Source organism: Aulonocara stuartgranti, assembly GCF_965226115.1.
Source record: "Aulonocara stuartgranti genome assembly, chromosome: 1".
NCBI classification, from domain to species: Eukaryota; Metazoa; Chordata; class Actinopteri; order Cichliformes; family Cichlidae; genus Aulonocara; species Aulonocara stuartgranti.
Genome location: NC_138939.1, coordinates 17,735,219 through 18,017,145, shown reverse-complemented (window position 1 = coordinate 18,017,145; position 281,927 = coordinate 17,735,219). Strand labels below are relative to the sequence as shown.

The window sequence follows — 281,927 nt, the reverse complement described above, 5'->3', positions numbered from 1 at the left end:
CTAACTAGAAAGTGCATTTTCTGAAGAAACTGCAGTGTGAATGCTTGAATCTGAATGTATGCACTGAAATGAATTAATTGCTGAATTTTGAGTTAAAAATATTGAATGAGATAAAAAAAAAACAAAAAAAAAAAACGAATTTAACCTGAAAACAAAGGTGCTGAACTGCTAAAAGCTGAAGGTTACACAGAAGAAGGAGTTGGAAAAAAACTGAAAATGTTTTAAATGTAAATTAGAAAACCCTAAGAAATGAGAAAAGAACATTTAGAGTCAGAAAACATCTGAATGAATATTAAAAGGTCATATTCTTTGAATCACTGAATGACTCAAATGTGATCCCTCCACTTTGATCCACACAGTTTAAAAAGTTTAAATGCCTGAGCTTTGAAAGACAAGATGTTGGAAAGAGAACAATAATGGCGACAATTTGAGGGTAAAATGATGGCTGTAACACTGTGGACACAGCAGCAGTTGAAAGAGAAGTGCTAAAGATGAATCTTGGCAGAGTGGCAGGCAGAGCTCGTTGAGCAGGCAGGTGTGAGCCTGGTTGCTATAGTGACCGCACCCAATGGCTCCATACACACGTACACAGACATGCGCCTCACTTTTGCTGCTTAAAATGAACAGAAAAGTCAGGCCGAAACAAATTGTTCCCAAATGAAAAGTAAAAGTCGTATTGACAAAATTCTTTCACCGTGAGCGACAGCAGCTTCTAGTCTACTGAATTCTCAGTTTTCATGCCTGTGGAGTTTATTATATGGACGTGGTGACAGTGGAAAGACACCATGCTCTTCTGATTTTCAAACGAACCTTCTGAGCCATTTTAACATTAGAGTCTATGGAAGAGTTGGAGGGAGGAGGCTGTGCATTGGTGACATTTATGAAAGAACCATAACACCTAGTACAATAGTAAACACATTGGATGAAAGAGGACAGCCATGGCTACGTTTTGAGGGTAAAATCATACCTGTAGAGCAAACGCTGCGGACACAGCAGCAGTTTTAAAAAAGATTTTAAGATAAATTTTTTTGCTCCTCTCACTCTAGCAGTTGAGCTGCCTCACTCTAGCCCCAACATTCCGTCCCATACACACCCATTATAAACTCTGAAACGGGTGAAAAAACATCATGAAACTTAAACTGGAACTGAAGAAAAAGTATAATAGATATTGAAAAGATAAATACAAGTTGAATAGTTGAATGTCTTGTCTTCGTTTTAAAGTTTGAATGGTGGCTCTATGTGAACGTATGTTGAAGTAGTAAGAGTTTAAAAATGAGTAAGTTGAATGAGAATTTGAAGGGTCTCCCCATTGAAATACATGGGAAATTTTTGTTGAATAAAGTTGAATAAAATTAAAAATATAAATGTTAAAAATGAGAAAAATAGAAGCAATGTTGTCCAAAATAATAGGAATCTAACGATGTTTGAATGGTTTTTCTAAGTTGAACGGTTTTGAAGGAGTAGGCTTTCAAAAAACGTACGGAAAAATAAAATATAACTAGAAAGTGCATTTTCTGAAGAAACTGCAGTGTGAATGCTTGAATCTGAATGTATGCACTGAAATGAATTAATTGCTGAATTTTGAGTTAAAAATATTGAATGAGATTAAAAAAAAACAAAAAAAACCCCGAATTTAACCTGAAAACAAAGGTGCTGAACTGCTAAAAGCTGAAGGTTACACAGAAGAAGGAGTTGGAAAAAAACTGAAAATGTTTTAAATGTAAATTAGAAAACCCTAAGAAATGAGAAAAGAACATTTAGAGTCAGAAAACATCTGAATGAATATTAAAAGGTCATATTCTTTGAATCACTGAATGACTCAAATGTGATCCCTCCACTTTGATCCACACAGTTTAAAAAGTTTAAATGCCTGAGCTTTGAAAGACACGGTGTTGGAAAGAGAACAATAATGGCGACAATTTGAGGGTAAAATGATGGCTGTAACACTGTGGACACAGCAGCAGTTGAAAGAGAAGTGCTTAAGATGAATCTTGGTACAGTGGCAGGCAGAGCTCGTTAAGCAGGCAGGTGTGAGCCTGGTTGCTATAGTGACTGCACCCAATGGCTCCATACACACGTACACAGACATGCACCTCACTTTTGCTGCTTAAAATGAACAGAAAAGTCAGGCCCAAACAAATTCTTCCCAAATGAAAAGTACATGTCGTATTGACAAAATTCTTTCACCGTGAGCGACAGCCATGTCTAGTCTACCTAATTCTCAGTTTTCATGCCTGTGGAGTTTATTATATGGACGTGGTGACAGTGGAAAGACACCATGCTCTTCTGATTTTCAAACGAACCTTCTGAGCCATTTTAACATTAGAGTCTATGGAAGAGTTGGAGGGAGGAGGCTGTGCATTGGTGACATTTATGAAAGAACCATAACACCTAGTACAATAGTAAACACATTGGATGAAAGAGGACAGCCATGGCTACGTTTTGAGGGTAAAATCATACCTGTAGAGCAAACGCTGCGGACACAGCAGCAGTTTTAAAAAAGATTTTAAGATTATTTTTTTTGCTCCTCTCACTCTAGCAGTTGAGCTGCCTCACTCTAGCCCCAACATTCCGTCCCATACACACCCATTATAAACTCTGAAACGGGTGAAAAAACATCATGAAACTTAAACTGGAACTGAAGAAAAAGTATAATAGATATTGAAAAGATAAATACAAGTTGAATAGTTGAATGTCTTGTCTTCGTTTTAAAGTTTGAATGGTGGCTCTATGTGAACGTATGTTGAAGTAGTAAGAGTTTAAAAATGAGTAAGTTGAATGAGAATTTGAAGGGTCTCCCCATTGAAATACATGGGAAATTTTTGTTGAATAAAGTTGAATAAAATTAAAAATATAAATGTTAAAAATGAGAAAAATACAAGCAATCATGTCCAAAAGAATAGGAATCTAACGATGTTTGAATGGTTTTTCTAAGTTGAACGGTTTTGAAGGAGTAGGCTTTCAAAAAACGTACGGAATAGATAATAATAAAATAGAATAATAATAATAAAGATTAGAAGAACAATACTGTGAATGCTTTTCAAGCATTCACACTAATAACTAGAAAGTGCATTTTCTGAAGAAACTGCAGTGTGAATGCTTGAATCTGAATGTATGCATTGAAATGAAATAATTACTGAATTTAAGTTAAAAATTTTGAATGAGATTTAAAAAAAAAACCCGAATTTAACCTGAAAACAAAAGTGCTGAACTGCTAAAAGCTGAAGGTTACACAGAAGAAGAAGTTGGAAAAAAGCTGAAAATGTTTTAATTGTAAATTAGAAAAACCTAAGAAATGAGAAAAGAACATTTAGAGTCAGAAAACATCTGAAAGAATATTAAAAGGTCATATTCTTTGAATCACTGAATGACTCAAATGTGATCCCTCCACTTTGATCCACACAGTTTAAAAAGTTTAAATGCCTGAGCTTTGAAAGACAAGATGTTGGAAAGAGAACAATAATGGCGACAATTTGAGGGTAAAATGATGGCTGTAACACTGTGGACACAGCAGCAGTTGAAAGAGAAGTGCTTAAGATGAATCTTGGGACAGTGGCAGGCAGAGCTCGTTAAGCAGGCAGGTGTGAGCCTGGTTGCTATAGTGACTGCACCCAATGGCTCCATACACACGTACACAGACATGCGCCTCACTTTTGCTGCTTAAAATGAACAGAAAAGTCAGGCCGAAACAAATCGCTCCCAAATGAAAAGTATAGGTCGTATTGACGAAATTCTTTCACCGTGAGCGGCAGCAATGTCCACTCTACCTAATTCTCAGTTTTCATGCCTGTGGAGTTTATTATATGGACGTGGTGACAGTGTAAAAACACCATGCTCTTCTGATTTTCAAACCAACCTTCTGAGCCGTTTTAACATTAGAGTCTATGGAAGAGTTGGAGGGAGGAGGCTGTGCATTGGTGACATTTATGAAAGAACCGTAACACCTAGGACAATAGTAAACACATTGGATGAAAGAGGACAGCCATGGCTACGTTTTGAGGGTAAAATCATACCTGTAGAGCAAACGCTGTGGACACAGCAGCAGTTTTAAAAAAGATTTTAAGATTAATTTTTTTGCTCCTCTCACTCTAGCAGTTGAGCTGCCTCACTCTAGCCCCAACATTCCGTCCCATACACACCCATTATAAACTCTGAAACGGGTGAAAAAACATCATGAAACTTAAACTGGAACTGAAGAAAAAGTATAATAGATATTGAAAAGATAAATACAAGTTGAATAGTTGAATGTCTTGTCTTCGTTTTAAAGTTTGAATGGTGGCTCTATGTCAATGTATGTGGAAGTAGATACAGTTTAAAGAGGAGGAAGTTGAATGAGAATTTGAAGGGTCTCCCCATTGAAATACATTATAAATTTTTGTTGAAAAAAGTTGAATAAAATTAAAAATATAAATGTTAAAAATGAGAAAAAATAGAAGCAATGTTGTCCAAAAGAATAGGAATCTAATGGTGTTTGAATGGTTTTTCTAAGTTGAACGGTTTTGAAGGAGTAGGCTTTCAAAAAACGTACGGAATAGATAATAATAATAATAAAATATAACTAGAAAGTGCATTTTCTGAAGAAACTGCAGTGTGAATGCTTGAATCTGAATGTATGCACTGAAATGAATTAATTGCTGAATTTTGAGTTAAAAATATTGAATGAGATTAAAAAAAACAAAAAAAAAAAACGAATTTAACCTGAAAACAAAGGTGCTGAACTGCTAAAAGCTGAAGGTTACACAGAAGAAGGAGTTGGAAAAAAACTGAAAATGTTTTAATTGTAAATTAGAAAAACCTAAGAAATGAGAAAAGAACATTTAGAGTCAGAAAACATCTGAAAGAATATTAAAAGGTCATATTCTTTGAATCACTGAATGACTAAAATGTGATCCCTCCACTTTGATCCACACAGTTTAAAAAGTTTAAATGCCTGAGCTTTGAAAGACAAGATGTTGGAAAGAGAACAATAATGGCGACAATTTGAGGGTAAAATGATGGCTGTAACACTGTGGACACAGCAGCAGTTGAAAGAGAAGTGCTTAAGATGAATCTTGGTACAGTGGCAGGCAGAGCTCGTTAAGCAGGCAGGTGTGAGCCTGGTTGCTATAGTGACCGCACCCAATGGCTCCATACACACGCACACAGACATGCACCTCACTTTTGCTGCTTAAAATGAACAGAAAAGTCAGGCCGAAACAAATCGTTCCCAAATGAAAAGTAAAAGTCGTATTGACAAAATTCTTTCACCGTGAGTGACAGCAGCTTCTAGTCTACTGAATTCTCAGTTTTCATGCCTGTGGAGTTTATTATATGGACGTGGTGACAGTGGAAAGACACCATGCTCTTCTGATTTTCAAACGAACCTTCTGAGACATTTTAACATTGGAGTCTATGGAAGAGTTGGAGGGAGGAGGCTGTGCATTGGTGACATTTATGAAAGAACCATAACACCTAGGACAATAGTAAACACATTGGATGAAAGAGGACAGCCATGGCTACGTTTTGATGGTAAAATCATACCTGTAGAGCAAACGCTGCGGACACAGCAGCAGTTTTAAAAAAGATTTTAAGATTAATTTTTTTGCTCCTCTCACTCTAGCAGTTGAGCTGTCTCACTCTAGCCCCAACATTCCGTCCCATACACACCCATTATAAACTCTGAAACGGGTGAAAAAACATCATGAAACTTAAACTGGAACTGAAGACAAAGTATAATAGATATTGAAAAGATAAATACAAGTTGAATAGTTGAATATCTTGTCTTCGTTTTAAAGTTTGAATGGTGGCTCTATGTCAACGTATGTGGAAGTAGTAAGAGTTTAAAAATGAGTGAATTGAATGAGAATTTGAAGGGTCTCCCCATTGAAATACATGGGAAATTTTTGTTGAAAAAAGTTAAATAAAATTAAAAATATAAATGTTAAAAATGAGAAAAATAGAAGCACACCATTCCAAAAGAAGAGGAATCTAATGGTGTTTGAATGGTTTTTCTAAGTTGAACGGTTTTGAAGGAGATAGTCGGCGAAAAACGTACGGAATAGGAAAAAATAATAATAACTAGAAAGTGCATTTTCTGAAGAAACTGCAGTGTGAATGCTTGAATCTGAATGTATGGACTGAAATGAATTAATTGCTGAATTTTGAGTTAAAAATTTTGAATGAGATAAAAAAAAAAGTCCGAATTTAACCTGAAAACAAAAGTGCTGAACTGCTAAAAGCTGAAGGTTAGACAGAAGAAGTTGGAAAAAAGCTGAAAATGTTTTAATTGTAAATTAGAAAACCCTAAGAAATGAGAAAGGAACATTTAGAGTCAGAAAACATCTGAATGAATATTAAAAGGTCATATTCTTTGAATCACTGAATGACTAAAATGTGATCCCTCCACTTGGATCCACACAGTTTAAAAAGTTTACATCTCTGAGCTTTGAAAGACAAGATGTTGGAAAGAGAACAACGTTTTGAGGGTAAAATGATGGCTGTAACACTGTGGACACAGCAGCAGTTGAAAGAGAAGTGTTTAAGATGAATCTTGGCAGAGTGAGAGAGAGAGCTCGTTAAGCAGGCAGGTGTGAGCCTGGTTGCTATAGTGACCGCACCCAATGGCTCCATACACACGCACACAGACATGCACCTCACTTTTGCTGCTTAAAATGAACAGAAAAGTCAGGCCCAAACAAATCGCTCCCAAATGAAAAGTAAAAGTCGTATTGACAAAATTCTTTCACCGTGAGCGACAGCAATGTCTAGTCTACCTAATTCTCAGTTTTCATGCCTGTGGAGCTTATTATATGGACATGGTGACAGTGGAAAGACACCATGCTCTTCTGATTTTCAAACGAACCTTCTGAGCCATTTTAACATTAGAGTCTATGGAAGAGTTGGAGGGAGGAGGCTGTGCATTGGTGACATTTATGAAAGAACCATAACACCTAGTACAATAGTAAACACATTGGATGAAAGAGGACAGCGATGGCTACGTTTTGAGGGTAAAATCATACCTGTAGAGCAAACGCTGCGGACACAGCAGCAGTTTTAAAAAAGATTTTAAGATTAATTTTTTTGCTCCTCTCACTCTAGCAGTTGAGCTGCCTCACTCTAGCCCCAACATTCCGTCCCATACACACCCATTATAAATTTTGAAACGGGTGAAAAAACATCATGAAACTTAAACTGGAACTGAAGAAAAAGTATAATAGATATTGAAAAGATAAATACAAGTTGAATAGTTGAATGTCTTGTCTTCGTTTTAAAGTTTGAATGGTGGCTCTATGTCAATGTATGTGGAAGTAGTAAGAGTTTAAAAATGAGTAAGTTGAATGAGAATTTGAAGGGTCTCCCCATTGAAATACATGGGAAATTTTTGTTGAATAAAGTTGAATAAAATTAAAAATATAAATGTTAAAAATGAGAAAAGTAGAAGCAGTCATGTCCAAAATAATAGGAATCTAATGGTGTTTGAATGGTTTTTCTAAGTTGAACGGTTTTGAAGGAGTAGGCTTTCAAAAAACGTACGGAATAAGAAAATATAATAATAAAGATTAGAAGAACAATACTGTGAATGCTTTTCAAGCATTCACACTAATAAAGATTAGAATAACAATACTGTGAATGCTTTTCAAGCATTCACACTAATAATAAAGATTACAACAACAATACTGTGAATGCTTTTCAAGCATTCACACTAATAACTAGAAAAATTTGCATTTCCTGCGAAAATGCAGTGTGGATGCTTTAAAGCTGAAGCTGCATGCAAAAACTAGCTGAAAAAGCTGAAAAGTTGCAGAAATTGTAAAGCTGAAGCTGTCTGCTGAAGATAGTTGAAAATAGCTGAAGAAGCTGTAGAAATCAAAGCCAGTTTTTAAAAAGTTGTTGAAATTTTAATAACTTTGCAGAACAACATCAAGTTAACAAAAATGAAATAACTTAGCAGAAATGCAATAACTTAGAAGAAACATAACAATTCAGCAGAAATGTTGTAATGTACCAGAAGCTACAACTTAGCAGAAATGTAATAATTTAGAATAACATAACTTAGCAGAAATGATATAATTTAGTAGAAAATTAATAACTTGGCAGAAATATTACAACTTATCAGAACTGCTATAATTTTGCAGAAATGTAATTATTAGGAAAAAACTGTAAACAGATAAAAGCTGAAAATGATGACGTAACCTCAAAGTTACTTGTTTAACTGTGAAAAATGACCAGAAACATTAGAAAAGGAAGAAAACCAATTCAATTAAATTTATATAGCGCCAATTCACAACAAAAGTCGCCTTAAGGCGCTTCATAGATACAGAGAAAAACCCAACAATCATATGACCCCCTATGAGCAAGCACTTTGGCGACAGTGGGAAGGAAAAACTCCCTTTTAACAGGAAGAAACCTCCAGCAGAACCAGGCTCAGGGAGGGGCGGCCATCTGCTGCGACCGGTTGGGGTGAGAGAAGGAAGACAGGAATACCAGCCAGCAGATAAACTGATGTGAAACAAAACCAAAGTAAAATTGCAGAATTTACACAGTTGGTGAAATGTAAAAATGGCAACAAAAAAACCCCAAACAAACAAACAAAAAAACAAAAACAAACAACATTTAGTTAATAAATGCACAAGATGATTTGATGATAAATATGGTACCAATCTACAAAATACTGTCGAAATGAAGTCCACATTGTGATATATTTCAGGTGTGGAGAGTCACACAGCTAAACAATCGATGTGCATATTTAAAGAATCAAATAAAGAACATTGTTGTGGAATAAATTACAGTGAATAATAATCACTGCCCTGCGTTAGAGAGTGACTTATGATGAGGTATTAATTGGCTTAACTTTACCTCTAACAGCTTTTCACATAGTGCTGTGACCAGGGTGAAATCCATCATAAAGTAACTGTAAACAGTAGAACCATTAGCATGAATGTTATGGTTCTACTCTGATCAAAACTCAAGTCAGCTGTGTGACCTGATATAAAATGATAAAGAGGAACACATATAAATGACCTTTATGAACTTTTCAAAATGACTTTATATGTCTGACCCATTATCTCTATATATTAGAGCAGATGTGGAAAACCACTGTTTGACCTACTCTATACTAACACAAACACAGTCACAAATTCATTGCTAGTGTGACATGTGGTCCTTTTTGCCTTTGACCAATGATATGCTGGTTACTTGGACCAGTTTAGTATTTGCTGTCACAGAGGAATGTTAACCATAAATCCAAAAGACAAAACTGAAAAAATATGTTAATTGCAAACATGTTTTTGCTTAGTAAAAGGATTGAAATTACATGGAAACTGTCACCTTAAAGCCTCATTGTAAATATCATCACAAACAGATGTTTTCCACACGGTTAACAAAGCTCCACCACATCCAATCACTGCATATAAATCTAAAAGAAAACAACAACAAATAAAATGTAATTAACACAAGTGAAGTCTAAGGAGCTTGGAAAGAAAAGCGTCTGGACTTCTTTGAGTTCCTTGAAGACGTTTCACCTCTCATCCGAGAAGCTTCTTCAGTTCTAAGGGTCAATGGTGGAGAGTCCCAGATTTAAACCCAGTGGGAGTTTCTCCCCAAAGAGGGACAAAGAACCTCCTGATGATCCTCTACCTAATCACATGAGCCAAGGTGTGAAAGTGGGTGTGGGTCCCAATCAGCCAGGGTTTTGGGTGAGCTCATTGTGAAACCTGGCCCCACCCTATCATGTGATTTCCTGAGGTCAGGAAATCACCCACGCCCACTCCCAGGATGTGAGTGGATGTTACGGTGTCTGGGGAGGGAACTCAAAACTGGATTATAGATGGCAGACAGTTGGTGTTGTAAACCACCGCCTCTGTTCAAAGATGGTCGCTCACAGTGGACGTAAATGGCTTCTTTCACTCCTCCATCCTCGCTGCACTTTACAGCGTACACCACATTGTTAAGTTTGTGTTTAGGAGTTTTGTCTTTCAGGTGAACCAGTTTCTGTCAAAGTGTGTTGCTGGGTCTAAAGTACACTGGGATGTCGCATTTGGAGAAAACTCTCCTGAGTTTTTCTGATACACCGGCTACATAGGGGATGACAATGTTGTTGTGTCTGTCTTTCTTATCCTCCCTCGCTGGTGTCTGATGTTCTTTTCTGTGAAGCTGGAATGCAGGCACACTGGACGAGCTTGTTCTAAAAAATACAGAAAAAGGAACATTTTATTTGTGTTAAGGCCTAAAAACTACAAATAAGTTATACAATGAACAATATTGAAATACCTTATAGGTGCTGCAGGCCACATAACCAGAATCCAGAGCAATCTCACACTCGCATGATGGTGAGGAAAGACATGAGCTCTGCAGGGAGGTTTGAATGTCTCAGTTGGGACACTGAAGAACTCAGAAGACAGCAATACATGCACAGAGAGACAGAGTAGAAAAAGCATAGATTTGTAATCTATAATGTGAATTAAAACTCAAAAAGTGTCAACAAGTATAATCATTTGAGTGTGGAATTATTTATGCAATAAACAGGATTTTAATTAATTAATTGAATTAAAAACACTGACATTTTTTATCAAAGATAAAGAATCATACCTCTCTCTGCTCTGAGGATCACTGAGCATCTCTGACAGGAAATACAGTTTCCTCAGTAGGAGTCATCATTGATGGTCTCAGAGGTTGTAGTGTGGCAGCATGATGATGGTCTCCAGATCAGGCAGGAGGTCAGGTGATGGGTGTGTCATCTTCTCCATTGAAGACACACTGGTATGGCAGTTCATAACACAGCAGTCTCCTTGTGGCATGTAGTTATCTGTGCAGTCCAGCACTGATGGATCAGGTTTGGCTCAGCAGTTCATGAAGATGGTGTTAAGATGTTGTTGTTTCAGCTGAGGATGGTGAAGTTTGAAGGTTTTGCCACAAAGGAGACTGTGCCCTATCTGAAAAAATATATCTACAAAACAAGTGCTTTTAACACCACCCACCCAGCTCAGCCCCCAAGTGTCTATGTAATGCTGGTATGGGGTGTCGGTTACTAAGTCTAATTAGTACATAGGGGATGACAATGTTGTTGCATCTGTCTTTCTTATCCTCCCTCGCTGGTATCTGATGTTCTTTTCTGTGCATCTTTGCTGACTTTATAAACGCCCAATTAGGATAGCCACACGTTTTGAGTGCTTCCTTTACATGTGTGTGTTCCTTCTTTTTCCCTTCAGGCTTAGAGGGAACATGTTCTGCCCGGGGGGGGGGAGGATGTGTCCTAATTACTCCAAGTTTGTGTTCCAGAGGGTGATGGAAGTCAAAGAGGAGGTACTGGTCCGTGTGTGTGGGCTTCCGGTAAACTTCGATGTTGAGTTTGCCGTTCTCTTCAATGTGCACAGCGCAGTCCAGGAAAAGCAAACAGTCATCCTTTGTGTCTTCCCTGGTGAACTTGATGTTTTTATCCACGGCGTTAATGTGCGCAGTGAAGGATTCCACTTCTTGCCTTTTGATTTTGACCCAGGTGTCGTCTACATATCTCTACCAGTGGCTGGGTACTCTTCCTTTGAAAGAGCCAAGAGCCTTCCTTTCCACTTCCTCCATGTAAAGGTTGGCTACAACAGGTGACACAGGGGAACCCATGGCACAGCCATGTTTTTGTCTGTAGAAACCCTCGTTGTATTTGAAATATGTAGTGGTGAGGCAGAGGTCTAACAGTGTGCACATCTGATCGGGTGTGAAGTTGGTCCTGTCTTCCAAGGAGCTGTCTTCTTGCAGTCGTTTTCTGACAGTCTCCACTGCCTCTGTAGTGGGTATGCAAGTGAAGAGAGAGACTACATCAAAGGACATCATGAGAACCTTCACAGACATGACACAAGGGAAGACTTTTGATTTAATAACTAAGCTTAAAACAAGTGTTACCTTTGAATATTTGTGGGAAAAATCTGATGCTACCCCAAGAATACAAAGCCACACTGGAAATGATGACAGGCTTGCAGCCCTCTGTCTTCCTGGAGTGAGGTGCCCGATCAGTAGAAGTGAATTGACAGAAGTCAGTGTCTGTAAGAGTGGCCAAACACTGATACTCTGTCCACTTGCGTAGAGTCTAAGAAGCTGGAATGCAGGCACACTGGACGAGCTTGTTCTAAAAAATACAGAAAAAGGAACATTTTTTTTGTCTGTAGAAACTCTAAAAACTACAAATAAGTTATACAATGAACAATGTTGAAATACCTTATAGGTGCTGCAGGCCACATAACCAGAATCCAGAGCAATCTCACACTCACATGATGGTGAGGAAAGACATGAGCTCTGCAATGAGGTTTGAAGGCCTCAGTTGGGACACTGAAGAACTCAGAAGACAGCAATACCTGCACAGAGAGACAGAGTAGAAAAAGCATAGATTTGTAATCCATAATGTGAATTAAAACTCAAAAAGTGTCAACAAGTATAATCATTTGAGTGTGGAATTATTTATGCAATAAACAGGATTTTAATTAATTAATTGAATTAAAAACACTGACATTTTTTTTTATCAAAGATAAAGAATCATACCTCTCTCTGCTCTGAGGATCACTGAGCATCTCTGACAGGAAATACAGTTTCCTCAGTATGAGTCATCATTGATGGTCTCAGAGGTTGTAGTGTGGTAGCATGATGATGGTCTCCAGATCAGGCAGGAGGTCAGGTGATGGGTGTGTCATCTTCTCCATTGAAGACACACTGGTATGGCAATTCATAACACAGCAGTCTCCTTGTGGCATGTAGTTATCTGTGCAGTCCAGCACTGATGGATCAGGTTTGGCTCAGCAGTTCATGAAGATGGTGTCTGAAAAAATATATCTAACAAAACACGTGCTTATAACACCACCCACCCAGCTCAGCCCCCAAGTGTCTATGTAATGCTGGTATGGGGTGTCGGTTACTAAGTCTAATTAGTGCATCAGAAAGCGGGGGCTACACCTAAAGCCCACACTTTTTGATGTCTTTGTTTATTAGCAGCTTTTTCCAGCTGCTCAGAGAATTCTGACTTGGCCTTTATCCACCCAAACCCAAACCCACCCGGATAAAGGCCAAGTCAAACTCACACACCATACCAGCATTACATAGACACTTGGGGGCTGATCTGGGTGGGTGGTGTTAAACTGTAGTCGGGAACTTTCAGAAAACTATCCATTTACTTCTAAATCAGTTTTTATACATATTCTGTAAGCTGTACTAATGTTTTTCTCTACATAATGTATCATTATAGACATCTCTGGTAGCCTAAAGATAGTTTATAACTTTTGACATTTTTTACCTGTAAAACATGATAAGCAAAAACTCATTCATCACAAAAACTTTTGATTCTACAAAAGCTACTATAATCAAGAAAATATAATTGTCTGTATTTATTCATGTGACCCATATTAAATACCTGCATTTATGTGGGATTTATTTATTTACTATTTCATATTTTCAAGCCCTTGGAGGGGAAGATCTCGTTTGTTGAGCTACATACGTCACAGTAAAAAGATTTAGTCATTTAAAACATGAGAATAAAAGAAATGATGTTGGTTTAATAAATGTTGCAGCACATTTCAGATCAGAGGTGCATGATAGCAGATGTTCTCTGCTCTGCATGAAGTTCAGCAATGATTTGGTGAAATGATTAATAACATTGCAATAAGAAAGGGTCTTCTTACAGACAGAGTAGGGAAGACAATTTTTTCAATGAAAAATATTTTTCATGCTCTACAATCAGTAAACTCTGTAACAAACATGATCTGTAATTGTTTCAAAACTCACCAGACGACTTCATGATTGGCTCGAGGACAGGACACAAAACACAGGGTTGTGGTAACTGTAATATGATCTCAGAACACCTGAATATAGACATTTCTGTGGCTGAGAAATAAAAATGAGGTCAAGCAGGGTGTTCTTGTCTGTAGTGGCAGAAGTGATCAGCTGTGAATACCCTCTCGACTGAAACTGCTCCAGAATCTGTTTTCTTCCACTCTGCAACTGGTTCTCATTAAAATCTCCACACACAATTATTGGGTGACAGTCCATTATTTCAAGTGAATCTAAAAGACTTACCAGGTTTTGCATGAATGGTGTCAAACTGTAGTCAGGGGGTCTGTACACAACAGCAATGAGTGCAGGGAATGGAGCCTGAACCTTCAACACTAAAAACTCAAGATCAGTGACATTATGCAGATACTGTTTTACCTGAACCTGAAAATGATTCCTCAAATACACAACAACTCCCCCACCACTTCTGCTGGCCATGTGAGGAAAGTTTGTGTAGGACACATGTCTGTTGCGTTTGAACATGGTGTAGCCATCCAAATGAAGACTGTCTGCAACAAAGGAGCCTTGAAGGTGAGACTCAGTGAGACACAAAACATCTGCTAAACACATTTCATGATGACTCTTGATGTCACTGATGTGAGATGGCAAACCCTCTGTATTGTGATGGATCAGTGTAAGAGTGTCAAGTCTGCTGGCTGTTTCTCTGACCTGAAGAAGAGGCATCATTTCCTCAACACTGGCTTGTCTCATGGTTTGGAGCGCTGCAGTTACCTCGGGATTGGCGTAAATCTTTTTCTCATCCAAGTCCTGCAAATAGAGTCCACTGAGAGATGTCACCCTGCTGAGAGCAACATAAGCCATACCTGGTTCAAAAATGTTCTTCATTGAAACTACAGCTGTCTGTGTTGTAAGACCCTGAGTTTTGTGAATTGTGCAAGCGAATGCTAGCTTTACAGGAAACTGTCTGCGTACTGCTCCTTTAAACTTCAGACTCTCCTCTGCTCTCTCAATGTAAACCAGATCATCAGAAGCTGCATTAGCACTGCGGTTGTGTCTCATAGGCTGCCGGTTGTCCATCCTGAGCCCCAGTTTAATTATGTGTCCATCATTTTCAGATCTCACCACCTTTACCAGTATACCAAAAGCACCGTTGACCAAACCGTTTAGTGTGTCCAAGTTTCTGGTCAGCATGACTCGAGCTCCTTCAGCAACATTCAGAGTGTCAGGTAAATCATTTCTCCCACCTGTAAATGGTTTGTCTCTTCGTTCCATTCTGCCTGTACATTTATCCTTCTGGAAATCGTCTGCATTGATGATTATGATGTTTGAATGAAGCTTCTTCAGGGTATCTGTGTTGTGGGATTCCACATTCTTGTTGGTGGCATAAATGTGTAAGACCTCAGTTGGACATTCTTCTGGTGCAGTCACAGCCTGTGACAACAAATCTCTGTCGCACTGAGAAAGCTCATCTGTCTTTTCTTTGACTCTAATCCTGTTCAGCATCTCTGCAAAGGCCACATCATCTTTCTGACGCATGATCTCGGTTAGAGTGATCATCTGAAAATGTTCCTGCCATAGGTCAATCTGTTCTGGATCGTAAACACAGAGAGGTTTAGACTGTCGCACTGGTGGCAGCTGGTAAAAATCTCCAACAGCTAAAACTGACATTCCACCAAAAGGTCTCTGAGTGCCTTTGATTTGTTTCAGTCTTGCATCCACATAAGCAAAAAGGGGTTTTGAAACCATTGAAATCTCATCAATAACAATAATTTCAGCATTCATCAGCTCAGATCTGACTTCATCCAGTTGGTTACCAAGTCCTTGAATGGGTGGTTTCAGACTCCTGGGTAGTTTCAGTAGAGAATGTAATGTAGAGCCATTGATAGAAAAAGCTGCTGTACCGGTAAATGAAGTCAGTAAAACAGTTGGATTTGATATGTCAGCTTCTTCTGCATTAGCAGGCAGTCTGCTCAGGATCTTTGATGCTTCAGAGTGAATACACTTAATCAGATGTGACTTTCCAGTTCCTGCACCACCATTGATATAGAAGAAAAATGGATCTGGGTTCAAACCACAAACTCGCTGAATACACCAGTCTCTTATGGCATAGAACACGCAGGCCTGCTTCTGGTTCAGATTCTGATACATTACACGTACCACGGCTGGATCTACTTCAGGTTGTTCTCTGATGGCTCTGATCTCTGTTACAGCATCAGACTGACGACTGTAGTCGGGGACATTCTCCTGTTCGTTCTCATCATCAGAATGTCTCTCAGGAAGATTCTCATCACATTGCAGCCTCACAACTTCAGATTCAGGAGCAAGATTACACCATTCATCAATCACAACATCCCTATTTTGTTCAAACTCTTCCAGTGCACTCTCAATATCCTCAGAGTTCTTCTCATACTTGTCTTTATTTCTTTTCACAACCCTTTTCACAGACTCACTGTGGTCTGAACATGGAAGTCGTACAAAACCTGAGTTGTAGAAGGACTGATAGGTTTGGAACCCTTGTGGTTTCAGTTCCTGCTCTGATCTGTGTGGAAGGTAAAGTCTCAACAGTCGACCATAATATTGCTCAGGATCTTTTTCCTGTGAACAGTGGTAATATCTGATTATAGCTGGTTTATCATTCTTTCGCCTTTGTACAAATCCAAGCTGGTTTAGAAGAGGAAGCACATCTTTTCCTTCATTTGGACCACTCACCAACCTGCACAAGGCAGCAAAATCAGCCAGTGACATTTCCTCATATTCTGGGGTCTCAGGTCTGCATTTGTATTTATCACTCAAACTTGTCATCCAAATATTACAACTGTCGTGTGTTGTGCTTTCCAGGAAGCTCATGGGCCGACTCATTTTTACTGGGTTATCATCTGTTGGTACAAATACAACACTGCGGGAACATTTTTTCATTTTTAGGCCACAGACTCGAGTCACACACTCCTGTGCGCTGATTTCTCTCTTTTTTGAGTAAGCCTGCATCACAGCTCTCATTTCATCACACTCATTGACGGTGTTCTTATCAGAGTTGTCAATAACTGTCTTCAGGTATTCAGAGAGGCCAGATTCTTTCTTTGTTATATATTTACAGAGGTATTCTATACATGAATAGGCATTCAAAATGAATGAGACATCTAAATTAGAGTTCCAGGCTTCAAGCAGGTCTGGGTTGTAATTGTTGATCCAACACTCATTTGGGTCACGTTTCAGAATCAGAGCTGTTTTCTTGTTTATGTCTTGGAGGCATTGTTCATACTCATTCATTGTCAAGTTGCATCGTGACAGAATCTGCTCTATGGTGAGGGAAGCAGCTTCAGGTTCCTTCAGCAGGTTCAACAAAGGTCTGAGTTTGGCTTTTGCAGCTTCAGTGTCTGAATCCTCATCCTGTCTCACAATCATTGTTCTTGTGGCTGGTGGTTTGGGAAACCCAAATCTACAACCAGAGTTCACACTCTTAAAGCATGTCTTTGTGTGGTTTTTGCTGTGCTTTTGTAGCTCAGTGACTTTTTTGTGCAGTTCAGGTTGTTTTTCTGGATCAGGGAGTTGAGCTGAGATGTATCTGTCAACAAAGTCACAGACAGTTTGGTCGTCATCCACATCTGCTTCTACCTTTTCTCGAATCCACAGCAACATGTGTATATGTGGACTACCTCTGTGCTGGAACTCAACTCTGTAAAAGTAATCAATGATCTCACCAAGGGGCTGTGCAGGAGAAAAAAGCAAATCTCTGAACAAAGCCTCAACACGTTTATCAAACATTCGCATGGTGGTTACTGGATTTGATCTTAGAATTTCACACTTTTCTGACCAGTCCAGGGCTTCAAAATCAACCTCTTCACCTTGCTGTCTCTTTATTGCTTGAATCACTTCAGGCCATCTCATCTCAGCAGCAGAGAAAGTGACAAAGAACTGAGGTGTTCCTATTTGGCGAACCATGCTGAATAGATCTCTGGTAGTTTTCTGCCAGTAAGCTGGAGTTCCTCTGAGTGGCTGCATAAATCTGATTGCATCTTTATTTCTTACCAGCTTCTCTACTTCTGTCTTACTTTGTAACATTCCTGATGTGATTTTGCGTCCATCTTTGGTCATAGTTTTACCTTTCCTTAGCTGTATTGTCATGCTGGAATTAGCCAAGTGTATTTCAGTGACAAACTGTGAGAAAAACAGGTAATTTGTGTCTTTAGCAAATCTTGCATCAATGTTGAAAAGCCTTGACTTGAAGTAAGCACTTGGTGTGAGTTTAAGACGTCTCTTTTCATCCAGTGTATTCTGACCAGTAGGAAACTGCACAGGAAATGCCATGGCTTCCAAATGAGGAGTTCTGAAGAAGCTAACAGGATTGTTTCTTTCTGCAGGAGCCACACAATATGTGTTATCAGTGAAACAGAGAATCTCTTCTGAAATGTCTACAGGCTGCAGACAGCTTTCTAGAGCAAAACCTCCATTGTTCAAATCACTTTCTGGTTCATCTGGATTTTGTTCCTCTGGTTGTTCATCACAGGATTGCATATTAATATCTTGGTCACTTTGAGACTCACTTTCACACAAAAGGGCATCTTTTTCATAGTTGTCAATTTCCATTAAATCTGCTTCATTATAATCATCACTTGCCATGCTGGCTTCATCACTGCTGTCATCATCAGGTAACGTTGGATCACAAAGCAATGCATCATCTCTGATAATAATATCTGTGTACTGTGGATGAATTTGTTTCAGTTTACGCAGAGCTTGAATGAGTTTAGACCAGGTGACAGTCTGGAACAGCTGATGGCCTTTGTAGCACAGTCGTCTTTTCAGCTTTATCCTCATGATCTGTGATTGGCTTCTGATCCTCGGTAAACTGTCAACTGTTTGTTGGACCTCAGATGGTACACACACCACATTACCACGTATGAGTCTCTGTCTCCCCTTTGGAAGAGGAATAATCTTAGCAAATGGTATGCATTTGGCAATCAGATGTCTCTCCAGAATGTTGAGATCACAAAGTTCAGCTGGAATATCCTGCAGTTCTAAACCATTAACAGCAGCAAGCCTGGGCATGCATCCACTTTTGAGGGAACTGTGACATGTGTGACAGATATACTCTTTTTTTCTCTCAACAGGAAAGCTGCAGTGATCATGACATGCTTCATCACACACATGAACAAATTTACCAGTTAGGCACTGATGAGCTACAGTCTGGTGTTTTGAGTAATTTTCTCTTTTGCAGATTTTCACCTGATTAGGAAAAGAAGCTTTTAGACAAACAGTACAAACATAAGATGGTGCTGACTTAATGTTTGATCTGAAACGAGATATGGCCTCATTCATTAAAGTGTTCTCTGGATGACACTGTAAACTCTCAGCTGGTCGATGCATCTGGCGATATTTCCGTTTTATATTCATTGCACATCTGATATTATGCATCCGTCTGAAAGAAAAACCGTTCCAATATTTTACTCTCATTCGTTCTCTCATATTGTCCTTGTGTTGTTGCTGAAATTGTTTTTCTTCTCCATACCGCTTTGTCATATAAGATCGTTTTTTCTGTTTAAAATCTTCGCTTTTTTTATATAGGTTATATACATATGACCTCATGTAAGCTTTATGTTTCTCTCTGAATCCAGCACAAGTTCTGTATATTCTTCTTATACGCTCTTTCTGCTTTTCTCTGAATATGGGAGACTCTCTATATGTTCTTGTTACACGTTCCTTCTGCTTTTCTCTGAATATGGGAGACTCTCTATATGTTCTTGTTACACGTTCCTTCTGCTTTTCTCTGAATAGGGGAGACTCTCTATATGTTCTTGTTACACGTTCCTTCTGCTTTTCTCTGAATATGGGAGACTCTCTATATGTTCTTGTTACACGTTCCTTCTGCTTTTCTCTGAATATGGGAGACTCTCTATATGTTCTTGTTACACGTTCCTTCTGCTTTTCTCTGAATAGGGGATTGTCTTTATATGTCCTTATGACACATTCTCTTTTTCTCTCTCTAATTTTAGCACTTTCCCTATACATCTTTCTAAAATGTTCTCTCTGTTTCTCCTTATAGGTAGCATTTAATTTATACAATTCATTTTTGTACATGCTCTTTTTCTGTCTGTGATCAGGATCATTACACTTCTTAGTTGAGTTTTTTTTCTTTGTCTTGAAGCTTTCATCAAACCTGTACATCTGCCTTTCTTTCGTCTTCTGATTTTCCTTTCTCTGTGGTAGCTTTTGTTGGGTCAATAATCTTCTCCTCATTTTTTGCCTTTCATGTTTACTATATTTCAGCAGTTTATCTGAGAGTTCCTCTGTTATCTTAGTTGAACTGGAGGCACTGTTTGAATCATTCTGAGGAACAGAATCTGATGTTACCTGAGTGTCTCTTACAGAAGATGCAGAGGTTTCCATTTCTAAATAATCAGAAGGACGATTGTTCAGCTCAGCAGCTGGCTCATTTGAATAATCCACTCTGGATGACATCACTTCAGTAGCTAAAGTGTCGGCCACAGTGTTCTGTGTCTGCTCAGTGGACTTTGGAGTTTCAAATTCAGGTTCATTTAAAGCTGGTGCTGGAACAGTTGTAGCTGTTTGTCTGTTTTCATCAGCATCTCTTTGGTCAGCAGCGTTTTCACTGTGAAACTCGATGGGCTGTAGCTCATAAGTGCAGCTTGGTGCGATGCTGAACATTCTGTACAAACGTTTGATCCTGTCAATCATGTCATTAAGACGTGTGAATTTCAACATAACTGCAGTTCCACCACTTGCACTTAGCGACAATGGCATACCAGTAGACTTACGTGGGTGAGGGTCAAAATATGCATATTCACCTGAAGTCAGCCTGCTAACAGCGATGACTGTTCCTCCCATGACTAGCAAAGCGTAGCGAACGTCTGAAGCCAAACACTGTAGTCCCTGTTCAAGGCTCGGAAAGTGATCTGTACCATCAAATGTGCCGTAATGAGCAAACTGAGACATGTCGACTTGATACTCGTGTCTGCGGCTGGTAACAACTGAAGGAAGTTCATCGCAGGCTAGAAACACACTGTTCACAAACCTCAGTCTGGCATCTGAATAGACTGCATGGCCTTTGTCCAACACACGGTTTAGATCTGCTCTGGTAATAAATTCATCCTCGTGTAAGAATGACAGGAAAACCAAACTGTTAGCCATGCATTGCTGATTCCGGTACTTTCCATACCTAGGAGCGGCCTGGCTTCGGGAAGCACAGACGCTACTCACTCGTGGACTTTCACTGTTTGTAACCTGTACATGAGACTGTCCTGGAGCTTGTCCATCATGCTGTGTTTGTACAGTTAGCTGGGGTTTAGTCTGGATTACCTGCATAACTTCAGGCTCTGGGACAGACACTGAGGGAACACTTCTTTTTACCACATCTGCATAAGACACTGTGGCTGTCTGAACACTGCTCTGCACTTCTGTGCTGGGAAAAGCTGAAACACAAACCTTTACCTGCTCACTGCTCTGAGAAACATTCACCTGTTCTTTCTGCTTTTGCCATCTAAGCTTCAAGGACTGCGACCTTTGACTTTTTCTTGGCATTTTGCTGAAGTACAATCTGGAGCTTATATGTGGTTATACACAAATATAAACAAAACTGAACCTTGAAACACAGAAAAACTTATAACTCCTTAACTTACTGTTAAATCTGAGAAATGTACTATTATACTATAAAATGTTTTTATGAATATATGAATAGATGTTAAAAAGCTGATTTGTACTCCAAACTCAAAATAAAGGAAATTCAAAGTTCTCTGGAAACAATTTGGTCCGTTTTATTGTACCTCTTTTAGAAACGGGGTTTCTTCAGCTGGATGTTCTGCAGCAGTCAGGAAACAGGAAGTCTGGGTCCTCAGGCACTTCTCGATGACAATACTGACTGAATACTTACACTGAGTGACAAAATGGGTTAGTCCTTAAATAATAATACTATAAACTTGCAGTCAAATGTTATAGCCAATGAAACAGACTAACAGACTGGATCTGATTTATTATTTATCTGAATGTATGTATTACAAAATAACCAGATTATCTTATTACAAATAAACTTATAAAAAGGTGATATTTTATACAATTGATCAAAGTAAGCCAAACTAGCAGTCCAAACTAAAGTCTAATGCAAAATTAAAATGACAAATGTAGGGCTGTGTAAGTAGTTTCTACTATAAGTTCTACTGTACTGTAATTCTACTACTGTATATTCAACTTGTAATTTAAAGCAAAATGACTGAATGTGAGAGAGCTTAATGACAGGAAAGAAAGAGCAGTGAGAGCAGAGATCTCTCAGAATTCTGTAACAGATAGATCAAGTTCTGGTAACTTGGATTTCTGAAAATTGGATTCTGAAAGGATTCTCAAAACTTGGATTCTCAAATTAGATAGAGCAGTAGAGATAGAGGGATACAAGATGGAATGGCTTTCAAATTAGATAGAGCGGTAGGGATAGAGGGATACAAGATAGAATGGCTTTCAAATTAGATAGAGCAGTAGGGATAGAGGGATACAAGATAGAATGGCTTTCAAATTAGATAGAGCGGTAGGGATAGAGGGATACAAGATAGAATGGCTTTCAAATTAGATAGAGCAGTAGGGATAGAGGGATACAAGATAGAATGGCTTTCAAATTAGATAGAGCGGTAGGGATAGAGGGATACAAGATAGAATGGCTTTCAAATTAGATAGAGCAGTAGGGATAGAGGGATACAAGATAGAATGGCTTTCAAATTAGATAGAGTTGGGAGAGTGATAGGATAGACAGAATTGCTTATAATGATAGAGAGAGAGAGAGGATCTTCTGCAGCAGGTCACCTGTAAGACACAAAAGGCATGGAATTAGTCATATTTCCAACATGCTTGGATTTACCATATTCTTCAGACTATATGGCACACCTAAAATCCTGTCATTATCTCAAAAACATACAATGTGCCTAGCGTATCGATTCTGGTTATGCTTACTGACCTCAAACGGGATTTCTGTGGTACACAGCGCTCAAAATTCTGTCAAATATTTTAGTAAGACTTCGTAAGCTACAAAGCTGCGCTGCTTGATGTATTGTCAGAGCATTATGGCTACCATAGTCAGGACCCTCGCAGAGTAATTCGTACGGTGCTTCAACATAACATTATGGTGTGTGTACAAGGACCTGGCACGTGCTAAGAGACATGCTTAAGAAGCAGATTTCAAACTGATCAACCCATGAAGAGTTTGATGGATTTGTGGATGAGGAATGAACTGAAAAAGTGAGTGTATTGTTCTGTATTTTATGTGTTACAACTGAACAGTGTTGAGAGTTGTTTGTGAATGACTTGAATAAAGTTTGACTTATCTGACTGTTTGTTTGGCTTAATCTGCCTTAAAAACAGGCTTGTTTATTGACATTATGCCTTATAATCTCAAAAATACAATACATGTAGGGCTTTAAATACTAAAGACTTCTACAGTAAATTATTGGACTGAACAGAATGACAATGTTTAACAAATGATGGTGGAACTGTTATAAGGACATTTTTACATTCTATTAAAACAATAAACTAAGTCTATAAACTCAAACTAAGACGTGCTGCTACAGTAACTTACTGTAAATATTAAATGGTCCAACAAAACCAACACACTGAGGTTACAGCACAGTTTCAGGTCACTCTGTATGAATTTTGGCAAAATGAGAAATTTGGAGACAGCTAGTTTCTACACAGCAGTTTCTACATATTTCAGTCACATTTGGGGCATGTTTGATGCACAGCAATAAGCACTACACTAAATCTATAATAAACTTATCATAGCTGATATTAAGGCCTAATTAGCAAAATTTAGTATGATGGTAATTTCTTTGTAGATCATTTCATGATAAAAAGAACAGAAGTGAGTGCTGTATCTGAGCTGTTGCATGTAAGATCTTTGCTGGACATTCCCACATTTCTTAAACAAACAAACAAACATGACTTTCAGACAGTTCATCTTTTGTAAATTAGGCCAGGATTATTTTCAAAAAACAGCCTTGATAAAAATATCAGGCCACTATAAAATGTCTTATGTTTATGTTTTCATCCCACCTATACTTTGCAAGTCATTATGACAAATTACAAAAAGCAGTTTTTAGGCAGTGATTTAAGGGAAGAAGCTTTTGAAATCCACAATGCCCTACCACCAGTGGTCTCAAACTCTGGTCCTTAAGGCCTGGTGTCCAGAAACTTTTCTATGTGTCCCTGTTGCAACACACCTGAATAACATTAGTAGGTCATTAGCAAAACTCTACAGAACCTGACTGCATGCTGAGGTGGTAATTCAGGAATTTGATTCATGTTATAGCAGCTCATGAGTGAATGAACATGATGCAATGAAAGTACTTTTAGAAGTACATTTTTCCAAACACTTAAATTACTTACATTTGAGTAGTCTTAGGGGATGCCACTTCAGCACACAGTCAAATTCTATACTCTCACTAATGACCTACAAATGTTATTCAGGTGTTTTGTAACAGGGACACGTGGAAAAGCTTCAGGACACCGGCACTTGAAGAGTGGAGTTTGAGACCCCTGTCCTATGTGAATATTTAATTGTCCCTAAACTGCTAGTCGTGAGCTGCTCTAATGTGAAACAAACACATATAGTTCTGTAAAGGTTTACAAAGAGACTACTAAGGATCTGGAGACCTCAGAAAACAGAAACCCTCCCAGATGTTGTAGCTGAACATGCAAAAACAAGTTGCCTAATAATATCTCGATGATAACCAAGAGCTGTGCTGACTAACTGCACTAAACTGAATCATCTATAATGAGAGAAAAACACCAGCATTAAAGTCAAACATGGTGCTGTTACTGTGATGTCCCAGAGTTCCTTTACTACTTCAGGACCTACATCAACTCATCAGGTCCTGGGCTTAAGTTTAATCACACTTAGGATCTGAAGCACACAAGCAAGTCCAATTGAATGAATGAAACAAAACACATGGTGTAAACTAATCAGTCTGGACTTTAATGAAATTAAGATTCTTGGCATGACTTGAAAACCCTATATTGGGCCTTAATTAAGACTTTTTTCTTTTCTTTTTTTGCCTGTCCTGTTTGGATCTAATTATGACAATTCTGAAATTATAGTGGACCAAAATCAACCAGTGATGTAAACCAGTCATTACCAGTTACTGTAAATGCTTGATGGTAATTGTTGCTATCAGGGCATCCACAGCTGGGTATTAGAGACCAACATGTTTTTACATTAGACCAGGTTGTTCTGGTTCAAAAATGAAATCATCACTTTAAAACTGCTTTTTGTATTTATCCAGGTCATCCTTGTTAGATGATTTGAAACATGTGAAAAAAGCATAAACAAAATAAATCTGCAAGGAAGAAAGACCTTTCTCAGCACTGTACCGCAGACAAAACCTTTACTTACCAGACTTGCGACGATCAGATCAGTATCCTAGAGAAAGGAAACAACACATCAGATCACTGTTTAATGACTTACACTGTTGAACCTCTTCGCACACAATCCAATTTACTGTGACATGAAATAACTAGTAAAATCCTCAATTTCTTCAAGCCTTTATGAACTCACTGTAGTCTAAAGAGGACAAACTTCAGTTACAGAGTCTCACATGGTGATAACATGTGTAATAAAGGCATGCATACTACAGAAGTGCAAAAAAGAGGCACCAATATTTGTTGGTACAGATTATGGCTTTTTAGCTCCATCATTTTCTATCACAAGACAGTGCTTAATAAAGTGTGAAAAAACCACAACTGTTAGAATCAACGGAAAACCTCATTAGGTTTTAGTTCTGATCTGAATATGTAAATCCTAAAATACATGTAAATTCTGACATGTTATAGTAACAACAGTGGCACACCATTTTTGCAATTACAAAAATTATAATAAAGAGTCCTTCCATTGTACCTGTTGGCAGGAATCTTTTTGTATTTTTCAATATTTCCCTTTTATATAAAATTTTAAACACATTGTATCAAGCAAATTATTAAGAAACTGATTTAAACTTATTGTATATAAATTACACACAGGCTTTAACATACACAACATTGCCTACTCACAACTCTGGTCCTCTGAGTTTTTTATTATTGCTTAAATGTTTAACCTACCACTTCTGTTCACTCAGGCAAAAATACTTCTATAGTGGTCTGACTTTAATGTAATACATAAGCAGAATATGAGTGAAGATATAAATCAACAACTGTGGTGCTCTGCTACGTAAATCCACAAACAAACGGAGAACACAAACAACTGTATAAAAACAGTTGTTTGTGTTCAAACATAAAAATCAGACACAAATGGCCTGTTAAACTTCAGGGACAGTCAGAGGTCATGTGTGGGGCCTTTGCTGCTACAAGGTATAAATTCTGACCATTTGATTTTGCCCATAAATAAATGGTAATGTCACAAAAACCAAACTACGTTAGGTAAGTTGCTAAACATGTTACACAGTGACAATGTCATATTACTGCAGTTACAATTGCTGCTTACTTACCAGCAAACGCAAAACCAAAGTTCTGTTTCACTCTGTAACAAAAGAACAAAAATACAGAATCAGACAACTAAAATCAGCATCAGAGTCAATACTGCATCACAATCTGTAGTGAAAAAAAAAATCTGTTAAATTCTTTGTTTACAACAGCTTTACTATAAACACCCCATCTTCTCTTTCTGCACCTTATTAAAGATTTCTGTCTTTATTAAGGTGATGTGTCGTTTTATCAATCTGCAATAAGCCACAGAAATTCCTCATTAACGTAAAGCTCTAATACTTTGGTGCTATTACATAACACATCAGATACCACAAGCAAGGATTTGCTCGCACTGCACACTTGATCAAATGATAACATCACAGTTTCAAAGCATGCAACAATCACAAATAATACTTGATACTATAAATGCTTGATGGTAGTTCTTCGTATCAGGGCTTCCACAGCTGGGTATTAGAGACCAGCATGTTCTCACATTAGAACAGATAGCTCTGGTTTGGTTTTCTCTGCTTCATACGTGAAATCATCACTTTAAAATGCTTTTTTGTATTTATTCATATCATCCCTGTTAGATGATTTGAAACATGTGACAAAAAAGCATGAACAAAATAAATCTGCAAGGAAGAAAGACTTTTCCCAGCACTGTACCTCAGACAAAATGAACTCACTTTAGTCTAAAGAGGGCAACATTTAATTGCAGAGTCTCAAATGGCCTTAACATGTGTAATAAAAACAATAATTACTACAGAAATGCTTTGATAAGCCTTTAAAATTAAAATTAGACATAAATGGCCTATTAAACTTCAGGGACATTTTTAGGGACACTCAGAGATCTAGTGGGGGGGGGGGGGGGGGGGGGGGGCGCTTTACTTCTTATAAATCCTAAATGTGTTTTTGCCCATGAGCAAATGGCAAGATATCACAGAAAGCCAAACTATTGTATATAAATTGCTAAACATGTTACACAATCCCAATTTCATATTGCTTCAGTTACAATCACTGTTTACTTACCAGCAAAGGCAAAACCAAGCTTCTAGTTCACTCTGTGTAACAAAAGACAAAGAGCAAAAATACAGGATCAGAAAACTCAAATCAGCATCAATACTGCATCACTCTCTGTTGTCAAAAAGATTCACTAAACTTCTTTGTTTACTACAGCTGGAATACAAACAACAACTCTCCTCTGTTTTCTTTGGTCTACCTCTCATTTAAGATTGCAATAACACTCATACATGAAAAACTGCACGATGTATATTTTTAAGGCTTTAATATTTGAGGTGGTCTGCATTCAAATTCTACTTCCTAAAATATTACCAACTGCACATAGTATCATTAAATATGCTGTTATTTTAAAATAAATATCTATATACCATATTAATAATAATAATATACTGACATATTTTATTAATGTGAAGGTGGGCTGTTGTTTATTTCATTAATTTTCCACAAAGTGAGAATTTAAACTGTGCTGCAGATTTAGGTTGGCACAAACAAGCCTTGTTAAACAGTTCTTAAAAATTAAAGTCTACAAATTAGGAGTTCTTATTATTCTTGGGCTATGTCCACATGTACACAGGTACTTTTGAAAATGGACATTTTTCTATCCGTTTGCACCTTTCGTCCACACTTAAACGGCGTTTTCGGTCACTGTAAAACTAAAAACGCTTGCCAGGATATTTTTGAAAACTCCGTTTTTGCATTTATGTGTGGACAGGGACACAGAGAAAACGCAGCGCCTTTTTTGCCGTCACACTGTGCGCCACGTTATTGTTTCAGTGAAATGCATTTCTACAATACGGTTACTGTTAATTGTTCTCTCTGCAGTGTTTAAATGCTTACATATACACACACAGTTACTGTCCCCCCACACATATGACCCTGTTCTGCTTTTATGCCCCATCTTTGTTTGCCATTTCCCACCGAGGCTTCTAGACTTCTGATTGGCCAACATTTCTACACGGTTAGGAATATATCGCCACCTGCTGCTTTGGTATGTTCCTAGCAGAGTTTTCCTTCATTTCTGCATTCATGTGTGGACGGGATTGTTTTTTAAAATGAAAACGTAAAGTCTCAGTTTTCAAAAATACCCGTGTATGTGGGGACATAGCCTATGTTTAATCCTCAGTTTCTCCCCCCCCCCCCCCCCCCCTCCTTTCTCTTAATTAATCCAGAAGACCTGCACACACGCGACTCTTTTTCTCCCGTGTTCGGTCAGAGGCGGTAAAGTGGCTCCTTTGATCTTGCCGACAGCTGACACTGAATCTAAGATGGCGGTTGGTTAAAAACTTTACAGCATAAAGAATGAGGCTGTTTTAACCAACTGATTTGTGAAGAGAACTAACTGCACCTTATGTAACAGACTGACAAACACGAACACACCAAATGTAATTAATAAAACAACACAATAACCGTGGTTTACCGTCAAATCTTCATTTCACACTGGGCTCATAAGAACGCTAGTCGTTAGCATTGGGTTGTTAGCTTTAGCTCATCAAACACTGCTTTTACATACAAAAATGACAACTTTTCACTAAAAAGCAACCATTGTGTTACTTTAACATGAGTTATACCTCGGCTGGCTTTATAAATCACTAACAAGAACTTGTTACATCGCGGAAACAGAGTATAGACATTTAGAAGAGGAGAGGACAAGCAGAGGAGCAGCACTCACCCAGAGCGGACTCAACGAAGTGTGCAGAAAGGCGGATGTCCGGCAGTCAGGTAAAAGATGAGGCGTTCACGGGTCATAGGAAATTCCAGTATTACACACAATGGGCATTGTAAACATAAAAAATGTAGGTGATTTTTAAATATTTTATACAATATCTATTTGCTAAAAACTAGCAGAACTTTAATTCTATAAGTTAAATAAATATTATTAGAAGGCTCTTCTCCTGAACACCCACACCAAATAGCTGGTGATAGAGTTCACCAGACCTAAAAAAACAAACAAAAAAGACAACCAGTCCAGGACAGTCTGCAAAGATGTTTTAAAGACAATATATATATATATATATATATATATATATATATATATATATATATATATATATATATATATATATATATATATATATAAACCTTATCCAGTAAGGATTCCCCTCAAACAAATGACCATAATTTCCTAACCGTAAGGGCTTGAACGGTCATTCTTAATTCTTACACCGTTTTGTTCAGAAGAGAAGAAATGTATAGAAATAGTATGATTAAGCATAAATACTACATTTAGCAGAAATACTATATTAAGCAGAAATCCTATAAAAAGCAGAAATAGTAAATTAAGCACAAATCTTATGAAATAGCAGAAATAGTATGATTTAGCACAATAGTAATAACTTAAACAGACAAAATGGAAAAGCAAAATGGACAGCTGAAAAAATGCTGAACATGCTGAGGGTCCGTCAAATATACTTGTTAAATGAAAAAAATCAGCAAAAAAAAATATAATAGCCACACAATCACAAATATGTACACATAAGGAAACACACATGCACAGAGAGACACACACACAAGATCCAATTCAGTCGGCCAGTCTAAATATATTGAATTTGAATCTTAGAATGAGATCATCCCATTAAAGAAGCTTTCTCTCTCTCTCTCTCTCTCTCTCTCTGTCACACACACACACACACACACACACACACACACACACACAGGGAGAGAGAAGCAAGTTTTCAGTCAAGCAGCCTGTGAGCTGCTGAATTTGAATCCACCAATCAGAGAGGCTGTGTACTTTTTCCCAGCAAAACAGGTGCACGCAGCACAGAGAGGCACAGGATTATTGCAGTCTATTTCTCATAGTGAGGACTCCCCTCAAACAAATGACCATAGTTTCCTAACCGTAGGGGCTAGAGCGTTCATTCTTACACCGTTTTGTTCAGAAAAGATGGGGGAATCTTCAAGTGTTGACAATTTATCATTAAAATAGGAATTATTGAAGATATTTGACTTGTAATAGACCATAACTGAATAGAGGTGAAGCAAAAACTGCTTTGACTTGTCCTCAGCTGGCTGGGAAGCCATGGAGGCCTCATTATGCAATTTGTATGTCTCTGATATGTAAATTTGAATATTACAGTTCTCACAGAGGATTGACTCCCTGGGGACCTGCCACAAATATATAGAAATACTATGATTACCCAGAAATACTACATTTAGAAGAAATACTATGTTTTAGCACAAATACTCTGGTTTTGCACAAATATTATAACATAGCAGAAATACAATTCTATAGCAGAAATGCTATATTTAGAAAGAAAAATATAATATAGTAGAAATAGTATGATTTAGCAGAAATACTACAATATGGCATAATAAAAATGATTTAGAACAAATACTATGATTGAGCAGAAGTACTAAGATGTAGTAAAAGTACTTTGATTTAACAGAAATACAATTATGGAGGAGTAATACTTTAAAATGGGAGAAATATTGATACACACACACATACATACACAGAGCCTAAAGGGAAGAGTATTTGTGTCATGGAGTGTTAACAAGAATGTGAGGTCCATATTAGAAAAGCTGGTAAAATCATAAAAGTTTGCAGAATTGTAATAAATGATGAATATGAATTACTGGTCTGTGACAGTGTATTAATTTGTAGTGGAAAAAAACATGTTGACCAAGGTGGAATCGAACCCACGATCTTTGGCTTGCAGACCCGTGTCATTACCAACTGCGCCACTGGGAAAGAGAGGAGCCACTTTGAAAAACAGGCTCATAAGGAGTCAGAATTAGATCGCGGTGAGAGACGAAATACGCCGTTTTTTGGAGTTACAAAACGTTGTGTAACTCAAAAAATAGGTGGACTAGAAGCATAATTATTGCACTGGGTGAATCAGCGGACTTTGGTGTACTTTGACTGCTATTTACATTGCTCTATGTACATCCGTCACTGAGATATGACGAGAGAGGAAACGGAAGACCTCAGATATGATTGGCTGGCTGGGAGGCCGTGCAGGCCGTGATCTGTATATTTGAATGTCTGAGTCCTCACAGAGGATTGGCTGCCTGGGGACCTGGCAGAAATATATAGAAATACTATGATTAAGCATAAATACTACATTTAGCAGAAATACTATATTAAGCACAAATCCTATAAAAAGCAGAAATACTATATTAAGCACAAATCTTATAAAAAGCAGAAATAGTATATTAAGCACAAATCCTATAAAAAGCAGAAATACTATATTAAGCACAAATCTTATAAAAAGCAGAAATAGTATATTAAGCACAAATCTTATAAAATAGCAGAAATAGTCTGATTTAGCACAATAGTAATAACTTAAACAGAAAAATTGGAAAAGCAAAATGGGCAGCTGAAAAAATGCTGAACGTGCTGAAGGTCTCTCAACTATACTTGTTAAATGAAAAAAATCAGCAAAAAAATCTATAACAGCCACACAATCACAAATATCTACACATAAGGAAACACACATGCACAGAGAGACACACACACAAGATCAAATTCAGTCACCCAGTCTAAATATATTGAATTTGAATCTTACAATGAGATCATCCCATTAAAAGGCTTTCTCTCTCTCTCTCTCTCTCTCTCTCTCTCCCTGTCACACACACACACACACACACACACACACACACACACACACACACACACACACACACACACAGGGAGAGAGAAGTAAGTTTCTAGGTCAGCCTGGGAGCTGCTGAATTTGAATACACCAATCAGAGAGGCTGTGCACTTTTCCCCACCAAAACGGGTGCTTCTGTTTACACAAGCAGCACAGAGAGAGGCACAGGATTATTGCAGTCTATTTCTCATAGTGACGACTCCCCTCAAACAAATGACCATAATTTCCTAACCGTAGGGGCTAGAACGGTCATTCTTACACCGTTTTGTTCAGAAGAGATGGGGGAATCTTCAAGAGTTGACAATTTATCATTAAAATATGAATTTTTAGAGATATATGACATGGATGACTTGTTGACTTAGAAGCCACGAATTCCCCAATATGCAAATTTGAATGTCTGAGGCCACATATATGATTGGCTGGCTGGGAAGCCGTGCAGGCCCTGATTTGTGGATTTGAATTCCTCAGCCCTCAGATATGATTGACTGGCTTAGAAGCCATGAAGGCCCCAATATGCAAATTTGAATGCCTCAGGACACTTATATGATTGGCTGGGAAACCGTGCAGGCCCTGATTTGAAAATTTGAATGTCTCAGTCCTCACAGAGGATTGGCTGCCTGGGGACCTGCCAGAAATATATAGAAATAGTATGATTAAGCATAAATACTACATTTAGTAGAAATACTATGTTTTAGCACAAATACTATAAAAAGCAGAAATACTATAATTTAGCAGAAATACCATATTAAGCACAAATCATATAAAAAGCAGAAATACTATATTAAGCACAAATTCTATAAAAAGCAGAAATACTATATTAAGCACAAATCCTATTAAAAGCAGAAATACTATATTAAGCACAAATCTTATGAAATAGCAGAAACAGTATGATTTAGCACAATAGTAATAAGTTAAACAGAAAAATTGGAAAAGCAAAATGGACAGCTGAAAAAATGCTGAACATGCTGAGGGTCCCTCAAATATACTTGTTAAATGAAAAAATCAGCAAAAAAATGCACAGGGAGAGAGAAGTAAGTCTCTAGGTCAGCCTGGGAGCTGCTGAATTTGAATCCACCAATCAGAGAGCCTGTGTACTTTTTCCCGCCAAAACAAGTGCATCTTTTTACACACGCAGCAGAGAGAGGCACAGGATTATTGCAGCCTATTTCTCATAGTGAGGACTCCCCTCAAACAAATGACCATAATTTCCAAACCGTAGGGGCTAGAGCGGTCATTCTTACACCGTTTTGTTCAGAAGAGATGGGGGAATCTTCCAGTGTTAACAATTTATCATTAAAATGTGAATTTTTAGAGATATACGACATGGATGACTTGTTGACTTAGAAGCCACGAATTCCCCCAATATGCAAATTTGAATGCCTGAGGCCACATATATGATTGGCTGCCTGGGAAGCCGTGCAGGCCCTGATTTGTGGATTTGAATTCCTCAGCCCTCAGATATGATTGGCTGGCTTAGAAGCCATGAAGGCCCCAATATGCAAATTTGAATGCCTCAGGACACATATATGATTGGCTGGGAAACCGTGCAGGCCCTGATTTGAAAATTTGAATGTCTAAGTCCTCACAGAGGATTGGCTGCCTGGGGACCTGGCAGAAATATATAGAAATACTATGATTAAGCATAAATACTACATTTAGTAGAAATACTATGTTTTAGCACAAATACTATAAAAAGCAGAAATACTATAATTTAGCAGAAATACTATATTAAGCACAAATCCTATAAAAAGCAGAAATACTATATTAGGCACAAATCCTATAAAAAGCAGAAATAGTATGATTAAGCATAAATACTACATTTAGTAGAAATACTATGTTTTAGCACAAATAGTATAAAAAGCAGAAATATTATAATTTAGCACAAATAGTATAAAAAGCAGAAATATTATAATTTAGCACAAATAGTATAAAAAGCAGAAATACTACATTTAGTAGAAATACTATGTTTTAGCACAAATAGTATAATAAAGCAGAAATACTATAATTTAGCAGAAATACTATATTAAGCAATAATCCTATAAAAAGCAGAAATACTATATTAGGTACAAATCCTATAAAAAGCAGAAATACTATATTAGGCACAAATCCTATAAAAAGCAGAAATACTATATTAGGCACAAATAGTATAAAAAGCAGAAATACTATAATTTAGCAGAAATACTATGTTTGGCACAAATCCTATAAAAATAATAAATACTATAATTTAGCAGAAATACTATATTAGGCACAAATCTTATGAAAAGCAGAAATAGTATGATTTAGCAGAAATACTGTATTTAGCACAAGTACCGAAAAGTATCAGAAATACTATGATTTAGCAGAATAGTAATAACTTACAAAATTACAAATATGGAGGCATATTGAAACACAAATGCACAGAGGGACACACAAACACAGGCTCTAATCCAGTCAACCAGTCTAACTATATTCAATTTAAATCCTACAATGACATGCTGCCAAATAAGGGCAGGGTCCTCTCTCTCCCACTAAACACACACACACACACACACACACACACACACACAGAGGGAGAGAGCTGCCGAATTTAAATCCACCAATCAGAGTGGCTGTTTACGTTTTCCCGCCAAAACAGGTGCATCTTTTTACACACGCAGCAGCACAGAGAGGCACAGGATTATTGCAGCCTATTTCTCATAGTGAGGACTCCCCTCAAACAAATGACCATAATTTCCTAACCGTAGGGGCTAGAGCGGTCATTCTTACACTGTTTTGTTCAGAAGAGATGGGGGAATCTTCCAGTGTTAACAATTTATCATTAAAATGTGAATTTTTAGAGATATATGACATGGATGACTTGTTGACTTAGAAGCCACGAATTCCCCCAATATGCAAATTTGAATGCCTGAGACCACATATATGATTGGCTGGCTGGGAAGCCGTGCAGGCCCTGATTTGTGGATTTGAATTCCTCAGCCCTCAGATATGATTGGCTGGCTTAGAAGCCATGAAGGCCCCAATATGCAAATTTGAATGCCTCAGGACACATATATGATTGGCTGGGAAGCCGTGCAGGCCCTGATTTGAAAATTTGAATTTCTCAGTCCTCACAGAGGATTGGCTGCCTGGGGACCTGGCAGAAATATATAGAAATACTATGATTAAGCATAAATACTACATTTAGTAGAAATACTATGTTTTAGCACAAATACTATAAAAAGCAGAAATACTATAATTTAGCAGAAATACTATATTAAGCACAAATCCTATAAAAAGCAGAAATAGGATGATTAAGCATAAACACTACATTTAGTAGAAATACTATGTTTGAGCAAAAATCCTATAAAAAGCAGAAATACTATATTAGGCACAAATCCCATAAAAAGCAGAAATAGTATGATTAAGCATAAATACTACATTTAGTAGAAATACTATGTTTTAGCACAAATAGTATAAAAAGCAGAAATATTGTAATTTAGCAGAAATACTATATTAGGCACAAATCTTATAAAATAGCAGAAATAGTATTATTTAGCACAATAGTAATAAGTTAAACAGAAAAATTGGAAAAGCAAAATGGACAGCTGAAAAAATGCTGAACATGCTGAGGGTCCCTCAAATATACTTGTTAAATGAAAAAATCAGCAAAAAAATGCACAGGGAGAGAGAAGTAAGTTTCTAGGTCAGCCTGGGAGCTGCTGAATTTGAATCCACCAATCAGAGAGCCTGTGTACTTTTTCCCGCCAAAACATGTGCCTCTTTTTACACACGCAGCACAGAGAGGCACAGGATTATTGCAGCCTATTTCTCATAGTGACGACTCCCCTCAAACAAATGACCATAATTTCCAAACCGTAGGGGCTAGAGCGGTCATTCTTACACCGTTTTGTTCAGAAGAGATGGGGGAATCTTCCAGTGTTTACAATTTATCATTAAAATATGAATTATTAAAGATATTTGACTTGTAATGCACCATAACTGAGTAGAGCGAAGCAAAAACTGCCTTGACTTGCCCTCAAACAACGCTTTCTAACTCGAAATCTATTTGGAGTATCGATATCATTCTTTCACCGTAAGAGACAGCAGGCTTTGGTGAACAATCATGGAAATTTTCAGGTCTCTGTGGAAATCCAACAAAAAGTTATGACGAGAGAAAAAAGTGGTTCATTTCCACAGTTTGAAATCTGAAGAAATCTGAGCGAAGGACGAATTTCCTACCCTCAAACAAGTCCAACTCATTTCAGAACGGTAATAGGTGAGAAAGAAATTCTTGAATTGTGAGCGTCAGGGGTGTCTGAAGATATTCGGGGACAAGCCTCATGTCTTAAAGTCGCTTCGTTAAGGAGATATGACGATTCGAATATGCCTCTCATTACAGAAATCCAGCGATGATTTTGAACAAGCTCTCCATTGACTTTATATGGAGAGTTTTGAGACCTTGTGTTGGTCTGAGGAGATTTGCAAAAATTCTATAAATCCCACAACAATGATAGTGACATTTTCTGAAAGCCAGCAAAAATACCTACGTTTTGATGTATAATTTGTGGAAGTTGAGTGAAAATTGAGCAAGTAGCAAGAAGTTGTTCGGACATGAAGTGAAAATTGCAAAACCTTCAGTGACACACTGGAAGCCAAGAGCATAGCAACCATAACAACACATGTATTTTGTGAAAAATCACAATTTTGCAACTCAAAACTTTAAGAGGCATAAAAGTAAAACAGTAGAAGATTTGAAAAAGCTGAATCATACCTGAATAGCCCAATAATTTGTGAACATTTTAAAATTTGAATGGTTGTTCTAGGTGAAAATATGAGGAAGTAGTTAAATTTCAAAAACAAGCAAATTTTAGCAGAATTGCTGAAGTTTCCCATTCATTTCAATGGGACAAATTAAAGGAAAAAAGCTTAATATTTTAAAAAGTATAATAGTTAAAAATAGCAAAAATCGTAGCAGGAAAGAGCAAAAATAGCAGAATAGTTTAAAATTTGAACGGTGAAAATCGGCTGAAAATTGTGGAAGTAGTTTAACGGCGAAAAGTGTACGGAAGCAACTAGAATAATAATAATAACTAGAAAGATTTGCATTTCCTGCGAAAATGCAGTGTGGATGCTTTAAAGCTGAAGCTGTATGCAAAAACTAGCTGAAAAAGCTGAAAAGTTGCAGAAATTGTAAAAACTTTGCAGAAGCAAAGGAACTTTGCTAAAATGGAATAACTTAGCAGAACTGCAATATCTTAGAGGAAACATAATACTTGGCAGAAATACAATAGCATAGCAGAACTTAGCAGAAATATTGTAACTTACCAGAAACATGATAACTTCTCAAAAATACAAGAATTTAGGAGAAATAGTATAAGATAACAGAAAGAATATATTTAGCCAAAAATACTTAAGCATTACAGAAACACTATGATTTAGAAAAATAGTACAACAGAGCAGAAATACTGTGATTTACCAGAGACACTGTGATGAACTATGAATATTGAATTTTAAATCAATACTATGTTTTAGCACAAATACTATAATTTGACAGAAATACTATATTTAGCACAAATCTTATAAAATAGCAGAAATAGTATGATTTAGCACAATAGTAATAAGTTAAACAGAAAAATTGGAAAAGCAAAATGGACAGCTGAAAAAATGCTGAACATGCTAAGGGTCCCTCAAATATACTTGTTAAATGAAAAAAATTGGCAAAAAAAATATAACAGCCACACAATCACAAATATGGACACATATGGAAACACACATGCACAGAGAGAGACACACACAAGATCCAATTCAGTCAACCAGTCTAAATATATTGAATTTGAATCTTACAATGAGATCATCCCATAAAAAGGCTTCCTCTCTCTCTCTCTCTCTCTCTCTCTCACACACACACACACACACACACACACACACACACACACACACACACAGAGAGAAGTAAGTTTCTAGCTCAGTCAAGCAGCCTTGGAGCTGCTGAATTTGAATCCACCAATCAGAGAGCCTGTGCACTTTTTCCCGCCAAAACAGGTGCATGCAGCACAGAGAGACACAGGATTTTTGCAGTCTATTTCTCATAATGACGACTCCCCTCAAACAAATGACCATAATTTCCTAACCGTAGGGGCTAGAACGGTCATTCTTACACCGTTTTGTTCAGAAGAGATGGGGGAATCTTAAAGTGTTGACAATTTATCATTAAAATATGAATTATTAAAGATAATTGACTTCTAATGCACCATAACTGAGTAGAGCAAAGCAAAAACTGCCTTGACTTGCCCTCAAACAACGCTTTCTAACTCTAAATCTATTTGGAGTATCAATATCATTCTTTCACCGTAAGAGACAGCAGGCTTTGGTGAACAATCATGGAAATTTTCAGGTCTCTGTGGAAATCCATTAAAAAGATATGACGAGAGAAAAAAGTGGTTCATTTCCAGAGTTTGAAATCTGAAGAAATCTGAGCGAAGGACGAATTTCCTACCCTCAAACAAGTCTAACTCATTTCAGAACGGTAATAGGTGAGAAAATAATTCTTGAATTGTGAGCGTCAGGAGTGTCTGAAGATATACTGGGACAAGCCTTATGTCTTAACTTTGCTTCGTTAAGGAGATATGACGATTCGAATATGCCTCTCATTACAGAAATCAAGCGGTGATTTTGAACAAGCTCTCCATTGACTTTCTATGGAGAGTTTTGCGACTTTGTGTTGGTCTGAGGAGATTTGCCAAAATTCTATAAATCCCACAACAATGATAGTGACATTTTCGGAAACCCAGCAAAAATACCTACGTTTTGATGTATAATTTGTGGAAGTTGAGTGAAGATTGAGCAAGTAGCAAGAAGTTGTTCGGACATGAAGAGAAGACTGCAAAACCTTCAGTGGCAGACTGGAAGCCAAGTGCATAGCAACCATAACAACGCATGTATTTTGTGAAAAATCACAATTTTGCAACTGAAAACTTTAAGAGGCATAAAGGAAAAACGGTAAAAGATTTGAAAAAGCTGAATCATACCTGAATAGCCCAATAATTTGAGAACATTTTAAAGTTTGAATGGTTGTTCTACGTGAAAATATGAGGAAGTAGTTAAGTTTCAGAAACAAGCAAATTTTAGCAGAATTGCAGAAGTTTCCCATTCATTTCAATGGGACAAATTAAGCTTAATATTTTAAAAAGTATAATAGTGAAAAATACCAAAAGACATAGCAGGAATTAGCAGAAATAGCAGAATATTTTAAAATTTGAACGGTGAAAATCGGCTGAAAATTGTGGAAGTAGTTAAGTGCCAAAAAGTGTACGGAAGTCCCAAGAGGAACTCAATAGTGTGGATGCTTAAAGCATCCACACAATAATAATAAAGAATAAAGAGAAACAGGAACTCAATAGTGTGGATGCTTAAAGCATCCACACAATAAAGAATAAAGAGAAACAGGAACTCAATAGTGTGGATGCTTAAAGCATCCACACAACTAGAAAGTGCATTTTCTGAAGAAACTGCAGTGTGAATGCTTGAATCTGAATGTATGCACTGAAATGAATTAATTGCTGAATTTTGAGTTAAAAATATTGAATGAGATTAAAAAAAAACAAAAAAACCCCGAATTTAACCTGAAAACAAAGGTGCTGAACTGCTAAAAGCTGAAGGTTACACAGAAGAAGGAGTTAGAAAAAAACTGAAAATGTTTTAAATGTAAATTAGAAAACCCTAAGAAATGAGAAAAGAACATTTAGAGTCAGAAAACATCTGAATGAATATTAAAAGGTCATATTCTTTGAACCACTGAATGACTCAAATGTGATCCCTCCACTTTGATCCACACAGTTTAAAAAGTTTAAATGCCTGAGCTTTGAAAGACACGGTGTTGGAAAGAGAACAATAATGGCGACAATTTGAGGGTAAAATGATGGCTGTAACACTGTGGACACAGCAGCAGTTGAAAGAGAAGTGCTTAAGATGAATCTTGGCAGAGTGGCAGGCAGAGCTCGTTAAGCAGGCAGGTGTGAGCCTGGTTGCTATAGTGACCGCACCCAATGGCTCCATACACACGTACACAGACATGCGCCTCACTTTTGCTGCTTAAAATGAACAGAAAAGTCAGGCCCAAACAAATTCTTCCCAAATGAAAAGTACATGTCGTATTGACAAAATTCTTTCACCGTGAGCGACAGCCATGTCTAGTCTACCTAATTCTCAGTTTTCATGCCTGTGGAGTTTATTATATGGACGTGGTGACAGTGTAAAGACACCATGCTCTTCTGATTTTCAAACGAACCTTCTGAGCCATTTTAACATTAGAGTCTATGGAAGAGTTGGAGGGAGGAGGCTGTGCATTGGTGACATTTATGAAAGAACCATAACACCTAGTACAATAGTAAACACATTGGATGAAAGAGGAGAGCCATGGCTACGTTTTGAGGGTAAAATCATACCTGTAGAGCAAACGCTGTGGACACAGCAGCAGTTTTAAAAAAGATTTTAAGATTAATTTTTTTGCTCCTCTCACTCTAGCAGTTGAGCTGTCTCACTCTAGCCCCAACATTCCGTCCCATACACACCCATTATAAACTCTGAAACGGGTGAAAAAACATCATGAAACTTAAACTGGAACTGAAGAAAAAGTATAATAGATATTGAAAAGATAAATACAAGTTGAATAGTTGAATGTCTTGTCTTCGTTTTAAAGTTTGAATGGTGGCTCTATGTCAATGTATGTGGAAGTAGTAAGAGTTTAAAAATGAGTAAGTTGAATGAGGATTTGAAGGGTCTCCCCATTGAAATACATTATAAATTTTTGTTGAATAAAGTTGAATAAAATTAAAAATATAAATGTTAAAAATATGAAAAATAGAAGCAGTGTTGTCCAAAAGAATAGGAATCTAACGGTGTTTGAATGGTTTTTCTAAGTTGAACGGTTTTGAAGTTATAGGATTACAAAAAACGTACGGAATACAGAATAAAATATAATAATAATAATAATAATAATAATAAAGATTAGAATAACAATACTGTGAATGCTTTTCAAGCATTCACACTAATAATAAAGATTAGAAGAACAATACTGTGAATGCTTTTCAAGCATTCACACTAACTAGAAAGTGCATTTTCTGAAGAAACTGCAGTGTGAATGCTTGAATCTGAATGTATGCACTGAAATGAATTAATTACTGAATTTAAGTTAAAAATCTTGAATGAGATAAAAAAAAAAGAAAACCGAATTTAACCTGAAAACAAAAGTGCTGAACTGCTAAAAGCTGAAGGTTACACAGAAGAAGAAGTTGGAAAAAAGCTGAAAATGTTTTAATTGTAAATTAGAAAAACCTAAGAAATGAGAAAAGAACATTTAGAGTCAGAAAACATCTGAAAGAATATTAAAAGGTCATATTCTTTGAATCACTGAATGACTAAAATGTGATCCCTCCACTTGGACCCACACAGTTTAAAAAGTTTACATCTCTGAGCTTTGAAAGACAAGATGTTGGAAAAAGAACAACGATGGCGACGTTTTGAGGGTAAAATGATGGCTGTAACACTGTGGACACAGCAGCAGTTGAAAGAGAAGTGTTTAAGATTAATTTTGGCACAGTGGCAGGCAGAGCTCGTTAAGCAGGCAGGTGTGAGCCTGGTTGCTATAGTGACCGCACCCAATGGCTCCATACACACGGACACAGACATGCGCCTCACTTTTGCTGCTTAAAATGAACAGAAAAGTCAGGCCGAAACAAATCGTTCCCAAATGAAAAGTAAAAGTCGTATTGACAAAATTCTTTCACTGTGAGCGACAGCAATGTCTAGTCTACCAAATTCTCAGTTTTCATGTCTGTGGAGTTTATTATATGGACGTGGTGACAGTGGAAAGACACCATGCTCTTCTGATTTTCAAACGAACCTTCTGAGCCATTTTAACATTAGAGTCTATGGAAGAGTTGGAGGGAGGAGGCTGTGCATTGGTGACATTTATGAAAGAACCATAACACCTAGTACAATAGTAAACACATTGGATGAAAGAGGACAGCCATGGCTACGTTTTGAGGGTAAAATCATACCTGTAGAGCAAACGCTGCGGACACAGCAGCAGTTTTAAAAAAGATTTTAAGATTATTTTTTTTGCTCCTCTCACTCTAGCAGTTGAGCTGCCTCACTCTAGCCCCAACATTCCGTCCCATACACACCCATTATAAACTCTGAAACGGGTGAAAAAACATCATGAAACTTAAACTGGAACTGAAGAAAAAGTATAATAGATATTGAAAAGATAAATACAAGTTGAATAGTTGAATGTCTTGTCTTCGTTTTAAAGTTTGAATGGTGGCTCTATGTGAACGTATGTTGAAGTAGTAAGAGTTTAAAAATGAGTAAGTTGAATGAGAATTTGAAGGGTCTCCCCATTGAAATACATGGGAAATTTTTGTTGAATAAAGTTGAATAAAATTAAAAATATAAATGTTAAAAATGAGAAAAATACAAGCAATCATGTCCAAAAGAATAGGAATCTAATGGTGTTTGAATGGTTTTTCTAAGTTGAATGGTTTTGAAGGAGTAGGCTTTCAAAAAACGTACGGAATAGATAAAATATAACTAGAAAGTGCATTTTCTGAAGAAACTGCAGTGTGAATGCTTGAATCTGAATGTATGCACTGAAATGCATTAATTGCTGAATTTTGAGTTAAAAATTTTGAACGAGAAAAAAAAAAATCCCGAATTTAACGTGAAACCAAAAGTGCTGAACTGCTAAAAGCTGAAGGTTACACAGAAGAAGAAGTTGGAAAAAAAAGCTGAAAATGTTTTAATTGTAAATTAGAAAACCCTAAGAAATGAGAAAAGAACATTTAGAGTCAGAAAACATCTGAATGAATATTAAAAGGTCATATTCTTTGAATCACTGAATGACTAAAATGTGATCCCTCCACTTTGATCCACACAGTTTTAAAGGTTTACATCTCTGAGCTTTGAAAGACACGCTGTTGGAAAGAGAAGAACGATGGATACGTTTTGAGGGTAAAATGATGGCTGTAACACTGTGGACACAGCAGCAGTTGAAAGAGAAGTGCTTAAGATGAATCTTGGTACAGTGGCAGGCAGAGCTCGTTAAGCAGGCAGGTGTGAGCCTGGTTGCTATAGTGACCGCACCCAATGGCTCCATACACACGTACACAGACATGCGCCTCACTTTTGCTGCTTAAAATGAACAGAAAAGTCAGGCCGAAACAAATCGTTCCCAAATGAAAAGTAAAAGTCGTACTGACAAAATTCTTTCACCGTGAGCGACAGCCATGTCTAGTCTACCTAATTCTCAGTTTTCATGCCTGTGGAGTTTATTATATGGACGTGGTGACAGTGTAAAGACACCATGCTCTTCTGATTTTCAAACGAACCTTCTGAGCCATTTTAACATTAGAGTCTATGGAAGAGTTGGAGGGAGGAGGCTGTGCATTGGTGACATTTATGAAAGAACCATAACACCTAGTACAATAGTAAACACATTGGATGAAAGAGGACAGCCATGGCTACGTTTTGAGGGTAAAATCATACCTGTAGAGCAAACGCTGCGGACACAGCAGCAGTTTTAAAAAAGATTTTAAGATTAATTTTTTTGCTCCTCTCACTCTAGCAGTTGAGCTGTCTCACTCTAGCCCCAACATTCCGTCCCATACACACCCATTATAAATTTTGAAACGGGTGAAAAAACATCATGAAACTTAAACTGGAACTGAAGAAAAAGTATAATAGATATTGAAAAGATAAATACAAGTTGAATAGTTGAATGTCTTGTCTTCGTTTTAAAGTTTGAATGGTGGCTCTATGTCAATGTATGTGGAAGTAGTAAGAGTTTAAAAATGAGTAAGTTGAATGAGAATTTGAAGGGTCTCCCCATTGAAATACATGGGAAATTTTTGTTGAATAAAGTTGAATAAAATTAAAAATATAAATGTTAAAAATGAGAAAAATAGAAGCAATCATGTCCAAAATAATAGGAATCTAACGATGTTTGAATGGTTTTTCTAAGTTGAACGGTTTTGAAGGAGTAGGCTTTCAAAAAACGTACGGAATAGATAATAATAAAATAGAATAATAATAATAAAGACTAGAAAGTGCATTTTCTGAAGAAACTGCAGTGTGAATGCTTGAATCTGAATGTATGCATTGAAATGAAATAATTACTGAATTTAAGTTAAAAATATTGAATGAGATAAAAAAAAAAACCCGAATTTAACCTGAAAACAAAAGTGCTGAACTGCTAAAAGCTGAAGGTTACACAGAAGAAGAAGTTGGAAAAAAGCTGAAAATGTTTTAATTGTAAATTAGAAAAACCTAAGAAATGAGAAAAGAACATTTAGAGTCAGAAAACATCTGAAAGAATATTAAAAGGTCATATTCTTTGAATCACTGAATGACTCAAATGTGATCCCTCCACTTTGATCCACACAGTTTAAAAAGTTTAAATGCCTGAGCTTTGAAAGACAAGATGTTGGAAAGAGAACAATAATGGCGACAATTTGAGGGTAAAATGATGGCTGTAACACTGTGGACACAGCAGCAGTTGAAAGAGAAGTGTTTAAGATGAATTTTGGCAGAGTGGCAGGCAGAGCTCGTTAAGCAGGCAGGTGTGAGCCTGGTTGCTATAGTGACCGCACCCAATGGCTCCATACACACGTACACAGACATGCGCCTCACTTTTGCTGCTTAAAATGAACAGAAAAGTCAGGCCGAAACAAATCGCTCCCAAATGAAAAGTAAAAGTCGTATTGACAAAATTCTTTCACCGTGAGCGACAGCAATGTCTAGTCTACCTAATTCTCAGTTTTCATGCCTGTGGAGCTTATTATATGGACGTGGTGACAGTGTAAAGACACCATGCTCTTCTGATTTTCAAACGAACCTTCTGAGCCATTTTAACATTAGAGTCTATGGAAGAGTTGGAGGGAGGAGGCTGTGCATTGGTGACATTTATGAAAGAACCATAACACCTAGTACAATAGTAAACACATTGGATGAAAGAGGACAGCCATGGCTACGTTTTGAGGGTAAAATCATACCTGTAGAGCAAACGCTGCGGACACAGCAGCAGTTTTAAAAAAGATTTTAAGATTAATTTTGTTGCTCCTCTCACTCTAGCAGTTGAGCTGCCTCACTCTAGCCCCAACATTCCGTCCCATACACACCCATTATAAACTCTGAAACGGGTGAAAAAACATCATGAAACTTAAACTGGAACTGAAGAAAAAGTATAATAGATATTGAAAAGATAAATACAAGTTGAATAGTTGAATGTCTTGTCTTCGTTTTAAAGTTTGAATGGTGGCTCTATGTCAATGTATGTGGAAGTAGATACAGTTTAAAGAGGAGGAAGTTGAATGAGAATTTGAAGGGTCTCCCCATTGAAATACATTATAAATTTTTGTTGAAAAAAGTTGAATAAAATTAAAAATATAAATGTTAAAAATGAGAAAAATAGAAGCAATGTTGTCCAAAAGAATAGGAATCTAACGGTGTTTGAATGGTTTTTCTAAGTTGAACGGTTTTGAAGGAGTAGGCTTTCAAAAAACGTACGGAATAGATAATAATAAAATAGAATAATAATAATAAAGATTCGAATAACAATACTGTGAATGCTTTTCAAGCATTCACACTAATTAGAAGAACAATACTGTGAATGCTTTTCAAGCATTCACACTAACTAGAAAGTGCATTTTCTGAAGAAACTGCAGTGTGAATGCTTGAATCTGAATGTATGCACTGAAATGAATTAATTGCTGAATTTTAAGTTAAAAATGTTGAATGAGATGAAAAATACAGAAATTTGTACCCGGAAAAAAAAAGTGCTGAACTGCTAAAAGCTGAAAACCACACAGAAGAAGTTGGAAAATAGCTGAAAATGTTTTAAATGTAAATGAGAAAAATCTAAGAAATGAGAAAAGTAATTTAGACTAAAAACAAAAAAGAAAACATCTGAAAGAATATTAAAAGGTCATATTCTTTGAATCACTGAATGACTCAAATGTTATCCCTCCACTTTGATCCACACAGTTTAAAAAGTTTAAATGTCTGAGCTTTGAAAGACACAGTGTTGGGAAGAGAACAATGATGGTGACGTTTTGAGGGTAAAATGATGGCTGTAACACTCTGGACACAGCAGCAGTTGAAAGAGAAGTGTTTAAGATGAATCTTGGCACAGAGTGAGAGAGAGCTCGTTAAGCAGGCAGGTGTGAGCCTGGTTGCTATAGTGACCGCACCCAATGGCTCCATACACACGTACACAGACATGCACCTCACTTTTGCTGCTTAAAATGAACAGAAAAGTCAGGCCCAAACAAATTCTTCCCAAATGAAAAGTACATGTCGTATTGACAAAATTCTTTCACCGTGAGCGACAGCCATGTCTAGTCTACCTAATTCTCAGTTTTCATGCCTGTGGAGTTTATTATATGGACGTGGTGACAGTGTAAAGACACCATGCTCTTCTGATTTTCAAACGAACCTTCTGAGCCATTTTAACATTAGAGTCTATGGAAGAGTTGGAGGGAGGAGGCTGTGCATTGGTGACATTTATGAAAGAACCATAACACCTAGTACAATAGTAAACACATTGGATGAAAGAGGACAGCCATGGCTACGTTTTGAGGGTAAAATCATACCTGTAGAGCAAACGCTGTGGACACAGCAGCAGTTTTAAAAAAGATTTTAAGATTAATTTTTTTGCTCCTCTCACTCTAGCAGTTGAGCTGCCTCACTCTAGCCCCAACATTCCGTCCCATACACACCCATTATAAACTCTGAAACGGGTGAAAAAACATCATGAAACTTAAACTGGAACTGAAGAAAAAGTATAATAGATATTGAAAAGATAAATACAAGTTGAATAGTTGAATGTCTTGTCTTCATTTTAAAGTTTGAATGGTGGCTCTATGTGAACGTATGTTGAAGTAGTAAGAGTTTAAAAATGAGTAAGTTGAATGAGAATTTGAAGGGTCTCCCCATTGAAATACATGGGAAATTTTTGTTGAATAAAGTTGAATAAAATTAAAAATATAAATGTTAAAAATGAGAAAAATAGAAGCAATGTTGTCCAAAATAATAGGAATCTAACGATGTTTGAATGGTTTTTCTAAGTTGAACGGTTTTGAAGGAGTAGGCTTTCAAAAAACGTACGGAAAAATAAAATATAATAACTAGAAAGTGCATTTTCTGAAGAAACTGCAGTGTGAATGCTTGAATCTGAATGTATGCACTGAAATGAATTAATTGCTGAATTTTGAGTTAAAAATATTGAATGAGATTAAAAAAAAAAAAAAACGAATTTAACCTGAAAACAAAGGTGCTGAACTGCTAAAAGCTGAAGGTTACACAGAAGAAGGAGTTGGAAAAAAACTGAAAATGTTTTAAATGTAAATTAGAAAACCCTAAGAAATGAGAAAAGAACATTTAGAGTCAGAAAACATCTGAATGAATATTAAAAGGTCATATTCTTTGAATCACTAAATGACTCAAATGTGATCCCTCCACTTTGATCCACACAGTTTAAAAAGTTTAAATGCCTGAGCTTTGAAAGATACGGTGTTGGAAAGAGAACAATAATGGCGACAATTTGAGGGTAAAATGATGGCTGTGACACTGTGGACACAGCAGCAGTTGAAAGAGAAGTGTTTAAGCTGAATCTTGGCACAGTGGCAGGCAGAGCTCGTTAAGCAGGCAGGTGTGAGCCTGGTTGCTATAGTGACCGCACCCAATGGCTCCATACACACGGACACAGACATGCACCTCACTTTTGCTGCTTAAAATGAACAGAAAAGTCAGGCCGAAACAAATCGTTCCCAAATGAAAAGTAAAAGTCGTATTGACAAAATTCTTTCACCGTGAGCGACAGCCATGTCTAGTCTACCAAATTCTCAGTTTTCATGTCTGTGGAGTTTATTATATGGACGTGGTGACAGTGGAAAGACACCATGCTCTTCTGATTTTCAAACGAACCTTCTGAGCCATTTTAACATTAGAGTCTATGGAAGAGTTGGAGGGAGGAGGCTGTGCATTGGTGACATTTATGAAAGAACCATAACACCTAGGACAATAGTAAACACATTGGATGAAAGAGGACAGCCATGGCTACGTTTTGAGGGTAAAATCATACCTGTAGAGCAAACGCTGCGGACACAGCAGCAGTTTTAAAAAAGATTTTAAGATTAATTTTTTTGCTCCTCTCACTCTAGCAGTTGAGCTGCCTCACTCTAGCCCCAACATTCCGTCCCATACACACCCATTATAAACTCTGAAACGGGTGAAAAAACATCATGAAACTTAAACTGGAACTGAAGAAAAAGTATAATAGATATTGAAAAGATAAATACAAGTTGAATAGTTGAATGTCTTGTCTTCGTTTTAAAGTTTGAATGGTGGCTCTATGTCAATGTATGTGGAAGTAGTAAGAGTTTAAAAATGAGTAAGTTGAATGAGGATTTGAAGGGTCTCCCCATTGAAATACATTATAAATTTTTGTTGAATAAAGTTGAATAAAATTAAAAATATAAATGTTAAAAATATGAAAAATAGAAGCAGTGTTGTCCAAAAGAATAGGAATCTAACGGTGTTTGAATGGTTTTTCTAAGTTGAACGGTTTTGAAGGAGTAGGATTACAAAAAACGTACGGAATAGATAAAATATAATAACTAGAAAGTGCATTTTCTGAAGAAACTGCAGTGTGAATGCTTGAATCTGAATGTATGCATTGAAATGAAATAATTACTGAATTTAAGTTAAAAATTTTGAATGAGATAAAAAAAAAAACCCCGAATTTAACCTGAAAACAAAGGTGCTGAACTGCTAAAAGCTGAAGGTTACACAGAAGAAGAAGTTGGAAAAAAGCTGAAAATGTTTTAATTGTAAATTAGAAAAACCTAAGAAATGAGAAAAGAACATTTAGAGTCAGAAAACATCTGAAAGAATATTAAAAGGTCATATTCTTTGAATCACTGAATGACTAAAATGTGATCCCTCCACTTTGATCCACACAGTTTAAAAAGTTTACATCTCTGAGCTTTGAAAGACAAGATGTTGGAAAAAGAACAACGATGGCGACGTTTTGAGGGTAAAATGATGGCTTTAACACTGTGGACACAGCAGCAGTTGAAAGAGAAGTGTTTAATATGAATCTTGGCAGAGTGGCAGAGAGAGCTCGTTAAGCAGGCAGGTGTGAGCCTGGTTGCTATAGTGACCGCACCCAATGGCTCCATACACACGTACACAGACATGCGCCTCACTTTTGCTGCTTAAAATGAACAGAAAAGTCAGGCCGAAACAAATCGCTCCCAAATGAAAAGTAAAAGTCGTATTGACAAAATTCTTTCACCGTGAGCGACAGCAATGTCTAGTCTACCTAATTCTCAGTTTTCATGCCTGTGGAGCTTATTATATGGACGTGGTGACAGTGGAAAGACACCATGCTCTTCTGATTTTCAAACCAACCTTCTGAGCCATTTTAACATTAGAGTCTATGGAAGAGTTGGAGGGAGGAGGCTGTGCATTGGTGACATTTATGAAAGAACCATAACACCTAGTACAATAGTAAACACATTGGATGAAAGAGGACAGCCATGGCTACGTTTTGAGGGTAAAATCATACCTGTAGAGCAAACGCTGCGGACACAGCAGCAGTTTTAAAAAAGATTTTAAGATTAATTTTTTTGCTCCTCTCACTCTAGCAGTTGAGCTGTCTCACTCTAGCCCCAACATTCCGTCCCATACACACCCATTATAAACTCTGAAACGGGTGAAAAAACATCATGAAACTTAAACTGGAACTGAAGAAAAAGTATAATAGATATTGAAAAGATAAATACAAGTTGAATAGTTGAATGTCTTGTCTTCGTTTTAAAGTTTGAATGGTGGCTCTATGTCAATGTATGTGGAAGTAGATACAGTTTAAAGAGGAGGAATTTGAATGAGAATTTGAAGGGTCTCTCCATTGAAATACATTATAAATTTTTGTTAAATAAAGTTGAATAAAATAAAAAATATAAATGTTAAAAATGAGAAAAATAGAAGCAGTGTTGTCCAAAAGAATAGGAATCTAACGGTGTTTGAATGGTTTTTCTAAGTTGAACGGTTTTGAAGGAGATAGATTACAAAAAACGTACGGAATACAGAATAATAATAAATAAAAAAATAGAATAAAGATTAGAAGAACAATACTGTGAATGCTTTTCAAGCATTCACACTAACTAGAAAGTGCATTTTCTGAAGAAACTGCAGTGTGAATGCTTGAATCTGAATGTATGCATTGAAATGAAATAATTACTGAATTTAAGTTAAAAATTTTGAATGAGATAAAAAAAAAAACCCGAATTTAACCTGAAAACAAAAGTGCTGAACTGCTAAAAGCTGAAGGTTACACAGAAGAAGAAGTTGGAAAAAAGCTGAAAATGTTTTAATTGTAAATTAGAAAAACCTAAGAAATGAGAAAAGAACATTTAGAGTCAGAAAACATCTGAAAGAATATTAAAAGGTCATATTCTTTGAATCACTGAATGACTCAAATGTGATCCCTCCACTTTGATCCACACCGTTTAAAAAGTTGACATTTCTGAGCTTTGAAAGACACTGTGTTGGAAAGAGAACAACGATGGCGACGTTTTGAGGGTAAAATGATGGCTGTAACACTGTGGACACAGCAGCAGTTGAAAGAGAAGTGCTTAAGATGAATCTTGGTACAGTGGCAGGCAGAGCTCGTTAAGCAGGCAGGTGTGAGCCTGGTTGCTATAGTGACCGCACCCAATGGCTCCATACACACGTACACAGACATGCACCTCACTTTTGCTGCTTAAAATGAACAGAAAAGTCAGGCCGAAACAAATCGTTCCCAAATGAAAAGTAAAAGTCGTATTGACAAAATTCTTTCACCGTGAGTGACAGCAGCTTCTAGTCTACTGAATTCTCAGTTTTCATGCCTGTGGAGTTTATTATATGGACGTGGTGACAGTGGAAAGACACCATGCTCTTCTGATTTTCAAACGAACCTTCTGAGACATTTTAACATTGGAGTCTATGGAAGAGTTGGAGGGAGGAGGCTGTGCATTGGTGACATTTATGAAAGAACCATAACACCTAGGACAATAGTAAACACATTGGATGAAAGAGGACAGCCATGGCTACGTTTTGATGGTAAAATCATACCTGTAGAGCAAACGCTGCGGACACAGCAGCAGTTTTAAAAAATATTTTAAGATTAATTTTTTTGCTCCTCTCACTCTAGCAGTTGAGCTGTCTCACTCTAGCCCCAACATTCCGTCCCATACACACCCATTATAAACTCTGAAACGGGTGAAAAAACATCATGAAACTTAAACTGGAACTGAAGACAAAGTATAATAGATATTGAAAAGATAAATACAAGTTGAATAGTTGAATATCTTGTCTTCGTTTTAAAGTTTGAATGGTGGCTCTATGTCAACGTATGTGGAAGTAGTAAGAGTTTAAAAATGAGTGAATTGAATGAGAATTTGAAGGGTCTCCCCATTGAAATACATGGGAAATTTTTGTTGAATAAAGTTGAATAAAATTAAAAATATAAATGTTAAAAATGAGAAAAATACAAGCAATCATGTCCAAAAGAATAGGAATCTAATGGTGTTTGAATGGTTTTTCTAAGTTGAACGGTTTTGAAGGAGTAGGCTTTCAAAAAACGTACGGAAAAATAAAATATAACTAGAAAGATTTGCATTTCCTGCGAAAATGCAGTGTGGATGCTTTAAAGCTGAAGCTGTATGCAAAAACTAGCTGAAAAAGCTGAAAAGTTGCAGAAATTGTAAAAACTTTGCAGAAGCAAAGGAACTTTGCTAAAATGGAATAACTTAGCAGAACTGCAATATCTTAGAGGAAACATAATACTTGGCAGAAATACAATAGCATAGCAGAACTTAGCAGAAATATTGTAACTTACCAGAAACATGATAACTTCTCAAAAATACAAGAATTTAGGAGAAATAGTATAAGATAACAGAAAGAATATATTTAGCCAAAAATACTTAAGCATTACAGAAACACTATGATTTAGAATAATAGTACAACAGAGCAGAAATACTGTGATTTACCAGAGACACTGTGATGAACTATGAATATTGTAATTTTAAATCAATACTATGTTTTAGCACAAATACTATAATTTGACAGAAATACTATATTTAGCACAAATCTTATAAAATAGCAGAAATAGTATGATTTAGCACAATAGTAATAACTTAAACAGAAAAATTGGAAAAGCAAAATGGACAGCTGAAAAAATGCTGAACATGCTAAGGGTCCCTCAAATATACTTGTTAAATGAAAAAAATTGGCAAAAAAAAATATAACAGCCACACAATCACAAATATGGACACATATGGAAACACACATGCACAGAGAGAGAGACACACACAAGATCCAATTCAGTCAACCAGTCTAAATATATTGAATTTGAATCTTACAATGTGATCATCCCATAAAAAGGCTTCCTCTCTCTCTCTCTCTCTCTCTCACTCACTCACTCACTCACTCACACACACAGAGAGAAGTAAGTTTCTAGCTCAGTCAAGCAGCCTTGGAGCTGCTGAATTTGAATCCACCAATCAGAGAGCCTGTGCACTTTTTCCCGCCAAAACAGGTGCACGCAGCACAGAGAGACACAGGATTTTTGCAGTCTATTTCTCATAATGACGACTCCCCTCAAATAAATGACCATAATTTCCTAACCGTAGGGGCTAGAACGGTCATTCTTACACCGTTTTGTTCAGAAGAGATGGGGGAATCTTAAAGTGTTGACAATTTATCATTAAAATATGAATTATTAAAGATAATTGACTTCTAATGCACCATAACTGAGTAGAGCAAAGCAAAAACTGCCTTGACTTGCCCTCAAACAACGCTTTCTAACTCTAAATCTATTTGGAGTATCAATATCATTCTTTCACCGTAAGAGACAGCAGGCTTTGGTGAACAATCATGGAAATTTTCAGGTCTCTGTGGAAATCCATTAAAAAGATATGACGAGAGAAAAAAGTGGTTCATTTCCAGAGTTTGAAATCTGAAGAAATCTGAGCGAAGGACGAAGTTCCTACCCTCAAACAAGTCTAACTCATTTCAGAACGGTAATAGGTGAGAAAATAATTCTTGAATTGTGAGCGTCAGGAGTGTCTGAAGATATACTGGGACAAGCCTTATGTCTTAACTTTGCTTCGTTAAGGAGATATGACGATTCGAATATGCCTCTCATTACAGAAATCAAGCGGTGATTTTGAACAAGCTCTCCATTGACTTTCTATGGAGAGTTTTGCGACTTTGTGTTGGTCTGAGGAGATTTGCCAAAATTCTATAAATCCCACAACAATGATAGTGACATTTTCGGAAACCCATCAAAAATACCTACGTTTTGATGTATAATTTGTGGAAGTTGAGTGAAGATTGAGCAAGTAGCAAGAAGTTGTTCGGACATGAAGAGAAGACTGCAAAACCTTCAGTGGCACACTGGAAGCCAAGTGCACAGCAACCATAACAACGCATGTATTTTGTGAAAAATCACAATTTTGCAACTGAAAACTTTAAGAGGCATAAAGGTAAAACGGTAAAAGATTTGAAAAAGCTGAATCATACCTGAATAGCCCAATAATTTGAGAACATTTTAAAGTTTGAATGGTTGTTCTACGTGAAAATATGAGGAAGTAGTTAAGTTTCAGAAACAAGCAAATTTTAGCAGAATTGCAGACGTTTCCCATTCATTTCAATGGGACAAATTAAGCTTAATATTTTAAAAAGTATAATAGTGAAAAATACCAAAAGACATAGCAGGAATTAGCAGAAATAGCAGAATATTTTAAAATTTGAACGGTGAAAATCGGCTGAAAATTGCGGAAGTAGTTAAGTGCCAAAAAGTGTACGGAAGTCCCAAGAGGAACTCAATAGTGTGGATGCTTAAAGCATCCACACAACTAGAAAGTGCATTTTCTGAAGAAACTGCAGTGTGAATGCTTGAATCTGAATGTATGCACTGAAATGAATTAATTGCTGAATTTTGAGTTAAAAATATTGAATGAAATAAAAAACAAAACAAAAAAAACAACCAAATTTAACCTGAAAACAAAGGTGCTGAACTGCTAAAAGCTGAAGGTTACACAGAAGCAGAAGTTGGAAAAAAGCTGAAAATGTTTTAATTGTACATTAGAAAAACCTAAGAAATGAGAAAAGAACATTTAGAGTCAGAAAACATCTGAAAGAATATTAAAAGGTCATATTCTTTGAATCACTGAATGACTAAAATGTGATCCCTCCACTTGGACCCACACAGTTTAAAAAGTTTACATCTCTGAGCTTTGAAAGACAAGATGTTGGAAAAAGAACAACGATGGCGACGTTTTGAGGGTAAAATGATGGCTGTGACACTGTGGACACAGCAGCAGTTGAAAGAGAAGTGTTTAATATGAATCTTGGCACAGTGGCAGGCAGAGCTCGTTAAGCAGGCAGGTGTGAGCCTGGTTGCTATAGTGACTGCACCCAATGGCTCCATACACACGACACAGACATGCACCTCACTTTTGCTGCTTAAAATGAACAGAAAAGTCAGGCCGAAACAAATCGTTCCCAAATTAAAAGTACAAGTCGTATTGACAAAATTCTTTCACCGTGAGCGACAGCAGCTTCTAGTCTACCGAATTCTCAGTTTTCATGCCTGTGGAGTTTATTATATGGACGTGGTGACAGTGGAAAGACACCATGCTCTTCTGATTTTCAAACGAACCTTCTGAGCCATTTTAACATTAGAGTCTATGGAAGAGTTGGAAGGAGGAGGCTGTGCATTGGTGACATTTATGAAAGAACCGTAACACCTAGTACAATAGTAAACACATTGGATGAAAGAGGACAGCCATGGCTACGTTTTGAGGGTAAAATCATACCTGTAGAGCAAACGCTGTGGACACAGCAGCAGTTTTAAAAAAGATTTTAAGATTAATTTTTTTGCTCCTCTCACTCTAGCAGTTGAGCTGCCTCACTCTAGCCCCAACATTCCGTCCCATACACACCCATTATAAACTCTGAAACGGGTGAAAAAACATCATGAAACTTAAACTGGAACTGAAGAAAAAGTATAATAGATATTGAAAAGATAAATACAAGTTGAATAGTTGAATGTCTTGTCTTCGTTTTAAAGTTTGAATGGTGGCTCTATGTCAATGTATGTGGAAGTAGTAAGAGTTTAAAAATGAGTAAGTTGAATGAGAATTTGAAGGGTCTCCCCATTGAAATACATGGGAAATTTTTGTTGAATAAAGTTGAATAAAATTAAAAATATAAATGTTAAAAATGAGAAAATTAGAAGCAGTCATGTCCAAAATAATAGGAATCTAACGATGTTTGAATGGTTTTTCTAAGTTGAACGGTTTTGAAGGAGTAGGCTTTGAAAAAACGTACGGAAAAATAAAATATAATAATAATAATAATAATAATAAAGATTCGAATAACAATACTGTGAATGCTTTTCAAGCATTCACACTAACTAGAAAGTGCATTTTCTGAAGAAACTGCAGTGTGAATGCTTGAATCTGAATGTATGCATTGAAATGAAATAATTACTGAATTCAAGTTAAAAATTTTGAATGAGATAAAAAAAAAACCCCGAATTTAACCTGAAAACAAAAGTGCTGAACTGCTAAAAGCTGAAGGTTACACAGAAGAAGAAGTTGGAAAAAAGCTGAAAATGTTTTAATTGTAAATTAGAAAAACCTAAGAAATGAGAAAAGAACATTTAGAGTCAGAAAACATCTGAAAGAATATTAAAAGGTCATATTCTTTGAATCACTGAATGACTAAAATGTGATCCCTCCACTTGGACCCACACAGTTTAAAAAGTTTACATCTCTGAGCTTTGAAAGACAAGATGTTGGAAAAAGAACAACGATGGCGACGTTTTGAGGGTAAAATGATGGCTTTAACACTGTGGACACAGCAGCAGTTGAAAGAGAAGTGTTTAAGATTAATTTTGGCAGAGTGGCAGAGAGAGCTCGTTAAGCAGGCAGGTGTGAGCCTGGTTGCTATAGTGACCGCACCCAAGGGCTCCATACACACGCACACAGACATGCACCTCACTTTTGCTGCTTAAAATGAACAGAAAAGTCAGGCCGAAACAAATCGTTCCCAAATGAAAAGTAAAAGTCGTATTGACAAAATTCTTTCACTGTGAGCGACAGCAATGTCTACTCTACCAAATTCTCAGTTTTCATGTCTGTGGAGTTTATTATATGGACGTGGTGACAGTGGAAAGACACCATGCTCTTCTGATTTTCAAACGAACCTTCTGAGCCATTTTAACATTAGAGTCTATGGAAGAGTTGGAGGGAGGAGGCTGTGCATTGGTGACATTTATGAAAGAACCATAACACCTAGTACAATAGTAAACACATTGGATGAAAGAGGACAGCCATGGCTACGTTTTGAGGGTAAAATCATACCTGTAGAGCAAACGCTGCGGACATAGCAGCAGTTTTAAAAAAGATTTTAAGATTATTTTTTTTGCTCCTCTCACTCTAGCAGTTGAGCTGCCTCACTCTAGCCCCAACATTCCGTCCCATACACACCCATTATAAACTCTGAAACGGGTGAAAAAACATCATGAAACTTAAACTGGAACTGAAGAAAAAGTATAATAGATATTGAAAAGATAAATACAAGTTGAATAGTTGAATGTCTTGTCTTCGTTTTAAAGTTTGAATGGTGGCTCTATGTGAACGTATGTTGAAGTAGTAAGAGTTTAAAAATGAGTAAGTTGAATGAGAATTTGAAGGGTCTCCCCATTGAAATACATGGGAAATTTTTGTTGAATAAAGTTGAATAAAATTAAAAATATAAATGTTAAAAATGAGAAAAATACAAGCAATCATGTCCAAAATAATAGGAATCTAACGATGTTTGAATGGTTTTTCTAAGTTGAACGGTTTTGAAGGAGTAGGCTTTCAAAAAACGTACGGAATAGATAAAATATAATAATAAAGATTAGAAGAACAATACTGTGAATGCTTTTCAAGCATTCACACTAATAATAAAGATTAGAATAACAATACTGTGAATGCTTTTCAAGCATTCACACTAACTAGAAAGTGCATTTTCTGAAGAAACTGCAGTGTGAATGCTTGAATCTGAATGTATGCACTGAAATGAATTAATTACTGAATTTAAGTTAAAAATCTTGAATGAGATTAAAAAAAAACAACCCGAATTTAACCTGAAAACAAAATTGCTGAACTGCTAAAAGCTGAAGGTTACACAGAAGAAGTTGGAAAAAAGCTGAAAATGTTTTAATTGTAAATTAGAAAAACCTAAGAAATGAGAAAAGAACATTTAGAGTCAGAAAACATCTGAAAGAATATTAAAAGGTCATATTCTTTGAATCACTGAATGACTAAAATGTGATCCCTCCACTTGGACCCACACAGTTTAAAAAGTTTACATCTCTGAGCTTTGAAAGACAAGATGTTGGAAAAAGAACAACGATGGCGACGTTTTGAGGGTAAAATGATGGCTTTAACACTGTGGACACAGCAGCAGTTGAAAGAGAAGTGTTTAAGATGAATCTTGGCAGAGTGGCAGAGAGAGCTCGTTAAGCAGGCAGGTGGGAGCCTGGTTGCTATAGTGACCGCACCCAATGGCTCCATACACACGCACACAGACATGCACCTCACTTTTGCTGCTTAAAATGAACAGAAAAGTCAGGCCGAAACAAATCGTTCCCAAATGAAAAGTAAAAGTCGTATTGACAAAATTCTTTCACTGTGAGCGACAGCAATGTCTAGTCTACTGAATTCTCAGTTTTCATGTCTGTGGAGTTTATTATATGGACGTGGTGACAGTGGAAAGACACCATGCTCTTCTGATTTTCAAACGAACCTTCTGAGCCATTTTAACATTAGAGTCTATGGAAGAGTTGGAGGGAGGAGGCTGTGCATTGGTGACATTTATGAAAGAACCATAACACCTAGGACAATAGTAAACACATTGGATGAAAGAGGACAGCCATGGCTACGTTTTGAGGGTAAAATCATACCTGTAGAGCAAACGCTGCGGACACAGCAGCAGTTTTAAAAAAGATTTTAAGATTAATTTTTTTGCTCCTCTCACTCTAGCAGTTGAGCTGTCTCACTCTAGCCCCAACATTCCGTCCCATACACACCCATTATAAATTTTGAAACGGGTGAAAAAACATCATGAAACTTAAACTGGAACTGAAGAAAAAGTATAATAGATATTGAAAAGATAAATACAAGTTGAATAGTTGAATGTCTTGTCTTCGTTTTAAAGTTTGAATGGTGGCTCTATGTCAATGTATGTGGAAGTAGTAAGAGTTTAAAAATGAGTAAGTTGAATGAGGATTTGAAGGGTCTCCCCATTGAAATACATTATAAATTTTTGTTGAATAAAGTTGAATAAAATTAAAAATATAAATGTTAAAAATGAGAAAATTAGAAGCAGTCATGTCCAAAATAATAGGAATCTAACGATGTTTGAATGGTTTTTCTAAGTTGAACGGTTTTGAAGGAGTAGGCTTTGAAAAAACGTACGGAAAAATAAAATATAATAATAATAATAATAATAATAACTAGAAAGTGCATTTTCTGAAGAAACTGCAGTGTGAATGCTTGAATCTGAATGTATGCACTGAAATGAATTAATTGCTGAATTTTGAGTTAAAACTTTTTTAATGAGATAAAAAAAAAAGACCAAATTTAACCTGAAAACAAAAGTGCTGAACTGCTAAAAGCTGAAGGTTACACAGAAGAAGAAGTTGGAAAAAAGCTAAAAATGTTTTAATTGTAAATTAGAAAAACCTAAGAAATGAGAAAAGAACATTTAGAGTCAGAAAACATCTGAAAGAATATTAAAAGGTCATATTCTTTGAATCACTGAATGACTAAAATGTGATCCCTCCACTTGGATCCACACAGTTTAAAAAGTTTACATCTCTGAACTTTGAAAGACAAGATGTTGGAAAAAGAACAACGATGGCGACGTTTTGAGGGTAAAATGATGGCTTTAACACTGTGGACACAGCAGCAGTTGAAAGAGAAGTGTTTAAGATGAATCTTGGCAGAGTGAGAGAGAGAGCTCATTAAGCAGGCAGGTGTGAGCCTGGTTGCTATAGTGACTGCACCCAAGGGCTCCATACACACGACACAGACATGCACCTCACTTTTGCTGCTTAAAATGAACAGAAAAGTCAGGCCCAAACAAATCGCTCCCAAATGAAAAGTAAAAGTCGTATTGACAAAATTCTTTCACCGTGAGCGACAGCAATGTCTAGTCTACCTAATTCTCAGTTTTCATGCCTGTGGAGCTTATTATATGGACGTGGTGACAGTGGAAAGACACCATGCTCTTCTGATTTTCAAACGAACCTTCTGAGCCATTTTAACATTAGAGTCTATGGAAGAGTTGGAGGGAGGAGGCTGTGCATTGGTGACATTTATGAAAGAACCATAACACCTAGTACAATAGTAAACACATTGGATGAAAGAGGACAGCCATGGCTACGTTTTGAGGGTAAAATCATACCTGTAGAGCAAACGCTGTGGACACAGCAGCAGTTTTAAAAAAGATTTTAAGATTAATTTTTTTGCTCCTCTCACTCTAGCAGTTGAGCTGTCTCACTCTAGCCCCAACATTCCGTCCCATACACACCCATTATAAACTCTGAAACGGGTGAAAAAACATCATGAAACTTAAACTGGAACTGAAGAAAAAGTATAATAGATATTGAAAAGATAAATACAAGTTGAATAGTTGAATGTCTTGTCTTCGTTTTAAAGTTTGAATGGTGGCTCTATGTCAATGTATGTGGAAGTAGTAAGAGTTTAAAAATGAGTAAGTTGAATGAGGATTTGAAGGGTCTCCCCATTGAAATACATTATAAATTTTTGTTGAATAAAGTTGAATAAAATTAAAAATATAAATGTTAAAAATATGAAAAATAGAAGCAGTGTTGTCCAAAAGAATAGGAATCTAACGGTGTTTGAATGGTTTTTCTAAGTTGAACGGTTTTGAAGTTATAGGATTACAAAAAACGTACGGAATAGATAATAATAATAAAATAGAATAATAATAATAAAGATTAGAAGAACAATACTGTGAATGCTTTTCAAGCATTCACACTAATAAAGATTAGAAGAACAATACTGTGAATGCTTTTCAAGCATTCACACTAATAAAGATTCGAATAACAATACTGTGAATGCTTTTCAAGCATTCACACTAATAATAAAGATTAGAAGAACAATACTGTGAATGCTTTTCAAGCATTCACACTAATAAAGATTAGAATAACAATACTGTGAATGCTTTTCAAGCATTCACACTAATAATGGGTGCATAGGACAATGTAAGCATTAGAGGAGTGAGGGTTGATGGTGCGTTCAAAAACACTACTCGGGTGAGGAACATTTTTCACTAAGAGTTCTCTACTACACATGCACAATCTGGAGATTCAGCAGACACCATCACTCTCTCCTTTTTCCATTAAAAGCAACATGAGACCAAGATACACGCTAAAGTAAGTACCACTGAAAACCCAAGTGGCTGTCAAAGTGAGCATGCTTGTTTCTGATAATAATGCCCCAACAACCAGACTGAGATCAGAATACTCACTGCAGTCTCACTTTGCAAGCACTCATTAGGGGGACTGTTTTGTTTTTTTATCTGCACAGAGGTGTGACTCATCCACACTGGAAAAAGCTGTAGAGAAGGGCAGTGGAGCCAAAGGAAAAGGGATGGAATGACAAGAAAGTGGATGTAATGTGATAAGGTTAAGGAGCGGTGGAAAACAGGACAGTGAGGTGAAGAGAATGGGCAAAACATCAGATTTCAGGCCAGGTGCTCTCACAGACCAACTTTGTTGTGTATCAACCTAGACAGACAATGGAGAGGTAAAATGCAGAGGATCGGGGGCTTTATTACTGAATCATTACCTCTTGTGGATCCCTGGGGGACAGACAAAAGCCACCCTCCAGCCTACAGTCTTTTATTAAGACTGTAGAGGGGAGATCTGAAGAACAGGGAGGTCTTTTTTGTGGTGGTAATAAACACTACTGTTTTTAATTCACTCTGCAGCTAAGTCAGTGACTGACTGGCTGGTGTGAATTGTCTTCTGTTCAGTCATCTCTATTCATCTGTCATTCTCTGTCTGCCTCCCTCTCTATCTCTGGGCATCTTTTTCTTCACTCAACACTCAATCTTGTTTTAGAATTCTGTGTCTAAAGTATCTCTGCTCCCTCATGGAGCCATTGCTGCATCTCAGCCAGAGTACGGAGCCCTCTCTGCAACTAAAGACTTCCTGTTTCCCTCCAGTGTAACTACATCCTGGCACACTATCCACTATGTGATTCCTTATTTCTCAGAAAGCTGTGTAACATCAAAGAGAAGATAGATGGCTGGTGCAGCACAGTGGCGACACATTTCATCACGCTCCTTGGAAACTCCTCAGATATAAACCCCCCCTAAATGAAAGGAAAAAGATTGCACAGACTTTACTTTTAGGGCACATGACACAGCTCTTTTCTGTGTGTACTTGTTTTGCAAATGCAAAAGTTAAAGTTATTCGTGCACTGTAGGAACACAGAGGCTCTTTTCAGCAAGCCTTCCTTGGCTGTCAGGCGAACAGCGTTGCTCTGTGCTGCAGGAACTGAAGTGTTAAACAACCTCTGCTCGCATATGTCCCTGCTCACAGTCTATCGGGCAGTTCTTAAAACACATTTCAGAAGGAATAGAGTGTAGAAAAGCCTTAAAGAATTAGTAAGGAAAAGACTGAACTGTTAATGTTTTATATGATGTTTAATGGGTGTACTGGAGGCAATACAGGTATTATAGTTTTATCACAGAAAGAGTACCAAAACTAGAATCAATAAAACATAATTATAAACCAAAACATCCGTAGGCATAATGATTACGTGCATATAAATTTTAAGGCACTATTACAAAAATAATGCTTTATTTCAGGACGTGCTGTCATTCTTTAGTCTTTCTAGCTTATTGCAAGTATCCTCAAGTCAAGTGCTGTTACTCTTTGCTACATGTACCAATTTTCTACATGCATTTCTATTTTTTTGCACAATAAATAGATTTTTCTTAGAATTCATACTGGGAAACAAACATAGTGACTTTGGTGATGTATTTCCCCAGCTGCACTCGCCTCTCCAGCTCACTCATCTCTACCTCTGCCTCCAGAGTGGCAGGGCCCTGCACAGGGCTCACCAGCATCAGCTCGCCCGTGAGGCGGTCTGAGCGCTGCACTGTGAAGTGGCGGCGAACTGGCCTTCCGCCTAGCAGGGAGAAACGAAGGGTGTCACCTATCGGGCGCAGTGCTGACACTCTGAACATGACGCGGGGAGCTGACAGGTTGGAAACAACAGCCAAGTAATGGTAGGAGAAGGAGTTTGGGGCCTGAGAGCACACCTTGTTGTCCACAGGGCAGGGGTTACGTTCACAGCGCCTGGAAAATAATGAGAAAGATGTTACTAAAAGAGAGATTTTAAAGAATTAGTTGTTACTATGCATCTCACACAAAAATAAGGATAATGCTCACGTAGGTGACGTTTTGACATATGTAGCATTAGGAATTTTGGGGCAGTCCACACGAACACACTGGAAACCACCATATGTATTAATGCACATCTGGTCCTTCGTGCAGTTGTTTTGCCTCGTAGCACACTCATCAATATCTGCCACAAAAGAGAAACACAAAACCCCCACATTTAGTTGGGACATCATTTAGGCTGCAACTCTTTGATTTGCCATTACTGAAAAGAAAAAGAGTCAAAATGAATAAAATTGTATTAAGTGTACTTGTAGACTCTACATTTTTGTATTACATTCCTCAGAATCTGCCTTTTGGAGGAATGCTTTGAGTACTTCTGAGTGCAAATTTGGCAAAAGAAAAAATCAAAACAAAAGTGATAGCAAAATATAAAGCAGGAAGAAGGACTGCTCACCTTTGCAACTGCGTCCGTCACGGGTCACGTTGTATCCCGCAGGACAGGAACAGCGATAGCCTCCAGGGGTGTTAACACAAGCGTGTAAACACAACCTCCCAGCCTGTCCGTTATGAAACAGCTCACATTCATCAATATCTAAAATGCATAACACACACAGACATGGCTAACAACCCATATGGGAACATCATAATATGAAAAATGTATAGTCTGTGTTCTACTAAAGCTGTTAGGTGTACCAGTGCAGGTGTAGCTGTCTCTGCCAGAGATGGTGTATCCTGGCTCACAGGTGCAGTGGGTGGTCCCCTGCACTATAGTGCACTGTGATGGGCGAACATGAGGCCCGGTGGTGGCAGCTGGTAAAGTGGATGCAGCAGCAGCTGTGGATGGGGAGGTGGCGGCAGAGGTGTTTGTCATGGTGACAAAGACTGAATAAGGAAGAGAAGACAGGTAAGCAATGCTGGTGTGTTGTAGAAAAGGTTTTCATAACCTGTTTTCATATTTTCTTTGCTGTAGCTTTGTATCTGCCCCAGGGATACGAGTTATTTATTTAGTCAGCTGACAATATATGTCAGACACTGATGTTGGTGTGCCGATGGTGATATGAGACAGTGTCAGTCACGCCTGCCCGTGTCAAATGGAATCCAAGAGGAGAGTCACTGGGTTGTATCGGTGGCAACAACATAAAGCCCTCACAGATACGAGTTTGATAGGTAATATTTAATAAGCTCTGTTCTTCTACAAGAACAAGACAGCAGCATGAGCTTAGTGAAGATATCTGAGTGTTAATATATTTGGATTTGTTTATTTTGCCAGTAAGGAATAAAAAGAAGCAAATGTTTGTGTAGAAATTCTGGTGAAATGTAATTTAGATTATTATTATTATTATCATTATTATTAGTATTTTTAGGGCAGCACGGTGGCACGGTGGTTAGCACTGTTGCTACACAGCAAGAAGGTCCTGAGTTCAATTCCACCATCAGGTCTTTCTGTGTGGAGTTTGCATGTTCTCCCTGTGTTTGCATGGGTTCTCCCAGGGTACTCTGGCTTCCTCCCACAGTCCAAGGACATGCAGTTTGTGGGGATAGGTTAACTGATAAATCCAAATTACCCATAGGTGTGAATGTGCGTGCGAATGGTTGTCTGTCTCTGTGTGTTAGCCCTGTGACAGACTGGTGACTGCAGTTACCCACACTATGTTAAATGGGGGTTGTGGGTGGGGAGGAATATGTTGTGTATGTTTAAATAGTGGGAGGTATAGTGGTTAGTGCTGTGGCCTCACAGCAGAAACGCTCTGGCTTTAAACCTGTTTGTCAGCCAGACTTTTCTGAGTGGAGTTTGCATGTTCTCCCTGTGCTTCATCCCACTGTCCAAACACATGTGTTTTAAGTAAGCGTCTAAATTGAACCTGCGTGTTCACAGCTGTCTCTCTCTCTCTCTTAGCCCTGGAAATCTGTCCACATCTACCACTCCACTCTCTTGGGTAAAGTTGGTGGATGTTTTAATGTAACGATTGGATGACTATCAAAAACATTACCAGACTTTCAAATCTCTCAGTAAACTATGAAACCATCTGTAACTGTAGAAATATTTAGATAGTGTGAAAAAGGAGATGAATTTAGTAAAACTGTTGGTGTCTACTGAATTTTAGTGCCTACACAAGCAAATGCCCAATGCAATCTCTTTCAAATGGTAAAGTATCACTACATTTCATTCATGTGTGTGGTCTGAGTATGCAATGTATTATACTTACATGTTGGCACAGGGCTTTGACAGGTAACTCCAGCCCAGCCTTTGGCACAGACACAGGAAAACTGGTTCACCTCATTAACACACGTCCCACCATTCAGACAAGGGGAGGATGCACACTCATTGATGTCTGAGGGAAAAAAGATATTAAGGTTATGTTTGAACTCTGTCCAGAGATACACACATGTATGCAACTCAATAGCTTTGATGCTTGAACATCACGGAACATTACATAATGACATATGCATGTGTGTGGAGACATATGAGAAAATACGGGAGCAAATGAGTTAACAGGAGGGGCAGCCAAAGTGTAGGGGATGCCACATCCTGATCAAACAGCCTTTGAGTTGTTATCTCAAAGTCAGCAAGCTGTCAAAGGACAAGGAGGCTGGAATATCGCATGTCACAGCATTCAAAAAGCTCTCTGGACAATGACCAAAGTACATAAAGAAATATGATCATGGGTCACATGTGAAATGTATCATCGTATAGAAAAATGTTGTCGGCATGTTTGATGCCCAGAAAGCAGAATAGTGCAAATAAAAGGGGGCAAGGAGAAGAGAGGTTACACAGAAGATGTTGACAAGATTGTAAAAGTGATCAGTGGGTTAGATAGCATGATGAGTGATGGTCAGAGTAATGAAGTGGAGAAACACTGGTGGGAGGAGGATTAGGAGGACGCAATGGAGAAAATGACCATCACAGCAAGGCCAGGCAGCAGAAGGCTCCTCTCTCACCTCGGCAGGTTGGTTGCTGGCTGCTCCAGGTCAGGCTTTCCTGACAAACCCTGCTCTCTGATCCCACGAGTTCATAACCAGGGTCACACAGGAAGTGAATCTCATGGCCAATGCTGTGCGATTTGCCAAGTTTCCTCCCATTAATGAGGGACTCCAGTTTGGGGCAGGTACCTAGAAATTATAAGAACATAACAGCAGAAATACTCTGATATCTAAGAATTTGAATAAAGTCTTTCTAACATATTTACTTACTGTTGATGGCTTTTGTGTTCTGCCTTGCAGCACTGCTCAGCAGTAAATTTATTTTCTTCTTTAGGTTGCGCAGACTCTGCATGTAGGAGGCTTCATGGGCTGACAGAAGCTTCTGGACCTGCTTCAAGGACCCTTGAATTTCTTGCCTGCTCGGACAGTCCTAGAATAATACAGAGCTACTGAATAAATTCATAAATGTTGAATATTTTAAGTCAATACTGATCTTCTAATTCACAAAGAGGATCAGAAAAACAGTTGCAACCATCTAAAAAAACCACGTGAGAAGGTTATATATATAATATTACATTGAAAATGACAGTTTCTTATTAAAAAAACAAAAAAACACCATCCTTGCTAAATATCTGAAAATGGAAAAGCAATTTATTTGACTCAGGACAGGTAAAATTTGTTGAGAGATGAAAGCACCACAAGCCAGTGATGCTGCTTCTATTAACAGTTTATTTATCTTCCTGTTCATTCAAGGACACGAATTCATTCAAAAGTCTTCAATAAAAGGATTTGGTTTTCTTTTTTGTGTCAAATGAAAAAAAATTCAAAATTCAAACTTCTAGTGCATTTCTGTAATGTTAAGTCATATAAATTGCACCTGCACATATTTCTGTGTGAATGCTATCGCAATGAGGAAAAAAAATCTCTTCATCTAAATGAATAGACAAATGAATCTGCTCTACCTACTGCGCTATTTTACCCAGTGCACTGCAGAGGCTGATGTGCTCATATGAAGGAGTAAATCTTGTGGGGATCGGAGAATGTTTTGTCATTCCCCCCCCCCAGCTAGCTCCATACTGTAACTCAGTCATGCTGACAAGAAAGGCTCTGTGTGTAACACTTTCTTATGTGGTTCCAGGTGTGATGTTCTGCTTAGGTTTGAAGTTTTAACTACACGAGTCATTACAGAAATGGAGGTAAAAGCTTTCATTAGAGGGTAATTACTTGCTGATTTTTGACTCAACCAGTCATCTCCTTCCAGCGCCTTGCTTTCATTTAACAGGGTGTGAGCTCAAGTGAGTTGTACACACCTATTTTCAACCCATAACCGTTCCCTCATTACTCTCGTTGATTCAGCAGCATCAGTCCCCACCAGACCTCTGCTCTCTCACATGTTTTCAGACAACCAATTAGTGTTTTCATCCAGCAGCAGTTATGTAAGAAGAGTCAATATTTGTTGAAAACGCTTTTCTTATTTAGACTGAACTGAGGTTTGGAATGACTTCAGTCATTTTTGGTGCTGATGGCTGGTGTTTATCAGGTAGTTGTCAAAGGCCCCTTTCTGCCTGTGCTAGGAGATATTTCACATGGTGTTCATGTTAACTGGGTGATGTTACCACAGTCTGTAGGAGGCATGTGGTGCTGAAGCACAAAATTGCAGCACAGTTCTATTTAATAGATTTAGAGCCTAAATAACAATATGCTCTCACACACATATGCAAGAGTCTACAGCATCACACTCACATTATTATGCACTTCTACAAACACATAATTGGCTGGCCATTTTTCAGTAGAAAACAAACAAACAAACAAACAAACAAACACATACAGGCACAGACATGCATGCCAGAAGCTGAAGAGAGCCATTCACAGCCAGATGCAGCGTTTTGGAAATGTTTTGCTGGTTTGCAGTGAAGCACAGCATAGATATAGTGAGTGAATTCAGCCACCGGAGCCTCTGGGATGTTGCTCTTGAGGCTTGCGTGCAAAGTAAGGGTGACTCAAGGTTTGCTCTGTGAAACATTTTTTGTGATGCCAAGAAGTACATTCACATTAAGATCTGCTCTGGACTTCAAAAGAAGTTATGCATGCAATTCTCTTTAAGCCATACATAATTCATGAAGCACATTTTAACCAATTCCTTTTGACATAAGAACTTTAAGTGGAATGACGTGATATAAGTTCAGGTACCCTGCTGCGACTAATTCCTTCATTCATTCAGTCAATAGTTAACAATTTTAGTTACATGCTTGCTTACCTGCCCCAAAGTAGGATGAAGCAAACAGAAACACAGTAAGGTGATGGCAGTCACAGGTGATGCAAACATGTTTCCACTAAAACCAGTCCAGTGTGCACTCACTAATCGCTTCTCAAATGTGTTAGAACTTGCGTGCAGTGTGAACTTTGTGCCGCCGGCTCCCAGAGTGTGTAGGAACTCCAGGTGAGAGAAGGACCACAGTTGGCAGTGGGAAAGCTGCCGCAGCTAAACGTTGTGGAATGTTGTTTACTCTTCAGTAGCCAATCAGCAAAGGAGAAAAATGTGACCACATTATGATCCCTTTTTACTTAATTTGGAGTGCACTTCCTCTCTGTTTAAAGCAGCTTGGTCTTGGAGAAAAGGTACAGTGAAGCTGTAACTTCTGCTGGAATAAAGGTGCTTTCCTGTTCTGTAATTAGACTGATTAATTAGATTGAAATAAAGACTGGTTTCAGCTTTCGAGCATAATGTCCATACCTGCCGTGGCTATTATTGTAGCAGTGGATTGTGGGCAGCTGTATAACATCTGGATCCAAATCAAAAAGTTCCCCCAGTTCACTTTTACTTTGCTAAATTCATCTCTTTAATCTCAGATGCTCTTCTTAAACGAGCTATACGCAGCAAGAGTAAGCAGACTACATGTACACCTATCAGCCAGAATATTACAACTGCAGACTTGGTGTGAATAACACTGATTATCTGAATATAATGCGAGATAGAGTATCATACGTGAGATCTAAGGGAAAAACAAGACTTAATATTCTGAATATTATACTATGGAGGACCAAACCTTCAGCTTACTGTATATGCTTGCAAACAATTTGACACCTAATACCTCAGGACACCTTTACACACTTTTTGGAATCAGTGCATTGACTTATGAAAGTTTTGGCAGCATGACTAGTTGTTGAGGTAAGTGATAGATTATAATTTTTAAACCTGTCTGTATGGTGCACGAGTGATGTAGAATGAAGTTGCACTTGCAGAGCTAATCCTTAGTTCTAAAGAAAGTGATAAAGAGCTGCACCTTAAACCAGTTCTGCTTTGCCCTATACCTTAGCCTTTCTTTGAACAACAACGTTAGCTGTAGACAGATACACTTGTAACGTTGCAATAGGGATGAAACAGATATGTCAGTTTCACTCTGCTACATCTTTTTTTTGAGTGAAATCTCATCATTTAAATAAAAATGTAGAGATATGCTAAAGAAAACATTTGTGTAGATGGACTATTGTCATCACACCCCTGTGAGCAGTCAGCAGTGCTACATTTCGATGTGTAAAATGTACCGAAGACCTTGACTACTGCTTTGAACTCAAGCATGAAGAATGTTTTGGTTCTTCCTTTGATTGTTGGTTTTACCTGAGAAATCATCTTTGTGGGTCTGTGTTTGTCTGAGCCTTTAACAGACTGAGCGCACAGCTGTCATTTGGCTCAGCAGAGTCAGAATGTTCCTCACTGATACAGCAAAATCAAAAGGATGGGAAAAAAGTGGACAGCCGAGGGACCGAATCCTCAGTGCAAAATACCTACAGACCACAATGGAGAGAAATGAGTGGGATTGTATTGTACTGTGCTGCAGTCATCTCCAGACACTGAATCACCTCACAGTTTGCAGATTCATGATTCATGCTTCCTGTACTGGGTCCTTAAAAACATTGTCACCAAGTCTAAACAGGCACCCAGAGAGAGCACCATACTGTACTTTTACACAGATATTTGTAGGCTTTTTGTACCACACATCATGTTCTCCTACAGTTTCATATGGCTTAGAAATGAAGACAGATTTCAACTGGCTCATTTGAAAAACAGATATCAGTGAGCAATCCATCAATAAGAATGACAGAAATCATTAAGCCATATGTTTTCCTTCCAGCGTCTGACAGTAAGTGGCAACACACCTGCTGTCAGTTTTGGATAGTAGGCAAACAAAGCATTTATTTTCAAGTGCTATACTTTATTATGGTATTCCGCTGCCTACCACATTTATCTTAAAACTGTTGTTATAATCTTGCTATACTCATCATATGTGTCACACAACAAGCTTAAAGAATTCTTGAAATATTGTAGATTACATTACTAATCGGTAGATAGTGCGTAAAATTGCTATGGCACTCAGCTTGGAGCGCTAAGTGCCTCTGCCATGATGCTTGTACTACAAACTAGAGCAATTTATAAAATATGGGGGAAAAAGTGTATTTATTTTTAAGTGCATTGTATTGAGAAGAAAACAGCATTAGGAAAACTGCAATATAATCATTTCATTTTAAGTTCTGTGGAAAGACAGCTCAGTCTGCTTAATGGATTTGAAAAGATGACTTATTTTACTTACTTTTATAACCTGTTGAAAGATCAGTATGCTTTAAACACAAATTAAAATTGGGATAATTTGAATATTTACTTAGAAATATATTGAAACAGCATAGAAAATCTACACTGTGTCTACAGTCCCTGTAGGATTAGTAAATTCCTCTTTGAATAGTCAGTGGCATGTGCCGCAGCCTGAGGTGAAAGCACTTGAGCCGGTGAGGATAAAAGAGGGAGGAGAGGGGCAGGGAGGCAGGATAGGATAGCAGAGCAAGTGGCCACTGTTGGTGCAGACGCTGCAGGAGTTCACAATGGGGTCGGTAACAGCGTCCGGGCGTTTGGATGTTTTTGTCGTTTGCTTTCTTCTGCCCTCGTTTAACTCAGCAAACTGGATCATGGCAGAGACACCGGAGCTCCGGATTTTCCCCACCACCGGTAAACACAATTAGCGTTGTGAGAGAAGTCAGGTGGCCACAAGGGACAGTTTCCAGTAGAGAGTGATCAATTTACACACATTTTAGATTGGTTAAGTGCAGCTGTGAAGTGGGTGTTTGAAAGGACAGGTTCAGTTATAAAGGTTCAAATTTTTTATCTAGTAGTTAGAAGTAAAATGTAAATTTCTGCTGACTACTAAACTCTATATTAAATGTGGCATTAGCTTAAATTGAATTAAACAGGCTTCTCTTTAACTTTTTCTTAAAATGTTTTTAGATCTAATATCAGTAAATTAAGTCAGTAAGATGTGAAGTTGATGATCAACAGATCAAAGTCAGCAGTGCAGTAAAATTTTCTCATGATACAGCCTAACAAACAAAGATTTAAGGTGGTCAGCCCCAGTTTAGATTATTATATAGCATTTATTTTAGCTTGTCTAAGTGCTAAAAGTAAGGAGAATTGGGAATACGTTCAGTTAACTGTTTTACTTGAGTTAACATAAGAAGTAGACACATTCTTAGCGTTTATTTATAGCATAATTACATACACTATGATCAGCAGACATACACATGTTGTTTAGAGACGCTGCCAGCACGTTTATATTATTAAAACGGTTTTAGATCGTTCATATGACAAAGAATTCTCTCAATAAGTGTTAAAAAGTTTTAAAATGTGTTGTGATTGATTTTGTGTTTAACCTACAGACTCCCGGGTGTAGATGTGATAGACTTTACAGTCCAAACTTTTACTCTCTGTCTCTCTCCAGTGTATTTGCATTTAGTTGCCACAGCGACAGCAGTAGAAGTATAGTTAATGACCATCTGTATCTTCCAGGGCTCGGGGTGAAGGAGCACTCACAGATTGTTGCTCACCACAATAGACTGCGCAGCCGGGTCAAACCCATGGCAGCTAACATGCAAAAAATGGTTTGTGGCACCTATTGTCTGTCTCCTCTGTGTGTTTTTGAATAGTGCCTTTGCTGTCACTGAGTTTAACATCATGCTTTTGTTAACAGTGTGGGCTCACGTAAACTAATCAGTGTGGGTAGACTGCCTGGTCTTCCTATGCAGCTCATGTTTTTCTCCTAATAAGGAACATTAGTCATTTGTTGTTGTTTCTCTTCCCATTCCTGTGTGAAAAACACTTAGCTGCAGGTTGTAAACTTAATTGTTATGCTTCTAACATTAAGTAAGCCTGCAGCTTCAGTCCCAAGGCCCAGAAAAACAGTAATTGTCATAAGTGTCAGTCACACTGATCAGGAATGTGTGAAGATATGAGGTAGCACGTCCGAGCTGAGTGCTCAATCAGCTAAGTGTGACTCTCCCATGACAGCATCTATAACTTAGGAGGACTCTTGAGGTTACTGAGGTCCCTGTGCATTTAAAGGACACGCTGAAGTGCAGAAAAGGCAGCTTTGATCAGTGGCCACAGTTGTTTCACTGAAAATAATTTGAATTCTTAAAAGTAAACTCACCAAATGACCACACAAACAGCAGGGTTTGGGGTCGAGCTGTCTTCCTTTGTAGTGCTGATAGTCTCGGCGGTGTGAAATAGTAGCGTTAGTGCACAATTTGTTCTGCTCTGCTGCAGGCTCACTGATAGCGTCAGAAATGAGAATGAGGCCAATATCAACTGGGTGTGTGCAAGTTTGTCAGGGTCACTAAGTTTATTTCTTAGACAACTAAAGTTAAGTAACTAAGCAACATTTTTCACTTGTCTCTTTATTCTAATGATCAACAGATAGGTCTATTGTAAACATGACAATAACAGCATGTTTCGAGAGAAACAATGAGTAATGTTTCTGAATGTGCAGCAAATTCTAAACAGCAGTGCTAAATTGTTTCCCTGTCTTACTCCATCAGTTGATACAGTGCTTATCTGCACAACTCTCTTGCATGTATGTGATTATGAGAGGTAATGAAGGATTATGAAACTCACTGTGTACTAGATACCCTTTGGGCCCAATATGAGATTTGTGCCAGGGCAAACTGTCACTTTTTCATAGATTACATCCTCAAAGCCAGTCGTACAGACTGAGCCCCTTTTCTTCGACTGCTCTTCAGCCTCAGAGAACTGTTCGCAACTGATAAGGCAGTAATGAGAAAAAGAGGATGTGGATAATCACTTTGCATTCACAACTCTGGTTTTACAGGTAATTTCCCCATGAAAACCCTCAGAGAAGGCTTTGCCAAGCTGAAGAGGCATTATTAAAGAGCTTTACTGATAAACGTTAAAAGGCTCAAGGCTTCGCCTGTGTTTGCGAATATCTTAATATACTTTTTTTCTTCCCCCTCTCCTGCACAAGAATGAACCAGCAAGTATTATGGTGAGATTGTGTTGAAGTGATTATTATATGGTCCTTTAGGCTTTGCTTTCAGGATGAGATAAAATACCAATATTCCAAGAATGAATGATGCTCCTCCTTTTCTCACCCAGTGCCCTGTCGGCGGATTTTCTTTGAGCTCTTTAGGCTAAGAAGTATTGAGGTCATACCATCACTCAAAGAGGTCGATATTGAAGTTTAGTGGTCTCTTTTGATATGGAAATCATGACCTCTGTTTGTGAGATTTTATCTTACTAATCTCTCTCAGAACTATACCCAAGGGTCCAACGTGTTATTTTAATGTAGTTAGCTTCAGAGGGAACCATTTTCCTGAACTTTAGATGCAATTCCATTTTTTCTGTATTTTTACTGCTATTAAACACCTGAATATAACAGTTGTTGGCGCCACAAAGAAGGCTGAAATGCATAAATTGTTCATGCTGTTAGGCGCTGATACATAATGGCACACTTCAAAATGAAAGATATTACCCAGTGATCTAATAGCCCTCCGTCATCAAAGGCTTTGGCTGGCTGACATCAGAGAGCAGCGTGAATGATGAACTCAAGAGGCCTCAGCGTTTTGACACTACACAGCAGAGTTACACCAGGAAAACCTGTCTTGAAAATCCTGTCAGTCTGACATTTCAGACAGATTTGGATTTTCCATCTGTACTAATTATGAACAGAACAGAGGGACAGAAATACAAGCAGAAACAGGAATCTCTGTCATTTAGGCTAAAAAATGATTGTGGACATTTGAATCATTCTTCTTTGACCTAAAGTTCGTCAGGATTGTAGCTAACCATGGACTGTGCTCACTGAGTTCACGCCTCAACTCTTAACAAAGCCCTGTGATTGATTTGGGTAGTGCAGTCTTAGCAGTGCATGACATCAGAGAGCCAGCCAAGCAGACACATCGATATAAGATCCCTCACTCCTGTTCTGGTAGACATATTGCACACTGCTACTGCAAACTAATGGTTTTGCACCAGAATAACAAAGAGTTTTATGTATATCAGTGGACTGTTATACAGCACTTTATTTGAACACCCAAAGTGCTTTCTTACTGCACTCATTTACTCATTCACACAAGCGCTTTTATCAAATTTAGCATTCACACTCCAATAGATGCATCTGGGACAATTTGCATCTTGGCCAAAGATACTTTGATGTGCAAGCCAGGTATCAAATCACCAGACAACCTGCTCTATCTCCTGAACAACAGCCAGCCCAATATCAATAGTTCCAAAGTACATCATAATGGCTTTCACACGTGCACTTTAGCTCTTAACTGTTCTAGGTGCTTAAAAAGGGTATATGAGGGGCACATTTCTGACACATATTCTCAATATTAGCCGATCTTTAACTTGCCAGGTCCCTGGAATAAAGCCTGTCTGATGCCTAACTGTATGAGAACAGAGTCACTCTATAAAGGCAGTTATTCACTGAAACCCCACTGAGGATTTCTGGTACTGTTTTCTGCATCATGCTTAATCTGCAAAAAGACAACTTTTGTCCAATTCCTCTTATTCCAAAATTACAAAAAGGAAAGGGACAGAGCACCGATGCTAGTGATAGTAGTAATAGAAGTAATAGAAGTCTCCTTAAAGCTAGAAAGTTATTGGTTCGAACTCACCAGCTACCTGGGGCCTTTATGTATTTTGCAATATGAATGGTAGTTAGTAAGTGGATAGAAGATAGTGAATGTGGCGTGTTGTGTAGAGTACTCCAGGAGAGTAGAACATTGCTATATAACAATCAGTCCATTTACCATGTAATTTTGATAGCTGACACTGGCTAGTCATTGTGTATAATTAACCTACTTTAGATGGCCTTGATATGCATCACTTTTTAAAAGACAAAGTAGTTTATTTGGAACTTTTGGTAGGAAATACTGACAATACTGATCAAGTCTGACATAAATATAAATAAATTATAAATATTATAATCTAATGCATCTTAGATTATAAGATGCATTAGATTATAAACAAAAAATCAGAGAAACACAGTGTAAACAAGACAAAGGGCCTGTTTGAGCTGCATTTTCTGATGACCCTCCTATGTTAGCCAGTTGCCTAGGACCATAGGACCATAAAAACAGAGACGAGATTGGAAGCATTAGCCTTTTATCTGTGTGTCTCTTTGTTTACTGTTGAAATTGAAACCCATGCCACTCTATTGCAGAATAATGGGGATGTTAATTTTCTATAGGACTGGAATGAGGAGTTGGCTACACTTGCAAAGGAGAGAGCCACATTGTGTCACAAAGAGCCTTTCCTTCAACACTCCTCGTCTTTCAGCCATATTGGCTGGAACACACATCTTTCTGTTGTTGGTGCTGCTTCATTTTCTGACATCATTGACTTCTGGTTCGAGGAAGGAAAAGATTTTCTCTACTCCAGCGGCCGATGTAAGGAAAATGCCACCTGTCAACACTATACCCAGGTATTCACCAGCATATACAAACCTTACACATGTTTATATGAAGTCCCACAGCTGCATACAGTTTCTGTTGCCTATAAAAATGCTGTTTTGTGTGTCCAAATCCTCTCTTGTCTTGTAGCTGGTCTGGGCTACTTCAAGCCAGGTGGGCTGTGCCAACCAACAGTGCTGGAGAAATGGAGAACTCTGGGAGATATTTGTCTGTGCATACTATCCTGGGTAACAGTTTGCTTTCCCAAAAAGCTAAATATTAAAAGTATTATTAGAAAACACAATTTTTTTGCTGCATATATTTTCATGTTTCAGGGGTAACTGGGAGGTAAATGGTCAACTGGTGATGCCGTATAAATCAGGGCTGTACTGCTCTCTCTGCACCTCCTCAATGTCTGGCTGTTTGAGACTGTGGGACCATGTAGGCGGACTATGTGGTAAGACAAACACACACACAAAATGTATTTATAGTTGTATTTTTTCAGTGACAGCAAACTTTCTTTAATATTTAATATGATCAGTTCCCAGTTGTTCATTTTGCGGCCTACATGTTTTTGTGTTTCTAATCAGAGATTCCAAAGAACCCATGTCGTATGAACTGTGGCGAACACGGCCATCTTAATATCTCCTCTTGCAAATGCAAGTGTGACCTCGGGTTCACTGGACGCTTCTGCCAGGGTACCAATTATCAACAGCTGATGTCATAAATATCATTCTCAGTGTGCTGTCCTTGTTTATCTTAATGTACAAAGAGAAAGCAAAGGCAAAAATGCTGCTGTTTTATTGTGTGTTTTTCAGTTCGGTGCAATGTGCAATGTGTGCACGGACATTTCAAAGAAGAGGGATGCTCTTGCTTGTGTGCTGTTGGCTATGGGGGTGCTGAGTGTGCAGGTAAGTGAAGTGTGCTTTAGTATGCAACAGTCTGCCACAAGAGTAAGGCCTCCTGCTTGATATTGTGCAGGTCTCAGTTGAACTGACTGATAATCTCTAAGCTGTCAAGTGATGGATTTCACTGGATGTCAGATGCTGACTTGTGGTATCAGTCAGCAAGATGTTAGCAACACATCTTTTAAGTCTTGTGAATTGTGAGTTGTGGTCTCCGTAGTTAAAATTAGTTTGTCCAGCTCACATGTGCCTGATCAAAATGAGATCTGGAGAATTTGGGGATCGAGTCTACACCTCAGATTCCTGTAAAGTTTCTCCATCTGTTCCTGAACATGTTTGTTACAGTGTTGCAAGGTTACTGTACTAAAAGTGATCGCTGGCACAAAGGGCTGTCTAAGGTGTGATAAAATATATATATATATATATAGGAACAGCACCATAAAAATAAAACAAAGGCAAAACTAATAATAATAACAACAATAATAATAATAATGATAATGAAAATTAAATTTGATCTACTAGTTTAATTTCCTCTTCTTGGATCTTTTTAAGACAGCTTCCAAAGATGCTGCTATTCTTTGATCACTTCCTGGAAGTCCCATTCTGAGCATGTGCACTGTCCACTTTGCAGTTTCATCACAGACCTCAGACTTGTAAAGTCAGCAAAAATTAGCTTCTGTTTACGACTGATTTCATTTTATCTGATTTTATGTGGACAATCATTGGTGTTAATGAGAGCTTGATTGGATTTGCAAGGAGTTTTCAGTTTACGAGTCCACATGCAGCATCTCAAGTGATGAGCAAGGTTAGAAACACGTTAGTGGGTTAAAGGCTAATAGCGTTGGTAGGTTTAATAGGTTGTGCACCATGAATTTGTCCCCCAGGGTGAGACTGTCGTCATGGAGTTCCACTTTATTGTTGTGAGGTGTCTGACAGAGTACACTCAGTTAAGACCTGAAGTACAGAGTGTGCTTTATGGCCACACAAACACAGTATGCCCTCAGTGCCCTCCCTAGTTACAAGATTTGGTTCCTTGCACTTCCTGACAAGGAAAGGATAACCTATCTGACACATCAGATGAGTTAGAGCACAAAGACCCGTGTTAAAGGAGGCTTTCACTGAGAGATCTCATAATAGCAACTACACTGAAAGCAGCCGAGAGAAAAGTCGACCAAACCACAGGGTTTTTTTTAATCACACCTCGACATAATGTGCAACAAAGTTTAGGCTGGTTGTATGTGTTAATGAACATCCAGAGGACAATTAATGCCTGCAGTACACACACACACACACACACACACACACACTGTTCACTGATATAAATGAAAGTGCAATTAATCATTTTTATCAAAAGCAACAGCTTTTTTAAAAATGTGACTTACATTTACATTTTAGGTGCTTTTAGATGGTGGACAGTCAGCGTGTACTACAGCCTGAAAGCCATGAATGTTTTACCCTTGTCAAAGTTCCTGAGATGCTCACTCTTTTTTCCAATTGTCCTGCTGCATTATAGAGCCAACAATTTGACATTTGCCAGTGGAATCAGACAAGAAAATCTTACTTCACCAGTCAGTGGTTTTAATATTGTCACTGACCAACGGTTCTTTATGTTTTTATATATCTAATCAAGTTTTGCTCTGAAACCAAGAAATGCTTTAATTCGTCCACATAGTCCACACACATAATGAGAAATGCCATCTGCTAATGACATGGTAAAGGATACTATAGTAGTTTATTGATGGTTTCATCATTGACCTTTAGAGGAGATATGAGGGGATTTTCTGTGATCTCATCAGGTAGACCGGTAGACACTTTAATACCTTAGTGTACATCTGTCACGGTCCTGGGTCCCCTGACCCAGCGTTTTTAGTTCTTTGTGATTTTTGTATTATTGTACTTGTGTGTGATTTATTCTATGGCTTCTAGTTTTGATCCCTTGCCCTTCATGTCTCTCTGTGTCCCCTCTGTTCTGTTTAATTGTGTGTCTTTGCATGTTTGAGTTTCTTGTTTTCTGTCACTCTGCATTGTGCATTATGTTCTCATGGTTGGTCTTTTGTTACTCCCTCTAGTCTAGTCTCTTGTGTTCCAAGCTGAGTATTTCCCTCTGTGTATTTTGGTTCTTAGACCTCTGCCTTATGGTTTGTCTCTGTGTTTCTTAGTTGCTGTCTCCACTGTGTCAAGTTCGCGTCTCTGTGTGATACTTCCTGTTTTACTTTGATGGTCCGTGTCTTATGTGAATGCGTCCTGCTTTGCTTGTCTCGTCAGTCCTGATTTCTCCCAGCTGTGCCCTCCTTCTGTGTCTCATTCCCCTCGTTACTTCCCAGTGTATTTAAGCCCTGTGTTTCTCTTTGTCAGTGTCGTAGTCTCCCTCATGGCTGTGTTTCCCTGTGTGTTAGTCATCCATGGTCCAGTTTAGTTTTCCATGCCATTCTGCAATAAAGCAGCTTTTTGAGTTTAATTTCATTGTCGTGAGTTTTGCGTTTGGGTCCTTCTCCTGCCTGTACACAGCCGAAACATGACAACATCACTTTATTTCTGAGAAACTGGCAGCCACTGAGTAAGGCAAGGCAAGTTTATTTGTATAGCACAATTCAACAACAAGGTGATTCAAAGTGCTTTACAGAGACATTAGAAACAAGAACAAATAAAAAGCATGATTTAAAATTGATTAAAACAAGCAAATAAACTAATTAACTAATAAACAAACAAACAAACAAAACAGTATATAAAATCAAAACAGATAAAATCAAGTAAGGAAATTTGTGCTTGTTCCCAAGCATGTGTAAGCCTGTTCTGTCTGATTTGAAGTTGGTGGTCAGTGTTATTACTCTTCATTTTTAGTTTATGTGCTTGTGTCCCAACAGAGAAAGTGAAATTCCCATTTCAAAGTTGTGATCTCATCATAGATGGAAATTGCTTCATGGTGTCTTCTGATGTTGAGACCTACTATGGGGCTAAAAGTCACTGTCAGGTGTGTGTGCGCTTCACTAAGGAGCCTCATCGAGTTTTCTATAAAACAACATACAGAGACCAAGTTTAAACTTTTTCTTATGTAAACCATCAGGAACAAGGAGGCATTTTGGCTCAAATCCACAATCAGAAGGTTCAGGACATTCTGGCTTTTTATCTTAGTCAGCTGGAGACGAGCAACGAGCTCACCAGGAATGACTTTGAAACTGAAAACTTCTGGATAGGTACTCTTTTGTATTATAAATTAATATAAATGAAATATATCAGTTATATCTTTAACACTGAAAAACACTGACACTTTAACTTGCTGTTTTTTTTAATTTAGACATGCTATGGGTATGGATGTAGTTGAAATGGTGCATAGATAAAACAGCATGTTTTTACTCCACAGGCCTGACATATAAACCTCCAAAAGACTCATTTCGCTGGGACACAGGAGAGATTCCCAAATACTTCAGCTTTGCCTTTGGGCAGCCTGACAACCAAGGGTAAGAGACCCATTTAGAATGAGACATTAGCTACTGACAGACGGCCGAGGGAAATGGACCAAAACAAACAAAGCAATTCTCCTGAAAGGTGGAAAAATCTGCTTCTCTGTTTTGTTTTTTGGGGGGTGGGTTTGGACGTTTGTTTTCTTTTAATTTAGCCCCTCCCCCCTCTGTTTACTTTAGTTCTTTATTTTTATTTCAAATTAATTAATTAACCCAGTTTTTAACCAATAGAAAAAACAGTGATCTTAGTTGACATGCATCCCTCATTAATGCCACTAGATGTCTCTGTTTCCCTCTGTTTCCTTAACCTTTGTAATTATAATCACTTCTTTTGTCCATGCTCTCAGTAGCAGTGCATAATGCTAACCATTTCTGGTATCTATCACAAACCCTTCACATTAGTCCACTCACAGCTTCTCTTTTTCTTTACAGTTTTGGAAACTGTGTCGAGCTGCAGGCATCGAGTGGTTTCAACTGGAATGACCAGCGCTGTAAAACACTGAACAGATACATTTGCCAGCACGGTATGGATGAAAACCTAGATTAAATTTTTGCACAACTGGCTGCCTAAAAATATTGTAACAGAATTTCAGAAAAAATAAGACTTGACATTTTTTATTCAGAGATAAAGCTTAACCTGAGAGGAACACTTCTTTTTTTCTTCACTATGAAATCTTTGCACATTAATTTTACTCAAAAGCAACCGCTGTTTGTCCACAGATGATTTGCAAATGAGAATGTACTGTCCTCCTATGGCAGTCTTCATTTTGAAAGAGATCTGTGTGTCCTAAAACCTCAGTGCCAATAGTGCTATTATAAAAGGATTCACTACACTGACTACTTTGTAATTTGTACTCTTTTTTTTTTTGACATTTTAATACATTTAAGAGAGATTACTGTAATAAGATTAATGCTACGTTGCAGTTCAAGGACAGTGTTTTATCTTCTAAGCCACATGGTATAAGTGATCCTTTGACATAACGAAAAATAAATATTATATTTTAATATTAAAAAAATCTATATAAAGAGAGCTCAATAATAGTTTGTTTGTTTAGGTAGCAGAATGGACATCCCCTCATTTTTCCATTTAAAAATGGCCTCTTCTTTACAATTTTGGTTTCTGCTTCTTGTACATGCTGTGCTGCACTGTGTCGAGGCAATTAGTTTTCCTACTTCACTGCCTCTGTCACTGATGTTCAGTGAAGTGTAAAATATTAATCCAGTGTGTCCAGTAATGATGTGAAAACACAGAAATCTCCATGTGATCCCGCTCACACCTGCCTCTCAGTCTAAATCAATGGCACTCAGTGCTCACCATCAAGAAGCTCTGAGTAATCAATATTCCTCAGCTCCACAAAAGCCTTCAGTGTCTGAAAACACACACACACACACACACACACACATGCACTTACATTGATCATGAGAAATGAGATGGTGGCAGATGTTTAGTTTTGCCCACTTGAGTGTGTCTTTGCAAGTGTTTGCTGTGTAATCTATTGATTACTCACAGCTGAATGATGGATCTGCTCTGAATCTGGTCCTCGTTGCAGGGATGTGATTTTTTACAAACCACCTTTCTGTTTTTCCTTTGTGTACAATGTGTAAAACATGATTAGTAAATTGTGATCAAAGGAGAGCTTGCTGCTGAACTGTGTCTGTAGCAGATAGTCCTACATGGTTTTAACAAAGCTAAATTTATGGAAATATTCTTCCTCAATCAATAACGTTGTCACACTTCCTCTCAAAATAAAAGCAAAATTTCACTAAAGCAACAAAGAACTACAAGCATAAATTAAGCTGATTATAAGTGCACAGAGCCCTGCAGCCCATCAGACTAATTTCCAGACATTATTGCTGTGTTGTTTTAATTGGTAATAAAATGATAAGTGGATATCACACAGCCTGGAGCAGACACTAAGTTGTGTGTCTCCACAGTACCGCTTGTACTTGTGTCTATGTGTTTTTTTTATGTATGAAAACGTATCCACAGTTTGAAACTCTTTCATGACTTAAACATTTATGACTTTACAATCATTTCTGAAGAGAACCGAAGGATAACTTGAGAATTATAACACAAATGCGACATTTTTTGTGTGAACAACAAGCAGAATCTCTTTTATATTTCATGTTTTTCTTTTAACAGATGCAGAGCATATTGCTCAGTGGGAGGACAGCAGGTGACCTGGATTTTTCAAAGGGGTGAAATACTGCAGGTGTGATTATTTTAAGATGCTGGGACAATAGCCACCAGTGTTGGTGAATGTTTTGCTTTTGTTGTAGTACTTTACTGTGCAAATCTCTTTAACTACCATTTTTACTGGGAGAGCAGGAAATACGTGTGATGCAGTGACTGTTTGACATATGTGTAAACATGCATGAAAATAGAGTATGTGAGGCAGAATTTGTTAATGAAAGTCAACATTTGCTGTGAACACCTTAATTCTTCAACACAGCCTGAACTCTCTTGGGTAGGCTTCCTTGTAATTTCTTTATGTAGTGTTCAGGAATAGTTCTCCAGGCTCTTAAAGGACATTTAAAGTTCTTTTTTGGACCTTGGCTGCCTTTTGTTCAGTTCTCTGTCAAGATGATCCCACACTGCTTCAATAATGTTGAGGTCCAGGGGAGGTCCTGGAGAGGATAATACATGATCGGACAGGACTGAAAATGACTGAAAAAGGCACCAGTGTTCATGCACTTTCAGACCTTCAAAAAAACAACAAAAACAACAAAAAAAAAAAAACAACTGGAGAGCTTATGCTCAAAACCACTGGCTCCTTTGAAGCAAAATAAAAGAAATAAGGGGGTGCTTAAGACTTTTGCACAATACTGTACATGGATTCGGTTAGGTTTAGATGTGCTTTAAATAATTTACAAGTATTTTACAATGAAATGGCTTTATGCCACAGCTGGAATGAAAAGTCTCACATGCATCAGTGCACTTTTTAAAATATCTTCTTCCTCACCTGTCCTGGAAACTCATGTGTTCAGCCAACATTAAAGCAAATTTGAGTTTGAGTTCTGTTCATCTCACTTACAGAAATCAGGCATATTTATTTAGGTGGTCACTTTGATCCAAGCTACGGCATCTCGGTACATTTTGGATCTGCATGGATTGTTTTTAAGCAAACATCAATGATTCACTATCTCCCGAGGAAGACCTTCACAGCTTTGGTCATCCCCTAAATTCTAAACATAACCATGAGGTTGACATTTCTTGCCATAGTTTGATTTAATTTAGAGTTTAATTCTTGGTTACTCTTTGTTTCTTTGTTACCTTTGTTGAATTTTGAAAGGATTTCTTTACTTGTTTGTTTTTGTTGCTCTTACCTCTGTTTGCTGTGTCTTAATTCTTCCCACCTGTGATTAATCGGTCCTGTGTGTGTGTGTGTGTGTGTGTGTGTGCGTGTGTGTGTGTGTGTGTGTGTGTGTGTGTGGTCTTTTCCCCTGCCTGCTTCTGTGAGTCTCTTCTAATTATTTCTCTGGGTGTGTTTTTTAAATTATTTTTATTCTTCATGTTTTTTTCCTTGTTTTGTTGGATTTTAATGTGACTCCACGCTGTCTGTATCTTGGGCCACTTGGGTGCTAAATGTTAAAAAAGCAAATAATAATTTTAAAATGTTGTCACTTTTAGAAAAAATATATATAGATAGACACAGTTATAATGGTTTCAGATAGTGAATTCAAATGGTCTCTTCTAGAGCACCAACATGGGGTACTTATATCCTGATATACGTGGCCAGCTGTGTATGTAAGCACCTGTCAAACTCATCACCATCAGAATGAAGATGTTTAGGAAATATGAGGACCTTTTCGTCATTCAAATACTTGTTTGAAGTTGAGACTTGCTTTTTACGGTTCAGGTTAAACATGCTCTACCTCAACTTTAGCTTAAAGTACGATGGAAGTTTAGAGACTCGAAGGAAAGACAAAGGTTTGGGAGAAAGATTGCATTTGGGAAATGAACGGCCTCACAGGCATAACCATGCAAATGAGTGTGTGTGATTTAAATGTGGATCGGGTCAGTGAGCTTTTAATGGGGACTCTAAGGTCTGACATCACGATGGCTTTTGAATTAGCAGAGGAAGATACTGCTGGATGGTAAATAATACACTCAGATGGAAGAATGGGATCAGTGCTGCAATATAACTGGGTCAAATCAGCCTGCAGTGAATTAATGCGAATAAGCACACAGGGTTAAATAGTTACAAATGTCCTTAAGCTTTCAATTTCTACTTTATATATTTTATATATTCTCTCTGCAAGTATGCAGCACATCCAGTTTTACATACACATGATACAGACAATCACAGCCCTAATCCTGCTAGTATACCTGTACCTATAGCTAATGCTCCAACACAGACATTTAAGGGTTAAAGAAGTGTTTAGCTGTAGCGGTTAAAGTTGGTATTTAAAGAGTCATTGTTTCAGTGATGACATGAAAAAAGTCGTTGCCTCTGAAAAGATAACATGAGTGCAGAGAAATATTCAGCCACACTGTGTGCCATCAGTGAGACGTGCTGTCCAATAAACTTTTTTTTTTTTTTTTGCTGATGTGTTGGTTTACATCTCTGACAGTCTTTCTAAGCAGAGTGTGAGTACTGAATGTGCCTGCGTCTGTCTGAGAGCGTGCTCAGTATGTGTGAATCTTTGCCTCATGCTCGTTGCTCGCGCAGCTTCCTGCTGGTCTCATGGTGCCCCCTGATAAGCTGGTGCTGCAGAGGGTTTCAGAATGGTGCTAGTGGCAGTGGAATTAGCTTCCATTGTTATGATAATGACAGTGATACTCGTGCCCCTTCCAACTCAGACCAGCCATTGTATGGAAACAGGAATGCAATTTCTCCGGCAGCGGCAACCGACAATCCTCTATGAGAGTGAAAGGTCCCTAAATGACTCTCTATTCAGGCGAGGCTAAGGGGCCAGCAGCCAATTAAAGTGGGAGCAGAAGAACAGTGCCATCCCGAAGACCTGAGGCTCTCTAAACACACACATTAAGCAATACTGAGACACACACATTAGATTCTGTATTTTCTTTTTGACAAAGAACATCTAATCCTCATTTTTTCCTCACAAACCTGATTCTTTCTGGGGTACAGACAGTTTGCACTATATAACTCAGTGTGTACACAGACTCAGGAACACGCGTTACTGATTTGAAAGTGCCTCAATATTGAAGTTGGGAAATTGTGGGACAGAGTTCCAGAGCAAAGTGGAGACACTCTCCCAACACTACCCATCACCGTTAAATTGTTCGGCAGTGCTTACGGTATCAGACAGTCTCCTCTGGCAGCTCAGGCTGAGTCACGATGGAGTACGAAGAGTTTCGAAAGTGTGAGCGGTGAGTTAAGTGCATGTGTGCTGTTGGGATCTATGAGCCTTAAGCTCATCAAAAGCCCGCTGGGCCAGATACATTTCTTTTAATACAATACAACTAATACTGCCCATCACTCCTCTGACAATTACTCAAAGAGTCTCCCAGAGAAAACAATGAACTTGAAAGTTTCATTTATTCTACGGCCACCTTTAGCCCCAAACTGTTTCTCTGCTCATTTGAACTGCTACTGCATAAACATCTTGTCCCCATCTAAAGTTATACGTGTTTAGCCATCTGAAAACTTTTTGTAATAACTGTTAATATGAAATCAATCCTCATATACTGCTTATAGCTACTCCAGCCTTATTAATTATTAGGTTTTAAATGCACAGTGCGGTGTCCATATTTTGCAGTCCATTGCTTTTGTTGTTAGCGGAGCCCCTGCCAACTTAAACCTTGTGTGACTCATATATTGCCAGTTCTCATATAAAACCTGTGTCTGATCAGACTAGTCAGTCCATAAATATAAGCTCAAGTCTAAAATATCAAACAAGCAGCCTTTGTTTTTGTTTTTTTTGTTTTGTTTTTTGCAGTATCTGACCTCATAACCAGCTTTAGCTTTACCAAGATTAGTTCAAATGATTTTTATTTGCAGCTGAAAATATTAGCCAATGAAAGGCACTTTCACTGTTGGTGTAAAAAGTGAATAATTGCAAAAAGCAGCAAATCCCAGGTGTTCAAGAAAACAGCATTTGTCATACAGGATGAGCTTGTAATATGAACTGAATCAGAATTTAAGTCATAACTATTCTTTGTAATGTGCTGGTTCTCATTTATGTTGAGGTAGAAAACATCATTTCATTCATTCCTGGATGATAATGTATCCTGACTTTATTAGTGTCTCGGGGGAGCTGGAGGCCACTAAGATAAAACAACAGTCTTTAGCGGGAACTTTATTAAGATGCAGCAATTTCATGAAATGTTGGCTCTTTTGCAGCAGAGCAGTAGGCATAATCTGCATTTCAAGGTACGTGGTACAAAATATCTTTCCACCACACAATATTTCAAGACCAGGACTTAGATGAAAGCTCTCATACAGCTGCAATCAGTCTGCAATTATCGCTCTTTACATCTCAATGAGGAAATCCAGCTGCACTTTAGTCGATGATGATACAGGCGGAGGAGTAACCATGTATTTTTTTGTGAAGAGGCTGATGATACTTAGAGAGAGAATTACGAAGGGGGTTTCTAATCATCTGAACAAATCATAAGAGCTGCACTAAACACTCCCTTCTCGTCTTCACCTGATGAGGGTCTCTGTTTACCAGAAGTAGGACAATGTTTTCTTTCCTTTTTTTAATGTCCCTTGCATCAGTTTTTGAATCCTGACATCAGCGTTTCTCATATGATACTAAACTGAGAACAAATGCCACGAGAGCATTCGAATTCTATTTAATTATTTGTGCCAGCCATTTGTTCTTCCCTAACTTCTTTCCTAGCTCTGTAAAAATCAAGTGTTAGGTCTGTTTTTAATATAAACTATCAGAGTTTCAGATATGAACAGAGTTTAATTTTACATCAAACCAATATTCAGTCCACACCGTAAAAAAAAAATCCTACAAAAACAGTAATATTCCGGCAGCTGGGGCGCCAAAATAATACCAGAAAATAACAGAAAATAACTTTCTCATAAAAGTACGGTTATTTTCAGTAGTGACAATACAGTTTGTTGCCCTAATTTTACATGGGATTTTGCCTCTTTCAAGTGCTTTTAAACATTAAATTAGGAACATTTTAATGTGATTAAACAATGAAATGACCTATAAACAAGGTCAATGAATGCGGCAATATGAGTAATAATACTTAAATGTACAGAAATATACAGTTAACAGTTGGTTTAAATAATAATAATAATGGATTACATTTATTTAGTGCCTTTCGAGACCTTCAAATCACTGTACAATTCCAATATTCATTCACTCTCACACACTGGTGGAGGCAAGCTACAGTCATAGCCAGAGCTGCCCTGGGACAGACTGACAGAGGAGAGGCTGCCATATCGCACCATCGGCCCCTCTGGCCATCACCAGTAGATTAAGTGTCTTGCCCAAGGACACAACGACCAAGACTGTCCGAGCCAGGGCTCAAACCGGCAACCTTCTGATTACAAGGCGAACTGCCAACTCTTGAGCCACAATCGCCCTAAATAACAATGATAATAATAATTATTTGATGTAAAGAAAGTTTATAAGAACCATTATATATATTTTTCCATAGCATTACATTTGAATTTAACAGTTCAATCTTTCAAATAACGGACAAATATTTGTGAAATTATGATACATTTGTGAATGTATTTTAGCAATCTAAATATGCATATGTACAGACAAATACATTTAAAAAAACAAGAAAATTATGTTTTATTACATTTACAATGATTTTACGTTAATTTACATTTGAAATGTAAAATCACAGTCTATTTATGTGAATTTAATGATATTCTAGAAAAACAGTACAAAACTGTAAAATACACAGTAAAATACTTTTATATTACAATTTTTTTACTGTGCAGTCAGACGACTGCCATGATTATTCCACCCATCTCCAATCACCATTAAACTATTATTTCTCTGTCCTTTATCTACACACTGCTCTCTCCCTCTCGTTCTCGGCTGCTTGCTTTGTCTTTTTCATTTTCTCCTTTCAGTGCAGTCGGTATTGAGCAGCGCACAGCATTTGGATGCAAGATTAACTTTGATAAGAGTTAATGTGAATACAGCATTGTGCAGGCAAAGAATGGCTCGGGCTGCACTCAAGAGCCTCCTCACTAGGAAATGGACTGCAAAGAGCTGTAGCCACCCACCCCTCCAGTTTGGAAGAGGTGAGGACAAGAAGAACCGAAGGAAGAAGCAGGAAAAAAAAGAATGGAGGAAAACTAAATATATGACCGAGAAGCAGAAATGTAGAACAGCACAAGAAGTCCAGGGTACAAACATAATTACACATAATTGCCACATTTATATAACCAACATAATTGTACTCAGCCCCAAAACTTATTGTTACCTTTTTTTCATTAATCAAAGAAAAAGAAAAGAAAAGCACGGCCTCCATTGGCTGGCACTTGTTCCAGCACTCTATCAGACATGATGTTCTTTTAGGAATGAACAAGCTCTTCTTGCAATTGGCAAAAAATAACCAGTACAAAAGAAAACAATGTTCAACAACTGCAACTTCTGCCTTAAAATTCTGAGCATCCTTGTCTGTGCAGCCTAACCGTCCACAACAGAATTCCTGTATGTATTTGTTTGGGAGCAGTGCTGTGCGTGCACTTTTTTAGTTGTGTGTGAATAGTCCTTTGTTAAAAATGCAATAACTACGGAGTCGTGCACATTTGCATTTCTGTCCATGTAGAGTTCTCCTAATCTGTTATTATAAAGGTCATGTTCTTTAGCTAGTCGAATAAGATAAAAGAATTGTGGTTCATATTTCAGGGAAAATTACAGAATCCACAAAGACAGAAGTCAAGCTTTTTAAAACAAGCTCACACTGTCTGCAAATATCAGTGCTGTGATCAACCACAAAAAATTATGGTCAACAAAGAATCATACCCGTTTTTACCTGCTAGCCTTCTGAGCCTCAGTGAATAATTAATAAATGAGTGTTTGCATTTAGTTAAATAGTCATTTATACACCCATACATTTTCTTCTCCTTATCCAATTCAGGGTCACATGGGGTCCGGAGCCCATCACAGATGTCACAGGACGAGAGCTGGGGTACACCTCTCGTCCTGCCAGCCTGTCACAAAATTTTAAATGATTTTAATTCCTCTATAAAAGAGAGAAACACAGTCAGTTACACTTAACTTTCTGACCAGCTGTTTTAACAAAATGCAGTTACACAAGCATCGTCTTTAGCACAGTGTCCCTGGAAATATCTAAGTACAGTGAGTGTTTTTTTAAAGGTAGTTGATTTTTTCCTTAGGCAAAACTAATAATCAGTCCATGGACAAATGGATGAAGTCGCCTCATAAAACATACACGCAAAGACGTTTTGACCAAACTATTGGCGAGTTGACCGGCAGATTATATCACTGTTTGAAATCCAGTCATCTATAACATTCTCTTTTTCAAGATCAAAGAGTCCTGGCTTGAACACACAGTATTTTGTGTTTTCATAATCTTAAACAACAAAGCCATCATCAGAAATCAGAAACATCTCTCACCAACATTTATATTTCATGTGCTAGCTGAATCTTGAAAACTGTAAACTCTATCACAAAAGAATCTGAGGGAATATTTAAAATGCCATCTAAAATTCAGTGGTTGTCTTTCTTCTTTATCTGTGAAACTTGTTCTTGCTGGAAGAGAAAACTCCCTCCTAAAGCTTCAGCTTTTGAGGAAATAGCCTCCGGGTAAAAAATAGAAACAACTTTGGTTCAGAATTTACAGGTTTTAGATTAACGCACACTGTGCTCTGTACCCCGACTCTTTTAGCTTTGTCATACATCGAGCCCTGAATCTCACTTAAAGTGTTTTTTTCACACATTAATCTCCTTATAACTGACCCACGTGAGGCGGCGTTATCAACATCCAAGAGATGTGATGCATTATTGTAATTTGTGTTAATTGTGGAAGTTACCAAACACATTTTTTAACATATTTTGTAAAGCAAATAAATTAGATCCATTCACATTTCTTTACTCATTTTAAAGAAGAGGGATGTTGACAGACGAATATAAAATGTGATGCAGTGGAGTAAAAAGACACTTAGACGAGAAGCTTTTCTGTAAGGGACTGAGTAGGAATAGTGATTAAGAATAATGGCCATAGTAGAGTGTAAGATGAGGGTAAAAATGAGACATTAAACAGACATTAAGACATAGAGTGGTGGCATGATGAGAGTCCCAAACAGGAAAAGAGGAGGAGAAGAAGAGAAATGAGATCTGGAGTGAAACATCTCCAGGAGGCTCTTGATAAATGAATAAATAAAGGGCTGTGAGACGAGAGGGCTTCTCAAGGATGTCATATCTTAATTGAAAATGACAACTTCAATTAAAATTGTAATCATTCTGTCCGTTTTCTAATTAAAAGCGAAACGACTGATAGTTTTGACTCATTAACTTCAAAGAGTGATGCAGCCTGACAAACTGGGAAAAGTATATTATTTTCTGAATGCTACAGAGGGGAGCTGATGATGAGGAGTGGTGCAAAGGATGAAGGAGACTGATGCATAGGGTAAAGGATAATCTGCTGCAATGACTTTCTATTACAGAGACACGGGTCTTGGTCAAAGAATGAAGGCTTAAATGATAATAACCAGGAAGCATAGAGATGTTATTCTGTCAAAGAGGCAGTTAGTCCTGACAAAAAGTAACAGCAGTAAGTGGCAATTATTCTGTTTTAAAACGAGTAGCTGCTTCCTCATTACTGCTTTTCTGACATGGATACAAAGTTTTTTAATATAACAAGACAAGACGACACACACATGCACACACACCTATTACTGGAATCACATATAGTTCTTGCTCCATGAGTACGCCATTTAAGGTCTTTTGTTGGCCTGGTCGCTGCCTATGAGAATGACTGACATTTGAAGAACAAAATATTCTGACATTGCCACTGGATAAAAACAACAGCGCACCAAATACAACATGGCAGCTTTGACTGCCCGAACCAGTAGTTAGACTCAATAATAGCCAGTGCAAAGTCAACATGAACATTTTGTCACTTTCTCAGTCTGATTAGGCAAATATGAAGCTATGTAGTTACCTACAACACGTTTGGGGCAATAACAGTATTCATTCTGATTGTGTGCTTCTCTATAACTGGCTAAGGAGAGAAGTACAACCATGAATGTCTACAGCCATCAGTAAAACACGGTGGAGGCTCTGTCATAGTTTGGGCTGCAATTTAGCTTTGTCAAAATTGGTTGTATTAAGAATGCCACAAAAGTATTTTGATCTACCATGCGATGCAATTTGGAAAGTGTTAGACTGGCTTCATTTTTCAGCCTGACAAAGATCCTAAACACAGAGCCAATGCAGTAAAAGCATACCTAGATAGAGAAACAGAGGAATCCTGTCAGCTGCCCCAAGTCTCAACTTCAATATTTTTGAAGCAGTGTCGGGTTAAAATCCCAAAATGAATGAATGAAATGAATAAAATATACGCTGACTTTGAATTCGATTCCTGCAACATGTTTCAAAATGTCGGTCAAATGAAATACATGATTGGTTATGTACTGTTTAAAAACCACCTGGCTGAACATTTCACAACTAATGGCCTTAATTAGTAACATGATTACATACAGATTACAAAAGAACATCAGAGACTGAGTCTTTCTGAAGTTAAATAAAGGATTTTACCGCCTTGTGAGAGAGACTACACAGACAGATAGTCCAACTGGACTGTTAGTGTAACGTAACATTTTATCCTAAAATTATGGGGGAAAGAAGAAGTTTCATCATCTAGTGTATATCACTTCATTGAATTATTTAGAGGTCTTAGACAAAAGTCTGTACACAGGGTCAAGGCCAAAAACCAAGAATGAACAGTGCACACTAACCACACTATGGCCCTCTTTAGTGCAACCTAATTTTTAGTTTACTTTTTCAACAAACTGACATGCAAAATTGGATTAGCGCTAGATCATTTAAACTATTTAGACATCGGTACAAATGTTTCTTCACACATGGCTTGGTAACTCTAGTACTGGACAACAAGCTGTTCTATTTGACACCCAGAGGAGAGAAGTTGGCTGAATAAACAATCTTGCAATAATGATAGCATTCTTCTTCACCCAGGTTTTGTGATGATATTTTCTGCAGCACATTGATTCTTATGGAACTATTTTGACAAATCAGACAAAATAAGTCTTAAAATCATGAATAAATGAGTTCTAATATACACAAGCAATATACCAGAGTGCACTGACATAATATTCTCTCCATATGTCTTATTACTCCTTCCTAAGAAGAAAAACTAAAATTCTATAAATAACTATGCATTTACTTGTACAATGTACATACACACACATATATATAAATATATGTTACGATATATGTATGTATACACATATAGCTCTTTGATTAAGTACTTTCAAGAACTTAATCCTTCATTCAGCATCATTCCTTTTTGTTTACATAAAGTTGATACATGGAGTACTATGCTGAACCAGCTCAAAAATAGTTACTGTTACAAAACCCCCACAAACTGTTACAACGGACAAACACAATCAAATTCAACCCAGAGTTTATTTGTAACCACCAAAACAGGAACAGTATATTTACACAGCTATCTTATTTTGTTGTTACATGAGGAAAATGGAAAATAAATATATTTAGAGAAAATTGTATTTCGAGAGCCTTTTGCTAGATAAAAATCAATAGAAACAAAATATTTAAACAGGTAATTTCTGGCATGTATATAAGTTTAAAGTCAGCTGTTTACCTTCAGTTTTTGTCTCCTTCTCAACCCTAACATGTTATAGCATAATACTGCCCCTCCCTAAGTCTGGTTCTGCTGGAGGTCTTGTCTTGTTAAATGAGTTTTTCCTTCCTACTGTCACAGAGTGCTTGCTCGTTACTCTGATTGTGAAAGGGTTTTTTTTTTGTATTATTGTAGGGTATTTACCTTAAAAAAAATAAAGGCAACTGTTGTTGTGATTTGTTGATACATAAATATAAAACTCCATTGAATTTAAAATCTACAGCGCTTGAGTAGATCTGTACTGTGTACTTAAACGAGTTAGTTTATCCTTTATATCTGAAAGGCCTACTAAAGATAAATGAATCCAGAAAAATGCATAAAGTTTGTGCAGTAAACAGGCAACATGTCATATTGGTGAAAAAAAATGATATCCTCACTATGCCACCCTCAAGTTTTTTTAAAAAAAAGTTTTGTCCTCTACAACACAATAATTTGTGTCCAGTTGAAGCAAAGAAGACCAAAACAGAAGGATACTTAGAGAGTACTCTTATATCATAACTACAGTACCCAAACTTCATAACTGCTTATTAGAAAAACAATTAATATGACGACATGTACACATGCCCGAGTACTTAAATGCCAAAGGAGCAATATCAAATATCAATTCACTATAATGTTTATTAAACTACTCTGAAATATTCTAGCATTTTAGAACAGCTGGCATGCTGTGCACACCTCCCTTTATAGCAAGAGATCAATGCAAATTGTTTGAGGGGACACCTGGTCACAAGGTGCTGGTCTGATGGAAATATTCAATTCAGTTTCAATTGAAATTTATTTTTAAAGCACCAAATCAGAAAAACAGTTGCCTCAGGGCATTTTACATTGTAAGCTAAAGACCATACAGCAAAACAGAAAAAACATAGAAAACACCAACAATCGTATGAACCCCTTTGAGCAAATATGAAACAAACTTCCAGTACCCTCATATTTATCCAAATCAGCACCAAATTGAATTGGCTCTTTTTTTGCTGGTGCTCAAGCTCTACATAAAAATTCCCTTAATTCTTAAGGTCGTTTTTGCTTGTTTGTTTGTATATGATTATATTTGTTTTTATTAAGTGTGTTTAATAGTTTTAGTCTCTTTCATATTTTCCTTGTTGAGTTGTTTTTGTTTTTCTGTCTTTTCTAATTTCTGTCAGGCTCTCAAGATGACACAGAAGTTTCTGGTTAGTTAAGAAATTTTTTTTTCTTTCGTCACAGCTGGGCAGTCCAAGTGAACAAGACTATCCCTGACAGAAAAAGATAGGGCTCTGGAGGATGATGAATGGGGTTGTTTGAGAATGTGACTCAGTTCAGCCACACTCTCCGCTCTCTCACGGTAGGAGGCAGGGAAGGAGGCAGTAATGCAAAGTTAACTGAGTTTCAGGTTCTCACTATCTCTGAACATAATTGAATCCTCCTACTAATTACTCATCAGAGAATGCCCAATATAGGTTGGCTCATCCTCTGAGGAACCTACTGTGCTCTTTGTCAAGCCAATTTTTCTTTGTTCACTACATCACAAGTCTGGAAACAGCATACAGTTTTGTGTGTGGTCTCTGTCCGAGAGATGCTCCAGGGAGAAACGGCCTCATCCAAAACTGAGATCAAACTGCACAGAGGACACTGTTATCTCACATTCAAGCTCCTCACAATAAAGACAAAGTCCAAATTCATGTTTTACAACCTCACAACACTGGGCTATATTTTCAGGAAAAGATTACAATCCAAGGTTGTCGATTTTTGTATACCATCTTTTACACTTTAACATCTTAAAGTATAACTCATAATAATTTATAGGTATTCTGGAAGCATTGGTCAGTGTTTGGTCATAAATAAAATGTTTGTACTGCACAAAAGAATATGTTTAGCCCGATCGCTCAAGGTTAGCATTAAAGCTAATTGAATAGTGCCAGTATAAAGCTGTCTTGAAATGCATAGCCATTATCATCAGCCAAATTACACGGCTGCCACAGTTATTAAATGCTTAAAAAAACTGCCCCACCTGAGGACTGTCACAGTGATGGAGCCCTTTTGATTCATTCACCACAGATCACATACAGGTGCATGCACGCACACAAAACAGAAATGAATGCATGCGCATCCACACTCAAACAGAAACACAATAGCAGACACACTGGCTCAGACATGAACTATAACTTGCTGTCCAATTGAGTTTGCAGGTCCAGTAGCAAAACATAATGAGGTTTTCACACTGAGACACTCAAGCTGGAGAGAGTGGCAAGGGGAAGGTGGGGGATTCAGTGGGTGTGACATGGAGAAGGAAGGGGTAAGGAAAGAGAAAAGGCACTCAATGATAATGTATGAGCTGTCTGCAGTGCTCCATGGTGGAGGAAAGAGTGCAGTGGTGCATTTAAAAAGAAGATTATCATGTCAAGATACAGTAATACCTCGCTGAACACTGATTTTCATTGGGCATTGGCCGCTGCTGTCTGTCTGGGTGTGAACACAAAAAGAGGCTAATCAGGAGAGGAGAGTGTGTGTAGGACATGCTGCCGAGTCATCCCATAACAGAACAAAGTAAATTAAAATGAGAACATTTTAATTCATCCTGTATTTATTACAGATGGACCAGCTCATATAATCCTCTTTTACAGGCACGTTCAGTCAAATAGAGGTACTTCTATAATCTTTCTAATCTAAAGTTTCAGGACATCATAAAAATAATGTGGTCCATAGTAAGTACTTAAACTTTGTAAATATGAATATAAATGACAAGAGTGATTATTTAACAAAAATTAAGCCAAAGCGCAGAAGCAGTGTGAAAAAGTAAATAATTGGATAATTCAGTTGCTTGAAGAATCTCACAATAATTTAAAGTAATTTGAAGCATTCGTTTTCTATATGACTTTATTAATCTCTCACATTGTTGTAGAGGAAAGGTGGACCACTATTCTTTACAACGTTGCTTTAATTCATTTGGGCATTTGTTTATGCACAGCTGTCTTAAGGTTCACTTGGGTTAAGTTCTGGACTTTGAGCCATGTGGAACACCTCGACTCTTTTCTTTTTCGATTTCTATATTAGATCTGTTGCTGTGTTTGGGACCACTGTCTTGTTGCATCACACAATTTGTGTCAAGCTTCAGCTTTTGGACAGATGGCCTCACATTTGATATACAGAGGCGTTCATGGTCGACTCTAGGACTGCAAGATATCTAGATCCCAATATGGTCTTATGGCCTAAATCAGCGGTCCCCAACCTTTTTTGCGCCACGGACCGGTTTATGCCCGACAATATTTTCATGGACCGGCCTTTAAATACAACAAAATAAAACTAGTACCGATACCGAAAAAAAGAAGATTTATTCATAACACACGTGAAAAGACCCAGGAAAACAGAGTTAACGATAAAAACGATAACAAAATAACGCTGAAAACCGATAAAAACCTTGAAAAACATACATTTCACACCTGAGCCTCAACTCTCGCGGCCCGGTACCAAACAACTCACGGACCGGTACCGGTCCAAGGCCCGGGGGTTGGGGACCACTGGCCTAAATCATCAACCCTCCACCTCCGTACTTGACAGCTGGTACAAGGTTTTTGTGCTGATACGATATGTCTGATTTTCAATAAACTTGGTGCTGTCCAGCCAAACATTTCCATTTGGTTCTTGTCCTGTCTAAACAGGACAGGGTGGTTTGCTCAGATGCACTTTTTCAAACTTGAGCTCTGCTGCCATTATTTTGTTTTTTACAGAGAAGAGACTTTTTTTCCTGGCAATCCTTCCAAGCGAGACATAGTTGTTCAACCTTTCCAGTGTCATGAACTTTAATATTTAACATGCTAACTGAGGCCTGTGGCTCTTGTATTGTTTTGCAGTTTCTCTGAGTGTTGCACAGTCTGACCTTGCCATTTGTTGCTACTTCCTCTAGGAAAATTGGAAACTCTTGCTTTCCACTTGTCAGTCCACATGTTGGTTCTTTGTAAATGTCCATGTACCTTCCAGTACTGATAGGCAATTGTTGATTCTTTACATTTACCACTGATGTTCTCCTTGACTCTATGCTAACACACATGTGATTCCTCCAAGCCAGCAAACGTCTGCTGTTACAGAGATGCTCACACTTGGTTATGATGAATTAATTAAATGCATTCGATTATCAGCACCTAGCTGCTTCTACGCCTCTTAATTCGTATGGAAGCTAAACTTACTTAGTTTTCACAGGACTGCTTCTGCATTCTGACTTAATTCTTGTTGCATAAATAAACTGATTTGGTGTAAGATGCTATGTTTTTTTATCCAACTGAGGTAAGACTTGCAAAGGACCAGATTATTATTATTGTTCCCATTTTTTAAACAGTGCAAAGTATTTGCTAGTATTGTTGCATGTATATGTTTTCTGAAACAGCTAACAAAGTAGGTTCTATGTATTTTTCTATCCAATAGAAAAAAATGAAGAAAAGGAATGAAGCTTTAGCTGAAATAAATGAAGACCTGTTTCATTTGAAAGCAAGCAGGTGATTGCCAGCTTTAGACTTTGAGACCTTAAGAGGGAGATGGAGAATGCACTATGCGTTCACTTATGCTCTTTTGTTATCCACATCAGCTGTAACGTACTGATATTGAAAGGTTCAATTCTGTTCTTTTAATTGCTTCATAACTGTGCTGGAGTACATGGTATGATTTGTTGATATCCAGGTGTCAGTACAAAAAATAACTCTTTTCATATATTCTTAGGATCTGCGTTTGAATGCAGAGAATTGAAAGAAAACTGAGACTCCAGCTGTAAATTCATGTTTTAAACACAAAAGAGTTTTGTGTTTTATGTATGTGTCACAGTTTGTGCAAAAGACTCGATGGCAGGACGCAGTGCAATGGTGTTAATGAACACTTTCAGACAGTGACTAAGTACTGACAATAGTTCAAGCAATGAGTTTCAGGGTTTTTTTTGTTTTGTTTTTTGCTGAGTTAAGTCCAATTACAACCAGGCGATTTGGCAGGTAAGAGTGTTTTGTTCACACAGGTTGCCAGTTCAGGATAGTAGTAACTGTCTTTACAAGGAAGGCTTTAGATTAATCTTCTTTGGCATTCAGAGGCATGGATGTAGGACTTTGCAGTTTCTCCACAAGGGTGTGTACAGACAAGTATTCTCAAAATCCACAAATTTGCACTCAGGTAAGTATGCTTTAGTGGACAATAGTTGAACAGGTAGGTTTCTCCAAAAGGCGGATACACCAGCAAAAGATCTGTGATGGCTAAATCAGGTAAGTATGGATTAACAGGTAACCAGGAAACAGAGCATCAAAACTAGGCAGTCTAAGATACACAACCAATCATCTATATCAGATGTGTGAGTATCTACTTCAGATGTAGACGAGAAAGCAGGTCTAAGACCAAGAGGGCAGAGGGACCATGACAGTATGAATGTGAATAAGGATTTAAGAATCTTGAGTCTATTACAAATTTTTCAAGATGCATCACTAACCAACAAAAATACAGTATTTTTAGAAGTTTTCATGTAGGAAAAGTTTATTTTATTTTATTTCTTGACCTCAGTCACTACTTCATGCTAAACCTCAGCATGGGTGCCTGCCTCCTCATGAGAGTTTATCAAGAGTATATAGCCCACAGCATATGCTTTGCTATGTGGTCAATTTTTCAGATGGCTAAGCACAGCTTGAGTATGTCAGCTAAAACAAATTTCTTTCTGCAGGCCTATAGCTGAGTTTCGACTTAACTGTGTAGGTGTATCACCGTAACACTATTATTCACACACTACTTTTTTTAAATTACCACTACACAAATAAAGTTCAACTTCCACCATAAGTACCTTCAACCTGAAAAAAAAAAAACAGCAGTATCCCATCCCTAACAGGCTTCCTGTATATCATCTCTACCTCTTTTTCCGTATTGTAATTGCGCTGGATTTTGAGTAGTGGTCAGTATTCTGAACTGTACTTGTGATATTGACTCTCACACAAAAGAAAGAGCTGCGAAATGCTAACTAAACCAGGCACATGTAAAAATAAATAAATGCATTTTATAATTATGACAAATCCATGGAGTAGCTCGCTTGGCAGGGCTGAATCACAGTACTGTGTAGTACTTTTTTCTGTATATTTTGGCTGATTTTGTTCTGTTCAACACAACCCCACACTACTTCAAAAATGATGAAATCCTGGCTTTCAGACCAGGTATGCTTTTACTGCATTAGCAGGGTGTTCGGGATCACTGTCATGCTGAAAAAGGAAGGTGTTTCAAGTCAGATGCTTTCCAGATGATGTTACATGATGGATCCAAATTCACCATCATGGTACTACGATCATAATTCCATCAGTTTTGACAAGATCCCAAACACTAACTGAACTGGAGACCTAAACCATAACAGAACCTCCACTGTGTTTTACAGACACCTGCTGACACCCACGGTTCCAGCTTTCTCCTGACCTCTTACATATGTATATATGTCAGGATTTGAACCAACACTCATAATCAGTGCCAACAGGTTTTATGGAATGATGATTGTTCCCTTCCTTAAGAATGGCATTGTTAAGGAAGGGAAACGGCATTGACAGCCATCCTTCCACTAAAACCATTTCTGATGAGGCTTCAGTGAACAGTAGCCAGATCAGCTGAAGGGCCAGATTCATCTCAGGTCCAGTGTCAGGTTTTTGCTGGATTTTTTTCCTATTTTTCAGGGACATGATTTTCTCATACTGTTCACCTGTTGTAAATCCCTTTTCTTAGGTTTGCTACTTCTTCTTTTCCACTTTCCATTTTCCTAAACCTTTCAGGTTTTCAAATAAAAGCTCTTTTAGAATCACCCTGTTATGTGTTTTTGTACTGGGCAGCTAATAAAAAAGTGTCTAAAGATACAAGATACACTGTGCTGTTCTACCTTACTGAGTGATAAGTTATAGGGTTTCAGCTCCTTGTCACTTAACAACACAGTTATCCAAGAGTTAACAGTTTAATAAAGCAATTTTGTCTGGGTTAAGTGTAGTGTGAAAAGAGCTAATAATCATTTTAGAGTTGCCTAAGATTAAAGTTTGGCTTGCAGCCAGTCTCACTCTGTGTTGGTAGTTAAAGGAGCTAATTAAACAAACCCCACATGAAAGCCCCCTCCTCGGGAGCTAGAAAGATTAAACGCCCTCAGGTGTATTCGCTCTCTAACTACCGCGCAACAAAAGTGAAACAGCGATTAGACAGCATGCACAGTTTTCACCACGCAAAACAGGATTCTGCTGGGTGTGTTTTGCGATACAGTATTAATTATAATCAAGATCCCAGAGATGGAAATAATGCTGAGAAATGGGACATTACTAGGATTGCAATGAAATCTTCGGTTACTTTCTCAGCTGTTTTACATGTAACTTGCCTCCAGTGCAGTATAGGTTTTGTGTAGAGATAAAGTCACTACTTATATGATCGTTTCCTGTTTTATTTTCTGTTTACTCACATAATGTGTGTGTACTATAAACTGTATATAAAAGATGGGCATGACTGCAGTGATTAAATTTTATTGGTTGAGGGAGCCCTGTTTTGAAGCTGTATTAGCATGTTAGCTACAGATGATTTTGTTTTTCTTTAAGACAAAGTGGCAACATTTTAATAAGAGGCTGGCATGCTAAGTTACTCTGGTTAGCAAGCTGCTCCATGGACTTCAAACATATCATATTTGCCAATCACCACACTAATAGCATACAATAAAATACTGGAATTTCACTTGCCTGGAACACTGGACCAGCTTATAATCTCGATGATATTCAAGGCTGCACTTGTCCAACCAGTCTACATGTGTTTTGTGGATTTGATTCAACATTGTTCACGAGTGAAGGGAGAACATTAGATTGACAGATGGACTGGGGCGAGATCCAAAGTGAATCATATTCTTTTTTATTATTATTTTTTACATTTATTTTCCTTTGAAGACTAGCTGGGTTCTCCCTTAGAGATAGAGTGAGGCGCTCGGTCATTTGAGAGGGACTCGGAATAGAGCCGCTGCTCCTCCACATCGAAAGTAGCCAGTTGAGGTGGTACAGGCAACTGACTAGGATGCCTCCTCCTAGGTGAGCTACTCTGGGCATGTCCTTCAGGGAGGAGGCCCTGGGGCAGACCCAGGACTCCATGAAGAGATTACGGATAAGAAGGATGAGCTGGAATAGGTGGCTGTGGTGAAGGAAGTCTGGGATTCTCAACTCAGACTGCTGTCTCCTCGGCCTGAATCTGGATAAGCAGCAGAAAATTAATGGAAAATAAATGGAATTTCACTTGCCAAAACCAGGAGGCCAGACTTCTTGAGTGAGCCAGTAATAGAATTGATGGCAACACAAAGCATATTATTTGACAGATAATTGTATTAAAATGCACCCAAATTGACCTGAAAAACAGTTGAAAGCATGAAAAATCATAAAAGAGGTGAAACCTAGCAGACAACTGCATGTTAATGACACGGGAAACTATGGGAAATAGGTCACTTTTGTCCTTTGATTGTGGAAAATTTATTTCCCTATTGCATTACTTTTAGTCGTGCTAATTATATACAGTAGAGACTACAGTTCTGTATAGTGCACATGTGAAGTGAAACAAACACACACCTGTGCCTTCAGGCTTCTGCTCTTCTTTGACACATGCATTAAAGTGCAAACACAAACACACACACGCACTACATGCACTATAGCAGCTTCCTTTTCGCCTGGTTTGAATTTGTAAGCCCGAAGCTCCTGCCAAAGCTCCTGTTGCTGTGGGGAGAAGCAGCTGCGCACTCATCCTACCCTCCTTCCAGTTTTCCAGCTAATGGAACATTCCAGTGCTCCCGTACGCCCCTGCCACAATAACAAATTTGGTACATCCCATTGGTGCTTCTCTAGCTGGTTTGTCACTGACTCAGTAGTATCACAGCAGTCAGCCAAACAGTATTTTGAGCACACGCTTACCGGCGCGCGTACACGCAAACAACACCGCGCACATAGTCTGAGAGTGAGGACATAAGACGAGAGAGTTATAAAACAGAAGGAAAGAAATCCTCGGCTAGTCCTTCCACTCAACAGTCTTCTGGTTGTTCTGCATCCCTGATATGACCCTGTTCAGTCCAAGATGTGAGTATACCGAAGTGTTTCCTTGTGTATGTGTGATGATGCCTGTTTTAGTGGATGTTTGCATGCACCACGGTGTTTCTGAAAGACAGTATTTGCCATTGTTCCTCTCATTCCTTTTCTCTCCACTGCCATTTTCCCCCTTCATCCTGGAAGCTTTTCAGCTTTTGTGTGCTCATCTGTGCACTTCAGCCTGAAGCTCCGGTTTCTCTACATTTGTACCTCAGAGCTGTTTTTCTCGCTTTTCCCTGTCCGTAAACATTAGTCCAATCAGAAGGTGCTGTGGTAATATAGGAGACACTGGACTTGAGGATGTTAAACACTGTGATGCATTAAGAGGTGTTTCAGGCAAATTTACCTTTAAGCAAAAGCCAAGTGTGTTTCTCATATTGGCAAGGTCAGCACATGGTCTAGTCAGGATACAAAGGCTTTTGCTAGTGAAATGACTTATAGCTTAATTATGTTGTAATACCCATCTCTCCATATGGATTGAGATTTCTTTAGTTTTCTTCTTCATCTGCAAAGTGAACAGTGCATCCATGAACAGTTTCTAATAAGACTACAGTGCCAATATCTTCTCACAACTTCCACACTAGTTTGGAAACCTCAGTCTGTTCTCAAAGCTACTTGTCTGGTGGGGAAGCAGAGGCTTCAGACAAGGTCAGTATAGACTAAAAGACTCCACAGTGAAAGTAAAACGCATCTTAAACTGTTGAATACTTCCACAGTGCAAAAATAAAGTCAAGTCACTGTTGTCGTCTCCCTCACTATAATGCTGCAATCTGCTTCACTGTTGAGACGTGGTTTTTAGCACACTAGCATCTCTCTCAACTTACCATGTATCCATGCCAGCAAACAGTATATTTCCTGTTTTTTATTTGTTCCTTAGAGCTGTAAGTAATAATTTATGTTACACAGTTTCGTGTTTTTATCTGTGAGTGGAAACTAAGTGTTCATGGTTGCAGGAACGTGCAGAGACTCGGCATATCGACAAGACCTGCACACGCTGCACTTATACCTAGACATCGTCAACACTACCAGGATGTGAATTAATTAATAAGCTTTATGACAAGTGAGGGGGATTTATGTGATCCTACAGTCACAATGATATCATCAACTGTAAGTCTAAATCAAATTTAGGTTAATAAAATGTTAATTTCTGCTATTCTGGTTGTGCTGCTTGATAGTACTGTATACTGTGCCTTGACAAATTTGTTCTGGTCCAGAATAAGTAGTAGGCTTAAGTAAAGCCAATAACCAGTGATCAAAAGAAAAGGCACTAAGGACAGACAAAGAACAATACAAGAGCAGAAAATATCTTACTGTAGTTTAATCTTTTATCAAGGTTCTTTTGTAATTTAACCAATCTGCTAAATTGAAATCAGCTTTGCAGTCCTGGTTTAAATGATTGTTGCAAAAGCGTTCAGCCATACGCGCTCTCTTTTCTTTTACTTTTAGGATGCAGCGCTTCAGAAAAGCAAAGTGAGTGTGCGAACGGTATTACCAAATATTCCAATTGAATTAAATGCCTCTGAAAATTTCAGTGTCAGTCTGCAGCTCAAGCATTTGCGTTCTGCTCTGAAGTTAGTTACTCGATTAAGATGTTGAATCAAATTACACTGAAAAATACATCAAACATTTAGGGATGCGGTTCAGCCCAACGCGTGATAAATTGAAGAATTGGGATGAAAATAAAAATGATGATAGAAGACGGCAGATTTAGCTGTTTTTATCTGATCACATTATCCAATCTCCCACACATCCGTGACTTCAAGTGTGTGTGTGTGTGTGTGTGTGTGTGTGCGTTCAGACTGTTTGCTAAAAAAGAATCTGTGAAAATAAAGTAAGTGCTGTGCACAGACTCCCCTTAATGCATGTGTTGCAGACTCTTAAAGCAACTTTCAGTGTTTTCCAATGAGGTGAATACACAGATTCCTATTTCCTAACTTTGATCCAGGTCCAAGGTTTCATTAGAGCAGGGTGGGTGCTGATTGACTGGGATCTTCAGGGGAAATCTAGGCTCCTTCTAGCTTTGAAAACTCAGAATAAGGAAAGCTTTTCCACATTGTGTCTATGTAATTTTGTTTCCAGGTAGTGTGATTAAGCTGGCTCTAACTTTGGCTGGGTATGAAGCGGCACTCTGGCAGTCAGCCTGACATCCGCTGATACAAAGCATAGTGATGGACTGTGGCAGAGGCTGAGGCTTTATAACCCATTACAGCTGATCGCATGTGACCTTGCTGTGTCCTCTGATGCTCTTTGAGCCAGTTTTACGAAATAACTGTCTATCAGATTATACTGCCGTTTGAGTTCTATATCTCCCTGCCAGTTTGCACCTGGAATCTCTCAGGCTGGTCATGGATTTGTAAATGAGTCCTGAATCACTACACAATCTTGTTATGGCTGAAATATTAGTATTCGTTGAAAATAATCCAATTTTGCACGTATTGCAGAATTGCTGTCTGTACGGTTTCTAACCACACGGTGATGATGTAGTAATGTTTCAATTATGTGTTTATATTTAAACCATATATTTTCTTAAATCTGTCATCTAAACTAGAAGCAAAAATAGAAATAAAACTAAAATAATAGTCTACTTGTGATTGCCCTCCAATAAAATGGATGGTATAAATGGATAATAAATGACAGTAGTGAAACATAGTGGTTGTAATCTGCAACATGTTTTCATGATAAAAGCTACAATTTTGACATATGATCCACAATACTATATGTATGTCCTCAAAACTCTTTAGTCTGCATTATATTCATTTAGCAGATGATTTTATCCAAAGGCCTACAATAGTAGTGTCTTTCAAACAAGTTATTATTTTTTTATAGCTCTAATAAATGCACAATGTAGCTGCTTAAAGTGAGACTGTTTGGTATTTGCAAGGGGAAAAAATGCATATTGCATCACAACAACCATGAATCACTTTTTCCTTTGCGTTCACCGTGGTTAGAGCAGGGTGGAGTATTTTATAACACTGTGAGTTCACTTCTTTTTCATGGGCCTCTATGTTTCTGTAGCCAACTATAGGGCAGAATCTGTGTGTGGCTCACCAAAAAAAGTTGTCATTTATGTGAAGTCACTTTAATTCAAAACGCAGTTTGCCTTGTTTTTTGAAACTATACCTCTGAACAGAAAACCCCCAAAACAAAACAAAGTATAATACACATATATATACGTGCATACATGCATGGGCATAGATGTGAAGTCTGCAAAGGAGGAGCTAACTGTGGTGTATATAGGATTTTGTTTACTCTGATAGCACTCTGATTACCTCCTGAGGTTTTGCTCCTGTTGAGCGACACAACTGTGCTCAGCAGCATCCTCCCCTCTCTTCCTGTGTAATGGCTTCATCACGCAGTCAATCATACAGTCATCCTGTTGCTCAGCAAACTCATTATAAAACTCAGTTTTGTTTTCCTGGCACACAATGCCGAGCCATTATATTTAAAAGATAATGTGTAGGCCTTTTGTCCTTTTAGTGTAAGGAGATGTAGTCACTTTTTCATGAAAATACTATGTCTACTTTGGGAGGTAAAGGCGCATACGTATGTCTAAATTTCTTTTCACACTTTCAAACCCATACTTAATTAATTGTCGCTTCCAGCCATTTGACAATCATGCTGTGCGAGTGTATGTGCAGCTGGCCCAGTCACACTCCATTCACCACCCATCTGTCCATGTCAGACTGGACTTCTCTCCTCTCCCCGTCTCTTTGCTGCTTACCTCCTGCCTGTTTTTGTTTTGTCTTTTACTCACCTTTGGTAAATTGACAAGAGAGCAAGCACAGTGAGAGCAGTGAGCTGCTGGTGTGTCCTGTAATCAAGATGGTTTATGGTTAAATGGCTAGTACAAACATGTATATAAAAGTGTTTGCAGGAGAGAAAGAGTGAGATCAGAGCTCAGTTGAGCTTTTTAGAGGTTGTGCCAAGTTTCCAATGTATCCTTGCAGACAGGAAATAAAAATGGAGTGAACAGTCTAGCTCAAAGTGGCTGGAGGGAGGTGGACGTGAAAACAGATACTGGCTTCTGTCAGTCTTAGCTGGCCCTTTAGTCAGCATCATGTCAAGCTGCTGTAGATTATGTAAATGTTGCCAGAATAAAGAAGACCCAAGTGTAGGATAAACATGACCATGTGTATGCCATTTAGTCATCTGGAGGTTCCTGTGTGTGTGTGTGTGTGTTTGTACTCTCTCTTTGTTGTGTTGCAGTATGTCGCTCTTTACTGTATCAGTACAAAGTTAATTGGTTGCTCTTTCATGCAGACATGAGCATGAGTGGAGAGTTGAAGTCAAGCCGCTCTAGGGCAGCCAGTAAGAGGGCCAGCAACACCACTTATGGGTGAGTATGACACCGCCCACCTCCCCACACCCACAAAGCCCACAAAGCCCACAAAGCTCACACACCCACAAAGCCCACAAAACACACACACACACACACACACACACACACACACACACACACACACACACACACACACACACACACACAGGAACACTCTCCTATCCCCCACACACTCAGAGATAATCATGCGCTCTATTATTTGCTGCAGCCCTTTATCTGTAACTCAATGGTTGCACCTCAGCTTTCCAATCAATGCAGCATTATTTGTTATTAGCTTCATACCAGTGTATGTAAGCTGCTATTGATTTTGGCCAGAGGTGCTGTCTCCATCAGTCAATGTTTGAATCCATCTGTTGATGTAGTGCACACATATGATTGGAGCTGATTACTGTTTATTGCTGACAGTTCAATACTGCGGTGTGCAGCTACACTAACGTAAACTCTGTGCTCAGATGGCTGGGGAAGGGAGTTGGAGGGGTAGTGGAAGAGATGACAGTGTGTGGGCTTGTTTGAATTCGTTCATGGCTTCATTACTCAACTCGAACTCTCTCTTTGAACTGCAGATTTTTCTCTGGCTGCGGCTCTGTAGGCCAAAGCTCCTTTTATTAGCACAAACCACAGAGAGTACTGTCTTTTTGTTAAGTTTGAGTCGATCCTCATTTTGTAGCACTCACTGGTAATGGCTCATTGTATGTACTCTGTAAATCCATGTATGTCCTTCAAAATTAATTTAAAACAAAGGGGAACAAAATAGAAAAGTCCAAGAAATTTAGAAAAAGTCACCAAATTCCCAAATTAAATGATAGTTTCTGAAAGCATACAAAAGTGTTTTTTTAACATTTAAGAAGCTAAGATGAGAAAAACATTAATTTTTAAAATATGTTGCCGGACGTCCACTCTAGGATAAAAAAAAATACTGCAAAGTAGGTTAGGAATGCAAACAAGAATAGAAAATGAATATTAACAGATGTACTGATATTGAGGCCAACTTGTTTGTCTCGGTCTCAATCAGAAAATCTCATTAATATTCTATCTTCTGTGCAACAGGGCCTCCACATGTGTTTCCAGCTCCACAATACACACTGATGATTTTCAATTCAAGGCAGCTGTATTGATGTCCTTCTGTTGGTTTCATCATATATTAGAGTGGTGTATAGATGTAAAAATAGTGCAATATGGGTCATTATGTATTATGTAGACAGCATGTCCTTGAAAACAGTTAATCCAGCTCTCTACTTGTGCTCCCTGCTCCAATCCCTCTAACCAGCCCTGCCTAAACCTTGAACCCCCAAACATTATTCAGCCATTCCACCATGCAGTTATTCAACAGCACTGCATGCATTAATGAGATTAGTCATACAACACACATACTCACGATGACTAACACCCAGTGGAAAACACCTGAGGTAGCAACCCCAATGTAGCCTGATATAGCCTCCGTGATATTTTGCAGAAATGACATAGACTTAAAGCAGAGGACGTTGGATTTCTGTGGTCGTTTGAGGCTTATAGACACATCCAGCAGGCTAAACTAAGCACGGGACACATCCAGCCTGTTAATACATGCAAAAAACATGATTACAGTCATGCGGGTCGCTCTGTGACGCATGTGCAGTGGTGCTTTAAGCCTGATGCTAATCTTCACGTCAGCGTATTTATGGACAATGCTGTTCTAATGATAAGCAGGTATTGTTTTGATAAACAATTTAGATTACTATACTGACATATATCACTTACAGCACAGACTTGTGGATGTAATTATTTTTGCAGAGTTTTGATCATCACTCAAACTAGTGTGGAACTCAAACTATTTTGAGTCTGTTCACATTTAAGGGTACATGAATGCATGATGGTGTACTAACTAACTGTCACAAAACATGAGGATGAAAAACTGCCTTTTTCTCACCCTTAGTGGTCATGTGGTCATTTTTCTAGCCACATAGCACAAACCACCAAACAATTTTCACCCAGCGTGAAGAAGATTAATTGCGTGTAGTGGCTCAGTCACACTAAAGGAAAAATAGGACAGCAGTGTCCTTGCGAGTAGGAAAAATCAGTGGCTGCCCATTACTGCATTTATTTATTTATTTTTCTATTTGTATTTGGCAACTAGTTACAAGTAGTTTTGGTGAGCAACTGGTTTCTTGATGGTTAAATGTCCAACATCCTGAGCGTCTGAGTGACCAGAATGTAAGGAAGTTGCCCTGCAACTCAAACCAAACATCACACGTGTTGTGTCATCTTGGTTTTATTAAACACAACTGTTCTCTTCCCTGGAAATGAATTTAGCATTATGGTCAGACACGCATCAAATTGCTGATGTTCACAAAATGCACTGCATGAGTGCAGCCTGCTAACAGAAGTACCTGAGTTGAGACACGCTGGGATAGTCAGAGGATTACATTATTACAGTTCATCCTGAAAGGGACACAATTTAATAAAACTGACAAATCACAAACTCGTAGTGACACTAGAGGAAGATTCAACAAAGTTTATGCAATGAGGATTTGTGTATATGGACAATTTTCTCCATACATTTTAAAAGGTAATCCATCAACAGTTATCAAGACAAACCAAAATTACCAACCGTTAGACTGATGGCAAAATCAAATGCATGACAGTAAGTTACAAAATAAAAAGGAATAAAATGCTTTCTTTTGGCCTTACTGGAAGGCAGTGTTTACAATTCCTCTGCATAACATATATATTTTGATTTCTAAAGAAAATGTGAGCAGTACAGCTACAGTTACACATGAAAATGTTGTGAGGCAGCTACCAAAAAATCTCTCTGTCCAGGCTCCAGTAATCTTGCTTTGTGCTGCTAGCAGCAGCGTGCCCTGACTACTCCCTCCCACTATTCTCACAGCGCTGGCCAACAAACGTTCGCCTGTGGCCTAGATTACTTTGCAAACAAACTTTCTAAGTCATGTCTAAGATGCTAAAGCAGTGTAATCTACTCATCCAAAACCATGTAGCCTACCACTCTTTCTAAACTGTTATTATGGCTTGAAAGCTGGATTATGAAGCTCACAATAAAAATTTTAAACTCTATTGATAGTAAAACCCAATAAAGGTTTTCATTTGATGTCTTAATGCACTGCAAGTCATTTCTTGCCTCATGATATCAAGCACGTTTGTTTTTTTTCTTCTGTCTCTTCCTGCTGCCATTCTCTCATGCACTATATCTACCCCCAGGCTATTTCCTCTACAGCGACCCTGGCAACATATGGGTGTTGTCATCATTTATCGTTCATGCTTTCTGACTGTCACAGGTCCTCTCTATTAGTGAGCCACAGCTGTGGAAGCAGTGATGGGGTGTAGCGAGTGGCAAATGTTCCACAACCCAGATGCTGTTGATGCTGCAGCCGTGGCCCTTGTGTGCTCCAGTGCATTACTACAAAGCTCACTGCACTGTACTGTGTGGCCCATATAGGAAGGCTCAGGTGCCATATGAGGGGTCTCAGAGGAGCGTGTGTGCTTGAATGTGTGTGTGCGGTCAATGTATAGTTAACCCATGGCTTGGGATAGAAGACTGGGTTGGGTGATGGAGGGAGGCTTGCTGTTTAGTCTTTTTTGGCCTTTGTCTCTCAAAGCACTTGCTGTTATAATTAAGATGGAACAATAACACACAGGCATAGTCATGTTAACTAATATTTTCTTCTCCCCTTGTTATGTGTGATAAGACTTTTGTGGCTGTAGTTGTAATTTTTTTTCTCCCCGAAGTATGTCCAGTCTATCTTAAGGTTACTACAGTATTCATTTTACTAGCTGCTCCATTGGTTTTCTCAGTGGTAAGGGGAAGGAGAGAGGCACAGAGGAGGGGGATAGGAGGGTAGCCTTGAAACCGAGTGGCAATGTGCTGAGCATCTGGTCGCTGGTATTTTCGTCTGATTTCTTCTTTAATTATGAGAGGGGCTACTCATAGAGGAGTCGGTGTTAGGATGGAAACAGTGCGAGCCATCTGTTAGATCAGCTCAAAGACGCTGAAGGGGGCAGAAGGGGCAAATATGAACTCTGAAGTGGCCAGAAACAGTAGATGATGAAGTCCTACGTTATACACAGTGAACCAGAACTTAAAAGCTAATTTGACAGCACGGCGATGGATAAGAGAGTGACAGGAAATATTTTAGGTCATATTATTAACTTCATTTAATGTTGCTCTTTTTTTTATTGGTTATGGTAACACTATAAAATCACCAGCCACATCATTAGGTACACTTTTGACTTCAGAGATCCCTAATTTATCAATACATAAATTCAAGGTTTTTTTTTCATATTGACATGATAGCGTCACACAGTTGCTGCAGATATGTCGACATCAACGGACATCAGTGATGTAAATCTCCCAGTCCACCACATGCCAGAGGTGCTCTGTTGGATTGAGGTGACTGTAGGCTATGAGTACAGTGAACTCATTGTGATGTTCAAGAAACCACTTTGAGATGACCTGTGCTTTGTGACATGGTGTGCTACCGTGCTGGAAGCAGCCATTAGAAGATGGTACATTTAAACAATATTCATTTGGTACTAAGGAGCCCAAAGTTTTCTTCTTCTTCCTTTGGCTGGTCCCTTTAAACAGGTTTTATGCTTTCCACATCCACAAGTCCACTATGGACCGCTAGGTACCTGTGACTCAATTTTGGGTCCCTGTCCGTGTACGCAACAGAGTATAATAGCTTTAGTGGTCACGTAAGTAGATCATCTGCCTCCATCTCACTTTAACCCTAGCATCCTCTTCTGTCACACCAACCCTCTGGATGTCCTCCTTTACTACATCCATGAATCTTCTCTGTGGACCCTTTTTTTCCTGTTGCCTGGCAGCTCCATATTCAAAATCCTTTCACTGTTTCTCTTTTGCACATGTAAAAACCATCTCAGCCTTTCTTATTCTGTCTACAAATTAAAGGGCCCAAACTGTGTCATAAAATAATATATGTTCTCTTTAGAGAAGACTGTGTAGGAAAATCCCAGTAGATCAGCAATTTCTGAAATGCTCAGACCAGCCGTTTTTTGTGTCAACAACTGCCATTTTCAAAGTCACCTAAATCACCTTTAATCCCCATTATGATGCTCAATTTGAACTTCAGCACGCTGTCTTGACCATGTTTACATGCCTAAATGCATTGAGTTGCTGCTATGTAATTGGCTGATTAGATTTTTGAGTTAAGAAGCTGTTGAACAGATGTATCAAAGTGGCTCTTGAGTGTACTCTCCAAGCTTGGCACTGTGAATGGGAATGTGTTGTCACACATGGGGAGAGCTGGCGAGTAACCAAGTACAAATACTTTGTAACTATACACGATTTTCAGGTATCTTTACTTGAGTACTTATTTTTCTTTTTACTGTTACGTCCTACATTTTAACACAAATATCTATATTTCCTACCACTTACATTTTCAAAACAGACGTGTTACCTTTGGTTTAAGACATTTGAGGGGAGTTATTATTTCAAGTCTCTGCACCCTTTAACAGTAACACATGAAAAGCAATCCTAATGGTTATCAATTACAAAGAGATATAAGTTGTATCTGATATAGCACCTCATTTGTTAAACCAGATTTTGGATCTGTATTTGATGTAAAGTTGTGTTGTGAAACATCCTGGAAAACAAACTAAGTTATACTAACTGTGTGGTATTTAAAGGTTGCAGTTTAATGTTCTGTGATGGCTGTAAAGCAAAGAACAGTGTGTGACTGGTGCACAGCGGCTTTGGTGTTCATGGTCAGAGTTAGGCTAGATTAAGTGTTGCAGAGATGAATTTGAATTTAAGCTGATGATGCTTAGATTCATTCACTGAACGAAGTATGAAGACAGTGTAAACATTGTACTGTCAGTGTAGAGGATGGAAATCAGCAAAGACCATTCATGAAACATCTGCTGACATCTTGTTGAATTCAGTTGTGTAGATCCACAAAGAGTAAACAGTAAACCTCAGGTCAGCTGATCACAGCCTGTACATCTAAAATCGAATGGATCTTACAATAGAAGTTATTCTGGGATGTGATTCTTTTCCCTACGTGGAACCACTGCAGTCGATCTTAAGGTTCCTCCACCCACTGAATCCCCCTTTAACCCTGACTGTGCTCATTTCACAGGCAACAGAAAATATATATATTTTTAATTCTCCTTTTCTTCTAGCCTCATGTTCTACATAACTGATTCAAGCCGGGTACATTCATTAGAATTTAAATTTGGACTAAAATAAAGTTTGTCTTCTCATGTGCTTTTAGAATTTTGTGAAATTATTATAGTACGAGGTTCAGATGGCATCGCACAAAAATAGCTTGTAAAAGTGTCCTCAAAAGAGCTTTCTTACTTTGAGTACATTTCAGAGCCTTTTAAATAAGTTGTACTCGATTTGAAGTAAATATAAGTACTTCTAATTGAGTATTTTTTAACAGAAGTATTTGTACTTCTACTTAAATACTGAATGTCTGTACTTTTGTCACCTCTGATGATGGGGAAAGAAGAACCAGCAGACAGGTTTAAACCAAGTTATTTTAAAGAAAACAAACAAAGATGAATATTAAATTCCAAACATTCGGTAGGATATATACACTACACAGCCACATCCTATTACAGCTTTCAATTAAACATACTTGTCTTGACTGTGCATGGCGTGCACTATTAGTTTTACAGCATGAAAGACCAATAAAAACTCTTAAAAAAGACAGATGACATAAAGCTTAAGCTGTCATTCAAGACGGCAGTGTTGGGAATAACCCATAAACCTACATTTGAATCTTAAAAAACAATATCCTCCTCCTCCTCATTTGTTTCCATGCAGCACTTGTTTTGACAGTTTGTATATGAGGGTCTCGCCTTAGGCTCGGTTGGCTGACATCTGTAAATCCACCAGCAGTGGAAAAACAAAGGGCAAACTGAGGCACTGTCAATGTTCGCCGATTTTAAGAATGACCTCTTTCTGCTGGATACAGTTCTGTGTCTCTCAGTTGTCACAACGAAGCTGACTACCAGCTGTTATGATCCCTACCCAGAGCCAAATGTGCGCACAACACATTGTAATCAATTTTTAAAATGACATTTGTAAACATTATTTATAGAGAGAGGAGTGCAGTTTGCACAGAATGAGAAACTAAAAAAAGGCCTCACATTTATTAGAAATGCAAAAAACTGACTTCTGTCACTTCTAACATATAAAGAGAAATAAATATGTAAAATAGATGCAAAACCTGATTACACCGCCTCCTGTGTTCTTCCCAGCGTGGGCTTTGGGTTTAGAATTGACATGATATCATTGTTCCTGATCTATGCCCAAGACTAGTGTGAGCTCATATCTGAGATTGTGTGACTTATGCATGGTAGGAGTAAAATAACATTTATTTCCTTTCATAAACTCGAAGTAGTTGCCCTGTCCTTGCTAACTTTGCAAAAAGTAACTGAGCAAGGGATATGATATTGGATGTTTTTCATCTGCATTCAAAAAGTATCTAACAAATAAAATAGCTCACCTATTGCTTTGGTGTCCATTTGTTTAAAAAGTACTTTGCTGTGTATTCCAGTTTACAGTGATGGATTTCTCGCTATGTAATTTATCCTTACAAATAGGACAAATATTCTGCTTATGTCTGCACCTTGGAAAAATTAAGTTAAATCAAGTGTGGAGGAAGTTCTTTGTCTGTGTGACTAATGCATCCGTGTTTTCTTTGTGAGCAGCGTTGTTGTTGTTCTGCCAGACGATGTGTCTCCATGTTTTGATATCACGGCTCATTCCCAGATCGAGAAGATTTGAGTATTAATTGTGTCAAATCCTGAACACTGCATTATTTAAAGTGTTGAAGACTTGTGTGCAACTCATTTACGCTCGTGTGAAAAAGTGGAAATCTGTTATATTGAAAACATTACACAAAATGCTGACAGAAATGAACCCAGATTAGTCACTTTAGACGTTAGTAGATTTTGAACAAAGCACTTGTTGCATTTTTTCATAACCTCTGACATGTGTCCAGCAGCGACTAACCAGGACAAGTAAAAGTAGCGCGAACTTCTCTGTGAAGCTTTTTATTCTCATCACAACCACGTTTCTTTTAGTGTGTACGACAAAGTGACAAGGGAGGAGAGTCTGACTGTCTGAGAGAGTGAGTGAGAGACCATGGTGGCAGCCTTGACTTGTGCCTCGGCCAAAAACAGCCCACTAACTATTCATCAAAGCCTACTGTTCCCTCCCCTTTCCACGTGAACATCAATTTTACAACATAACTGTCATTTTCATTTTTGTGTCCAGCTTTTCTCTCTGTCCTTTGTCAGCTTGCTCTCCGCATGAATGCACCTGTGTGATGTGCCGTTTTCAGTGCATTCCTGAGAGATGACTAGGGCTGGACTGTGGGTAAAGGTCAGTGCAGTCAGAGGTGGATGTACTGTTGGGGAAAAGGTCGCTTTCCATGGAGACAGAAGGAAAGTGCATCTGCTGGTTTCAGGGCCACTGACAAAGCCTTTGAGAGAGTAGAGAACAACAGAGATGATAGAAGATAGGGTTCGAGCGGTTCGAAGGAAGGAGCAAGGGAGCGGCAGGCTGGCTGCAGACACAATGTTCTTTGGAAATAAGGTCATGAGCCAGCAATGGTGACACCGGTGGCTCAGGGCATAATGGCACGAAGGGCCATATTCACCAGGAAGAAAAATCTATCTCTTTCTGTGTGTGTGTTTCTGTTGGTTTATATCCATATACTGTGTGGCTGTGAGCATTACCAGGCCAGATGAGTTATCTTTCCTGTCCTACAGGCTTATCACTCTACCGTGGCTGGCCCCTTTGCTAATGAAGTCATCTCTATCCCCACAGCATTCTCCACACTGGGAGGAGAATGTAAGGCAAGCAGGTGGAAAAAAGGAGGCATGAATAAAGATTGATGCAGAAACTTGAAAGACAGGCAGGGTGTAATACCGTAACAAGACAAGTGTGAAACAATTGGGAGACGGGTACGTAAGAGAGAAAAATGCAGAGAGAGGAAGAAATAACAGCATTCAGGGAGAGCGAGGGGTGAAGAAAGCAAAGGAGAGAAAGCAAGTGAGCACTGCACTGCGTGTCATTGGCCCCCTGGCATGAACAATCCATCTCAAATTGATCTTCCAGTTCGGCCCAGCAGGGCATTCTGAATCAATCTCAAATTGATCTCTGTGCCAGAGGTCGGGAAAACTAGCAGTGGAGCTTATCAGAAATATAGTGGTGCTGGGAGGATCTGACAGGGAAACTTATCACGCTGCACAACAGGAAATGGGCTCTGAGCCCCCGGGGCAGCGAGAGGACGAGTCGGCTCCCTATACACACGCAAACCACAAGCACAATCACGCACAGATTCAATGTCTCTGCATGTACCCAACACACCCATACACTGACACATGCTCCCCAATGTTCAGCACAGTACAGAAAGGGTATACTGTGCATTCACACGGGCTTATATACCATCACACTCACACAAGCTCTCACACACGTGCGATCCAGGTGTCAGCACACACACCTACAGGCTGCCTCACAAAATACAAAGTTTGTCAGCGCACACTGCGTCAATATATTTTAACCTAGACATGTGAGATTTGAGACCTGGAGCTCTTAATGACTTATAACACATTTAATGTGTCCTCAGCAAGGCTGTGTGAATGGCCCGAGGAAGGACGATCAATACTGGATTGCATTTAGACGGTCAGTCAGCTTAGGGGAGCAAGCTGCCTCTCCAGGCTTGGTAAAAAAGTAAAACGATATAAACAATTGTTCAAAGGTGACTTTCGTCAATATCACTGGGAACACTTAGAAAATCCAGTCCAGGAGCACAGGAGCATGTCCAGCTTCTTAAGAGCACAGAATAATGTTTTTATACTCAACTGCGCGTGTCCAGTGACCAATATCCACATGTCAACATCAATATTAAAACCATTTGCCTAGTGTTTTGTAGGTCCCGCTCATTAACCCTCATGTGGGCTTCTGCACATCCTACAGATATTCCTTCATTTCGGGCCTTGGGTCAGTGCTTGGGCTCTTGGTAGTATCGACCCATTCCTGAGCAGTTTCATGTGGTGGGGCAGGGTGTGGGAGGCTGCTGCTGTCAGAGTGTGGTGTACCGACTGGGTGGGGATCCTTTATCTATAAAGATTGCTAGTTAGGTGGTACATGCCAGGCTATCATCGACATAAACAACAGAATCCAAGATTACCAAGCAGAATATTACGTTGTAATGAGAACATAAGTGTCAGTAGTTTTAATGTTGTGACTGATCAGTGTACATTTCACAGCCCTTGTATTGCTGCGTCTCACTTCCTATTACTTCTTGGATCGCAGGACTGTAGCTACCAGGGACCAGAAGACACAGAAAACTTACTCAAGGTTTATTCTGATGAGAGCTGCAGAATGGCACACAGATAGGGAAAGGTGAGCAATACAAACAATGAGTGGCTCAGGGAGTACAGTGGAAAGGGTGATGATGGGAGGGGTGTGTTTGAGCATGTCAGCGTTTGGGAGGCAGGAGCCCCTTTTCTGTCGCCTGGACCTGAAAAGCTCACTGTCAGCACAGAGAGGTAATGGGGGTTAGTGGGGTGAACAGAGGAGGTGAATAGTGAGTGTGTGTGAGTATATAAACAAGTGTGAGTTTTTACAAAGAGCACTACGGTATTTTAGTAACCCCACTGACCCCCATGATTGCAGATGAACAACAATGGAAATGTACGTAATGCATACGAAACTGTTTGTCAGTTTGTTGTAGGATTTTGCACAAAATAATTTATTTTCAGTCTGTAAAATGCCGTAAGAGGTGGAAACCGAAAAGCCAGCTTAATCGCATCTTTAAGTGGACATCTTGTTGCTTCCTGTCCTTTGCCAAAATTCCCAAATAACATCCTTTTTTCATGAGAACCAAAAACAGACAAAACCTTTTTTTTGACCTTGGGGTCCCATGAGGAACAAATTCATGCACATGCACACACTTCAAAGTTTCCTCCTTTCAACTTTACACTCCATTTATTCTTGCAATCTCACCTGCAGATGAAAGTCCCTCAAATGTCAGTCTCGTACACCTTCCCCCACATCGATGTTTCCATCAAAAGAGTTTAAAAGGGTCATTCGTCAACTAAATACATTCCTTTATTCATAACACGCACCTAACATCATGGTTATCTGTAGACAGATGAAACACTAAAACTCAAAAGTACCACACTGTGTGCCATGTATGTATTAAGTACAACAGTACAGACAAGTTTCTACATGCGTTTTTGTTCATCTCAGATTCACCATAAGCTCCAGGTGCAAGATTCAAAAGACTAGATCATAGACTGTATATAAGAAATGGGCATAGTTATCATGATTTCACTTTGTGGTTTATTGATTTGGACTTCTGAAGCCTTTTTGTTATGGGGTGGGGGGTGGGGGGGGATTAGTTACAGAAATGAAAAATGTTTTTTAAAAATAGCCATTTGATGAACTCTAGTTTCTTCTTTGGGATTTTTGAGACCAGTGGGCTACCACACGTTTCTGAACAGACTTCACATGAATTTTCACCTTTAAAATTTACCTTGTGTTTTGTTTGAGTACATTAAAATTTATTGAAATACCCTGTTTAAAAATTCTTGACTGTGCATATGTTAATTTGCATCATAATAACAATATGCTATTAAAATTACTTGATGACTGCACAGTGCAGAAAATAAATTGGAAGGCAAATCCATTTCTTCCATAAGTCAGTCCTGTTCATTATTTTGCAACATTTTCTGCAATGACTCACTGCAAAAACAGATATTAAAGGGAAAGCTAACATGAAAGAAAATGCTATAGAAAATCTCTTATGTCACATAAATTTATTTCCCTTATTTTTTTAAATGTATGTGTAATTGTTTTTCACAAATGCAAAGCCACATAAATCACACAGCATGCAGTAATCATTAGTTGTGCATTAGTTAAAAACTTTCGACAGCGTCTGTTTGACCATTTAGTTCTGCTGCATTACTCTTAGATTTCCTTAAAATTCTGCTAACGACTCGGTTTCCACAGCACCATACTGCGTACTTTGTCTCTGAGCTGTGCAAACACAATGTCTTGAAGTATTACACTTGTCTCCCTCCTTTTAGACACATGTGCCACTTGATTCATCTGCCGCTTTTAGTTTTTGTGTTAGCAAAAGTCAGACAGATACAGGGAGGTTGTTGACAGAGCACTGCTCATGTTAGCTGAGGTTAAAATTTTGTCCAGTGAGGTTCGTGGACTGCAGTCTGAAGTTGACTCAGCAAATGTCAGTCCTGTCGATCACAGTTAAAACTGCAGATGGCTCTCGTGAGGGGCTTTCTGAATGGCAGCTTATCGTTTGCCCTAGATATCCTCTAAATGTTCATGTCCTCTCTTGCTAGGTGATGTGGAAGATGACTGCGTTTTCTCCATGGCTAAATGTGAAAAGTCTGACTAGACACAGCTGCTCACACACGCTGAAAGCCGTTGTATTTTTGTTGCATTTTTATGACAGCGCCTTGTCTTTATTGCTTTTCTTTTGATAGACAGCAAAGATGTTAATTTTAGCTCGGTGTAACCATGCTGCTTTGCCCTTTATGCAGTTGAGCCAAACTGACTTTTAGCTTTTAATTCTTCAGTAATATCAGGACAGCAGCATAGTTCAGAACATGGAAACGATGCAGGGGCTTGACAGAGTTGAAAGGGCTGGAAGGATTAATTACTCCAGGCAGCTTTGGTTAACCTTTTAAGTTAGCACTTTAAGTCAGTTCTGATGGGGGACCTTGTTAGTGGAAGTGTCTTGATATTTCTGTTCCTTTCACCCCTGTGGGTAATGGCTGGATTGGAGGGGTGCCGTGCATGTCACTTGTCACCTTCCCGTGTAATGCTGCTAATTAGCACTAAATAGCCTGATCTCTGAAATTTCCAATTACTGCTCCCAGTGAGACCCTGAGCTTTTGATAAATAACACCATACTAAAGCAGTTGGCCCTCCTGGAGAGAAGCCACACATATAAGTCTTCAAAGAGGTACATGCACCACATTACTTCCAGTCAGATGACATGTTAACAAGGACCTGTCCCCATTTCCTTCACACTCCTTTATGAGCCATTATCCAAAAGCTCCTTTCAGAGTTATTTTTTGTTGTTGTTGTTGTTTTTTTAAAGAAGAAGCTTCATTCTCTTATTTTATTGTATGTCGAGCTGTGTGCAGATGGTCTTAAGTCATGCAGAAGAATTGGACTTATCCCTCTCCCAACACCCTGCCTCCAATAGGATCAGGCCACGCTGTCGACACTGCTGAGGAGAGACTGTTTCTAGCTCTCATACACGTGGAACTAAAGCCACATTTATCTGCATATGCACATATTTATGAAGTGCATACATACCTACACCCACATAAGGTGCATACGCGCTCGCGCTACAGCCACTGTAGAATTCACCCAGTCACAGGGTACGCTGCATGTCTTCTCCTCATTTAAAAAAATGAAGCTTTTGTCTCTGATCTTTTGTTCTTCAACTTGTTTTGTATTTCTGTGTCAAACAGAGGCCAGCCAAATCTAGCACCTGATCAGAGTGAATATGAATATGAAGTGTTTTGTCTGGAAGAACAAAACATGTACAGTATTATTTATTCATGTGCTGTCCTACTACTGAATGCTAAATGAGCAATTAGTATAAAAGCTGTTTGGGCATCTAATCACAATAAACACCTGCACTGTAAAACCATCTGATTTAAAAGGCAGATTATGTTTTTTGTTTTTTGTTTAGGCGTATTCACAGGCCTGCTAGTTCTCTTGTTCCAGTCTACTGTATCCGCTCTATAGTGTTTTATAGCTTTCAGACATTTTAATTTCAGTGTCTTCAACTGTGCGATCAAAGCCTATCTGCAGTTGTGTATGTATATATGCATTTTCCTTTGTGGGAAAACACAAAATGTAAGAATCTGATTGTCAGCTTTCCGTCGCTGTTCACTGGTAATATGTCTAAAGTCCCAAAATGGATGAGAATAACTTCCAGCTCATATTCTGTAGCTGGATGACCGATCAAACAATAACCATACCAGGCCCTACCCCTGCCGTGGCTGATCCTATAAGCCCAGCCAGGAATGTCCACACCCTGACAGCTGTGGGAGAATCTGACTCATTCTGCCCAATGTCCGCATCCTCCTGTCTTTAACAAATGCTCCACTCACCCTTTCTCACTGTCTCTGTATCCTTCATTCTATCCACTCTGGTTTAAGTGCTCTGGAACGGTGGCATTGCTCCGTTCTGTGATGTGAGTGTTAATTTACCGCTGATGATCACTCTTATAAGAGGACATAAGAGATTACTTCTGATGGACATTTGGGCTGGAAGACCAAATAGGGAAAGCGCCTTTCTCCTGTACGACACTCTTCATTGAGTCTCCTCTTCAGTGATGCGTGCCAGTCGTCTATATGAACTGCCTGTTATGCTCCACCTCTGCTCCTGCCTTATTGATACAGCATCACTCCCCAGCTCCTATCTATTAATTTACTACTCTTCTGCACCTCCTTTTGATGGTGATACTGCCAATCAAACCTAAGGAACTGCTAATCATACAGGGCTATTAAAAAGAAGGGCAAGAAGGATGAGTGCAATCTGACACATAACCCTTGCCTGTTTACCTGTACTTCTAAGACTGAATGAAATACACTCAGGCCATAATTTAACCTTGATGCATGCAATTAATCAGTCAATCAGTCAATCAATCAAGGCTTTATTCGCCACGTGCAGGTTGCCGTGCAGTGAAATAGGACCCCCCTGACCTTACACACACACAACACAGACATCACATGGGGATACAGGTCAGAGATCGATAGTGTTACAGAAAAAAACCCACTGAACTATACACTACAATGGGAAAGTACAAGAGGAAAAAAGAGACCTCTACTCATGCTGCGCTCCTGGGAGGACAGCATGAGAACAGGAAACAAAAAAACTCTTCTGCTCAAAAAAGCACATAAATGTCCACAGCACAACATTATGGAACACGTGACAAGCCACAGGGTCGGGTGGGGGTGAGGAATAATCCGAAGCAAACACAGCAGCCATCCTGCTCAGCACTACCATTCCAGCGCGGGCTCAGACCCGCCGTGTTCCCAGAAGGGAACAAGCATCAAAGGCGTTTGGAAAGGGAGGGGGGATGAGTGTGCGCATATCAGTGTATATGTATGTGTGTGCGTGTCCAGAGTTCAGCTGAGACAGTGTCCTTCGCCCTGCTAGGCTAAGTAAAAAGTCTTCCAGCCAACCCAGGTGGTGTGATGTTGTCATTCTTTTGCTCAAAGAGCCGATTCTGAGAACTCACGACCACAGTGAGCCTCCCCAAGATGTAATCCAATTTGCACTCAGAGATGTTATTCCAAGCGAGCCCTTCCAAGATGTAATCCAGTCTGCACTCAGAGATCTTATTCTGAGTATTCACGGCAGCCGTAAGCTTCTCCAAGATCTTATCCGTGCTGCACTCAGTGAGCCCATTTTGAGAAACTCACGCCTCTTCCCATCGTTTCAATCCCAGCGGGCAGCCTTGTGGGGGTCTGAACAGCCAGTTCCGCTTTCTTAATTCTTCGATAAGTCAGGGCCAAGCCAGCTCCGATCAGCAAGAACCCTGTTATCATGGTTCCGAATAGGTAGATATCTTCAGCACTCAAGCTCACCCAAGCCCAAACTTCTCGTTGAGAAAGGGGTGTCAATTGCATTTAGGGACCAGTTGATCAAATCCATAATTCCTCTTTTAGGTTTTAGAGAACAGACTGTGAGAGAGTGTTCCAGGGTAAAAGTAATTTAAAAAAAACACGAGACTAGACAAGGACATAAGAGGCTAAGCAGGGAAGCTAAGGGAGAGGAGGAGAGGAGAAAAGTGTGACCGCCTTCGTCAAGAGCAAGAGCAGAAAGCCTGAAAAAAATTTATGAGCTCAATGAGTTACCATTGGGTTGTAGCTGTATAAAACCATCCTGGAGTATGGGCAGTATATTCAAGTAATGCAGACCAGTGGGCCAAGCAGTAAGGGATGTCCATAAGTAGATTGCACAGTGATGTGCTATTGATTAGCTACTGTCGAATGCATGTCATTGATTGAACCAGCAAGGTGTGTGATTGCTGCATGTTGAAATAGGTTCTCTGGAAATGTATGCTTAGTAAAACGTTAGAATACAAAACAAAAACTAGTATTTAATGGCTGTGTGAGACCATCAGGTAGCAAGGCATTAATTCTAGTCTCAAGCACATTTAAGAAATATGTGCTTACAAAGGTGATAGATGAGGAAAATTGAAAAACTGTCCTGCAGTCTGACAACGCAAAATTCCAAATAATTTTTAAATTATATTCCCCAGGCTAACAAGGAGAGGAACCATGCAGTTGTACTTTAGTTAATGCTGACGCTATATGCAGGTTTTGTAACCGCCTTGTCTATTTCATCAAGACACTGCCAAACTACTTTCAGCAAATGTGACAACAACTTTGCTCAGTAATAAAAAGAGCTTGAGTGCTATTTTATAGAGATGCACCAATGGCAATTTTCTTGGCAGTTATTCATTTTTTTCCCAAGTGCAAAAGCCACAACACTGATAACAGTTTGAAGCATAATTAACTGTGCATGCTGCATCTATCAAATAGGCACATATTTGTAGTTTATGCAGAACAGTTGGCAATGATTGTCATCTCTGCACAGGCTTAAACTGACCACATTATATAAATCCATCAGAAATCAAATAAAATTGCTCTATAGTTCGTGTATATATACAGTATAAGTAGATGTGGCTCTGTATGTTGAAAGCAAGCCATTATATTGAAGTATCTTAGATGCATTTTACAAACTAAAAAGGACTTAGAGAAATAAATTAAAAATGTGAGTGGAATGGAGAGAATACAAGTGACAGTGATTAAATGAAAGCGAAAGAGGGAGTAGATTAGCTCAGAGTCCATCCTTAGAGAGTGCCTGATAGGGTGAACAAGCTGCCAGCACTCCCTTCATCTTCCCCTCCTCCCCCATCAAAGCTTCTCTGCTCTTATCTTCATCACGCTCACCCTTAATATATCATGGTTTCTCTTTCTTTTCTTTCTCTCTTTGTGTCTCCTCTCATTGTCAGTCCATGAGCATGATTGTAGTGCCCCCCCCCCCCCTTTTTTTTTGTGGCAGGGCATAATGAAAACTCCTATGTGATAGTTTTTACACAGAGTAATCTCATTTCTTCCTCACTGCTTGCTGTTTCCAGTCTCCCTGAGTTGGTGTGGGCTGTGCAATGTGTTCCCTCTTGATTATTCAGCTGTGTTTTGTTTTCCATATTTTTCACTGTAACTGAGTAGGGGGGCATGGTGACTACTGAACTAGCAATTCTTATTATGCAAAATGTCAACAAGACAAATAAATAAGACTTAGTTTTTCCATATTCTACATGTTTTGTAATTGTAATGTTAACTGGACTCCTGTACTAACAAAAAATTGCAATTACACTGAAAAAAAGTATTCTTAAGAATTGTTATTTACATTAACGTGAGCTTGTCTGGGATGTTTACCACCCTACAGTTTAGCAGTCTGTCCTCGGGTTCCTTGAGCTACGTTTTTGTCATGTTTCACTGCGCTACACATTGACATACCCAGTGTACAATAATAACCTAGCTGACCTTTGCCTTTCCATCAGAAATGATATGGAGCTCTGGGAGTCAGTGCTGAGCCATTAGGGGGAAACGACACCTACAAGCATCAGAGACAGGCTCATAAAAAGATTCTTGTCTTCCATCCATTTAAATCCTCACTTGAAAGAAGTTTTTTCATCATTATTTAAACTTTTCGACACACCAGAATTAGAGGTTTCCTTTCTTTTCCTAAATTGATTCCAGTTTTCTTTCTAACTATAACTGAACACATGCAAGGAAAGACAAAATATTGTTTTCATGGCAAAATGAACAATTATACTTGACAGTTTCTTTCAAACTGCAGTAAGTTGCTTGATCTCTCACTGAAACAAGTAAAAATAAAGAGGTAGAAACAATTAACTGAAACTGAGTTGCTGTACACCCACCTTTACCTGACATATTTTACTATACCAAACAAAAGATGATGCAGTAGATTTATATAACAAAACAAAAGTTATGTACATAATTTTCTAGTATAATTTAATAACTTCACCAGATAACAGGACATTGACCTTTGCTCATACTGAGGCTCTTACGATGGCTACTGGCTTATGGCTGATTCTGAGCTCAGGATGGTATTACATTTAATTAGATTTAGCCAACTTGTGGCTTCTTTCACTGCCCATGTTCAGCTGGGTAATGATTTAAGTGTGATAAAGGTTTGTTGCTATGGACATTTTTGTGGTGCTCCTCCTGTGGTTTGCTTTGGAGAACTTTGTGTCGTCATTGACAGTGAAGAGCTTCCATGCTAACAACATGTTAGTGTGTCAGTATGAGTGTGACTGTTTGCCTGTGCCACTGTGTGCGTGGTGTGCATGCATAAAATGGACTTGCTTCTAGTCAGACATGCACGAGGCTGATTGACCCATCTAAGGTCAAAATGTTGGAATCAACCAATTCCAGTCCCTGGCTGGTCAGTCTGTGCATCTCTAATCAGGATGTCTTATTTCTCCATCACATACTAATAAAGATTACAAGTAAGAAGTTTGTAAATGGAAAAGACAGGATGGTTTGAGTATTTCAAAAACGAATGATCTTGAATAACCAGACTGGTCCAGAATAAATGGCCAGAGTTACTCTGATAATGATTTCTACAGGGAGAAAAGCGTACGATGAAGTCAATACTAACTATTTTAGCAGATGGGCCAGAACAACAGAGGACCACCTGGGATGATGCTTCTGTCCACTAAGAACAGAAAACTGAGGCTTTAGTAACAACGGTGCATCAAAACTTGATAAATGTTGTCTGATTTAATGAGTCTTCATGACTTTAAAAGCTTTGATTCATCCACTCTTGTATCAACAACTCGCACTAATGGTGGTCATGTAATTGTGTTGGGGGTGTTTGAGCCCTTTAGTACCAGCTGAGCATCATTTAAATCCCACAGTCTACCTGAGTATTGTTGCTGAACATGTCCAGCCCTTTATGATTGCAAATTGCTAATCAGCAGAACGTGGCACCGTGTCTCAAAGCTCATTTTGTCTTGTTTCTTGAGCACGAGAATGCATTCACTGTAGTAAAATGGCCTCCACAGTCACCAGATCAGGAGCTTTGCACCATTAAAGTGTTATCCACAAATCTGCAGCAACTAAATGATGTCAATATGAGAGATGTCTCCTAAATCTGTGTCATGGAAAATTAAGGAGGTTCTGATGGGGAATCCAGTGCAGTCATTAATTAATTAGTATACATGCAAGTAAGTACAAAGGCGTTTTTAGGGGGGGGGGAAACATTAAACTGTATTAAATAAACAAAATGGAAAACACATTAGTTTGAAGCAAAATGAAACTTAAGCATTCAAATATGCATTTTTTATTCATTCTAAACATATAGACATGTTTTAACACCTAGATCGTGATCAAAACTGTTAATATGAAGCATAAAATTTCATGTAAAATAGATGTTTGACTTATTTTTAAGGCTTAGACAAAGTTGTTGTAGTTTTTCTTTTCACTGTCACTGTCACTCACCACTGTCAAGAACTGATTGTCAGTAAAATGTAAAAACTGCCTAATTTGGTTCTAAATTAATTGAACTACATAACTAGTAATTAAACACAGTACACACAAACAATATACACAAAAATATACTCACATACAATTTCCATTGAATCTGTTAAGTTGTGGTGGTGTTTTGCCTTTGGTGGGAGTTTATGTTGGCGGAAATCCCTGGGATGCTTTGTTTACAGAAACAGATTACAGATGCCTGATCTCCACATTCACACACGCGCGCACACACGTACACGCACGCGTGCAGCCAGGCAGGCTTGTTGAGGCTAAAATGATTTATAGCCAGCCATGTCTAATGGATTGCTTTGGCACTTGAGAAATTATGAAAAAGAATTAATTAGCCTTCAGTGACCCTGCTGTCCATCTGCCTCTCTCTCTCCTGGCAGAGGCGCTTGGCTGATCACTTTGCATGTAATTACAGGTTAAATGGGCTGTGCTTACCTGCCACAGATTCATCTTCGCTAAATCACATAAAAAATACCTAGGTGTATCATTACTGCAGTATGGTGAGATTTTAATGGGCCAAACACTATTACAAGATAAATAAAGAGTTTATTATCCAACATTTATGGGTTAGGTGACAGCTAATCACTCTGTATGACTCGTACTGTTTACGTTGTAAGGTTGTTACTGTCTAATACAAAAGCTAACACCCAACAAAAGGATAATTTTTATTGATCAAAATAAAGTGACCAAGTGGAAATAAAACACTATAAAAGCTTTAATCAACAAAAACAAATTCAAAATCATTTTGAATTAGGCCTTCACTATTTGCAATTTACATGATTTAACAAATAAGAAATACTTGCCATAAAGCCTTGCAAACAGCCAAAGGTAAACCAGAGAATCTCACAGCAAAAGAAATGAACAGAACGTGAACAGCAGCTTAGTTCCCCCTCAGTGGGGATTATGGTGAATAGCTGTTATTTTCTCTCGTCTAGTTGAATTCACTTGGAGAACAGAAAGCCCTGTTCGGGTAAGAAGCTGTGGAGTTGCTGCTTCCCTTTGTCCTCCTCTGTCCTCAGTGTGTCCTTAACTGCTACAAGGATAAAAGGCAAATTCACTAGAATTGCTTTCTTAATTTTATACCTTCAAATGTCAGAGAATTACATATTACCTAAGAAAATGAACTAAAACAACTTGTAGACCTTGTTCATATCAAATAGGCTAACAGAAGGCCATCTTTAAATTAGATTGAAATTGCGCTTTGCATTTTTGGCAAGTGTATAGCTCAGGCATGATTACATGTTATGAATTATTTTGTGGTTTCCTGTCTCCTGAGCTCAGAAAACCAGCTGGTATGAGACAGAAAAGCATCCGTGAGAGCGATACTGGAGGAGATGTGATTATGGTTCCCTCCAAAATAAGCCTACACTTCAGATCCACACAAACACACAGTACTAAGGCTGAGACGTTATTATGTTTGTCTTGCTTTGTATGTAATTCTGACTGTGTGGCACTCACTTTAGTCCCCTGATGTTTCTCCTTATACACAAAAACACCTCCTCTTTGAGATTAGCTGCATAACAAGAGAACCACAGCTGCCCGTCAGCGGCAGATAGGCAGATGGCAGGGACTTTGGTTTTGGTGACGACTCCTGAAAAAATGAGATATACGAATCGAAGGTATACATAAATGGCACAAGCCAACAACACAAATGAATGAATTAATACAATTTCATACCCCATCTTCATATGCACCACGTTTTCTTGCACCCATTTCAATAAATTTCAATATTCTTATATTAACAATGGACCACAAAACTCCTGCTACATAAGAGAAACCCATCTTGATGTCAAACCCATGCGGAAGTATAAATCAGCTAAGCTCTAAAGAACTTTTTACACTTGGTTTATTCTCTCTCAGCTCATTGTTTTGGGTTTCTGGCTAGCAGCATCACAGCCTTGGTTTTCATACAGTGTAGGTTCTGGCTGCAACAGCATGTTATTTCTAGCAAAAGGGCTCTGATCTACCGCACACACTGTAGTCATCACAGTGGAGTAATTAGTCATTAGTAATTAGTTAGTCATATTCAGATGCATGTGTTGTAGATTTATATTGCATAACCAACAGCAGGATGCAAGACACAGGTGTAGAACATAAGGTGAGCTTTTTATGCTGATTAGTTTAGAGAATTTGAAAGTCCAAGATCCAAAGAACACAACGTATGAAACGTTGGGAATTCTGGTTTTACAGATATAAGGAATACACAATTACACAGACGACACAACAAAGAACAAGGGAAGACTGAAACAATGTATACAACAGATAATGAGGATGGAGAAAAGAGGTGGAAACCCACACACAGCTCAATCAAGCAATCAAGAAAGCAATCAAGACGACAAGCAGGAGAAACAAAATTAGACAAGATACAGAAGATCAAACTACTACCAAAATAAAACGGGAAGTAAATGAGTCAGATAAGCAGGAAAACAAGATTAACTTGACTCGGAAGACAGAAGAAGGCAGGAGAACATTCAAAGAGATAAGACAAACACAGAGACAAGACTAAAGGAACAGATTGGAAACACAAAATGGAACTAACTAAATACAAACTTCAAAGTTACCTCTAACTAAAAACAGGAGTTTAAAAAAAATAAAATATAAATGGAGATCATTATGAATCCATACAACTCATGAAAAATAACACTTGAAAACTGTATGAATAGAACGGTAAATATTAAAGAGAAACATAACTCACAGAAATCCAATGCAAGGACAACTTAAAATGCAAGTCTTACATAATTGGTTAAATATATAGGAGTTATTTTTTGTTTCAAAAGAAACAAAGAATAGAAATCAAACACAAATCTCATCTCCAAACAAAAATGGATCGTGAAGTCAAAAATTAAAAAATCTACGACCATGACATTAGTTGCTAAGAGACTATATTTATAGATGTGATATTGGGAATAAATCTTGCAGAGCAAAATAAAATAAAATAAATTAGTTAATAATACTAATAATATTCTTGTAGGGCATTTACCTTCCAACTTTTGTCATTTGGCACTAAATGAATTGAATTGAATTGATTTGAATTGAATCGAACCATAAGGCTGACTAAGAGACAAATAGAGAGACTGGGGTCATTTTAAACAGAGAGAAAACATGACAAATAAATAAACAAATGACAGACAGACATAGCAGAGTGAGTCAGCGAGAGACACAATGAGACAGAGGGAGGATGAGCAACATGGAGGGATTATTAGTGACTCTGTGAAGGGATTAGGGAGGAATGCTGAGGTCTGACACACTAGAATGTGAAATTGCAGTGGCTTAGTGTCACTTCCCCCCTCCACTTCCTCTGCTCTTTTCCGCAGGTACGGACCATTCACTCCAGTCACATCACTCACCTGCCTCTGATTCTCCCTCCTCTCTCTCTCTCATTCTGACACATATGCATCACTGCTTACCTCACCAAGCTTACACATAGAGGTGTTCAGTGGGTGGTACAGTTGGAGCACGATCCAATTTCTATGGATTATCCACCTTGGATGATGCAGCAGAGCAAATTTGATGTTTTTTTTCTGGCTGGCTGGAGATCATGAACATTGTATTCTTTCCAGATGAAGTGTTTGTACTGTATAACTCTGTTAAGACTTACATTTACAGACTGACACACCAACCAAGCATGCTGTCAGTTATGTGAAAAATGTGATAGCTTTGGTAAAAGCCCATCATGTAGTTTTGACAAATTCTTGACCATTCACCTCATCTCTCCTCTGACTTTTTCTCCACCTCTCCTGCAGATCTGAGTTCGACCTGGAGTATGACAGCTATCATGAGGACTACTATGACAGGTACTGCCAGAAAGCTATGCATGGCAGCCTATACACCTTACTGCTTGTCTGTGTGTCACAGGCGCCTAAAGGCAGAGGCTAAAGTGGATTCGTCATCCTGACAGCCGCTGGTAGTGTCTGCTCCCTGCTGCTGTCTCCCACACAGCTGTCAGTCATTCTGTCTTTGCTTACAGTTTACAGTGTACCCATTTACTACACAACCTACACAACCTCACTAGTTGCACACACACACACACACACACACACACACACACACACACACATCCAATACTATTTACAGACACTAAAACGGTGGGTTTTGATGTGCATTCTAAATCAAGGGTGATTTATTCTAACATGCAAACATAAACTGCAATGTTTGTACGTTCCAGTATTCTTCAACACAGCCTGAACACTCTAAGTCAAACTTTAGTTTAATTTCTTTAAGTAGTGTTCATGAATAGTTCTCCAGGCTTCTTTGAAGCAGTGGCGGAGCAGGGTGGTGGCTTACTGGGCTTAAGCCCGGGTTGTTTTTTCAGAAGCCCGGGGTCTTTTGAAGTGTAATTTTTTCATAGTTAGATGCCTGGCTGACAACTGTATAAAACAAAAACTACACACAATATTCAAAGCACATAGTGCACACTGTGGGAATTTACGACTGTGCGTAAATCCCCCCTAATATTGGTATGATCCGAGCTCAGGCACTAAGCGACTGAGCGAGGGGGCGGGGGAGAGCTGCTGCCTGCGAGTGCGCGGTTGGAGAAGCGCAGACTGAGGAGAACTGAAGTTTGACCAGGTACCAAAGAAAATCATTCGTACTGTAGAAATAATGTAAATATAACGGTGTATCACGAAAGATTGAGGTCAAACTGATCACTTAACATATATTACGTGAATTATTACGTTGATTATGAATCAACAAATGGCGAAATGAAAAACCAAACAACAACAATGCTGTTTTTTCAGTCCTAGCATACATGTGTGTTTATTTCATATTTTCAGTTTTTCCCTCCACGGCTAAATAAATCAGTTTCAGTAATGCACTGATATACAAGAATGGACATAAGGAGGTTCTTTCAAAGAAAAAACTCTGGTAGATGTTATTTTATATATTATGCTTGTTGTTCAGTATATTTCTATGCAACACAAGAGTAATTTAAATACACAGCAGTATATTCACAGATATTTACATACACTTTAATGAAAACACAAGAACATTTTTGTTACTGTACAACATCAATTTAGAGTAAACTTGTTTTGTTTTGGATAAATAAATATTGAAATATCTTTTGAATCAGTTAAATGTCAGAATAAAGAGAGAGCTGTCTATTTTTTTATCACTTTAATCAAATTTAGGAGTACATATACACTAAGTTTATTGTTAATTAATAAGAAAACTCCAGAGGATTCCATTCTGAGCTGAAGAAGCTTCTGATAGGTTAGTAGAGTCCATGTGAGTAAATTGGTGGCACAGCTGTGGATGCATATAAGGCAAAACACAGAGCCTGTTTCTTTGAAATGGGAAAATCAAGAGATGTCAACCAAAACACCAGGAAAAGAACTGTGGAGCTCCATAAGTGTGGCTTAATTTTGAATACAATTTGGTGCCATTTACAATCAAGAAATACAGATAGTTTCTCTCTTTACTCTTAAAGTTAACAAATATGTTTTTTATATTTATCAACCTAAAAAAATAAACATTTAGTCTGATTTTTATGTTACAATTTAAAAAGTGTATCAGTTTTTATCTGAAGAGTGTGTAAATATCTGGTTTCAACTGTATATTTGATACAGCCCTGATTTTGTTCTGCCTTGCTGCTTAATTAAAAAGCTAGTTTAAGGTGTCCTGCATATGTGATATATTTTTTTCCCTATATGAAGTCGTTCTTTTTTAAACAAAACTCAAAACAGAGCCTATTAATCTTTCAGTCATTTCTTTCAAAATCTGATGATACCCACAACACTGCCCAACACCACAGACTGAAATGCAACCCCAAACCGTGATGAAGCCTCCGCCGTGTTTAACAGATGGTTGTAGACAGTCACTGACCTTTTCTCAAATACATATTGATAATGATTTGAATATTGAGTGATGAATGGCTTCTTGACAGCAACCTATCTATTGAGGCCATTTCTGATGAAGCTTCAGCAAACAGAAGATGGATTCACTGAAGGACTAGATGCATCTCTTGTGCCAGGTCTTTGCGGGATTTTTTGTTATTTCTTAAGAACACGACCCCAGATACTGTTCATCTACTTTAGACCTTGTTGCAAAAAACTGTTTAATGACATCAAACTGTGTTATCTTTGGAATATTTCATATATTAACCTGAGGAAAGTGAAACAAATTATTTGTTTTTGCAACAGGCTGTTAGTAACAAAAATACTCAGGCCACTGAAAATGCAAGAAAATCCCTCTCCTAGGAAGAAAAATATAATATAATATAAAAACAAGTAATAAGAAATGCCACATGCTTTAATACTTTTACTCAGTACCGTATATTGTATGTTAATCTTTTCTTGAATATCCCAGTGAGATTATAAACTCCTTGTCTGTTGTGTCTTTGTAAAGTGTTTGGCCAAAACCAGTTTAACAGAACTGCTGAGCTCAATTTTTTAAAGTTTTAGATCTCTTTTACAGGAATGAAAACCATTCCTCGAAAAACAAGTGAAGTGACTGTGACAGTTCTAGCATAATATTGATATCCTTTTTATACTCAAAAAAGTCTTTTAGTGGCCCCTTGTGCCCATTATTAAAATATGTTTTTGTTTCTCCTCTTATTTATTCAAGTTTCTGCTTTCAAGTTGCTGATTTCAAATCTCCAGGCCTTATTAAGCAGGAAAACTAATAACTGATTTGATTTCGCTCACGCCTTCACTTTCAAATAAAGTGAGGTCTTAAGAAACAACTTGTACTGGGAGATGACTGAAAAACTAAAAGTGCCATAACGCTTCACTTTAAATTGGTTGTAGAAAAAAGTGTCAAACATGACAGCTCTTTTTGTGGAAATGTGACAGGTTTTATTTAAGTTTTCTCTTTTAAATTTGCACTTCATACTAGTTTCTGAAAAAGGTTGACAACAGCCATACTCTTAAATTAAGTGACATCTCATAAACACCAAAATCTGTCCTTTGGACAGCGTGCATTTGTAGCGTGAGCGCAGCTTTTAGGTAGATGGTGTAGTTAGCTGAGCTTCATATCTGAATAAAAGAAGGCAGTCAACTTACTGAAACACACACATGCACAGGAGAATAACACCTCATCCTGTAGCTTCTCTCGCACCTAGTTGAGTATTATTGCTGAGTTGAGTGTTACCTGTCATTTTTTTTCATTGTTTCATATTTTCATGTGGTTTTCCTCGCGTCGCATTTTTTCGTCTTTGTTCAGGGGGGAACACTCATTGCTGATTTTCAATTTGTTTTTAACACAGTGCATGATTATTCCCCACACTGTTGGCTTGCGCTTTTGACAGCTGTGCGTGTTTGAGTGCATGTGCGTGTATTCCTCTGGGTTTGAGTGAGCGGGAGCTATGCGTGTGTACACGTGCACGCACGTTTGCATCTGTGTTTGTTGTTTGTGTACGTCAATATGTGGGAAAGGGAGAAATGACTGTTTTTGCCCGCTGTCCTCTTGAGCAAACACAACAGTAAAGTGTCTTTCAACACAGATAACAGCTCAGGCTGACAAAGCTGCTTTCCATGTGGGGTCTAATCCATGGAGACAAACACTCTCACACACACTCACACACTTTTCTGTAATCCTCACTCCTCTACCGTCTCTCATTGTCTGAGCTTCTATTCTCTGAGATGACACTTCAAAGCCGGTGTAACAACACATTGTCTATCTGCCCCTGCACACAGCTCTAAAAGACTTTAAACTCCCCTAAGTCTTTGGTTTCAATGTCTCCCCGCACGGACAATGCTCAAAGCCTCTAATCTCACACACTTACGGTGGCCTAATACACTTCATACTTATGTGACATTGTGATGCATATGTGTCTGAGTGTGTATTGTGGATGTGCTAAGAACACAGTCTGTTCAGAAATCACTATATCAAGTAGACGGGCTTCACATAATATCATAGATCAGGAAACAATATAGAAAACTCTTCAGGAAGCCAGGCTGTGTCTGACTGACTGGCTAACGGCTCAATCAGTAAATCTAAATTGCCATCCAAAATCAAAGTCCTTGCAGATGACAGCTTCACTTCCTGTTGTTGGCTCGTTATATACAACAGAGGAACACTTCACTCGCAGGCTTTGCAGAAATATTTTCATTTGTTTTCAGACTGTCTTTTATCCTGAAATATCTAACACGTTATTTTTTTAAGTCACTGACACTATTATAGTAGTGTCATGGTACCGGATCGTTGAGCCAGTGTTCTCTGTTTTGTGACCTTTTGCATCATGTTGAATTCATTTTTTTGATTTTGAGAAGTGAACCTTTTTTCTGGATTTTATTAGGCCGGGTTTTCTTGTTTAGTTCGTGTGACTAGAAATGGTAGCGTTTGGTAATCCCTGTTAATTTTCCTGCTATATTATTAGAGGTCTCTAGTTTAGTTTTAAGTTAATTTAGGGTTATCAGTTTATGTTCCCGCTTCTTTGGTCTGGTATTTCTGTTTTGTTGTTTGGCTTCCCCTCCTGTCAGTCATGTCTCTTGCCCTGTCTCTCCCTCTCATCCGTGTCATATCTCTGTGCTGTCTCCATGTTCTTCTCCCTGTGTTTTCTCCTTTGTCTCCCCCGTCTGTCATGTGTTTCTATGTTTGTTTACCCCCATCTTCGTGTCAAGCCTGTGTGTCCTTGTCTGAATCTTGGTTTGCGTGCTACTTCCTGTTTTATCTTTGACAGTCCCTCGTTTTGCTTCCCCTGTCTCGTTATGCCTGATTTGGAAAAAAAATGAACATAATAACAAAGTGATTGAAATTCTTGCAAATGTATTTTAAAAAGAAACAATTTTACAGCATGTGCGTGTATTCATCATTTGCCATAACACTCAAAAATGAGCTCAGGTACATCCTGTTTTCACTGATGATCTATCAGATTTTTCTACAACTTGATTGGAGTCCACCTGTGGTAAATTCAGTTGACTGGACATGATTTGGAAAGGCACATGTTTGTATGGATAAAGTCCCATAGTTGAGGATTGTATCAAGTCACAGATATGGGGAATGGTACAGTAACATTTCTCCAGCACTGAAGGTCCTGTAATCCGGTAATCTGTAAATGGAAGAAGTTTAAAACACCAGGGCGCTTCCTAGATTTGGTTCCCCGACCAGTATAAGTGATTGTGGAAGGTCCTTTGTGAGGCAGGTGACCAAAAACCTGATGGACACTCTGACAGAGTTTGAACATTGCTCTGTGGAGAGAGGAGAAGAAGGAGAACCATTTCTGTAGCACTCCATCATCAGACCTGTATGGTAGAGTGGCCAATCAGTTTAGGCCCCGGATGACTTGGGGATAGAAGCTCCTCTTGAGTCTCTCTGTCCTTACCCGGATAGTGCGGAACCTTCTGCCGGATTGCAGAAGTTGGAACAGTTTGTTGCCAGGTTGGGATGGGTCCTTCAGTACCTGCGCTGCTCTAGTCCGGCATCTCCTGGTGTAGGTGTCCTGAAGGGGGTGGGGGGGAGCAATCCTGCAGCAGCGTTCTGCTGTACAGATCACTCTCTGAAGAACTATTTGGTCATTAACACAGCTGTTCCCAAACCAGGATGTGATGTTCTGTGTGAGGATGCTCTCCACGGCACCTACATAGAAAGTCCAGAGGATCGCTAGCGAGACCCTGAACTTCCTCAGTTGTCGGAGGTGATACAGGCGCTGCCTAGCCTTTTGGTCTGGACCTGAATGTGGGCAGACCATGTCAGGTCTGAGGAGATGTGGACACCAAGATACTTGAAGGACTGCACCCTCTCCACTGGAGCTCCATTGATGATAGTGGGCTTGTAGTCTCTGTGCTGACTCCTTCTGAAGTCCACCACCAGCTCCTTGGTCTTGCCAACGTTCAGCTGGAGGTGGTTATCCTGGCACCATGATGCCAGATTCTTCACTTCGTCAATGTAGCCCGCCTCATCGTTGTTGGAGATGGCGCCCAACACCACTGTGTCGTCAGCAAACTCCACAATGGTGTTGGAGCCATGGGTGGCTCCGGATCTGTGGTGTCTGGAATGGAGGAGGAGGTGATGTTCTTCAAGGCACATGACACCTGACAGGCAAATGACAACCCACCTGGTGTTTGCTAAAATGCACCTGAAGGAGCCTCAGACCAGATTGAACTTTTTGGGCTGAATGCTAAGAGTCATGTCTGACCTGCCCAATACCAGTGCTACACCGTGCTACAGTGAAGCATGGTGGTGGCAGCATCATATTATTCTAGGGATGTTTTTTGGCAGCAGGAACTGTGAGGCTAGTCAGGATTAAGGGAAAGATAAATGGAGCCATGTACAGAGAGAACCTTGATGATAACATCCTCCAGAGCGCTATGAACGTTGGACTGGAGCAAAGTTTCAGGTTAGAAAAGGACAACGACTGTGAATTCCTTGACCCAGCCATAGTCCAGCCATAAACCTGACTGAACATCCCTAGGCTGTGCAGGGTGTTCCCTATCCAACCTGAGGGATCTTGAGAAGTTCTGCAAAGAAAAAGGGAAGAAACTGTTCAAAAGTAGGTATGCCATGCTTGTAGCATCATTCTCAAAAAGACTTGAGGCTGTAATTGCTAGCATAGGTGCTTCAATAAAGAATAATAACAATGTCATTGTGTAGAAGTATGGAACAAGTGAAGTAGTATGAATACTTTCTGCATGCACTGTACCATTCAAAACATTAGCTTCCCACACTTTCTACAGGTTTGCCAAGTGATGATTGGTTGGTTTGGATCCTGTAGCTCTGTAGCTTCACCTGGTCACTGGGTCAGTGAGTGTCGAGGCCATTGCATTCTTCAGTCACATCATTATTTCTATTTTTGAAACACCCATGCACAAACACACAGTGTCATTTTTTGTAACCACTATAGAGGTTGACAGTGATACACCCCCTGTCACCGGCACTACTAGCCTGCCGGGGAGCTATTGATTGGCCCTGACAGAACCAATTACATTCAGTGACAGATAGAGACATGGAGCTGTCCACAGGGAGGAGGCAACAGTGAGAGTGAGACAGTTTCACTCTCTTGCATTTGATAAATAGAAAATACAAGTCAAAGGAACATAGAATAGACCCCCCCATATTTATTTATGACGGCTGGACAACTGCTTTAATTTGCATCTCTTTTCACTTCGTTTGAATATGATTACATTTTTTTGTAGTCTAAGTTTAGGTATGAATGCTGATTTGAATTTGATACTTAAAGAACTTTGAAAACATACAATATACGTTCAGCTGAGCAAGAGAATATTTCAAAATAAAATACAAGCAAACTAGTCCCAGTTTTGAGCATTGCAGTGTGCCCTGCATCAATCTGCCATCTGAGTGAAAGTTAAAGTGGCCTCATGAGCATGAAACGTCATCACCACCTGTTGCCTGAAACGGTGGATCTAAAAGCTGTGTACTCTGTACGGAGGCTGTGAACAGCTCAAATGATCTGCGGAACAATAATCTGCATACAGCTTCTAATTTGAGTCATTTTCACCTATGTGTGACAAAATGCATTGTTTCCAGCCTCTGATTATCATTTCAGACACAAGCACAAAATCACACAGACACAGCTACAGCACAAAAACACAAGTTGCTGCATGAAAACAGTCATTTAACAATATTTTTTGTTAAAAATGTGTCTACCTAATCTACAGGGTGTATGACTACCAGCGTGTGCCAGCTTCCTTTTCTCCCCTACCCCTGGGACCCAGTCTTGCCAAGCGATCCCGTTCCTCCTCCTACTCCTCTGGGCACAGACGCAGCCGAGACAGAACCCACTCCAAAAGCTCCAGAGCCCACTCTACTTGTTCAGCCACAGCCAAGTGTGAGCAATATGAATGGGATGTCACTGAGATTTGATTGTTGTGGAAAAAACGTAACAAACAAATTTAAAAAAAATAAATGGCTTTATTTTACATCTTAAATTAGACAAGTTGGATAATGTAGGTTCCCATTGTTTGCCTAAAATGGTAGTAAAGTTCTATGCATTTAAACTTACATGCTTAATAAATATATTTTATAAAAAAGAACTCATGCATTTTACACTGGCAGTTTTGTAGTTTTGTCTCTCTACACACCATCACAGTGAACTCTAAAATCAACCAATTAATTGAAGTGCAGACTTTCAGCTTTAATTCAAGGGGTTGAAAAAAATCATTGCATTAATTGTTTAGAAATTGCAGAAATTTCTAGTCCTCCATTTTCCCAGAGTTAATTAGACAGTTGACTGACAAGCAGTTTCACGGCCCGTTCCCTCGTTTTTCCATGACAAGCAGATCAAAGATATGGAGTTGTTTCCAAGTATTGAACTTGAATTTGGTAGTTGTTCACAGGGACTCTTAGTATGAGGTCAAAACAGATGTTGATAGAAGTGAACCAAACAGTAGATTCAGAGGCAGAATAAAAGTCTTTATCATCAGTCCAGAAATTCTTTGGGCAGAATAAACCATGATTAACTTGTACCGGAATGATGGGAATAGAAAAGTACAGAGGAGAAAGGGAACATTTCATGATCTGAAGCATACTGCATGTATGTCCAATATGACTTTACGGCATGGCATACAGCATGTATGGCTGTGGAACCGGATCACTATTGTTTTTTGATGATGTGACTGCTGATAGAAGGAGGAAATGCAGCATTTGATGATGTCTGCATCTCAATCACATCTTAATTCATTTAAAATTTACTGTGGTGATGTACAGGGACAAAATTACATGTATATATGCATCTAAATATTTATGGACCTAACTGTATATTGCTCCAGTGTCCTCAAAGAGGTCTCACACTAGCTGAAGTACATTCAGAATTCTTTCCAAAGGTGTTTCCAGGTCGTGCAATTTCCTAATGCCGCTTACATTTTCTCGCTCTCTCTGTCCTTGCAGTGGGGATGGAGGAGTTGCAGGTGATTAAAAAGGAGCTGACTCTGATAAAGACACAGATCGATGGGCTGCTTGACAGTCTTGACAGGATGGACACACAGAGGAATGACCACAAAGGTGAGACACTCATTCAGAAAGACAGTGGAGTCGGGTGGCTGTAAGATCGAATGATAGATAATCCATTTGCACATCAGAATCATTTTAAGGAGGACTCCGGCAATATGCCACGTTCAGATTCCTGCTTGATTAGCTCCTCCAGTCACAACCCCAATCAAAACGATTCAGGATCTGTACTGCAGGGAAACTGGGGGATGGGAATGCACTGCATGGATGGAGCCACTCTTATTTTACCTGACAAATCAATTATTTTCCCCCAGTCAGGATCTTTTAAAAAGTTGAATCCAGGCTGTCGGGGGAGAGGTGTATAGATTTATGGTTGGGATCAAATTATGGAACATGCTGAACAAACAGCGTGGTTGAAGTAACTGACTGATGAGACTTCTGCAAACGCAAATAATCAAGTACTGTGAACGGCAGCCGATCGCTACACACAGAAGGAAGTGCTGTTGCTGCCCTCATGTGGACATCTCCAGGTCACTGCAGCTGGCTACGAAAAAACGTCTCAGGGAATAAAGGACAAAGCTCTATTGTCCTCCTTAAGGAAATTATTTTAGCCTCTGCCTTAATTAAACCGACCATAACTGAAACACTGAGTTTACACCACTCCCTCTCACTTGATGCAGTTCAACCTCCTCTGAGCTCCCAACCCCTCAGTCACTGCTACACTTAAATGTTGTTGAGTGAAGACAGTACTTTAACCTTGAAACCATTATCACAACATTCGACTAAAAAAACAGTCCTGGACAACCTTCATTTTACTATCTGTGGATTTGCACCTGCAAAAGTCTGTGTTAAAACTCTCCTGTCTACTTTGATTGACCTTGGCTGATAGATAGCTCTCATCTTTATATTAATTTATCTCCAGCTTTGCTTCATTCCCCTGTCCCTCACTGTCTAGCCTTGCCGTCTCTCATCTCCCTCTCGCTATCATCACATCTGTCCTTCATCTTGTCACTCCCACTCATTTTTCTACCTGTCATCTAGTATAAAATCAGAGAACACGAATTTTCTTCAATACGCTGTGCGAACAGCAATTAATCTCAAATAAAACTGCGAATGTCGTGTGTACATATGTTTATTCTTTTTCTTTTTCTTTTTCAGGGTCTCCACTGAGAGAGGATAGTCCAGTTGGCTCACCATATGCTGCATCACCCAGCAGCCCAGAGCACTCCCTTTCCTCCCTCTCGCCTCCTAGTTCCCGCCATCGAATTCACAAGGAGAGCCCTGACCTGAGAGAGCCTGACGATGACCACCACACGGTAAATGATGTTTATGAAGCATATGCTAGTTTAAGGGGATACAGATGCTATGACCAAAAAAAGTTTAATATTTTGCCTGGAACATTATTTGGGTCTCTGTTAGGGCTACATTTTGTGAATATGGATGGGGAGTAATGTTGTATAATTGTTTGGTTTTTTTTTAGAAAACATTGTTTTTACTTGAAAGTCATACAGGCAAGAAGCCCACATATTTCAGTCTTATGAGTGGCTTGGACATTAAGCAAGACTTTGCTTCTTGAAATCAGCGTATACTGGCATAACAAAATTTTCCTGAGTCATTCTGAGCTGGCAGTTAATGAAACGCCTTCTTTGTTTCCCTCCCACTGTCTGTCTGCCTGTTTGTCTGTCACAGATGAGCAACCACAGCTCTGACCCTGAGGAGGAAATATGAAGGAGGAATGTGAGAAAACGTCAAAGACATGGATAAGGTGCCAAACATGGAGGAAGAGAACCTGAGCCATCAGGCTAACACCCACATCAGAAGCTCAACATAGGGTGTACATATCAAATAACATAATGCATTTAATTGAATCACAGCAACTCGTTTAACGTGACCATGATCCAGATACAGATCAATTTTGAGAAGCAAGTACACATACATCCAACTGACCAGAACTTGACAGGCTTACCTAAGAGAGTGACAGATAGACCGTGACCTTGCTGTAACAAATAAACAAAACAGAACGATGACTTTATAAATTTTACACGTCTACCTGAAATGAACCAGTTCTACTGTATGAGTGAGTTTGCACCAACAGCAACACTCCAGCATGAATCTCAATGTTTCAGCAAAATAGATATGAATCATTAAATCATAATGACACAAACCTGCCAGTTTATTTTGCTCACGTCACAGGCGGTATAAAAGATGGACGTAGCTACCCTGATGTCTCACACTGGTTTCTGAAGTCCTGTTTTGAAGCCTGGAGATGAGCATTTGGCAAACTGGAGAGTGACGTCTCACTTGCTAATGAGCGTGCGATTTCGTACCACAGATAAGCCTCTATTTTGAAACACAGTATTACCCAGGTTTATAAAACAAACAAATTTCTTTTTTTTAATTCAGTGTGACCAAAAATGAGTGACAGAACCCATAAACTGAGCAGGAATGTGTTTACAGGGGTCAAGTCAGAAAGTCATTTTCCCATGGACTTCTAAAGGACCTGAAGTCTTTGTGCAACCACACTGGTGTCTATCAGATAGTATGCAGGTTTTCAAGCACGTCCTCATTAGTTTAATTTTTCAGTTCAGATTGTACTTTTTTACCATGCATGGGTCACTCTGGGTTTTTATTTCTTTGTTTTTACGAAAACAGATGACATAGAGTAATGTCAGACTTTACACACATTAATCATTTATAGATACTGTTAATATGAGTGTTTCTACAGCTGGTTCATCATTTTTTGGGGTTTTTTTCCTTTCCGCTGGAAACAGCAAAATCATTCAGTGTTACAAAATGTCTAAAGGCCTTAAGGACCTTGAAGTAAATCATGCACAAAACACATAGGACTAGATATTAATTAAGCATGGGTTTTTCTCAACCATGTAAACATGCCGCTATTTCCAAATTAACACTAGAACTGGAATATTGTGTGGACAGTATAATGAAAATGAACTCGGTGTTACTTCAAGTATTCTAAACTCTGCACACAGCTCTTTCATTTTTAAACCTTAACTCATATTTTCCAGATATCAGAATTTAGCTGGATAATCACTCAGGAGATAAATGGTTTGTTTTCCACCTGTAGGTATGAGTATGAATGATATACTATACCCATTAAGTATTTTCAGAAGGAAAGAGTATTTTATCTCCTTTAAGTGTATTAGAGTAATGTTATAACTCTCTTCCTCTATGTATTAGACACTTTAAGATGTGCGAAGACCCAGGTCAGTGTAATAATGTGTATTATTGTATACTTTACTGTAATTGTTTAGCCGTACAATTTTAATCTTGCTTTAGGACTTCTGTGTGTTTTTTAAAGAAAATAATGATATTATTATAATTCCTATGGTGTTACATGTTTTTGTTTGCATTCTTAAGATATTGCCAAGTGGAAATACTCATTGTCATTGTAGTAAAAGTATTTTCATATTGAGTATAAACATTATTTGTGGTGTTGTGTTTTTATTCTGAAAGACCGAGGCAAAAGCAGACATTTGATAAGACTTTCCAGCAGCCTGTGAATTTCTGCTGAGTCAGAAAACACTGAAACAAAATATGACTCATTTTTTTTATATATGTCAGAGTTTGAAAAACAAAAATCCACATGCAGCCTTTCCATCAGCAGCTGTCTCTTTAGAAAGCTGGATTAGCCTGTGAGAGATAATTAAGAGAGAAAGGGAAAGCTTTACTAAGCTGAGATACGGAGGCCACGTGGGGAAAATGGCCAGGTTTCAGTTTAATTTAGGCCATAGGTCACAAGGACCTGATAGGGTACTAAAAACTAAGACATGTAAAAATCTTTTGCTCTCTTTTTCTCATCAGTAATAATATGAATGATTAATAAACAAACATGAGATGAAGACATGAAGTGAAATGTAGCCAAATAGGACAGCCTGGTGATTTTTAGTGATTGATGATGCACATTAACCACATTGCCATCTTGCGCTCTAATGTCAGCATGTACCTGATGATATAGTTTGATATGGAAGCATCAGAAAAAAAGAACAGCACTGCTAAAAAGTCACCATTATGAACTGTGAAGCAGAGCTCTGCTGTCAACAATAAAATCAACAAGCCTTTATATTTAACAACTCTGATGCTGAACTCCAGGAGCTGAATTTGAAGCTGGAGGTTAAGGTTGAGTGGTTCATATAAAATTATGTTGTGAATATTCTTTTGTGAAATTCAAGCAGGGGGAAGATGTGAGAATGCAACTTTGTTACTTTTAATGCCATTTACTGTGCTAATCTGCTCGGCCCCAGAGGAAGCAACTTTAATCATCCAAGTTCAAAGTGCTGAAAACGAAGTGTGACAAAAGGAGCTCTTGCATAACTAGCGTGCTGTTGACAAAAAGATAAGCACATGTGAACTGAATGTCATACTGAAGAGGACAGTGTTCAGAACTTTGTGGGGGTTTTGTAATAAAGATCTGAAGCTGTTACATATACACCATAAAATTACATTACTCCATAAAAAGCTGCAAACCCAGAATTTTTATTCCTCAGTGCTCATGAGCGCTTCCAGGCTGCAGCAACTGAAGAGTCAGATTTTGCCTGATAATAAGGTAAGTGTAACATTTTAAGAAATACATGATAAAACTGAAGATTTGTGATTTTAAAATAAAGTGAAACAGCATTATATAGTCGATAGGTTGTTATGTACTATAACTTATGGCTGAGGTGACATTAGTTTTAGTTAACAGTTCAATATCAAATATAACAAAATATGCTATTTTTAATTATTGAACACAGTCTTGTGGCAAATTTAAACCAAGGGTTCTGCTGTGGTTGCTGTCTAAAATCTTTAAAGTGCCAAAGATAGTTTAACATTGCAAGAACTCACTGGTGCTTTAAGAAAACTACACCAGCACCAGTATCTCATTTGTAAGATGCAAATGTGTGGATATAGTTTCATCTTAATATTACTATTTTAATGTGATTCCTCCATATTAAGCTGCTCTGTTTAAAGTCCTATGTCTTCGGTCTGTAGCTCACAGCAATGTCAGAATCACCTAGTCCTCTGACCACACATGTGCTGAACACTGCAATGGGTGTCCCCGGGTCAAATATGGCCCTCAGCCTTTATCAACAAGACCCCTCCACAAACACCTGGAATTTAATCACCACCGGGTAAGAACCTGGAAAAAAAAAGCATCACCAAGAAACCTATAATTAGTTGAAAATCTCAAAGACTGCTGTAAAAGTTGATGTCTTTGTGCAAAGCTCTTCGATCTTATGCTTTTTGAACAGGACCACTAATGATGATGGACGTTGCCCTGGACTTATCGCAAAACAATCATTTAAATCTGGTGTGTACAAAATGCATTTTGAGACGGCTCAGTATTGGGCGAGTATGGGAGAGACCTGCTTTTACCCGTATGTTGAGGTGAGGAAATGCTAAAACTGTTGATATCTCACGATTTACTTGTGGTGTCATCACAATTTTTGAGACTAAATCGGTAAATTTGTGTCCAATTTAAACCATTTGTATGGGCTTGAATATTAATCTTATCTCTGTAATCTTTCTGTTTTTCTTCTTGAAGATTGTCTTCACCATAAATGACCCTGGGCAAAAGTACCATATCCCTCTGCTTCTGAGTCGTTTCTCTTACAGTACATACAGAGGGAGCTAGATATCAAGCAAGAGGAACCTCCTGAGATTACTCCACCTGTCAGCTGTTTGACACATCACATGATGGCACTGAATGAACTGTCACACATATTGGACATATTGACAAGGCACAATACTCCATTTCAATTATTCTTTTTGTTGTAATAGTGCCACAATACCATATTTTCTTTCTTTAAAAAAACAAATTAAAAAACTTATTAATATATGCTGTACTTTAGTCTACCATATCAATTATTGTAAGCTGTTATTTTAAGATGTGTAAGGTCTAAACGATCAAATAATACATCTGTCTAAATCACCAGTTTCTGTATGTGATACAAATTGAAACATATTGATTGATCAATTGTGTTACATGTGCACTGCCTTTAAAAAGACAGTAACCTTCAAGAAACCCCTCCAGGTCCTGTGAAACCTGAGAGTATATCATCACAAGAACCATACAAATCGCTGTAGGATAAAGTTAAGATTTTTCATATTTCCAGTTAGAGATCCTTCTTTCAGTATTACCCCTATGAGGTATAAGTAATTATTGGTGGTAACTTTGGCCACAGCGCTACCCTAACCTTATATTTTGGAGAAAAATCAAACGGACTTCCTGGGAAAAAATGTTATAATGATTGCCAAGACACTTTACCCTACCGCCTACTGGTGTTGGCCAGAGGGGCCGATGGCGCGATATGGCAGCCTCGCTCCTGTCAGTCTGCCCCAGGGCAGCTGTGGCTACAACCGTAGCTGCTTCCACCAGTGTGTGAATGTGAATGAATAGTGGCATTGTAAAGCACTTTGGGTGCCTTGAAAAGCGCTATATAAATCCAATCCATTATTATTATTATTATTAAGACTTGGGAGAATAAAATATATAACTTCAGAGGCATAATGATACAGTGCACGACTGAGTGAGCCTGACTCTCTCATTGATTGATCGAGCCTGTCGGATCTGTTTTTCTGACGTCGATTATCCTTCCTTCAGTTAGGCTGGGCCTAGCCTGTGATAGCAGTTTAGTGGGAATTTTATTGCGATACACCATCCCAGTTTTGACTTTTAGGTCAATATTACGGTTATAAAAAATGGCAGACGAAGAATTAGAGGCGATTAGGCGGCAAAGAATGGCGGAGCTACAGGCAAAGCAAGGGGTAAGAACCGAATAGGCACCGGAAAGCATGGTTTCACCCGCCTTATATGGAGATGCTGAGTTCAGTATACTGCTAGCTAGTGTAGCTAAAACAAAAACAAACCACCACTTAACTCTAACTTAAGGGATATACACAGCTAACTTAATGAGCCTCATGTTTGGTGCAGATGATATTTGCTTCCTCATCTAGATGTGTTAACATCACCATAGTGCTAGCTTTGTATCAGTCAGCGCTTACCCCTCTGAAAATCAAAGCGCTGGCTTGTTGGAACAAAATTGAACAAATTTTTAGACTTGCTACTGATGGAGTGGTCGTTATGCTTCCTCCTTTCTACAGATAATTTGTGTGTGTGTGTTTATCTAAACTTTGACATTAGCACAGCATGTGAGTAAGCGGCAGCAATTTCTGACGTGTTTGGTGAACTGTCAATAGTCTAATACATTACCATATGTCAGAAATAAGTATTTATACTAATTCACATGCAGTGCAGTGATTAGAGAGTCCTCACGTGTCTGGGTTTCTGTCATTGTTTTTGAAAATATTTGACACTCATAAATTTCTATTTTATGTCTTTTTGTGACCTCAAAAAATACAGTGATCAGTGGGCTTTAAATCTCATTGATGATATCCAACTTACCTCAAGAAGACTGTAATTGGAACTTTTCACTGAATGTGCCTATATATAAATCTGTCATATGAGTTTTGTTTGTTTGTTGACAGTAGTCTAACTTTATTTGTTACAAAATAGAGAACATACTGGACTTTAATTCATTTTCTAGAGTACCTACCATTAAAAAAAATATCCAAAGCAACAAATTTACAAACTCGATTAAAGATAAGCCATTATGGTATACTTTGCTATACTGGTTTAAGTAAAATATAGAATTTTTAAAAACAAAACGAAGAAACTTGAAAACATAACCGAAGAGATTGCTCTCATGGTCCTTCTTGTATCGTCAGACCTGAAAATAACAGCGAATAAGTTACTTTATCAAATTTTCACCATTACCAACATTAAAGTACTGTTTGATTGGTGGATGGAATAAAATAAAATGTCTACCAGTTAGCTGAATGTATAAATAAAATCTGTATTTAATGGTGCTGTCCTGTATACTTCCAGGAAGGTAATAATCAGCAAGCAGAGGAGGCCAAACAAAGGTACGATGTGTAATTGATCAAAAAAGAAACTACTTTAGCTGAATTTTTCCTGTTTATAGTACTTGTACTTGCATAAAGGACTGTTTTTTTTTAAAGACTAACTGTTATATGCCTTAAGTATTGCACTTTTTTTGTAACTGAACTAAAATATTTCCATACAGCAGAAATGTGTATATATACCTTCAGTTGAATATATTTTTTCCTATTTAACTCAGTCTTATTTATATAGTGCCAAATTACAACAACAGTCACCTCAAGGTGCTTATTATTGTAAGGTATAGACCCATTACATTAATACGGAGAAACCCCAACAATTAGATGAGCCGCTGTGAGCCAGCACTGAAAGTTTTTGACATATATGTAATATCTAAACTCTCAGTGTAGCTGACCAACCTGGTATTCTTACTGCTTAACTTCTATATAAATGCAGTATCTTTTTGTTTTCTTTTAGTTGGTCTCAGTTGACCAATGTAAGTGTTTTCTAATTACAGAGAAACAGATATGAGGAACTCCATATTGGCTCAAGTTCTAGACCAGTCTGCCCGTGCGAGATGTAAGTGTGGTTTCATATACTGTATATCCTTCATCCTAATAAAACTCCTCTTTGGAAATTAATAGTGCTGTCTCATTGTATTTTATTTTTTAGTGAGCAATCTTGCCTTGGTGAAGCCAGAAAAGGCAAATGCAGTTGAAAACTATCTCATTCAAATGGCTCGTTTTGGAAAGCTGGGAGGAAAGGTAAGAAAGTACAAACATGGGGAAAAAGTTTTCACAGCACTCTCTGCGATCCTATGAAAAACTAAATACACCCCACCATTCAGTATCTTGTAAAACCACCTTCAGCCAAGCTATAGTTGCCAGGCAGATTTAGCACTATAATATTTCCGTGTACAGTGGAGTTTGCAGTTAACTCAACTGCAAGGTGCCTGCATGGTGCCAGCAAAGTGCCAAACTTCTGCTTTCAGAGGTGGTCACACGACTGACGATCATTTAAGTTCATTTAAGCAGCAAGAGTGTATGTAGTTTTTCACTATGCATTCCTCTCAAAACTCTTTTTTTCCTCAAATGACTTTAACTTTGAATGCTTCTAGCAAAACATATTGAATAAACTCATTTCCACTTTTGTCAGATTACAGAATCAGGCTTGATCGAGATCCTAGAAAAAGTCAGTCAACAAACAGAAAAAAAGACAACCGTTACAGTAAGTTTCTCTGAAATGTCACATACATTTGATTTTTTTTCCTGTAATTTATATGTATTACATTTCTAATACACTCTACTTGACAGTTCAACAGACGGAGGGTGATGGACTCGGATGATGAGGACGACTATTAACTTTCAACAGGAGCTCTGGAATGAGCAACCAAATCAGAGCAGTTGACATGCTTTGCTGGGACTCTGACAGGATCGCTGACTAGTGTGTTCCTGTTAGCTGAACCCTGAGATGCCACACTAGCTTCTGTGTGTCTTTGGAAACTACCAACCAAGATGGAAAACAAGGACTTTGATATTGCAGCATTTGGTGGGATTGTTGAACACAATGTCAATTAACATTTTATTTTGTAAACTCTTCAATCTAGATGCTACAAATTTTTACTGCTTATCTGACAGCTCATGGCACTGTTTGACTCTCCTAGTCCATCTCAGTAGTTTCCTTTATTTTCACCACGGTTCATGCATTTTCTTCAAACATTAGAAACTAGTTAAAATGCAGATGATACTGATGTTAATGCATTTTATGTGGGTCTACTCTTTAATTGCCATCTAGGCTACTATCCCATTAGCTGTTATTCTAGGATTCTTGTTGCTGATGTGTACCTTGAGGGTTCACATATAATTAAATGAGCCTTAAATTGAAATGTTTTTCCTTATTAGTGGACTGTTTCTAAAATTGTCCTTCACCATTTAAATGAGTGTTAAATCTTTCTTTTTTTTTTTTAAGTTTCCATTTAGAATTAAACACAAATTGTATTCCACTGACTTGAACATCAAATATCACAACATCAATACACAGTAACGTCCCCACCATACAAAGGTAGACTGTCAGTCTATGGAGGTGGATAATTGACTCTGGACTTTTTGCTTTATAAATAAGTTCACATTTTGACATTCAATTCAGAAGCAGGAGTTAACAGACTGCCAAATGTATCCAACAACTTTTGAAATAAAATGCAAAATGAGGAAATTTGTTTTATATTAATATACTTTATTATCTCTATAAAAGTCTGTCCGAAATCACTGTAGTCACCATACTGACAGAACTGTTTTTATCGGGGTCAGTACCAATAATGATGTACAGTATAAGAAAGCATTTAATGTACCTCAGTTGTTCATTACATGTCAAATACAATAACCGAGTACCTTTTCAGCACTAAATCCTGCAGCTTATCTCTAATTCACAATAGTCATTTCCTGCCTGAGCACTTATTAAGATTTTTAATTCATATTGCGTTTATAATTCAAAATTGCGTTGACTTGAATAAACCCTAACACCGACGACAGGGGTCTGGGTTGGTCTTACGCTTGCCTCATTTTCACACGACCGTGGTCAGATGATTTCTTATTGGCTATTTAGAGTTCAGTACACTCAGCCCGACTCTGATTGGTGCTCGGGTTAGTCACATGTTCATCACTAACCAATCCGGTGAGTCTGCTAGGAAACGCTACAGTAAGGTGCAGGCAGCCACGCTGAGAGTGCTAAACTCGGGGAGAGGGTTGTACAGTGTGTTTTAAAAAACATTCAGGTAGTCTTTTTATTAGTGTATATGCAGAGCCATGCCGGAGGACAGAACTGAGCAGCCACATATAGTTACATGTACCGCTCCAGTGAATATAGCTGTCATTAAATACTGTAAGTATCACCTGGACTTGTGTTTGAGTTAGCATTGTTTTGTTACGGTTGTATCATTTGGACTCAAGTAAAACTGAATCGACAGTGCCTGTGTGTTAATGTCTGACTGAATATTGGCTATTAAAGGTCTGAATTACTCTCGAGTCTATTTATATTTTATCCTAATATCAGGCTGATGACACCTCGGTTGAGGACTCCGTGTTAAAGCCTTCTTACTTTTCAGGGGGCAAGAGAAATGAAGACATAATTCTACCCATTAACTCATCGTTGAGCGTCACATTGCATCAAGACCAGGTATGTTAATTAAAACGAAATCCTCACGAAGCCTGTGTCTGTAAAAAAAAACACTCTTTCTCTATGTTTTCTCATTTCGTCGTGTTTCCCTGTCGAGAGCTGCAGAATAAACTGCTGCTGTGGCAGTAAGAGTTCACTGAATGGAGCCAAAGTCTCTATAAAATAGACTGTTAAGAGAATATTATGTCATAACATTACTGTTAGTCTCAATTAGGATTGCTAGACAAACTTTAAATATTTACCTGCTGTTTTAGTATTTGCAGTGTGAACACAGTTATATTAAACTTTACCTGTTCACGTCTATTAGATATTCTACTAAATGAATATTGGGGGGAAAAGTATTGTGACAATCTGGAAGAAATTCTCTGTTACTCAGATTACAGACGATTGGCATCACTTTTGCACTGTCCCTTGAAACTGGGATACACAGACATACACTGTGTTTTGTGCTTTTCACATGTCTCCGGGCTTCAAGTTGGATATTATGTTATATTAGTAATAACATACACTACTACATACAGCACCATTATTTCTCTAGTTTCTCTTTTGCTCTTCTTTGCATGTTTGCTGCTTTTTTGTTCTGTTCTCTGTAAAGATCTGTCAGTTCTTTGGTCCTTTTTGAAGAACACACTGCACACCCATGATGAGACATGCTTTTGGCAAATAACGCTTTGGGAATCATCTTATTGGTGCAAAAATACATTTTTATATTTTATGTAGCTTTACCTAAAGAAATCACGAAATGTTTTGGAATGGCTGAAGTAACAAAGTTCTTAAAGATACAATTTAAAATTGGTTTGGCTAATTGGTCTGTTATGTATGGACATAACACTGGTTCATCCCTTGAGTCAGGTGCCTTTTTATGCTTGAGTGATTGATAAATCAGTTTTAAGTGGCTTAATAAACAAAAACAGATCCCTCTATAAGTGGTTAGGTACAAGGACTGGACTAAAAATGTGTATAAAAGCATCCAATGTCCAAAGTAAAACTTTGAAAGAACTTCAGAATGCCTGGAGAACTATTGCTCTCGAGCACTCTTAAAAAACTACAAAAAGGTCTGGTTCTTGGAAACATAATAGAAAAAAATGAGGGATGGTTCAAGATTTTTGCACACCACTGTAAATGCAGCTTGATACCGACGTACCTTCCTTTCTTCTTCTGCTTAGCTGAAAACAACCACTACAGTTGCAACCAGCAGATCATTTCAGGAGGATCGAATATGGCTCAACGGTAAAGAGGAGGACATAACCCATCCCAGACTGCAGTCCTGTCTGAGAGAGAGTGAGTGTTGTGCATTATATTTGTAAAATCATAGAGCAGACAGAAAGGAGTGCATACTACAATGTAGTTTTCTTTCTTTTTTCTTTATGTTTAGTTCGACGATTGGCACGGAAGAGGCGTAATGATGGAGACTCTGGCGTGGATTCAGCTAGTTTGTCACACAAAGTCCACATTTGCTCAGTTAACAACTTCCCCACTGCTGCTGGACTCGCCTCTTCAGCAGCTGGATTTGCTTGCCTGGGTGAGCTTGTCTGTGCTATAATTCACTTTTGCTAACATCTCCTTCTCCATCTTTCTTATAGTTGATATTGCTTCACTTAGTCCCAGTGTCTTTGTTTTTTTTGACTGTTCTGTGGCACAGTTTACTCTCTGGCTCGGGTGTTTGGAGTAGAAGGAGAGTTGTCTGGGATTGCTCGTCAAGGCTCTGGCAGCGCATGCCGGAGCATGTATGGAGGTTTCGTCCAGTGGATCATGGGAAACAAAGAGGATGGGAAGGACAGTTTAGCCCAGCAGGTGGAGCCAGAGACTCACTGGCCTGAGCTCAGAATCCTCGTACTAGTGGTAGGTCTGATTGTGGGTATAGAAGAGTGACACTAAATAAGTGAAAATAATACTGATGAATTTGCGCTTTTACAAATGCAGGAATGCAAAAGTTACATCAATTTGATGCACTTCTGTCACAGGCCAGTGCAGAGCGGAAGCCAGTTGGCAGCACCTCTGGAATGCAAACCAGTGTAAAAACAAGCTGCCTATTAAAGGTGTGTTCACCTTATACTGCAAATGTCAGAATTTTAATGTATATTGATTGGCACTTTATTTAAACCCAGCTCACTAATACAACACATGTCTGACTGTCATACCTGTGCCTGTGTTAGCACCGCGCTGAATCTGTTGTCCCAGGCCGGATGGTAGAGATGACTGAAGCAATACGAAAAAAGGACTTTGCAGCATTTGCTGAACTAACCATGAAGGATAGTAACCAGTTTCATGCCACCTGCCTCGACACGTACCCCCCTATCTTCTACCTCAATCATGTTTCGCAGCAGATCATCAGTTTGGTCCATCGTTACAACAAGCATTACGGGGAGACGAGGGTGAGCAGCTTTTACAGTGACATTATGGGAGAAATATCTGGGCACTGGACTTTATTTATTTATACATATTTGTATTTCCATTCCCTTATTTACATTTTATTTTATTGTTTTTCCATGAAATTGATTTTTCTTAACCACTCATCCAACTTGGGGTCACAGGTGCCTGTCCCAGCTGATATAGGGCGAGAGTTTAGTTTAACAGTGGACATGTTGCCAGTCCATCACTCAACACCATGCCATGCTTTCAATGAAATAAAGAAAACTTAATTTCCTCATGTGTTAAAATAATGAATTTTTTTATGATGCCGTAAAGAAGATGTGAAAGATGTGTGATGGTTTTAAACTGGAGACAGGAAAATCTCATTTTTTCTGCAATAGTCACATTCTGTTTATTATCTTTATAGGTAGCCTACACTTTTGATGCAGGGCCCAATGCTGTGATCTTCACTTTACAGCAGCACGTTCCTGAGTTTGTGCACATGGTTCAATATTTCTTTCCCCCAGAAACCAACGGAGCAGAGTAAGTTGAAGGATGTTAAGCTCATTCCCTTTAAAATCCGTCTATAGCAATTAATTAATCCTGAAAAATCAACATTTAAATGCATATATATAGATATATACAGTGGAAAGTATTAGGTCTTTTCGTGTAATCTAAAGCTGATAAAGCAGGCCTTTTGCCCATTAACCTACTCTGAAATTTGTGAAAGTGAAACTTGTTTTGGTTTGTTAAAAATCAAGAACTGAAATCAGTTCTTACCAAGGTGTTTAAACCCTTTGCTGTTGCATTCAACATTTTGATCAGGTGCATCCTGTTTGCTTTAATTATTTTTGACACGTGTCTACAACATAACTGTGGAAACCTAAATGATTTGAGCACAGCTTACCAAGGCATGTGCCTGTAAAGAAAGTCTAACAAATCATATTGTATTAAGGCCCAAAGTCCAGGAAACTCTGTAAAAACTGCCCACAAAACTGGTCAAGAACACCATTTCTGAGGTTTTGAGTGTTCCCAAAAGTGCATTGTACTCAGTAGATTAACATCTCTAGAAGATATTTACCAGAAGTTACCTTGCCATCCAACCAAAATAAGTGATCAAGCAAGAAAGGTCTGCTCTGACTGAACCTCAGAGGTCCTCAAGTTGTTGTGAAAACCTGTTGGAAAGACAGCCAACTTACTGGTCAAATGATCCACACACTTAACTCCCTGAGCAGACCACTATTTCTGACTAATACCAGGCACTGCTTATTATCTTGCTGAAGGCAAGTGAATCAGGATGCTTGCATACTATTGGGGTCTTTCTCCACAGAAGGGACATGAAGACGCAGGGATGTAAAGATTTCAGAAAGGGAACATGAAGATAACCTGCTTCAAATTGCACACAACCTGAAAACACAGAAATAGCCTGAGCTAGAAAAAACCTGCCTAGAAGAATAAATCTGAAATGTCTATGAAGACCTGAACCTGCAAATGCTGCTAAATGGACTTCCACAGAGGACTTAATGTTGCATCTTAATGTTGAATAATGTTTTAGAACAAATGGTAGACTTGTATTTTTGCTTATTAAGGTGTATTGGCCTTCAGTCCTTTTTAAAATGTGTCACTGAGTGCTTCTTTCCTCTCTGCAGCTTTATTAAGGGTCTTCCAGTCAACTGTGCTTCTCTTTCTGAGGAGCTGAAGCAAGGTATTGGTCTGGAACCCATGCCAAAGGGAATAAACTACATAATTAGTACTAAGGTATTCACTCATATTTATCCACACAAGCAATTACTCCAACTTTGTATTATAGGCTTACTTTAAACAGCAGCTGAAAGATACAGAGGTTTTAGATTTAAATGATCCATCTATGCTGCACAAAACTGCAGTGATGTGTCTGCTGTAGGATTGCAAGAAGGTTCAGATGTGTATGCAATACCTTTCAACATGCTGTTATGAAACATAGTCTTGCATTGGTCCATTTAACTAGGGCACTGAAAGACCATGACAGTTATCTGAACCTTTGACCAGTGAGTGCTTCATTTGAAAAGCTAACGTTTCCAAGTGGAAAGAATAATTGTATAATTTTGAAGCTGTGAACACTCAGACACACATAATTAATCTGTTGTTTCATCTTCTTGTATTGTCTTCAAGGCTGGACCAGGCCCGCGTGTTGTAGAGGATCCTACTCAGCACCTGCTTTTATCTGATGGTTTTCCCAAGAAAACAATGTGATTTCCTCCTGCAGCCCTAAAGGAGCGAGTTCTACTGAGCAACAGGAAAGCCGATGTGACTTAGTTGCATACAACTTTTATCGCAGCAATACCAGACACCTTCCTCACAAGAGCGGAAGATGATACGTCTCCCTTTAAATATTAAACTGTCCTGTTTGGTCTCTTTTCATATCATCATTACTCCTTTGTGTTCTTTCATAGCTTTAATCATTTCTGTGTGTCTGTAGGTAGATAAACACTGATACTGCCTTGACTCTCTGGTAGTAAATAAGTGGAAACTCTTGCAGTGAGCAATGCACTGAGTCATAAATACAGATCGCACCGGAGACTGGAGCTGACCCATTGTTCTCTGACCTGTCTGATCAAATCATTGTCTGTACAGTTTTTTGTTTCTTCTTGTTAATCACCATTTCCGATCAACAGTGCATATTTAATTCATGTCAATTCAATGTCAATGGCACACAATAAAATATATTTTGGTCAAGATTTCATTTGTTGTTTGTGATTTTTGTCATCATCCGATTCTCATCCAGATGAAAAAATAATTCTCTATTCAATCTCAGAACTTTAAAAGATTGACTCATAATTCTGGTACAGAAGCAGCAAAAAGGACAGCAAATAATAGATAAGGAAAAAAACAAAACTTTTACAAATTCCGGTAACCTAACAATCACCGCCACAGTCAACAATCACAGTGTGAATATCTTGGGATAAAGCCGGTCTTTCTTTTCCTTGTGTTACCTGCCAGGAGTTTTCGGTTCTTCCTCTTCCGCTGTAGCGCTGCATTTTTTTCGGACATGACGCTTGAAACGGAGATTGGCTAAGGCAGAACAAGCCTCGCCCTCTGACCTGCCCTCCTGCACCCCTCAAATCTCGTAAATACATTTTCTTCCTTGTAGAAACTATTATCACCGTCGGTAATCCACGCCGGAGGAGCTCCAGGAGGTTGCAGAGGTGCTGTTAGGTTAACATAATGGGGAAGATTGAGTGGGCGATGTGGGCTAATGAGCAGGCTTTGGCGTCGGGTCTAAGTGAGTATGAAAACTTTATTATTATGGAGGGAAAGGAGGGGGGGGGGGGGCGGTATTTAGCGTGTTTCTTGTCTTATTCGGTTACATGAGCGGTTTAATTCAAACAGAATATTTTCAAAGGGAATTATACTTTTAGCCTCTTGTCTAGCTCATTTACAGAGTGTTTCTGACAACATAATAAAGCACAGTTTACCATCTCTTTGTTTGTGCAGTCTGCTGGAGTGTATAATTTTAATCTTATCTTCCTGTTTTCTTCTTTCAGTTCTCCTCACAGGAGGAATCGTAGGCGTTGCTGGACAGTTCAGAGGGTGGCAGTTTGCTGCTTATGCAGTGTATCCTTTATTTTCAGTTGTATTTTTTAATTGTGTCTGGATTTTTGGCTTATTAAGCTTTTTCTGTGTTGTAGAAATAATAATATGCTAAATAACTTAAAATAAAGTACAGATGTTATTTACGTCACAAAAATCTCGATTAGAACTGATATAAAGTATGTATTCAGGCTACAGTTTGCATACAGGAAGCTGACATACTTATAACAAGTAAATACATTATAGGCTACACAGCTAATACTAGAGCCTTTAGCTTTCTGGTCTGTATTGACGTGATAGAACAGATGATGTGATTCATCTGTCCTCCACTACATCTTAAACAGGCTCTGTTGGATTGAGGTGTGGTGATTGTGGAGGCCATTTTAAGTTCAAGAAACCAGTCTGAGACTGCGTAGTGCACTGCCCAAGTGAAATGAGCAATTACACTGTAGCCATGCAGGGACACATATGCTCATCAACAATACTCTGCTGTTACATTCAAATTATACTAAAACAGTAACGATTCGTTAAATGATGTGCCAAATTTTGACCCCACCATCTAAATGCTGCAGAAAGAGAGTCATCGCCAATCAACCAGGCAATATGTTTTTTCCAGCCATGCATGTCCACTCATGGGCCCACTGTGTGCTCTGTTTACTTTTCTTAGCTGCACAAATTGAAGCCCGTGTGGTCTAAAGCTGCTGACGACCATTTGCTTTTTCTTTGACAGATTTTGTGCTCAGAGATCCTTCTCTGCACAACATGTCATTTTAGTTTCTATTGCATTGTTGCTCAATCAGTGCAGCCATTCCTCTCCTATCTTTTCCATCAGGAAGTGTTTTCGCAGCTCAGTGGGTGAATTTTCTTTCTCTCTAAGGCTTATTTAAAGTTATTAATATATGTCAAAAGGCATTTTGTTCCGGCCTCATTAGTGACTGAATTGGTGTTTTTATTGACAAGCAGTTGAATGAGTGTTATTAATACAATAACTGTCAAATGTATATGATGCATCACACAGTATGTTAAGCACAATTATGCAGCAAGTTAACATCAAACCTGACCAAATGTTCTAGTATTATGGATTTAACCGATGCTGTGCTTAACAATGTTCACACTGACATGCAAGAACATTATTTCTTTTTATTCATTAATGGCAAAAATACAACATGGGAAAGTACTTTATTTTCCCCCCAGTAGCTATTCTTATGAAATAATGGACATATTCTCTTTTGTATTAGAAACAATGCTCTCATTCATTATTGTCTTTGCCTGCTGAACCGCTCAGCGTCACCAGTGTTTATCTCAATTTCACTTCTCAGACTTATCTCAGTGAGCATTCTTATCTGACTTCTTTTGGTCCTGTTGACTTAGTGCACTGTGTTTACTGATGATGATATATTGTTTCTGTTTTTATGTCTGTGTGACACTTTGCATGTAAATAAAGAACATTATTTTAAAGAAAACACCTTGACAGATAACTAGTGCTGCTGGGGTGTTTGTGTGTCTACTTGAGTATCCCAGAAGCAAGAGGGCCAAGGGCACGAGTGTGGAGAGAACGTAAGCAAACACTATTCATTTGGATGTGTGATGGACTTTAATGGACAAGTTCTAAGTTGCTCATGGTTGTGTCTTAATTTCTCTCAGAGGCCAGTACTGCTTCACTGTGTGCGTAAAAGCCTTTGGACCACTGACCAGGAACTACTATGTCAGGGCATTCTTACATGCTGCGTGAGTTCCTTATCTCAGCTGCTATCTTTGCCAAACAGCTTTCTATCACTGTCGATTAGTCAAGAATTATGACTTGGTTTATTTTGTCTTTTGTCATCAAATTCCTTTGTTTTTGTTTTTTTCCCTCAGCATCTGTGTACCTGGAGGTTTTATGCTTGCCACTGTTCTCGGATGTGTCTGCCTTGGCATTGCCAGCCTCATCTACCTTGCAGTAAGTTTGCAGCTTTTAACGCATTTATTTTTCTTTTGTCCAGCAAGTTAAATAACTTTTTGATAAAGTTGTTAACTGAAGCAGGAACTGGCCAGTTAGTGGAAACAAGGAAATAGCAACAAGGAACAGGTTGTTTCGTTACTGGCACCTCTGTTGAAAGATGTAGTTATGAAATCTGAACAGTTAGGGGTGTGACTGAATTCCTCAACACCTCTGTGGATCTCTGTGGAAGCTTTCGAGGTTGCACTGTTTATTTTTATATTTTCTAAACTACTGTGAGTGTCAAAGAAAAGGACCAGTAATAATAATCTTCCTAATTTTCAGACTTGAACAGTAACGTTCAGTCATGCTTAACTTAATCATCCACAAGCCAGTCATTGTTGATTTGTCATCTTCTTGCTTTGTAGGCCGCTATACGAGGCGAGCATTGGGAGCCCATTCTTCCACGGAAGGAGACCCGAAAACCAGTTGCACAGAGCATCAAGAATCCTCCTCAGAATCCACCACCAAGACCTCCTCCAGAGATGCGCAGGAAACAAGCAGGCGACCTTGAAAAATCAGCCTATGACAACCCCATGTCTGTTACTGATGATGAATAAGCAGTATAGCTTCAGTCCATAACCAGTTACAGTTGGAGTTTACTGGATTGTGTAACTCTGGATGAACAACGTTTTTCTGAAGTTTAGTGTTTCTGTTGACCGGGCAACAAGTTAGACACACACCTCCTTAACTCAACTCAACTAAGAAAAATGGGAGGAGAAAATGAAGGAAATAATTTGTTCAATGAAGAAAGAAAAATCAGACAACAGAATATAAATGTAAACACTGTAGCTGCTAAGTGTCATCCGCTAACAAATATTGTCAATTTGTTTTAAGTTGTTCTGCATCCAAAATAATTACACTGTGTTTTAACCCTTTACATATTTCTTAAAAAGCAGCTCATCCCAATGCTGTTTAACAGCTGTTTTTGACTGTATCTGGCTGACATTAAGCCATTTATTAAACTTTTTGCTAGCATTTTCACTGTGTTGTAAATAAACTCATTTTATCCTTTGACTCATTATGTGTTGTAGGCGTATTCTTTAAATCTCTATTCTACAAGGTTTCTGTGGTAAATTATTTTAAGCAATGCAACTTCCCCATTTTGCAAATGTACACAATTTCAATATGTCAGAATTTCCCTTTCCTGTCTCAGCTGTTTCTTTCTTCTGCATTTTTGTCATATTGCCATCAATTGTTGGCTTACAAAGGGAAAAAAATCTTAGGATCATTCATTTGGTTTAGGTGCTGGTTGTCAGACAAGTTCTGCATGTTTATGTATTGTATTATATCTTTTGTTACCCCTCATGTTTTTGTGTGTGTGTGTGTGTCACAGCTGACCTGTCAGGCAGCTGGCTATCCCTATTTTTAGCATTTTTAATGTATATGTTGTATTTTTAAAATAATCATCAAGACAATATGATTCATATTTTCACGGGTTCTTTATGCTGCTAGAAAAGTTGTTTGTCTTGTTTATAAAGTAGGTTAATTCTGCCACCTCCTGTTCAACGAGAGAACTACAAACGAAGTTGTGCTGCATTAGATGTTGATCCAAAGGCAAAGTAAGACTAGTTATGAAATCAGTTTCGTTGATTCATTTGTTATTTTTCAAATCATTCAAAAGAAATTATAAAACAACTGATCTTAATTGTAATGCTCATGATTTTTCTTTAAATAATGAAATAAGTGTGGAAAATCTATAGAAACACATAACTTAACAAATGTCAAAATAAGTTCAACTCGTATGAAATTCAGATGTAGGTCATATAAACACATTTTACAAGTTCTGATAATTTATCGATAAATCTAGCGTCATTAATTGCGCAAGTTATTTAAATTGCATGGCTTTTAATGGCTTGGGTTGTGTATTCCCTAGTAGACATATATCTTGCTCTCCCATCCTCTGTCTTGCTAGTTTGACAATTTATTGCGTGCCTGTTCCTGTTCTTACGTACTTTGCGTAGTGACAGTTTTATATTTATTGTTGCAATTCCTCATCTATCCTATGGATGGCAGTAACACACGGAGAAGCGCAGAAACATTTCGATGAAGAAGAAAAGGAACCCAATGGAATTCGTCCTCAGTTTATTAGTCTGCTGTGTCTGTCTGCTAGCAAAACAACAGTTTTAGTCGTTAATATTCAAGTGTATGTACCTCATGAGTATCAGAGAATGTCTACCCGGGCTCTTCGAAGGCTTAAAGGGAAACAGCGAGGCCAGGAGGCGTTAGACTTGGGGGATCTAACTTTGGGTGACACCCCGGAGGAGCAGGCTGAGGCTGAAGAGGAGCAGTTGGACACGGCTAACGTTTCTCCTTCCAACAAGAAAAGTGACGGCCGAAAGGCAAAGAAAAGCAAGGCTCAGAAAAATTTCAGCAACATTTACGAGTTGGTAAGGTGACGGTGTAATCCACCAACTCATGCTTATCATGAAGTTAGCATAAAGTTAGTGTCTTAATGGCAGCTGTTTACGGCTAGCTCTCTCTGGACTAGCCGTATGACATGATGCCCAGCTGGCTGTCGCTTTAGAAAATCGTCCAAATGTAGGCTCTGTCTATACCATCAGAACGAACACCGCCAGAAAAGGTCTGGTATTTGTTTTCAGCGCGTCACTATTCTTTTAAAACTTACCTTTAAAATGCCCTGTACGGCTGATTGCACATGGACCGACAATCGACAGCTGTCGGTGTGATTCCTCATCAACACGAACATAATCCTAGTGGGTTGGGAGTCGTACAGGCGCTGCCTTTTGTACTTACTTCTACTTATTGTGAGACCGTGTTTAATATAACTAACTGAAACCTACAGTGCTGTGAAAAAGTATCTGATCCCTTCCTGATTCCCCCCCTATTTGTCACACTAACATGTTTTTGGAAACTTTGGTTTAATTTTACTTGACAACCAGGCTTGATTACTGCCAGACCTGTTGAATCAATAAATCACTTAGATGAAACTGAACCTGTCAGACAAAGTGTAGTATGTAGGTTAAAAGATCTCAAAACTCAACACAGTGTGCTACCATCTAAAGAAACTAAAGAACAGATGAGAAACAAAGGTGGAAAGGTGTTACCAAGCCCTCTTAAGGCCACAGTGAGTGTCATTATTCATAGGTTAAGAAAACCTGCCACAGTGGTGAACTTGGAGTGGCTGGCCTACAAAAATCACTCCATCTGTAACTCATCCAGGAGGCCACAAAAGAGCCCAGAACATCATCTAAAGAACTGCGGGCATCACTTGCCTCAGTCTGAGATGCTTTGGCATGACCTTAAATAGGCCAGTAATGCTTGAAAACCCTGTGAATTATAACCACAGTTGAAGAATTATTCCATGGCAATGTGAAAGACTCATTCCCACTTTGCGGTTCTTGCTGCCATGGGTGGCACAACCAGTTATTAAATTTAGGGCTAATTACTTTTTCATAGGACAATAACTTGTCTTAACTTAAGGCCATGAAGGAAAAATATTTCCGTCACAGTGTCACCAGCATTAAAGGGTTTCTTTTGTTTGTTTGTTTTTAATTTTCAGCTCATTTCATATCAATACTGTTTACATAGATCAGTTTATTTAAATTCTCCATTGATCAGAATAGAACTAAAAATATGAACTCCTCCCACAATTTAAGTCACAATTCACCCACAAGCTGTGGTTAAAATGTCATCTTAATATACCTTCTCATCATGAACACAGACTTTCGTGTATTAGGTATTGTTTTGTGTTGGAGTTGTAGCTGTGCCGTGTTGTGACGGGATGCTTTCAGTGCCAATGTCCTATTTTTACCAGATCGGTAGTACAGACATCGAAGGAGAAAAAATTTCAGCTGATGAAGAGGCAGAGAAACCAAACAGAAACAAAACAAGCGACCCAGCAAAGAATGACAATAGAGACACCGATAAACTGGATCAAAAGCACGAGGAAGAGTCAGCCAAGGTAAAATGAAAACAAAGCAACAGTGATGCACTTCTGCAGTCTTCTAGGTCCGTGGAAATCTGATCTTATTGTGCATCTTCTCTTTAACAGCCCCCTGGAGACAGAGTTAAAAAGAAGAAGAAGAAGAAAAAGACAAAAGTGACATCAGAAGATGGACAGGTAACATATTTACTATATACACTATTTATTTAATTAATGCTTCAGAATCAGAAGCTAAACTCACAGTATGCATAACTTGATCCCCTCTTTTTGAACTGACTGTGTGTATGTGCTTTACATTCAGGAGGCTGCAGCAGATGATAACATTGATTTATTGCTGGAAAACTTGGAGCAGTCTAACGGTCTGAGTTTGCAAAATGACGATTCTGGAGTGTCAGACAGAAGACCTGTGCTACATGTGGAGCACAGGTGAGGACATGTTTGATCAAGACATCAAAAATGGCACAAAATGATCCTAATAACACACATTAGGATCATTTTTCATTAACCAAACCTGACCAGCATGGTGGCAGAAGCATTTATCTTTCTATATATATTTGTACACAAAAATCAGTTTTTTTAGCATACTGCATTAGTTAGAAAATAATAACAAAAAATTCATTCATTTTATAGCTTTAGGATTTTTTTTTAAACAGTGGACAGCTGAAATTCCTTGATTTAGTCAGTTTTAGGTTGGTTTGTTTAGTTTTTAGCCTCAAACATAATTTCTGTGATTCTGAAATGCTGCCATGTGGTGGCGCTTGGCTCACAGAAGAAAAACAAAACACAATAAGGCCATTAGTCGTTCGGATTGTACAACAGTTTATTAATACCAAAGTGCAAAAAGTTAAAATGGTTTAGAAAATGTTGCACAAGACAAATCACCAGTGTTGGTGGCAAAGCATCATTTGTTCCTTTCTGCATTAAAAGACTGTTACAGAACAAACACTTTTTTGTACCAGTAAGTCAGCTGGGTGGTTCCAAATAAATGTGCAAATTCTGCACTGTCAAATTATAATGTTAAGGTGATTAACAGCCACTGAGACATTTCCACTCAACTGTATTTTTCCTGTGGCTTTTGTGAGAACCTTATTTGCTGCTTTCAACTCGCAAAAATACAGTTAATCGTGTGAAACTCGTCTGTGCCCAAAGCAGTAAACAATTACACTGATGACCTGGGGCCCGTTCTTCGTACGTCGCTTACTACATCCAAGATCAAATGACACATCCAAGATCAAATCATCGCGCTAACCGTGAGCTCGCTAATCCGGTTCCCCGAACACACCTGCTGTTGACGATTACTACAGCTGGACGCAGGAATGTGACATCACTGGGTGTCGTAAAAGGGGCTACGCATCGATAGTAGAAACATTGATCGGCAACCCGCTGATTGGTCGGCGAAAATGTCGAAGGGGCGTGCTCGGTATTTTCCGGCAGCAGAGCAAGAACTCATGAGTGAGGGATTTCAGGAGTTTCAGAGTTTAATTAAAACGCAAGAGAACACTGCAAAGGCTGCAAAAGCAAGGAGAGAGGGCTGGCAGAAAGTTGCTGACAAATCAAACTCGTAGGTAATTTAATAATAATAATAATAATAATGGATTGGATTTATATAGCGCTTTCCAAGGCACCCAAAGCGCTTTACGATACCACTATTCATTCACTCCCACATTCACACACTGGTGGAGGCAGCTACGGTTGTAGCCAGGCTGCCATATCGCGCCATCGGCCCCTCTGGCCAACACCAGTAGGCGGTAGGGTAGATCTATCATATGACACTATATTGTCCAATATCATATGGCATTATATTATATTATAATATGTTATATTATATCCCCTTTCACATTAGAGCCACAACAGGACCCACAAGAACATGGGAACAAGTAAAAGTGGAATACAGGAGTATTCTACAGAATGGTAATATTTATCTCTTAGATTGCTTTGCGTCTCTTGGCAAGGTAATACTGGCCTGTAATACTCTGTTAGTTTGTTCATAACAGCAACCAAGAAAAGGGCAGAGGAAAAAAAGACAGGTGGTGGTCCTGCACCCCCTCGTCAACAAGTTGGTTAAGTAAATAATACCCTCACGGGAATATCGATATCTCTCTATGAGCACACTGTCGCGCTGAGCTAAAGGATCCTGTCTATCCCGCAATATACGCTGAATTCTGAGGACTCTCCTTATCAATCTTGCACCTTCCGCAATGGGTTGGTCGCGTATACGGACAGGACATGGCTGCGACAGGCTTCCCAAATCCACCTTCGCTTTTATAGCCGTGGTCTCTCATCTTGATTACACGAAGTAATTTACAATTACTACTCTGAAATATGAATTACATCTGTAATAATCACATACATGTAATAGAATGTTAATAGTTCATTTCCCTTTTTTAGGAAATGACCTGTATGTATCTGTGTGACATCAATAAAAGGATCAAGTGCTGCATTATCTTTAGTTACATTGATAATATTTATTTATGGTGAAACAGTGGAAAAATATCGCTGTTGCTTTCGTATAAATGAAGCGGACATACCTGCGTGGCCGCGATCTAATCCTGTTTACATAAAGTAAACCTGCTCCCGAGCAGGTTTACGCTTACGGCTCTGTTGCTATGACAGCAAGTCCCGGATGAGCTTCGGGGAACCGACTGATCCAGGATCACGCGAAATCGTCAACAATCTAATCCGGCTAACCTACTTAGCGAGGTACGAAGAACGGACCCCAGGTTTTATTTTGGTTCTGTACTCTGACTGATATAAAGTCAGCTTTGAAATCGGGTGTGCTTCTGGTACGACCACTTCTTAATCTCAACACTTATATGGTGTGTTTCTCATGGTCCTCAGTGAAATTGTCTGCTGTATGATATTGTTTTGAAATTGAACTTGGATTTAACTGGAATGCATTTCTTCTACCAGTTCAAAGTGAATTTCATTTTCATTTTGAATTTCTGTGGTAACTCAGGAATCTCAACTCTGAGACGGAGCTGAAGAGATATTTTGGGGCTCGAGCTGTTCTAGGGGATCAAAGGTAATAGCAAAACCTTTTTTTTCTTTTTCTTTTTTTTTTTTTAAAGTAGTCAGTGCCACTTTTTTAAACAAGTAAATGAATTATATCATCTATAGTTTGTGCTGCTGTGGGCACCGTGCTGCTGTGGGCAGCACGGTGGCACGGTGGTTAGCACTGTTGCCGCACAGCAAGAAGGTCCTGAGTTCAATTCCACCATCAGGCCGGGGTCTTTCTGTGTGGAGTTTGCATGTTCTCCCCGTGTCTGCGTGGGTTCTCTCCGGGTACTCCGGCTTCCTCCCACCGTCCAAAGACATGCAGCTTGTGGGGATAGGTTAATTGGATAACCCAAATTGTCACTAGGTATGAATGTGAGTGCGAATGGTTGTTTGTCCCTGTGTGTTAGCCTTGCGACAGACTGGCGACCTGTCCAGGGTGTACCCCGCCTCTCGCCCTATGACAGCTGGGATAGGCTCCAGCGCCCCCCGCGACCCTGAAAAGGATAAGCGGAAGTGAATGGATGGATGGATAGTTTAAAATATAATCTTGCACTTTTTTTTGTTAGGCCTCGACAGAGAAACAGACAGTTTCACCGTAGCACTTGGATGACCAGTCCAAAGGACAGCTGGCCTCGCTTCAGCCGCCCAGGTATACTTTTATATATTAATTAATCATAAGGAATTTTATGTGGCGTGATTTGCTGATAATTTCAGTAATACTTTTAATGATGCTGATCAAAGGTTGACTTTGTGTGTCGCATGCTGCTGTTTGAAACTAAAACATGAAAAGTTTCGTGATTACCTAATGGTTATTTTGGGATACGATTCAAATGCCAAAACACCCACAAGAACACTACTGATGACACTCAGTGTATAGGCAGCTTTCTGTGTAAATAAATGTTTAGTTAGATTGGTGCACATGTGTTTTTCAGTTGTCCCAGGATGAGGACAGTTTTGCCTGTTAAGCTCTTATATGACACAGCAAAAGCAGAAGACACACAAAAGCACACATAGCTGTGATAAATTAGTTTCTACAGCAATTTATATCAATCAAAAGCTCCTGATCTATTCTCTTTTAACTATACATAATTCAAGCTGACAGGCACATAATGGTGTTAAGACCTTTTCATGCTACTTTATCTTGTAGTTTGAAGGAATTACATTTAGGGTAAAAGTTCTAAACTGTGCTAGTTATAATAGATATTTAGGTGTAACATGTAGTGAATGTTATTTGATACTCCCATCGTAAGACCACCTCATTGTGAATAGGGCTGCCACGATTTGTCGACTAGTCACGATTACGTCGACTATCAAAATCGTCGACGACTGATTTAATAGTCGACGTGTCGTTTGAAGCTTTGTAAGATCGCAAAAGACGCAGGAATAATAGCAGGATTTAAGAGTGTAATAACGGACTGAAACAGAAGATGGCAGCACAGCATGTACAAGGATGCCAGCTGCCGTTAAACCCCGAAGAAGAAGAAGCAGCTGTGTCCCAGAATTCATAGCGCGGCCCAGCTTAGTTTCCAACAATGGCGGTAGCTAGTTAGTGTGAATGCTAGTTAGTTTTAATATTACTCTTATTATTCTTTCTGGGTCACAAAATAAACGTTTAACATATTTTCAGGCGAGAATGTAGCTGTGTAAACCTCAAATATCGGCTCAGTTTATCAGGACACCACATATTTTCAAAAGCGCTCCGACGTTTTCGGAGACGTCTGTTACCCACTAGCTCGATAGCTAGCCGGGGGCTAGGTCACTAGCGCCGTGAGAACACCGGACTCCCGGCTAATTGTTTTCAAACCCACCGCTGTCTTTCGCGACTCAGGTTAAATATGTATGAGTCACTTAGATAAATTAAAAATGTTGTTGTTTGGCTTTTTTTTTTTTTTTTTTTTGTATTTTATTTGTTCCTGAGTAAATCGGTTTGGCTGAGATTAAAGTTATAGTTTTTACACAGCTGAATAAACGTCAAGCAGACAGCTGATTATCAGAAGTGTGAGATGCTGGAGAATATACTCCGGTGTCCTGTTATATTTTAGATAGCAAGGAGTTTATTAAACTTTACCGAAACAATCTGCAAATTTCATTAAAATTGAATAAACTATCATCTTGTCTTTATTTTTAGTTAGCACCTTAAAAGCTTAAAGCTGTAAGCTAATGATAGTTATATAAGAGCAGATGCTGCTGGTGCAATAAGCTGTAGTTTTACGTCCAGTGGATGATGATCTGATTAGTCGACTAATCGCATAAATAATCGGTGACTAGTCGACTATCAAAATAATCGTTTGTGGCAGCCCTAATTGTGAACATATTGAAAGTTATCGTTGATGGGTTATTTAATTGTTCAATTTCGATTCTTACACTTTGTTTGAATCACATTTTTCTCATCTAACGTAAAAATCTTTTTTAATATATTAAAAACATTTTTTTCAATATTTATCAGTTGTTTATCAGAGTGACTTTAAATGTAACATGAGTTGTGCTTTTCTTTACGTGATGCTTTGTTCCTTCCTGCCTGACCTCTCTGCAGGAATCTCAATGACCTTACTGGAGACAAAGGACGGCGTTCATTACTTCACGTTTGAGCACAGTCGGGAATACCAACAAGTGCAGTTCAAGTTCCTGGATGCCGTGGAGTCCATGGACCCCAACAACATTGTGGTAAATGAAATTCTTCAGTGTCGTAGACACCGACGACTGTGTCAACCTAAATGTTGGCAACTAATTTTTACTTTAAAACATTTAAATCTACACTGAAAAACTCCAAATATTTTAATCATTTAATGAATAACGTGAAGCAAATGCAATGTAAAGATAAACTAGGTTCATGATGGATTTGAGTGTGGAAAACAAGAAGACTAAAGACGCCAATAAGGTGTGTGTGTGTGTGTGTGTGTGTGTGTGTGTGTGTGTCCTTTCTGATCCAGGCCCTGCTTCAGCTTAACCCCTACCACATCGATTCCTTGCTGCAACTTTCTGATGTCTGTCGCATACAAGAAGACCAGGAGATGGCTAGGGACCTTATTGGTGAGGATCATTGGATGCTCTGTGTCATGAAATACATTGTTTTTTTTTTGGTTTTTTTAAATGATGATAGCTGGGGATCCACTCTGTTCAACCACAATCTGTTAAGAGCAAATGACGCATCTAGCTTCAAGGCAAACTAATGATCTGCAAGTACGATGGTGATTTATTCAGATATCTTTAGACTGTAATGAAATTTTGAATCTTAACTGGGTTGTGCTTCATTCACTTGTTTGACCTGCACCCACTCTGGCGTTCTGATCTCAGTGACTTAATACACAAACTCTTTCTGTTCTTGCTGTAGACACGAGGTTTTGGTACAGACATGAAATGCAGCCTGTCTTAAGGCATTATTCTGCCTTAAGACAAGCTTAAGTGCATGTCTGTTGTTCATCATCACTAAGAGGACCGAGCATATACTGTACTTTTTTTCAGTATTAACTGATTACTTAATTTGTTTTGGTATATGAATACCTTTAGAATTCAAGCTTTTAATGTTCCATTTCTTTCAGTATAATTACAATTTAAAAAATGTATTTTATCATCATTTGTAAAATGGAAAAAAAAAAATCTGAACTCTCGATCAATTAAAACCATTTAAAGCAAAAATGCTGGGCTTTCTAAACTATAGGTGATGATGATGTAACATGGTGCCAATTGAGGTTTTGTCATTTTCTTTTTTTTTTTTTTTAAACCGTGTTGCTGGTATTAAGTTGACTTTTTTTCCCTGTTTTTTGTCTGTTCTAATCAACTAAATGTATTCACTTCCAATATCTGATGTTTTGTCTTTGTAATAATTTCAAGTAAAAATGCATTTTACCTCATTTCTAAACTGTCTTTCTCCACATTGATTTATATTTGTAGTTATTTCAGAGGTTAGGTAGTTCCTTGATATACTGTGAGTAAACAAACTAGCCACTGTTAACAAGTCAAAATTCATGCAAAGGACAATGATGGGTTTAATTTCACAGGCGCCATCCTATTTATGTCTCTGAAATAGTTTGTGTAGAAGACCACAGGGATACTTTGTCCTCTGCAGGGATAATTTGTCTGATTTACGTAGTAACACGGCGCCAGCCAAATGCAAGCTGAAGGCGTAAGAGACATTGTTTTCACTGCTGGTACATGTTCGTGTACCAAAACTTTAAAGGTGGAATGATGCAGCCTTGTATACTTATTAATAGTCATTTCCTAAGTAAAACATGTATTTTTGTTTTTTCCAGAGCGAGCTTTGTATAGCTTTGAGTGTGCTTTTCATCCTTTATTCAGTCTGACGTCGGGCACCAGCAGACTGGATTATCTGAGACCAGAAAACAGGTTGGTTGTTCCCTTTTGTACTTTTTAAAAATGTTGTTACACATTGTACTTTTGTTAAACATCTTGTAGACTCTACAGTATAGTTTTCAACTTAAATTATATATTTATGAAGTGATTGAACTCAGCAATTCAGTAATTCAATCTCCCCTGTTTGCAGAGCATTTTATCTGGCTCTGTATAAGCACATGATGTTCCTGGAGAAGAGAGGATGCCCAAGGACAGCTTTGGAGTACTGCAAACTTATCCTGAGGTATAAAAAGAAAAGCTTAAAACGTGGGAAAGGATAAGCTACATAATTAGATATGAGGCATTTATGATAGCAATAATAATAAATCCTCACTCTTCCCCATTCAGACTCTTCCCCCTTCAAACAAACTTTAACTGATGTATAAAACATTATGTTCCAGATTTTTTTTTTTAACAGCTAATTTACAGTGCTGTGAAAAGTCTTTGACCTTTCCATAACATTATGGACTCTTGTGAAAAACCGAGTGCACCCAATGATTCTATGACTTTGTTTAGTTGCATGTTTTCTGTGACTTTATCGCCTTTCACATTTTGGCCTCTTGTCTGTATAAAATTGCTTTAGTTCAGTGATATTTGTGAGGAATTATTTATGCACACCTCTCTTAAAGACCCGCTATAGCATTTCAAGTCTGGGTGAGGTCCGGCTGGGCCATCTCAACATGTTTATTCTTTTCTTTTCAGCATTTAGTTATAGATTTGCTGCTGGGTATGGGATGATTGTCCTGTTGTGGATGACCACATTTCAGTCACACTTAAATTTTCAAACAGATGGCCTCACATTTGACTCTAAAATACTTTTCTGTAGAGGTTTTTTGTGACATCATAAACACAGTGATTGAGAACTCTCAATCACATGGTACACATGGTCATATTGGACATGGTACAACCACTGCTCACGGGGCAAAAATGTGTTTTGTCCAACTGATTTGTGAGAGGTTTGCAGAGGTTCTTTGCAAGATGCCAACTTCTGTACAAACACTCACCACGCAGTAGTCGGTGTGCTCCATGCAAACTACTGACAATCAAGTCAATCTGCTAGTGACCTGTTGCTAAGAGGTTTTTGCTGCAGGATTAAATAACTTTTGTTACCAATTTCATCCGGTAACTGCCAGCAACCACTTGGAAAACAGTCAGGGAATACATTTCCTTTGCAACCAGTGGTTGCCAGATGGATGTTGTCCAGTGTCTGAGGTCTTATTCACTTTGAACATCACAGTAACTGTAAGGTGGCCAGATTCTGTGACTGCAAAACTAAGCCTAAATCATCACCTCCAGCTGTGCTTTACAGTTGGTATGAGATGTTTGTGCTCATATGCTATTTGGTTTTCACCAAATGTGGTGCTGTGCATTCGAGTCAAACATCTCCACTTTGGTCTCATCTGTCCAAAGGACATTGCACTAGACTTTTGAAACATTGTTCAGATGCAACTGTGCAAACCTAAGGCATACTGGCATGTTCTTTTCAGAGAGAAAAAGCCTTGTCTTAACAACGCTTCCAAATAAACCATCTTTGTTCAGGCTTTCTTTTCACTGTCATTAGCTTTGACATTTAATATTTTTTGCAGTTTCCCTGAGCATTGCACAGTCTAACCTTGGGGTGTATTTACTGGGACGTCTAGTCCTAGGAAGATCGTGGCATTTTGTAACGCACTTGAATGGTCCAAACGTTTAAACGGTCAAAACTGCTTTTCTCGAGGTGCTCGTGATGATCAGTTAATCAGCTGCATTTGATTAGCAACACCTGGCTGCTAGTTACCTTCTTAATTGCTGAGGAATTAATGGGCTGATTGGACATGTGAGCAATAACGATGAAAGAACACGATCTGTTTCTACTCAAAGAGAGAGGATGCACATTAAGACGCTTTCACTGTCCCATTACATGAAAAGTATTACATAAATGACTTTCTAGATAAACAAGAGGAACCTTTATTCTCTTTATAAAGTAAACACTAAACAGGCAAATTTGTTGAGGCACCTTTTTTATGTGCACTAATGTGGTGAGACTGTCTGCTGATAACGATCCGAGATGGACTCGGAATTATTTATAAGGTAAAAAAACAACTGAACATGTGTTTCAGACCATTCATTCAAGTCATGTATTGAGATTCGGGCTAATATCATGACCCGTCTTTTACAAATAATAGAATTAAACTTTTATGGAGACATAATTTAAAAACAGTCCATGTGTTTATATCATTATCTCTTATGTTAAGAAATCACTTACCAAAAAGCTTTTCACGAAGTGTTCCTGTGGGGACACTGCTGCCATAAGCTTCAGCTTTGCAGACTATTCATATAGTTGTCAATATTTTTTGTGATTTTCATCAAATTCTGGTTTCCTGATTTAATGTTCCGGCCTGAAGAGCAGCAGTGTGGTAATAAAAAGCACTGGCCCTTTATCACCGGCAGATATTAAGTCACTGTTTGCTTTAACAGAATCTTTAGCACGTTCAGCTACACATACATTATATGAGATGATTAAAGAAGATAAGTAATAATCTCATCTGCTATGATGTTTAACACACAAACTTTATTTGTCGTTATAATCACAGTTGTTGTTAAAGAATTTATTTTTTTGCCCTTAGGTTGATTTTAAGCTATTGTAAAAAGAGACTTGTGTGCATAGATTAATACCTCCCTCCTGGTTACTTCAGTTGGTTTTCTGCCTGAGGGTCAAAATTTACTGAGGAAACAAACAGCAAAGCAGTGGTGTTTTGGAGCTGTCTGGTTTCGACCCTCTTCATTAATGCCGTCTTTACTAAATATCCCTAAATGCCATAACCAACAGTGGCTGTAATGTCTGAAACACCGTAAGCAGCCCAGATCATCGTGGTGTGATAGTTTTATTTGTACTTAGTCTAAGACACATCTTTGTCATGGTTGTTTTATATTCATTTTTTTTCTTCCCCATTTGAATTAGTTTGGACCCGGACTCTGACCCTCTTTGCATGCTGCTGCTCATTGATTTCTTGGCACTTCGATCCAGAGAGTACCAATCCGTCCTTCAGTTATATCAGGACTGGGAGGTAAAGTGTGCACTTACGTTCTGTGTGCGTGCCGGAGTTAGTGTGCCACTGTTAAATTTTCAGTCTGTGACAGGAATTGTTTGTTTTTGCTTTTCAGGAGCACAGAAATCTGTCTCAGCTGCCAAACTTTGCATTCTCCACTGCCCTTTGTCATTTTCATCTAAGTCAGCAGGAAAATATGGACCCTGAAGAAAGTCACAAACAAAGGCACAAAGCCGACCAGCTGCTGCAGATTGCCCTCATCATGTTCCCTGCAGGTTAGACCCTCAGCAATGAACTGAATCAAATGGTTGCCCTTTATTTAGCTCTTCATATTCTAAGGCATACTCTAAAGAATTTTAATAACTTCCAGGACTGTTACCATTCACCTTTTGAAAAGTGTAACTTTGTAATTCCCTGCCCTTTAACGTGTTCCCTTCTCCCCACTATAGTCTTGATGCCTTTACTGGATCTGTGTACTGTGCAGCCAGATGCCGCAGTCACCTCCCATAGCTTCTTTGGTCCAAATAGTCAGATAAGGTAACGTATACTCTCTTTATTTTCCAAACTATTGCACAATGCAGGATTTTAAAAACAATTGAAACATTTTTTTCTTCCATCTTTGTACCCTCATGTTAAAGCTCTTTGCACTTGTTCCATCTTTAGGCAGCTGCCAGCTCTGGCTGAACTGACAGGTCTGTATGTGGGGAGAACTTGCACTCTGTGGAGGGAGGCTGCAGTAATGCTTTGGCTGGAAGAGATGGTGAAAGAAGTGCTGCGACGAGTTGATGCCAAAGACCCTGTAGTGGAGGACTGCCAAAACAAGTCAGCTTTTTTTTTTTTTTTTTTTTTTTCCTTGTTCTTTTGTTTTTTTTAAACATTGGAGGCATTTGTTGATGACAAAGAGAGGCAAAATTAACTGTGGGCTGGGTCTTACCTCTGCACTTAGTATTCCTTTAATTAAAAGTACATGCCTCTCAAAACCTTCCCCTTCATGTCTTTCTAATAGGAGAAAGCAGAGGTACCAAAGTGCACCAAGGAACATCCATCGCCATGTCCTACTCTCTGAGATCAAAGAAGCCACCTCAACTCTGCCTCTGGTAAGAAACAATCACCATCTGCACCTCAGCGTCTTCTATTCTGAGAACTGCACACAGCAAATTGCAAGTGAAGTGTAAATGTTTTGTATTTTATTTTTTTGTTTTTTTCCTCAAATGTTCTTGGTTACGTTATCTTGATTAGGGTGCTGAACAGTCTGAGGCACCACCCTGATAGCAGAAAGCATACTCCAACCATTGCTAGTGACACATCTCAGTGTCTTCAGTTCACTCTCCAAATCTCTAACTGTAAATCACAGAATAATTGATCTCAGTGTCATTGTGGGGAAATGATTCCCTGTGAACAAGCACACAGTCACAGTGCAAAGAAAACATAATCTCTGGCAGAACCAGATTATGGTGTGTGGTTAGTGGAAAGCAGTTAGAGCAAAGAAGACCTGTGAGAAGCAATAGCTGTTTTACAAACTATTAAATTGTCTAATAAATTTTAATTTAAAGGTTTGTACCAAATGTAGTTTCTTCAAAATCACATGATTACAGCTGTATTTCATACTCTAACAGAAGTCTGCTGTTCTCCAGCTCGCCCAGGTCATCGCCTGTAGATTTTAAACTATAAAAAGACAAACTACACTGCTCAAAAAAAAGTTTTATTTCTGAGCAGTGGACTTTGTGGACAACTTAAGTTTTTTTTGTTTCTTTTTTTCTCAAATTACTGAAGAAAGAGGCCAGACTGCTTAAAATCCATCCATCATTTTGCACACAGGCATTTGATAACTAGCTTTTCTGTTCTATATTCATGTATTTTTGGGGGGGATTTGTTTCACCACCAGGAGGTGACCACTCAGCCTGTGATGGGGTTTGATCCTTTGCCTCCACTCGACTCAGTGATATCATATACACGACCAGAAAGGTAATTGTGGATCCTTATACTTTTTTTTTTTTTTGTCTCAATTTTCATTTTAACTTCATGACTTGTTTATTTTTGGGTCTGCATATAGGCCGCGTGTTGGTGCATCCAATGAGAGTACACTCTCACTGTTTTTCCGGTCATTGCTGCCAAACTTTAACATTCAGGTGAGTCAGTCAACATCAGTATTTTTCTAGGGTCAATGTCTATTTTAGATTTTATATTGATTAACGCTTGTCAGGAAGCTTTTAAATGCACTCATAACAATTTGTTTTTAACTTGAGTTTTGCTTCCCCTCTGTTTTGTGCTGCGTTTGCCACACAGACATGCAGCAGAGTCTTTTTCACAAGCACACAGACACATGCACATAGCAAAACAGGAGGAAGAGAGAGTAACTAGTTTCTTTGCAAACTGTTAAATTAAGCTATCTTACAATAAAACAACAGACAGATATATCGATTGTAGGTCTGTATTATCTCATTTTCTGATGCACTTTCATTTTTAAGGTGTGCAGTGGTATAGCATTGATTGTGCATGTTGGTTGTGTCAGAAATGAGGGGTAAATGCTGACGTGAAGCTATTGACGATGAAGTTGGGGGAACATTTTGAAAACTAGCCAGTGGAAAAGGATGGATGGATGACATTCAGTTATACTGTAGATGTCCCTCCTCACTCTCAAGAGCATACGCTACTGCTATAGCTTCTCTAAACAGCTGCATAGGCTTAGAATACCATGAAATACAAATAAAGAACCCATAGTGTGTGCATGTGGTAACACCATGTGACTAAGCTATAAGCCCCTGACACAAAACTCACACAAGTTTAAAAGAAACAAATAAGCGCAGTTAGTGAATGAATCATTATGAACTGGTGAACTCAGAGGGCTGTAAAGTGATTTAATTATGTTCTCCTTGGTTCTCTGATTTCTTGCAACGATGTCTGTTGAGTTTACATAAAACATCACTAAAGGAGCTACAAAGCTTTGAATGAGAGTTTACCTGGTAGCTGTTGAAAGGATACAGTTGTGGTATACCAGTGGTCAGAAATACCATTATTACTTTAGTATTACTTTAACACAAAATCAGTGTTGAACCAGGACCACTGCTATGAGTCACACTATGCAGCATAAAGGCCGTTTCACATCGGACACGGCATGCTCTGTGCTCACCGCTAACTTAAGAGCGAAGGATCCAGAATTTGTTGCACTGGCTGCTGAGCTCTGCTTGTATATTGTTTTTTAGCGGCCGCTCTAGGTGTACTAGATGCACCTGATCTTTGTCGTTTCAAAACGTGTATCTCTCTGACTTTATCTCCTCTACGAGAGTTTGTGTTGTATTAAGTTCAAATGTTTAATAAAAACGTATCTCTCGTTCATAACAAGGAAAGCTTTGTAACTGTCCCAACTAGTGAAGAGTGTGTCATTTCCACAACACTGCTTTTCCTCCGAGGTCAACAGCGCCTTTGAAAACGCCCTGCTTGTCCCTGTGTAAGCACGTCAACCTGTAAGAAAAGGTTTACTTGGAAACACACCAATGTTTTCTTTCATGGTGTGGCAATAAGAGACATGAAAGGGCATTTATCCTTCAAGGACCTGCAGTTCAAAAAAAGCACCCCTCCGACAGCCAAACCCATCTGTTCTCTGATTGGATAGTTAAATTTGTGATTGACATGACATTGACCAATCAGCTGAAAGGAAGAAAAATAGGGTCAAAATCCATACTTGTAAGTTGAAACCTGAGTGCAGAGTTTCAACTTACAAATTCTCCTTACACATAAAAATCTTTTTTACGCACACAAATTCTTTTTACGCATACAAAACTGAAGTACAAAATATTTATGACCACAATTTGAGCCCATATTTTTGCCTGAGAGATGGGACTTGAAGAACTGAAAAATCGGGATTAAAAATGAAATACAATAAACAATTATTTTCAAAGTTATGATAAATTGATTTGGTGTCAGATAACAGAATTTAAAAAATGTCTGGCTCTCACCTCCTGACAAGAGCAAATGTTGTTAACCTCTACTCTGTGCAGGTACTTTGTAATTATGCAAAAGAAATTAAAATTAGACACATAATAAATCAAGATTTTTATTCTTCCGTAATAAAGTTTAATAAAGTGACTCTCTCTTTCACCTTCCTAAACGGTCCGTGGGTCTGACACGTTCTGATGACAGTCATACCTCCTCCAAAGCAAACTCCAGTCTAGTGTTCGCCCTCAACACCCTGAATGATGCATTTCAAGTAAAGTTGTGTTTTGGGGGGGGTTTTTCGGTTTGGTTTGGTTTTATGATTAAAGCAGACACGCACAGATACACCCATTTAATAGCAGCACCCTGCAGGGCTGAGCTGGTAAACGATCTGGGAAAACATTTTAACACACATCCGTGACTGATGGAAGATTTCCTCTTAAGACTCATGGTCACCCTAAGGCAGACCTTCCCAAAGTGCCATGGCAGAGGAGGCGCGGTATGAAAAGGGGGGAAAAAAAACAAAAGGCTTAGACACTGATAGCACGGGCGCCTACAGAAACGCAGAGCAGGAGATGAAGCATCGCTGAATATGTTTCCAAACCAACTTCATTCTAAGCCAAAGACTAGAAAATATGGTGAAGAATATCTTCCCTTTGGTTTCACCTGCACAAGTGCTGAGGTAGGTCTCCCCTGCTTAATTGGTTTTCCCTTTGTCGGGAGCAGCGCTGGGCTCTTCAAATCAGGGACAAACAGTATCCCACATTTTTGATTTTTAGTTCACAAACACTTGTTATAATGACTCACTACTCCTGACATTTTGGAGATTCTAGCTCTTTATACAGTAAAGTTACAGCGGGATACAAATAATATCAGGCTGATCCTGCCACAATTTGTCCCCCGGTTCAAATCACGGACAAACAGTATCCCACAGTTGTTTATGTTTTTAAACCCATTTTGCACAGAGGCATTTTTTGATTTGATTGCAATGTTGAATATTATTACAAAGGGAAAAAAAACAACTACAAGTAAAATAATTACAGTGATGCCTCTGCTTTTCTAAATAGAGGGACAGTAACTGCGTATATATGTAAGCTGTAAAACCTGAAGATGGTCAGATTAACAGTATTTTGTCTATCTGCTATTCTGCAATTCATCTCATGTAAACAATAACGTGGCGCACAGCCTGACGTGAAAAGGGGCACATACCTTTGACGTTGCGTGACGAACTCTGTATTCCTCGTCCACACGTAAACGCCAAAAAGGAGTTTTAAAAAAATCTCAGTTTTCGGTGATTCCAAACGCCGTTTACGTGTGGACGAAACAGCTGTAGATGTCATTTCAAAAAAACAGTATTTCAAAAATACCCAGTTAGTTTATTTTCTTACTACCTGTAATTTATTGCAGATTACTTGTATTTGCTTAATTGCTTACTAAATGTTTGAGGTGTGAAATAAACCGCAATTGAGCAAAATATGGGTGTGTGGTTGGAGGATGTGCGCGTGCACGTGCGGGGGGGCGCGCGAACATTTTTCTTGTAAAACAAAGGGGGGGTCTAGCAAAACTGAAAAATATCAAAGAAAGCATATGACCTTATTACAGTTAATTCTGTCGACCATTTCCAAGTTCAAGAAAACGAAATTCATGAAGTGCAAAGTTGACTCGATGTCTCTGCTTTCTCTTTGCTAATAAGGAAGTTCAGTGCTTGGATTTCTTCATTAATTTACATTTTGTTCATCTTGAATGACACCCGTATTTGTAAAATCAGGGTTCTTCTGTTCATCTGTTAATGTGTGAACACTAAACCATTTTCATCCCGTCTCACACAAACCAGCTTAAAGCTCGCTGAGTTTATGTTTATGTAGTTTGTATAGTGTAGTGTGGCTCACAATGCTCATGCAGATATTACAGATTTTTAGTTAACCATGTTTGAGAAATTTGAGGATGTGGATCTATTTTTTTATTTTTTTTAAGATATATTTGATTAATAGGAAGTTGTTTAGTTAATTGGATTAATTTAAATGTCAAAACGTGGAAGCTTCATTACATAAACTGTTCAGTTTCATCATGATTTACTAACTATCTTTCGTTCTAATTGATGTCAGCAGCCCATTCTTCAGAAACAAGATGTAAGCAAATAGTGAGGTGAATGAGCAGGGAGGCTGATTTTTGTCTCGATATTTTCTTACGTCTTGTTTTGTCAGAATGATCTGCATTTCAGCTCAGAGACTGTGTGAAAGAGAACCAATGTATAAAGATTACACAGTCCATACATTTTTATGCTGGGGTAGACAGTGAGACGTGGAACAATGTTTTGTTTTGTTTTTTACTAGTTGCATTCAGACCAGCAAAAGTATCAACTGTCGTTCTCCCTGCAGTAACTCTCTAGGTCTCCTTTTTTTTTTTTTTTTTTTAAACACAGTGTTGCAGCATTTCAACCTAGCATCTTACCTTTAATACCTTTTAACTAGAAAAGGCTTTACAAGCGTTGATCATTGCAGTCGGACAGCTAAAACAACATTGCTAAAATACAGCTTTTCACTGATCTGTGCTGGCCATAATTAACATGGACCAACACTGATTTCTTAGCAGAATTTTACAAGATGCCGTTGTTGAAGGGATAAAAAATGAAGAGCGGTTTATATAGCAGTAAATATACATTCTCACAGCATCAGTTTCTGTGATGTTTCTGACAAGGAAAATGTGCTGAAGAGAGGATGATTTCATCTACTTGGCACAAGCGATATAAAAAGAATGTACTGCTTTTCACAAAACCTGCTGATAATAAAAAAAAAACTCGCTTGTATGATTCTGCATAAAAGAGGCATTCAAAGGCTTTTTGGTAAACAAGTTCATAACATGTGGCAGTTTAAATGGTGTACTTTTACTCTGCAAATATATCAGTGTGGATTTTAAGTAAAGCCCTTGCATTTAAAGTTGTTTTTTTTGTTTGTTTGTTTTTTTTACTTTATATGCCGTTAAGAGGAAGGGAAAAAATTGCAAACATGCTTTCTGTGTGAAAATGGTATATGAATGCATGGAAAGCAGGACCTATACTGAACCCATTTTGACCTTGTTTGGTTGTTTTCTGCAAATAAGACTAAATTGAAAGATTCCTTTAACTGTTAATTTATCTAATGTGTGAAAGTGATTATTGCAAAGACACCACATCCACTTCATGGCTTTTCTGGTTTTAAATCTCACCACAGTACCGAGACAGCTTTACTGAGAGTTTTTAACGATCTCCTCGTAACTGTTGATACAGGGCGCCCTGTGGTTTTAGTTCTTTTAGACTTGTCCTCTGCTTTTGATACGGTCGACCATGATATTCTCCTTTCAAGACTTGAACATGTAGTTGGCCTTAAAGGCAAAGTACTCTCATGGTTTAAATCATACCTATCCGAGCGGTTTTTCTCTGTCTCTATGGGAAATCACTCCTCTTCCCCCGCACCCCTTTGTTGCGGTGTTCCCCAGGGGTCTGTGTTAAGTCCCACGTTGTTCTCTCTCTATCTGTTACCCCTGGGAAAAATCTTTAGAAATCACAATATCTCTTTTCACTGCTATGCGGATGATATCCAAATCTATTTCCCTTTGGATTTGGATCTTCAATCCCCGCTATTGCCGTTGCTTAATTGTCTGTGTGACGTCAGAGACTGGCTACTGCATAATTCGCTCACCCTCAATGAAAACAAAACAGAAATTATCGTCTTTGGTAGCCACATGCCGTTGAAACAGCTTTCGGAGACTTTAGGTTCCTATGCCAGCCACTTATCGCCCACTGTCAGAAATCTCGGAGTAATGCTGGACAGCTCCCTCAAATTAGATAAGCAAGTGGCTGCAGTGGTAAAAACCAGCTTCTACCAACTACGCCAAATTTCGAAGGCAATGCCTTACCTACGACATAAAGACCTTGAAAGGCTCATTCATGCTTTTATAACCTCTAGACTGGACTACTGTAATTCTCTTTACTTAGGCCTCCAACTCTCTCTTATTCAACGCCTACAATTAGTCCAGAATGCCGCAGCACGCCTTTTAAGCGGCGCTAGAAGACAGGATCATATTACTCCCATTCTAGCTGACCTCCACTGGCTTCCTGTCAAATACCGTATTGTTTTTAAAATTCTTTTATATACTTTTAAAATCTTAAATAACTTGGCACCCAGTTATTTGATTGACCTTCTTAATCTATATATCCCTACAAGGGCACTCAGATCCTCTAATCAGGGGCTTCTAATGCAACCAATGTCTCGATTAAAGACGAAGGGGGATCGGGCCTTTGCTTTCGCTGCACCAAAACTCTGGAACAGCCTACCGGTTGATGTCCGTGTGTCGGAAACTATCCAATCTTTTAAATCTCGGTTAAAAACCCATCTATTTAAGCTCGCTTTTCAAACTACTTAGCTTAATTTTCCCTGATTCATGCCTGTTCTTATATTATTATTTTATAATTTTATTCTTTGTTAACTGTTTTCTCCTGTTGTAAATTGCAAGTATGGTTCGTTTGTGAAGCACTTTGTTGTACTTGTGACTTTTAAATGTGCTATAGAAATAAAATTGAAATTGAAATTGAAAGCACTTCTCTCGTGCTACACTGAGCATGACATGTGTCTGGTTTATGTCCAGTTTTCCAATGACTGGCCTGCTGAGCATGAATGTCTTCATTGGTCTTACAGGCTCCTGCCAGCATGCAGCACACACCAATCTCTGCCACTTTAAGATACAGTAAATGTATGGCAAACACTCACACAGTCAACTGTACATGCTTACTGTTAACGGATATGCCCGAGGCATGTTTCCATCAGGACCGTTCCAACTCTGTTATCCACTTATGGAGAGGAAGAGATACAATATGGATAAAGGAAATATAGTTAAGAGTTTAATATTTAAAGAACAACGTGGCCGTAAATTAGAATTACATTTCTGAAAACAACCTACAGTTGTGTTTGATAACATGAACCCTAGATTATTCTGCTATATCCAACATAGATGCCGTATATTTATTTGGACACCATCAGTACAGTTAAAGTAATGTCTTGCAATGGTTAACCATTTCCGAGAACAAGTTAAATTATTAGGACATTGTAGCGGAGCACTTTGGGTAACTCAGGAGATGGATCAGGTCATCTACTAATTGGGATGTTGATGGTTCAATTCCTGGCTGTTCCAGCCAAATATCCTTGGGAAAGATAACCTGATGCTTCCACTGGAGTATGAATGTGTTTGAATGTTAGATAGAAAGAACTTGAATAGAAAAAAGCACTTGAGTGAATGGGCGTGATCGAGGTACTTTGTATAAAGGGCTTTGAGTCCTCTGGTAGAGTAGAAAAGCACTATATAAGAACCTCACTAGAAGTTTGTAGACTGAATAATCTCTCCTTCATTCTCAAGGATCCACCGAGGCAGGAAGATGACATGGAAGTGGCTCGAGCTGGTCAGGAGCTGAACCAGGAAGTAAATCGCCTAATGGTGGCAATGAGGGACATGCTGGCAAATATCCGGTTTCAGGAGCCACCAAGAGAGGACAACCCCTACAGAGATGATGATGAATGGGACTGAAAGAGGAGATAGAGGTGGACTAAGTGATGGATGAAGAGGAATAAAACTGAAAAAAAAAAAAAGCGATGTTAATAATTACAAGGAAAATAAGTTGGACAGCTGGATATTATTTTGTTGTCATAATTTCAGAATAGTAGGCTGATTTTAAAAAACAAACACAAATACTACTGGGGTAATGTAGATGGATGTGAACCTGGCACACTTTGTTCCAAGCTCAGAAAGCAGATTGTTAGTTGGACCTGTCGTGTTGCCAAGGTTAAGTGTATTATTTATAATTATTAGTTCCATAATCAGTTTCCAAGCATTGTCAGTTCAGCAGCACTAACGGATAAGAAGTCCTGCTTTTCTTCCTCTGGTTTCTGGCTTTCTGAGAGTTTTTCATTTTCTCTCATAAACACCTGCAGTGGAAGCTTTACGAAGCTAGAGTGAGATTCATGTAGTCTCATTCTGAGTGCAAGTTCTAAAGCAAACTGCTGCTTATCTGCACTTTAATACATATACACAGAATCATAAAATTTTTATTCTAATTGATTTGATCACTCCCAATAAAAACAAACTGAAAAATCCTTTGAAGTTTTCTTGAAGGCTAAAATGATTACTTTTTTTTTTTAACTTGAATATTTTAATGCGTAGCTAGTAAAGCATTTTAAATTGATCAATTCTGTTTTTCTAAAAAGGAAACTGCCTTTTCAGGCAGTTAGTCATGCCATCCATTTAGGTCTTATTTATAATTTGAACTGAATTATAGTTGATGCACATCCAGGCATTCGTATGTGCAATTCTTTTATTTTTGCAGGGATTCTGTAGCCATAATAATCTTACTGTGAGACTTCTATGATTTTTCGGCTGAATAATTAAGAAGTTCCAAAATATAACGGGGGCCACATGAAAAAATGTAAAGTGTTTTGACTCTTGGTAATAAATTTAATCAAACTGAGTCATTTCTGATGACAAACAGTACCACACAAACCTCAGCAAGATGCTGCTCGGCCTGATGACACACTTCTGTTGTGACCTGTTGCAAAAAGCATGAAAAGGTCTTCCACGTACACACCTGACATCATTTTAAGCATCCTTAAACATGATAAACTAGATTTGTTTTGTCTTTCTGGTCTTCGTGGTATTTTCTACTCACTGTCTTAATCATCTTGGCTACTGTTTTTGGTTTGTTTAAATTCTGCTGCTTTCTTTCTCTAATATTCTTATTACCTCTCAGACTTCGGCACAGATTCTCACATTTCAGTTTCAGTTTACTTGCACTTATTGACAACGCAGCTATGGCAGATGTTTTCATTTTTATCTCTTAAACTGGTAATTAAATGAACTCTTTTCTGTGTACACTCAGATTCTCATGACCTCACTTGATTATGCTCATTCCATGCACACTAAATCTGAAGCAGTAACTATGCTTCTGTTATCATCAGTGATATTTATCGTTTTTAACTTGTGCTTATTTTTTTTTTTTTAACACTCTCCAACTGTTGCCCTTTCTTCTCAGTGTCCTTTCATGTTATCCATGGGAGACGATTCACCCCATTTATGCTTTACAGTCACTGTTCAAACATTTTTTTTTCAATACAAACACAAATGACGAGCTAGCCTGAGGTCTGTTACTCTCAGTCAAAGGACAAAATCATTGCGAGATGCTGTACACGCTTGAAACATACCTGCTTACTTTGTGTTCCAATGAGCCGCAAGGATGTGGGTGACAGTGCTAGATGGTCAAATGAGGTCATTGTTCCTAATTCACTTGGAGCTATGGGTGTTGTTGTGAAAACTTTTCACGTGATCATTCTGCTGTATTGAAAGCGCTTTCAGATTAGCGGCTCAGAGGCTGCTTGATGGGACTGCAGTATTACCACTGGTGCTGTGGGTTAAACGTAACCAGTTGCCATAACATAATTTAACAAAAACACCTAGAGCAAATTGAAATTCCTGAAAAAAAATCAATGCAGAGTTGCAACAAATTTTTCTTTTCTTCGATAAAATATTTGTGCAACTTACTTGATTTCAGAATTGTTTTTTCGTAGTCACACGACTACGTGTGACCCCTGATATTTTTGTCATGGTATAAATTAAATGACACGGCAAATCCTCAAATTTCAGAAGCTGGACAGAAGCCGGTCTGCTACTTTTTTTGTGACGTGTTTGCCTGCATGACTTGTCACTTTTGATAATACAAATGAATTTGAAACCACATAAACATGCTCAAGAAGTTGAAGTTGAAATTATTAAATTTGATTTAACAAATTGTGTGGATATGTATCAAAGTTACTGTGCCGTTAGCTTGAGAAGCAAGTTTAACCACAAACAGCACGTTTGGCTCTATGAACACAAAGATTTTCACTTGCACATTTGTCTTAAAGCTATTTAAGACTTATTTTTAATGGAAATCATTTTTAAGCACAGGTAGATGTGTGGATTTTGTCCTGGATTACTTAAGCCTTAGATTTCATATTTAATGTTTTCACAATATGTACCTGGTCAGACTGACCCAGGCCAAGAATTGCCTCACAGTGTCTACACCAAATCTAGAATTATGCATCTGTTTAGATTTTTTTTAATAGCATAATTGTCATTTGTAGATTATTGTCCTAAATTAATGTTTAGGTTGAAGTTTTCCAACCGTTTTTTGTTTCAGAGAAAGATCTTTACTATCACACAATTTCCTTTGTTGTTAAGACATCATTAAAGAGTTTTCATAACTTACCATCCATAATTATTTAAAGATGATTTAACAAAAATAAAATTTAAAAAAATATTGCAAAGCAGTGAAGGGGAGCCTTGCATGTGTGGCAGTTGCACATGTGTTTCCCACACTCACTGAATTAGCAGCTCAGGTGAATTTTATGACACCCCAAGCCCTCATTTGGTCACAGTTAAATCAGAACAAATGGATTCTGACTGTTTTTAGATTATTTAGTTACATTGCAGGTGCTTGTGCTTGCAGGAGCAGATGCTGTGTCTATGTTAAGGGACCAACTTTGTTCCCTACTTGCACCTACTTCCTCCGTCTGCAGGAACCTGGGCAAATATGATTTGAGCACAGTGTTAAGATCCCTCTTGACCCCTCTCTTTATTACTGTCTCAAAAAAAATACACACAGACATGGCGTGTGCATCTTTATATGTGCAGTTGTTTTTAAAATGAGAATATCTAAGAACAAAACAGGAGGCTAACTACGAGTAAAGATTTAAATCTGCTTTCCAGAAAGTATAATGCAAGTTTTCAGAGCTTTTTCTTTTTTAGTTTTCAGAAATTATATTTTGGACACCAAGACTCTGATTAGAATAATATTAGCGTAAGTGAAGCATTTTCTTAAAGCAGAAAGGAAAGTGTTAAAAAAAAAACAGATCGAACTATTACTGAATTCAATCCATCACCGTTCAGCTCTCTCCCAAGAAAACTTGGCACAACTTTCGCAGACAGGACCGCAGCGCAGCTGACGCTTGTGAGGAGGAGCCGCTTGAAGTCATTCAGGACGCAGCATCACTGTGAGAAATAATCCGGCATCTCTCTCTCTCTCTCTCTCTCTCTCTCTCTCTCTCTCTCTCTCGTTTCCAGTATACTATAGACTGTTCATTGCCACTGTGCTGGTCAGAACAATGTGAACTAATGGAAGGATTCTGGTGGATCGGCTGCTCTGTTTGAGGAAAAAACGTGAACTCGGAGTGCAAGATTGCAGCGGAGAAGGAAAGATTACAGATGCCCATCTCGGAGCAGCTGGTTGGATGGGGCGAAAAATAATAAAAACTCAATAGGCTATAATAAAAATAAAAGGATTACTCGAGTCAAGAAACTCACTTTTCACCGGGACCAACGCGGTAGCTCGCCGATGATTTTTCAGGTTGAAATAAATATAAATACATATACTTGAACTTTTTGCGTGGAGTTTGATGATCCTGGACGGTTGAGGCTTCCATGGGTTTAACAAACAGTTCGGATGAGTTGCTTGAATCCCCAACCTGCTCAGAAGCAAGCTGTAACTGCGACAGCTGATGTAGAAGCATCCTCTAAGCTCCAGAGACAGCTGATGAAGGTTCCTTACCCAGTTTAAATCTGTGCTGCAGCAGCCTAAAACCCACACGGAGCACCTGAAAAGCTAAAAGCTTGCAGTTACCTAATAGAAGGCAGACATGGAAATGACCAACGGGTCCCTGCAGTATCCCTCCATACTTCACACGGACTTCGGACCGCTAAATGACCTTCTGGAGGAGAACGAAACGAACTCAACCGCAGGAGAGCGAAACTGGCTGAACTGCGTTCAGATCCGGGTCCCTCAGGAGCTCTTCTTGGCACTGGGACTCATCAGTCTGGTGGAAAACATCTTGGTCATCATGGCGATTATTAAAAATCGAAACCTCCACTCGCCCATGTACTACTTTATCTGCTGCCTGGCCGTGTCTGACATGCTTGTCAGCGTCAGCAACGTGGTGGAGACCATATTCATGCTTCTCAATGACCACGGCCTCCTGGATGTGAACCCCGGCATGCTTCGCCACCTGGACAACGTCATCGACGTGATGATCTGCAGCTCCGTGGTGTCCTCTCTCTCCTTTCTGTGCACCATCGCTGCCGATCGCTATATCACCATCTTTTACGCGCTGAGGTATCACAGCATCATGACCCCTCATCGCGCCATCATCATCATCGTGGTGGTGTGGCTGGCCAGCATCACCTCCAGCATCCTCTTCATCGTATATCACACCGACAACGCCGTCATCGTGTGCCTCGTCACTTTCTTCTGCACTACTCTGGTATTCAACGCCGTGTTATACCTGCACATGTTTGTCCTGGCGCACGTGCATTCTCGGCGCATCGTGGCTTTCCACAAAAACAGGCGCCAGTCCACAAGTATGAAAGGAGCCATAACCCTCACTATCCTGCTCGGGGTCTTTATTTTATGCTGGGGCCCTTTCTTTCTACACCTTATCCTCATCCTCGCCTGTCCCACCAGCCCCTTCTGCAACTGTTTCTTTCGAAACTTTAACCTTTTCCTCATCCTCATCATCTGTAACTCCCTCATCGACCCGCTTATATACGCGTACCGGAGCCAGGAGCTGCGTAAAACCTTGCAGGAGATGGTCCTGTGTTCGTTTTGCTTCGGCGTGTGATATCATGGACATTCCTGAACAAAACCGAGCGCAACACAACCTTCTTCCTCTGTCTTCAACATGTCCGAAGATAGAATAAGACACAACTGATATATGTTTAAACATGCAAATGTTGCCCGTGCGCGAGTGCACATGGCAGCTGAAGACTCTCACACTGCAAAAATTTGATAAATAGAACTGGCTTCCGTTTTAGCTGTAAATTTATTTATTATTGCGTTACGCTTTTTTTTTGTTCTTCACTGGGAAGCTTGTGGATAATCTCGTAAATCAGTCAACAGTTTCACAACACTACTTATTGGATCTGGTCTTAGTGGTTTTTTTCTTTCTTCTGTAAACATGTTTGATTTTTTTTGTCTAAAAATGCCTCTTATGGTGGTCAAAATATGCTGCCTTAATTCTTTTTTAAAAAGGCGTTCAATTATTATAATTTCTTGAAAATAAAAAAGGAAGTTTACTTTCATTTTTAAAATGGCCAACAACAAAAGGTCGCTACCTTACATCTCTATCCCTTTTAAGATTATTTATTATTATTTCTGAATCAATATCTTAATTACATTTTTCTTTTAATGAATGATGTGCGTTGCAAGAATTAAAAAAATAGAAGCAGCGAATAATCTCTTAGTTACTGCAGCTCAAATGCAGATTATTTTATATATAGACTGTCTTTGGGAAAATGTTCAAGCATGGTGCAAACGGAGCAGGGGACGGATGAAACCAGGGGCGGAGCGTGGGGGTGGCTTACTGGGCTTAAGCCCGGGTTGTTTTGTCAGAAGCCCGGGGTCTTTTGGAGTGTAATTTTTTCATAGTTAGATGCCTGGCTGACAACTGTATAAAACAAAAAGTACACACAATATTCGAAGCACATAATGCACACAGTGGGAATTTACGACTGTGCGTGAATCCCCCCTGATATTGGTATGATCCGAGCTCAGGCACTAAGCAACTGAGCGAGGGGGCGGGGCTGCAGCCAGGTGCTCTTGTGCCTGTGAGTGCGCTGTTGGAGTAACGGAGCCAGCCATACTAAGGAGAGCTTAAGTTTGACCAGGTACCAAAGCAAACCATTCATACCGTACAAATGACGGTGAATCACGAAAGATTGATATCAAACTGATCACTTGACCAATATTACGTTACTTGCTCTTCAAGTGAATCAACAAATGGCGAAATGAAAAGCCGAACAAATGCTTTTTTTTTTTTTTTAATAGAGTCTTATCTTACGTGTGTTTATTTCATATTTTCAGTTCTTACCCTCCCCGACTAAATCGGTTTCAGTTATGTACTGAAATATAAGAATGGACATTAGAGGCTTCTTTCAAAGAAAAAAACTCAGGTAAATGTTATTTTATATATTATGCTTTGTATGTTGTTCAGTATATTTCTATGCAAAACAAGAGGGATTTCAGTACACAGCAGGATATTCACATTTGTAACCAGATATTTACATACACTTTAGGGAGAAAACATAAAACATTTTTTCTGTACAACATCAATTTAGAGTAAACTTTTGTTTTAGATAAATATTGAAATATCTTTTGAATTAGTTAAATGTCAGAATAAAGAGAGACAGAGCTTCTATTTTTTATCACTTTCATCAAATTTAAGAGTACATATACACTAAGTTTGTTAATTAATAAGAAAACCAGATGATTCCATTCTGAGCTGAAGAAGCTTCTGATAGGTTAGTAGAGTCCATGTGAGTAAACTGGTGGCACAGCTGTGGATGCATATAAGGCAAAACACAGAGCCTGTTTCTTTGAAATGGGAAAATTAAGAGATGTCAACCAAAACACCAGGAAAAGAATTGTGGAGCTCCATAAGTGTGGCTCAGTTTGAATACAATTTGGTGCCATTTGCAATTAAGAAATACAGATAGTTTCTCTCTTTACTCTTAAAGTTAACAAATATGTTTTTTATATTTATCAATCTAAAAAAATAAACATTTAGTCTGATTTGATGTTACAATTATAAAAGTGTTGTGTTTTTATCTGAAGAGTTTGTAAATATCTGGTTTCAACTGTATATTTGATGATTGTCAGCACAAAGAGGGAGAGAGAGGAACAGAGAGGGAGAGAGAGGAGACAGGACAGAACAGAGATGAACAAGAGCAGGTGAGACACACATGTTAGTCAAATGGTTGTTTACCAAAAGTATCACCGTATCATAGGTACTCATGTATCTCGTACCTAGTGTTTCTTTTTAGGTTTGTTATTTTTCAAATTCTATATTTATTAAGTTATGCAGGCTTGTTTGCACAACAAGGCTAAATAATTATATAAACTTTTCTCAATCTAAATATTGTACTTTGGTAGAATTAAAAAAATAAGTGTAGTGCAGGTCTATGATGATTTTTAGTGCTACTATCATCTAGTTCTGATTCTGGTTCTGTCTTGGTTAAATCCTAAGTAGTCCTGATTTTGAACTCTTGTAGTCCTGTTTTAATTCCGGATCAGTTCTGGGTCTGGTTGAATTGGGGTTTAGTCCTCATGTCTTGATGCAGCCCTGACCTTGTTCTGCCTTGCTGCTTAATTAAAAAACTAGTTTAAGGTGTCCTGTATATGTGATATCTTTTTTTCCCTATATGAAGTCATTCTTTTTTGAACAAAACTCAAAACAGAGCCAATTAATCTTTCAGTCATTTCTACACCCCCCCCCCCCCCCCCCCCCAAAAGAAAAGAAAAAAGAAAAAAAAATCCACATGCATACTACCCTTCAGGGCTAAGCCCCGGGTGTTTCAAATGTCTGGCTCCGCCTCTGGATGAAACACAGCTTAATTGGAGGGGCGATCAGACTAAACCTTAAAATGACACTGTGTGACAAACTCCAAAATTACTGTTGCAAAAATAAACGCCAAATATCCCAGTGACATAAAAAAAAGAAAAGAAAAAAAGGGGACAAAAGTCACATGAACATGCTTGGTGGTAGGCCCGAGGCTCATGGCATGAGAGGGTTTATGAAAGAAGAAAGAAGCCATGTCAAAGCTATATTTCTGGAAGTTTGTGGGTTCTCTGAAATGCGCAAATAAGGGACAGTTTGGGCTGAAGTTTTTGTTATGTAGGACAGTCTAGGAAGGAACGGACTAAAGATCCATGATTAAAAAGACAGCATACAGGTTACACCAAGTCCAGCTAATGTAATTAATTAACTTCATTGCATAAATTAATTATTAACATTAATAGTTTTAGTTGATGCATATATTCCATGGTGTTCTTTATTTATCCCACATAAGTGCTGGTAACAGGCCTGCATTTTGCACTCTTATCATTTTCTGTGGAAAAGATGAAATTCATCCATCTTAATTTAAACTCTGAAAAGTTTTAAATCCCCACATGATGGTGGGAAGAAAGGTTTCTGGGTTATCAAGCTGTCTGCCAACAGATAAATAAAGAAACCATGATAGCAACAATGCAATGTGTAATGTGAAGTTGTGCTCTGTGTAATGTTTTTGTTGTTGTTGTTTTTTAAAGATTAATTTTAGAACCCATTTTTTTCTTTTTTTTGTACACTTTGTTTTTTGTATACTTGATTTATTAGACTAGCTTTATTAGGATTGTTTTCAGAGTGCTGGCTCGATATAGAACTGATAATATACAACATTGTCATGTATAAGTCTTTAAGAAAACCTCTGTTAAAGATAATGACAGTCAGAGCTTCAGTATACAGCCACAAATAAACACGATTCCATACATAGTATAAAATGAAAATGTATAAATGTGGGTGTTTAACAAAAAAGAAAAAAAGAACAACTGTGTGCATCCAGGTCAACTTAAAATTGAGTAAAACAGGACTATGTTGTTCTGCATGTCATATGTATATGTATGTTAGTGGAATTGTTTACCTGTTTTCCCAAATAAAGGGGTCAAAACATACAAAATAGTTTGTATTGAATCCAGAACAACAGTGGTATTGCTTAGTTATCATCTGTCCATCATAAAGTCAAGTATTTTTCATCTCATTATTATCTTCAGATCTTTGCACATTGCTTGTAAGCATTATTTGAAGTCTTTATTCATGTGCAATCAAGCAAAAAAAGACTGCAGCTTCTCTAGGAAATGCCTCTGCAGTCAAATAAAGAACACGATATCCAGATTTTCAAATTATGGACAAATTATGGTTGCTGTATTGCATTAAATGGTAAATGGTCTGTACTTGTATAGCGCTTTACTAGTCCCAAAGGACCCCAAAGCGCTTTACACATCCAGTCATCCACCCATTCACACACACATTCACACACTGGTGATTAAGGTAGAAATTGTCAGTGTATTGTATCTGTAGGTATTTCTGCAGCGTCTGCAGATGACATTCTAACTTTAATTGCAGAGCTTTTAAAGTTTGCCTATTTATTTGCAACATGAACATTTTCTGGTTCACATTAACAAAAATATGCAAGGCAACGTTTGCTCTGGGCAGACAGTAGAGCCATTGATATACAACACAACAGAGGCGTTTTTTGAAATGCTCCATTTTTAAACTCATGATCAAGTTCATTTGCTGTGCCTTAAATAACAGCAATGAGCACAGGGGGTTTCCAGTTTGAAAGAAAAAGAAAAATCCCTCATCCTGTCCTCAAGGAAAAAATTAAAAAATCCTAATTGTTTAAGATGATTTAAAAAAAATTCTTGGCTTTTTTGTATGTCACCCACACGCACATTATTAGAGGGAAATGGCTCATTTTTCCATTTTATGAAAGAAATGGAGGGAATGCGTACAAGTGAAAATGTACATATGTCAGTTCGTTAAGTGGACATTCTTATATACTGGTTTTCTACTTGAGCACTGAAAGTATCTATACAACATGTCTCATTCACCTGTTCACAAATTCATTCATACAAGCACCTTTTTCTGCTTCTAAGTGCTTTCTATCTAACATTCACACTCCTGAACATATCAGGAGTAACTTGAGGTTTGATATCTTGCTCAAGGGCGTTTTGGCATGCAGACCCGAGCAACCAAGACTCAAACCACAAAGCGACTAATAGATGACCTGCCCTACCTTCAGAATCACAGCCACCCCAGTATTATATTTGCAGTATAATTGTTTTTTTGTTTTTTTTGTGTTTTTTTTTTAAACTTTTGCTAAAATCTTTTCTTTCCAGTTAGATTTTCATGTTGTAACAGTCCATAATTGTATTACATGCATTGGCACAGCCTAAATTTCAAAGAAACTTCAAGATGATGAAAGATAATCCCAAAATGAATGAATGCTTTTCATTGTGATGGTTTGTGTCTAAAAATAATTTATTACCCTTATTAAATAGTAATTTGTGAATGGTAGTTGCTTTGGAAGATTGTCTCACGGCTTTGAAACATTTGTCTCTCCTGCCAATCCCGTCTCAGATATTAAATAAATATTAGGGTTGATCACGACACGTGCTTCTCAGAGGAAAACTGACATGGACCAGAACACACTGACATCACTGTCAGTGACCTGTAATGATAACGTTGACCATGAACCCCAGATTCGTGACCATGAAAATAAATGAAAAATGAACCATATGTTATCTGTAGTGTCTCACTTAATTAGAATTACTGCTGATTAAAGGAAGGAAGAGACGTGTGACTACATAATTTCCAGGGAACAGCATGTTATTATTGGTGCTATGACTTCTGCCTTCATTTAGCCACACAACACAGCTCTGTTTGCAGTAAAGGAAATTCTCCACAGCTGCTTCCCCCAACAACGAACACACTCAAGCTATATCCATATGACCAGACCACAAAATGCCTACCCTCAGGGATGAATGCCAATAAAATATATTTTTAAAAGGTTTTTAATCAAATGATTTTGATTAGAAAATCTTTACAAACAAAACCTCCCATAACTGAAAATAGTGGATACTGAAAACTGAAACAATTATAAAATAGCATAAAGTAGTGCAATAGTTCTCCAAAAGTTGATTCTGTTCATCTGGACGTAGCGTTTTTGGGAGAAACGTTTCGTCACTCATCAGAGTGACTTCTTCAGTCTCAGCTGACTGCAGGTTTCCCCAAATCTTATAAACAGTACATCTGCACAATCATCTGCACTGAAACCAGCCCACTGAGGGGACAATGGGCTGGGAGGTCAGTTCCTTAATCATAATTATGTAAATTCTCATTTGCCCAATTAGAGAGACTGGACATTCATCCATCTGTCTTCTGTGTATCCAATTCAGGGCCAGCAGGCTGGAGCCTATCCCTGCTGTCATAGAGGCAGGGCAGGTAGCCAGTCTACCACAGGGCTACCACAAACAGGCAGACAACCAGCCACACTCACATTCGCACCTGTTGCCCATTGACAATAACCAATTAACCTAGCCCTCAAATCAGATTGAGATGCTTTGGCATGACCTGAGTTAAAATAAAGAGCGGGCCAATATTCCTCCACAGCAGTGTGAAAGATTCAATGTACCATACTGTTTGACAGCAGTTCTTGCTGCTGAGGGTTGCTCAAGCAGTTAATAGGTTTAAGGAATATAACCTGACCACAGGGCTAAGCAGGTTTGGATAACTTTTTTCCCTTAATAAATTAAATCATTATTTAAAGAGTGCATTTTGTATTTATTTGGGTTGTCATTATCTAATATTGAAATGTGATTATCTGAAGCACGTAAATGTGACCAATAGGGAAAAAAAACCATAGAGGCATGCACACCTCTAAAACATTTCTATACACTGTGAAATTGTTTTGGTACCCCCTGAAAGTTAACACACTCGTGCACATGTGATGGTCATTGTCCACAAATCTCTTAGGACAGCCGTGAAAGACAATGAAAGACCCGTGTTTACCGAGTCTCTACAGTGAAAATTTGCTCTACAACCTCTGATACTGAACATTATCTCCATAAATCTGCTTTAAGCTGAACCAAAATGGGGTCTGAATGTAGTACTGGTGTGTGTTTTAGTTTCCATTAGATGCAACAAGTAAACCCATATGGAAAAGATCTATATAAATCTTATAAAGTTTGTATCTGTCTTGTGTGAAACTTGGATGAAAAGCATACAAGAGTGAAAACGGATATAAGATCCCTTGAAAAATTATATAAATGAAACTTGTATGTTCTGGATACTTACTAAAACAATGTATGAAAGTAATGAGAAAGTGGCCACTTTCATGAGTAAATCATGTAAGTTTTTACTATTTCTTTTCCACATGGGAAGGCAGCTCTGCTATGTATGGTGGTTATTTGTGAATCTTAATTTCAATTCAGTTCATGTGGCGGAGGTGTGGTCCCGGGCGCGTCTGCAGGGGAGGAGTGGTGCAGTGGGTTCAACGGGGCTGTGCTGGAGATGCCGGTGAGAACAGCTGATGGCGATTTGGACTGATAATGGTTTCCTTCCCTTTTTATAGTGAGACGGAGAGGAGCGGAAAAGAGGGAAATCAGCTGGGACCGACAGCTGTCAGACTGTGTTCAGTCATAACCTGAGAAAATTGTAAATAAATGTGGAACCTGGTGATAAAGACCTGTGTGTGTGTGTGTGTGTGTGTGTATAGTGCATTTCACAGTTCACTTTTTATATAGTTCCAGTTCACAACAACAGTCATCCTAAGAAGCTTCACATTGTAAGTTAAAAAAAACTTTGATTGCAAAGAGAACTTCAACAATCAGACAATACCTGCTGAATATCTGCTAAAACTGGTTTGGGTGGGAGACAGAAAAGAGACCACAACAAAAAGAAGAGAGTAGAGAGAGAGATAATAGTGGCATACGATGAGTGAAAATGGGGAAGAAGAAGTCCATAAGTAGCCTGATCCTATAACTTTATTAGTCTAGATAAGAGTTATCAAAAAGGTAAAGCTTTAAATCTTTAAAGCAGTGAGAGTCTCTGTCTCCCAAACCCAAACTGTGAGCTGGTTCCATGGCAGAAGGCTCTGCCTCCCATTCTACTTTCAGAAACTCTTAGAAGCACAAGTAACATGACAGTCTGAAGAAAAGCTGCTCTATAAAGTCTTTATGTAACCACGAGGCCTTATAATTCAAGACTTTGTATGTAATGGAAATAATCATCTATAGAAATAGAAATGGAAAAAAACAAAATGCTCATTGCCACACACTTGCTACATTTGTGCACAAATAAATGAAACTCAATGTAAAAAGGTTTTTATGGCAGATTCCTAGTAGATTACAGAAGCAGCATCATTCCCAGAAGCAGTAAAAACAAGGAACAAGGAAAAGAATGAGGCACCAAACTGATCACACTGAAAAATACAGTTATGATAGGGTTATGGCCTCTTCATAGATATGGCAGACATGTAGCAACATCAGCATTCATTTTCTCTGGAAGCCAACTAAGGCAGGTTATTATTATTATTATTATTGTTGTTGTTGTTGAAGTAATGCAAAGTGACGTTTCTTATATGTGACAAGTCTAGGGATCTTTCCATGTAGATTTACTAAAGCCCATCTTTATGTATTTTAGCTTGGTGCAAAGCTTTAAATCTAATCTTCAGTGTGAATCATACATGGTAATAACTTCTAGGAACTCCCAAACTGTTGTAAATTATAATTCATAACAAGCTTGGTGGTCAAAACATTTTCTCCGAAACCAAATACTGAATACTGTTATTGGAGAAATGTTATAAAAAGACTGTCAGCTGCTAAGGGGATAATGTAAAATTTTATTTAATATGTGCAACAACCCTGAACTCCAACAGTACCCTCTCCCTCCTTTATTTGAACTGGTTTCATCATATTCCACTGAAGTGCTTTTTACATTTTTAAGCATTTTTAACCAAGGCAACAAGCCACGGTAATAAAACCACACTTAAAAAGGTTTCTCTGTAGTTGCTTGTGTATTAACAGCAAAACCACTGATATACTGGACCAGATATAAACAGACTGCTTACACTGTATTGATTATTATTTATTTATTTTCGTTTTCTTTTGTTTTTTCAGTTTTTACGCAACATGTTTGCTGCGAAGATGTTGTTTGCCATATTCAGTAAGCTCATGAACATTCTCCCTTAAAGCTAGCATCTGTGATATTTATGACCAGTCACTAACTCTAATTTTTCAGAAATCCTTTTGTGGTATTTAAAACGGACAGTTTATGAAAATGACATTAGATGAGTATAACATATGGTTTTGCAGAGTGCAGTGTTCAGGTGCTAAATTTGTAATAATTTATTTCCCCAGTAATATGTGACCTCATTTTTTGTACCCTTGAGCTAAGCAGCATGAAACGCGTTTTGTCCTTGCATGAATCCAAAAATTCCCAGTTTAAAATGAGGAGTTTGAAATGGAATTTCCTACACAAATCATTCTTGTCTTCAAGCAAACAAAAGCCACTGAAAAGCCAAAGGGAACTATAAAATCAGCGGTCAAACAAACAAATAATAATAATAATTTTAACTGCCATTTAGGAGAATTATATTGTATTTGTTGTAGAGAAAAGTATTATTTATATGACATTTCTTTCATTATCAGTACAACTAATAATTCATTTAAGGATTATATTTAGATGATGTGTATAAAAAAGAAAAAGACATGCAGTCAGCACTTTTAAAGGGATCTTACTGAGGAAATTAATTGGAAGGTACCTAAAATCACATAAAATGAGAAAAACTGAGGATGATGTTTCTTTTCAAATTAAAGGTACCGCTTTATTTTACACCATTAACAGTAATCTATATTGGTATACCACGTGTCAAAACATATTTACTAAGTTGCAAATACAGATGTCGCTTTAAATGTAGCCTTTATTTACCACTTGAGTTTCTTTTATTTCTTCTACACTACTTCATTATGGCAATGGTTATTTTTTTATTTTGAAAATCTCGCCGGAACTCGCTACTTTGACGAAGTATGACTTGACGTTTTTTTCCCCCTGTGTGATGTTACCCATGACAAAGGCAAAACAAAACGGGGACGGCTGTCTATATTCATCATAAACGTCGTCCACAAAATATATTATTATATTATAATATAGCTGCTAGTTTGCTGCTGATAAATTCGTTCAACAACGGGGTAAGCTTCCAACTAGACGGCCGCTTTAATGACCAAACATTAGCATCAAATCAACGGACGACTTGCTGGTTTAAAAGCTTGTTAGCTAGCTAGCATTAGCTGTTTGTTGACATCCGTGTTTGGATATGGACTTGCCCTTTTAGCGCCCTGTTAACGCCCTGTTAAGCTGTTTAGCTGTGATGAACGAAATAACATTAAGGTTACCTCTTAGCACATTATGACTTACTGCAGCATCATCCTTAAGTGGTAATAATTAGTGAAATAAAGCTCCAACTTAACGTTTCTCGGTCTTTTCAGTATTTGCAGTGTTACCTCGTTTGACCTTATTTACTTAAGTCGTCCATAAAATGTCTGTAGGGCGTGTTTTTGTTGACTGTTGAAGTAGAGCTTACACATACCACTGAGATTCATGCATCTTCAGCCTCAGTGAAAATTAGACTTAATGGTAATTAACCAGCCAAAGGGAGTGCTAGTGTACCTGTCAGGCTGTCTCTAGTGTAGCTTCATAAAATCTACATGGAATTAAATTACAATTACTACTACCCTTAACCTTTTAATTATGTATCAGAGTTTCCTTCGTTATGGTTACAATTTTCAACAGGACATTTGTATTCTCTGGTATTCTAGCATATGGATGTGGAGTTTGAAAGTTTGAAAGAGTTTTGTGAGGTAGGGAGGATCTGATGAAAAAGTAGATTTTGTTTCATTTTAGATGTAAAGGAACTTTTTCTGTAATGTGTAAGACTAAATCTTTTTTAAGATCTGACCTAAATTGCAAGTATAAAATAGCAGTAGCCTTGGTATAACTCTCATTCAGGACTATGTATTATGTATTTGAACGAAGTTAAAGATGTGCACGGATTCATATTTCTGCTTGTAACATGCAGAACATATTTTGCCTTTATTTTTCTTGAAACCATTGGGCTCTTAGTGAGAGTTATGACCCATGAACAGCTCATGACCAAGTAAATGTCAACACAATGTCTATCACTGCACAGTAAGCCGAACCAAGTATAAACACTGGCTAACCAGCTTCCTTCTGAAAGGAAACTGAGATTCCTCGTAATGTTTCAATACATAAAGCCAAGAGAAGACAATTGCTTTGTTTTGTTTGTCTTTCTTAGATGTAGCCAATAAAATGGAGTATGATGAGAGACTTGCACTTTTTCGCCAAACCCGCCTCAATCCATTTGATCGTGGAGAGGAAGAGGATGGTCCCCAAGGAGACAAAACACCCCCGCAACATGGTGAGGTTTGCCACAAGTTATGATACAACTGTCTAAGGATTGCTTTCACACCTGTAGTTAAATTCAGGAAAATAATATACATTGTTTTCTTTGTTGTCTTTCATTTGCCTGCTTCATCTTAGTATTAAGCCATATAGACAGAGTTTACACCTCACACTGATCGATTTCTCTGACTGTCTTCCTTCATCGTCACATGCGTATTTAACATTTTTTAAATCTCTTTATCATGATGATGCAAATTTTGAATTTAGCCGTGCCTGTAAAAGGTGACTAGTTTGATAGACAGGAAAAAAGTTGAATATACAAAAAAATTGCATCTGGTCTTCCAGTGATGTATCTGCTGTTTGCTGAAGCGTCGTCAGAAATGGTCTCAGTGAAAGAAGCCATTATTAATAAAGGAAAACACTGAGAAAATTACAAATTGCACAAGAACTGGACAGAAAATCAATGGCAACAGTACTTATGGAGTGATGAAGAGAAATACAATTAGGGCTGCACAACTGACAGTGCTTGGAAGATTACTTTTCAAATTCCACTGCAGATTACAGAATACATGCCCAAAAATGTAGTTTGCAATGTAATACGTTACTCAATGTGAGTAACGTATTCTAAATACTTTGGATTAATATATTGTAATGCCTTTCACATCTACATTATTGCGCTAATGCTCTGTGATTTATTACTATTACTGAAGGCTACTCGCCACCGAGCTAACATTGTTAGCTGGCTTTAGCTGAGTTTAGTTCATAGACTGCTTTCAGAACTTCACATGATTATTGTTACTGCTATCCATCAAGTCTTAACAGTCTGCAGTCTATTTTAAATACATAAGGTAACATGTATTCCTTTACTCCCCAGCACTGACAACTGATAATCAAGATTATTTTAATTTTTTGATTATGATTATTTTGACTAATATTGAGATCGCACAGGGGCAGCACGGTGGTGTGGTGATTAACACCACAGGTCCTGAGTTTGATTCCACCATCTGGCCGGGGCCTTTCTGTGTGGAGTGTTCTTGTCCCTTTTCCGTTTTCTCTGTGTTTGTGTGGGTTCTCTCCAAGTACTTTGGCTTCCTCCCACAGTCCAAAGACATGCAGTTAGTGGGGTTTGGTTAATTGGTAATTCTAAATTGCTCATGTGTGAATGTGAGTGTGAATTGTTGTCTGTCTCTATGTGTTGGCCCTGTGACAGATTAGCGACCTGTCCTGGGTGTGCTTTGCCTCTCTCGCCCTATGGTAGCTGGAATACGTTCCAGCCCCCACCATGACCCTGACAATTATAAGTGGAAGACAGTGGATGGATGGATTGAGATCACATGTAACCACAACACTGCTTTCCTATCTTCACATCTGTCCAGATCTTTGCATGAAAATAAAATTGGTCCTTTTTATTCACCTAAATTATCTTTAAAGAAAAATAACAAATATTTAAAAGAAAAAAACCAGTACCAAAACCTAACTAAACAAAATTATCAGGACACTGCATGACAGGATAACATATGGTTTGCGCAGTAAGTTTACCATTTTCCTGAAAGATTTGTTACTCAACTTCTTTAGTGGGCACACGTGGTGTATGTCTGCAATGGTACTGAATGATTCATGCTAGCAAGCACTGCAATGGTTTTCTTGGCCTTCATGCATGAATTTTACTGCAGTTTTTGGTGTCTTTTTAGGTGATTGAAGTTGTGTTGCTTTGCAGTACAGACACATAGAAGTAGCTGCATATGATTTGTTCCAGGACACTTGTGCTAAATCCAAAGGATTCCCAAGCAACAGATGATGATGTTTTGAGGGACAAGCTCTTCATATCTGTCTTTCAACATAGTGTTACTCCAAATTAGTCCAGGAACCGCCAACAGCTGTGATTAACACATGGAGGCATGTGCCAATCACAGTGCTTGATTTGTTTTTACTTTGGATTTTAATTGGGAGCGCACACATTTTAAATATTGCTCAATCATGTTCATTTAATTGCGGGAAGCTAAAGTTGCAGTTATACAGCCATCTGTATAGCCTGGTGGTGGCTTTGTGATGCTTTGCGGCTGCATTACAGCGAGTGGTATTTGTGATCTTGACATTTACCTTTCTAAAACAGTTTGTTGTTGCAGTGGGAAGTGGGGTTTTTTTGCATTCATGGTTCCAGTTTTTTCTTAATGTCACTATGTATGTTTGCTTCCTTTTCAAAAACACAAGCAGTATATCTCAGTTACTGTATAGGCAATAAATCCCTCATTAAAGTTAATTTGTGCAGAAACGTTTCATCACTCATCCAGGTGACTTGTTCAGTCTCAGCAGGTTTTCCCAACCGTATAAACAGGACATTTGCATAATAACTGAAACTAGCACCACTGACAAACATGGGCTGTGAGGTCAGTTTCTTGATCATTAAGCAGTCAGCTGAGACGGAAGAAGTCACTTGGATGAGTGACGAAACATTTCTCCTATGGAAAACGCTACATCCAGATGAACAGAGTCAACTTTTTGAGATTTCCCTACCTGAATGATTGAGCTTGCATCAATTTGTGCACTTAGTTTAATAGTTTCCTTGTAATGTAGGGCAGATCCTGCTAATGCATAAGGAGCAAGGACACTGGTCTGTTGTGACTAAGGAAAAGGAAGTTGGAAATGCTGTAGCTGAAGTAGAGGAAATGAAACGCATGGGAGTAAGCAGTACTTCAGTAACACTTCCTGTAATTTAGGACTTGGAAAAATACACTTTTTGCTTTTTGATGAGCAAGAATGACTCACTGATAGCTGTTCTGATTCTACGGTGCCTCATTACTCTGAGTCTATTGGGAACTACAAGGCTGAATTCCTTCAACATGTTTTGTTCAGAGGTGTACGCAGGTAACAACACTGTTTGTATAATGTGATTCTTTTAGTTTATTAAACATTATTTGAATAGCTAAACACTGACTTAATCTTTTTAAATATATTTGAATTTGTTCAACCTTTAAATTCCATCATTCAGTTCTGTTTACTAATTTTTCACTTCATCAGAATAATCTCAGTTGTCAGTATGGATAGCTGAAAGTTTACTCTCACTGCACTTTAAATGTTAATTTGTCACTTGCTTTAATTTAAATTCAGACTTGTATTGTAACAGATGAAAATGCCAAACATCAGTTTGAGTAAAGAATGGATATTGATCAGACTGTGAAAGTGTTGGTGTCAATTACTGCTGCGCGAATTTTGATATTGATGTATTTACACCAAGTAAATGCAGGGCCAGTTATTGCTGATATCAGTACTGATACTGATAGTTTTAACTTGTAGACAGGTTATGTAGGCCAGGCTAGTGCGTAATCATTTATGAGAAGAATTGTCATTAATTTGCTAATGCTGATCACATTTTAATCACTGTCACTGTAATTTTACTTTCCACCATAACACATAGATAAAAACATCTTTCAGATTTTCATGTATCTTGAAACTTGGGGTTTTTTGAAGACCAGTAATGTAAATGTGCTGTCTCTAAAGCACTTTGGGTGAACTTCTGTTGATTAAATATGTTATATATGAAAAAATAGATGTGACAGTCAACACAAAGTATATATTTTGTGTATATTTTTATGAATGTTAATTTAGTATAGTAGCATATAGTGTATAGTTTAGTATATTTTAAATTTAAAATATACTAAACTATAAAAAAACAAACATTTATTTAACGCAATTCAGTAGGCTACATACTGAACTTGGAGGATAGAAACGAAGCATCGATCCTATCACACTAGTATCTGTCTAATGCCATGGCCAGCATTTGCATCAATAATATTGATATTTGGATCATTCTGCCAACATCTAGTGCCAATTATTAAACTGTATGAAAGAAATTGAGATTGGTAAAACACAAATTCTATACAAAGTTGTTCTTGTTGTTGTTGTTTTTAAACAAAAGTACAAGTCATACAGGGCTCGCAGAATTTCAAAATCCCTGGTAGCCCTTCGGGCAGGCACTCTTCGTTTTTGGTAATCCAAAATAAATTTAAGTTGCCCAAATAAAAAAAAAAGATTAATGTTTTGTTTCCTTTACAATATTATATTGTAAAGGAAACAAAACATCAATCAAAAAATAGTTAAAACACAAATTACAACAACTGTATAAAAATTACAATCATCAACTCAAATATTTGGTTCAAATTGAACAGAAATTTCTATGAACTTGTAAGAACTGTGTAGGACATGAATCAGTGTGTGTCAGATCCTGATTTTGAAATTTCCACTGAAATCACAGGTAAGTGGAACCGAGATCTAGGCCATTTGCCTTTTGAAGTTTGCAAAGGCTGCTAAATTTTGCCAATGGTAGTTCACTCTTTGCAACATAGTACGCTGTTCTAAACAGATTTTCCAGGACTTCTTGTTGTGCTTGGTTTATTTTTAGTATGTTTTTTGAAATTGGTGTTTGTTCTGGGAACGATACTGCAGACTGAGCAATAATGCATTTCTTGCATTTCTCATGGGTTCTGATGGGGTCTTTCTTAAAATTACTGGTCCCAGTAACAAAGGCGCTTGCCGACTCAGAATTTGAGGGAAACTCACGACACACCCGGCAGAACATTATGTTACTTAGCTTATCATATTCCAGCCTCAGAAATTATTTTGTCCATGAAACCAAAAAAGCTGCGCTTTCTTTTTGCTTCATCGTCTGATTTGTAATAACTTTTCTGTTTTGTGGTAGGCTTTTCTTTGGCTCTCCCTTCTTCACCCTGAACTGTCTTATTTGGCTCTGCAGAACTAAAATACCTGCGTAAATCCATCTGCTTTTACACACGTACTTACATAACGGTCAGTGATTCTCTGCGCAATCAACCTCTATCACATGTTTAAGCTTGCTGCGGGAGATTTTACTTGTCATGTTTGAATAGTAAGCTAACGATTGATAAGACGATGCCAGAGGAATTGGTGCGCAATTAATCTGTCACTCACCAATCAGTACTGCCGCTCTCTATACACAGTTCATGCGATCGCAACGTGAAAGTGAACGCAAAAAAAGCACAAATTCAAACGGCATTTCAATATGTCACATATTGACAGTGACTCATTGATGCCAATGACAAAATTACCCAGATACATTTGCGAAAGAATGCAGAAGCATTGACATATATTTTTCCTTCCTATGATAGCCCGACAGGCAGGGCTGAGATGGATTTTGGTAGCCCGACTGGAAAAATCGCTAGCCCTGGGATGTCGGATGGTTTAACTAATTTCGACACATTCAGAACGAATAATTGTGAAAGAGATTGGTTGCAGACATGTAAATGTGACAGTAATAAAGCAGTAATAAAGCAACTCAAAGTTCATTCCACAATAGTCATGTGGATGAAATTAGCAAGCGTGACCGAGTGCACTTGCCAGAATGTAGTGTGTATGCTTGCAAGAAGAACAGCGCTTTATGCCATGTTTTCCTCAATTTAGAAGCAAGACCTGAGGTTTTCCCTGGGACCAGAACACACAGTTCAGATCGAACCATGGACCTCGGTCTAGCTGAGGATCACTTCTCAAGGCCTGTGGTAAGTACTCCTTACGTTTTTCTGATTTGTAACCCAGTAAAAATAATTTATCACTTTCAATTTAACTGTTTATACTGTAAAATGTGAAACTTCCTTGTCTTCCATTTTCATATCATGTTACAGGGTTCTTTTGTGGCATCAGACATTGAACAGCTTAAACTGGCAATAGAAGAATGTAAGAAGCTGATCTTGGAGCTGCCAGAGCATTCAGAGAGACAAAAAGACAATGTAGTGAAACTTATCCACCTGCGCCTCAAACTGCAAGAACTTAAGGTTGGGACTGAGGGGAAAATTGAGAAGGGCATGACATTATATTGTAGTTGTGTGTTCTTGGATAAGTGTAACAGGCTTTAAATATTAATGGAAATCTGTACAAATGCAAAGTTCAGTTTTATTAATATAGTTTTAAATTATAATGTCATCTGAAAGACTTAGTAAGGTCAAAACCTTAAAATCAAGTTGAACTCTTAAGAAACCCTTAGAGAAGTGACCATGTGTGGAGGATTGATGTCAGAGGAGGAGGAGATTCTTAGTGATCATGTTGGGCCTGTAAGTATACAGGGTGATAACTATGGTAGGAAAACATCTAAAACACTCCAAACTGCTTTGATTTGAGTATTTTGCCCTTTATGAAATGTGTGAAAATGCATTGCAGACATTCTTGGAGAAGAGTTGGCGAAGAGTTTGCATAAATTCCCTTTTTTGTTTATAAATGATAGAAAACAAAGTTTTACAGTCTAGTGTATTAAAGGGCTTTCAAATAAACAAGCTCATTAATCAAGCCCATTCATCAACAGTAAAGAAAGTATCAGTTATCATCTGGCTTTGTTTTTCAGTGCATTAGTTTGTTTCCAATAGCAAGATCCCGGTTGACCAAGAAAGATTACTCTGAAGTCACCCCCCATGTCTTAACAATTTGACAGTTTCTTCACTTTAACAACACTTAAACACTAACAAGAGCACTTTAACACACAGGAAGTGTGTCACACTGTAACATAATAAAAATGTTAAAGAATAAGTCATGGTGATAATAACGGACAAAGGAATCTTCTTCTTCTTCTTCTTTTTTTTTTTTAAATAAAGCAGTGAAACATATCCAATTGCTTAGCTTGATTCTTAACATCCATAATCTCTTTCATTTTGAACTTTATCATGTGAAGCAACTCAAATTATATCTCTATCTATGAAATTTACCCAGAGCACTTCAAATTCCATCGTAAGACCGCTGTTATGCCTTCTGGTCCAAGTTCAGCAGAAAAGTTTTGTGAATCAAAAGAGTTTCATACATCAGGAAATTAATCCTTGATGTTTTTTTATGCATTCCCATCAGTTTTGTTTAGGCTATACAAAACACAAGGTAGTGTAAGTGTAAACAAACTTAATTGCACATAGGTTGCTATCTCTTGCAGCTGTACACAAAACAGTGTTACAGCCATGTTTTGTGTGTTCTGTTTTTCGCATGCATCATTTTAAAGGATCCAGAGGAAGATGAGCCTAATCTGAGAGTCCTACTGGAACACCGCTTCTCCAAGGAAAAGAGCAAGAGTGTGAAACAGACCTGTGATAAGTGTAGCACTATTATCTGGGGCCTTATCCAGACTTGGTATACCTGCACAGGTGAGACATAGTAGATACTGGTAGAGCGCTGTAAGATTACCGAAAGTTTAGTTCCCAAAAGTTTGAAACATTTCTGTTAACACTGCTCAAAATTCAGACTTCTAATATCATTTGCTGTGCTCTCAAGCCTTAATACACTCAGAAGGTAATTAGAGATCTGTGCAATCCATTTGCCCCCTAGTTCAAAGAGGCTTAACTTCCATTCTGTTGTATGAAATGTTTCTGTCTGAACCAGTGACAGGTGAGACAATGAGTAATCTTGATGGCGAAAACAAAACTATATATTATAATTTGAAGTTATCTCTTTCTTTTTTCAGGATGCTATTATCGTTGCCATAGTAAGTGTATGAATCTGATCACTAAACCCTGTGTCAGGTCAAAGGTCAGCCACCAGTCTGAGTACGAGCTCAGTATTTGTCCTGAAATAGGACTAGACCGGCAAGATTACCGCTGTGCAGAATGTCGTGCACAAATTTCACTGAGTGAGTACAAATTCAATGTGTTTATGTTTGGTTAGCCCAATTAGGAGTGTATATATATATATAAAACGACCTCTGGTTGCCTTAGTTGTGGAAAATTTAGATATTTATGTTTTCTATAGTATTTTAAATGCATTTTGGTGATGTGTACATGTTCTTTTGTTTTATAGTTTAACTGTACTTTTTTGTATTTATCTTGCAGGGGGCGTACCTAGTGAAGCCAGACAGTGTGACTACACTGGCCAGTATTACTGCAGCACATGTCATTGGAATGACACGGCTGTCATTCCAGCTCGTGTCATCCACAACTGGGAGTTTGAATCAAGGAAGGTAACCTCAACAACCGCAGATACACTCAGCACATGAAAATAAAATTTATAAATGTGTAAACTAAATTTCATTAACATGTTATCTGAACATTTTGATTGGACTGAAAGAGGCTAGAATTTGTAAATGTGCTTTTAATATTATTTAGTGGATGCTACTGCTTTACATCAAAGTTAGACAGAATTGTATACATATACATGCATATCACGCATGGACATTCCACTGATTAACTCAATTTACTAGAGTACTACAAAACTGTGAAACCATCCTTTAAAGAAGTTTCCCCAGGTTTTAAAAATTTACTCAAGGGAAGTCAGATTAATGTTATTTATATGTCACTCAACTCAATTACATTCCCGTGTCTGGTAGAATCATTTATCTGGTGGCATGTGACCTACTTTTAAAATCATCCCAGTGCAGGGCGAGGTTTGTGAATTTGAATCAGATGATGCACATTTACTCGTTAAAGCTGTCGACCAGTGCAGGATTAACCAAGCTCACTGTCTTATGATGAAGGTATGTCAGTGTGTTTTGAGGGCGTATTGAGCCAGTTTGTGTTCTGATAGTGTCTCTATCTCAGGTCTGTCGCTCCTCAATGCGCTACCTGGCCCTGATGATGTCACGCCCCGTGCTAAGGCTGAAAGAAATAAACCCGCTGCTATTCAACTTTGTGGAGGAACTGGTTGAAATCAGGGTGGGTAGCTTCCCATTGAAGTTTATTTTTCAGCTTATTTTTAATAGACTTGTTTTAAATAAATAATTACTTTCACAGTTGTGTTGTCAGCCAACCTATCCCTAAATTTTTTTTTTTTTTCATTCAGTGTTGCCAGGACAGGCAAGTGGGTGAGTCACTCCATTCACTAAGAGTGACAGAAATGTTTGTGTGTGTTTTCTCCCACAGAAACTTCGTCAAGATATTCTGTTAATGAAACCCTATTTTATCACCTGCAAGGAGGCAATGGAAGCTCGGCTGCTACTACAGGTCAGTAACTTTTTATTGTCAGAGGTTTAAGATGTAATTTTTTAGTAGATTTTAGTAAATTTTATCAGAGATGGGCAGTAACGCGTAATCTGATTACTTTTTTCAAATAACGAGTAACTTAAGGGATTACTATTGCAAAAACGGTAATTAGATTACTGTTACTTTCACGTAAGCATGCTGCGTTACTAAAACTGTGATTTTTTGCGAGAATGTCTCATGACAGTGATGTAAGCGACGTTCGTGACAACAGCTGTGTACAGATCAACAATGGATAATATATCGAGTGTGGGAGAGAGTATGAGCGTGCAGCGTTTAAAGCGTGGAAGTACTGACCTTATTTTGAGTTTGATTCCATAAAAAGTGACGAAAACATTAGTGTCCGTTGTGCATGGGAAGAAAACGTCTTTTTACAGCGAAAAAACCCCCCTAAACTTCCAAGCAAGCACCGAGTGCACAACGACGTAATGGGAAATTCACAGAGAAACTCGCGGATTCTTCAACTGACCGCTGCTGCACACCTGCACCAGGGCAAACCTCTGCCTACCCTACTCCTGCTTTATAGGTGAAAATAGAGCAACAGGACCGCTAGTCTTTGATTTTATTTATTTTCTGCTGTGTTTTACTTGCATTTATTTGAAAGAGTGAGTGTAAACACAAAAAACTATTTTATTTTATGTGCTGGAATGTGCAGAAAATAGGTTTAAATGTTAAACTAATTTATTCCAGTCAGAGAATGTTGCATATAATTAAGTTTTTGCTTGATGCATAAAGTTAAAAGATTTAAAGTTTTAAAAAGAGACTTTTCCATTTGATTACATTTTATATGATAGATTATGCAGAAAAAGTAGAATTGGGCTGAAAGATCTATCGCTTTATCACCTATTCAGGTTGTAAATCGTGTTTTTAAAAAGTAACTAAGTAACTAGGTAATTAATTACTTTTGAAAATAAGTAATCAGTAAAGTAACAGGATAACTTTTTGGGGGAAGTAATCAGTAATTAGTTACTGATTACTTTTTTCAAGTAACTTGACCAACACTGAATTTTATTGGGTAAAACAAGGACTTGCTTTCAAGCAGAAACGTTATCTAGTTATAATAAATTATCTCAATTAAACCTGATCCAAGCAATACTATTAGCCTATTAGACAATTCTGCATGTAAATCATAAAATTATCTTGTAATTGCCCAATGTCTAATAGGCTAATAGATTCTTTTCATATAAGGTTGGGATGAAGAACTGATAGCCTCAACTTTTTTAAACTGGCATTTACAAATTTAGACTAGGCCTTTTTTTCTCAGCTGTATATAAGCGTGTGTGTATTTGTACAAACAAACATGTGCATTAAGAAAGTTTTTTTTTTCATTATCATATTATAAACAGTTAATATTGTTTCAGTCTCCACTGGATGATCAGAGTTTACAATTTAACCCTTCAAAGTTAGCAAGAATGTAAACAACCCAGTTTGGAAAACTTGCTATCAATTTACTTACCATTTAGAAAAATGCAAATGGAAGCACTGACACAGGCAGCCTATTAGCAGTATGTTAAAACAGCACCACCATGTGATAGAAGTGAAGAGTACTGAACTAAAGAAGGCTGATGATGTACAGTCGGGTGAGCCACTGGATATCACTAATTAGCTTGCATAAATTAAATTGACTCTTGTGATCTCAAGTTCTGTATTAGCTCAGTTTTAATCTATACTAAACATATTTTTATGAATTGTCAGTTTGAATTGTTTTAAAATGTTTCCCTACTGTTAAAATAAATAAATAATATGTTTAAAACTATGCTTGAGTCTGATATCCTTTTTTTGCACTAAAGAGTTGAGTCTCATAATATGAAAGTTGCCCATTTCCTTTTTTTGCATTTATATTTTCCAGCTACAAGATCGCCAACACTTTGTCGAGAACGACGACATGTACTCACTACAGGATTTGATTGACATTTCCACTGGCAGACTGAGCTGTTCCCTCACAGAGATCCACACCACATTTGCTAAGCACATCAAACTAGACTGCGAGGTGAGCTCATACATAAAGCACAAACTTCCCTACTGATGGCACTGTTGAACTATATCATGAAGAAGAGGGGCTGTGTTGGACTTGCAAATTCACCATGTACTAATATATGGCTGAAATGTTTTTAGTATTTGTTGATATCATTGTATCTTTCTGTGCCATATTAATGGTTTGTGCTGTCCATGTGTGTATTTGTAGCGCTGTCAGGCCAAAGGATTTGTGTGTGAGCTTTGCAAGGAGGGAGACATCCTGTTCCCCTTTGACAGTCACACCTCAGTGTGCCATGACTGCTCTGCTGTCTTTCACAGGTTAGTCATCACCAACGATTTGGGCTCAAAAATACAGCAAATTTTCTCTTTGTGAAGTGTTTAAAATTAATTGATAAAAGGAAATTGTTTGTATAAAAGTTTTGAGTGGAGATACCAATAATAAAACAGATCTTCAGAATAACATACCTTCAAATTCCATTGCTAAAGTGGTAATTAGGAGTATTTCTGTTTAACAAATGGTACTTCAATTTGCAAAGCACTATGATTTCCCAATTATTAAACTGTTACTAAAAGAAATAACCAAACTGACATGAATGTTGATGTTTTTTGTTGTGTACCTCTGTAGAGATTGTTACTTTGACAATTCCACAACTTGTCCACGATGTGCACGAATGACTGAGCGTAAGCAGGATGAAGAGGAGCTGGATGTGAAAGAAAGCTAACTCTGGAAAGGACCCTGGGATTTAAGTGGATGCTGCACTTTGCTTCGTTATGGAAAAAAAAACCCCACAATCTTTCTTTATTTTGTTTTATGATTATGCTCTGACTTTTGTTTTTCCTGTGCACTGCATTATGAGGCAGGGTATTTAAAATTCATCTGGAAATTAATATATTTTTATCAAACCTTTGCATTCCTACAGAACTTAGATGTACAAACCACTGCGTGTATGTTTAATGTTGGTGTGTGTTTCTAAATTTACAAGTAAATGCTCTGTAGAGAAAAAATCCACCTGATCAGTAGGTGGTTATGCATGCAGAAATTGTATATTTACTGTTACAAGCCTCAACTACTTTAATCCAAACTGCCAATAATGCTGAACTTTAAAGTTGCCATATATCAGAATTTTAAAGTTTAGAAGCCCAGCGTCCAATAAGAAAATCGCCAAAAATATGCCTTTCAGCATCCAGTTCCTGTGCTGCCATGTCCAAGTTTCAGTTTATTAGGTTCAGATGGGTGATGTTGCACAAAAAAAGCTATATGTTGACATAGTTTAAAATGGGATTAAATCTGTTAGACTGTGTGACCAGTTGGTCACTGCCACTTACCCATCTCCCCTTTTTGGACATATTTTCTATGAGTTCAATTGCTGTTTATTTAGAACCAATATATTGATCTGTTGATATTTCATAAAGTCTTCAATTATGTAGATTTTCAGGCCTTAACTGTTTATTTTCAGCTCTTTTCCTATTTGCACCGTACCGAATGGTATAGGTGAACAAAAAAATTAATGTGTATACATACAATCACTGAAAACATAACTTCAAATATGTGTACTGTATTGGCAACAGATATATATATATATATATATATATATATATATATATATAATGAAAGCATGCATTAGCAGTACGGTACTTTTCCTTGTAAAGAAAATTGTTAAACTGTAAGACACAAAGACTATGAGAGTTGTTTTATGTGCTTTCATTTTTTTAAATTCAAAACTGAACTAATGCTGTGCAGTTTAATATGTGTTTAATCAGTGCTGTTTTCATGCAGTGTAGCAAATGTCTGTTGATGCTCATGAAAATTGTGTGCCTAAGGCTGTCAGGTTACTTAACAGCTGTTATCCAAACCCTTTCATACCATCATGGTAGTTGTTTCAGTCTAAATTCCCTTAATTAAGTCTCTGTATGTTAAGTGGCAAACCTTGGTTAATGTGTAAATGCTGACCTTTATGTATTTGTTTTAAAATAATGAGTTTTGGCTGTGTTATCTTTCAGCATGATGTATTGTATATATATTTTTTCCAAACTAATGGACTTACATGGTGTTGGTAAACACCATGGCTTGTTAAACATATGAGTAGTGCATGAATAAATTAATGAAATGCATTTAAGCAATGGTTTTAATTCTGTCTGTTAATGACCGGTCTGCAACTAAGAACAACAAAAAATCCAAATGAAGATAGATCTCTTTGGCTTTCCAACATTAAAACTGGGCTTAACAAAAACAACAACAACAACAAAAACCCGCTGGAAGACTGGTGCCTACCTGTAGCGTCTGTAACCAAAATCTCGCGAGATGACTGTGATACGCACCGTGCCTCCGGTGCCTCTCCTAATGGCTCTGCGGTGAGTCGGTCCGTCAGTCAGTCGGGCTGACAGGATGAGTCTCCTCTCTTTGACTGTCGGCTACTGTAGGAACCGAGTCCGGACGCTGAGCCGCAACTATTCCTCTTCATCTACTTTTCGCTTCTTCGTGGTTCTCACGTCGGTAGGTTGTAAAAACGCCGTTATTGTTTTATATCAGCTCAACTACACTTAAAAAAAAAAAAATAGATGACGCAAGTTTTTTTGTCACCTGCGTTTGCTAACAATGGTTTGCAAGGAATTATGTTAAAAGTTTGTTTTTTGGTATTTTTTAAAATCCAGATATAGCAGTCAACTCCAAAAAAAACCCAAGCAAGCTGCAGCAGTGTTTATTTATCATTCCTGCATTGTTTGTTCTCTCACGGTAGGCGATGTCCGTTCCGTTAATGTAGTTTATAAATCAGTTTCCTCAGTTTCATAATACATTTGTTTTTAAAGGGGCTCTCTCTCTCTCGCTCATTTATCCATCCAGTTTCCTTTAATATTTAAAACTGTTTAAGAAGATGAATTGCATCACCCATTGTCTCTCCTTCATAAAAAAAAATCTACTAACTACTATTAAAAATACATTCATAGTATTCAGTTTCTTTCTGTAGTCAACTGTATAGGGGAAAATTGTCACCAACAGGTGCCTGTATTCCACTATGGGATCATTATTTTTACCGGTGTGAATGTGTATGGTTGAGCTGTGTAATATTAATTTTCCAGAGTCATAACCTGCAGCAATGGTTTTATTGCGTGCACTATTATGTATGTTTGATACTGAGAAATTCTCTCTCATAGTGAATCACAATTTGAGCAGTTGTATGGTAATCAGTTTAGTCAAACCATAAACATAACTGAATCAACATTAAATATGTGCAGATGGCCAAAATGAAGTAAATATTTGACCTTAACAGCAGCTGTTCAGTGTTATTGTTGCAATGACTGCATATAATTAGGTTATATGCAACACATTTCAGTGTGCCTAGATCTTAATCAGATTTCAGTAATCCTTAAACATGTGAGCAAACAAAAGAGTTTTTTTTAAAATGTAAAAACACGAATACAGTCTCTGCTTCATGAGACTGTATCCTTTCTCTCAGTTAGTTTGTTTACATCTCTGTTTTCTTTGTATTATTGTAGGCAACTGTTGTTGTGATTTGGCAGTATATAAATAAAATTTAATTGAACTGAATCTATTTCATGTACATTTCTTTTTATACATGGCTTTTGATGACTGACTTCACTGCTAACCTATTTCAGAAGAAATCACTCATCCAAAGAAGATGCGGAGGTTTACATCAACACATTTTCCAAGTTACTCGGTTACTTAGCTCAAGGAAACAGCCAAAAGGTAGTCCATCTTTTAGTGCTGTTTACCTTTTTAATGACTCTAAATCAGTGTGCACATAGACTGTAAACCTTAAGGGCAGTGTGAAGAACACAATTGCTTACTTTTCTATGTATTGTTGAACTGTGTATAATTTCTTTACCCAGTGAGTTTGTAAGCCCTGTATTTCTCAGCTCTGCCGCAATGAACAGTTGTGTTATTATTGCTGTTCAGATGGAAATATAAAAGAAGAGTCTCGTGGAAGGGAATGGCAGGACTCAAATAACGGGAAGGACCAAAGACGAAAACGATGGAAAAAAGGGGAATCATACTGGTGGTCACGCTTTCAGGTGTGAATCATAGCCAGAATTGTGGCAATAACTGCCTCGTCTTCAGTCACTAAATAATAACAAAATATGCTTACTAAAATGATTCTATATAGGAGTTGTAAACTAAAATATTTTTTCATTATCCTATTTCTAACAGGAGGAATTTCCCTTTGATGATAAAACGGTCCAGAACCTAGCAGCCGGTGCAGCAGGCATGGCCTCAGCTTTCTTGTACTTTCACTTTAGAGAAACAGGAGTCCAGATCTCCTGGAAGGATTTTGTGCATCACTACTTGAGTAGAGGCTTGGTGAGAGGCAGAGATCGTTTTAATTACGGTGTCTTCCTTACACCTGTGTGTCTGTGCTTGTGTTTGCAACCATGTGAACAAATGATTCCTTCTGCTCTCCTCCCAGGTGGGCCATGTCGAGGTTGTCAACAAACAGTATGTCAAAGTATTTCCAGCCCCCGGCGTGAACACATCACGAGTGGTCAGTTTCATTAAATGTCCCAGTGTGTAATTGCAGTGTCTTATACAAACTAAATGCATTTATTTTTACTGTTAAACTGATGAGAATCGACAAAATGTACTTCACTATATTGATAAAAATGACTGTATAAACAAACAAAACAAACATCTTTCTTTTTCTCACACACTGTATTCCCATTTGCTTTTGTTGGTAGAGGACACACATACTTTCTGAAATTCCAAAAGCACAAGTTTTAAAATACAGATCTCAGCAGTCGACATATTTGTATTTGGCACATAAGTACTTTCGTTTTCATTTTCTCACTGTCTTTCCTTATCAATTGCTTTTTTTTTCTAAATAAAGCTTGCTAACCTTTATTTGCAGCAGGCATTTGACTGATTACACTGAGAAAATCACACGAGGAACAATTGCTATTCTAACAATGCACAATGGTAGTGTGCCTCCTCCGAGGGGCTGCAGTCCAGATGAAGAGTCAGTCAAAGTACAGTAAAGGTAGATATACTTACTACATATACTACATGCTGTTGTCTTCATGTTTCAGAACTATTTGTGGTTCAACATTGGCAGCGCAGACTCATTTGAGCATAACCTGGAGCTAGCACAGCAGGAAATAGGTCTGGACTCCACTCAGAAAGTACCTGTGCTCTACAGCAGTGAAAGTGATGGGTGAGAAAGTACAGCAGCTTCACTTTAAAGTTACTGCATATATAGGTTATTAGAATCGATGTCCTAACTAAGGTTTTTCTCTTCCCATAGGACTCTGTTTTTGAGTGTTCTCCCAATCTTACTTGTGGTCGGATTTTTACTTTTTGCAACACGGCAGGGGCCGATGGCAGGAGGACTTGGTGGCTGGGGGAGAGGAGGCCTCTTTGGGATAAGTGAATCCAAAGCCAGGATAATTAAAAACAATGTCAGTGTCCATTTTAAAGATGTTGCAGGGTGTGAGGAGGCCAAACAAGATATCTTGGAGTTTATCAATTTCCTGAAAAGCCCACGTCAGTATCATGACCTGGGTGCTAAGATTCCTAAGGTGTGTCATTTCTTGATAAAGAAATTTATTATTTTTATTAAAATAAAGCAATTCTGCACTTCTGTATTCTGATCATACTCACTGGAACAAAAAATTCCTTAAGATAGAAAATACATTAAATCTGATTAACTCCCTTGTTTACAGGGTGCAGTGCTATGGGGTCCATCTGGAAATGGGAAGACTTTGCTAGCTAAGGCCACTGCAGGAGAGGCCAACGTTCCTTTCATCACAGTCAACGGCTCGGAGTTCCAGGAAATGTTTGTCGGTGTGGGTGCAGCAAGGGTTAGTACGGAGCTGAATGATTGGACTCTCAACAGGTCTGAAAACAAAATGATGGGTCACATGCTTGTGATGCTGCAGTGTGACCACAATATGTGCAAATACAGCAGATCACTGAATTACTCATTCTCGTATCAAATTAAAATGATGAAGACTTTCTACTTTTGGGTGTTTTGGCAATGTCAAAAATTAGTATAACTGTAGAAATAAATAGATCTTTTCTGTGTTTTATTAGATAAGAGATTTGTTTGCCACAGCTCGAAAAAATGCTCCTTGCATTCTTTTCATTGATGAGATTGATGCCATCGGCAGAAAGCGGGGCAAAGAAAACTTTGGTGATGAGGGCGAACAGGAGAACACCCTCAACCAGCTGCTTGTGGAAATGGATGGTGGGTAATTATGTTTTATGTCAACATTTCTGATGCTATTTTTTCACAAGCCCTCAGTCCTCTAAATGCTTTTGTCATTGCAGGATTCAACAGCAGCACTAACATCGTGGTTTTAGCTGCCACAAATCGAGCCGATATCCTGGATCCAGCTCTGATGAGGCCTGGACGCTTTGATCGACATGTATACATAGGTGAAGTATAAATATTAACCTCAGATCTGCCTACTTCCTCTGCAGTCTCCTCGCTTGTTGCAACTCAGTTACCTTTTATGAAAACTATAAATATAAAACCATTATTTCTTTGTTTATTAAGATGCATTTCAAATTTCAGTTAATTTTCAGATTATTGGTGTCTGACCACAACACCAAGCTCACTTTTACTTTTGCTGTGATTAAGTTTATTTTCTTTTTGATTTCTGTTTCCCAGTTTATTATTCCACATGTGATTCACTGGCTCTGGTGTGCATGCAGACCCAGATGGTCTGCATAACTTTGACTTTCCCTGCTTTAGATGAGGTGTTACGTTTGACATTATTGAAACTCATATCTTGTACTTACTGTATGTTTCTTCTTGCCTGTTTACGTCTTATGTCATTAAAAGCACGTGTTGCATAATGTTTGCTTTTATCTTCGGTTAATTTGATATTTCCTGCCTGCTAAGATCTAATTTTCCTAACACCAGGACTACAGGGTGGGTGGCCAGACCACTTTTCTCTATCAAAGAAAACAAGATCATAATGAGAGAGCTGTTTTTCTATAAAGGACAGATTGGGTAACTGGAGGCCAACACGAGGGATGGGATATGTTGCTCATTTCCCTGTTATTCTCTGTTCCCCGTCCTTCTGTCTGTGTATATTGTCTTTTGTAAACAGATGACAGAAAGATGGGAGTGCTGAAAAAGTTCACATTTCTAATTGGTTTAATGAGCAATTAGTTATGTAACTTGGTATTCCAAGCCACAAGTTTGGCCACTGCCTTAGGACTTATATTGGGTCCTTTCCTGGATGCTTGCAAATGACAAAGGGTTTTTAAATGGTAAAATAAATTACGCTGAATTCATGGCTTTAAAAGCGAATTAAAACATTTCTCCTCCAGTAAGAGTTAATGCTTCTGTACTGAAACTTTTAAGTCAATACATTGTTGTTTTAGAATTTGCTCTGCCTTTCGACCGAATATAAACCTTTAAAAAAAAGTGTTATTGTAAAGTTTCTACAAACAAGATTCACCACCTTTTCATGCTGGCATGGTTTCAGTGAACTATTTTTGCAGTTGCTAATTGTGCACGTGTAATGCAGCAGAAGGCTGAGTAATTGTCAGCATCAGCTCTATAAGCTTTTTGTTTGCACAGTACTGTGCAAACAAATTTGAGCTGCCTCTCGATTCTTTATATTTTGCTAAATAAACTGAACATATGTGCAGTAATTTATTAAAGCATTTTCAAACATACATGGAAATACAGTATATTAGGTAAAAACATTCAAGTTAAATTCAGTTCAATTCAATTCAATTTTATTTATATAGCGCCAAATTAATTAATTAATTAATTACAACAAAAGTTGCCTCAAGGCGCTTTATATTGTACAGTAGATTGCACAATAATAGATACAGAGAAAAACCCACCAAACATATGACCCCCTATGAGCAAGCACTTTGGCGACAGTGGGAAGGAAAAACTCCCTTTTAACAGGGAGAAACCCCCAGCAGAACCAGGCTCAGGGAGGGGCGGCCATCTGCTGCGACTGGTTGGGGTGAGAGAAGGAAATCAGGATAAAGACATGCTGTGGAAGAGAGACAGAGGTTAATAACAGATATGATTCGATGCAGAGAGGTCTGTTAACACATACTGAGTGAGAAAGGTGACTGGAAAGAAAAAACTCAATGCATCATGGGAATCCCCGGCAGCCTACATCTATTGCAGCATAACTAAGGGCTGCAATGGACGTAGGCTGTTCATTGCATTCATTGATATGACCACCTTTATTCTTCAAAACAGCCTTAACTCTCTCAGGCAATTTTCTTGTAATTTCTTCAAGTAGTCTTCAGGAATAGGCTTCTTGAAGGACAATCAAAGTTATTTTCAGATGTTGGCTCCTTTTGTTCTCTACACTATCAAAATGATCCCACTCAGGTTCAATAATGTTGATCTTCAGGATCTGGGCAGGTTCTCTTATGAGTTCCTCCATACATATTGATGAGCCTTTAAACTAAAAATTGTAAATTTGGTTTCAGTACTTCATTTTGAGTCCAATTCTTGCATAATTTGACATACTTCAGCCTTTTCTTCCGGTTGCTCTTCCTTTAGAATTGCTTCTTGAAAGCCACCCTTCCACTTAGACCATTATTAATGAGGCTTTGGTGAACAGCAGATTGATTAATTGAAGGACCAAATGCATCTCTGGTCCTGTGTCAGGTCTTTGCTCGAAAGCCTGATGAACTTTTTCTCAAGATCACTTTAGAAAAGTCTAGCTCAATGAAAACCAAATATAAAGGAATTAAGGAGTGAGACTTTTGCACAGTGCTGTATATGTGACAGAACTTGAAGCAGAGTGATTTATTAATGAATTATACAGACAGTGGTCTTCTTTTTTGTTTTTTGCAGGTCCTCCAGATATGAAAGGCAGGGCATCAATCTTTAAGGTGCATTTAAGACCTCTGAAGTTGGACTCCAGTGTAGATGTAGAGACGCTGGCCAGGAATCTTGCTGCTTTAACCCCAGATTTTACTGGTGGGAATAAAAGATCATGATCACTGAATACCAAACAAATCTAAAAAAGAAAATCATACAGTTTCAGCTGATTCTTGCTTTAATTTCATCACACTCTAACTTATTTGTTGCTTCTCTGTGTTTGTATAAGGGGCTGACATTGCAAATGTGTGTAATGAGGCAGCTCTAATAGCTGCATGTCGTCTCAGCCAGTATGTCAGTAGCAAACACTTTGAGTGGGCAGTTGAAAGGGTTGTTGGAGGTAAGTCAAACAAAATGAACCAAAAGAAACTGATAGTATATATGTGAATCTTTCCATAACCACTTTTTTGATTACATAAATACAATGACAATACAGTACAACTGAGTTATAAAAGCAGTGGTGTCAAAATATAGAGCTTATATGTTATTTTATGTCAATCCATTAACCTGATGTTAATATTATGATTTAAGCATTTTTTTAAGATCTCTGTCGTGTTCTCAGGTCTAGAGAAAAGATCTCAGGTTCTGCAACTTCCAGAAAAAACTACTCTGGCATATCATGAAGCTGGGCATGCTGTCACTGGGTGGTTTCTTGAACATGCAGACCCACTTTTTAAGGTATTATTTACATTTCTTGCTCTCTTTTTGCAGTAATCCTGTAATAATTATAATGATTAACTGATTATAGATTCATCATTATAATGTACTCCACCAGGTGTCACTTGTTCCTAGAGGGACAGGTTTGGGCTATGCACAGTATCTACCTAAAGAGCAGTACCTATTCACACAGGAGCAGCTGTTTGACAGAATGTGCATGATGCTGGGTGGTCGAGTGGCTGAGCAGGTTTTCTTTCGTCAAGTCACCACCAGGGCACAAGATGATCTCAGGAAAGTCACACAGTCTGCCTATGCACAGGTACTCGCCTCACTGCAGAACAGGCTTATTGTAGAAATTTAGGCATAACCAAACCGTATTTTGTCCAACAACAAAAAAAAAAGCATAACCATCCATGGAGTTAAAATGACTCATAGAGAATAATTTATGATTTTTATTGACTATATATTTCTGTTCCAGTCTTCATATTCTTCTTCTCTTCATATTTTAGATTGTACAGTTTGGAATGAATGGTGCGGTGGGTCAGGTTTCTTTTGACCTACCGCAATGGGGCAGCCTTATAACTGACAAACCTTTCAGTGAATCTACAGCCCAGGTTATAGACCAGGAAGTTCGCTCACTCATAGATGCTGCCTTCCAACGAACACTTGAGCTCATACTTGACAAGAAGGAAATGGTGGAGAAGGTGCGAACTTTTTAACATTTGTAGTAAGTGCTTCAGAGACATTTGCAGAGTGTGATGCTGCAAATGGATTTTCATTTGTGCTGAGCATTTTTCAAAACTGTCATATATTTGGAGTATGAAAAAAATGTGTATTTTAATGACCTCAAAGCTTGATGTTTCCTGTTGGTCATGTAATGCAGGTGGCAAAGCATCTTCTAGACCAAGAGATTCTAGACAGGGCTGACATGGTGGAACTGCTAGGACCTCGCCCCTTTCAAGAGAAGTCCTCATATCAAGAGGTTGTTGATTGCTTGGAGAAATCTAAAGAAGACACTTTTCTACCTGAAGGACTAACAGACTGGCAAAACAACAAAGGAGATACAAAACACCTGCAGAATCGGCAAAACACATCAGCCCTTTACCTGTAGGTTGTCTTTAAGGTTGTCTCTCATGTGCGGCACCATCTGGTCTGGACTGCAGTTTGTCAGAGGTCTGTTAGTGGTTCATGTGACTGACAACCTTAGGATAAAAGATGGTGATGTGTTGCCCAAGGTTTTGTGCAATCTGCAATTTTTTTCATTGTAGTTTTTATGTACAAGTGCACTATTTTGCTGCAGTTGCCTTATGTTTCCTTTTTCCACTCTGTGGAAGTCTCTAAGTGCAATAATACTAACAAAACATACCATGAATAATTAGAAGAGAATTATATTATGTTATTAGAAGGGAATAAGCCATCATGCTATGTTCTTATCAGCTGCAGGAATCATGTGTTAAGTTTTATTTTGAGGTTTGGATTTTCATCCTTTTGCAGATACAGTTTTCTATTCTATCCTATTATTTGCCACATGTTTAAAGTTCAGATCTATTTGATTGTTGATTGTTTTATATTTCAATCCTTTTGCAGATGTTGTTTTCCTTGGAGTCTGCGTATATTTATCAGTAAAGGTAATTAGAAATCAGTCAATGTTTTCTAGCTTTCTCTCTGCGCATACTAATCAGTGTCTCCCAGTGTCTCATAATAATCAGGGTAAACATTTATGTAGATATAAGAACTTCGGATTAGCACTGGGAAAGTGTAGCTCAGTATGGGTCAAATTGTTTGTCTTGTCTCTGTGTTACAAACTGTCCCTTAGAATATATGAAAATATCACCTGCATAGTTCACTGGTCAAAGTAGTGATTAAGAAAGATTTCTGTCCTTTTATTCTTTCAAACTGTGTTTTCAGCACATTTAATGAGGATAAAAGAAATTAGCAACAGCTTAAAGTAATACGAACACTAAAGTATTTGTTTGGTACTGTAAAAACATGAACTTTGCTGTTATTCAGGAAATTACTCTGTCAGTTATGTATTTATTTTATTTTTTCCTACTTCCTGTCTACACTCTGTCATCTACTGTTGCATTTCTTATGCCAGCTGCTCCTCTGCTGGGTAAATAGTATTTTTGTAACTATTGTACTATTATATACAAATATGTACACTAATATATACCAATCATTACTTGAACTTGCAATATGAGTAAAGTGGGTACTTTTGCACTTTTAGCCAGGATTCCCATTAATGGTAAGCCGGTGGTACATTGGTGCTATAATAATTTTAATAATAATGATTATTCAAATTCTTTGGAGATCCAAGGATGGTGAAATAAAGTTTAAAATTTCTGTTTGAATTTAAAAACTTTAACAGAACAGCCATCTCAGACTGGGTTTGGCAGTTGCCATAGTTTCCCTGCTATTTATAGAACACATTGTCTGCAGTGAACATGAGAGATGTGCATATTTATTTGCGCAGACTACATTTGTAGCGAAAGACTGATATGAAATCAATTGCTCTCCATACCATACAATACAGAATGGGTCTCCTCCACACTAGTAACAACAGAAGTCACATAATAACTTACACTGTTTTCATTTTATTTTTTCCTTCTACCATCCCAGTGTCACTTTGAATCCACTGTGTCACAGCATTCAGAATTATTGGCACTCTTGCTAGGGATGATGCAATGATCGGGGACCATTCTTCATTTCGTTGTTCTCGTGACAATGACAATAAAGTTTCTGATTCTGATTCTTGGTATAGACAAGCTGAATATGCGACAAATAAATCAAGTAATCAGCTATTCCCTTTACTGAAAAAAATAAGAAATATTGCATCAGGAGTTAAATTCACCTTTTGGGAGATTTGAGTTATAAAATTGTTGGCACTTTGTTTTGCATGAATCTGCCTATAGTGAGATTTGACCTTTTTTTTTTTTTTAACTGCTTTAAGTTTTACCCCATAATGTTTCAGTGTAACTTTTTTTTTTACTAACTTTGGATTGCTTTATGCTAGTAGCAGCAATTGTGGCAGATAATCTATTCATAATGATAAAGTGAGCAAATTTTGCAAACACAAAGTTGGGTGTGGAAAAGTACATAGCATATAGCTGCTACTTGGTCTGTTTATCTTTGTGAATCATCTGCACCAAATGCCAATAATTCTGCAGGGCACTGTATATACAGTTCAGTGAAGAAGTGCATTATTTTTATTTAGGCATTTAAAACAACAGCACACATTCTTCATTACGATTGAGAAAAGGTGGTGGATAGAGCTGAGCCTTGCAGAAACCAACATCCCCTGCTTCACTTAACTTACTTCGAGGCGTTACAGAATTAGCCTCAATAAGAGCTCGATGTGATGTTTCATTTAGGAAAACAAATGTTTGATTTATGATTTATCTTATGACTTTGTAATTGAGAGTGAAGCTCACTGTCATCTGAGTTTCACGTGAAGTCTAACCTAACGCTGTGGTTATGTCCGGATCAATCTCATTGTGCAAGCCCATGCTGAGAGGTTTCACGGATAAAAGTGCTATTATTCTGCTGACCTAATACCCTGTCTGTCAACCAATAAACAAAGATTATAATCTGGCAGCTCAGAGTGCACTAAGAACCTTTTGCTTGAGCAACACAATGATTGCATGTGTTTGTGAGTGTGGGAGAGAATGGGACGGGGAGAGAAGAAAGTGTGCACATTGCACATCTCAGCATCTTTAGTTAGAGTAGAGAGCACAGTGTCCAGAGTTCAGCCTGAACTCGCCAGCACCATGTAAGATTATGTGAGAGCACGGTGGCAGAACGAGGCATCTTGGTCCGCTTTGTGTGACCGCTCTGGCTGTATGTCTGGCTCTGGGTTTTGTTTTCCTCTCTGCAGGCTGGTTGGTTCATGTCAGAGATCATGGTTGCTTTGGCCTTTCCAGCTTCATTAAGGGCTCTGTGGTGTCTGAGTCACTGTGGTGCTTTCTCTCTCGTGGAGGCTCAACTTTGCTGCATCGTGTCCACGAGGGGGAGCGCATGTACCCACCTCTGGGAAGCGCAGGGTGATGGGAACCTGAGAATTAAACACACAGCGGCCTATTATAAAAACAAATGCAAATTCTTTGCTGATAAAAAATACAGATGCAATGTTTTGCCTCATATGGAATCCAACATATCTGTCATGTTTGAGCTTAAAAATGCAACAGTCTTCATGTTGACGAGCATTTGTATAGATAGCTTTACACCTGCTCAAAAGATATTAGAAACTCAACACTACAGAAGCAACAGGAACCTTGCAGGATACAGCTGCTGCTTGTTTTTCCTCTCAGCCATGAAATCCTTTAATCCATGCTTGTACAAGCAGGCTGCACATATCAGCAGTGTATAAGTGGTCCAGTTTTTTGTTCATTATAGACTATTGTGAAAACAATAACCACCTGTCAGGGTTGTTATACTGTTTTCCCTGTTTTAGCATTTTCTGTAATCCAATCAATTTGGAGTATTGCTTGTATCATTTTTTTTTCACTTTTGAATAAACTAATCAATAAAAAAAATTGTATTACTGCTGCAACTCGCCTTTATATCAAGTTAGTTGTTTTTTAGTATTAGCCATACGAAGATGTTTCCATTTCACACCATTTGGTGGCGATGTTGCCCCTACTAGGAAGATAACAAAGCAGCATGGGAGACTGTTAAAGTGACAAAAAGCTGAAAACTGGCCATCTTTGATTTCATTTCATATTGATCTGACATGATTGATGGCGTTTCCACTGGGTTTTAATTAGAGGGACAGCAACCTTCTGAGCACTGGAAAGAGTTTGCTGACAAGCAGCTGATGATTGTTTGTTGTGTTCAAGTAGATCTATAAATGTTTGTCTAATAAGTCTGGTATATAAATATGTAACTGTGTAATACATGCACAGTAAATCTGATCTGCATTCCTTGTGTGCTTTGCTCAGAAGAAGCGGATGAAGATGAATACAGGAAAAAGCTGAAAGATACACAGAGAATAATGCAGAACAACGCTTCTTAAACACAAAATTCTCCTGCATGTGTGAAGGTACCAAGAAGGCAGCTGCAGCAAAACACTAAAATTGTACAGTTTGAGAGAATGGTTGGTTTTTTAAAGCCCTTAATGGTTTTTCGTTTGTTTGTTTTTTAAAAAACATTTAAAGGTTGAATTGCATTTAGTGAATCTTTTGACAAAACAAACAAACAAACAAAATAAAAATCACATATCAGTTTAAATTTGTATCATATTTGCTACAACAGGCATTTTATTTATTTATTTATTTTTACAATTTATTCCTTAAAATTGTATCATGCATCAGGAGGAAAATCACACCGATAATGTAAAAGTCTCAAAAACTCACAAAAACTAGTGCATCAAATGATACATTTGGCTTTAAAGGGTTAATCCTCTGCTCGCTAATTCCAGCACAGCCCAACAGAGTTTGGGAACTAGGGCAAGAATTTATCAAAGATAATGATCTGTTATGTCATTTAAAGCACATGGCCTAGAGTTCAGCTCACTGGAATCTGACTGTGCAAATTTAAGACCGTGAATCTATGAAAAGGTGTTTACAAAATGGGTTGTAACATAAAAATGATCGCTGAATGGCAACAGACAGCAAGCTGCCATTGCACTGTGTGGATTTACAGGTAATACGTTTCACATCTCAACCTGTGACTCACTGCAAATTTTGTGTCTTTGAGAGCAGAGGGGAAACGCCTCCTTTGACATGATTGATCTGGGTGTGGCATGCATAATTGGGATCATCTGCACTGCAGCACATGAACATATCCTGGGGCCCTCTTGGTGTGTGGGGGGTGGGGTCCTATTATCACTCACAGTTTCTACAAAGGATCTGGCAATGACATGATCCCTAACTTCCATTCCACAAAATATTTAACCCACAGCTTTTAATACCATAATATGCAACAAAAATAATACAAATAGACACAATGTTTAATGATTTAATGTGCAGTAAAAGAATGATGGGAGGCCACAGCTATGCCTGTTGTTGTTTTCCAGAGATATGGGTAAACTTTATGCCTCATCAAGCTCAATTGAAAGAACAAAGAGCAAACCTGCTGGACATCAGGCTTTTGTTCATTGTCTCTGGCGCTGCTCTAGAACGTGACGCTTGATGAAACAGTAACTATGAAGCTGCTCAGCTGATCGTGTTTGGCAACATTCAAACTGAATGCTTAAAAGAACACACACGATAGATTGAAGTGAAAGAAAGCAGCTTTTGAATGTTGAAAAGGTAAACATACAAAGAAGACAGCAGAGAGAAGAAAACAAACATGCTGCAGACATACAATAGTCATATGAAAGAGGAGTTACACAGAACATGATAAGTGTTTAAATGCCTTTTGAAGGACCAGGCCTTGTTTCCAGCAGGGGGAAGTGAATTATTCAAGAACCTACATTTAGCTTGAACTCGGTCACCCATCTTTTGCTCCTCTCCTCTACTTTGCTTCCTTTAACTGCTTCCTTAGCTCCTACTTGCGCTCAGTAGTTTCCCATGGAGGCTTATGCTCAGGCAACATAGCTCAGTGCTACCTGACCCACATTTGCAATGCAAACTTCACCAGTAAAATAATTAAATCTAAGTCTCAATCTGAGGTCACCAATGGCTTTATGGGGAAAACTTGGTCCACGTTTGCTCAGTCTCACAGCCTTTAGCGTGTTTTGTTTTGCCATATGTAACTGCATGCTTTCAGCAGGATTGTTAACAATTTATTAAATTATAATTTGCATAAAACTACATGGCTGAATCATGAAGTTTTTAGGGAATCCATAAACAAATACACTGGTCCTCAAACTGGATGATTCCTACTATTGTCCTATTTGATTATGTCATGTTGTTTAAATATATATCTTTGAATCATTTAATAAAGTTATTCCTTATTAGAAGCTGTACTCTATTACCTTAGAGTAATTTAACCAATTTAACATTTTAGCTCATCTTTATGTGTTGAGTTTTCATACAAACTCACAAGAATAGCAGCTTGGTGCACTGCCCTATCTGCTGAGCTGGACACAACCCAATTTTTTATGACACCTGAAATCATACAATACAAGCCTGAAACTGCACGAAACTGAAGCAGACATGGAGAGAGGCAGACAATGGGATTAGAGATAAAGATAACCTAGAGCACAGAAGAGAGGAGGACTGTGTGAAAGATTAAAAGAAACATTGCTACAACACACTGCACAGAATGAAACAGTTTATTTTGGAAAGGTTAAAATCTTCAGACAAGTAGCGCCTACATTCTCAGACAGCTGAGCTATTTTTATTCATGATGATTATACAACTAAAAGGACACAAGTGAATGAGATGATTAGTTTAAAAATCATTTATTGTGTGCTAACATTTAATCATTGCTGGGATTCCTAATTGTTTGTATCATTAACAGCAAGATGCTGAGTGGCAGCCATAACAGCTGGTTGGATTCTCTAAATACTAAGGTGCTTTACTGCTTCCTTTATTGCCTCACCCATAGGACACACTAGACCAGGGGTGGGCAATCTCAGTCCACGAGGGCCGGTGTCCCTGCAGGTTTTAGATGTGTCCTTGAACCAACACAGCTGATTTAAATGGCTAATTTAGCTCCTCAACATGTCCTGAAGTTCTCCAGAGGCCTGGTAACGAACTAATCATGTGATTCAGGTGTGTTGACCCAAGGTGAGATCTAAAACCTGCAGGACACCGGCCCTCATGGACTGAGATTGCCCACCCCTGCACTGGATGGTTCATAAAAATGACCAATAAACTGACTTGCTGATATATTTTGAACCTTCTACAAGAGGCTGTTGCACCTGGTAAAACCCATTAAAATATGAACTATGAACATCAAACTGCTGTAAAAATATGTAGATTTACATAGATTTACATAAAATCTCTAAATCAAGATTATGAGATAAATTAATTGATCAAAGTATGTTCTATGGCTGTGGTTCCTTTACTAATGTCTATTATTGGTATTGCTCGCCTTTAAGGTTTCCAATAAGTAAAATTTGACAGGGATAGGCTCCAATTGGATAAATGATGGATGAAGGAAATTTTTCCTTCAGAGACTGAAGAAGGGATCTTAAAGGTTAAAATTCCCACTTTTCTAATTAAGTGATATTTTTTTACCAAAGGTTCTCATTTATATGACTTGTATGAAGCAAGTCTCAGAGGATGCTGGGGCGAATTTAGCTGTTGTTTTGGTGTTAAGGAATCTAGCATGAGTGCGGTTAAATTCTCTTTCACATCTTTCCCTGATGTCATACAATCTTCCATCAAGGTCAAGGAAAAGCGTTTAGAAAAAGGAACTCATTTTTAGATGCCATGACACAATCTTAATGAGCAACAGCTGACAAGTTGCTTGGCTGCTTGTTCTCCTGCCTTTGCACTTTCGTCCTGCAAGCAGCTGTGGCCTTTTACTAACAAGAGGAAAGTTAGTTAGATAGTTCTGAAGAGGACAGCTACAGTGGGGCAAAAAAGTATTTAGTCAGCCACCGATTGTGCAAGTTCCCCCACCTAAAATGATGACAGAGGTCAGTAATTTGCACCAGAGGTACACTTCAACTGTGAGAGACAGAATGTGAAAAAAAAATCCATGAATTCACATGGTAGGATTTGTAAAGAATTTATTCGTAAATTAGGGTGGAAAATAAGTATTTGGTCACCTCAAACAAGGAAAATCTCTGGCTCTCACAGACCTGTAACGTCTTCTGTAAGAAGCTTTTCTGTCCCCCACTCGTTACCTGTATGAATGGCACCTGTTTGAACTCATCATCTGTATAAAAGACACCTGTCCACAGCCTCAAACAGTCAGACTCCAAACTCCGCCATGGCCAAGACCAAAGAGCTTTCGAAGGACACCAGGAAAAGTATTGTAGACCTGCACCAGACTGGGAAGAGTGAATCTACAATAGGCAAGCAGCTTGGTGTGAAAAAATCAACTGTGGGAGCAATCATCAGAAAATGGAAGACATACAAGACCACTGATAATCTCCCTCGATCTGGGGCTCCACGCAAGATCTCATCCCGTGGGGTCAAAATGATCATGAGAACGGTGAGCAAAGATCCCAGAACCACACGGGGGGACCTGGTGAATGACCTGCAGAGAGCTGGGACCAAAGTAACAAAGGTCACCATCAGTAACACACTACAACGGCAGGGAATCAATTCCCGCAGTGCCAGACGTGTTCCGCTGCTGAAGCCAGTGCATGTCCAGGCCCGTCTGAAGTTTGCCAGAGAGCACATGGATGATACAGCAGAGGATTGGGAGAATGTCATGTGGTCAGATGAAACCAAAGTAGAACTTTCTGGTATAAACTCAACTCGTCGTGTTTGGAGGAAGAAGAATACTGAGTTGCATCCCAAGAACACCATACCTACTGTGAAGCATGGGGGTGGAAACATCATGCTATGGGGCTGTTTTTCTGCCAAGGGGACAGGACGACTGATCCGTGTTAAGGACAGAATGAATGGGGCCATGTATCGTGAGATTTTGAGCCAAAACCTCCTTCCATCAGTGAGAACTTTGAAGATGAAACGAGGCTGGGTCTTCCAACATGACAATGATCCAAAACACACCGCCCGGGCAACAAAGGAGTGGCTCCGTAAGAAGCATTTGAAAGTCCTGGAGTGGCCTAGCCAGTCTCCAGACCTCAACCCCATAGAAAATCTGTGGCGGGAGTTGAAAGTCCGTGTTGCTCGGCGACAGCCCCAAAACATCACTGCTCTCGAGAAGATCTGCATGGAGGAATGGGCCAAAATACCAGCTACTGTGTGTGCAAACCTGGTAAAGACCTATAGTAAACGTTTGACCTCTGTTATTGCCAACAAAGGTTATGTTACAAAGTATTGAGTTGTATTTTTGTTACTGACCAAATACTTATTTTCCACCCTGATTTACGAATAAATTCTTTACAAATCCTTCCATGTGGATTCATGGATTTTTTTTTCACATTCTGTCTCTCACAGTTGAAGTGTACCTCTGGTGCAAATTACTGACCTCTGTCATCATTTTAGGTGGGGGAACTTGCACAATCGGTGGCTGACTAAATACTTTTTTGCCCCACTATAAAAGGATCATCAAATGTGATACACATGTAAATTTACCATCATTTAAATTTTACCCCCCAAATTTTAAATGCTGTGAACTTTCAGTGACTATAAGGATTATGCAGGATTATCTTATATTCTTCTAACCACATGGATGTGTTCATTTATGTATCTACCCATTTGATTTGAGTCAATGAATTTGAACAGTTTTCAAGTCCTTTTAGCTGATTTTAAAGAAGTGCACAACCATTTTATGTGTAAACATTAAAATACAAGTGGGTAACCACATGTGACTATTTTCTCTAATTCTACTCCACTAACTCTCCAGGTCTTAAGATATTAAAGTCAAAAGTGTGTAGATGCAATTCTGCCCTGTCATACTTTTTCATTTGTGTTAGAGCACTATAATCAACTGATTTATAAGGACAATGTATCAAGTAGCAACATGAAGACAAAGTGACAATGCAAAAGGGTTGTTTGCATAAACCCATTGGATTATCACATCAACCTGCAGCTATGCTCAGCTCTTCGAAGCTTCATAGTTTATTTGAGGTCACTGTTTTGCTGTCCAAGAGGGACCCGCAACTTACTATTGTGCCATTGTCAGCAGCAGCAGCAGGCAGCTATTTGTAAAAATCTTCTACAATCCACTGTACTACACCCGTTCACCATTCAGCAGCAAACAGAAAACAACTGATACCATCCTAGGGCCTAGCTGAGACCTACAGCGGTACTAAATGAGAGTGATTATTAGACTTCAACAAAACTCTGAACAAACAATAAAGATCTGTAACAACTGGGTGTAAAAAATAAGATGATAATAATGTGTTTCCGTATAAAGCCTACAACCTGCTTCATCGTCAGTCAAAACATTAAAGTTAGATTCTGCTGTATAACAGCTGTGGCTGGCTGGTGGTTTTCTATTACTGTTTGGACCGGATCCAGATGTCCCCTGGAGTTTCTCCCTATGTGTGGAAGGCTGCTGTTTACCTCAGCTGTCAATGTAGCTGAGAAGTGTCCACCTTTATTTGTTCTGGAAGATGCTGTAAAACCATGTGAAAGGAGTCTGATATGCTCACTTCTGACCAATGACTGAGGTGAATTGTTGAGGATATGTTAAACCAGTGGTTCCCAAACTTTTTTTGCTAGGCCCCCCTTTGTTTTACAAGAAAAATGTTCGCCCCCCTGCACAAACACATCCTCCAACCACACACACCCATATTTTGTTTCCAAACTCGATTGCGGTTTATTTCACACCTCAAACATTTAGTAAATAATTAAGCAAATACAAGTAAACTGCAATAAATTACAGGTAGTAATAAAATCCACTACTAACTCTTTTATGCTATAGCCACACCTACACGGGTATTTTTGAAAACGCAGCTGTTTCGTCCACATGTAAACGGCGTTTCGAATCACCGAAAACTGCGATTTTTTAAAACTCCTTACGTGTGGACGAGGAATACAGAATTCGTCATGCAACGTCAATGGCATGTGCCTTTTTTCACGTCAGGCTGTGTGCCACGTTATTGTTTACATGAGATGAATTACAGAATGGCAGATAGAGACAAAATACTGCTAATCTTACTATCTTCAGGTTTTACATGCTTACATATACACACGCAGTTACTGTCCCTCCATTTAGAAAGGCAGAGGCATCACGGTGTAATTATTTTACATGTAGTTGTTTCAACATTGCCATCAATACATTTGTCTCTCTGTGCAAAATGGGTTCAAAAACATAAACAACAGTGGGATACCGAGAGCCCAGCGCTGCTCCCGACGCAGGGAAAACCAATTCTGCAGGGGAGACCTACCTTGGCACTTATGCAGGTGAAGCCAAAGGGAAGATATGCTTCACCATATTTTCTAGTCTTTGGCATCGGAAGGAAGTTGGTTTGGAAACATATTTGGAGATACTTCATCTCCTGCTTTGCGTTTGTGTGGGAGCCCCATCAAAAACCTGTCCACTATGCTAGCAGTGCCCAAGTACTCTTTTTTTGTTTTGTTTTGTTTTCCATACCGTGCCCCCCCTGCAATGGCTCTGCGCCCCACACTTTGGGAACCTCTGTGTTAAACTAAGCGGTACTGTTTTTGCCACTGTTATCGACTTAGCCTATGTTAGCTGCTGCTTGCTGGCATTAGTGAAACTGTCTTTGAACTAGATGTAGCATCATTTGACTCTGATGCTTAGTAAATAAACTCTCATGAGATGTACTGTAATCAAACTGTTTATCAGAGGGAAAGTGATTTTTAAGCCACCTGAAGCTAATGTTACCTAGCTTAATGTTAGCTTATAACCAACTGTTGTTGCTGTTTAGTCAGCTCTTGTCAGCTGTCCCAAGAAGGGAAGGTCACATGTGTAAGCTGCTGCCAATTAGTAACTGTGACAACATCAAGAATAAATAAATCCAAAATAAATTTATGGACATTTTCATGTGTTAGAGTCTTGACTACAGTGCAGGAGAAAAGGCTTGAGGTGGGAAGAAAGAGAACATTTTATTAAGAAGCTGGTAAAAAGCTCACTCCTTCTCAGTTTGGACCTCTTCTTTAAGAATAAAACATAGCTCTGTTTTAGTAACCACTCTAATGTTAAGCTTAAGTGTACATGGGAAGGAGAACTAGGAATTCGAATACATGAGGAGTCTTGGGAACAGGCTATAGCGAGGGTATGATCTTCCACCTCCTGTGCTCGTCTTGGACTTATTCAATTTAAAGTCATACACAGGGTGCATTTCTCTAAGTCTAGACTTTCTGAATTGTATCCAGAAGTGGAAAATAAATGCCATGGTTCTCCTTGTCACCTTAGCCACATGTTTTTTCTGTGTCCTGAGCTACAAGGTTTCTGGACAGGGTATTTTGCTATTATGTCAACTGTTCTTGGGGTAACTCTTCATCCTTGTCCTCTGATTGCTGTATTTGGGATTCCTGTTCGCTCACTTACACTTGATTCCACACAAAAGGATATATATATATATATAAACACCCAGCACGCCCCTGCGGGCGGTTTATCCTTCAAGCTCGGGTCCTCTACCAGAGGCCTGGGAGCTTGAGGGTCCTGCGCAGTATCTTAGCTGTTCCCAGGACTGCGCTCTTCTGGACAGAGATCTCCGATGTTATTCCCGGGATCTGCTGGAGCCACTCGCCTAGCTTGGGAGTCACCGCACCTAGTGCTCCGATTACCACGGGGACCACCGTTACCTTCACCCTCCACATCCTCTCGAGCTCTTCTCTGAGCCCTTGGTATTTCTCCAGCTTCTCGTGTTCCTTCTTCCTGATATTGCTGTCATTCGGAACCGCTACATCGATCACTACAGCCGTCTTCTTCTGTTTGTCTACCACCACTATGTCCGGTTGGTTAGCCACCACCATTTTGTCCGTCTGTATCTGGAAGTCCCACAGGATCTTAGCTCGGTCATTCTCCACCACCCTTGGGGGCATCTCCCATTTTGACCTCGGGACTTCCAGGTTATACTCGGCACAGATGTTCCTGTACACTATGCCGGCCACTTGGTTATGGCGTTCCATGTATGCCTTGCCTGCTAGCATCTTGCACCCTGCTGTTATGTGCTGGATTGTCTCTGGGGCATCTTTACACAGCCTGCACCTGGGGTCTTGCCTGGTGTGATAGACCCCAGCCTCTATGGATCTTGTGCTCAGAGCTTGTTCTTGTGCTGCCATGATTAGTGCCTCTGTGCTGTCTTTCAGTCCAGCTTTGTCCAGCCACTGGTAGGATTTCTGGATATCAGCCACCTCCTCTATCTGCCGGTGGTACATACCGTGCAGGGGCCTGTCCTTCCATGATGGTTCCTCGTCTCCCTCCTCTTTCTTGGGTTTCTGCTGCCTGAGGTATTCACTGAGCACTCGGTCAGTTGGGGCCATCTTCCCAATGTATTCTTGGATGTTCGTTGTCTCATCCTGGACTGTGGTGCTGACACTCACCAGTCCCCGGCCCCCTTCCTTCCGCTTAGCGTACAGCCTCAGGGTGCTGGACTTGGGGTGAAACCCTCCATGCATGGTAAGGAGCTTTCTTGTCTTTATGTCAGTGGCTTCTATCTCCTCCTTTGGCCAGCCTATTACCCCAGCAGGGTACCTGATCACGGGTAGGGCGTACGTGTTGATGGCCCGGATCTTGTTCTTACCATTCAGCTGACTCCTCAGGACTTGCCTGACCCTCTGCAGGTACTTGGTGGTTGCAGCTTTTCTAGCGGCCTCTTCATGGTTCCCATTCGCCTGCGGGATCCCCATGTACTTGTAACTGTCCTCTATGTCTGCAATGTTGCCTTCTGGTAGTTCAATCCCCTCAGTTCTGACTACCTTCCCTCTCTTTGTTACCATCCGGCTACACTTCTCCAGTCCGAACGACATTCCAATGTCATTGCTGTATAGCCTGGTAGTGTGGATCAGTGAATCGATGTCTCGTTCACTCTTGGCATACAGCTTGATGTCATCCATGTACAGGAGGTGGCTGACAACTGCTCCGTTCCGTAGTCGGTATCCGTAGCCAGTCTTGTTAATGATCTCACTGAGGGGGTTCAGGCCTATGCAGAACAGCAGTGGGGACAGAGCATCTCCTTGGTAGATCCCGCACTTGATGGTGACTTGTGCTATGGGCTTGGAGTTGGCCTCTAGTGTTGTACGCCACATCCCCATTGAGTTCCTGATGAAGGCTCTTAGGGTCCCATTGATCTTGTACAATTCTAGGCATTCCAGTATCCAGCTGTGGGGCATTGAGTCATAGGCCTTCTTGTAATCAATCCAGGCAGTGCACAGGTTGGTCAGTCTGGTCTTGCAGTCTCGGCTGACTGTTCTGTCTACCAGTAGCTGGTGTTTTGCGCCTCTGGTATTCTTGCCAATTCCTTTCTGTGTCCCGCTCATGTATTGACCCATGTGCCTGTTCATCTTAGCCGATATGATGCCTGACAGGAGCTTCCATGTAGTACTGAGGCAGGTTATTGGTCGGTAGTTGGAGGGGACCGGTCCCTTCTTGGGGTCCTTGGGGATCAGGACCGTCCGACCTTCGGTTAGCCATTCCGGGTGTCTCTCGTTAACTAGCAGCTGGTTCATTTGTGCTGCCAGACGCTCGTGGAGTGCAGTCAGCTTCTTCAGCCAGTAGGCGTGAACCATGTCGGGCCCTGGTGCTGTCCAACTCTTCATACTGGAGACCCTTTCTTGGATATCTGCCACTGTGATGGTTACTGGACCCTGTTCAGGGAGGTCGCTGTGGTCTGCCCTCAGATCCTCTAGCCACTGAGCATTGCCGTTATGGGTTGCATCCTTCTCCCATATGCTCTTCCAGTATTGCTCCGTCTCCAGCCTTGGTGGTGCTGTTCTCTTATTGTTCCCTTGCCACTGAGAGTACACCTTTGCTGGTTCTGTGGAGAACAGCTGGTTTATTCTCCTGCCTTCTATCTCTCTGGTGTACCTCCTCAAGCGGCTGGCCAAGGCTGTGAGTCTTTGCTTGGCAGTTTCCAAGGCCTCAGGTATGGACAGCTTGCTGTATTTCTTAGGCACCTTATTTGTCTTACCTTTCTGCAACTCCGTTAGTTGGCTAACCTCCCTCCGTGCTACTTTGATCTTGCCCTCTAGCCTCCTTCTCCATGGAGGGTACTGCCCCTTGTCGCTGTTCAACTTGTAGCCAAGCATCTCACTGATCACTGCTGCCGTATTGTAGATCAGCTTGTTAGTGTCGGTAATCGTGGTTGTAGGTATTGCCCGTAGTGCTGCATTAACATCATCTAGCAGACCTTCTGAGGGTACTTCACGTAATCTTGGTAACCGGCTACGGGGGATCCAGGTTTCAAGCTTGGCCATGATCCTATTTTTCAGGTCAGTTCCTCTCACACTCAACGATCCTTCTCCTATCGCACTTGGGGCTATGTACCCAATCTCGGGTGGGGGTGATGATATCGCCCCCCTGACCTGGCGTCCTGACTCCTCCTTGCCGTAGCATTTGTGTTGTACCTCGTCAATCTCTAGCTGTGAGAGCAGTCCCTTCTTTCGAATGTTGGAACACTGAGCTACTAGTTGTTTCGCCGTCATTGTGGATGTTGGGTATCGAAGAATCCATAGGTCCCTCATCCTATTCATGTAGCCCCTTCCGCCGGGGTTACTTGTGTAGTAGCATTCCAACAACGCCCTGTTTTCGTCTCTTGCCCACCGATGCCCACCGATGCCTTCCAGTTATATATATATATATATATATATATATATATATATATATATATAAAGTTTATTTACTTAGGAAAATGAAGAAAGGTTGATTGTATTTCGGTAACTGCAAGTACTGTTGTTTTCTTTTTTCAATAAAAATATTTTCAAAAAAAAAAAAAAACATAGCTCTGGTCCTTCACATCTTGACTCTGAAAGGTGCTGAAGGCATTAAATATCCTTCCACAGCACACCAAAATCTATGGCTTCTTTTCTCTGGCTTTGTTGTACTACGTATGTGGCCGGCCTCTTGCCACATACATTAAACTCCACTGGGAGATCTCCTTCCTGGCCATTGTATTCAAACATGGCAACTTCAACAAACTGCAAACCCAAACCTATGTATTTTTAATAGATTAACTATAAGTTTAAGATGGTGCATCAGTTTTTTTTGGATGATGCAATTACACAATATTATATGCATATTTATTATTACAGCATCCTCTTTTTTTCTATTAAAAGCCTAAATAAATTACTGAAATTACTAAATTATTAAATTTTTTCCATCTAGCTGAGTTGCTACAGTGAACCATGAGAATACAGTTATCAGCATACCATTACATACAGCACATAAAACAGAGTGGATTTACTAAAAACAAAGGAAAAAGTCTATTTTTGGACATAAGATGTCCCTGCAGTAACCACTGTATCTCAAATTTAAATAAATGACTACAGAGCTGGAGGCAGCAGTATATAGCACAGATCCCACTGGGGCTATAACTCACACTTAACACACTGTGTCATGATATAGAACAGTAGCAATAAACAGAAAATAAAAATGAAAGAGGTTAATGCTGTTACTGTAGGTGCCTATAAGAGTGTACATGTCATATCATCACCAGCACTGCTGTGTTACGGTGGATTCAAACAGGGTCAGCACTTTATGCTAATATGTGTTCAACCTTCTTTTAGGTACTCTTGGACAAACAAAGAATGAACGCCCCACTGTCCATGGAACGAAAATAGACTGCTAATGTTTATATCAGACTTTTAAATCTTAAGCTGACAAAAACCTATAGTGCATGTTGAGACGCTCAGAGGACAAAGTTGACTTTGCATGTGCAGCACGCTGCTACCTATGGTGTTTTTTTGTTTGGTTTTTGCACAACAGCTTTTTTGCACCTGCTGCTATGACAGCGAACCGTCTCACCTCTTTAATACGCACAAACCCCATGTGCTGTATTTGACTAATTTGGCTGATGTGGGGTTGAAGTGATGCAGCTCCAGCCCTTAATCACTATAATCAATATGAAATTCTTTCCTCTCACTGTTAGGCGACGTAAAAATGGAAATTAACCAAGTTAAACTGCCCCTTTTACTTAACCACTGTGACACTGTGAAATATGTTTTTAATGAGTCTGTGAAGGAGTCACATGATATTTCAAATCGTTACAGCTCAGCAGGCTGTTTTAGGACCCTGCTGAGCCATAATGATTTGAATCTGTCTCTTGCACACACACGGTCGTGTTTCCATTACTTCAGAGGACTTTTGTCATGGTCCTGGGCCATGTTGGCCCAGTGTTCTTAGTTTCCTCGTATGTTTATGTTTTATTCCATGCTTCCCCTGCCCATTATGTCTAAGTTCTCCCCGTGCTCTCTCTTCCCCCTGTGTGCCCTCTATGTATTTATGAGCCCTCGTCCCCTTTCGTGTTTATTCCATGTCTCCCCTGCCTGTTACGTTGGTGTTCTACTCGTGCTCTCTCTCCTCCTGTACTTCCTGTTTCACCTCTCCCGTCAGTGTTCAGTTCACCCCGCCCTGTCTCGTCATGATTATCAGTGTCACCTGTGTTCCCCGTGTGTTCCCACTTCCCTCGTTAACCCTCTGTGTATTTCTGTCTGCGTCTCCCTCTGTTCAGTGTGACGTCGTCCCTCATGTTGTGTGGATCTCCCTGTGTCTCTGCGTATGTTAGTTTTTCCCCAGTCTAGTTTTGTATCGCCTATCATCTTCTGTTACGCAATAAAGCTGCCTTTTGAGTTTATTCCCTCGTGCCTGTGAGTCCTGCATTTTGGGTCCTACTCCTGCCTGCCGCACAGCGTTCCATGACAGTACGACGTCACCAGTAATGGATCCAGCGGACTCACCGTGGAAGCGCAGCTCCCGTTTTGACGGGACTCGGCTAGTGCTTGGAGGGCCTCCGTGCTGCCGCTCCTCACTAGCTGCTTACCCTTCGGTCCACTCACCTGCTTCCTCTCCGCGGACGCCCAGGTCTCGCAGAAAACGCTCCAGCCGGTCCCGGGAGGATTACTACGAGCCTGCAAGCAATCAGCTCACGCCTGCACAAGCCTTTTACAAGATGTTAGGGATTATTATCGTGCCACCTGACTCACCCAGCATTTCCACATCACAGCAGGAGCAGCCACAGCAGAGTCCTCCCTCGTCACATTCCGCCAGCGCCGCTCCCTCTCCAACAGGGAGGCAGCGAACACGCAGCCAGCACTCACAGCTCCAGCAGGAGCCTGGGATTCAGCTCAAACAACCGCCTAGGGTGAGTGACAGAGTCTCCCTTCATTCGCCTTTTTTGTCAAGGGATAGACAGACTGTTTCCCCCAAAGCTGCGAACGCCAGCTACATGAACACTACAGCTCATGTTTCTCCGGTTCGGGAAAATAAAAGTTTTCGTTTTCCCATTGGTTCAGAAGACTGTGCGCCTGATGTTTTTTCAGATCCAGGAGTTAAGACTGTTCCGTCTGGATCTGTTTATTCTGGAGCTATGTTTATTCAGTCAGCTGCCCATCCGCTTTCAGCTCAGTCTCCAGTGTCCCCTGCTCGGCAGCCACCTGTAGCTCAGTCTCCAGTGTCCCCTGCTCGGCAGCCACCTGTAGCTCAGTCTCCAGTGTCACCTGCTCGGAAGCCGCCTGTAGCCCAGTCACCAACTCCACCACCACCACTTTCGCCTCAAGCTCAGTTAGCCGCCCGGCCTCAAGCTCAGTTAGCCGCCCGGCCTCAAGCTCAGTTAGCCGCCCGGCCTCAAGCTCAGTTAGCCGCCCGGCCTCAAGCTCAGTTAGCCGCCCGGCCTCAAGCTCAGTTAGCCGCCCGGCCTCAAGCTCAGTTAGCCGCCCGGCCTCAAGCTCAGTTAGCCGCCCGGCCTCAAGCTCAGTCGCCACCTCCACCACATTCAGCCTCGCTTCCCATAGCACAGTCACATCCACAGCCTGACTTACTACAAACCTTATTTCAATCCTTAGCCCAGTCAATAGCTCAGTTGGTAGAAGAATCATCAGCCTTATCGACAGCTCAGTTAGCTCCCTCGCAGCCACCCTCAGTGCAGTCTCCAGTGTCCCCAGTGCAGTCTCCAGTGTCCCCAGTGCAGTCCCCAGTGCAGTCTCCTTTAGCACAGTCACCCACTCAACCACCAGCACCACAACCATCACTACCTCTAGTTCATTCCCCTGTGAAGTCATTAACTCCACCACCTACTCCACTCTCACCACCACCGTTACTACAGACATCAGTTCAGTCCCCTGTGCAGTCATTTACTTCTCCACCGTTAGCAGCTCAGGTCCCCGTGTGTCCAGCAGCTCAGGTCCCCGTGTGTCCAGCAGCTCAGGTCCCCGTGTGTCCAGCAGCTCAGGTCCCCGTGTGTCCAGCAGCTCAGCTCGCACCTGAACCTTTGGCCCAGTTCCCCGTAGCAGTGCGGTTTTCTAGCCAGCTTAACATTGAGCCCGGGGTCCCAATCCTCTCTGGCTCAACTTCAGCTCCTGCTGGAAGCTCGGATGAGCTCATCCAGGACTCCGCGGCTCCCACGCCGCCATCTACCTCGTCCGCTGGGGGTTCCAGTGAGCCCGGCCAGCACCTCCCTGTCTCCGCTGGAGGGTCCGAGAGGCCCGTTCAGCCTCCTGTCTCCGCTGGAGGGTCCGAGAGGCCCGTTCAGCCTCCTGTCTCCGCTGGAGGGTCCGAGAGGCCCGTTCAGCCTCCTGTCTCCGCTGGAGGGTCCGAGAGGCCCGTTCAGCCTCCTGTCTCCGCTGGAGGGTCCGAGAGGCCCGTTCAGCCTCCTGTCTCCGCTGGAGGGTCCGAGGGGCCCGTTCAGCCTCCTGTCTCCGCTGGAGGGTCCGAGGGGCCCGTTCAGCCTCCTGTCTCCGCTGGAGGGTCCGAGGGGCCCGTTCAGCCTCCTGTCTCCGCTGGAGGGTCCGAGGGGCCCGTTCAGCCTCCTGTCTTCGCTGGAGGGTCCGAGGGGCCCGTTCAGCCTCCTGTCTTCGCTGGAGGGTCCGAGGGGCCCGTTCAGCCTCACGTCTTCGCTGGAGGGCCCGAGGAGCCTGTCCAGCCGCCATCTGCGACCGCCTCGTCATCACCTGGCCCGGCTACATCCGCCTGTGCTTCTGCTACGCCTGGCCCGGCCTCAGCCTCTGCAACCTCGCCTGGCCCGGCCTCAGCCTCTGCAACCTCGCCTGGCCCGGCCTCAGCCTCTGCAACCTCGCCTGGCCCGGCCTCAGCCTCTGCAACCTCGCCTGGCCCGGCCTCAGCCTCTGCAACCTCGCCTGGCCCGGCCTCAGCCTCTGCAACCTCGCCTGGCCCGGCCTCCGAGTCTTCGTCTGCCGCAGCCTCCTCTTCAGAGCCTTCGTCTGCCGCAGCCTCCTCTTCAGAGCCTTCGTCTGCCGCAGCCTCCTCTTCAGAGCCTTCGTCTGCCGCAGCCTCCTCTTCAGAGCCTTCGTCTGCCGCAGCCTCCTCTTCAGAGCCCTCGTCTGGTCCAGCCTCCTCATCAGCTGCCTCGTCTGGCCCTGCGCCCACCGGGCCATGGCCGGCACGCCTGGGACTGGAGGGCCCCCTGAACTGCGCCGTCATCGCCTGAGTGGCCGCCGTCGCCTTCCGCACGGCCGGCCCCCGGACCGCCTTCGCCTGAGTGGCCGCCGTCGCCTTCCGCACGGTCGGCCCCCGGACCGCCTTCGCCTGAGTGGCCGCCGTCGCCTTCCGCACGGTCGGCCCCCGGACCAGCGCTGTCATCGTCGCCGCCGCCTCCCGCGCGGTCGGCCTCCTGAACTGCTCCGTCGTCTCCTTCACCGCCGCCGTTGCCTTGCGCACGGCCGGCCTCCTGAACTGTTTCCGCGTCGCCGCCGTTGCCTTGCGCACGGCCGGCCTCCTGAACTGTTTCCGCGTCGCCGCCGTTGCCTTGCGCACGGCCGGCCTCCTGAACTGTTTCCGCGTCGCCGCCGTTGCCTTGCGCACGGTCGGCCTCCTGAACTGTTTCCGCGTCTCCGCCGTTGCCTTCCGCACGGTCGGCCCCCTGAACTGCTCTGTGTTTGGGTTGTTTTCTTGGGCTCCGGTGTTTGCTGTGCTCTTCTTTTGTTTTCTGTTCCGAGCCCTCCGTCCTGGGCCCCCGCCGCCCGCCCTGGGTTGTTTTCTGTTTGGTTTTGTTTTTCTGTGTTTGGGCTGTCTGGAGCCAGCCCTTGAGGGGGGGGTACTGTCATGGTCCTGGGCCATGTTGGCCCAGTGTTCTTAGTTTCCTCGTATGTTTATGTTTTATTCCATGCTTCCCCTGCCCATTATGTCTAAGTTCTCCCCGTGCTCTCTCTTCCCCCTGTGTGCCCTCTATGTATTTATGAGCCCTCGTCCCCTTTCGTGTTTATTCCATGTCTCCCCTGCCTGTTACGTTGGTGTTCTACTCGTGCTCTCTCTCCTCCTGTACTTCCTGTTTCACCTCTCCCGTCAGTGTTCAGTTCACCCCGCCCTGTCTCGTCATGATTATCAGTGTCACCTGTGTTCCCCGTGTGTTCCCACTTCCCTCGTTAACCCTCTGTGTATTTCTGTCTGCGTCTCCCTCTGTTCAGTGTGACGTCGTCCCTCATGTTGTGTGGATCTCCCTGTGTCTCTGCGTATGTTAGTTTTTCCCCAGTCTAGTTTTGTATCGCCTATCATCTTCTGTTACGCAATAAAGCTGCCTTTTGAGTTTATTCCCTCGTGCCTGTGAGTCCTGCATTTTGGGTCCTACTCCTGCCTGCCGCACAGCGTTCCATGACAACTTTACATTGACTCGCATTCAGTTCCTGGAGACAAAGGCCTGTTTACTGCTTGCATTGACCTAATCTTACTCTACCCTTATACAAGGTCTTACAGTACTAACACTGATCGATTGATTTTGTTGGGGCTTGTTGATGTCAGATCAACAATGTTACTGCGTAAACAGGCGCATGTCCCCACAAAACGAGTAACACAAATACACATTCTGTCTCTCTTACGCACACCCTCCACCCCCACAAAATGATTGCTTCTTTACTTTTTACACCCACAGTCACTAATCTGGGAAATGCTTCCCTCGGCAATCAAGCTACAGGGAAAAGAGTTGCAAAAAAGTTTTGCGCCTTGCATAAATTAAAATCTGTGCATGGAGTACAAGATATCTTAAGGAGATTGCAGAATGAGGATAATCAGTTTTTGTATGTGCCGTTGTCTCAGCAAACCTTGAGGAAATATAACATATGGTGCAAAACTCTCATTTCAGGGGAATGGGGAGTGCAGAAGTACAGTCTGAGGCAAAACAGCATTTGTACAAATCCAACACACTTGAACCTTGATTTAACATGACTATCTTTACTCTTCAACACAGTCTGAACACTCCTAGGTAAGGTTTCTTGTAATTTCTCTTTGGAATCAATGTCATGCTGAAATATGAAACTGCTTCCACTCAGATCCTTTACAGATGATATTGAATATTAGATCAAAATGTGATGGTTCTTTTAACCACTGGTGGAAATGCAGTCCCAAACAATGACAGCACCTCCACCATGCTATACAGGTGGCTGTAGACACTCACTGTTGGATCTCTCACTTGACTGCTTCAGACATATTGATAACAATTTCATATTTGGATTCCTCACCCCATCAGACCTGGATTTCCAGTCCAGTTCTTGTATTATTGGCATACCTCATACCTTTCTCCCTGTTTCCCTTCCTAAAGAATGGTTTTTGGATAGTTACCATTCCACTGAGAGCATTTCTGGAAAAGCTTCATTGAATAGTAGATGGATCAGCTGTAGGGCCATGTTTCTCTCAGTCTTTGCTGGATTTCCCATCATGTTTCTTAAAGACACAACTTTCAAATAATGTTCATCTGCCTTAAATAGTTTCTTTAGGCCTGCCACTTCTTTGGCCCTCCACTTGTCTAATTCCCTAAACATTTTGAAAGGACACACCGCACATCGTGTTGAGATATGCCAACATGGTCAGGTACAACGAATGTTCTGAAAATTAGTGAAAAAGCAACTCAAAAATAAATAAATAAATTGAGAGACCTTGAGACAGGCGGCACAACTATTGCTCAAGAAAACTTTATAGAATTACAATAAAGTCTGTTTCATCAAAGGCAAATATAAATAAATGAGGGGTGACTTGTACACTCCTGTAATAGTCCTGGTTCTCTTTACTTTCATGTTTTAATGATCAGTGTTTATTGCAACATATATATCTAATCTCAGAAATCCTTACCTGCTGGGGACTCATTGTGGTTTTCCTCATCAGAGTCAGCGAAAACTTCAGCCAGCTCCTGGTCAGACATATCGGTAAGTTCAGTGAGATCCAAGAGGTCAAAGTGCACCTCTAAAGAAGAGACACTGCTCAACGGTTCTATGAAGCAGAGAAATAAAAGAGTCCTTTTAGTCTGGAGAGAAAATGGGAGATTAAAATCACTCATTTTTGCTCACAGTGCAGAAAAAAGTGTCTCTTTCAAAGAAGTAGGAGATAAACTGCATATATTTCAACAGCTCAAGTAAGGAGCTCTTGAATCTATTGTACTGATAATCAGATCGATACCTGGCTCTTGCAGTGCTATTGTAAAATCGATTTCTTTTCTGCTCCTGCATCCACTTTAATCTGTACAACTTGTACAGTGCTCTCTATTACAGAAGCATTTCACATACTGTACATTTCCTTAAATCTGTGTCTGATTTTGATGCTTCATTCAGTGAATTCCTCTCTCACCATGACGCCCCTTGTGTTGACTCAGGAGCTTACTGAAGAAATGAAACAAGAGCTCTGTAGAGATGAAAATAGCCAGATCTTCATTTTTTTTCTCTTGGGTGTGTTGCACCTGTTCTTTTCTCCACAAGCTTGTGATTCTTCAGCAGGCCATTTCGTCCGCTGCTGCACAGAACCGGGTGGTATTAATGTACACGGGGTGTGCACCCAAACGCCTGACTCAGCTTTCCAGTCAAAGTGCCTCCAAAGGTGAGATTTTAATGTAATGTATGCAAAGTCAGATTTATTCAGAGATCTAAATAATCTTTGCATAAAGTGCACCAAGAGAACATCTGCTTGTCTCAGCATTACCCAAGTTAGGAAACAATTAGATGTAATTGAGCAGGACTAATCTAACAGTATAGTGAGAAAGAGGTCTCTGGTGAGGCAGACTGACGTGTGCTTGCATTTCCTTATCAATCAGTGGGTGCTAGCCTTACATGCAAAGTCCTGACTAAAGCACATCATTGGCTGGTTGTAGCGTGACTTGTAAAAAAACGATGGGCTCCATGACAGGTTGTTATTATCCCGTGCTGTTTGCGTGCTATTTTCCAGGCAGTTTAAGGCACTGTCTCAGGCTGAAGCAGCTGAAGAAGCAGAGCCCACTCTCCTCCTGCTGCTCCTTGTCTGCTGCTATATTTCATTTAATTCATCATGGTCCTGATAGAGCACATATTGATTTTTAAAAGACTATTTATTATGCCAGGGAAGTAGCTGTGTCATTTTTAAGATATAAGAGAAACACTCAGCAGAAATCCCAAGAGGAATGAAACAGGAAGCTGTGACAAAGAGAATATAAATATAAGTAACTGAATATAGTAGACATTTGAAATATATTAAGGATTCAGCTAGCCAGCTTCCATTATCACTCCATTAACCACCACAGTACATATAATTAAAACAGCCACAGAAAGACTCAGCAGAGAGCTCTCAGAACTTCACATCCAAAGCTTGAAGGTCTCTATTTCTGCTGTCTGGGATTGGTTTTAAATAAGCACTAAAACATACAATAACTGTTTAAAAAAATCATAAAAGTTCTTTTTTTCATGTCTTTAGGTTGATTCTTGTGCATGTTTCTGAATATATATTATGTTTTCTGCAGGCAGAAAGGTGCTTGCTACAGTTATCAGTATTTTTAACTGCATTTTGGGAGGTAAAAAACTAAGGCAGTGAAACATGAAGAAAACTGTGGGGGAGGAGATGAAGAAAGATGAGGGAGAGGCAGGGCGATGGGAGAAGAGGGAGCGTTAGGTAAGGAGCTAAATCTAAAATAATAAAACGGGTATGGCGAAGAAAGAGACAAGAGGGGGAAATGAGGCATTATGTGAAACAACACAATACCTCCTTATAAGTTCTGTCATTATTTTCAGCTGATAAGGGTTATTCCCTTTCTATTGTGCTTGCTTTTAACCACCTCTCCCCCATCTCTTCTTTTTCCCTTTTCCACACCCTTTCTCCTTGAATAATTGATCAGTCGGTTTCCAGTCCCAGACAGACACGCTGAAACAACTGCCTCCAGTTCAAAAGCCAATCAGTGGCACTCTGAGAAGTCAGTGGGGAGAGGGGGAGGACAAAAAGCAAAGACTCCTGTGCATACAGCAGATGTAAGAGACGACCATTTCTTGGCCGGTGGCCCGCACATTCACATTCATTCATTTTGTCTCCTTCTTCACTAATACTATATTTTTTCATCACATGCTTGCAGTCCATGTGTGCAAAAACAAAAGTCCCCTGATTTCAATAGAACCTCGCATTTAAAAGTCTCATTTACTTCAAGACAACATGACTATTCAGTATTCTCATTTTTCCTTTTTCTTTCCTCTCTTTACAAGTATAAATGTACAGATAGGTTCAAATGGAAGAGCAAAAATAGGGAGAATGGATAAGAGGGAGGGTTTCACATTTGGGAGAAGGGATCAGAGAGTGGAATGGATGCGCCGTGCATCTTGGATCTGTATAATCCCCTTTCTTTCCTAGCCTATCAGGGCTCTGAGGTCATCAGTTCAGCCTGAGCAGATTGTAATAATGACTGAGACCAATGAAGTGAATAAGACTGACACCAGGCTAAGCTATTGAGATGTATATATTAAACAAAGAGTGTCAAAAATTTCTATCATGTATATAATGCATTCTTTTTAACGGATCTGAATGTTATTGATAAACATGGCCTAATGTTGTTTACTTATTTTCTGTTGGATTGCTTGTTAATGAATAAATGAGGTGTAAATGCTACACACATAGCAAGAAGAGTGCTTCACTAGGGGATGAAATCCAAATTAAAACACGCTGGAAACACAGGAAAAAGAGCTAAAATACCTCATCGAAACGATTCAAACGCCGGCCTCTGCAATAGCCCACACAACCAGAGTAAACCAACATTTGCCTACATTTATCTAAATATCTTTTCCTTACAGGATGTTTTAATTTGAAGGACACAAGCTGAATTAAAATCCTAATTAAAATTCCTTTGATCTTACCCACTTTCTCCTATTAAAGAAACTGATAGTATGGGCGGTTGCCATAAATGTTTTATTTCTTTCCATCCATGCAATCAGAGTGCAATTGGTTTACAGTGCGGCTTTCTTTGGCTTTGTATTTATTTGTGGATGTACTGCAGGGTTTTTTTTTCTTACCACCTTAGTTCCTGCAAACCAAATGATCTTTTCTGGGATATTAAGATGTTTGATTTTTTGAGGCTGAGCCTAAAAATAAGCCTTGCAGATGACTCAGGAGCAAACTGCAGCTCTAGGAGATTATTTGTTTCTGTGCCATTTTTGGATGACGTCGTGTTCTTTAGCACTTTAGCGTTAATGAATGACTCTCACTGATCAGAAGGGTAATCTCGTTCAAATCAGACTCTAAATGTTTTGGAAACATTTCAAACCACCAGTCTAGGTTTCACTCTCTCTCCATAGACTCTCTTGCCATAGACTATTAAGCTGAGCTGCCAGGTAGCGCGATTATGTCGTGGGTTACGTTAAATCAGAGAGACACCGAAATTGGCCTGTGGATGAGGTGTCTCCTTGAAAAAGAGTTCAGTTTGTGAAGCAGAAAAAGGCTGCCTTGTCATCCATGTAGCTCCTGTATTCGTCTCTGTGCTTTTGTGCCTTGGGAGTCTGGCACTTACAGAGAAGCCTCTGTATGAGACTGATGCACAATGGGTCTGTTCAGTCGAGGCTGTGGTGCTTTGAGAATGTTGGACCAGAATACATAAAACAGGCAGTAGTAAATCCAAAGGGATCCATATACCTGGACTTGACTAAAGAATGCTTGTATAATCCATAATTACATGTGTGAAGTATGTATTAGAGCTCCACAGATATGTTAGTATGGGATTGTTATTGTGTTATGATATCAATCCGTGACCGGCACTGATAAAATACATTTTCACAGAAGAATATCCTCTTCCATCATTACTTATTTTCTTCATTAGAGACTATTGATCAGGTATCTTGCTCAAGGCTTTTCCCATTTATAATTAGCCTGTAACACCTCTTTACTGCCAATGAATATTCATCACTATTTCATTTTGCTAAAATAACCCACTCTTTATACTATCGCTTGTACTCACGTCTCTTCTCGTTGATGTGCAGCAGGCTAGCAGTGTGCCCTGACAAGCTGCCCTCCTCCTCTGCTAATGGGTGCTGAAACAGCTCCTTGGACAGGTCACCTGAGCTGGAGGGCTTCAGCAGCTTCTGGATGTCTTTATTGGGCTCTGTCATCCGATGAAAACCCAGAAAAGGAGATTGAGCATAAAAGAGAGAATTAAAAGGAAAGCTAAGGAATTTTAAGCCTCAGGTAAATATTAGGTATGCTTTATTGTTGCTAATCAAATGCAATTTAAGGCAACACAATAATGCAGAGAAGATGTTGAGTAATGAAATGAAACAAAGTACTCAGAAATTTTCCAGAACTGAAAGAACTTATTATTTGCTCCCATGTTTGCCATGTTTAGTGATAATCCTCCTTGTATAACCACTATTATGTGTTTTCCAAATCAGACACCAGCTGGCCATTAATCCCAAGCTACCTGCGTCACCTTATAACGCTCAAGCATCTCAGCTGCTTGTCTTTTTGTTATATAATGCAAAAAGTTCTTCACAACATCTATGCAGCCTACGCATCAGTGTCAGTTTAGTGTTTAATGGTACATGTCTGTCATACACAGTTAGATGCATACATTTGTGTATAACCACATATACACCACTCTGTGTACCACCACAGTGTTATTTAAACCAAACAGTCACAATTTGATTAAAGTCAGTTTTTCAGCTTTAATTCAAGGAGTTTAACAAAAATAATTAATTGCTTAGGAAATCAGTGACTTTTATGCACAATCTTCCAAATGAAAGTAATTGGACAACTGAGTGAACTGGACAAGCAGTTTAATGAGGTCTGTTCCTTTATTATTTCATGACATATTAAGCTGATAGAATATATCAGACTGATTCCAATTGTTTTACTCGCACTTGTTAGGGTTGTTTATTGTTTTTGGGATGGCGGATTGGCCAAATCAACAATCTGCTACATTGTTAAAAGGAAGGAATAACAGGTCATTTCATCAACACCAAAAGGCCTGAACGATCAAAGAAGTGAAAGAGCACTAAATTGCACATTGATCGAATTATCTCCACCTTCACACCTTCACAACATTTAAGCAAGTTGAGAAAATGTCTACAAGAATCTGCACAGTCCTGGAAAAAATTCGTTGAAATGATTAACTTATATCGGAATGATGGAGAATATCGAGAAGGAAAGAAAGAGCTCGTGAGCTGAAGTATAACACATTATCTGCCAAGTATGGTGGAGGCAGTATTTATAGGCAGTATGGCATTTGCATCTATGGCTGAAGGCAGAGAATCCACAAACAAGGAACAGCTGAAGATGGCTACAGTAAAAGCCCAACACAGCATTTCAAGAAAAGAAAAACAGCATTTGGTGATGTCCATGGGCTACAGACTTCAAGTAGTCATTGATTGCAAAAAAATATTTATCCAGCTATTAAAATGAATATTCTCATATTTAACATTTCTCCAATGTTGCCATACTGTAGTTCAATATCCAAAAATGTGGAACTACGTATCTATAAGAATGGCTATAATTCCTAAGCAGTTAATGGAATACTTTTGTTAAACCTCTTGAATTAAAGCATGTGTGGTTCCTTTCAGTGAGATTGGTGTTGGCTTTTTACAGATCCCTAATTCATCATTTCTGCTTTACAATATAGTCACTATTACAAAAGATAATGCATTCTAACAGCCCGGTCATGTTCCCAAAAACATCTCAAACATCTATTGAAAACAGTTCACAGAGGCCATTAACAAAATCTGAAAATAGTAGAGACTTAAAATAGCATTCTTCCACACTCAGAAGCATGCATAAAATCTAAATTGGTTAAACTTGATCAAGGTTAAATTTTCACCTGTTTGACAGAGCTGAAAGCACAATGCAGTATGTGAGGAGACTAAATGAGGTAAGCTGCACATTTAGTGACAGGAATAGAGAGCGTAACCAGTATTCCAGACACCGGTGGGAGTTTAAAATTATACAATAGTTTTATCAGATAAGTAAACTTTCTGATCACCACTGCTGTCATCTGGGTAAGCTCTTCCTTCAGATCGGTGCGCTACAGCATGTGCATATATTATTCTAAGTTGTAACCCAAAACATGTTTTGTGAAGTCACAGTGACCTTGAACACCTAAAAAAATCAACTTCCCCGACATACTGCGTCGTGAGATTGCGACAGCTGATGTTGCCAAGGAGACATTAACCATACATTTGAAAGTAAGGGGAAAAAAGCTGAAAAGAAGAGTCATTTGTTTATGGCGCAACATGTAGCAATAACTTTGGCTGCATTTGATGATAACATGCAGAACAGATGCAACTGTGGGAGTACAGCAGCTTCCTGGTGGGCCTCACCAGATGGTCTGTACCATTTCTGCTTGCAGTATGTTCAGACTTTGGAATTTCTTATTTCAGATGAAAAAAATATGTTACAGCCAAGGTGAAAGCAGAACGTGATGGATTTTCATTGCAACCTAAGACGCAAAGTGTTTATCGCCAGCTATTGATTAATTTCCCCAGTGAGGAACCACACAAACTGAAACACTACACATTTACCCCTGTTGTTATAATGAAATGTTTGCTCAATATTTTGACTATAAACAGCTCTGGTTTCTATTTCCTTCAACGAACATTTGTTTCCATCCATCCATCCATAAGGAAATGTTGCCTTTTAGATAGAAGATACATGTAAGACACCAACAAATACATGTGTGTGTATGTATAGGCTTGCATTTAGCATTGTAGTTAAAAATGACTGTCTCCAAGGTGCAATATTAATCAGTAACAGCTGAAAAGGTCTTTATTGGAAGTCACAGTATTCTTTGCATATACAGTTAGGCACTTTGCACAGATGGTCTGATCTAGCCACCAACTGCTACAATGTCTGTGAAGAAGCCCAAGTAAATAATGACAATGTAAGTCAGTGCTGTTAAAAGACAGCCAGTCATACATGTGCCCTTTTTCAGGATGCCACTGACCCTGTCTTGAGCTGTCAGCCATGACTGTCTATGAATCAGCTAACCCGAGACATGCAGACAGATGGTGGGAGATGTAGAAACAGAGCGAGGGAGGTTGGTGGGATGGTGTACTGTACGACTGCCAAAAGTTGAATCAAATTCACAGCCTCGGTGTAATAAATCAGTTGCTGTTTGACTGTGTTGCACTGGCAGGAAAAGTTAACATGGTCTATGACCTTGCCAGGTCATTGTGCTTGCTAATTTCTCTCTGTCTTACATCCCATATATGCTCTACTCATATTTTACGCTACACCCGCAGTGGCAGATTTATATAAACATTACTCCCACGGGGAAGTGATTATACAGAGGATGATGAATATTTGGCTGAATTGAGAACACAGTTAACATGGTTTACAGTGTTTTTAATGCAGTTTCTTTTAACATTATTTCTCATCCTTATAGATAAGACAAAGGCCTTTTTTAATAAGCTGTTACTGTTCTTAATTCAGAATCTCCCTTCATTCAAAGCAGTTGCTGTGTTTGCCACATGATGCCATCAAAAGGTCATGCTTTGTGACCCACTTCTGTGATACATCACAGTAATGATGTTCACTCTAATTCAATCACATCTTAATGGACAAATATGATCATTATTTGTAGTGGGCAGGTAGCTCTGGCAGATAGCATGAACATGCACTGCTGAGATAAAAACAGTGGTACAGGGATCAAGGCCAGGAAATGGCATTTTCCATTTAAAATGTAATTTCATTCAGTACTGCTGAAAATGCTCTTATAGCGACATACTTTTACTTAGTGGACCACAGTGGATAATAAATCAAACAATCAAGAAGTGATTGAAGTGTAAATTTTAAGCTTCAATTCAGAGTCTCAAAAGCAATAAACTGACTGAGAAAAAAAGTTTCATGGACAAGTGAGGCCTGTTCCTTTGCAATTCCATGACAAACAGATAAAATATAGGGAGGAGAAACCCCTTACAACATCTAGTCAAGCCAAGGACGCTCTTGAGGATGCAGGTGTATCATTGTCAAAGTCTACAATCAAGCGATGCCTTTATGAAAGCAACCACAGGGTTTATAACAAAGTTCAAACCACTGGTTACACTTAAGAACAGAGAGGTCAGATTCAGTTGTGTCAGAAATCAACAGATGAAACCAAGACTCACTTGAATCAGTATGATGTAAAAGCATGGAGAAGGAGAGAAACACCTCATGAACAGAAGTATAACACATCATCTGTCAAACATGGTGGATGTAGAGTTATGGGAACGGGCCACTGGTGTTTACTGCTGATAGAAGTAGCACAAAGTACCAGGATGAATTATAAGGTGTACAGGGCTATACTTTCTGCTTAGATAAAAACAAAACAAAACACTCCAACACTTTTCCTGGCTGCAAAAGCAACCCAGGAGTTTTTCAAGACAAAGAAATATGATATTCTTCAATTCAGAATATCCTTATATATTCACACAACTGAGCACGTCTTTCAGTCCCTGAAAGCACAGACCCTCAAATAAGCAGCAGCTGCCGGTGGTAACAGTAAGGGTCTGGCAACATTGGTTCTAAACTTCAGGGACTCAATTACTGCAAAAGATTTTCCTTCATTTATTAAAAACAGTCCTTACATGTTATGTTAGTTTGTCCAACTACTTTTGAGCTTATTAAAATTGGGGACTATGACCCTCCAATAGAAAAAAACAAAACAAAAAAGAATCCTCAATGGAATACCTTAATCAAATCCGTTCATTTCAAGCTGAAAGTCTCATCATGTTTGTTTGATTTAAAATCCATTGTGGTTGTGTACAGAGACAAAATTAACAAAATGATGTCATGTCCAAATATTTATATACCTGACTGTATATTATCAAATTACCATTTTTATATTTTAAAAGAATATTTTAACAAAGTTGCCTGAAAGAATCACCAGAAAGTATTATATGTATGATGAAACAAGGACTTTATAAAGTTCATTCATTAAGGACATACATAATGTATGAAAATAGGGCCCATGGACTTTCACAAAATCAGACACTAAGGAGAAACCAGCTTCCAAAAACCTTTAATTACTTGTGGGACATACTAAAACCGAGCAATATACACTGACAGCTACAGACACATTATCGTATATTATGTGCAAAAATATTACGGCTCTAAATAGTAAAGCTTTCCTCGATTTCTCCAGGGTTCCACTATAAAAGCGATACTGAAAATTATAGAGCAACACTGCCTGTCGCTCTTCATACATTATGAGAAGTATTCTGTAGTTTTACATTTATTAAAGTTAATTAGTCCCACGAGGAGACTTGATTTAGGACTTCATCCCATCACCCCTGTGAACGTACTGGCACTGAAGCCCAACTCAGTGGGTCCACGCAGCGGAGGCTTCTCTGGATGGCCTTTACGCAAAGGCCATATGCCTCTACTATTGTTCTGTAATTTTCAATCAGAGCAGCTTCAGCATGGTTGACCTACAGTGAGCATTAACCTGTATAATTAAACAATAGATTAAACACGAAGCAGTGAACCCCCTACTGCTGGACGCCGGGGTGATGAGAATGAGCAGAAGGGTCACTCCTGTATATAAACCTCACGCACTATTTCAGTGATTAACTCTTTACAGCAGAAGAGTTGCTCACTCGTGAGATACAAGCATTAATCAGAGAGATCGGGCTCCGGGCATGTAGCAAGTCCCCAACTGCACACGTCATGAATGTACGAGGAAACAGGACAGGCAGGTTTTCCACAGCACAATTCAATCAGAACAGGAAAAAATAAACTCGGCCGTGACCAACCCGCTATAGCACTGAAAAGAGCAAAAATAGAAAATGGCTCTTACCTGGGCTCCCCGCCCCTCCCTGTGCCTCCATGCAGCTCAGCGGAGAGTGTCCTGCGGTTCACCACACCAGCATCAGAGAGTGGGGGAGACAAATGGGAAGAAAGGGAGAGGCAAGGAGTGAGAGAGAGAGAGAGAGAGAGAGAGAGAGAGAGAGAGAGTGTCTCGTGTGGGTATATAATAGAGTAAGGGGTGGGTGGACACAGCAGACCTAAGCTTCCACCTGCCTGTCCCTCCTTCCTTTTTGTCCGCTGTTGTTCTAGATTTCCCAAACAGGTGATCTCGCCTTTTCCTCTGGCACAGTCCACGTGCCCCGATCTGCCATCAGCGCTGTCTGAGCGCTGCACCGCTTCACAGAGCGAGTCCAACACAGGGAGGGTGGTCTGGGAACAGCGACATCGCAGTGAATTTCCAAGCCACTTGCTTTAGTAAATGCAGCATTGTGAGGCTTGGCTGGGTATGTACAGAATAGACAGGGAGAGAGAGAGAGAGGGAGGGCTGAGCTGGCAGTGGGCCCAGACTGAGAGGGAGAGAAAGAGAGAGGGGGTATCAGGGAGGGTTATGGACCAGTGTAGTGGGGGACACGCTGCGAGTGTGAATGAGTGTGCAGGAGTGTGCAAATGCATTGATGTGACACAACAATTTGTGGATTGCAGGCACTTTGTTGAGCCAGATAATGTGCAGGTCAGACTTAAAGCAGAATACATTTTGTGTGTGATACTTGACAGAAGTATGAATCCCATGCCTTCAAAAATAGTGTTTCTTTCTCTTGAGGCAAATAACCTGGTGGATGTCGCTCTCTAGTGGCAGGATATGATGTATTCAGGTGATCTGTTAGGTTTACCGTCCAGGTTTACATCACACAAAACCAGACTTTGAAATCAACAGCAGAGGGGAAGCACAGCACACCTTCTCTTTAGAGGCTAGACTCTGGCATATTATTACTGTATTGAGGACACTTCAAACTTAACAACCACAGCAAACACGTTCAGACTGACTTTGCCCAATTAATAACACCTCCAACCACTCAAAACCATCCAGGTAACACAACCCTGTGTTTCCTGTTATTCCCATGTACTGCATCACATTGAGGGAACTAATTATGTTAATGTGCATTTAAAAGGAACAATTCATATTCGTTAATATGTGCCTCTTATGAGTCTTGATATGTACACACTTGAACACTTAAAGAGAAGAAATTATCATGTGAACTTTATAATCAGTCGGTTATCTAAAGTCAGAATGTGAGCACTGGTATTTAAACACGTAACACAATAATTTGATCCTGAAATATTTGAAGTTAGAACTTTAATAGATTCAATAAAACTATTTTAAAATGTTTTTCTCACTGTTCTTAGATCATGGGTCACATTTGATATGATTAGCACTTTTACAATTCTTTCTTCTGCTCGTTCTTTTGTTTCCATTAAACCATTTAGTGACCCCATATATATATATATACACACATATACACACACACACACACACACACACACACACACACACACACACACACACACGTGTATACATAGTAAAACCTGACATAGATAATATAAGAGGGTTTTAAACAGAGACCCTTTGATGCTGTAGAGTCTGGGTTACGTTAATTTTATTTCCTTTCTCCTTTAGTTTAATTTCTCAAAAACGTCTTAATGGATCAAAAATTTAGGAGGTAAATTACAAGCCATAATAGCCAGGAACTGAGATTTTAAACAGTTTTCACCAGCACATCTTAACAATTACTTCATCATTAAGTTTTTCAGATTATTTCCTGTTTCCTGCAAGATTGCTGTTATCACAGCTTGTCATTCGTGACAATCAGTTGCTGTTAAAGCGCACACTGAAGCCACAACCCTATCCTGCCTGTTTTTACTCCATAACAGATGCTGAAGTGGCCCTTTCCTTACACAGACAATAGTGCTCTGGAACCCTGCAATTTAATTTTTCTGGCCACCTTAAAGAATTTGCACCAGCCCATCCTGTCTTAATTTTTTTGTGTTAAGAAACAAACAAACAAACAAACAAACAAACAGACAGAAAAGAAAAACACAGAAAAGAAACAAAAGAACAAAAAACAAAACAAGGAAAATATAACAACTCATAACATATTTTTTATTTTGATGATTGATGATATGGGCGCTAACACATCAGTCCAGTGCTTGGGTGAGAAGTGTTGCCTGCAAAGCAAAATCAATACCATATAATTCAGAGTTTCCATTAAACCATTTAGTGACCCCATTCCTAACAAATGAAAGTGGGTATTTTCAGTCATTTTCATCCTACTGTTGGAGGATATTTTGTGTCCCACCCATGAATTTGAAAAATAATCCATGCTAAAGCATCTGTTGTGTAAACTACACCTGTCCTGAGACATAATGTAAACCTAGTTGTTGAAAAAGTGGTTCCAAAATAATGTTAAAAAATGCAAAATATCTCTTGATTGTCTTCCAATTGTAAAATAATGTTTAAAAGGAAATGATTATCTTACAAAAAAAAAAATGGAAGAAAAAAAACCAGTGGCATACTCTTTTAATTTGGCTCATACAACTGACAAAGCTTTGACTGCTATTTTCCACACGCATCATTTGCTGTCACTATAAAAATGCATTTTGTTGTAAGGCATAAAGATCAAAATTTTAACAAAAAAGGTTTGAAATAATTGACTTTACACGTGTCGATAGTAAGAAAAATTAGCTTTTTCTCGACTGTATTTTCTGTATTTAGAGAAGCGCGAGTGTTCTGCTTATCAGACTACGGTTGCCTAGAAGTTCAAAACCACCTTTCCCTTTCGCGTTTCGTTAGGATCGTCCCTCTGAGCCACCGTAGCAATGATAAACATTGACAAGCAGCTGTTCCGTTAGTATTATGTTACAGAGCTCACGTGTACGATATTACTGCGTGGAGTGCATCCGAGTGTTGTAGAATAAACCTACCCGTGGCTCTAATAAAGCGATGGATCCCGTCATAAAAATCAACCCGGGTAGGTCAAGTGTTTTGTAAAACGTTTGTTTTGCCGTTGAAATTGTTGTTAAAGTAGTCGATTCGCTAAATGTGATGCTGAAAACGTAAATGTTGCTTCGGTTAGCGTTTATGTTAAACTCCAATTTTCTCTCCAGGAGGATCGAAATGGGACATTCGTCAGAAAGTTTGGGACTACATAGAAGAAAAGAATCTGGCAAACTTTCCGAGGCCCGTCCACAACAGAATCCCAAATTTCAAGGCAGGTTAAAGCAGTTTAGCTGAAGAGCTGCAGCGCAGTTCTCATTCAAATCAATGCACTGGCAGGTCAACCTCTGCCACTAGTCTCCAGTTTTTTCCTCCCTCCTTCTCGAATTAAAAAATATATATATACTTGAAAAAAGAAAGAAGAGGAAAAATCTGAGCCTGTGACTGTCTGGGTTATATGTAAAGTACTGTAAGTAAGTAAATAAATAACTGAAGAAAATAATAAGGGCTGTAGGGGTGAAATTCTTGCTACACTCAGGGTACCAGCACAGCTTCTGACTGATGTTCTTAAATTTTGAATCACTAATGGCTGTCTTGTCTCTGTGCATGCATACATGTCTTTTCCTGTGCACCTATTGACCAGGGTGCAGGTAAGGCATGTTACAGCCTTGCAGGCCTGCAGGAGTTCAAGTCCAGCCAGACAGTCAAAGTTAACCCAGACAGACCCCAGCAGCAGGCACGCTTTATCACCTTGGAAGTAAGTTGACTCGAGGAACCTATGATCAGATGCCTTCCTTTCTGCTGTAGGGTGCTTTTGCGGCCTGCGCCAAGGTGTTGGAGCTGCAGGCGTTCATCCACACATCTGAGGTGAAGGTGGATCCTGACAAACCTCTGGAGGGTGCTCGGCTGGCAGTGCTGCAGGTAGCACTGCAGTGTTGGAAAAAAACCAAGAACCAGAGTGCCTCAGGCTGGATTACATGATTTTCTTTTGAATTTTTAAATGCAAGCAGAATTTTAAATGAGAAATTTTAGACTGTTTTATTACTGTCTAGAACAGGGGTGTCAAACTCCAGTCCTCAAGGGCTGGTGTCCTGAAACTTTTAAATGTGTTCCTGCTGTAGCACACCTGAATAACTTAACTAGGTCATTAGCAACACTCTATAGTACTTAACTGCATGCTGAGGTGGCAACCCCTGAACCTGCTCAAGTAAATTGAAGTAAAGTGTTTGGAAAAATTTACTTCTAAAAGTACTTTTATTGCACCATGTTCATTCACTCATGAGCTGCTGTAACATGAATCAAATGGCTGAATTGCCACCTCGGCATGCAGTCAAGTTCTATGGCAGGGGTGTCGAACTCCAGGCCTCGAGGGCCGATGTCCTGGGTGTTTTAGATGCGTCCTTGATCCAACACAGGTGATTTAAATGGCTAAATGAGCTCCTCAACATGTCCTCAGGTTCTCCAGAGGCCTGGTAATGAACTAATCATTTGATTCAGGTGTGTTGACCCAGGTTGAGATCTAAAACCTGCAGAACACCGGCCCTCGAGACCTGGAGTTTGACACCCCTGTTCTATGGAGTCTTGCTAATGACCTACTTATGTTATTCGGGTGTGCTGCAGCAGGGACACATGGAAAAGTTTCAGGACACCGGCCCTCAAGAACTGGAGTTTGCACCTGTGGTCAAGAATTTGCTACATAAGATTGTTTAAGTTATTGTATAATATCCTGTAGGTTCTTTGTAAAGTCACATTTCAGCAACATCAGTGTTTTGCATCAGTTAAATTTAAATGTTTTTGTTTTTTGTAATTTTGCCATCACTCCACTGATTTTATTCAGCTCAGTTTTAATTTCTAGTCCTATTAAATAACTCAGGATCTTTTTTTTAATTTAATTTTATTTATTTATTTATTTTTAACATTTTACTGAAATAATTTTTGCAGGCACGGAAAACTTTGTTGGTCCCAACTCCTCGTCTTCGTACAGGCCTTTTCAATAGGATTACTCCACCTGAAGGGGCTAGCAAAGAACAACTACGCATATGTTCTTCCTCTCAGGTATAAATGTACTAATGTTTGCTCTTATTTGTCAGCATTGTCATTCCTCTTTAAATTCCCAATAATGATAATTAGATTTTCTTTCTTCTTTCTTCTGAAACCTTCAAACCATCTCCAGGGTGTGAAAGACTTCAGTGTACCTGTTGGCCTGGATGCAAAAATTAAAATTGACCTGATGGTGGTTGGTTCTGTGGCGGTGTCGGAGAAAGGTGACTTATACACCATGTCACGATACTATTTCAGTTTCATATTGGTAACCTAAATGATTTATGATTGTGGGAGAGCAACAGAGCAGTGAATTCAAGACCAAGTTTACCATACATGCACTAAAATATATAAAATCTAAAGAAAATGCAGTACTCCTTAAATAGTAGTTAGAACCACGTGTGCAATTTACTGTCTATTATTGCAGAATAGACAATATTTTTTCAGTTCAAAGTGAAACAATTTTTTTCTTTATTTTCATATATACAATAGTAACACTGTTGGATACTTATATTAAACATGGCCAAAGTTTCAGCCAATGAGTTTAGGGTATATATAAGCCAGCTGAAAGGTGGCTTAAAGGAGACGAGTGAAAATGGTGTCACAGAGATTATGAACGGAGAGACTGCAGCAAGGTTAGTTTAGTCAACTGTGCTGCAGTCCAAGAGGAAAACTATGCTGCAAATGAGCTCAATAGGTCTCCTTGAACCTCTAAAGGTGGAAAAGGCAGCATGTGCTGCAAAACCTGCTTTTTCAAGCATGAATTTACAATTATTAGCTGAGTAATGAACAACATAGTCTGTTATTATATAGCGATTCTCCTAAATCACTACTTGGGTGATTATAAATTGTTTTATGCAAGGCTTGTTTACTACACAGTGGAAAATGATGAGAGGCTGTGCTGACTGAAAGCAGAATGGAACAAAGGTATCGTGATTGCTGCACGTGTCTAAGCCTATTGAGGCACTTCTGCACACTCTGCCAGCATAGAGGAAAAAGAGCAGAAATAAGATTGAGGCAGATGCACGTAATCAGATCCCTTCTGCTTATTGTGGCTTCTCCTGTGTTCTTCCCGCCATGTAAATTGTCTGCTAACCGCACTCCATGGTGATCCTCATTTCTAAAATGCCCAAGATAACTCATGCAGTACTGCAGCGAAACACATGTTTTACTGTAAGGCAGTATAAAGGAGTTTACAAATCTCCAAAAGGATTTCGTAAACTGCACAGTATACATTTTTAAATTAAGTTTCCCTCTCTGCCTTCCGCTGTAGGCTTTCGGATTGGAAAAGGAGAAGGCTTTGCTGACTTGGAGTATGGAATGATGGCTTCAATGGGTGCCGTGAATGAGTCTACTGTGGTGGTTACTGTTGTCCATGACTGCCAGGTTGGTTTGCGCATTCAGTTTGATCTCACTGAGCAGTTCAAATGTTTTATGGATCTTGTTTTGCAATAAGCAGCTTGTCCCTTTTTACAAAGCTAAAGAACACGTTGGTATTAAAATGAGGAATAATACAGTTTTAAATAAAGATGTGCAGCTCGAACTGACATGAACAGACATAGTTTAGAGTTTTTTTCCTCCCACTTGTTTCAGCATTAGTAATTTGAATACTTGAGGAATAACTGTGCTTTCAGGTGATGGACATTCCAGAAGATCTAATGGGAAGTCATGACCTGACTGTAGACTACATCCTCACACCGACCAGAGTTATTAAAACAGATTGCCAGTTGCCTAAGCCATGTGGAATCATCTGGAATAAGGTAACCTGAGTGTGCTTGTTTTTGCTTTGTGTAAAGCATAGTAGTTATTTCATAGTCAACTTGATTTTGAGAGGTCAAGGCTGGCCTGACCTGATACATGTCATTCCTCGTGTCTCCCCTCAAATCTCTGTGATGGATTTATCTAGAAGAGGGGCATACAAAAAAGCGTTCAGTAAAGCATAGCTGAAAGTAACTGATTTGAACACTGGAAAAATTATGACGTTAATGCCTTTATCTATGAAAGACTTAACATCTGTGATTAATGCTTCGCTCTTAGTATGTGGATTTCCATTACTGAAAAATAATGTTATTGGAAAAATCCTGCACCTTTTAAAAATGTTTTTCAGTCAATAATCTGATAATATGGATGTTCCAGTAAGATGACTTGCTCTGAAAGTATGTTTTTCATGAATGTTTGATCAGGTCTCCACCCCTGTTGTCATTCAACATAATGAAACCGGCATTTAGAGGGAGAATAAATGCCCAACACTAAATTTAAAAAAGGGAAAAAAAAAAAAAACAACTGAAGTTTTTGTGTTCAGAAAGTATACATTAGCTTGTACTAATCTCTTCTACAATTTAGGACAAGACGAGATATGACACTAGCACACATGAGTCTTTATAATTACTTCATGGGATCAAATATTAACATAGAGTTTATAGGAAAATGCGCTGCTTTGGTTACATGACAAAAATGTTGCGTTTCCTTAGTAACACTGCCCTCTAGTGGACACATAGAAAACCTACAGCTCACTGGAGGACGGTCTATCCAGCATTGTTTATTCTTCTGAGTGCACTTACTGTAATAATGCCATTTTGCCAAAAAAAAAAAAAAAAATTCCAGTTATTTTCTTTTTTATTTCTTAGAAATAAAAAAAATAGTTTTAGTTTTTATGGATGGTGTGTACAGTGCACACTTATGTAAAATTGTTTACTTTAAAAAACAAACACAGTTAATTAGTTTGTTTTATCTTGGGAATTTTACTGATATATTTATAGTGCTTTATCAGTCTTATTTACCACTCATTTCACATCATCGTCTGTATTTAAATCAGCCTGGACCATAAACAGCTTCTGATTTACTGACAGTGGCACAAAGATGAAATGTGTTTTTCCTCTTGATAATTTATCTTTAATTAGACATAGGTAAAGGTTATTTTTCTTATGTGGTAAGTTTGTGTGTAACCTCTGGGTTCCTTACAACATGCATATAAGTAAACAGGACCCAGTGACCTCATAGACAGGAAGGCCGCGTCTGATCATCAAAGGCTTCTCTGCCCAGCCACCTTGGCTCTGCAGGGGCAGGGGAATGACGGGTCAAACAGGCCAGTGTAAAAACAATAGGTCCGTATATCCTTTACAGGACTGGTCAGCATCAAAGTCTGCCAAGACACTTGAAGACCCAACAAATCAAGATAGCAGTCTTTATTTTTAACTGCTTGGGAAGTGAAATATCCTGCTGGTATTAAGATGGTTTTTAAGCATGGGCTGTGAGGAGCTATCAGCTTTCTCTTTATTATGAATAGGTGCATTGCATCGGCCCTGAGCAGGTCTGTTTGTATGCTGTGTGAGACACATTTTTTTCGTTTCAGCATTACTGAGTCTGTCCAGTTTTGTCTTCAGCTGGACACAGAAAAGCTGCAAAAGATCCCCATCCTGAAGAAGCTGCGTGCTCTTGAAGAACAAGCTGGAAAGGATGTAACACTGGGGGCAGCGCCTGTTGCGGCAGAAGCTGGTCTGCACGCCAGTCAACCCAAAAGGCAAACCAGACGGAGGCTGAGGCCAAACACACAGCAGGATGCTGAGGGAGAATCCAGCCAGGACTCTAGACTGGAAAAAAGAATAGCGGGAGAACCAAAAGCCAGACAGCATCTGACTAGAATGAATAAAGAAAGCAGAGGAGACGGCAAGGCAGGTAACGAGCAAGAAATTGGCAAGACAATAAAGGGAAAAAGTAGAGGGAACACAAAGGAGCAGGTCCCAGAAGAGGGTGGAAATGAAGTCAAATCTCAGCGTAAGCTCCATCTGAGTGTGACAACAGTTTATCTGGGAGGAATCCCTGCTGGGCTGCGTGTTAGTGAGCTGAAAACCGCCCTCCGAGAGAGGGAGGCCACTCCACTGAGACTCACCTGGCAGGGAGCTCAGCACAGGGCCTTCCTGGATTACAGTGACCCCCACTCTGCAGATCAGGCCCTGGAGGCTCTGCAGGGGCTCGCTCTCAATGGTCACAGTCTGCAGGCTGAACTGGCCAAGAGCCAGCGAGGAGGCAGGAAATCTGGACAATCCAGTAGAAGACCAAAACCAGCAGCGGCTCCGAAGTCTGAAGTATCAGCACCAGATGCTAAGAGTGATGCCACAGAAAAAAACTGAGCAGTAAAAGCAGTAAGAAATATACCTAATGTAATGCTTAAGTTGTTTACAGTTTTGGACAACTGCAAACACCATAAAAGGAGTTGATTGGTTTTTTTTTTTTGCTTTAAAAAAAATATGAACAAAAATGTGATTTATTAGAAGAGAACATATTTGAACCTAGCAGGCATGACTAAATATTAACAACACCTGAAACTATGAGAGTAGTGAACCTTGTGCTGATTTGAATCCAGACAAATTCTATAACGACTAAGATTTTGCTATATGCTCTGTTAAGTGGGCTACAGGAGCTTTCTTTCTTTAAATTTGTCCCAATCGTTTTCTCTTCAAAGTGCCTTTATCAGAGATTCTTAGAAACACAACACTCATTTTCTCTTTCAGTCTACAAACTGCATGCAGTGCTTTTGCTACCATACAATAATTTAAAAAAAAAATAATAAAAAAGGCTAGTGCTTTTTTTTTTTTTTTTTCCTTCTCAAAACTAGCTGTCAGTATTATCACATCCATGATGTTGCCAGACCTGTTTGTCTGCATCCTACTTGTTTAAAAATGGGTTCGTTTTGTTCAAAATGGCACCTGCGTGTGGCAAGTCACAACATTTGATCATTTGAGTCACAAAACTGGGAGTAAAATATAACATTTCATCATCTAACAAAAGTCTAGCCACGCAGGCTGCTACCTTTGACCATTTTTGTCTTTTTCATTGTCCAAGTTCATCCAGATTTACAGAACTTGTGAACAGACTCCAAGTGTTTAAAGTTTAATGAATTTTAATGAGACTACAGAAATGTAAAGAGTTTACAAATAACCGTGACTTAGTTGTGATTTTCTTGGCTTGATTGATTCTTGTACATAACACGGGATTATTGGATAGTCTCTACTACTGTATGATTTTCTTTTTTCTCTTTTTTTTTAACCATGAAAATCTAAAACAGGCAGATTACAACGATAAACAGGGGAAGAGCTAAAGGCCTCTATTGCTGCTGTTCTGTTTTCTTTGTTTTTGTTTTGTTTTTTAGCTAGCGTTCATTTTTACAGTTATATTTGCACCATTATAGTGACTAAATACAAATTTATTCATTGTATTTGGTGTGGTTGGGCCAGTGAGAGAGTGATGCTGCCCTCAATATTAGATAAATTTGCTCCACATGACTTTACTTATTTCTTCACTAAAGCGTTTGACTGTACCCGTTAACACTGAGTGTCTTTTTATGAAAAACAAACAAAAAAGAAAATTGATGGATTATAAATGTTCACAAGGTTTTGCAGAATTTGGAGATCCGACTCTGAAGTTCCCCACCACCTCAAACCATCGTTCTCGTGAAGAGGCAGAACTATGTTGTTAGTGGTTAAATATGATATTTCAGGCCCGTTATTGGATTTTCATAAAACTTGATGTGTTTCACCCAGTTGTAACATATAAAATGCCAGCTTGTAAACTTGAAATAGTTTTAAGCTTAAAGAAAACTTTAAAAGATTAATTCATTTTTGCAGAGTGACATTTTTCTTATTCTCTGTTTGGAAAATGTGTCTGTTAACATTACCTTCAAACTTCTGTAAACCCAAGTGCTAGATAACCTGCCCAATGACTCTATTTTTTTTTCTTCTGTTTACACCTGTCTCTGTAGCTGCACTGCCATTACCTAAGAAATTAACCCATAGATGTCCTGTTTGCACTAAAGTCTTGGCAGGATTGGGACACAAGCAGTGTGTCTGTCTGCACAGTACCAGGCCTCTGGCTTTTTATGGAGCTGTCATCCAGCCCTGGCCAGGGAACAGCTGTGGAACGCCATCTTTCTCCCTCAGCCCTCCAGAGCACTGAACCTTGGCAAATGTCATCAGTTTGTTAATGCTCTGTTCCACTGCTGTTAAGCCTGCTTACCCCTGTGCTCAATGGCATGCTCGTTTTACTGGGGTTCAGTCAGTGGTCATGTGGTGAGATTGCAAAGCGTATCACTGTGGAGCATGTTACATCCCCTTGTAAAGATGTAGTTGTACACACAAACATCAGCAAACATGACTTAACCGTCAAGATTAAAGAAGATAACAAAAGGCCTCAAACCGCAGTTGGTTTACTTAATCTAAATCACAAGCATGAGCATCGGATTAATCTACACTGACTGTGTTGATGCACTTAATAGATTGTACCCACCATACTCTTACATTAGGAACAACTTTTTAAACGCCATAAATGTTGCTTGAAACTTGAAGAAATTTAAAATAAGAAACGACGTCCGGATTTTTTTAAAATTTTTTTTTAATGATTTGCGGTCATTCAGATGAAAAAATTGCCAAATTGGTTTTAAGCCGCACAGACATGCGTGTTTGTGAATGTCGAAAAACAACAGTTATAATTAATGGATCAGAAATCTGATAAAGAAAAAAAAAACGTGTCCCTTATAATAATTTGCATCTGTAAAATTAAAATATTTTGACTCTGAGATAAGATAACCAGGATTTTACACAGTACAATACACGTTATGCGTATTATTTATGAGTACTTTTAACTGCTTATTATTTTTGTCTTTGCAGTATCATGAGTGGTATATCTATTTTATGTAACAAAAACAACTCATTTTAGATGAGAAATAAAGATGTTCTTCTTTATGAAAAATCGGCCCTACTTTTTTTTCTTTTTCATTTTCCTAGGCCAATTTTCTGTTGTACAATTACGCATTTTGCGGAACACTCCAAAACTAATTATTACAAAGTTATGCTCCTTAAATTAGATCAGCGCAATTTATTGTATTTCCACCATGGCAAGAAATGTTCTTTTGACAAATGCGTCTGAGGAAAACAACTGCCTCACTGCCAAAGCAACGGGACTGCTGCAGGTTTTCACCCTGTAACCAGACGCGTGTGAGATCTCTGCCTCGGATTTGTTACGCCTTAACTACTGCACACTCTCAACAGATCGAAGACATGTTACGATTAACCTTTCAAACCCTTGACTGTTAATGTTCACCAGTCGACCAATGGATTGGGAAAAGTTTAGTTTCTTCTAATAATTCTAATTTTCAAAGTTGGACGTCAACTGTAGGTGAAAACAACAGACTGCTGCAGTAATTGCTTGAAATAGAAGACCTAACTGCACCACAGTGACAACTGTCTGTAGTACCGAGGGTACCGGTTGTGCTTTAAACCCCAAATAAACGAACCATCGCTTTACATTAAAGAATTGCAATAATATACATTTACACGAGAAGGCTGCTGAAGAATTGGACACACACACAAAAAAAGCTTCCCATCTTTAAATAAGCTAATTTGGGGTTAATTATGCAATAAGGATCACTGTCTTTGCATCTGTTTACAAGGCATGTTTGCTTGCAGGACCATCGCCCCCGAAAATTGTCTGTGTGCGATAAAATCGAAATGGATATCGTTTGGTGGAATTGCCGGCTTAAAGAGCCGAAAAGATATTTTATTTCTTAATGCTTTGTTGTAATATAATCTAAAGACAAACCCTCGCTGGTGGACCCTTTGCTAGACTCCCCCCCCCCCCCCCCCTTCTTCTACCAATGTATACAATGCTGAAAGTAATGGTCTACATATAGCTGACACAAAAGACATAACAGTGTTTACAATATATCCTCAATTTTTCATTTTAAAACAAATAATAAGCGTTCTGACAAATATTGCCAATAAAGCATATAACTCCTTGGCCAGTTCGCCTGAAATTAAAATATAGGCCTACAGAATAAATAAAAAGAAAGTTGCGCTTATAGGTTATTCAAAAAGTGCCGTCATTGTTTTTACACAGTATACAGTATATGGACTTACATTATACAGGCTATGTAACGTCCATAATTGTTCATCTCAGAATCTAACATTTGTATGAAAGTCCAAAAAAATGAAAGGAAAAAAAAAAAGGTAAAAACATGAGACGGGGAAATGTGTGCATTTTTTTTCTTTTTTTTTTCTTTTTTTTTAAACATTGACCTACTTTAACAAGATGAATACACAAGAACAAAAGTGTGAAGTGGTAGTCATCCGCTCTGCAGGACTAAGTACCAAACAACAGCAGGGTGTCTTACGCCCACGCTTTACCCCGCTGGTCGATGTTGATGAAGATGGCATAAAAGAGTTTGTTTTAATTATTATTATATATTATTATGTGGTTGCTTTCTAATTGGCCTATCTCCGTGTCTCTGTCGCTGTGTGTAACAGCACAGAGAAGTAGTCCAATCTACTTGAAGCAGTGAGCACTCTCCAGGACTGGGGCATGCCTCTCAGTGGTAGTTTACTCATTCGTTGTTCATTTCAGTCCGTTTTGCTTCATGGCTCAAGTCTGTGACACCATCTTCTAGTCTCTAGACTGTCCACGGAGGACATCACATCACGCAGGGCTTAATGTCCTGGTAGGAGACCTGTTGGTGGTGATAGTAGGAGCCGCTGCTCGGTGAGTGCATGGCTGAGGAAGTCATGGCGTTGAACGAGAAGACGAACTCCTTTCGGTCACACATGCTGGGAGACTGGGAATGGTACCGAGGAATACCTGCAAAAAAGCATTTAAAACATGAATGGAAATGCTACTAATAATAATAATTTTAAAGGGTCACTTTTAAATGTAATGTACTTGAAGGCTAGTAACCTATGTTACCTTATGTTCCCCCAGTTAAGAAAAATGTTGTTTATAGTTCTGAAATAAAAAGTTATTTAAATGCTTACAAGTTATTTGCAACACGATTTGATTGGTAATCTTGCTGATACTAGAATTATCCAGTTCTACAGACCTTCGCTATGCGTTCTGGAAACCCTAATAATAAAACTGTTATATGTGGTGATAATAATAATAATAATAATAATAATAATACGTAATAATAATAATAATAATAATAATAATAATAATATGCTCTATATCTACCATATTTTACCGCAAAAAGATTGCTGTATGTGTAGGCACTTTATATTCTGTGTAAGAAAGAAGTTTATATTTGTAAATTGAGCTTCACTCTATTATACTAACTGAAATGCATGCATTCCTCTTAGGGCCAGAGTCCATTTAGTAAACCCGATAAAGATTGTTAAAAGGGGAGGCGGGCTTGCAGGGCTAATTGACAGTGGCCCCTTTGCACGCCAGTCCCGGAGGACCGAGAGCCTCGAGGCAAGGCAGGCTGGACCTAACCGCGCTTGTTTTTTTTGTTTTTTTGTCCACAGATTGGCGTGACTCTAAACTCTCCCGGTAGACTCTTTCAACCATCTCTTGATTTATTATTTTTTAATACCACACGTTCAGGAGGTTTGAACCCCTCTGGTCTTCTGTCTGGGTTTTATTTTAATAAACCTGATTTATTATGTTTAATGATTCACAAAATACTGGAACTTTATTTACGAAAAAGTGGTTAAGTTGTGTTGTATCATTTCCTTAATAGCCTTAATTCCAATCCCTCAATTATGCACAGCACAGATAAGCCTTATGTTTACTGACTGCAGAATAAATCCGGCGCATTTCAGTGTGATGCTCTTCAGAATTACTCAACATTTCCACTAGGCCCAAGTTTGGCGCATGATATGTGAAATAAAATTCTGTAAACCACAGACATATGTGGACAGTATATCATCTCTGTCTCTATCCTCTAATAACCAAAGCGTCTTAATTTGAATAAAATCTTTCGTTTCCTTTATCTTTGTCATAGCTCGCAAATGTTCTTTATATCATCAGGCCCGGCTTCTCTGAACCTTTTGCGCTTTTTTTTAAAATTAGAAAATTAAATATATATATATATATATACACACACACACACATATATAAACTTACCTTGTAAATCTGTGGTGCTGTGGCCATTCTGGTGCAGGTATGGTTGGTCTAGTGAATGTGTGGGCAAACTTGGCTGCAGTGGGTTCGCTCCTGGATTACAGGGGGACAGAGGCTGCTGCTTGATGTAGGAAGCCCCGTTATTCAATGAGGCCGAAGGGGCTGGAGCCCACGCAGAGGCTGAACTCGAGTATACGGGATGAGGCTCCATGACTCCTCCGCTGGTGAGCAGAGGGGAGGCGGAATTGTCGTGGTGGGGATAATCACTCCCAGTGGATCCTGTACAACTTCCCATGTAGGAATGTCCACTGTTGGTCGACAAGTGTGACATGGAGTGTCCGGACAGACCCATCCCTTCCATGTTACCTGCCAAGTGTCCATTCATCATCCCAATCCCACTGTCCAGAGACAAACTGTTGGGCGGACAGGATAGGCCCCCGCCGCTCCCTTGGAAGTTGTAAGACTCGGGGATGTGGTTGAATCCCAGGCCGTTCATCATGCTGTACATGGGCTTCAGCGCCTGGCACTTGCGCCTAAAACCCCTGGGTCTCCTTCTGAAGGAGCCTTCCTCGAACATAAACTCACTAGCCGGGTCAATAGTCCAGTAGTGTCCTTTCCCCGGTCGACCGAGGCCTTTGGGCAACTTAATGAAGCACTCGTTCAGGGACAAGTTGTGACGCACGGAGTTCTTCCATCCTTGGTACGAGCCCCGAAAAAACGGGAAGCGGCTCTGTAGAAACTGATATATTTCACTGAGGGTCAGGCGTTTTGTTGGAGAGCTCTGAATAGCCATAACTATTAAAGCTATGTAGGAATAAGGTGGTTTCTCTGGTCGTCGGATCCCTGCGTTTGTCTTTTTGGTTTTCGTAGTGGAGGAGGCAGTTTCCATCACCACCGTTTGTCCGTGTGGCTTCTCCGGAGCAGACATCGGGCTGCTCTGGGCAGGAGTCTGTGCTGGGGGCTGCTGAACCTCTGCCGTCATTAGTTAAATTTAATCTTCGAGACGGAAAACAAAAACAGAATTGCTTTTCCACCTATAAAAAATAGTAAGTTAGGTACTAAATTTGTGTCATAAAGAAAAAAAATCGAATAATGATAGTGGCGATAGAGGCGAAGGCGCGATTATCTTCTTAGCTGTTGCTTTTGATTCAGTCCTGCAGCAGTCTGAAGCCGGACTGCCTTGTACGCAGTGCCCGAAATGGGATAAAGAGAAGAACAGGAGCCGCTTTCCACTTCAGTTGGTGTGTTGTCGTGCGTCCGAGGAGCTCACTTTTTACTTATCTGTTGCCATCGGCGCATTGGAAGCTGTATGTCTTGGTCATCCTAATGTTGGGACCCGCCCAGTTCCCCGATTGCCCTCCTACTCAAGTGGTGGGCTGTGAGCTTGCACATCTGTGTGCGTTCACTTTTCAGTGAAATCTTTCTTTTTCCTCCGTCCTTACACAGAAATAGAGAATATATCTCACATATAACATTTAATTTCAAGGACCCATACGCTAACACATCCCTCAGAGCACAAATAAATTCAAATGCCCGTTAATGATTTGCATAAGCTTATACTAAGTGAATGCATTAGATTCAGCATTCGGATACAGATTTTGGCTTTGCTTGTTCTCTAATACGATGTTCTTTTTAGGGTTATGATCATTTTAACACTATTTATACAACTCATATCTGTTGTTAAACCTGCAAGCAGTATCCCGCCATTGCAGGCCACATAACCCAAGAGCCACACGACTGCAGCCTTGTTATGTCTCCTTTGTAATTAAAACGATTTAAAGAAAGCTACTTTATATCACATTTTTAGTATATGGAAAACATTTACCAGAGAACATGCCCCTCATATTCAAAACCACCCTCTTGATTTCTGTAAAAGATAGACAGGAACATGGGCAGGATGTTTATACAGCAAAATGTAAACATTTTCCCTGGCCTTCTTTAAATAAAAAATCAAGCAAAAGCCCAGTTAGATCAGCTAATACTCAATCTGATGCGATATGCTTGCCTGTTCGGAGAGTCGATGCTGGACGTTTTAACACATGAATATTGTTTGTGTAATGTAGTCATAATATTTACGCGGGGACGCAAGAGGAGTGAGGTGGAAGCTCCTCCGAACTCTGAACACAGAAACTCGGACTGGGACTTGAGATCGACTTCTGCAGGCATTTCTCCATCGAATGATCGTGGAATTGAAGTAAGGTGGATTTAAGGCTTTCATTTCACAGGATTACTAGTGATGCAGCTCTTTAATCCCCACAGCAGGAGACGTAGAGTGTTCGATTTGCATTATGTTACATAATATAGGACAATTAGGAAAGTTGAGTTCAAATTTGGATCAAGCTCTGCCTTCTTGCACTAAGTGACAGTTTACTTGGAAAATGGTTGTTTTCTTTTTTTCCAACACTGAAAAACCAACTTTAAGATCGCTTTATTGCTCTCTCACAAAATTGCGAGCGAGAGCTACTGGAAGTCGAGGAGTATAGCCTGAAACTGTTGACAGTAGGTTGGTTATTGTTCCCTGGAGATCTCGATAGCTGCAGCCTGCAACCTTTTGAATTCAGTTAGATGAGCGCGTGTTTCTGCTCGCTGTCGGCGTTATTGTTTTTTAGGGGTTCGTGACTGTTGATTTTGGCACCGTGGACATAAATACGAGGAGAATATATGTATTTTGGTTCGTGCGTAAAACCAGTGTTTGACGACTCCATTGTGCGCAAAAATCCTGTAATCTTTTCAAGGAGTTCCGTTTGAGGTGACACATTTTAATCAAACTCAGTGTATAAGTAAAATATCGCGCGGTTTATTAATGTTCCTACTGATTAAATTCCCCAGTGCCAAAACATAAGCGGGCGGTTTTCTTTTGTTCCAAGTAGTTTGCCCAAAGGGAAATCGAGAAAACAATTCTCTGTAAAAAAACAAAAAATCATTGTCAGCCCAAAGGTGATAGCTGTGCCAAGGTTAGATTTTACTGTTGCAGAGGAGATTTAGAACCACGGATAAGTGAATGTAAGTATTGTTTTAACCAGTGCCTGTTCGGCCAATCGCCTGAAGTGAGGGCCACACATTTATCAGCATAGCAGACCACCCAGCGCGCACCAGGGGCAGGCGCGCTCCCGTCCTCTTTCTGCCCACTGCATTTAATTACCGCTGATGACTTCATACCATTCTTTGTCTCACGCTCTTCAGAGTCAGGTTATTTGCAAATATATCTATATATACAAAAGCATTTATATAGCTGAGGGGATATGTCTCTTGTGTTTAAGAAGAAATTATCTGTTTGATGGCCTCTGCTGCGTATTCACACGGTGCAAAGTTATATATTTTCATAATGGAGAAATCGATTAAAGGTATTATTCACCCTCAGAATATCACATAGTACAAGCAGTACAAGAATACAGGAATATTATACAGTACAAGTACAAGAAATGTCCTTTTTTGTATGTAATGGAAACAGCGAGTTTTGAAAAAAAATCTTTTTGCCCCCTCCTATGGACAGGTATGCAAACACACACACACACACACACACACACACACACACACACACACACACACACACACACACACACACACACAAAACTGCCTAAAAGGTGGCATATTATGTTCATCATCACTGGGGCTGGAGATCCGAGGTCAGAACCTCCCCTTTGCTGTGTCGCAGACGAAGTCGTGCACTTTTCCGTGACGTCGCATCTTGAAATATTTGACAGCGCTGCATCCTCAGGAATGCTTGTCCACTTAGGTGGAGGTACACCGCAGAGCGCACAGTACTGACAGGCTTTCCGGGTCGCTTCACTAGTATTTACTGAAACAGATTTTCGGTTGATCGCGTTGTTACAATAATCTGCTGACCTGTACGTAGACATTTTTTGTTTGTCACATTCTTACTTAAGAGAGCCTACTTTTCATAGGATCACACCTATGATAGATAATAATAATAATGAAAAAAAACTATGTATGTATATAAAATGTAATTATTTTCCAATTCAGTCTAAGCAGCATTGCCATGTTCTTCAGCTCAGTCTTGCCACTGCGCACAAAATAAAAAAACAGAAACTTACTGATATCTGTTATTACGTGATTAAATGATAAAATGAGGTGCCGTGATCATCTAAGAAAGACTTGACATTATAAAGTTAGAAATAATTTCCTTGTCACGAGTATTACATTATGCCTACACCTGGCGGATCACAGATTTAAAAGAAACGGAAGCTATGATCTTAATTTGATTTGGACTCTGAACAAAATACAAGCTCGGCGAGATTAGGCCTAAGGTGGAGAGAGACTCTCAAAATATTAGGTGCAATAACTTGGTTAAATGTTTCTTTCTTTAACTAATAAACCGTTTACCTCTTTAATGGTAAAGGAGGGTCACAGAGAGGCCGCAGGGACTTGTTTCAAGGAGTGTATGACAAGTAATCGATCAACTGGCTGTAAATTCGACCGACTTGAACTTGAAATAAGTTTATAGGCAAAAATTTCTAATACATTTTTATTTTATAAACAGTACTTGAAAACGGGAATAAGATATGGATAGCAAAAAAACCGAACAAAAAAACACATGAATAAATGTTTCCATTAATGTCGTTTGTTTGACCTAAACTGACTGCAAATCTGAGAAAGAAAAACACATTTTTAATTGTTATGAGCTCGAATCAACACATAAAAGATAAGATCTAACCTCAGTCTCTCAGGGAGCTGAAATCAATTAACAAAGACATGAATGGCTGTTAATAAGAGAATCTGGTTCAGAGTTTGAATTATCGTATTTTTTAACGACATAGGTTTTTCTCTTTACTTTTTATTCTCACACCCATTTTATTTTTACGTGTTCTACAGAACTGAAATGTCAGCAACTCTTTAAATGCACAAATAGTGCCGAGCTCTCAGTTTTGCAAATGCTCGAGAAAAATGTAGAAAATAAAAGTGTTTATCTCGCATTTATAAGAATTCTGATAAATATTTAATGCTTTATTGACTAACATTAATAACCCAAATAAAAAAAGTAATCCGATTGAAATGTTATTCATATATATGTGGTTATGATGTTTTTTTTTTAAACATTTTTAAACAATTTGTATTCTTAACTGTGTAAGATGGGTTTCTGGCTCTTTGCTTCTGCAGTGTCGCCTGTAGTTCACTCAGCATTGTCACTTTAATTAAAAACAGTGTGTCCTAATGTCGGAGTGGGCACCCCCTCATCACTTTCCCTGCGCTGTAGGTGGTCGTGTATATTTTCGTTTAAGTGGTGTTTATGTGATCGAGAAGGGACGGGATTGCTAGCAGACCGCTGATTGCGCGCGTTGGGCCACTATGTGGATTTGAAGTGTATTTGATGGGCACTGCCGTCTCCAGTAATCAGCTGCTGCAGAAATGGCTTTATGATCATTTAATTTTCCAGATAAGATATCGGTACTACAAAGAAAAGTAGTTACCTCTAATCTGCTCATCAAGACATGTTTTCAATATTTTTTCTAACCTCATCAATTCTGACAGAGATGTCCACAACTTTTATAGAAATGTTTGATTTTGCTCAAATTAAAAGGATGCACACAATCGCGCTTCCGTAGGTCCCTAGAGTATGACACTGAGCCGAAGTTACTTATATGAGCACTACTGACAAATCAAAGGATAAATCAATGTTTCCAGCCTGTGCGTCATGCTGAAGATATCGGAGTCTGATGGATATAAAAATGTGTAAGTAAATCTTATCTCAGTTAATTTGTGTTACCTTTCCCTCCAAAAAGGGAGGGGAGGATTTATTTAATCAGAAAATTAAATTTTACAGTGCAATCATTTTAATTGGAATTCGTGGAAGAGTGTGGAAACACAGCCTTGCTTAGTTGTTTTAAGTTTCCCATCGGTTACATTCTGGTGTCACGTCTCACATAGAGACATACAGCCACCTGCCTGCATCCGCCTCACACCCGCACTAATAGCTGTGTTGTTCCTTCGATTCAGCTTTATTTCTGTAGCGCCACATCACAACACGATTTATCTAAGGGCATTCTAGCAAAATAATAACCTTCTATTGTCATGGAAGGTCCCCTGCAGAAAAAAAAATTCCTGCAGGAGAAGCGCAGAGAGGGGAGCATTAAAGGGGGAGAGCAGAGACAAAAAGATCAACTCGGAGAAACAGCAGACAATAAACATTGAGTAGGTTGGTCAGGTCAGTGACCTTATCCTTAGACTTAAACTGACAGCTGGGAGTCCTCCATAGAGATAATAATACCGTACAGCATGAATTCAGATTGAAACCATGAACTGAATGAATTTGTTTTAGTTAAATTAACCCCAGGCATCGTTAGAATATCTTATACTGTAACTGTAAAATTAGTACTAGAGTCCTTTAAGCTTTTGGTCATCTGGTAATTCATTTTAGATTTATATGTTGGATAAAGGAGCATTTTTTTCTTTTTTTGTCATTATCAGTTAACAGATAAAGAGGTTATCATACCAAAGTATGAGTCATTGGTTTAAAAAAACGCTATTGTGAGAACCCCAGGCTGCTCAGCGACACTTCACACGCCTTCCCGCAACTGTCCCTGGTGTGCCATATTGTCAAATTATAGACAGCCCACTCCCACTCCTGTTTTCTTTCTTTTTCTTCTAGATTCAGTTGTTTGTCACATGTAAAAGCAAATTTGACCCTGTTTTTTAAAATTTTTTTAAATTGTCTTCTTTCGACATCCTCATGTCGAAGCATTCCTTTCAGACAATGAAAAAACAAGCATGAAAGCATATGTAAAATTCTTTGTGGTTTATTTTGTGATTATAAGCAGTACCACATAATTTGACATGAAGGACAGCAGTGGGGAGAATTTGGCAGGTCCGGAGCTTTCACAAATTCCTGACTTTCCAAATGTGGTTAGCACTTGTAGGGAAAATGCTTCATAATTTTATATACCTGTATATAGCAGCAAACTGGTGTTTCGGTAAGTTTGTAACTTTTTGGATGTGTGTGTGTTTAAAAAGGAAGTCAAAAGGGCAGAATTCAAAGGAAAGAGAAAAATATTATTTAAAAATGTATATTGCATACAATAGACACACAATATACATTTTATTTACAAAGTTAAAGCATTCATGGTACGTTTTTTTAATGGCTCAGTGGCTGTTTTCATATTTAGTTCTGTATTAACGCAATTTCTCTTATAAAAATATTTCACAATGTTCCTTAATATAGTCAATTTTCAATGATTTTCATGCATTATTTTTTAAATAATATTTTATTTTGGTTTCTTGAAAACATTATAATCAAAAGTTTAATTACAAAAACAATACATTGCAAAGCTTGTCAGAGTAATAGTAAGATTGTCTATTTTGGTGAATAAGAGATGATTAAAGCAGCAGTTACACTAGCAAAATATTGAATGACAGCATGTGATATTTCTCAAAGTTTCCGGTTTCCTTCAGTGGGAGTGATGGTGTGTGGTCTTCATATTTGTTTACTTTCCTTTTAGTAAAGCTTTATTTAAATGCGTAGAATATTTAAACTAGGACATACTTGTCGTCATCATGCATGAGTGTTCCTCAATAGTTCTGTTTTTTTGCATTTAAGTTAATTTAGGGCTCAGTGTGATTCATCCAAAGCTGCTTTGTGTGTTAATTAGCTTTTATTCATGATAAAAGTATCTATTTGATTCAAAGCCTTGATTAAACGCATTATACTTGAGGCAGTATGATCTTTTGTTTCTTGTGTGACATTATCTGGTGGATTTTTTAAAAGTCGCTGCACATCGTTTTGTGCTCAACATAAAAATGACATTTTTTTAGATGCTTTCCTGCATCACGGCCTTACTATTTCTCTCTCTCCCTCTATTTTTTTAAAAAGAAAAGACTCAATCCCACACAGTGAGTTCGAGCCTGTTTGGTGCCCCACCCTGGAGTCCTGCACACCTCCCAGGGCCGGTCCATCATGGTCTGTCTAATGCAGGCAAAGACATCAATAATGAGAGCTGAAGCAGAAACCACAGCGGAGAACACAAAAGAGAGAGGGAGGGCGCACACAGGCCACAATTGGCTCTGCTGCAGGTTAGCTTCTTTGATATTGCCTTGATTTCAGTTTGATGGGTGCACATGGGGCGACATGGGTTTATACGTATGTGTTTACATAATATGTATGGTGTTTACGCACAGCCCACCGACTCTTTTTTTCTTTACTCTGAAGGGGGATTTTCCTGTGGCAAGCTGCTTCGGAAAAAGCAATTAAGAATTCCCAAACAGTACACCACAATGGGAGATATCGTTTGTGCAATGTGTGTTCCATGTCCCTCACAGTTTTTGTCTGGAATGGGTTGACTATTTTTAATCTGCACATAACCGAATCCACCTACAGACAAACCACAAATTGAATGAAGGGGAGGGGGATGAGTGGGCACTGTAATTGCCTATTGTGGAGCTCAAACTCCTCTGTTCTGCCATAAACAGCTTTTGGTAGTTCACAACTTGATACCCAGTGCTCTTGAAATGAGGGCATATCCTTGTCGTCTGTGGGAACCCATTGCCAGGCAGTGGTTGGAATCAGTCAGGAATGCTTTGGGATGGTAACTGGATTCAGTTGTAATGCCCAGCTCTCCACAGCGGAACACTAGGGTGGGAAAAAGGCCGGGAGCATTTCCTGAGTGGAGGGGGGTCCCAGCGAAGCATCACGCGCATGGGCATCATGTGACAGAGACCCTGCCAGGTTTAGGCTGTGATCCCAAGTGAAGAGAGGAGTAGAGATGAGTACACCCGTTAGGAGAGGTGTGGTTGGTGCGGTAGGCAGTGCCAGGGAAATAAATGAGAGGACAGGGAGAGGCTGGAATGAAGAAAGAAGCTTAAATATTGTAAGTGCAATGTAGTGTAACCCCTGAAGGACTAGTCAAGAGCTCAATAAGAGAAGGGGGTAAATTGGTGGCATCTGTCTGAATTATTTATTTATTTATTGTGAAAAATGTGAATTAATTTGTTAAATAGCCTTTTTAAATTGTTAGAAATTATTTAGAGATTCATTTTTTGTGTTGAATTTTTGTATTTGTTTAGGTTCGCCTTCATTCATGTTTTGAGTTTAGCTGCTCACAAAATATGCAAAACAACAGTAATGTTTCATACAGCCAAATCAAATAAAGAAGCTCCTCCCTTATTCAGATGGGGTCACCACAGTGGGTAGCTCCACGTGTTTGATTTGGCAGGTTTTATACAGCGGAGGCTTTCCTGATGCAATTCCTAAGGGATTTGTGTCTCTTCCCAGGTCAAGCAGGGATCTTTTTCTTGTTGGGCAAATGTGTAGATCACTGTGCTATGGAGAAGTTTGTAATTTTTTAAAACTGTGTACACAGCAGGGAGGTTTTAACAGCCTCATTGGCTCACCACCAGAAGTTTTGCATTTAATGAGAGGAAGCGTGCTTGAAAAGAAAGTGTCTATGATTTCAAAATGACCAGGTTATTAACAAACAAGTGTCCTCGGCACACTGCAAATCACTGCCCAAGTCTCCAAGGGGCAATGGCATCAGATTCGGTAAATTTTGGTACATCTGTTCACAATAAAAGGCCATGATCGCCTCTGAGTTTTTTAACTGTAAAAAATGAATGCAGTCCAACTATTTATTTATCTTTTGAAATTTAACCTCAGTGGAGACCACTATAAAGTGTGTGTCTGTGTGTGAAGGCAGATGCCTGTGTGTTTTGATTTGACTAAGTTATTGCTCTGAGATGAAGGGGGTGTGACCTATGTGGCAATCTGTGCAAATTGTGTGACAGAAAAACACAACAGAACAAATATTGTTGCACAAGAAAAAAAAAAAAGAAAGAAAAGGAAAAAAATAGCAGTTTGTTTGTTCATTTCCCTTCCTGAATTTGATAATGCTTTCATCTCCAAACTCAACTGCAACAAACCACATTTTAAAGCCACTATAACGAAGCCAACAGATGTTATTTTAACAGTGTTTGTTTGAGCTCAACGCACCACTTACATGTTCGTTTGGACTTGAGAAAAATAAGAGTGTGAATCCATCCATCCGTCTGGCTCTGTCTGCTTTTCTGTGCAGTCAGTGGCTGCATCATTGTTGTTTTTACATGCTTCTTGCAGCTGCCTATGCCACTGATACATGTATTCATGTATCAGTGTATACGAGAGTCTCGCTGACTAAATATTGGTGTGTATATGTGTCCAGCCTGGTGCTGGCAACCAGACATTGCTCTCTTTGGCTTGTGTAAATGTTGTGGTGATCTTGGGAAGAATCTTACCTTATGGTTGTCAAAGGGCTTTTTATTTCCACCTGCTACCGGCCTCTTTCCGCTGGTCTGCTCTATAACAATGGTACTGCGAAAGCTGCGGAGTTTAAAGTGATTTATGTTAGACTGTATTTGGCCCTTCTTCAGATTGGGGCCTGAAAGGAAGTGGCTATCCCTCCCTTCCACCTTAAATACCCTGCAGGCTTCAAGAGCTGATCAGGACTTTCTTAGGCATCTCATTTTAACAAAGTGCCAATGTGCTCAAAAGACTAGCTGGCAGGTGCAGATAAACAATGTTTTCAAGACTTATAAGTCAATTTACCAGCACATAAAACACAATGTAGTTCATTTCTGCGATACACTCAAACCCAGATTTAGCCCCTCCATCCTTTCTCTAGCCATCACTCTTTTTTCTGGTCCTGTCATGGGGGAACGAGATACAGCCTCATCCCCACTGCATTCTTTCCATTTTGCTGAAGAGGAGCGTGGCAGAGAAGGCAATCTATCACCCAAACTGTCCGTCCATCTCTCTCCCTAACTGTGTTTCTCTTTCTCCTTCCTCTAGGCTAGAGTGGGCAGGCATGCGGCTTTGGCCACAGGAAGCTGTGAATTCTTTGGAGAATGGAAGATGTCTGATGGAGAGACATACTGGCCCTCCACCCACCCACTCACCACCTCAAAATGACCCCTGACCCTTTTCATGTGTTTATATCAGACCGTGGAAGTGAGAAATAGTGATGAGTCACTCTGGCTGTGTGTTTACACTCTGGAGTCACGCAAGGAAGGAAATCAGCCACGGTCTGCTAAAAGTGGCGAGGTGAGAGAGAATAGCTGCAGTCCCGAGTGCTGCAGTGATTTACCTCAGAGCCAGAATTTGCTTCGTGTCATCTCTGCTATGAAAACTTTCAACCTGCAGAAAAGCACAGTAGACCTTTGTGGAAGAAAAGGGCCAAAACAAGTAGTAGCCACTGGGGATAGGTGTGCGTATGAGAGAGAGATACGGCATATTTCAGGAAACATAACAGTTAGAATAAGTAAGATAATTATTTCAGCAGAATGCATCTCATTGAGATGTTACAGAGTTCTTAATATGTTGGACTTTTGTGTTCTGTTAGAGATGACCACGTTTAATTTAATTGCACTTTAATCATTCTCACACCTCACTGTGTTTAAACGAAAACCTACACTCGCACACATTCACTTTGTTTTTAAGAAGAGCTGTTTTTAAAACTCATCACTGCACATTTAACTGTGTTATTCATCTTTCACAAATATTTTTTAGGAGTATTAAATAACTAACTAAAACTGCTATTACACTTTCACCTGGCATTGTTTTGAACCAGGAGTTTATGCGATTGAGTTTTTGCAGTCGATGATTTTCAAAAGAAAAAACAAAGCAGCAAACATTTGAAAACCCTTAATTACTTTGCAGCATATTTTAACATTTTACTTGAATATTTCAAATGATCTCACCCTCCTAATTGTCTCCAGGTTGGACAATATCCCAAAAAATTATAAGATTATTAAAATACTTGATGTATAAATGTGATTTCTTTTATTTTTAAAAGCAAAGCAGATTACATGAAAGCAAAAAAGAGTCCATTCTAATGACTACAGCGATATACGGGTGTGAAAATATTTCATAAAAGTACAAAGTTAGCCGGGTTTCTGGGTGACATATTTTTACTGATATGCATAAAACAATTGAAATCTGAAATGTAAATTTCTGGTGGAAGACAAACATAACACTGTTCGCTGGTCTTACTTCATCATTGCCATCAAAACCAGTTGTGTTGTGCTCAGGAAGCCTTTATGTTCAGTGTACTGTAAGGTGTGTTTACTGTGGCTTCCACCAGTGTTTCAACCACAGTGTCATTGTTGTCCTCCACTGTGCGTGACTTTAGCTTTTAAATTGCACAACTGTTGTTTGCGAGACAGAGCTGTAGTTACTGCCGCTGTGCTCTGTAAATAAAAAGTGACACTTTATTTCTTCCTGTCATTGCACTGGTGCAAGTACCTTCATTGCTGACTGCACCGCGTATCCTTTTACACACCCCCGTACACACCGCCACAATGAGAGAGTCAGCAGCTCTTATTTTGGCCGATCTCTCCTGAATTGTAAGTCCTGTCAGGGGTTTTGATTGATAGTTGCATTTATCACCATATTATTAAGTAATCAGGCTCACCACAGCTGGGCCTGAAGCTCCTTAATTCTAGCTAAAGTACACAACTTCATGCTAATTAAAGGTTTGGTAAACCTGTTTATTTTCGTGAATTTTTAGAATATAGTTGTGTGTGTTATTATGTGTTTTAAGTGTGCTGATTATTGCATTTGTATGCTCTCAGGAACATTTAGAGCCAAGCTTTACTGCTTCATGTTCATAAGAAAAACTGTGAATAATCACATGTGGAGAGAAATAATTCATGCTTCATATGCTGCATGTAGAACGTAGAATATTCTGCATTAGTAAAAAAAAATATCTACAAAATGACTACGAGGGAATGAGACTAAATTCTGTAAATAACACAAGAGGGTGAAGCAGTCTGTGTTCTGTGGATCAGGAGAGGTTTGGTCTCGTTTTCTTAATAGAGCCTGCAGTGAGCTGCATTTGTGTATTCCTGAGGTAAACACAGTCATGGCAAAGTGGACGCGCTGCTGAGTGTGTCCTGACTGGAGACAGAGAGCACTGTGGCACTGTACTTTCTGAGACGCTGGCAGCTCTCTCGAGGTAGGGTTAATTTGATGAATGGCCATTTGCTAATGGGCCATGTATTAGGGTGAAAAAGCTCCTTTAAAAGCCATAGTTTGAGTCGTTTCTATGGGCAATTTGATTTAGGAATCAATCAAGTGGCAGATGTTCCATGTTGCATCAGTCAACTTTGTCCTATACGCTTGCTTTTTACTTGATATGAATTGCTTGAATGACTGTGTGCAGTAATCAAAGCAGAACATAATTTCATATAAGTTAAAACATCAGTGAGGCCATACCTTGATTTTAAAAAGCAATTCGTTTTAGCTATTGTATATGTAAACTGAATAATGTTAAAAATGAAATATATAATCTTATTTTTTCTTTACCACCTCCTTAAGACTTTAGTACTTGCAGCGTTAAGTTGTCCACAGGGAAGAAACGCAAGCTGGAGTTCCAATAAAGTTAATTTATGTTTTCTGTATATTCTGAATTTTTTTTGTGCAGTAAGCTAAATACCTAAAGTGGAAAGACTGACAAATATATATACATAAAGATTTCGTTGTACTTATCTGCAATAACAGTAAAAAGCTTTGTTCTTTTTTGTCTCTTTAATGCAGATTGTGTGTGTGTGTGTGTGTGTCGCAAAACTGTAATAATAGTGACACTAATAATTATATATAAAAATATTAAACCTATGGCTGCTGGTGTTTGTGTAATAATTGATCCCGTATTTGTTACTATGCTTCTGTTTTTATATGTTTTATGAAAAAAAACTGAACGGCTATTTTGCAAAAATTGACAAAGTTTCCATGTTTTCACCAATAAATGTCCAATTTCTGCACAAACTTGAAATGCTGGTTGTGCATTTTTGATATTTACCCTCCTTTCTCTACTTACAAAATCCACACATGAACAGACGACTAAATAAGACCTACTAATGGTGAACTGCAAGGCAAAACTTCAGTCAATAGCTTCTTTTTTTTCTACATACGGTAATCTTTTGCGTATGAAACCACTTAATCAGAGTTAAATTTAGCATTAGAGCCAAATTCAAGTGAACAACCACTTAAAGACCTTATGATGACTTCTCTGGTTTTCTGTGGTAGGGTGTAGCGCACATATGATAAACATTGCCAGATACAAATTCAGAAATATTGAAGCTGCTGGTGGTCCTCATTTTTATTTATGTTAACTTTTTTTCCCAAAGAATTGTAGGTAGGTCAGTGTTTGTACTGTCCAGTTTTCCAGCTAAGTAGACCTTGCAACTGAATGACACTTGATCAATAAATAATAGCACTGCTTATCCGTGATATACAACAGGCTCGAGCGCTTGTGTTGTCTGTGACCTTGGACCTAAGTTTGGCTAAAAGCAGATTCACGCTGGCTTATCAGTGTTTCTGCAGAGGTCGTGTGAATCAGAAGAGCTCAGACATTCTTAAAATATATATTTTGAATACTGAAAAAAGTAGAAATGATCAGATGGATTGTAGTTGTACCGCTGAAATTAAAGCCGTTCAGCAGGAATCTTGAACATGTCTTTTTCATTGGTGAATATGTGTCAGTAATGAAGTGCAGAACTAGTTATATAGCATTATCTAGTTTAAAGCAACAAATACTCTGCAGTGTTTATCTAAAAATCACACTGTAGTGGATTGTACTTACAATCACTTCTGTCCTTAATATTAAGCAGAGAGTGACAGACACTCAAGATGTTAATTTTCCAGGAGGCCATGTGCCATTTCTCCATGTCCAAAACGCTTTATCTCAGGTGTTGGTAAGGACAGACTGAGAGACAGACAGCCACATGGTTCTACTTTTGCCTGCTAATTCCAGGGAATCAATCCTAAATGACACCTATGGGATACACAGAGTGGATTTCTCTCTGATGCAGATTGGTGGTGGTTTGCAGATGAAAGACAGTAAAATAAATAAAGTTGTGGCAAGCAGGCAGAACTCTTCTGTCCACACAGTACAACCATAATGGGATACATGCTGACATGCGGGAAGAAGTGGAGGCCTGCTCCTGTTTTCACCGCTGTTGCCATGGAAATGCTGATGGACTGCTGCTGCTCGTCCTAAATATCTCTGTTGACATTTGTTTTGAAAAACATTCTGTTTTTCGCTTTCAAAGGGTCGGAGAAAGTTACCAAACAAGTAGAATAATAGTGATTAGCAGAAGGCAGCTCTGTTTGCCGTTAACCTCTCAGCTTGCTGGTACTCTTTTAATCCTAAAACACGTCATTAAATCAAACTCAGCAGTATCAAATGGCTTTTTAACCTCCCCTAATTAATCTTTTCATCAGCTGCTGTGTCTGCGGTTGGCCTGAAGTAAGAATGGTAATGGTAAGGCAATCCTTGCTTGACTCATCCAGGCTGGGATCATACATGATACTCCTACAAGTTACTCCAACCTGCTTTTCCCCCCTGGTGCCAATGCAAATTCATTGTGTTGCACAATACAGGACATTTCACTCTTGTTGGGGTTTTTTTGCATCTCTATTTGAGCATGGCTTAAATTCAATTCCTACTGCTTATTTTGCTTATGTTGAACTGTATTTGTACTTATTGTACTTGGTCTGCTGAAGGGGAAAGTGTGTGCTCAATGCAATGGCTGTATATATAGGACTGTTTTGTGAACCATTTTGAAACCAGTCACCGTTCCATATGCAAATAGCATATATTATATCATGTAAAAATCTGCAGCCTCCAGTATGCATATGTTGAGAATGGACTTTTCAGAGACGTCAGACCTCTTCAGCATCTACTTATTTATGCTATGATGACAAAGAACTAGAAGAGGCAACATTTAAAAACATCTGTCTAGGTAATTGCAAATTCTTGTGAGGAAAAAAAGCCATTTTAATTCAAGCCAAGCCAACTTGGGGGATTTTTATAGAACTTCATATGTGTCCATGGGGAATCTTTAAAACTGAAATGGACTCATTAAAAAGGTAGAAGCAGTTACACAAATGTCCCTCTTATTGGCTCAATAATTAGCAGCAAATAGTCTGCAGATAACAGAGGGGCATTATCAAGTTTTTGTCACTGGTGCCACTGAAGTGATTTATTCAGATTCTGGTCAACTCCCGTCTGATGCACTTTAACAAATCACAGCCTGGGGACTAGCAACCCCCCACCCCACTCACCTCTG

The 281,927-nt window shown here is 38.9% G+C and overlaps 15 protein-coding genes and 2 long non-coding RNA genes across 29 annotated transcripts; 13 read left to right on the top strand and 4 right to left on the bottom strand.

The window, feature by feature from the left end:
* Window positions 1-11,107: 11,107 nt before the first annotated feature.
* LOC309708887 (uncharacterized protein) lies at window positions 11,108-20,537 on the bottom strand. Of its 6 annotated transcripts, XR_014277370.1 has the most exons (5): window positions 14,205-20,537; window positions 12,505-14,117; window positions 12,184-12,320; window positions 11,872-12,094; window positions 11,108-11,753 (listed from the first exon to the last, which is right to left on the bottom strand). XR_014277370.1 is itself a non-coding variant. In XM_082537223.1 (3 exons), exons 1-2 carry the CDS (start codon window positions 20,497-20,499, stop codon window positions 14,181-14,183), a joined length of 6,159 nt encoding a protein of 2,052 aa, XP_082393349.1. In that variant the 5' UTR covers window positions 20,500-20,537; the 3' UTR covers window positions 13,981-14,068; window positions 14,161-14,180. The 6 variants fall into 6 exon arrangements, 4 of the variants coding, with proteins under 4 accessions (XP_082393349.1, XP_082393347.1, XP_082393350.1 ...); XR_014277369.1 differs by having other exon boundaries at window positions 12,505-20,537; XM_082537223.1 differs by lacking the exons at window positions 11,108-11,753; window positions 11,872-12,094; window positions 12,184-12,320 and having other exon boundaries at window positions 13,981-14,068; window positions 14,161-14,291; window positions 14,452-20,537.
* A 41,045-nt stretch (window positions 20,538-61,582) lies between these two features.
* LOC309709729 (fibulin-7) lies at window positions 61,583-67,673 on the bottom strand. The gene is made up of 8 exons (XM_082538514.1): window positions 67,484-67,673; window positions 65,497-65,656; window positions 65,245-65,415; window positions 64,512-64,637; window positions 62,998-63,186; window positions 62,759-62,896; window positions 62,353-62,488; window positions 61,583-62,259 (listed from the first exon to the last, which is right to left on the bottom strand). The coding sequence occupies exons 1-8, from the start codon at window positions 67,550-67,552 to the stop codon at window positions 61,896-61,898; spliced, it is 1,353 nt and encodes a 450-aa protein (XP_082394640.1). The 5' UTR covers window positions 67,553-67,673; the 3' UTR covers window positions 61,583-61,895.
* A 2,428-nt stretch (window positions 67,674-70,101) lies between these two features.
* Window positions 70,102-81,658, top strand: LOC309709735 (C-type lectin domain family 18 member A-like; the record flags this gene model as incomplete). The annotated part of the gene is made up of 12 exons (XM_082538536.1): window positions 70,102-70,225; window positions 71,060-71,151; window positions 74,760-74,993; window positions 75,112-75,209; window positions 75,297-75,418; window positions 75,552-75,659; window positions 75,780-75,872; window positions 78,731-78,837; window positions 78,931-79,060; window positions 79,228-79,324; window positions 79,760-79,851; window positions 81,471-81,658. The coding sequence occupies 12 exons, from the start codon at window positions 70,102-70,104 to the stop codon at window positions 81,506-81,508; spliced, it is 1,335 nt and encodes a 444-aa protein (XP_082394662.1). The 3' UTR covers window positions 81,509-81,658.
* Window positions 81,659-100,980: 19,322 nt separating this feature from the next.
* On the top strand, window positions 100,981-141,423 carry LOC309712216 (uncharacterized protein). The gene is made up of 7 exons (XM_082542859.1): window positions 100,981-101,173; window positions 105,443-105,518; window positions 128,879-128,929; window positions 136,691-136,860; window positions 137,919-138,032; window positions 139,137-139,294; window positions 139,668-141,423. Exons 1-7 carry the CDS (start codon window positions 101,152-101,154, stop codon window positions 139,704-139,706), a joined length of 630 nt encoding a protein of 209 aa, XP_082398985.1. The 5' UTR covers window positions 100,981-101,151; the 3' UTR covers window positions 139,707-141,423.
* Window positions 141,424-142,394: 971 nt separating this feature from the next.
* uraha (urate (5-hydroxyiso-) hydrolase a) lies at window positions 142,395-143,821 on the top strand. The gene is made up of 4 exons (XM_082532917.1): window positions 142,395-142,542; window positions 142,968-143,107; window positions 143,228-143,363; window positions 143,521-143,821. Exons 1-4 carry the CDS (start codon window positions 142,489-142,491, stop codon window positions 143,608-143,610), a joined length of 420 nt encoding a protein of 139 aa, XP_082389043.1. The 5' UTR covers window positions 142,395-142,488; the 3' UTR covers window positions 143,611-143,821.
* A 712-nt stretch (window positions 143,822-144,533) lies between these two features.
* Window positions 144,534-148,086, top strand: pdcd5 (programmed cell death 5). Its single transcript, XM_082532929.1, has 6 exons — window positions 144,534-144,743; window positions 145,864-145,901; window positions 146,393-146,454; window positions 146,548-146,639; window positions 147,031-147,102; window positions 147,189-148,086. Exons 1-6 carry the CDS (start codon window positions 144,678-144,680, stop codon window positions 147,234-147,236), a joined length of 378 nt encoding a protein of 125 aa, XP_082389055.1. The 5' UTR covers window positions 144,534-144,677; the 3' UTR covers window positions 147,237-148,086.
* Window positions 148,087-148,183: 97 nt separating this feature from the next.
* On the top strand, window positions 148,184-154,115 carry mvda (mevalonate (diphospho) decarboxylase a). The gene is made up of 10 exons (XM_082532893.1): window positions 148,184-148,752; window positions 148,976-149,046; window positions 150,213-150,327; window positions 150,422-150,568; window positions 150,689-150,888; window positions 151,011-151,085; window positions 151,203-151,421; window positions 151,826-151,941; window positions 153,048-153,156; window positions 153,550-154,115. The coding sequence occupies exons 1-10, from the start codon at window positions 148,677-148,679 to the stop codon at window positions 153,628-153,630; spliced, it is 1,209 nt and encodes a 402-aa protein (XP_082389019.1). The 5' UTR covers window positions 148,184-148,676; the 3' UTR covers window positions 153,631-154,115.
* A 365-nt stretch (window positions 154,116-154,480) lies between these two features.
* On the top strand, window positions 154,481-157,963 carry cyba (cytochrome b-245, alpha polypeptide). The gene is made up of 6 exons (XM_082532905.1): window positions 154,481-154,660; window positions 154,923-154,992; window positions 156,451-156,525; window positions 156,613-156,696; window positions 156,826-156,907; window positions 157,315-157,963. Exons 1-6 carry the CDS (start codon window positions 154,603-154,605, stop codon window positions 157,504-157,506), a joined length of 561 nt encoding a protein of 186 aa, XP_082389031.1. The 5' UTR covers window positions 154,481-154,602; the 3' UTR covers window positions 157,507-157,963.
* A 945-nt stretch (window positions 157,964-158,908) lies between these two features.
* On the top strand, window positions 158,909-182,721 carry tcf25 (TCF25 ribosome quality control complex subunit). The gene is made up of 18 exons (XM_082542708.1): window positions 158,909-159,336; window positions 160,725-160,871; window positions 160,962-161,030; window positions 161,155-161,279; window positions 163,810-163,875; window positions 164,417-164,499; window positions 166,384-166,514; window positions 166,781-166,880; window positions 168,101-168,194; window positions 168,352-168,444; window positions 171,142-171,247; window positions 171,345-171,504; window positions 171,679-171,766; window positions 171,893-172,051; window positions 172,236-172,326; window positions 173,115-173,194; window positions 173,283-173,358; window positions 180,551-182,721. Exons 1-18 carry the CDS (start codon window positions 158,956-158,958, stop codon window positions 180,716-180,718), a joined length of 2,217 nt encoding a protein of 738 aa, XP_082398834.1. The 5' UTR covers window positions 158,909-158,955; the 3' UTR covers window positions 180,719-182,721.
* Window positions 182,722-184,160: 1,439 nt separating this feature from the next.
* On the top strand, window positions 184,161-186,541 carry mc1r (melanocortin 1 receptor). Its single transcript, XM_082524308.1, has one exon. It carries the CDS (start codon window positions 184,855-184,857, stop codon window positions 185,830-185,832), a length of 978 nt encoding a protein of 325 aa, XP_082380434.1. The 5' UTR covers window positions 184,161-184,854; the 3' UTR covers window positions 185,833-186,541.
* Window positions 186,542-186,562: 21 nt separating this feature from the next.
* On the top strand, window positions 186,563-188,299 carry LOC309700678. The gene is made up of 3 exons (XR_014274711.1): window positions 186,563-186,877; window positions 187,074-187,162; window positions 187,869-188,299. It is a non-coding gene; the product is annotated as an uncharacterized lncRNA (long non-coding RNA).
* Window positions 188,300-195,621: 7,322 nt separating this feature from the next.
* On the top strand, window positions 195,622-210,065 carry def8 (differentially expressed in FDCP 8 homolog). The gene is made up of 12 exons (XM_082541879.1): window positions 195,622-195,776; window positions 196,901-197,023; window positions 202,441-202,535; window positions 202,659-202,808; window positions 204,011-204,152; window positions 204,470-204,634; window positions 204,834-204,961; window positions 205,539-205,652; window positions 205,860-205,940; window positions 207,826-207,966; window positions 208,162-208,271; window positions 208,579-210,065. Exons 2-12 carry the CDS (start codon window positions 196,915-196,917, stop codon window positions 208,673-208,675), a joined length of 1,332 nt encoding a protein of 443 aa, XP_082398005.1. The 5' UTR covers window positions 195,622-195,776; window positions 196,901-196,914; the 3' UTR covers window positions 208,676-210,065.
* Window positions 210,066-210,253: 188 nt separating this feature from the next.
* Window positions 210,254-219,627, top strand: LOC309711481 (mitochondrial inner membrane m-AAA protease component AFG3L1-like). Of its 2 annotated transcripts, none has more exons than XM_082541835.1 (16): window positions 210,254-210,447; window positions 211,569-211,659; window positions 211,870-211,985; window positions 212,122-212,271; window positions 212,378-212,452; window positions 212,994-213,118; window positions 213,209-213,482; window positions 213,627-213,764; window positions 213,997-214,150; window positions 214,234-214,341; window positions 216,749-216,874; window positions 217,005-217,115; window positions 217,338-217,453; window positions 217,626-217,751; window positions 217,942-218,136; window positions 218,316-219,627. In XM_082541835.1, the coding sequence occupies exons 1-16, from the start codon at window positions 210,340-210,342 to the stop codon at window positions 218,541-218,543; spliced, it is 2,241 nt and encodes a 746-aa protein (XP_082397961.1). In that variant the 5' UTR covers window positions 210,254-210,339; the 3' UTR covers window positions 218,544-219,627. The 2 variants fall into 2 exon arrangements, with proteins under 2 accessions (XP_082397961.1, XP_082397960.1); XM_082541834.1 differs by having other exon boundaries at window positions 217,551-217,751.
* Window positions 219,628-220,006: 379 nt separating this feature from the next.
* Window positions 220,007-251,304, bottom strand: dbndd1 (dysbindin domain containing 1). Of its 2 annotated transcripts, none has more exons than XM_082541991.1 (5): window positions 251,218-251,304; window positions 251,010-251,060; window positions 245,205-245,348; window positions 241,106-241,243; window positions 220,007-221,483 (listed from the first exon to the last, which is right to left on the bottom strand). In XM_082541991.1, the coding sequence occupies exons 2-5, from the start codon at window positions 251,038-251,040 to the stop codon at window positions 221,329-221,331; spliced, it is 468 nt and encodes a 155-aa protein (XP_082398117.1). In that variant the 5' UTR covers window positions 251,041-251,060; window positions 251,218-251,304; the 3' UTR covers window positions 220,007-221,328. The 2 variants fall into 2 exon arrangements, with proteins under 2 accessions (XP_082398117.1, XP_082398118.1); XM_082541992.1 differs by having other exon boundaries at window positions 251,234-251,280.
* Window positions 251,305-253,806: 2,502 nt separating this feature from the next.
* Window positions 253,807-261,309, top strand: mthfsd (methenyltetrahydrofolate synthetase domain containing). Of its 6 annotated transcripts, XM_082533109.1 has the most exons (9): window positions 253,807-253,986; window positions 254,123-254,226; window positions 254,596-254,709; window positions 254,760-254,873; window positions 255,894-256,007; window positions 256,126-256,216; window positions 257,266-257,378; window positions 257,627-257,752; window positions 259,376-261,309. In XM_082533109.1, exons 1-9 carry the CDS (start codon window positions 253,959-253,961, stop codon window positions 260,120-260,122), a joined length of 1,551 nt encoding a protein of 516 aa, XP_082389235.1. In that variant the 5' UTR covers window positions 253,807-253,958; the 3' UTR covers window positions 260,123-261,309. The 6 variants fall into 6 exon arrangements, with proteins under 6 accessions (XP_082389235.1, XP_082389231.1, XP_082389230.1 ...); XM_082533105.1 differs by lacking the exon at window positions 254,596-254,709 and having other exon boundaries at window positions 253,810-253,986; XM_082533104.1 differs by lacking the exon at window positions 254,760-254,873 and having other exon boundaries at window positions 253,812-253,986.
* A 107-nt stretch (window positions 261,310-261,416) lies between these two features.
* Window positions 261,417-267,195, bottom strand: foxf1 (forkhead box F1). The gene is made up of 2 exons (XM_082533154.1): window positions 265,881-267,195; window positions 261,417-264,617 (listed from the first exon to the last, which is right to left on the bottom strand). Exons 1-2 carry the CDS (start codon window positions 266,857-266,859, stop codon window positions 264,454-264,456), a joined length of 1,143 nt encoding a protein of 380 aa, XP_082389280.1. The 5' UTR covers window positions 266,860-267,195; the 3' UTR covers window positions 261,417-264,453.
* A 656-nt stretch (window positions 267,196-267,851) lies between these two features.
* On the top strand, window positions 267,852-277,504 carry LOC309711343. Its single transcript, XR_014277942.1, has 3 exons — window positions 267,852-268,071; window positions 273,703-273,902; window positions 276,649-277,504. It is a non-coding gene; the product is annotated as an uncharacterized lncRNA (long non-coding RNA).
* Window positions 277,505-281,927: the final 4,423 nt, after the last annotated feature.

Coding starts and splice junctions, on each gene's coding strand:
- LOC309708887 (XM_082537221.1), bottom strand. CDS start 20,499: ATGCCATTGTCGCTAAGTGCAAGTGGTGGAACTGCAGTTATGTTGAAA.
- LOC309709729 (XM_082538514.1), bottom strand. CDS start 67,552: ATGTTTGCATCACCTGTGACTGCCATCACCTTACTGTGTTTCTGTTTG. Junction 65,657..67,483: donor TTCATCCTACTTTGGGGCAG/GTAAGCAAGCAT, acceptor GTATTATTCTAG/GACTGTCCGAGCAGGCAAGA. Junction 62,489..62,758: donor TGACGGACGCAGTTGCAAAG/GTGAGCAGTCCT, acceptor CTTTTGTGGCAG/ATATTGATGAGTGTGCTACG.
- LOC309712216 (XM_082542859.1), top strand. CDS start 101,152: ATGACCCTGTTCAGTCCAAGAT. Junction 101,174..105,442: donor GACCCTGTTCAGTCCAAGAT/GTGAGTATACCG, acceptor TCTTTCATGCAG/ACATGAGCATGAGTGGAGAG. Junction 105,519..128,878: donor GCCAGCAACACCACTTATGG/GTGAGTATGACA, acceptor CCTCTCCTGCAG/ATCTGAGTTCGACCTGGAGT.
- uraha (XM_082532917.1), top strand. CDS start 142,489: ATGAGCGCTTCCAGGCTGCAGCAACTGAAGAGTCAGATTTTGCCTGAT. Junction 142,543..142,967: donor AGATTTTGCCTGATAATAAG/GTAAGTGTAACA, acceptor TTCGGTCTGTAG/CTCACAGCAATGTCAGAATC. Junction 143,364..143,520: donor GCTTTTACCCGTATGTTGAG/GTGAGGAAATGC, acceptor TTCTTCTTGAAG/ATTGTCTTCACCATAAATGA.
- pdcd5 (XM_082532929.1), top strand. CDS start 144,678: ATGGCAGACGAAGAATTAGAGGCGATTAGGCGGCAAAGAATGGCGGAG. Junction 146,455..146,547: donor CCAGTCTGCCCGTGCGAGAT/GTAAGTGTGGTT, acceptor TTTATTTTTTAG/TGAGCAATCTTGCCTTGGTG. Junction 147,103..147,188: donor AAAAAAAGACAACCGTTACA/GTAAGTTTCTCT, acceptor TCTACTTGACAG/TTCAACAGACGGAGGGTGAT.
- mvda (XM_082532893.1), top strand. CDS start 148,677: ATGCCGGAGGACAGAACTGAGCAGCCACATATAGTTACATGTACCGCT. Junction 150,889..151,010: donor TCAGAATCCTCGTACTAGTG/GTAGGTCTGATT, acceptor CTTCTGTCACAG/GCCAGTGCAGAGCGGAAGCC. Junction 151,422..151,825: donor AGCATTACGGGGAGACGAGG/GTGAGCAGCTTT, acceptor TTATCTTTATAG/GTAGCCTACACTTTTGATGC.
- cyba (XM_082532905.1), top strand. CDS start 154,603: ATGGGGAAGATTGAGTGGGCGATGTGGGCTAATGAGCAGGCTTTGGCG. Junction 154,661..154,922: donor GGCTTTGGCGTCGGGTCTAA/GTGAGTATGAAA, acceptor TTCTTCTTTCAG/TTCTCCTCACAGGAGGAATC. Junction 156,526..156,612: donor GGCACGAGTGTGGAGAGAAC/GTAAGCAAACAC, acceptor AATTTCTCTCAG/AGGCCAGTACTGCTTCACTG.
- tcf25 (XM_082542708.1), top strand. CDS start 158,956: ATGGCAGTAACACACGGAGAAGCGCAGAAACATTTCGATGAAGAAGAA. Junction 161,280..163,809: donor GTGCTACATGTGGAGCACAG/GTGAGGACATGT, acceptor GTGGTAACTCAG/GAATCTCAACTCTGAGACGG. Junction 168,195..168,351: donor TATCTGAGACCAGAAAACAG/GTTGGTTGTTCC, acceptor CCCTGTTTGCAG/AGCATTTTATCTGGCTCTGT.
- mc1r (XM_082524308.1), top strand. CDS start 184,855: ATGGAAATGACCAACGGGTCCCTGCAGTATCCCTCCATACTTCACACG.
- def8 (XM_082541879.1), top strand. CDS start 196,915: ATGGAGTATGATGAGAGACTTGCACTTTTTCGCCAAACCCGCCTCAAT. Junction 202,536..202,658: donor ATCACTTCTCAAGGCCTGTG/GTAAGTACTCCT, acceptor ATCATGTTACAG/GGTTCTTTTGTGGCATCAGA. Junction 204,153..204,469: donor GACTTGGTATACCTGCACAG/GTGAGACATAGT, acceptor TTCTTTTTTCAG/GATGCTATTATCGTTGCCAT.
- LOC309711481 (XM_082541834.1), top strand. CDS start 210,340: ATGAGTCTCCTCTCTTTGACTGTCGGCTACTGTAGGAACCGAGTCCGG. Junction 216,875..217,004: donor TTTAACCCCAGATTTTACTG/GTGGGAATAAAA, acceptor TGTTTGTATAAG/GGGCTGACATTGCAAATGTG. Junction 217,454..217,550: donor ATGCAGACCCACTTTTTAAG/GTATTATTTACA, acceptor GTACTCCACCAG/GTGTCACTTGTTCCTAGAGG.
- dbndd1 (XM_082541991.1), bottom strand. CDS start 251,040: ATGGAGGCACAGGGAGGGGCGGGGAGCCCAG. Junction 245,349..251,009: donor GGGAGGGGCGGGGAGCCCAG/GTAAGAGCCATT, acceptor ATCGGATGACAG/AGCCCAATAAAGACATCCAG. Junction 221,484..241,105: donor CCACAATGAGTCCCCAGCAG/GTAAGGATTTCT, acceptor TTTAATTCTCAG/GTTCCCATCACCCTGCGCTT.
- mthfsd (XM_082533109.1), top strand. CDS start 253,959: ATGGATCCCGTCATAAAAATCAACCCGG. Junction 254,710..254,759: donor CACGCTTTATCACCTTGGAA/GTAAGTTGACTC, acceptor TTTCTGCTGTAG/GGTGCTTTTGCGGCCTGCGC. Junction 256,008..256,125: donor GCATATGTTCTTCCTCTCAG/GTATAAATGTAC, acceptor AACCATCTCCAG/GGTGTGAAAGACTTCAGTGT.
- foxf1 (XM_082533154.1), bottom strand. CDS start 266,859: ATGACGGCAGAGGTTCAGCAGCCCCCAGCACAGACTCCTGCCCAGAGC. Junction 264,618..265,880: donor CAGCACCACAGATTTACAAG/GTAAGTTTATAT, acceptor GCTTTTTTGCAG/GTATTCCTCGGTACCATTCC.